General features: G+C 42.5%; 3 protein-coding genes across 6 annotated transcripts; 2 read left to right on the top strand and 1 right to left on the bottom strand.

Moving 5' to 3' along the window:
* Positions 1–36109: 36109 nt before the first annotated feature.
* LOC121538363 (GRIP1-associated protein 1) lies at positions 36110–91179 on the bottom strand. 3 transcript variants are annotated; one of them, XR_005995193.1, is made up of 29 exons: positions 91074–91179; positions 90113–90179; positions 88198–88259; positions 88026–88052; positions 84063–84170; positions 83692–83848; positions 83388–83560; positions 80274–80322; positions 79536–79702; positions 79155–79202; positions 79012–79043; positions 76087–76134; positions 75832–75931; positions 75542–75619; positions 72867–72959; positions 72300–72434; positions 71948–72043; positions 69691–69903; positions 69479–69592; positions 68898–68975; positions 66726–66821; positions 66514–66570; positions 65896–65995; positions 61932–62065; positions 59068–59184; positions 58251–58344; positions 40206–40390; positions 38037–38256; positions 36110–36521 (listed from the first exon to the last, which is right to left on the bottom strand). XR_005995193.1 is itself a non-coding variant. In XM_041846293.1 (28 exons), the coding sequence occupies exons 1-28, from the start codon at positions 91113–91115 to the stop codon at positions 38179–38181; spliced, it is 2652 nt and encodes an 883-aa protein (XP_041702227.1). In that variant the 5' UTR covers positions 91116–91179; the 3' UTR covers positions 37889–38178. The 3 variants fall into 3 exon arrangements, 2 of the variants coding, with proteins under 2 accessions (XP_041702227.1, XP_041702226.1); XM_041846293.1 differs by lacking the exon at positions 36110–36521 and having other exon boundaries at positions 37889–38256; positions 79536–79606; XM_041846292.1 differs by lacking the exons at positions 36110–36521; positions 72867–72959 and having other exon boundaries at positions 37889–38256.
* Positions 91180–114561: 23382 nt separating this feature from the next.
* Positions 114562–126294, top strand: LOC121537498 (tyrosine-protein phosphatase non-receptor type 18). Its single transcript, XM_041845117.1, has 13 exons — positions 114562–114736; positions 115062–115157; positions 115333–115371; positions 115504–115572; positions 115895–115957; positions 116931–117073; positions 117444–117510; positions 117677–117754; positions 119793–119882; positions 120851–120933; positions 124832–125160; positions 125434–125523; positions 125734–126294. The coding sequence occupies exons 1-13, from the start codon at positions 114710–114712 to the stop codon at positions 125805–125807; spliced, it is 1248 nt and encodes a 415-aa protein (XP_041701051.1). The 5' UTR covers positions 114562–114709; the 3' UTR covers positions 125808–126294.
* Positions 126295–138746: 12452 nt separating this feature from the next.
* On the top strand, positions 138747–267404 carry LOC121538364 (plexin A3). Of its 2 annotated transcripts, none has more exons than XM_041846295.1 (32): positions 138747–138905; positions 145727–146999; positions 151113–151295; positions 200043–200183; positions 203886–203986; positions 210631–210754; positions 211061–211217; positions 212054–212153; positions 219602–219716; positions 232804–233004; positions 241117–241213; positions 242053–242243; positions 242399–242547; positions 242709–242829; positions 243458–243594; positions 243812–243982; positions 244562–244655; positions 252048–252287; positions 252609–252752; positions 254081–254315; positions 254833–254975; positions 255580–255836; positions 255967–256033; positions 258203–258349; positions 263123–263282; positions 265145–265248; positions 265379–265475; positions 265578–265768; positions 265889–266058; positions 266670–266882; positions 266982–267132; positions 267268–267404. In XM_041846295.1, exons 2-32 carry the CDS (start codon positions 145815–145817, stop codon positions 267361–267363), a joined length of 5682 nt encoding a protein of 1893 aa, XP_041702229.1. In that variant the 5' UTR covers positions 138747–138905; positions 145727–145814; the 3' UTR covers positions 267364–267404. The 2 variants fall into 2 exon arrangements, with proteins under 2 accessions (XP_041702229.1, XP_041702228.1); XM_041846294.1 differs by having other exon boundaries at positions 254833–254981.
* The last annotated feature ends 20954 nt before the right edge of the window (positions 267405–288358 follow it).

The following is a 288358-nucleotide window of genomic DNA, read 5'->3' as shown; positions in this document are numbered from 1 at the left end:
CCTATCCTCCCGGCCGGCTCGGTCCTCCCCTCCAGCTCCGTGGCTTGATGACTCATTGCGAGCTCACAGAACAGAGCTCCGGGCAGCTGAGCGGAAATGGAAGAAAACTAAACTCCCTGCCGACCTGGCATCTTTTCACTCCCTCCTCTCTACATTTTCTTCATCTGTTTCTGCTGCTAAGGCCACTTTCTACCACTCTAAATTCCAAGCATCTGCCTCTAACCCTAGGAAGCTCTTTGCCACATTCTCCTCACTGCTGAATCCCCCCCCCTCCCCCCCCCCTCCCTCCCTCTCTCTCTGTGGATGACTTTGTCAACCACTTTGAAAAGAAGGTTGACGACATCCGATCCTCGTTTGTTAAGTCTAATGACACTGCTGGTCCTGCTCACACTGCCCTACCCTATGCTTTGACTTCTTTCTCCCCTCTCTCTCCAGATAAAATCTTGCGACTAGTGACTGCAGGCCGCCCAACAACCTGCCCGCTTGACCCCATCCCCTCCTCTCTTCTCCAGACCATCTCCGGTGACCTTCTCCCCTACCTCACCTCGCTGATCAACTCATCCTTGACCGCTGGCCATGTCCCTTCCGTCTTCAAGAGAGCGAGAGTTGCACCCCTTCTCAAAAAACCAACACTCGATTCCACTGATGTCAACAACTACAGACCAGTATCCCTTCTTTCTTTTCTTTCCAAAACTATTGAGCGTGCCGTCTTCAGCCAACTCTCTTGCTATCTCTCTCAGAATGACCTTCTTGATCCAAACCAGTCAGGTTTCAGGACTGGTCATTCAACTGAGACTGCTCTTCTCTGTGTCACGGAGGCTCTCCGCACTGCTAAAGCTAACTCTCTCTCCTCTGCTCTTGTCCTTCTAGACCTGTCTGCTGCCTTTGATACAGTGAACCATCAGATCCTCCTCTCCACCCTCTCCGAGCTGGGCATCTCCGGCGCGGCTCACTCCTGGATTGCGTCCTACCTGACCGGTCGCTCCTACCAAGTGGCGTGGCGAGAAGCTGTCTCCGCACCACGTGCTCTCACCACTGGTGTCCCCCAGGGCTCAGTTCTAGGCCCTCTCCTTTTCTCCCCTATACACCAAGTCACTTGGCTCTGTCATATCCTCACATGGCCTCTCCTATCATTGCTACGCTGATGATACACAACTAATCTTCTCCTTTCCCCCTTCTGATAACCAGGTGGCGAATCGCATCTCTGCATGTCTGGCCGACATATCAGTATGGATGACGGATCACCACCTCAAGCTGAACCCTGGCAAGACGGAGCTGCTCTTCCTCCCGGGGAAGGACTGCCCGTTCCATGATCTCGCCATCACGGTTGACAACTCCGTTGTGTCCTCCTCCCAGAGTGCGAAGAGCCTTGGCGTGACCCTGGACAACACCCTGTCGTTCTCCGCTAACATCAAGGCGGTGACCCGATCCTGCAGGTTCATGCTCTACAACTTTCGGAGAGTACGACCCTGCCTTACACAGGAAGCGGCACAGGTCCTAATCCAGGCTCTTGTCATCTCCCGTCTGGATTACTGCAACTCGCTGTTGGCTGGGCTCCCTGCCTGTGCCATTAAACCCCTACAACTCATCCAGAATGCCGCAGCCCGTCTGGTGTTCAACCTTCCCAAGTTCTCTCACGTCACCCCCCTCCTCCGCACACTCCACTGGCTTCCAGTTGAAGCTCGCATCCGTTACAAGACCATGGTGCTTGCCTATGGAGCAGTGAGGGGAACGGCACCTCCGTACCTTCAGGCTCTGATCAGTCCCTACACCCAAACGAGGGCATTGCGTTCATCCACCTCTGGCCTGCTGGCTCCCTTCCTCTGCGGAAGCATAGTTCCCGCTCAGCCCAGTCAAAACTGTTCGCTGCTCTGGCACCCCAATGGTGGAACAAGCTCCCTCACGACGCCAGGACAGCGGAGTCACTCACCACCTTCCGGAGACATTTGAAACCCCACCTCTTTAAGGAACACCTGGGATAGGATAAAGTAATCCTTCTACCCCCCCCAAAAACAAAAAAAAGTATAATTGTAAAGTGGTTATCCCACTGGCTATAGGGTGAATGCACCAATTTGTAGTCGCTCTGGATAAGAGCGTCTGCTAAATGACGTAAATGTGCCCTTGAGCAAGGCACTTAACCCTAATTGCTCCTGTAAGTCGCTCTGGATAAGAGCGTCTGCTAAATGACTAAAATGTAAATGTAAATGTAGTAGGATTCAATCTTAGTCCTGTATTGACGCTTTGCCTGTTTGCCTGTCAATTAAGACACTATGTTGGGGATACTTTTATTTTTACAGTTACCTGTACATTAATTTATGGCATATACATTTAAGAGCATTTTGTTGCTATAACAGCCTCCACTCTTCTGGGAAGGCTTTCCACTAGATGTAGGAACATTATTCCTCTTCCACCAAATTTTACAGTTGTCACTATGCAGACGGGCAGGTGGCGTTCTCCTAGCATCCGCCAAACCCAGATTCGTCCATCGGACTGACAGACGGTGAAGCGTCCAATGGCGGCGAGCTTTACACCACTCCAGCCGACACTTGTGCATGGTGATCTTAGGCTTGTGCGCGGCTGCTCATCCATGGAAACCCATTTCATGAAGCTCCCGACTAACAGTTCTTGTGCTGATGTTGCTTCCAGAGGCAGTTTGGAACTTAGTAGTGAGTGCTGCAACAGAGGACAGACGATTTGTACACGCTACGCGCTTCCGTACTCGGCGGTCCCGTTCTGTGAACTTGTGTGGCCTACCACTTTGCGGTTGAGCCGTTGTTGCTCCTAGAAGTTTCCACTTCACATTAACAGCACTTACAGTTGACAGGGGCAGCTCTAGCAGGGCAGAAATTTGACAAACTGACTTGTTGAAAAGGTGGCATCCTATGACGGTGCCACGTTGAAAGTCACTGAGCTCTTCACTAAAGCCATTCTACTGCCAATGTTTGTCTATGGAGATTGCATGGCTGTGTGCTCGATTTTATACATCTTTCAGCAACAGGTGTGGCTGAAATAGCCGAATCCACTAATCTGAAGACGTGTCCACATACTTTTGCATACATAGTGTAGATTGTTTTGTGCAGGAGAGTAAGTATACTTTTCTATCTCTCTAAATGCAAGACTGATAAGGGGCATCTGTCAGTAAAGGGGAAACCTACTTAGTTCATGCAGCATTCGCCTATATCTGTGAGCTATAGAACTCAGACCAATTGCCCTGCTTTAATTGGACCATACTGTATGACATCATGCAGCAGATACTTGTTGCCCAATTACTAGATTTTTTTTAACAAAAAAACAGTTTACAAAATGCCACAGTTGTTTACAAAACTTTATTTTTAAACCTATAAATACATTTGTGCAAGTTTCAAACAGGACAATCCACTTCAAGTTAGCACACCCCAGTTACCATTCTCCTTTTCTGTGTATTTCTACAGTATTGTAGAGTAGAGTTGGCAATAACAAGGACTAGTCAGGACATTACTAGAAGGCAATATGGTCATGTGCCATTATGCTTCATTGAAATCAATTAGATCAAATTGCACCAATATTACAGTCAGTCAGTGACAAAGCTTGCTTTAATATGTGTATCGTTTTCATGACCATGTCTGGCTGTGGCATGTCAATGTTGCTTAAGCATCAGGTAGCCTATGGAAAATGTATCAGCCGCTAGTTCCAACAGACTTGGTTCCATAGCCTCAGTGCCAGCCAGGTTCCTGTGCCCTGCTCAATACATTATCCATCAATACATTATCCATAGGCTACCTGATGCTTAAGCAACATTGACATGCCACAGCCAGACATGGTCTGGGGTTCATTCAGGCTAAATGGCCCTGTTGTATTGTCACACAGGTGCACAGTCAGCCCAACCATTATCTCAACAAACAGTGGATGATGCTGGAGGCCCAAGCCCAGAAAAGGTAGTCAGGCAGGCGTCACAGGTTATCGTGATCTGTTAGTTTCAACATTTGAAGCCATAGCTAACGTTGAGAAGCTTATGATCGACTGCCAGATAAAGATATCATGACAAGGCAGAGTAAAACACCTCTCCTTTGGTGCTTAAACCACCAGAGAATGACATACACCTTTCAATCTTCCTGTCCTCTATCAACTGATTTATATCAATCACCCTGACTATTGACCCTCCTATTATAGATAGACTCCTGATGGTCAATTTAATGGACTGTTCCTACCAATATAATCCTGTCTCCAGTGCATCATAATGCCCCAGTTTACAAGTACGGTCGACTAAATAAATGGACAGTTTGGAAAAGCCATCAGTGGACACAGACAGGGCATGTTGGCCCGGACAAATGGACTATCCACATAATTAACTGTCCCTAGAGACTATAAAACAATGGTCATTACCAATGGTTCTTGCTAATTGAGTTAATCTTAAAAATCCATACAAATCTTGAAAATCCATCCTCTCATTGGACAATAAGGGCTATTTGATCCTAAGACGTCAAGAACACAAGGGGAAACATCTAAGCCAGCTAAAACATTTGATGTAACATTTTGCTTGAGGTTAATTGTCCCATTTAGCATATGACTTTTCTGTATATGTTGTATATTCCTCACTGGCCAAGGAGTGCTGTATTCTGGTAAGTAAAGGAGGGTGGATTATTTTACTTGACTCTAGGCACAAATGAATCACATCTGGTCAGACATGAGCTAAACAAAATATGCTAAATGCTTTACACTCATAGCCGCGGGAAGTAGGGGTGTTGGAGGTGCTGCAGCACCCTCTGATAAATTGCAATCAATTTGACAAAATTATATAATTATATAATAAAACAGAATGTATGCAGATGATACAGTGTTGTATTACATTGCTTCATCAGTTGGCCAAGCCTTTTCATGACAATATGTCATTTAAAAAACATGTCACTGAGTTGGTGAAGGAGTTAAAGTTCCAGGTTGATTTCTTTTACAGAAACAAAGCATGTCTGACTTTTGTTAATAGGAAGGAAATTGTCCAGGCCACTTACAGTGGGGAGAACAAGTATTTGATAACCTGCAAAATCGGCAGTGTTTCCTACTTACAAAGCATGTAGAGGTCTGTAATTTTTATCATAGGTACACTTCAACTGTGAGAGACAGAATCTAAAACAAAAATCCAGAAAATCACATTGTATGAAATTTAAGTAATTAATTTGCATTTTATTGCATGACATAAGTATTTGATCACCTACCAACCAGTAAGAAATCCGGCTCTCACAGACCTGTTAGTTTTTCTTTAAGAAGCCCTCCTGTTCTCCACTCATTACCTGTATTAACTGCACCTGTTTGAACTTGTTACCTGTATAAAATACACCTGTCCACACACTCAATCAAACAGACTCCAACCTCTCCACAATGGCCAAGACCAGAGAGCTGTGTAAGGACATCAGGGATAAAATTGTAGACCTGCACAAGGCTGGGATGGGCTACAGGACAATAGGCAAGCAGCTTGGTGAGAAGGCAACAACTGTTGGCGCAATTATTAGAAAATGGAAGAAGTTCAAGATGACGGTCAATCACCCTCGGTCTGGGGCTCCATGCAAGATCTCACCTCGTGGGGCATCAATGATCATGAGGAAGGTGAGGGATCAGCCCAGAACTACACGGCAGGACCTGGTCAATGACCTGAAGAGAGCTGGGACCACAGTCTCAAAGAAAACCATTAGTAACACACTACGCTGTCATTGGATTAAAATCCTGCAGCGCACGCAAGGTCCCCCTGCTCAAGCCAGCGCATGTCCAGGCCCGTCTGAAGTTTGCCAATGACCATCTGGATGATCCAGATGAGGAATGGGAGAAGGTCATGTGGTCTGATGAGACAAAAATATAGCTTTTTGGTCTAAACTCCACTCGCCGTGTTTGGAGGAAGAAGAAGGATGAGTACAACCCCAAGAACCCCATCCCAACCGTGAAGCATGGAGGTGGAAACATCATTCTTTGGGGATGCTTTTCTGCAAAGGGGACAGGACAACTGCACCGTATTGAGGGGAGGATGGATGGGGCCATGTATCGCAAGATCTTGGCCAACAACCTCCTTCCCTCAGTAAGAGCATTGAAGATGGGTCGTGGCTGGGTCTTCCAGCATGACAACGACCCGAAACACACAGCCAGTGCAACTAAGGAGTGGCTCCGTAAGAAGCATCTCAAGGTCCTGGAGTGGCCTAGCCAGTCTCCAGACCTGAACCCAATAGAAAATATTTGGAGGGAGCTGAAAGTCCGTATTGCCCAGCGACAGCCCCGAAACCTGAAGGATCTGGAGAAGGTCTGTATGGAGGAATGGGCCAAAATCCCTGCTGCAGTGTGTGCAAACCTGGTCAAGACCTACAGGAAACGTATGATCTCTGTAATTGCAAACAAAGGATTCTGTACCAAATATTAAGCTCTGCTTTTCGGATGTATCAAATACTTATGTCATGCAATAAAATGCAAATTAATTACTTAAAAATCATACAATGTGATTTTCTGGATTTTTGTTTTAGATTCCGTCTCTCACAGTTGAAGTGTACCTATGATAAAAATTACAGACCTCTACATGCTTTGTAAGTAGGAAAACCTGCAAAATCGGCAGTGTATCAAATACTTGTTCTCCCCACTGTATGTCTATTTTACATTATGGGGATATTATCTATATGCATGCAGAAGCATCAACACTTAAACCACTAGATGCTGTTTTCCATTGTGCCCTTATGATTATTACTAGTGATGGTTATAGATCTCACCATTGTGTTTTGTATCAAAAAGTGGGTTGGGCCTCTTTGTATGTAAGGAGAGAGCAGCATTTCCTTCTACAAAGCACTCATGCAGAAACTTCCTATGTATCTATCATCATTAATTCAATTTAGACTTAAAAATTACCAAACCCGGTCTCAGGTTTGGATAAAACTGGAGGCCCCTTTGGTCCCCACAGAGTTGGTTAAAGCTGCTTTTAGTTTTTTTGCAACTTAAATAGCTCTCTGAAATGTTCTGGTCCCCCTTGGTCAGTTCAGAGTAATGATGAGAGACCTATATGTTGATAGATGTGTCTGTTTTTCTTAATACGTTTTGTAAATTGTATATTGTATGTGTTTAATGTATTTATGCAGGGCTCATCTGTAAAAGAGACCCTAGTCTCAGTAGGACTTCCCTGTCAAAATAAAGGTAAAATACAATTCAAAATACTACACCAGAGAGCTGCAATTTGGGCAGCACCTGCGCCAAATATCAAATAGCTTGTTGAGTTGTGGCCATAGAAACAGAATCCATAGAAGGGTCTTGGAACCTCTAGCCTTGGCAATTTGATTAAGATGAGGGAGGATGATAAATTGTGTTATGAACATGACCTTATTTCTATTACAGCATATTGCATGACTGTCACTCATATTCCATTCACACTGCTCAATGTAACATCGATAGGTCTAGGCTACTACATGATACTCAAATTTTCCCTTTACCCATTATGAGGATGCTACAACCTAGCCTATGAATTAAAGTTTACAACGTAGGTGCACACGTCGAGAGAATTTTGAGTAATCAAGGAGACAGACAGTGACACATTCAATATCGCCTTGCACACTCTTGTCTGCATCAAGCTGATTTAGTGTGTAATGATTAGTCCAACAGTTGCAAACTAGAGTTTCTATTGGACAAATTCAGGTATGTTTATCCCCGTTTTGTTCCGTTTGCTTCCATTTAAGAACGTTTTTCAACAGAATCGGCACAATGAATACACCCCTGATCACACGCAAACACAGATCACTTTCATAGCATCCACATACAAACAGCTCGTTGTATGTACAGTACCAGTAAAAAGTTTGGACACACCTACTCATTCAAAGGTTTTTCTTAATTTTTACTATTTTCTACATTGTAGAATAATAGTGAAGACATCAAAACTATGAAATAACACATATGGAATCATGTAGTAACCAAAAAAAGTGTTAAATCAAAATATATGTTATATTTGAGATTCTTCAAAGTAGCCACCCTTTGCCTTGATGACAGCTTTGCACACTCTTGGCATTCTCTCAACCAGCTTCACCTGGAAGGCTTTTCCAACAGTCTTGAAGGAGTTCCCACATATGCTGAGCACTTGTTGACTGCTTTTCTTTCACTCTGCGGTCCAACTCATCCCAACCCACCTCAATTGGGTTGAGGTCGGGTGATTGTGGAGGCCAGGTCATCTTATGCAGCACTTCATCACACTCCTTCTTGGTAACATAGCCCTTACACAGCCTGGAGGTGTGTTGGGTCATTGTCCTGTTGAAAAACAAATGATAGTCCCACTAGGCACAAACCAAATGGGATGGCGTATCGCTGCAGAATGCTGTGGTAGCCATGCTGGTTAATTGTGCCTTGAATTCTAAATAAATCACAGACAGTGTCACCAGCAAAGCACACCCACACCATCACAACTCCTCCTCCATGCTTCACAGTGGGAAGCACACATGCGGAGGTCATCCGTTCACCTACACCTCTCACAAAGACACGGCAGTTGGAACCAAAAATCTCAAATTTGGACTCATCAGACCAAAGGACAGATTTCCACCGGTCGAATGTCCATTGCTCGTGTTTCTTGGGCCAAGCAAGTCTCTTCTTATTATTGGTGTCCTTTAGTAGTGGTTTCTTCACAGCAATTCGACCATGAAGGCCTGATTCACGCAGTCTTATCTGAACAGGTGATGTTGAGATGTGTCTGTTACTTGAACTCTGTGAAGCATTTCTTTGGGCTGCAATTTCTGAGGCTGGTAACTCTAATGAACTTATCCTCTGGGTCTTCCTTTCCTATGGCGGTCCTCATGAGAGCCAGTTTCATCATAGCGCTTAATGGTTTTTGCGACTGCACTTGAAGAAACTTTCAAAGTTCTTGAAATTTTCCACATTGACTGACGTTCATGTCTTAAAATAATGATGGGCTGTCGTTTCTCTTTGCTTATTTGAGCTGTTCTTGCCATAATATGGACTTGGTCTTTTACCAAATAGGGCTATCTTCTATATACCACCCCTACCTTGTCACAACGCAACTGATTGGCTCAAACGCATTAACTTTTAACAAGGCACACCTGTTAATTGAAATGCATTCCAGGTGACTACCTCATGAAGCTGGTTGAGAGAATGCCAATAGTGTGCAAAGCTGTCATCAAGGCAAAGGGTGGCTACTATGAAGAATCTCAAATATATTTTTATAGGTTTAACACTTTTTTGGTTTCTACATGATTCCATATGTGTTATTTCATAGTTTTGATGTCTTCACTATTATTCTACAATGTAGAAAATAGTAAAAATAAAGAAAAACCCTGGAATGAGTAGGTGTCCAAACTTTTGGTACTGTATATATAATTCCTTCTCGCATCTATCTACGCGCTCTCCTCCTCTCACCTTTTCCCTTCGCTTGTGGACTTCAGCGCACAATGCATAAGCTGTCTGTGACCAGAAAAAAAAAAAAAAAAACTTTCCAAGCCAAACCTTCATATCATGACCGCTAACCGCTACACACATCCTACATCGTTGTCACCATATTATCTAACTTCATAGTCCACATAGCTACTAGAACTAACGCGTTAGTAAACCAGCTACAATCATTCAGTACAGTGTGTACAGTCAGCAGCAAGCAGTTTAGCAGTTACACCGGCAGGCCCTGGTGGCAATAAATTAATAAAAACAAGCGCTTACCTTGACTTGGAAGAGTTCCAGTGTTGGATAGCCATAGCCAGCTAGCTAACATAGCATCCCTCTCTGTTTGAGCCGAGTGTTTGAGTAGGCTAAACTATCTAGATCATTCGATGCTAGCTAAGTAAGTGGGGGGGAAAAATACTACAAAATCTCTCTCTCTCCCTCTCCCTCTTCCTTAATTTAGGAAAAAAAATATTAGTTAAAAACTGTTCAACTATTGTCTTTCTCGCTCTCTGAGTCAACTACTCACCACATTTTTTGCACTGCCGTGCTAGCTAGCTGTAGCTTATGCTTTCAGTACTAGATTAATTCTCTGAACCTTTGATTGGGTGGACAACATGTTAGTTCATGCTGCAAGAGCTGATAGTTTGGAGGACATCATCCAGAAGTTGTCATAATTACTGTGTAAGTCTATGGAAGGGAGGGAGAACCTGAGCCTCCTAGGTTTTGTATTGAAGTGAATGTACCCAGAGGAGGACAGATGCTGTCCTCCGGCTACATCATGGTGCTACCCTACAGAGTGCTGCTGAGGCTACTGTAGCCTACTGTAGGCTACCTTCACTGCAAAACAGTGTGTTTTAATCAATTATTTGGTGAATGTGAATATATTTAGTATAGTTTTATCTCAAAAGGAACACTTTTTTAATGTTAAAAATGAAATTCACTGATGATGGTCCTCCCCTACCTCCTCTGAGGAGCCTCCACTGATACAGTATTTCCTCCTAATATTGTACAATCTATGTGTCTACCCTCTTTTCATTTGCCTTGGCTATTGGTTGCATTCACAACAAGGTTGTTTTTATTGTTTGTCAGTGTCAGAGTAGCCACTCATTTCGGTCATTTGAGTGGTATTAAAAAAGATTCTGCTAACTTCTCCAGTCATGATAATGACATAGAATTGCATGAAATGCATTTATAAAAGGGTAATTTTTTTCCAGACCCTGCTAAATATGTTACAATATAAAAATCCTATAAACGCCTATGCTCAACTGTATGACAGCTACGTAAATGCGATGATAGAGGCATGCAATGCTTTATTATAAAGGGGATTATTTCCCTCTGAACATATTCCTTCTGCTATGTTTAAATTTTTTGTTGTTTGTACAGCATGAATAAGACATGTCCTACCTATAGTTAGTTCTCAACCATGACCTTTAAGACATTAGCTATTTTAACGCTTACATTATTTTTTTCAATACTCCTGATTATTCCATGGGCTTACTAGGAGGAAAACCTCCTTCTTAATATCTATTGGGAATTGATAAAGCGATCGATAAAACTCCAGGGAGGGCATTTTCATTATCTCAAGGCAACTACTGGATAGATAAAACAGCAAAGAGAGAGATTTGACTCCTGTTTTCCCCCCGATAAATGGTTTCTTCAAGATAGGATTTAAACCTGAAGCCCTTTTATTCTCAATTAGGAGACTCCCACAAACTCTCTGACAGCCTCCCACACTGCATGGCCCTGTGTGTGCACTTCCACAATGACACACTGCACACCCACTCTGGAGGCAAAAAAAACTAAACAGGCAGATTCCATTACACAGACACTTAGAACAAGAGAATCAATACAACCTTTGCAAAATGGTAGTTACAGTGCTCTTCAAAACATCTCACATTGAAGGGCAGGAGATTATCGTCTGCTGGTTGTAAGAGGGCCCTGATGGTTGGCTGGCTGATGTTGAAGGAAGCTGTGAGGTCTACAGGGATGATGGGAGAGGAACATGAAAGAACTGAAAGAGGATTCCATTCAATATAGTATAGGCCTACTGCAAATGTCATCATACACCTGCTCTTTTCATGACAGACTGAACAGGTGAAAGCTATGATCCCTTATTGATGTCACTTGTTAAATCCACTTCAAATCAGTGTAGATGAAGGGGACAGGTTAAAGAAGGATTTTTAAGCCTTGAGACAATTGAGACATGGATTGTGTATGTGTGCCATTCAGAGGGTGAATGGGCAAGAAAATATATTTAAGTGCCTTTGGACGGGGTATGGTAGAAGCCAGGCCCACCGGTTTGAGTGTGTCAAGAATGGCAAGGATCCTGGGTTTTTCATGCTCAACAGTTTCCCGTGTGTATCAAGAATGGTCCACCACCCAAAGGACATCCAGCCAACTTGACACAACTGTGAGAAGCATTGGAGTCAACATGGGCCAGCATCCTTGTGGAACGCTTTCGACACCTTGTAGAGTCCATGCCCTGACGAATTGAGGCTGTTCTGAGGGCAAAGGGGGGGTGCAACTAGTCACTAGTGATAGCCATTGATATTACTAGTGATAGCCATTGAACCCTGGATTGCTGATACTATGTATTGGCCAATGAGAGGCTTTAAAGCCACCGGTCGCCATATTGGCACTCCTCAGAAGAAGCAGTCCTCCACAGGAATTCATGGATTTCTACAGTATTTCCATGAAATGTTTCAAGGACAAAATTACATAAATAAATAATAAAGAACACTCTTTAAATCAAGCTGATCTGTGAGAGTTCTTCTGAAAGACGCAGGACTGACGCACAGGACTGATGCACCAGAATGAACATGTAGTCCTCCTCACAGACATCATGGGAGGGAGGTATTTCATTATTATTCTGATTTAAAAAAGGACGATCGAGTAATTATTAACGTTTTTACAGTAGCCTTGAGAGATTATGAAGTAAGACATAATAATATATGTACAGGTGAGAATGGATAGATTTCAGGCAGAGACAGGGAGACAGACAGTGGTCCAGTCTTGGTGGCCCATGTTGTTAGGATAGTTTGCTTCTGCAAAGCTTAGAAAATCTTCTATTTGTAGACAGCTGTGAAGAGGAAAAGGAAAACTGCTACATTTTTAAACTCTGTAACTCAAGATTCCATCTCCAAAACCTCTCTTTGCTGGCTGGCCAGGGAAATGCCAGTGACTTTACAGTTTCCCAGGTTTAAAATAGAACAAGGTTGTCATAGCCAGATGAAAAGGAACATCACCCCTTTAAAGATGAGAGAAGTGTTTTAATGTTATAGCAGATAGTGTACCTTTTTTTTGTTGGTCAAAATACTTCTATACGGATGCATTGGACTAAATAATGTGATGTTACCAATGGGATATACAGTATAGATATGAAAGTTAAACAATTAAATGTATTCACTTTCATTAAGGCACATCAATGACACAACCTGCCAGACAAACCAACTTCCAACATGCTCAGGTTGTCAGTTTGTTGTGACCTGACCTGAATGACCTGATAGGAAAGAACTAGCTAAGTGACCTGATATTCCAGATGTGTCTGGGACAGAAACTCAACATCAATCAAAAGCTGCTGGTAATTGAGTAGTGTGTGTGTAACTGGATAAGTATATTAAAGCACAATCAACTTCACAAAGGAATATGATTTTGCATTACTATGTAGTAGCTAGGCTATGCATCTCAGTCTGCCAAGAGTATCCCCTGGTTGGTTGGTTGGTTGACATGCACCATTAAGGTTGCATCTATAACTTACGAGTCGTACCCACTGTGTGGAAACATTTGACGTGATGCAACGGAACATGGCATTAATGTACCAGTGTGTTTCTTACCTCTGATACAGTTACTGGCTCCTGGAACACTAGAGTGTATACGGACGGGGCTGACAGGGGCACACACAACAACATCGCTAACTTATAATATTACAATGGTGAGGGAATGCCAAGAAAGGGCACATACAACAACACTGCTAAGGATGCTTAAATGGCCAAGCTTAGCCGTTTGTTTGCAGCACAGATCAGTTTCTCACAACACTGATACCAAGCCAAGAGGATCCACCTGTCAGTACGTAGCTAGCATATCAGCCGTGCAAGTGTAAGAGAGCCAAGCTATCACATCTCTAGTCCCCCCCACTCTCAAAAAAAGTATTCCTGGGTAACTTCAGGCATCTCAAGTGTCAAGGTTACGATTTAATAATTCAGTCAACTATAATGTTTCCTAAAACAAAGGTTTAATCTAAGTCCATGTCTTTAATAACTCCTTCCCCATGTTCATGATCCCCAAGGGATGGACATCCATTTCATAGCTGCTTGATTTATTCCATTTTTTATTAGTGTACATCAGCTGCATGCATACATACAGTGGGGAAAAAAAGTATTTAGTCAGCCACCAATTGTGCAAGTTCTCCCACTTAAAAAGATGAGAGAGGCCTGTAATTTTCATCATAGGTACACGTCAACTATGACAGACAAATTGAGAAAAAAAAATCCAGAAAATCACATTGTAGGATTTTTAATGAATTTATTTGCAAATTATGTAAGTAAGTATTTGGTCACCTACAAAAAAGCAAGATTTCTAGCTCACACAGACCTGTAACTTCTTCTTTAAGAGGCTCCTCTGTCCTCCACTCGTTACCTGTATTAATGGCACCTGTTTGAACTTGTTATCAGTATAAAAGACACCTGTCCACAACCTCAAACAGTCACACTCCAAACTCCACTATGGCCAAGACCAAAGAGCTGTCAAAGGACACCAGAAACAAAATTGTAGACCTGCACCAGGCTGGGAAGACTGAATCTGCAATAGGTAAGCAGCTTGGTTTGAAGAAATCAACTGTGGGAGCAATTATTAGGAAATGGAAGACATACAAGACCACTGATAATCTCCCTCGATCTGGGGCTCCACGCAAGATCTCACCCCGTGGGAGTCAAAATGATCACAAGAATGGTGAGCAAAAATCCCAGAACCACACGGGGGACCTAGTGAATGACCTGCAGAGAGCTGGGACCAAAGTAACAAAGCCTACCATCAGTAACACACTACGCCGCCAGGGACTCAAATCCTGCAGTGCCAGACGTGTCCCCCTGCTTAAGCCAGTACATGTCCAGGCCCGTCTGAAGTTTGCTAGAGTGCATTTGGATGATCCAGAAGAGGATTGGGAGAATGTCATATGGTCAGATGAAACCAAAATATAACTTTTTGGTAAAAACTCAACTCGTCGTGTTTGGAGGACAAATAATGCTGAGTTGCATCCAAAGAACACCATACCTACTGTGAAGCATCATGCTTTGGGGCTGTTTTTCTGCAAAGGGACCAGGACGACTGATCCGTGTAAAGGAAAGAATGAATGGGGCCATGTATCGTGAGATTTTGAGTGAAAACCTCCTTCCATCAGCAAGGGCATTGAAGATGAAACGTGGCTGGGTCTTTCAGCATGACAATGATCCCAAACACACCGCCCGGGCAACGGAGGAGTGGCTTCGTAAGAAGCATTTCAAGGTCCTGGAGTGGCCTAGCCAGTCTCCAGATCTCAACCCCATAGAAAATCTTTGGAGGGAGTTGAAAGTCTGTGTTGCCCAGCGACAGCCCCAAAACATCACTGCTCTAGAGGATATCTGCATGGAGGAATGGGCCAAAATACCAGCAACAGTGTGTGAAAACCTTGTGAAGACTTACAGAAAAACGTTTGACCTGTGTCATTGCCAACAAAAGGTATATAACAAAGTATTGAGAAACTTTTGTTATTGACCAAATACTTATTTTCCACCATAATTTGCAAATAAATTCATTAAAAATCCTACAATGTGATTTTCTGGAAAAAATATTCTCATTTTGTCTGTCATAGATGACGTGTACCTATGATGAAAATTACAGGCCTCTCTCATCTTTTTAAGTGGGAGAACTTGCACAATTGGTGGCTGACTAAATACTTTTTTCCCCCACTGTATGTATAAATTACAGCATTACATATTCAGTATGGAAGTAATCAATATACAAATGACTGCCTCCCTGCTACAACCTGCTTAAAATAAATCTGACAAACATTACATATTAAGCAGTGAGTGGCAGCCACCATCAATGCAGAGTTCGAATGCAATACAGTATACGTGCGATAAGAATTTCAGCTAACGCAGTAAAGTGGATTCCTCATGACATATCCCAAGTACAGAGCCAGGAATAGAGGGACATCACCTTACTCCATTCCTGTCAGAGGATAAATGTTCATGGCAGCTTCAAAGAGAAAGATGTGCAGCCCGCTCAAGGTAGCACAGTCACTTCGTTCTGTCTTCTGTCACCTGTCCTCGCTCTCACTTGTGTCATATTGAATATATATTTTTTTTAACCCCACTGTCCAGTCATTAAATCTGCTTGGTTCTACTGTAAGCCTGTCTAACTTCTAATATTTGTTATTATAATTTCTGGACAACCCTGAAAGGAGGGGACATGCAAATACACCGGCTGATGCCAACTCCAGACCACACGTTGTACCCACGGCAGATTGGGGTTTGTTTCCTGGTGCAGCATTTCAATGCTCTCGCTAACTAAACATACATATATATATATATATATATATATAAAAATGAGAAAGTGATGGGCTTTCATTGTTGTTAAAAAACAAAAAAAAGTGTTTGTGGCCTTCTGCATCCCCACTGGCTACTCTTGCGTCTCACCCCCACAAGGACCTTTGTCATTTAAAGTTTACTCATATACGAACATTTCATTGGATAATAATTTACATATACAGTGCATTTGGAAAGTACTCAGACCCCTTGACTTTTTCCACATTTTGTTACGTTACAGCCTTATTCAAAAAATGATTAAATCGTTTTTTCCCCCTCATCAAACTAACCACAATACCCCATAATAACAAAGCAAATGTTTGCAGATACTGAAATATCACATTTACATAAGTATTCAGACCCTTTACTCAGTAGTTTGTTGAAGCAAGTTTGGCAGTGATTACCGCCTCAGGTCTTCTTGGGTATGACGCTACAAGCTTGGCACACCTGTATTTGAGGAGTTTCTCCCATTCTTCTCTGCAGATCATCTCAAGCTCTGTCAGGTTGGATGGGGAGCGTTGTTGCACAGCTATTTTCAGGTCTCTCCAGAGATGTTCGATCAGGTTCAAGTCCGGGCTCTGGCTGGGCCACTCAAGGAAATTCAGAGACTTGTCCCGAAGCCATTCCTGCGTTGTCTTGGCTGTGTGCTTAAGGTCGTTGTCCTGTTGGAAGGTGAACCTTCGCCCCAGTCTGAGATCCTGAGCACTCTGGAGCAGGTGTTCATCAAGGATCTCTCTGTACTTTGCTCCATTCATCTTTCCCTCAATCCTGACAAGTCTCCCAGCTTCTGCTACTGAAAAACATCCCCACAGCATGATGCTGCCACTGCCATGCTTCACCGTAGGGATGGTGCCAGGTTTCTTCCAGACGTGACGCTTGGCATTCAGGCCAAAGAGTTCAATCTTGGTTTCATCAGACCAGATAATCTTGTTTCTCATGGTCTGAGAGTCTTTAGGTGCCTTTTGGCAAACTCCAAGCAGGCTGTCATGTGCCTTTTACTGAGGAGTGGCTTCCGACTGGCCACTTTACCATAAAGGCCTGATTGGTGGAGTGCTGCAGAGATGGTTGTCCTTCTGGAAGGTTCTCCCATCTCCACAGAGGAACTCTGTAGCTCTGTCAGTGACCATCGGGTTCTTGGTCACCTCCCTGACCAAAGCCCTTCTCCCCCGATTGCTCAGTTTGGCCGGGCGGCCAGCTCTAGGAAGAGTCTTGGTGGTTAAAAAACGTATTTCATTTAAGAATGATGGAGGCCACTGTGTTCTTGGGGACAATTCCTTCGAACTCATGGCTTGGTTTCAGCTCTGACATGCAATGTCAACTGTGGGACCTTTATATAGACAGTTGTGTGCTTTTCCAAATCATGTCCAATCAATTGAATTTACCAACTCCAAGTTGTAGAAACAATCCACAAATAAAAAAATTAAATTATATTTTGTATTTTTTTGTTTTTACATAATAGCCTACAGTAACATAAACTAATGGAAATATTATGTTCTTTCTTATATTTACATTTCGTATTCTGTTACCTAACACCTTCATAAATACAACCACATGACATTGGCACAAAGGCGTGTCCAATGAGGCCAGGCATTTCTAGTTAAATTGATTTTTTAGACTGGTGACTGTTGGTACTCCTCGAGGCCTGGCTATTCTACTGTTAAATATGCATACGGTCATTTTGACCGTCATGGCGCTTGAGGATGAAATGCTCAGTAAGTTTTTGCCTTTTATGATATTTGACAGGATGGGTATGAATACGATGGGAGCATGTGGTTCTGAGCAGGTGTTATGTGGTCCTCTGTAGCTCAGCTGGTAGAGCACGGCGCTTGTAACGCCAAGGTAGTGGGTTCGATCCCCGGGACCACCCATACACAAAAAAAATGTATGCACGCATGACTGTAAGTCGCTTTGGATAAAAGCGTCTGCTAAATGGCATATTATATTATATATTATTATGTCATTAATGTATTTTATGTTGAAGGTTGGGCAATAAGTCCCAGCCAACGTCATGTCTAGTTTAGTGGATCTATGTTTGTGGAATGTTAAGTTGTCTATTGTCCTTGTACAGTGCCTTCAGAAAGTATTCAGACCCCTTGACTTCTCTCCACATTTTGTTACGTTACAGCCTTATTCTAAAATTGACTAAATAAAAAAATATCCCCAATCTACACACAATACCCCATAATGACAAAGTGAAAACAGGTTTTTAGACATTTTTGCAAATGTATTAACAATAAAAAACAGAAACACCTTATTTACATAAGTATTCAGACCCTTTGCTATTAGAATCTAAATTGAGCTCAGGTGCATCCTGTTCCATTGATCATCCTTGAGATGTTTTTACAACTTGGAGTCCACCTGTGGTAAATTGGACATGATTTGGAAAAGGTACACCTGTCTATATAAGGTCCCACAGTTGACAGTGCATGTCAGAGCAAAAACCAAGCCATGAGGTCGAAGGAATTGTCCGTAGAGCTCCGAGACAGGATTGTGTCGAGGCACAGATGTCTGCAACATTGAAGGTTCCCAAGAACACAGCGGCCTCCATCATTCTTAAATGGAAGAAGTTTGGAACCACCAAGACTCTTCCTAAAGCTGGCTGCCCGGCCAAACTGAGCAATCAGGGGAGAAGGGCCTTGGTCAGGGAGGTGACCAAGAACTCAATGGTCACTCTGACAGAGCTCCAGAGTTCCTCTGTGGAGACGGGAGAACCTTCCAGAAGGACAACCATCTCTGCAGCACTCCACCAATCAGGCCTTTATGGTAGAGTGGCCAGACGAAAGCCACTCCTCATTAAAAGGCACATGACAGCCCACTAGGAGTTTAACAAAAGACACCTAAAGACTCCCAGACCATGAGAAACAAGATTCTTTGGTCTGATGAAACCAAGATTGAATTATTTGGCATGAATGCCAAGCGTCACGTCTGGAGGAAACCTGGCACCATCCCTACGGTGAAACATGGTGGTGGCAGCATCATGCTGTGGGGATATTTTTCCAGCGGCAGGGACTGGGAGACTAGTCAAGATCGAGGCAAAGATCAACGGAGCAAAGTACAGAGAGATCCTTGATGAAAACCTGCTCCAGAGTGCTCAGGGCCTCAGACTGGGGCGAAGGTTCACCTTCCAACAGGACAACGACGCTAAGCACACAGCCAAGACAATGAAGGAGTGGATTCGGGACAAGTCTCTGAATGTCCTTGAGTGGTCCAGCCAGAGCCAGGACTTGAACTAAATCGAACATCTCTGGAGAGACCTGAAAATAGCTGTGCAGCAACGCTCCCCATCCAACCTGACAGAGGATGAGAGGATCTGCAGAGAAGAATGGGAGAAACTCCTCAAATACAGCTGTGGCAAGCTTGTAGCGTCATACCCAAGAAGACTCGAGGCTGTACTCACTGCCAAAGGTGATTCAACAAAGTACTGAGTAAAGGGTCTGAATACTTACAGTGGCTTGCGAAAGTATTCACCCACCTTGGCATTTTTCCTATTTTGTTGCCTTACAACCTGGAATTCAAATGTATTTTTTGGGGGTTTGTATCATTTGATTTATACAATATGCCTACCACTTTGAAGATGCAAAATAAAAAATGTTGTGAAACAAACAAGAAATAAGACAAGAAAACTGAAAACTTGAGCGTGCATAACTATTCACCCCCCCCAAAGTCAATACTTTGTAGAGCCATCTTTTGCAGCAATTACAGCTGCAAGTCTCTTGAGGTATGTCTCTATAAGCTTGGCACATTCTTCAAGGCAAAACTGCTCCAGCTCTTTCAAGTTGGATGGGTTCCGCTGGTGTACAGCAATCTAAGTCATACCACAGATTCTAAATTCGATTGAGGTCTGGGCTTTGACTAGGCCATTCCAAGACATTTAAATATTTCCCCTTAAACCACTCAAGTGTTGCTTTAGCAGTATGCTTAGGGTCATTGTCCTGCTGGAAGGTGAACCTCCGTCCCAGTCTCAAATCTCTGGAAGACTGAAACAGGTTTCCCTCATGAATTTCCCTGTTTTTAGCGCCATCCATTATTCCTTCAATTCTGACTAGTTTCCCAGTCCCTGCTGAGGATGCTGTCACCACCATGCTGGGGGTGGTGTTCTCGGGGTGCTGAGCGGTGTTGGGTTTGCGCCAGACATAGCGTTTTCCTTGATGGCCAAAAAGCTCAATTTTAGTCTCATCTGACCAGAGTACCTTCTTCCATATGTTTGGGGAGTCTCCCACATGCCTTTTGGCGAACACCAAACATGTCTGCTTATTTTTTTCTTTAAGCAATGGCTTTTTTCTGGCCACTCTTCCGTAAAGCCGAGCTCTGTGGAGTGTACGGCTTAAAGTGGTCCTATGGACAGATACTCCAATCTCCACTGTGGAGCTTTGCAGCTCCATCAGGGTTATCTTTGGTCTCTTTGTTGCCTCTCTGATTAATGCCCTCCTTGCCTGGTCCGTGAGTTTTGGTGGGCAGCCCTCTCTTGGCAGGTTTGTTGTGGTGCCATACTCTTTCCATTTTTTAACAATGGATTTAATGGTGCTCCGTGGGATGTTCAAAGTTTGACATTTTTTAATAACCCAACCCTGATCTGTACTTCTCCACAACTTTGTCCCTGACCTGTTTGGAGAGCTCCTTGGTCTTCATGGTGCCGCTTGCTTGGTGGTGCCCCTTGCTTAGTGGTGTTGTAGACTCTGGGGCCTTTCAGAACAGGTTTATATACAGTATCTCACAAAAGTGAGTACACCCCTCACATATTTGTAAATATTTGAGTATATCTTTTCATGTGACAACACTGAAGAAATGCTACAATGTAAAGTAGTGAGTGTACAGCTTGTATAACAGTGTAAATTTGCTGTCCCCTCAAAATAACTCAACACACAGCCATTAATGTCTAAACTGCTGGCAAAAAAAAGTGAGTACAGCCCTAAGTGAAAATGTCAAAATTGGGCCCAAAGTGTCAATATTTTGTGTGGCCACCATCATTTTCCAGCACTGCCTTAACCCTCTTGGGCATGGAGTTCACCAGAGCTTCACAGGTTGCCACTGGAGTCCTCTTCCACTCCTCCATGACATCACAGAGCTGGTGGATGTTAGAGACCTTGCACTCCTCCACCTTCCGTTTGAGGTTGCCCCACAGATGCTCAATAGGGTTTAGGTCTGGAGACATGCTTGGCCAGTCCATCACCTTTACCCTCAGCTTCTTTAGCAAGGCAGTGGTCGTCTTGGAGGTGTGTTTGGGGTCGTTATCATGTTGGAATACTGCCCTGCGGCCCAGTCTCCGAAGGGAGGGATCATGCTCTGCTTCAGTATGTCACAGTATATTTTGGCATTCATGGTTTCCTCAATTAACTGTAGCTCCCCAGTGCTGGCAGCACTCATGCAGCCCCAGACCATGACACTCCCACCACCATGCTTGACTGTAAGCAAGACACATTTGTCTTTGTACTCCACACCTGGTTGCCGCCACACACGCTTGACACCATCTGAACCAAATAAGTTTATCTTGGTCTCATCAGACCACAGGACATGGTTCCAGTAATCCATGTCCTTAGTCTGCTTGTCTTCAGCAAACTGTTTGCGGGCTTTCTTGTGCATCATCTTTAGAAGAGGCTTCCTTCTGGGACGACAGTCATGCAGACCAATTTGATGCAGTGTGTGGCGTATGGTCTGAGCACTGACAGGCTGATCCCCCACCCCTTCATCCTCTGCAGCAATGCTGGCAGCACATACGTCTATTTCCCAAAGACAACCTCTGGATATGACGCTGAGCACGTGCACTCAACTTCTTTGGTCGACCATGGCGAGGCCTGTTCTGAGTGGAACCTGTCCTGTTAAACCACTGTATGGTCTTGGCCACCGTGCTGCAGCTCAGTTTCAGGGTCTTGGCAATCTTCTTATAGCCCAGGCCATCTTTATGTAGAGCAACAATTCTTTTTTTCAGATCTTTAGAGAGTTCTTTGCCATGAGGTGCCATGTTGAACTTCCAGTGACCAGTATGAGGGAGTGTGAGAGCGATGACACCAAATTTAACACACCTGTTCCCCATTCACACCTGAGACCTTGTAACACTAACGAGTCACATGACACCGGGGAGGGAAAATGGCTAATTGGGCCCAATTTGGACATTTTCACTTAGTGGTGTACTCACTTTTGTTGCCAGCGGTTTAGACATTAATGGCTGTGTGTTGAGTTATTTTGAAGGGACAGCAAATGTACACTGTTATACAAGCTGTACACTCACTACTTTACATTGTAGCAAAGTGTCATTTCTTCAGTGTTGTCACATTAAAAGATATACTCAAATATTGACAAAATGTGAGGGGTGTAATCACATTTGTGAGATACTGTATATTGAGATCATGTGACAGATCATGTGACACTTAGATTGCACACAGGTGGACTTTATTTAATTAATTATGTGACTTCTGAAGGTAATTGGTTGCACCAGATCTTATTTAGGGGCTTTAAGTTATTTTTTTCATTTCACTTCATCAATTTCGACTATTTTGTGTACAGTGAGGGAAAAAAGTATTTGATCGATCCCCTGCTGATTTTGTACGTTTGCCCACTGACAAAGACATGATCAATCAATAATTTTAATGGTAGGTTTATTTGAATAGTGAGAGACAATAACAACAACAAAATCCAGAAAAACGCATGTCAAAAATGTTATAAATTGATTTACATTTTAATGAGGGAAATAAGTATTTGACCCCTCTGCAAAACATGACTTAGTACTTGGTGGCAAAACCCTTTTTGGCAATCACAGAGGTCAGACGTTTCTTGTAGTTGGCCACCAGGTTTGCACACATCTCAGGAGGGATTTTGTCCCATTCCTCTTTGCAGATCTTCTCCAAGTCATTAAGGTTTCGAGGCTGACGTTCGGAAACTCGAACCTCAGCTCCCTCCGCAGATTTACTATGTGATTAAGGTCTGGAGACTGGCTAGGCCACTCCAGGACCTTAATGTGCTTCTTCTTGAGCCACTCCTTTGTTGCCTTGGCCGTGTGTTTTGGGTCATTGTCATGCTGGAATACCCATCCACGACCCATTTTCAATGCCCTGGCTGAGGGAAGGAGGTTCTCACCCAAGATTTGACGGTACATGGCCCTGTCCATCGTCCCTTTGATGCGGTGAAGTTGTCCTGTCCCTTTAGCAGAAAAACACCCCCAAAGCATAATGTTTCCACCTCCATGTTTGATGCAAATCAATGTATAAAATTTTTGACATGCGTTTTTCTGGATTTTTTGTTGTTATTCTGTCTCTCACTGTTCAAATAAACCTACCATTAAAATTATAGACTGATCATTTCTTTGTCAGTGGGCAAACTAACAAAATCAGCAGGGGATCAAATACTTTTTTCCCCTCACTGTATGTCCATTACATGAAAACCAAATAAAAATCAATTTAAATTACAGGTTGTAATGCAACAAAATAGGAGAAACGCCAAGGGGGATGAATACTTCTGCAAGGCACTGTACGTACATTTATATTTCATTTTTATAAATGTGCAAGAATTTCTAAAAACCTGGTTTTGCTTTGTCATTATGGGGTATTATGTGTAGATTGATGAAGGGAAAAAACTATTTAATCCATTTTAGAATAAGGCTGTAACGTAACAAAATATGGAAAAAGTGAAGGGGTCTGAATACTTTCCGAAGGCACTGTATATACCAGTGGAAAGCTTAAGTCTGTACCATGCATATGATGGTTTATTAAATATTACCATCACAGAGGTGATAGTAATTGATTTAGCTTAAGTAGCAACATGTGTTGCGATATTAAAGCATGTGTGGCATGTCTTAATGCTTGCGATTTCTCAGATTTTGTTGATTAGCTGGAATGCCCTGCTTAAATATTTTATGGGTTGTGGGCTGGAGGGGAGGGTCAGCTGTTTCTGCTGGGACGCTGTTCACATTTTTACATTTACATTTTAGTCATTTAGCAGACGCTCTTATCCAGAGCGACTTACAGGAGCATTTAGGGTTAAGTGCCTTGCTTAAGGGCACATCGACAGATTTTTCACCTAATCGGCCCGGGGATTAGAACCAGCGACCTTTCGGTTACTGGCACAACGCTCTTACCCACTAAGCTACCTGCCACCCTTGCTTAGATGACAGGAGGACAGAGTCTGTCCAATACATTTTTCTGATCTCCATCTTTTTTTTTGCCATCTTGTTTTATATTACATCTCTTTTCAAGAGGGAGACAGACTTGAGAGGCAGTGAGGAAGGAGGAAAAGCAAAAAACATACAAATAGTGTACTATCACACAAAACAATGTATGAGGACTGTGTTAGCTGGCCCTACTTTAAATCTTAAACACATTGTTTGATACACTAGGTGGAATTTAAAAAAAATACAGTAGGTATCATGAAGCTTTACCGCTTGCTCTGTAATATGAGTAGTATTTTGATTTCAATAAAACATTTAGTCATTTATGAAGACAAATAAACAAGAACATTGAAAAAGTGGCACATTTTTCTATATTGTTGAACATAATATACTCTATGGGCATATCAAAGTTCCAGAACAGGATCTCTGCTACTTTTAGAGTTATGTTCCAATTTGTAAGCATTTAAAACAGAATGATGTTAAAATTGACTCAAAATGGTCACCCTTTGCTGGTGATTTGCAGCATGTGTAAAACGAAGGTTGTGATTGGTTATATTGTCTACTGTGCCAATGTATCTGTATTAAATGGGCCATAACTTTAAAACTAGCAGAGATCTGGAACTTTGATATACTCTACGGGCATATTATGGAATCACTCTAAAGCGATCTACTCATTACCATTTAATGGAATTACTCACTATTGGGTGAATAGGGAACAACACATCTCAGAGACTGGTTCAGAAGCATCCCTGAGGTAAACATGAAGGTATATTAACTGAATAATTCAAAACTCAGGAGGAACACTTCATTCTACTGTTGAACCACCACTGTATGCCCACATCATCCCAATTATGAGAGACAAGAGCGAGACACCTCAGTGAATTGTGTTTAATTAAAAACTGATTTGAAAGGTTGGTACCATGACACTACAATTAACCTTAACCACCAAATTTGTCGATATCTTTTTCTAAATTAACTCAATAAAACTTGTCTTCACCTTTCGATACTTAATTTCCCAATGGGACAGGAAATACAAGAAAATTAATTAGCTTAACAAAACATATGCACTTCAGAGAATATGACATCAATAAAACAATTTTAGAACGAATGTACACCTAGGCTATATTACACATTTAAAAAAAAACATCTATTTCCTAAAGGCGGCAACACAACACATCAACTTTCAATGTATTTATTCTCAGTCTCACTTCCCATTAAGTTGTCGCTCAGTTCGTAATCCCACTTTGCAAGGTGGGAAAAGGTTGAGTTGCCCCACAAGCCCATCTGTCAATCATCACTAAATCCAGTGCACCTGCTTAACAAATCAGGTACACTACTAACACAGACACACAATTTCTTCTAACTCATAAGGCTTAACGACTGAATGACTGAGGGGATGGAGGGCTACATGTGTGTTCACAGGCCAGATACCTACTTTAGCTTTAAGCAGAACTATGATTTATACATGGTCTGGAGATTTGTTTAGAGGTCAGTAAAGAACCCAAATCGCTTGCACGTCTTGGTGCCATTTTGGAGTAGCAGATGTTTTGGTGCAGTGCTTCAACCCATTTTAAGTCCAAACAGCTCTCTTACAAGTACAACATCCATCATGTCACCTGGTTATGCAATGCCCCAATTTTTACGAGATTGGTACAACTACCCGTGTTTTTTTATTCTTTATGAATAATGCACTCCGTTCACCTCTATGTTAATCTTTAATGGCCTGTCCTACTTTAGTGCTGCTAACTTTCATCCTGTGTCCAATGTGCATACCATAAGATTGGTCTCAACCTCAGACCCACAGGAGTGGCTAAAATTGCATGATGCACCCATGAGCACACTTGCCAAAAGTGAGCCTCTAAAGGGTGGTTTATACTTGGTCTAGCGACATGTCTGTATACAATAGAGCCCCACAGTGGAGGTGTCATAATACCCATAAAACCTAGCGGTCAAACAGGGAAATGGTTCCAATAGTTTTTCCACCATAAATATTTCCCATAGGGAATTTTATAAACACTTAAAATAAGGGCTGTGTTTCGTGTAGGCTTACCCTGGCGTGACGTTTTGATAACCATGTAAATCTCTCTTGGACAAGGTGACTTTTATCAATATATTCAGCCCTATTTTCTCAGATTCGAAAATGCAAATTAGCATCAACGTAGACATCATGCAAGACTACAAATCCCTGCACGTCATCTCTAGCTGACACCTTTGCTAACAGGTCAATTCAAAACTTGCACAAGACAGTTCACAGAATTGTCAATTTAAAAGAAATGTAGATAATGTATTAATTATTAAATGTAGCTAACAGATAGTAAATCCAGAGATTCTTACCTTTGCCTCAATTCGGCAGTCTTGTCCATTCCCACGGGGGGCCAGTATAAAAAATATATAAAAAAATAATGCACTAACTGTAAGTCGCTCTGGATTAGAGCGTCTGCTAAAACGACAAAAAAAAAATCATCATGCATTTGTAGTTCTTTATTATAGCCACATTAGCAGCTAATTAGCATTTAATTTTTTTGGGGTAAATACAGGCGACTATATTGATAAAAATCACATTGTCCTAGAGAGATTTACATGGTTATCAAAATGTCACGCCAGGGTAAGCGTACACCAAACACAGCCCTTATTTTAAGTGTTTCTAAAATCCCCTATGGGAAAAATGAATGGTGGAAAAACGATTCAAACCATTTCCTTGTTTGACCGCTAGATTTTATGGGTATTATGACTCATACTGTGGTACTCTATTAGAATGTGACAAGTACCGCTGGTCAAAACTACATTTAATTTATACTCCGGTGGAATGTCTGTAGACTGTCGCTGCGACTGTCAGTTTTCTTGCTGCACAGACATGAAAAAAAGTTACGTCTCTGCGACTGTCGCAACGTCCGTTGTTGTGGTTACTGGTCTGCTACAGCAACAAAACCAAATCCATCTGTGACAAGTTCTAAAATTATCTTATAGAATGACCTACTTACAGTGGGGAGAACAAATATTTGATACACTGCCGATTTTGCAGGTTTTCCTACTTACAAAGCATGTAGAGGTCTGTAATTTTTATCATAGGTACACTTCAACTGTGAGAGACGGAATCTAAAACAAAAATCCAGAAAATCACATTGTATGATTTTTAAGTAATTAATTTGCATTTTATTGCATGACATAAGTATTTGATACATCAGAAAAGCAGAACTTTAATATTTGGTACAGAAACCTTTGTTACAGAGGTTTGCACACACTGGTTTGCACACACTGCAGCAGGGATTTTGGCCCACTCCTCCAAGATCTCGCGATACATGGCCCCATCCATCCTCCCCTCAATACGGTGCAGTCGACCTGTCCCCTTTGCAGAAAAGCATCCCCAAAGAATGATGTTTCCACCTCCATGCTTCACGGTTGGGATGGTGTTCTTGGGGTTGTACTCATCCTTTTTCTTCCTCCAAACACGGCGAGTGGAGTTTAGACCAAAAAGCTCTATTTTTGTCTCATCAGACCACATGACCTTCTCCCATTCCTCCTCTGGATCATCCAGATGGTCATTGGCAAACTTCAGACGGGCCTGGACATGCGCTGGCTTGAGCAGGGGGACCTTGCGTGCGCTGCAGGATTTTAATCCATGACGGCGTAGTGTGTTACTAATGGTTTTCTTTGAGACTGTGGTCCCAGCTCTCTTCAGGTCATTGACCAGGTCCTGCCGTGTAGTTCTGGGCTGATCCCTCACCTTCCTCATGATCATTGATGCCCCACAAGGTGAGATCTTGCATGGAGCCCCAGACCGAGGGTGATTGACCGTCATCTTGAACTTCTTCCATTTTCTAATAATTGCGCCAACAGTTGTTGCCTTCTCACCAAGCTGCTTGCCTATTGTCCTGTAGCCCATCCCAGCCTTGTGCAGGTCTACAATTGTATCCCTGATGTCCTTACACAGCTCTCTGGTCTTGGCCATTGTGGACAGGTTGGAGTCTGTTTGATTGAGTGTGTGGACAGGTGTCTTTTATACAGGTAACGAGTTCAAACAGGTGCAGTTAATACAGGTATTGAGTGGAGAACAGGAGGGCTTCTTAAAGAAAAACTAACAGGTCTGTGAGAGCCGGAATTCTTACTGGTTGGTAGGTGATCAAATACGTATGTCATGCAATAAAATGCAAATTAATTACTTAAAAATCATACAATGTGATTTTCTGGATTTTTTTAGATTCCGTCTCTCACAGTTGAAGTGTACCTATAATAAAAATTACAGACCTCTACATGCTTTGTAAGTAGAAAAGCCTGCAAAATCGGCAGTGTATCAAATACTTGTTCTCCCCACTGTATATTTCACAACCGTAAGCTATTTTTACCTTGTAAATAATTATGTTGTGGTGGTGGGTTTATTTTCCTGTAATAATGAATAAAAGTAGCTAAAGCTAAGATGTTGTCAGCTATACTCTAGCAACGAACCAAAACATTGTTAGAAAGTTGGTTTTAGTTGCCTGGCTTGCTAGGTTGACATTTACAAAATGTGTTTTTAAACAGATGGGTTTATTGGTGTTTAAATAGAGTATGCTATTTGGAGCACCGGGCTGCTGATGTCATGCAGAGGCTGTCGTTTTGTGTTTATACTTATTCATAAGGACAGTTTGATGTCGGACGATAATAGTTTGTGATGTCACCGTGACAACTGTCTACAGACATGTCGATAGACCAACTGTAAGCCAGCCTTAATGCTGCATTTACACAGGCAGCCCAATTAAGATATTTTTGACATATATTTGGGCATATCTGATACCCATCTGATCTCCTCCCTAATTCAAAAACAGCAACAACAAAAAACACATGGGATCACTTTGGGTCTGATTTAGACCACATCCCATATGTGGATCTCATTCCTGATACAATTCTGATGCTCCATATGCAACCTGTCTAGACCATAGAATTAGGAATTAGAATACTAGAATGGACATGAACTATCTTGACAGTATAAAAGGTCAGCCATTTTGGTAAAGAAGTTGGTCTACCATGGTCAGCCAGTGCTGGGATAAGATAGTGTAAAACAATGAATTCGAAGATAATCTTAGACAAGTTGTAAATGCAACAAGTATTGATATTGTATCATATTATAACACTCACAGCTTTCCAAGAAAACAAACATTGAGACGTTTGTGACCCACCACCTGGATTCGGTCCTATGTAGCAACATTTAAAATTGTGTTTTTTACATTGGATAAAAGTAGAGACTCAGAGCTACAAAATGGTATATCATACACTGCCGTTGAGGAACAATGGGAAAGTAATTCTGCTTTGAAAGTTGATAAACTTGTAACCCCACTTTTGAGAAAATGGCCCGTGAATGTTTTGATAGACCTACTGGAGAGCTCTTCATTGTCTACACCTATTCAGCATTGTTCACACCCATCTTAGCCCCACCCATCTCTTTAAGAATTCACATGCGTGGCCATGTGCTAAACAGAGTGAATAAGATAGTGTAGTAAACAACCAAAGATTACAAAACTAAAAGTGGTGAAAGTAGTAGCAAAAAGTAGTAGTAAAAATACACTATCTAGTCCTTGGCCTATATCCTCATCTGACATTGGTGCAGGTCATGTTGTTCTTCACATTACCGTCTCTGGTAAATACACACTATATCAAATAAAATCAACGCTTATTTGTCACATGCATAGGATACAGAAGATGTAAACGGTACAGTGAAATGGTTACTTGCATAGTGGAGTCTTTTGTTTAGACATGTAGTTAGCTAGCTAAACAATGAACCATAATCCCAACTCATCTACCATGCATGAATCTGCAGGTAGCTAAAGCTAACCAACAAGGTTCAATGTTAGCTAGCTAGCTAACATTAGGCTATAACTAGCAATGCAAATGGATCTCTGAGATACAAATAATATTACTACACAGATCATACACGTAATGTTAGCTAGCGAGCCAGCCAGCTAACGTTAGTTAGCTTACAGTATGCTTTAACTTCCAATGAAAATGACTTAACTAAATGTAAAACGTATAATATCTGAAAATGTAGCTAGACTCTTACCCGTATACATGGATGAACACTTCTCCCTCTCTGTCATGGATGCCATGGTCACCCTTAGTTTGAAGATGTAATCCGGAGACAGGTGTTCTCTTTTCGACTCTCTCCGCATTTGGCAATCATCTCTCTGCTTCCACTGGGCATTCCTCTTTTTTCAAAACTCTGTCAACTTCTTCCGTGACAACAACACTGTTGATTGCCATTTACTCCCCATCACTGTCATCAGAAGATTATACAATGTCTGGTTCAATGAAAATGTTTTTACCTAAATCAGGGATTTCCTCATCCTCTGATTCATTTTCAGAGTCAGAGAGAGTCAGCATGGTACAATCGTCCTTCAGAAAGTAGCCCATCTAACTTTTTCCCACTGACCTTTGTCGATAGCGCCTGTTAACTATCTACACATACTGATCAGCTCAAGTTATCGACAGAATAAGCAGACCAATCTGAACTCATCTCTCAGCATTTCTAGCCCATCCATTATCTCAGCCAATCATGACTAGCGGGAAGGTTCCTGTATTTTTCCGTGGCTAAACCAACTAGGCTCGTATTTTAACAATTGTATTTGTATTTACAGATGGCATACACATTTGTTAAGACACATGAAAGTTCACATGTTCCAGAAGACATTTCTGCCAAAATATCGCATAAAAAAATGTATAAATTAAAAAAACACGTTCAAATGCCTCTCCTGTGAAGTAGTGACATGCGACATACGCCTAGCTTCTTGAAACGGGTCACATTTATGGTCAGTTTACATATATTTTAGAGGCAATTTATTAGGGTTGGGAATTGTCAGAGACCTCACGATATCATCACAATACTTAGGTGCCGATATGCATTGTAATTCTCACGATTCGATACTGCGATATTATTGCTCCCTATACGTTTGCTGCAGAGAGACAAGAGCGAGCATAAGAAAATGAGTTTTGATCAGTCATGGAAATAAAAGTGTTGTTGGCTCTCTATTTACAAATCAATACTTGGAGTCAAAGTATCGATATATCGTCCAAAATAATATTGCGATATGTAACTGGATCAATTTCTTCCCCCATCACTACTCAGACAGGATCTCATGACAAATGAAGGAGAAGTGCTGTGGTTGCAGGTTCACCTGCCTCATCTGAAGCCTCTTCTTCTAGGGTGCTGCTATAGGCCACCAAGTGCAAACCGTCAGTATCTGGAGAATGTGTGTGTGATGTTAGATAAGGTCTCTGATGCGAACAGAGAAATGTATTTTCTTGGTAACCTGAACATTGACTGGTTATCATCTACACTGAAAAATATATAAACACAACAAGTGTTGGTCCCATGTTTCATGAACTGGAATAAAAGATCCCAGAAATGTTCCATTGCCACAAAAAGCTTATTTCTCAATGCCACAGCTGTCTCAAGTTTTGAGGGAGAATTGGCATGCTGACTGCTGGAATGTCCACCAGAGCTGTTGCCAGATAATTGAATGTTCATTTCAATTTGATTGCACAGAGATACTGTGACGAGATCCTGAGGCCCATTGTCGTGCCATTCATCCACCGCCATCATCTCGTGTTTCAGCATGATAATGCACAGACCCATGCCGCAATGATCTGTACACAATTCCTGGAAGCTGAAAATGTCCCAGTTCTTCCATGGCCTGCATACTCAGCATGTTTGGGATGCTCTGGATTGACTTGTACGACAGGGTGTTCCAGTTCGCGCCAATATCCAGCAACTTCACACAGCCATTGAATTTAATTTCAATTGACCGATTTCCTTATATGAACTGTAAAATCTTTCAAATTGTTGCATATTTTTGTTCAATATAGTTGTCCTCTCAAGAGCAAACTTCTTACTGTGACGAATGCCTGTAAATAAATGTAATCTGAATCACATCTATAACATTTTTTACATTTCTTTTTACATTTTAGTCATTTAGCAGACGCTCTTATCCAGAGCGACTTACAGTTAGAGTGCATACATTTTTTCATACTGGCCCTCCGTGGGAAACGAACCCACAACCCTGGCGTTGCAAGCGCCATGCTCTACCAACTGAGCTACACGGGACCACATTAGTTTTGGCAAGATCTGAAAAAATAAGTTGGTGGAGTGCAACCCTCAAACATTGAAGAATTACAGCAGTTTGCTGCTGAAGAATGGGCCAAATTGCCAGCAGAAAAGGTGCAGCAAGCTCATTGATGTCTACAATAAGCATATGTTGGCAGCTATCTTGGCCAAAAGCTGTGCAACCAAGTACTAGCTCCAGGGTGCCAATAATTTAGTCCATGCCATTTGTCTATATTTTCTAAATTACAATTGTAAACTTAAGTTTACAGAAATATAATTAAAGGTGTGGAGACCCATTTTTTCCTCTCAAATTTCAACTGATTTTAGAAGAAATAGGGAATTATTTAAGAAAAGCCCAAGGGTGCCAATATATTTGGACACAACTGTATGCCTTCAGTCTAATTGGAATGTATGGCAGTAGAGTTGTTTGTATTTCTCCCTAACCAAAATGGCTGCCATTAGGATACCATTCAGGATTTTTTTTCACCTGTGTTACCACGACAATCACGCCAAATGAGCATTGCATTTGTGTGCTCCTTCAGTGTAAATGCGCAAATTTGATATGGGTCACATGTAAAACTGATACATAATTGATACAGATTTACGGTATGTTGCCTATATATTACTATATACCGGTATTGATGCACGGACCAGTTTGGGTTTTTACTTTACCTTCTATAACGGTATTTCAATGTTTGGTTTGTTAAATGTGGTAATGCCACTCCGCCATGTGTAACATCCGTTTTTCTAGTTTACTCCGCAATTTGGGTCGTCTCTCTCCCTCTCTCACCAAGTACCACCCCGTCACTCAAGGAGCGCAGTTGTTGTTACTCAACCACGAGAACAAGTGTTTGTCCAAAAAGAGTGCAGAAAAGCTAATCCAGGCTTTTGTCACTTCAAGATTAGACTACAGCAATGCTCTACTATCCGGCTACCCGTGCTAAATACGGCTGCTAGAATCTTGACTAGAACCAAAAGATTTGATCATGTTACTCCAGTAATGGCTTCCTGTTAAGGCTAGGGCTGATTTCAAGGTTTTACTGCTAACCTACAAAGCATTACATTGACTCCTACCCATCTCACCGATTTGGTCCTGCCGTACGCTAAAGTCACAAGATACAGGCCTCATTGTTCCTAGAATTTCTAAGCAAACAGCTGGAGGCAGGGCTTTCTCCTATAGAGCTGCATTTTTATGGAATGGTCTGCTACAAATCGCTAGTAGGCTAAGTTAGAAACGTATGCCAAAATGTATTAGCAAAATAAAAAAAGGGCCTTTAACATTTACCTGTAAAAAAAAATTTTAAGAATGAAAATGACATGCACCGTGTGCGTTCCCCCAGGCTAAATGCATTCCTGAGACAATAGACAAGATCAGCTGAAGGAAATAACTACATACAGTACATTTACAATGGAGAGATGCATTAAAAGCATTTTTGTGAAGCTATGCGATTGACAAGGACAAGTCTGATGTCGGACAACAATAGAACGTGAGTTAATGCGAGCCAATGCCAGTAAGATGAAAGGCGATGTTTTATACTGAGGCGTTGGCGGGACTTTTAAACATAATACCGCAATCAGGAATACCTCGGATGGCGGAAATAAAAGTACCGGCTTTGTTACCGGCAATACCTTTCAGATACAGTACATTCGGAAAGTATTCAGACCCCTTGACATCTTCCAAAGTTTGTTACATCCTTATTCTAAAATGTATTAAATTAATTTGTATCCTCAATCTACACACAATACCCCATAATGACAAAGCAAAAACAGGTTTTTAGAATTTTTTGCCAATTATTTACATAAATATTCAGACCCTTTGCTATGAGACTCGAAATTGAGCTCAGGTGCATCCTGTTTCCATTGATCATCCTTGAGATGTTTCTACAACTTGATTGGAGTCCACCTGTGGTAAATTCAATTGATTGGACATGATTTGGAAAGGCACAACCTGTCTATATACAGTGAGGGAAAAAAGTATTTGATCCCCTGCTGATTTTGTACGTTTGCCCACTGACAAAGAAATTATCAGTCTATACTGGTGTCTTTTATACAGGTAACAGGTGTCTTTTATACAGGTAACAAACTGAGATTAGGAGCACTCCCTTTAAGAGTGTGCTCCTAATCTCAGCTCGTTACCTGTATAAAAGACACCTGGGAGCCAGAAATATTTCTGATTGAGAGGGGGTCAAATACTTATTTCCCTCATTAAAATGCGAATCAATTTATAACATTTTTGACATGCGTTTTTCTGGATTTTGTTGTTGTTATTCTGTCTCTCACTGTTCAAATAAACCTACCATTAAAATTATAGACTGATCATGTCTTTGTCAGTGGGCAAATGTACAAAATCAGCAGGGGATCAAATACTTTTTTCCTAGAGCTGGCCGCCCGGCCAAACTGAGCAATCCGGGAGGTGACCAAGAACCCGATGTGGAGATGGGAGAACCTTCCAGAAGGACAACCATCTCTGCAGCACTCCACCAATCAGGCCTTTATGGTAGAGTGGCCAGACGGAAGCCACAAGACAGCCCGCTTGGAGTTTGCCAAAAGGCACCTAAAGACTCTCAGACCATGAGATCCAAGATTCTCTGGTCTGATGAAAACAAGATTGAACTAATTTGCTTGAATGCCAAGTGTCACGTCTGGAGGAAACCTAGCACCATCCTTACGGTGAAGCATGGTGGTGGCAGCATCATGCTGTGGGGATGTTTGTCCGCAGCAGGGACTGGGAGACTTGTCAGGATCGAGGGAATGATGAACGGAGCAAAGTACAGAGAGATCCTTGATGAAAACCTGCTCCAGATGACTCAGGACCTCAGACTGGGGCGAAGATTCACCTTCCAACAGGACAACGACCCTAATCACACAGCCAAGACTACGCAGGAGTGGCTTCGGAGTGGCCCAGCCAGAGCCTGGACTTGAACCCGATCGAACATCTCTGGAGACCTGAAAATAGCTGTGCAGCTACACTCCCCATCCAACCTGACAGAGCTTGAGAGGATCTGCAGAGAAGAATGGGAGAAACTCCCCAAATATAGGTGTGCCAAGCTTGTAGTGTCATAGACTTGAGGCTGTAATCGCTACAAAAGGTGCTTCAACAAAGTACTGAGTAAAGGTCTGAATACTTATGTAAATGTGATATTTCCGGGGTTTATTAAAATATAAATTTGCAAACATTTCTAAAAAACAGTTTTTGCTTTGTCATTATGGGGTATTGTGTGTAGATTGATGGGGGAAATAAACCATTTAATCCATTTTAGAATAAGGCTGTAACGTAACAAAATGTTGAAAAGGTGAAGGGGTCTGAATACCGAATGCACTGTATAAATAAAAGGTGGTAAAATGTTGTCGGCATGCTAAATTTGGAAGGTTTTCGACAAGGAATGAACGGGATATGACTATGGACAGTCAGAATAAAATCTGAATTGGGTTCTTAGAGTGGCTGTGTAAACAGCCTAAAGCAGTGGTTCTCAACCAGAGGTGCTAGTACCCCTGAGGGAACTTGGCCTATCCATAGGGGGTACTTGAGAAGACTCATGAGACCATAGGGCTTACTGGTAAAATGCACGAGTAGGGTACTTCTGGGGTACTCCGGGCAGAGCAAAAGGCACTTGTTGGTACAGAAAACACAAAGGTTGAGAATCACCGCTCTAAACAAGGACAGCATTATCAATGCTCAATGAATACATTAATAATAGTTGCTGTTTTCTAACTGCCGGCATAGGAGAGAGAATATTTGGAGTGGTGTAGCGACCGGTCATCAACAACTATAAAGAACACAATCACACAAAATGTTTCAGCTAACGAGCTGAATATGAACAATATGAACACTGCAGGTGTTAGAACAGAGGTGTTGAGCTATACGTAAGGGAGAAATACTGTGCCTCAGATAACTGCAGAAACGTGAGCGCAAATATAACTTCAGATCAACCTTGTGTTCTCTACAAGTTAGGAAAACAAATTGCTCTTGCTTTCCGAAATGACAAATCACCAAAGAGATTAAACATGGAATACATTTTACAGCCATTTTTATTGACACTTCATGAATATCATTTAGCTGGAGAAACAGTTGACAAATACATACATCTGAAAGAAAGGAATAGTCCACTGGGGAAGCAGTTGAGTGCTGTGTTCTATACCTTTTAATAAAACCCTGAATGATTATATCTTTTAGTAGTAATGAGGACTTTGCTGCAGCCGAGTTTGGCAATTCAAATATTTAAAGGCAAGTAAATGGAAAAGTGGACAGGATGAATTAAATAAAGCACACAATCTTTAATGTATTGAAAAAGTGCAGAGTGTACTTATCTACAGTATCACTTATTATACCCAATATACTCATCTGAATCAAAGTCTTCCATTTTGTCTCCAATGGGTGACTGGTTGTTCAAAGAAAGTTCCGGAACACATCTGCCAAACATGCCTATGGTAGGAGTAGGGGTGCATTACTGTATAAACTTAGCATTACACATAGATTACTGGTATAATTTTAAAAAATCATAATTTCAAAATGTTAAAGATAAAAGTCTTAATGTTAAATGACTAACTAGTGACGTACATTTATATCCTTCTTGATTTCAGGCAGATATGTAGACAGGAGATACGATAGTCTGGGGGGCTTCCAATGAACCAATCTGTTTGTTCCTAAAGTTTTGACTGACATTCTCAAATAAGGGAAACATGTCTCAAAGTATAAAAGGCTAACACCAGTACACATGCTCAGTCCACTTAAACAATCACACATTTAATCTGCCAAGCTACTGTTGATCAGTCACGTTGAGAAATCATTTAAAATAATACATTTGCTAAATTAGTCAAAGGCAAACTAAGAGACCAGCTTTACATGATCCAAGTTTCCCTCATCCGGACCATCACTCTAGTGCACTGGGCAAGTTCTTCATATAGAGTGAATGGAAGTGTTTCACTCAGACTACCGACACCGCTGTTAGACCTTAGCCAGGGGGAGATTAGTTCTCAAACAAATTAATCTCCTCAAAAGAGAATCCTCTGTTTCTTAGTGCATCTATAATCTAATTACTTAACAACATATCAAAGTGGAGTTAAGGCGGAATTACATCCGCAAATCTAACTACACCGGGGGTTTAATTGGGGATAGAGAAAGCAGCTAAAGTAACATTTGAAAGCGGGGCACAAAGCAGGCATCTAGCCAGTTTCTGGACAACCTATTCAGGTTGACAGCAGATGCTCAGCAGCCAAGGCCGCATCCATGCCTCTGCTGCAGTCACAGCGCTGGTGCCGCGTGCAAACTAAAAGAGCACAGAGATCTAACCCAGTGAGTCGACACACCGGTGGTTTGGTCCAGTCCCCAACGCTAGTCTGAGATGATAGGCTATGCATTCTATTCAGGTTTTTCTCTATTTACTTTACTACTGGCTTTAGGATACTTGCAATTTCCCCCAGACATATTCAACTGGACACTTCAGCATCTATAATGTATGACGGCCGTAAATCTTTGACAATAATTTTGCTTCATATGCAATACTTCTTACTCTGAGACCGATAAATTACTACAGTTGATTTTTCATATTCATATATACAGGATTGATACAAAAACAAGAGTTGCCGAGTTTAAAGTATAGCGAAATTAATACAAGTACAGGCAAAACACAACAGCTTAAGCCTCTCTGTATGAGTAAGCAGAATGTCTCGTTATTCACAACATTAAACAATCTCTTGAAGATCTGAACCAGTAATGCACTGTCCTAGAGATTTCCTGGCATTCTGGTTCCTGCCAGCGTTGCATTCTTCAGAGCACACCAGAGTGTGTGTGTGGGGGGCAGACAGAGCAACCTGACGTAGTAGTCAGGCCCCAATACGCAATTTTTCTCAAGAGTCACAGAAAGAACCAAGACATGTTACAATAAGTACATTCAGTTGTAAAGCAGTTGCAAAATAACTAACCCCCTTCACTCCATACCTTCCTCTCTCTCCATTTATCTGTGTTCCCGGGCCAGAGGTTCAGTCAGCATGGATGAATGTGTAGTATCCTCATTAGCCACAGAAACAGGTGATGAGAGAGTGAAGGAGGAGTGCTGGTCAGAGGGACTGGGTCCAGTCTTTTAGCCCGTGGCTGAGCCAGCTCCATAACTTGAGTCTTTACTTAAACGGACAATCTCCTGAGACAGAACTTCAAGATCCTAAAAAAAGACAAAAACATAAATTGCTATTTTAATACCACAAAGCTGAGTACAAACAACAACCTCTGCTAATTTCTGCCAGCTTCATATCTAACTGCAAGACATCTCTTTCATCATGCATCCTCTTTCGATCTGATGTACTTTATCTACGGACTACAGAACTTCAGAGAGTTGATATAAGGTGTTGGGAAAGAACTGTAAGTGACAATTATAGAGTGAAGGGTGCGGGGGAGCCATTAGACAGACGGACTCGGGTTCAGCTGTAATCTCCTCCCAGAAAAAGCCAATGTTCTCTGCGTGCTCACTAAAGCAAGAGCCATAAAATATTAACAGGGCTGTTTGTTTCTGGGCTGGCGGCCCCAACAGGCACTAAATATTAATGAGCTCGCTGCTCGCCGCTGCCCCTGGAATCCAGAGAGAAGATGGGGGCAACCAGGAGCCTGTCTGCCCATCTGCAGGTTCACCAGCAGCAAACACAACCATCTTGCACTTTCACCACAGCGCCCTGTCATTCTGCACTGGTGGGAGCCCATGCCTGAAGGGCTGCTTGGTAGCAGGGGGAGGGAAGGGGGTGGGTGGAGAGGCATTAGCAGAGGAGGAGGAGAGGGATGGGGACAGCTACACATGGTTGCTCTCCCCTTGAGCACCCTCTCAAGTGTATAATCAGATCAACATTTTCTCATTTAAATTTGGATAAAAAGCAAACCGTTAAGTTGCTGTTAACAAGCATGGCACAACTTGCCACCAGCTTTGGGATGCTTGTGTAAGAGCCTGCAGCCACTTCTTCCAGCTGTCATGTAAAGGCTTTGTGACAGAATGACAGAATTCTCCATGTCTCATTCTTGGATGTATTATATTTAATACTGTCTATTCCTTGGCACATTTATGGGCACTGTAATTGAGCTCCTATCTGCATAAATCCAATGCATGACGTTCTCAGAAAATGTATCATGCATAAATTATTATATTTACGATGGATAACGTCAAAGGGGAACATCGGCTCGGCTGTCTGTAAATCAAAAAGGTGTAGATTTGTTCATTTTGGGTATCGAAGAGGACTACAACAGAATTTCAGGCTAGCTTTATTTTTATGCAGGACATAGCTCTTGTAAGTTATCTAGAAAGTTAGCAATGCCAGAGTGCCTGCAAGTAAAATCCTACATTTCTTGTGTGTCTTCCAAGCCTAGGTTTAAGCCGGGTGTTTGTGTAACCTACAACTCCCCATGGGCACGAAGCACTCCTCCTACACAGCCAAAGATCCAGACTGTCTCCAAGACCGACTAGAGCACTACACCCCCTCACTGTAGCTAACCAACTTACATACTCACACACAATATAAATATTAACACGGACCCCTCACAGTATCACTAATGCAACACTAAACAGAGCAGGGTCAGTTACCACTCAGTATGGACAGTGGAAAGAGCCCCCCCCATTAGTTCAGCACAGTTCGTCAAAAAGGCCAGGGGACATTTGATAGGTTCATGTTCTGAGGTAAAAGTCTTCATGAAGATAGAAACACCACACTGTAATCCCATCAAACTCATGAGACTGCACCACCATGCTTTGCTTGGGGGAGACCTATTTCTATTTCTGCATAGAAAACCATTTGAACATTAAGGAGCGCCCACGCCTTGGCCTGTGATGAATACTCCCCCCATGGTGCGCTAGTCTCAGGGATGGACGACAGCAGCACACAGGCAGGCATGCCACCTACACAGTCACACTGACTACACACATCTCCCACTGTCAGTGGCCATTGGTATGGAGCCCCACACTTTAACTCTTCTAACTACAGGTTCTGAACCACTTGAACACATCCAATGTGTTTACGGAACACACACCATTTAATTCACTAGCGTCACCACCACCCTCAACAGCAACGGTTTCCCATCCCCTGCCTACTCAACTTGTTCTCTTTTACTGCACAGTAGTGTACAGTAGCCTACCTTCTGTAGATGCATGTTCTTTGTCAGCTGTTCCTCCAGCATGTTCTGCAGCTTTTTGTTCATCTCCCGCAGGTTCTCGTCCCCAGGCTTCACCAGGTCCCTGAGCACAGAGCCCAGACCATGTCCATGGCCCCCCACCTGGCCCCCGTGATTGGCCACTGCCGCCACACCATGTGCACCATGTGCTGCAGGGGAGAGAGGGTACAAATCAATTAAGGATACCAATCTCAGTCATGCTTCATTGAACTTGAGCCAGGAGTGTTTGACCAACCCAGGAAAAAACCTAGGGCCCTAGTTATAACTAGCATATGAATTATATCTAATGAACATTGTTATATGCAACAAGACGCATGCAATGCATTCAATGTGAATCAATGTTGTATCAATGTTCAATGGGTTACATAGGCTACAGGAATTTAGGTCTTCTCTCCTCTAATCCACATTATCTTATGAAATTGTATGTCTCTAGTAAAAATATAATTGTTATCTATACAGTGCCTTCAGAAAGTATTCATACAGTGGGGGAAAAAAGTATTTAGTCAGCCACCAATTGTGCAAGTTCTCCCACTTAAAAAGATGAGAGAGGCCTGTAATTTTCATCATAGGTACACGTCAACTATGACAGACAAATTGAGATTTTTTTTCTCCAGAAAATCACATTGTAGGATTTTTAATGAATTTATTTGCAAATTATGGTGGAAAATAAGTATTTGGTCACCTACAAACAAGCAAGATTTCTGGCTCTCACAGACCTGTAACTTCTTCTTTAAGAGGCTCCTCTGTCCTCCACTCGTTACCTGTATTAATGGCACCTGTTTGAACTTGTTATCAGTATAAAAGACACCTGTCCACAACCTCAAACAGTCACACTCCAAACTCCACTATGGCCAAGACCAAAGAGCTGTCAAAGGACACCAGAAACAAAATTGTAGACCTGCACCAGGCTGGGGAAGACTGAATCTGCAATAGGTAAGCAGCTTGGTTTGAAGAAATCAACTGTGGGAGCAATTATTAGGATATGGAAGACATACAAGACCACTGATAATCTCCCTCGATCTGGGGCTCCACGCAAGATCTCACCCCGTGGGGTCAAAATGATCACAAGAACGGTGAGCAAAATCCCAGAACCACACGGGGGGACCTAGTGAATGACCTGCAGAGAGCTGGGACCAAAGTAACAAAGCCTACCATCAGTAACACACTACGCCGCCAGGGACTCAAATCCTGCAGTGCCAGACGTGTCCCCCTGCTTAAGCCAGTACATGTCCAGGCCCGTCTGAAGTTTGCTAGAGTGCATTTGGATGATCCAGAAGAGGATTGGGAGAATGTCATATGGTCAGATGAACCCAAAATAGAACTTTTTGGTAAAAACTCAACTCGTCGTGTTTGGTGGACAAAGAATGCTGAGTTGCATCCAAAGAACACCATACTTTGGGGCTGTTTTTCTGCAAAGGGACCAGGACGACTGATCCATGTAAAGGAAAGAATGAATGGGGCCATGTATCGTGAGATTTTGAGTGAAAACCTCTTTCCATCAGCAAGGGCATTGAAGATGAAACGTGGCTGGGTCTTTCAGCATGACAATGATCCCAAACACACCGCCCGGGCAACGAAGGAGTGGCTTCGTAAGAAGCATTTCAAGGTCCTGGAGTGGCCTAGCCAGTCTCCAGATCTCAACCCCATAGAAAATCTTTGGAGGGAGTTGAAAGTCTGTGTTGCCCAGCGACAGCCCCAAAACATCACTGCTCTAGAGGAGATCTGCATGGAGGAATGGGCCAAAATACCAGCAACAGTGTGTGAAAACCTTGTGAAGACTTACAGAAAACGTTTGACCTGTGTCATTGCCAACAAAGGGTATATAACAAAGTATTGAGAAACTTTTGTTATTGACCAAATACTTATTTTCCACCATAATTTGCAAATAAATTCATAAAAAATCCTACAATGTGATTTTCTGGATTTTTTTTCTCATTTTGTCTGTCATAGTTGACGTGTACCTATGATGAAAATTACAGGCCTCTCTCATCTTTTTAAGTGGGAGAACTTGCACAATTGGTGGCTGACTAAATACTTTTTTCCCCCACTGTACCCCTGGACTTACTCCACATTTTGTTGTGTTACAGGCTGAATTCAAAATCGATTATAGATTTTTGTCTCACCCATCTACACACAATACCCCATAATGACAAAGTGAAAACACTTTATTTTTAATTTAACTTTATTATTATTGAAAATGAAATACAGAAATATCTAATTTACATAAGTATTCATTCCCCTCAGTTAATACATGTTAGAATCACCTTTGGCAGCGATTAGAGCTGTGAGTCTTTCTGAGCAAGTCTAAGAGCTTTGCACACCTGGATTGTGCAATATTTCCCCACTATTCTTTTAACTATTCATGCTCTGTTAAATTGGTTGTTGATCATTGCTAGACAACCATTTAAGTCTTGCCATAGATTTAAGCCGATTTAAGTCCAAACTAACACGGTCACTCAGGAACATCCAGGCTCTGTCGTAGCCGGCCGCGACCGGGAGACCCATGGGGCGGCGCACAATTGGCCCAGCGTCGTCTAGGGTAGGGGAGGGAATGGCCGGCAGGGGATGTAGCTCAGTTTGTAGAGCATGGTGTTTGCAACGCCAGGGTTGTGGGTTCGATTCCCACGGAGGGTATAAAAAAAATAATGTATATATAATAAAAAAATAATGTATGCACTAACTGTAAGTCGCTCTGGATAAGAGCGTCTGCTAAATGACTTAAATGTAAATGTAAATGTAAACATTCACTGTCTTCTTGGTAAGCAACTCCAGTGTAAATTTGGCCTTGTGTTTTAGCTTATTGTCCTGCTGAAAGGTGAATTAATCTCCTGTCTGGTGGAAAGCAGACTGAACCAGGTTTCCTCTAGGATCTTGCCTGTGCTTAGCTCCATTCCGTTTCTTTTTATCCTGAAACTCCCCAGTCCATAACAATTACAAGCATACCCATAACATGATGCAACCACCCCTATGGTTGAAAATATGGAGGGTGGTAATCTGTAATGTGTTGTATTGGATTTGCTCCAAACATAACACTTTCTATTCAGGACAAAAAGTTAATTGCTTTACCACATTCTTTTGCAGTATTACTTTAGTGCCTTGTTGCAAACAGGATGCATGCGTTGGAATATTTTTATTCTGTACAGGCTTCCTTTTCACCATGTCAACTAGGTTAGTATTGTGGATTAACTACAATGTTGATCCATCCTCAGTTCTCCCATCACAGCTAATAAACTAACAGTTTTAAAGTCACCATTGGCCTCATGGCAAAATCCCTGAGCAGTTTCCTTCCTCTCCAGCAACTGAGTTAGGAAGGAAGCCTGTATCTTTGTAGTGACTGGGTGTATTGATACACCATCCAAAGCGTAATTAATAACTTCACCATGCTCAAAAGGATATTCAATGTCTGCTTTCTTTTTTTACCCATCTACCAATAGGTGTCCTTCTTTGCAAGGCATTGGAAAACCTCCTTTGTCTTTGTGGTTGAATCTGTGTTTGCAATGAGGGACTGCTCGACTGAGGGGCCTTACAGATAAATGTATGTGTGGGGTACAGAGATGAGGTAGTCATTCAAAAATCATGTTAAACACTTATTGCACACAGAGTGACTTATGTGACTTATTAGGGAAATGTTACTCCTGAACTTATTTAGGCTTGTCATAACAAAGGGGTTGAATACTTATTGACTCAACATTTCAGCTTTTCATTTTTTATTAATTTGTAAAAAATAATACATAATTCCACTTTGGCATTATGGGGTACATAGTGTGTAGGTCAGTGACCAAACATCTCAATGTAATCTGTTTTTTATTCAGGCTGTAACATCAAATGTGGAAAAATGTTTTTTTTGAAGGTACTGTGTCTGTGTTGAGTTCTGACGTATCCAAGACTCTGATGCCAGACCATACCGGTTAAAACAAAGGTGGTGGCAGTGCTACGCTTCTCTGCTCAATGCAGTACTTGTCCCACCTCTCGGGTGGTCTGCAAGCTCAATTACACTGGTTACAATATTGTACATGTTCATGATCAATTCTTTAAATGCAGCAGTATCATCCATTAGCCTACATCAATCACTTGAGGATCTCACTCCTGCCTCGATAACAAGTCTTCTAGCGTACCCATAGTGCAGTTCAAGACTTAAAGCACTCATAACATTTTAAGGTTTATTATAACTAGGACATACGTATTTCTAAAGCATTGCAGGTTCAAACAAAGTGTTTCTATTACCAAAGCTTCTGGAAGTTTAAGTTAAAGGAGTGAAAATGTGTTATTTAATTAAACATGAGTTGATCAACTGCAACCCTAAACGCAGTTGGCTTTACCAAAAGACCATGGCAGCAGTCATTGACGTGATATTGCAACTGGACAAGCTTATGGTATGATTGATTGAGAACATATTTTCTATTGGGGGAGTTGGTGACATTGTCAGCTCCTTGTAGACACAAGGGCCACCTCTTGAAGGGTGCACACTGCTCCTCTGGCCATGAATAGTCAGGTCCCTGCTGAGGACGCCCTATTAAGAGGGGTTTTCCACAGGACAAGAGCAGTGATTGTCTGAACTGCCTCGGCTGCCAACGTTGTAAAGGACACTCTCAGTGTACACTTTCTGTGGGGCATGCACAGCCAATCAAGATCACCTTTCACATTCTGACACCTAAAACATCAAGCCCATATTGAGCAGATGTTAGGCTAACTTTCTCTGAATCTCTGTGTCTGTGCGGCTTGTGTACGGGCGCCCAATTCATACGGGACACTTTGGAAATGTGTCTTTAATTTAGTTTACCGTGTTACCCGTGACAAATCAATATTGTGTTTTAGTACCGTTGCTGATAAAGGAATAGCGGTCTTATCAAGAAAAAGCTGCAAACTCGGCAGAGTAAGCGACAACACATTGTTAATGGAGACATTAGTTCCAACCTTTGGTGGGCTTGCCTTGCTCTTATTGTTCCATGCAATGCTTGGCATTTCACTCACCAGACAACACAATTAGACAGCCTTTCTTTCATTGCTATAACACAGTACAGAAATGCTACGGTCTTGACTTTAAAAGGTCACCCTTATATTCATGTGATTCCTCTAAGAAATGAACTTAATTGACAAATTAAAGAAAATATAAATAAACCTCTGAAGCTATACATGAATATAGCCTAGATGTACTTGTTCTCCAAACCCATCTCTTCTTCTGGGACTAGCGCTGAGTGCAGTGAGGGGAGACTCCGTTGACTCAGAGCAGACTGACATAACCCAAACTGACATCTGCAACACTGGCTCGTTGATGCTGAAAGCCAGGCTGAGATCACAGATGGAAGACAGACATTCTCAACTCCCTTTAACCAATGATACCTCTAGTCAGGGGTGGCAGGTAGCCTAGCAGTTAAGAGGGTTGGGCCAGTAACCGAAAGGAGACGACTAGGTGAAAAATCTGTCTGTGCCCTTGAGCATTGCTCCTGTAAGTCGTTCTCGGGTTAAGAGCGTCTGCTAAATTACTAAAACGTAGTCAAACAGTTATTCTACTTTGCCCTGGTATGGGAATCATTCTAACGACATTTATAAACCACAAAAGCCTCCCTAATAGGTGACAATTGCTTTTCTCCTCTTGAAATCATGGAAACCTTCCAGGTCTTTTTTCCCCCTAAGAGCAGAGTGCTGCAGAAGTGCACTGATATGCCAACATGGCTGAACAGTAACTTTCCTAGTCTAAGTGGTCCTGCTGCTATTGAAATGCTGAAGCAACACAGCGAGCCGTGGCTGGCTGCCACCACAGAGCTACTACAACTGTAGCCCTGCCTGCCGCCATATAGTCACTACAACCCTGTCTGCTCTCAACTCCCACAGGATCACAGTGTGCTAAGTGGAAACACTGCCAGGAAGAATACAGGCTAGATCACCAATAGAAATGTAGCCCTGCCTGCTCAAAGTGTACGTGTAATTTCTTGTAATGGACGAGGCTATATTACAGGTGTCATTCCCAGTGATGAATCGTTCCTTTGCAAGGGAGTTACAATGCTCACTTAAAACAACTTCAACATTATAAACTACTTTATGTGAGGAGCAATCCCAAGACACAAGTTTTCCATTAAAAGGTTCAGAAAATAGAAGGGTTTGGTAAAAAACTAAGAATAACCATCAAGTAATTTCAAGTTGATGAAATACCCATTGTTATTAATTACAAGCAATACAACTTCAACCTGTAGGCTGCTTTATAAATGGACTCATCCTAACATTCTAGAAGGTTGTGGAGTTCCTAGGGTTCTCCATGCAGAACAAACAGTGTTGGATGAAAAGGTTAGGGGCTACGTCACAGTGCCAGCAGCGGTGTACAATACTAGGCGAGAGGCGGGGGTTACAGACTGCAGCAGTAGGAAACTTACCCCAGCCGACTTCTCCAGCAGGGAAGAGCACTTAGCCAGGAGAGGAAGCTCGTCTACATATAAACTCCCTGTCCGACTCCACACGACTGCAGCATTGTACCTGACTGCTCGATTAACCAACTCCCACAATCCCTAGTACACTCTCCATCACCAGAATGCAGTCTTACACAACACGTCAAGACACCTCCTCCATTTCACCAACTGATTGTTCTACTTCATTTCTCTATTACTTCAGAGTGCCAGTGTGCTCCTCCACAGAAACCCAATGAACTGATTCATAGATGGCTTATCAACATGCTGGTAACGTATGGAGAGTTTGGGAATCATTATCCATCAACTACTTTTATAAGCTGTGGAATCTCTCAGACCAGTAACAAAATCGCTGAGGAAAGCAGGTTGGAACCATTTCAAAAAGATTAATCAAAGAACTGTCACTATGTACACGACCAGTTTACAGCAGCACGAGTGGTTCCATTACAATTAGCTACAAGAACATGACGTAGTGTCATTTAGTTGCTGATAGGACTATGTTCTGATGCAAGGTGCAGCAGAGCAGACAGATAGAAGTAAGCAGTGTTGACCAGGTAGGCAGCCTGGCAGGCACTGTACCATTACTGTGTGCGCCTCCCGTCTCACCAGCAGGGCTGAGCAGAGGTCTCAGTCGGCTGCTGCATTATTGAAGATGTGCTGGGTTCACTCAGGCATGTCTGCACCCTGAATCATTTAAATCCTGCTAATGTCAGCTCTCATCTAGCACCAGGGCCCCTACTGCCTGCGTTCTGGAGGCCCCTCTTCATTTTTCCATGGCCTATACAGCCTTCTCTGCGGATCTCTCTGATGCTTTTATGGAAGGGCAAGGTTATTTACCAAAGATGTTTGCCACTGCTGTCCCACCCGGTCTCCTGTTGTTCCACCAAGAAATAGCTACACTAACATTACACAGTATGTCTGGCTGTAAGTATGGCCATTGTAAGATATGGTAGATCACTATAGTGATGCAATGGCGAAGGTGCATAAAGATGGCGGCCCCCCATGTACTTACCACAAATGCCTCGTTTGCTAAGTTCGCAGTATTTTAGTTACAGTTCATATAAGGAAATCAGTCAATTTAAATAAATTCATTAGGCCCTAATCTATGGATTTCACATGACTGGGAATAGAGATATGCATCTGTTGGTCACAGACACCTTTAAAAAAAAAAAAAGGTAGGGGCATGGATCAGAAAGCCAGTCTGTATCTGGTGTGACCTCCATTTGCCTTACACAGCACGACACATCTCCTTCGCAGGCTGTTGATTGTGGCCTGTGGAATGTTGTCCCACTCCTCTTCAACGGCTGTGAGAAGTTGCTGGATATTGGTCTGCTGTTGTGAGGCCGGTTGGACGTACTGCCAAATTCTCTAAAACGACGTTGGAGACGGCTTATGGTAGAGAAATGAACATTAAATTCTCTGGCAACAGCTCAGGTGGACATTCCTGCAGTCTGCTTTCCAATTGCACACTCCCTGTAAACTTGAGACATCTGTGGAATTGTGTTGATACAAAACTGCACATTTTTCTTATGGCCTTTTATTGTCCCCAGCACAAGGTGTACCTGGGTAATGATCATGCTGTTTAGATCAGCTTGATGTGCCACACCTGTCAGGTGGATGGATTATCTTGGCAAAATGATTATTTTTTTATTTTTATTTATTTTTTTAAATCGGCATTAGCACAGTATACAGTGAGGGAAATACGTTTTTGTACGTTTGCCCACTGACAAAGAAATTATCAGTCTATAATTTTAATGGTAGGTTTATTTGAACAGTGAGAAACCGAATAAGAAAAACGCATGTCAAAAATTTTATAAATTGATTTGCATTTTAATGAGGGAAATAAGTACAGTGGGGAAAAAAGTATTTAGTCAGCCACCAATTGTGCAAGTTCTCCCACTTAAAAAGATGAGGCCTGTAATTTTCATCATAGGTACACGTCAACTATGACAGACAAAATGAGAAAAAAAAATCCAGAAAATCACATTGTAGGATTTTTAACGAATTTATTTGCAAATTATGGTGGAAAATAAGTATTTGGTCAATAACAAAAGTTTCTCAATACTTTGTTATATACCCTTTGTTGGCAATGACACAGGTCAAACGTTTTCTGTAAGTCTTCACAAGGTTTTCACACACTGTTGCTGGTATTTTGGCCCATTCCTCCATGCAGATCTCCTCTAGAGCAGTAATGTTTTGGGGCTGTCGCTGGGCAACACAGACTTTCAACTCCCTCCAAAGATTTTCTATGGGGTTGAGATCTGGAGACTGGCTAGGCCACTCCAGGACCTTGAAATGCTTCTTACGAAGCCACTCCTTCGTTGCCCGGGCGGTGTGTTTGGGATCATTGTCATGCTGAAAGACCCAGCCACGTTTCATCTTCAATGCCCTTGCTGATGGAAGGAGGTTTTCACTCAAAATCTCACGATACATGGCCCCATTCATTCTTTCCTTTACATGGATCAGTCGTCCTGGTCCCTTTGCAGAAAAACAGCCCCAAAGCATGATGTTTCCACCCCCATGCTTCACAGTAGGTATGGTGTTCTTTGGATGCAACTCAGCATTCTTTGTCCTCCAAACACGACGAGTTGAGTTTTTACCAAAAAGTTATATTTTGGTTTCATCTGACCATATGACATTCTCCCAATCCTCTTCTGGATCATCCAAATGCACTCTAGCAAACTTCAGGACGGGCCTGGACATGTACTGGCTTAAGCAGGGGGACACGTCTGGCACTGCAGGATTTGAGTCCCTGGCGGCGTAGTGTGTTACTGATGGTAGGCTTTGTTACTTTGGTCCCAGCTCTCTGCAGGTCATTCACTAGGTCCCCCGTGTGGTTCTGGGATTTTTGCTCACCGTTCTTGTGATCATTTTGACCCCACGGGGTGAGATCTTGCGTGGAGCCCCAGATCGAGGGAGATTATCAGTGGTCTTGTATGTCTTCCATTTCCTAATAATTGCTCCCACAGTTGATTTCTTCAAACCAAGCTGCTTACCTATTGCAGATTCAGTCTTCCCAGCCTGGTGCAGGTCTACAATTTTGTTTCTGGTGTCCTTTGACAGCTCTTTGGTCTTGGCCATAGTGGAGTTTGGAGTGTGACTGTTTGAGGTTGTGGACAGGTGTCTTTTATACTGATAACAAGTTCAAGCAGGTGCCATTAATACAGGTAACGAGTGGAGGACAGAGGAGCCTCTTAAAGAAGAAGTTACAGGTCTGTGAGAGCCAGAAATCTTGCTTGTTTGTAGGTGACCAAATACTTATTTTCCACCATAATTTGCAAATAAATTCATTAAAATTCCTACAGTGTGATTTTCTGGATTTTTTTTCTCTCAATTTGTCTGTCATAGTTGACATGTACCTATGATGAAAATTACAGGCCTCTCTCATCTTTTTAAGTGGGAGAACTTGCACAATTGGTGGCTGACTAAATACTTTTTTTCCCCACTGTATTTGACCCCCTCTCAATCAGAAAGATTTCTGGCTCCCAGGTGTCTTTTATACAGGTAACGAGCTGAGATTAGGAGCACACTCTTAAAGGGAGTGCTCCTAATCTCAGCTTGTTACCTGTATAAAAAAGACACCTGTCCACAGAAGCAATCAATCAATCAGATTCCAAACTCTCCACCATGGCCAAGACCAAAGAGCTCTCCAAGGATGTCAGGGACAAGATTGTAGACCTACACAAGGCTGGAATGGGCTACAAGACCATCGCCAAGCAGCTTGGTGAGAAGGTAACAACAGTTGGTGCGATTATTCGCAAATGGAAGAAACACAAAAGAACTGTCAATCTCTCTCGGCCTGGGGTTCCATGCAAGATCTCACCTCGTGGAGTTGCAATGATCATGAGAATGGTGAGGAATCAGTCCAGAACTAAACGGGAGGATCTTGTCAATGATCTCAAGGCAGCTAGGACCATAGTCACCAAGAAAACAATTGGTAACACACTACGCCGTGAAAGACTGAAATCCTGCAGCGCCCGCAAGGTCCCCCTGCTCAAGAAAGCACATATACATGCCTGTCTGAAGTTTGCCAATGAACATCTGAATGATTCAGAGGAGAACTGGGTGAAAGTGTTGTGGTCAGATGAGACCAAAATGGAGCTCTTTGGCATCAACTCAACTCACCGTGTTTGGAGGAGGAGGAATGCTGCCTATGACTCCAAGAACACCATCCCCCCACCGTCAAACATGGAGGTGGAAACATTGTCCTTTGGGGGGGGGGGGTTTCTGCTAAGGGGACAGGACAACTTCACCACATCAAAGGAACAATGGACAGGGCCATGTACCGTCAAATCTTGGGTGAGAACCTCCTTCCTTCAGCCAGGGCATTGAAAATGGGTCGTGGATGGGTATTCCAGCACGACAATGACCCAAAACACACGGCCAAGGCAACAAAGGAGTGGCTCAAGAAGAAGCACATTAAGGTCCTGGAGTGGCCTAGCCAGTCTCCAGACCTTAATTCCATAGAAAATCTGTGGAGGGAGCTGAAGGTTCAAGTTGCCAAACGTCAGCCTCGAAACCTTAATGACTTGGAGAAGATCTGCAAAGAGGAGTGGGACAAAATCCCTCCTGAGATGTGTGCAAACCTGGTGGCCAACTACAAGAAACGTCTGACCTCTGTGATTGCCAACAAGGGTTTTGCCACCAAGTACTAAGTCATGTTTTGCAGAGGGGTCAAATACTTATTTCCCTCATTAAAATGCAAATCAATTTATAAAAATGTTTACATGCGTTTTTCTGGATTTTTTTGTTGTTATTCTGTCTCTCACTGTTCAAATAAACCTACCATTAAAATTATAGACTGATCATGTCTTTGTCAGTGGGCAAACGTACAAAATCAGCAGGGGATCAAATACTTTTTTCCCCTCACTGTACATGATCTCAATTCTAGCTCCAAAACGACGGCAATTAGGAAAAAACGATTGCGCTGATTTACTGGCACATTGAACCATGTCACGCGCCGTAGTTTAAAAAGTCTGTCGATAGTGCTAAAACGAAGATGTCATATCTGAATTCCTCCATCTTTATTCCCCTTCGCCATTAACATCCGGTTTTGAGTGTCAGCTTTTATGTGCGGTCCTTTGCCAGACGGGAACATGTTATCATCTAGCAACACTAGAAAGTGTTTTTAATAAGTGTGACATAAAACACCCTCAAAACACACTCATAAAGAGCCTCAAAATATATCAAGTCATGTTCACTAGCAACCATGTAAAATATTTACACAATGCAGAATTTGAAGTCTAAAATACTGCCATCACTCTAGCTAAATGAAAACATGCAACTAGCCAGTAGCAATATCTTAAGCTAGAAACCCTGCCCCCACAAAAAAAACTAAAAGTTATGCTAGCTCTCACATATCACACCTATTTTCCCTTTAAAAATATCTGCTAAAGAAATGTTTTTCTTCACCCCGCTGTATACGCAGTCTGACAAGCCCAGACACCAGGAGACCTTCAGCTTTTATAGCACAATATTTACAATTAGAAGATGCTGGCCGTAATGGAATCTAGCCTGGCATTAAATGTTAAATCAGTCAGTCATTAAATTAAAACAGGAGGAGAGCACACAGACAGCGGTGGAAGGGAAAGCTACATCATGGTCTTCTCTCTTCTCTTATAAGCGGGGGATAAGAAGTCTAACCAACTTCCTCTAAATGGGGATGACTGTGTGAAATACAGTAATTACCATCATCTCGTTGTTCTAAACCAAGGTTGTTACAGGGCACAGGAGGTACTAAGGATCCTACCTGACATTCTTGAATGTATGCATTAATGAATCAATTATACAATCAATTTGACTGGTTAAAAAAAACTAACTACATAACAACATCATGGTAATCATATATTTGAATGGTACATCTCTATTGATAAACTGGGTAACTCAAGATGTAGCCTATGCCTATTCACAATACAGGTGAATGCATTTTCAATAGGAGTGTGTGCATGCATCGAGTTAGTAAGCTTGTTTTGGCTGATTTCATGGGGTTACAGATGAAAAACAAATCTGTTTCCCTTCCATTTTAGACTTGTTTTATTGTACTGATCAGCATTTGCATAGAAGGAGAAATCTCTTATTATCCCGAGTGGCGCAGTGGTCTAAGGCACTGCATTGCAGTGCTAGCTGTGCCACTAGAGATCCTGGTTCGAATCCAGGCTCTGTCGTAGCCGGCCGTGACCAGGAGACCCATGGGGCGGCGCACAATTGGCCCAGCGTCGTCCAGGGTAGGGGAGGGAATGGCCGGCAGGGATGTTGGTAGAGCATGGCGTTTGCAACGCCAGGGTTGTGGGTTCGTTTCCCACGGGGGGCCAGTATGAAAAAAAAATTATGTATGCACTCACTAACTGTAAGTCGCTCTGGATAAGAGCGTCTGCTAAATTACTAAAATGTAAATGTAAAATAAAAGTGCACGCTGTCTCTAAGACCCATGACGTCATTAACACACACAGTTCGAGCAAAGACGGTGCAGTTTGAAGATAGGCAGAAACTGCTTCTCCAATAGAAATCCTGAGCACTCTTGGAAGAGATGTCATGTCGACATTGGCTAGCTAAGCTCACGCGCAGAAACATATCGGGTCTAACGGTTGTCTCTCGCCGAACTGTGAATGTGCAGACCGTTAAAAGGCACTCAATCGATATAAAGTTGTTTGACGATATAAAGTATTTTCTCACTTTCACGAGGTTGAAGTAATAACATGTTCAACTACTTAAGACATTGGCTCGAATCTAGGTTGTGCCTTTAGATTTCGCGGAAATTAACAACCAAGGAAAAAATTATAATCACTTCTCAAAGCCCAAACCCCGGCCTGGTCGGTTTCGAAAGCGTTCCTGGAAGACTTGCGATGTCACCTCTACCTTACATGATACCCTAGACCCACTTCAATTTGCTTACCGCCCCAATAGATCCACAGACGATGCAATTGCCATCGCATTGCCCTATCCCATCTGGACAAGAGGAATACCTATGTAAGAATGCTGTTCATTGACTATAGCTCAGCCTTCAACACCATAGTACCCTCCAAGCTCATCATTAAGCTCGGGGACCTGGGTCTGAACCTCGCCCTGTGCAACTGGGTCCTGGACGTCCTGACGGGCCACCCCTAGGTGGTGAAGGTAGGAAACAACACATCCACTTCGCTGATCCTCAACATAGGGGCCCAACAAGGGTGTGTGTTCAGTCCCCCCCGTACTCTCTGTTCACCCAAGACGGCGTGGCCACGCACGCCTCCAACTCAATCATCAAGTTTGCAGACGACAACAGTAGTAGGCCTGATTACCAACAATGACGAGACAGTCTACAGGGAGGAGGTGAGGGCCCTGGCTGAGTGGTGCCAGGAAAATAACCTCTCCCTCAACGTCAACAAAACGAAGGAGCTGATTGTGGGCTTCAGGAAACAGAAGAGGGAGCACACCCCTATCCACAATGTGTCTAGTGAAGGTGAAAAGCTTCAAGTTCCTCGGCGTACACATCACTGACAATGTGACATGGTCCACCCACACAGACCGTGTGGTGAAGGCAGCGCAACAGGAGGCTGAAGAAATTCGGTTTGGCCCCCAAGACCCACAAACCTTTACAGATGCACAATTGAGAGCATCCTGTCAGGCTGTATCACCGCCTGGTACAGCAACTGCACCGCCCGCAACCGCAGGACTCTCCAGAGGGTGGTGCGGTCTGCCCAACGCATCACCAGGGGCACACTGCCTGCCCTCCAGGACACCTACAGCACCTGATGTCACAGAAAGCCCAAAAAGATCACCAAGGAAATCAACCACCCGAGCAACGGCCTGTTCACCCCAGTCAGTACAGGTGCATCAAAGCTGGGACCGAGAGACTGAAAAACAGCTTCTATCTCAAGGCCATCAGACTGTTAAATAGCCATCACTAGCTGGCTACCACCCGGTTACTCACTAGTCACTTTAATAATGTTTACATACTGCTTTACTCATGTCATATGTATATACTGTATTCTATTCTACTGCTAGGAACACAAGCATTTCGCTACACCCGCAATAACATCTGCGAAATATGTGACCAATAAAAGTTGATTTAATGTTGCGCCTCTGTGGTTCGAGTAAAGATGATCTTGACTGGGGGAGACGTGAGGCGGTGGAGACGAAGTGAATTAATACCGTTTTTGGTCACAATCAGCTTTGAAATCAGCAATATTTTGCATTATATCACAAATAAGGTACTAGGGTAAATACATTGATATCAGCTTCAGCAGTAAGCTAGCAAGGAAAGTTAGCCTACAAAGCTGGATGCTACCGGTATCTTCTTGCACTGTAAAGTGTTCTAGCCTGTAATGTACATTGCGAACAGTAATTAACAGTTTCAACATTTCTACATGCCGTGTTGCATTATTCAAGTGTGTTAACTTCTGTTCAGCATAAGCGGTGATACAGCCCAGACTCCCAGTAAGTGCAGTGGTTCCTCAGAACAGGCTAGAGCTAGCAATGAGTAAGTGCAGTCACGGAGCAGGCACGATGAGCTCGCGCTATAAGGGACATCGGCTGTGCTGATAGATTTGATCCTCTCTCAAATCAGTAGACAACGCGAGACACATTTGACAGAAATCCCAAAAGTAACATTTAAAAAAAGTACAGAAGTTTCAGTAAACCATGCAACACTAGTCCAAAAATCTATCTTGCCTACTACTTACTAATAACGACATACTAGGCTCATTCATACTGACAATGCCTTATTCCGCCATTCGTTCATTTTTGGTACAGCCTGTCCCCTTCTTTGAATATCAGCTGTTGTCAAACACACGTGGGTCTGGAAAGACTATTATCTTCAGTGTAGCCATGTGCAGCACATTTTACTAGATGAAAAGCCGAAATGAGAATGACATCCTGGCATTTAAAGCATACTACATGTCATACTATAAAACTATATTTTCGCATACCCTACTATTTAGAACGCAAATACGGGTATTAGGACATAGCCTGTGTTAAGAAGTGTGTGCCAAGCACTGTGGAAAGAGTTGAGGTCCTTTGGAAGATGACTTCTTTATTAGGTCCACTGGACCTCCACTCAGCGCAGAGACAGAAATACAGCACTACGGACCATAGAACCTCTATAGTAGGCCTAATCGAAGTTAACATCGATAGGCATGTTTTTACACTACTTCATTGCATTATCTCCAATGAAAAATTTGCTATGCTCTAAGCCTGTTCACATTCAAGGCATTCAAATTTATTTTTGCAACGTCTTTCGTTTATGCAAACAAATAAAATCACTATTGAAAGACAAGTTGCTTTAAGACAAACTTTTATCTGCTGTGATTGAGCCTTTCTTTTTATGGAGTTTTTAAGCACTAGACTACTGCAGTATTGCTGAAGTCACAGAACATCCCTCCCCATTGCCGGTGGATTAGCTTACTTTTAAGGAATATGAAAGATGCAGCGGCCTCATGCATACCGACAGCGCACCAGTTCCAAAACAACCAATTCCCCATTTCTCTCAGATTCATTTAACTGGGTTATAGAGGAGGAGGCACGGAAAGGATGCATTAGACAAATTAAAAAATGTATTTGAATACTTCAAGATTTGAGCTAAAAGTTAAGCATAAATGTCACAATGTGTTATAAGCTTTAAACACTGTAGCGTTTTAGAACATCTACAAAGAAAACGCTAATGATGAAAACATTCACTTTAACGTAGCCTACCGGAGAGGACCAATACGACATATGAGGGTTAACAAGTGTTTTATTTGAGAGTGAACTACTTCAAATATTCTTTACTAGTGCTTTCCTAAATGCATACACTTGAGGGTGCCCTCTGAGTGCAGTGCAGTACGGCCCTATCACGAAAACCTGATGATATCATTGAGCTTGAGTGCCTGCATGCACACGAGGAAGGCAGTCAGACAGAGACCCAAGTCTGAGCACTTCAGACAAGTCCAAGTACTGAAACTGTGTCAGTCTCCATTCCAAAGCTTACGGAACATTTCATAGCCCATCTACATCGGTTTAACGTGAAATGTCGCTATAGTTGACATTTTGGATCTGTAATATCTGCTATTTTGATTTGAGTTTCTGAAACGTTCTTGTGTCTTAACACCACAGCTGGCATGCCTCATGAATTAGCATAGAAGCAGGATAATGTGAAGGGGACATTATCTGCTAATCTGGTTGAGGAGAGCAGCAGAACAGGGTGCAGAGTAATCTTAAAAACACAGCCAGCCAAACCACCCCGATCTTTAAAGAGAAACTCATAAAATGTTAAGCAGAGCCCACAGCTCAAATCATGGAGTTATTAGATTGAACAAAGTGCTGTTTCAAGTGTATCTGAGTGCTCCAATAGTGGCAAACTTAAAATAGAATTATTATAAATAGGACCGGTGAAATATTTACAAGTGGATTATAAAAGCAAGACAGGTTCAAATGTAATAATAGAATTGAATAAAATTATCTACTGTGAAGGAGTGGGACAGTGTCTATTTATGCAAGCTGTTAGCATGGGTTCTTTTCTGTAAAATACTGTTTCTATACTGAACAAAAAATATAAACGCAACAGATTTTGCTGAGTTACAGTTTATATAAAGAAATCAGTCAATTGAAATAAATTCATTAGGGCCTAACCTATGGATATCACATGACTGGGCAGGGGCGCAGCCATGGGTTGGCCTGGGAGGGCATAGGCCCACCCACTGGGGAGCCAGGCCCAGCCAATCAGAATTAGTTTTTCCCCACAAAAGGGCTTTATTACAGACAGAAATACTCCTCAGCAGCCCACCCCCCTCAGACGATCCCGCAGGTGAAGAAGCCGGATGTGGAGGTCCTGGGCTGGCGTGGTTACACGTGGTCTGCGGTTGTGAGGACGTACTGCCAAATTCTAAAAAAACGATTTTGGAAGTGGCATATGGTAGGAAAATTTACATTAAATTCTGGCAACAGCTCTGGTGGACATTTCTGCAGTCAGCATGCCAATTACATGCTCCCTCAAAACTTGAGACATCTGTGACATTGTGTTGTGTGACAAAACTACATTTTAGAGTGGCCTTTTATTGTCCCCAGCACCTGTGTAATGATCATGCTGTTTACTCAGCTTCTTGATAATCCATCCACCTGACAGGTGTGGCATATCTTGAGAAAAATATAAAATGCTCACTAACAGGGATGTAAACAAATATGTGCACAGATCTTGAGAGAAATAAGCTTTTTGTGCATAACGAAAATTTCTGGGATCTTTTATTTCAGCTCATGAAACATGGGACCAACACATCACATGTTGTGTTTATATTTTTGTTCAGTATAGTTTTACCCTCAAGACATGAAACAAGATGTACTGGAATAATAGACAGTCAACTCATCTTTGAGCGCTCTCCGTTTTTGGTTCAACAGTCAACCTTACACTCACAATTAAAATAAATTGCACGAACAGCGAAATAACTCTGAACTCCCTAGTTGGGCTACATTTCAGCAGACGGAATAATCACATTTTCAAGTAAACCTTAGATGGCTTTATACTGTACATAACAGTTCAATAGACAAATTACAATGCAGGCATACATATTCCTGTCAGTGAAAAAAGGAGTCTAGTGACAAACAAGTATCACATCTAAAGAGGGGAAAACCAGTTCAACAAGGCAAGGAGACAAAAGGTTACCTATCCTGCTGTCCATGACATAGGTCTCGATGATGGCACTCTTCTTACAGATGTCATCAGCCATGGAGGAGCAGCTGACCTCCAGGTGTTTAACCTGCAGTACATTAGACACACACATTAGATACACCTAAAGACAATACATTATTCACCATTCAGTTCCTATTGGGCACAAAATAATCTGAAACACAACCAAAACAAACTGCATCCAACAAGTTTGTAGTCACAAGCTTGATGTAGTCATTGCTTGCTAGAAATATGGGACCAAATACTAAACTATAAGTGAATTTGTCCAAATATTTAAATGGAGGAAAGAATACTTAAAAATAAAAATGGTGGGGAGTAGATACTTTTTCTAAACGGTAAAACAGATATGAAAATACTCTCAAATAAAAAAGGTGACATTCTGTACTGTCGCCTCATATGAAACGTGTTCTCAAATCCAAAATGCTGGAGTAGAGACAAATGTAAAAATTGTAGCTTCACTGTGCAAATAAATATGCTAGGGGAGTGGGAAAGGAAAGGGAAAACCTAGTCAGTTGCACAACTGAATGCATTCAACCGAAATGCGTCTTCCTCATTTAACCCAACGTCGATTAAGCTGGGGGAGCAGTTGCTGTTGGGGGTTAACTGCCTTGCTCAAGTGCAGAACGGCTATCTGCCGCCCCATGTATAGTATAGTTAGAAGATATTATACAGTTTATAGTAAATGATAACCAAATTGAAAACGTTGTAGAATGGAGTAGAAGACACATTTCCATCGTTCGCTAGTAACATGGACAATACAGTTGTATTGTAAGTATGAATAGCATGACTCTACCTTCTCCTCCAACATCCACTTCTCTTGCTGCACCTCAGCCAGCCTCAGGAAGAGTTCCCCAACCTCATCATCAGACAGGTCAGCAGGCCGCTGGGACTGGGGGCTGCCGCTGGCGGACTTGGGACACAGAGAACCAGACAACTGTTAAACTTCTGTTCCCTACATAACATTCACTCAGAGACAGAGTCAGACAGAGAGAGAAGCTATTTTGTGCATTCTGTGTAATAGAATTCATTATCTCTGCATCACTGGCTCTAAGCTTGACAGCTCTAATTGTACAGGCTTATCTGTACAATATCTGCACTGTATACAACCTAGGCAGGAGGTCTGTTCAGTACAGAACTGGAATACATTATTATGTTTTAAATTGAATTCTTTAGAGAGTTCTCAGTCTTTCCCGCTCCTTGTCCTCAACAATCCACTTCCCTTGCAAAGAGAAACATTCAGGACACGTGTTTATTCAAAGGGTTATAATAATAGTATCCACGCTATTTATAGGCTATTAACAGCAGCACATAAAAGTGAAACGCATGTGAACTCCCTGTTGAGCTGCCTGTCATAACTGTGGTTGGTGAAAGTTCAGCCTCTCATCTCTGCCTCAGAATGTACAGTTTGTACTCTTGGCAGTTACAAACGCAATGCAAGAGGTGATGTTTTTATGCAGATGACCTCATTGGTTCTCTTTGTGGTTCCTTACATCAAATGATTTATGTTTATTTTATGTGGATTATGCTGTTCTATTGACTACAAAATGTATATTCAACATCCAGATTCTGATTATCTCTACTCTCCAACATCTATCTTGTCAACACTGCATGCCATTGCTTTTACAAACATTGTATGTGCTTTGGCCAGTTTTAGTCTTAAAATACATTTGAGTCATTTCATCCTTTTTAGCCAAAATTAATAATATAGGCTAAACAATTTATAGCTCAGATGATCTCCCCATCATAACCGTTGGGGGGTAAATAACAGCAATTTCCCTGAAAAGAGGAAAATCTGAGCTTTTCAACAATGCCAGAAGTATCACAGTACAACTACTACAGTGAGGGAAAAAAGTATTTGATCCCCTGCTGATTTTGTACATTTGCCCACTGACAAAGAAATGATCAGTCTATAATTTTAATGGTAGGTTTATTTGAACAGTAAGAGACAGAATAACAACAACAAAATCCAGAAAAACGCATGTCAACAATGTTATAAATTGATTTGCATTTTAATGAGGGAAATAAGCATTTGACCCCCTCTCAATCAGAAAGATTTCTGGCTCCCAGGTGTCTTTTATACAGGTAACGAGCTGAGATTAGGAGCACACTCTTAAAGGGAGTGCTCCTAATCTCAGCTTGTTACCTTTATAAAAGACACCTGTCCACAGAAGCAATCAATCAGATTCCAAACTCTCCACCATGGCCAATACCAAAGAGCTCTCCAAGGATGTCAGGGACAAGATTGTAGACCTACACAAGGCTGGAATGGGCTACAAGACCATCGCCAAGCAGCTTGGTGAGAAGGTGACCACAGTTGGTGCGATTATTCGCAAATGGAAGAAACACAAAAGACCTGTCAATCTCCCTCGGCCTGGGGCTCCATGCAAGATCTCACCTCGTGGAGTTGCAATGATTATGAGAACGGTGAGAAATCAGCCCAGAACTACACGGTAGGATCTTGTCAATTATCTCATGGCAGCTGGGACCATAGTCACCAAGAAAACAATTGGTAATACACTACGCCGTGAAGGACTGAAATCCTGCAGCGCCCGCAAGGTCCCCCTGCTCAAGAAAGCAAATATACATTCCCATCTGAAGTTTGCCAATGAACATCTGAATTATTCAGAGGAGAACTGGGTGAAAGTGTTGTGGTCAGATGAGACCAAAATTGAGCTCTTTGGCATCAACTCAATGTGTTTGGAGGAGGAGGAATGCTGCCTATGACCCCAAGAACACCATCCCCACCGTCAAACATGGAGGTGGAAACATTATGCTTTGGGGGTGTTTTTATGCTAAGGGGACAGGACAACTTCACTGCATCAAAGAGACGATGGACGGGGCCATGTACCGTCAAATCTTGGGTGAGAACCTCCTTCCCTCAGCTAGGGCATTGAAAATGGGTCGTGGATGGGTATTCCAGCATGACAATGACCCAAAACACACGGCCAAGGCAACAAAGGAGTGGCTCAAGAAGAAGCACATTAAGGTCCTGGAGTGGCCTAGCCAGTCTCCAGACCTTAATCCCATAGAAAATCTGTGGAGGGAGCTGAAGGTTCGAGTTGCCAAACGTCAGCCTCGAAACCTTAATGACTTGGAGAAGATCTGCAAAGAGGAGTTGAACAAAATCCCTCCTGAGATGTGTGCAAACCTGGTGGCCAACTACAAGAAACGTCTGACCTCTGTGATTGCCAACAAGGGTTTTGCCACCAAGTACTAAGTCATGTTTTGCAGAGAAGTCAAATACTTATTTCCCACATTAAAATGCAAATCAATTTATAACATTTTTGAAATTAGTTTTTCTGGATTGTTTTGTTGTTATTCTGTCTCTCACTGTTCAAATAAGCCTACCATTAAAATTATAGACTGATCATTTCTTTGTCAGTTGGCTAAAAGGGGATCAAATACTTTTTTCCCCTCACTGTATCTTGTTGGTGCTCTGTGCTGACTCGTGTAGTTTAGTGTACTTTGTTGGTGCTCTGTGCGGTGTAGTGTACCTTGTTGGTGCTCTGTGTTGTCTAACCTTGTTGGTGTCTGTGCTGACTGGTGTAGTGTACCTTGTTGGTGTCTGTGCTGACTGGTGTAGTGTACCTTGTTGGTGTCTGTGCTGACTGGTGTAGTGTACCTTGTTGGTGCTCTGTGCTGACTGGTGTAGTGTACCTTGTTGGTGCTCTGTGCAGAGGCGCCCTCCTTCATGATCTCCCCATAGCTGAAGGAGGAGACACTGCTGCTATCTCCCCTCTGCTGCGTACGATTAGGAGAGCTGATCTCTGACAACACCAGCTCCTCCAGGCCTGGAAACACACACTCAATCGAGCAGTCTTGCTAAGGAATTACAGCAGAAGTAATGATTCTAAGTGGGAAAAAAGTAGTTACTGTTCTAACGTCATCAAACACCTTTTGGCATTTTCTTGAAGTGGACAATATTCCCTTTCAGGCCATATCAAAGCAAGGGCACACCACCTCAACCCTCTTAAGTCTGGCAGTTTTTCCAAAAGCTGCATTACAATCATCCCAACAATAACTACAGAACACTGTCAACTAACAACATCCATTATATGTTTTTGATAGGGAAACAAACACTGTAATTAAGTTAGGAGCGATTGTATTGTGCAAAGAGGGAAACCTCAGTCCATAGGCACTGATTCCCCATAGAAACCTAAAGGCTAATGTAGGAAGAACTTCCTGTCTTGGCAGGGATATAGGTATCTACCTGTAAGGCTGCCGCTGATGTGCACTAACTTCCCTTCTGGACACTGGACAAAGATAAAGTTCCCTACTTTAAAATGTCTGATTCTCTACTTTCTGTAGAGCAACCATTAAACATTTAAGGACACCTAGTAAATTATACATGGCCCAAAAGAGGATTGCCCTAGCATCACCAACAACCTACAGGCAGGAAATAAGAGTATGCATTGTTCTGTGGCACATTTTAAGAGGGGGGGGGCACCATAAAATATTAAAGAGGTCTGCATTTTGTTGATGGTGTGTATGGGGTGGGGGTCCCCACAGGAGTAAATGTTTTTAAGATGCCATACACATTACTGAGAAACATCCAGGTACGGCAGTAAGAGGGTAATTCTTCTGTGATAATCTTTGGGTGCCACATGTTAATTTGATTTGTAAAGTAAAGAGCTAAATTGAGGACAGAAGCATGTGGTGCCTAGCCAAGCACACAGCGAATGAGAGCTGTGTCAGGAAGACTTGGAGTTTGGTGTTAGCCAGACTATGTGATGCCATCATGGTAATGGGTAGGGTGTGGGATAAACAAGTAAATATTTAAACCTCACTAGCTTAGTAAATGAACCATGCTCTCCATTTTGATATCACATTTAATTGGTTCAACAATGAGCTGTTCATTCATATACAGTGGGGTCTGAAATTATTGACACCCTTGATAAAGATGAGCAATAATGACTGTATAAAATAAATAATTCAAATACTGAGCTATAATGTATGCAAAAAACACATGGAAATTATATTATACTAATACAATTGCTCAGAGAAAGAGATTTTGTTTAACAATAATACTTTTTTTTCTCTCAAAAAAAGTAGGGGTCAAAATTAGACACCCCTACAGATTCTTATAAATAAAGTAGTTAAAAGTTTAGTATTTGTTCCCATATTCCTAGCATGCAACGACTACATCAAGCTTGTGACTAAAATGACACAATACATTATTTACCATATTTTTTATGTATTTATGTTTAATATATATATATATATATATATATATACTGCTCAAAAAAATTAAGGGAACACTAAAATAACACATCCTAGATCTGAATGAATGAAATAATCTTATTAAATACTTTTTTCTTTACATAGTTGAATGTGCTGACAACAAAATCACACAAAAATGATCAATGGAAATCAAATTTATCAACCCATGGAGGTCTGGATTTGGAGTCACCCTCAAAATTGAAGTGGAAAACCACACTACAGGCTGATCCAACTTTGATGTAATGTCCTTAAAACAAGTCAAAATGAGGCTCAGTAGTGTGTGGCCTCCACGTGCATGTATGACCTCCCTACAACGCCTGGGCATGCTCCTGATGAGGTGGCAGATGGTCTCCTGAGGGATCTCCTCCCAGACCTGGACTAAAGCATCCGCCAACTCCTGGACAGTCTGTGGTGCAACGTGGCGTTGGTGGATGGAGCGAGACATGATGTCCCAGATGTGCTCAATTGGATTCAGGTCTGGGGAACGGGCGGGCCAGTCCATAGCATCAATGCCTTCCTCTTGCAGGAACTGCTGACACACTCCAGCCACATGAGGTCTAGCATTGTCTTGCATTAGGAGGAACCCAGGGCCAACCGCACCAGCATATGGTCTCACAAGGGGTCTGAGGATCTCATCTCGGTACCTAATGGCAGTCAGGCTACCTCTGGCGAGCACATGGAGGGCTGTGCGGCCCCCAAAAGAAATGCCACCCCACACCATGACTAACCCACCGCCAAACCGGTCATGCTGGAGGATGTTGCAGGCAGCAGAACGTTCTCCACGGCGTCTCCAGACTCTGTCACGTCTGTCACATGTGCTCAGTGTGAACCTGCTTTCATCTGTAAAAGAGCACAGGGCGCCAGTGGCGAATTTGCCAATCTTGGTGTTCTCTGGCAAATGCCAAACGTCCTGCACGAGTGTTGGGCTGTAAGCACAACCCCCACCTGTGGACGTCGGGCCCTCATACCACCCTCATGGAGTCTGTTTCTGACCGTTTGAGCAGACACATGCACATTTGTGGCCTGCTGGAGGTCATTTTGCAGGGCTCTGGCAGTGCTCCTCCTGCTCCTCCTTGCACAAAGGCGGAGGTAGCGGTCCTGCTGCTGGGTTGTTGCCCTCCTACGGCCTCCTGCACATCTCCTGATGTACTGGCCTGTCTCCTGGTAGCGCCTCCATGCTCTGGACACTACGCTGACAGACACAGCAAACATTCTTGCCACAGCTCGCATTGATGTGCCATCCTGGATGAGCTGCACTACCTGAGCCACTTGTGTGGGTTGTAGACTCCGTCTCATGCTACCACTAGAGTGAAAGCACCGCCAGCATTCAAAAGTGACCAAAACATCAGCCAGGAAGCATAGGAACTGAGAAGTGGTCTGTGGTCACCACCTGCAGAACCACTCCTTTATTGGGGGTGTCTTGCTAATTGCCTATAATTTCCACCTGTTGTCTATTCCATTTGCACAACAGCATGTGACATTTATTGTCAATCAGTGTTGCTTCCTAAGTGGACAGTTTGATTTCACAGAAGTGTGAATTACTTGGAGTTACATTGTGTTGTTTAAGTGTTCCCTTAATTTTTTTGAGCTGTGTATATATATATATATCACAAAATCTGAAACATTTTAGGGTTTTTAGCAGACCTACTTATCCAAAGTGACTTACAAGAGCAATTACAGTTGCCTGCCTTGCTCAACGACAGATTTTTCACTTAGTCAGCTCCGGGATTGGAAATCAGCAACCTTTCGGTTACTGCCCCAATGCTCTTAACCGCTAAGCTACCTGCCGCACTAAACAAACTGCAAATGCATCCATCAAGTTTGTAGAGTCACAAGCTTGAGTCACCCATTTGTTTTTGTGCATAAAATATAGCTCGGTATTAGAATTATTTGTTTTATAGTCATTGCTCATCTTTATCAAGGGTGTCAATAATTTCGGACCCTATTGTGTGTTTGCCCAGTACTAAAACATAATTGTCTCAAGAAGCTAACGAACAATCACGCCATTGGTCCCAAGCCATTACTAAACATATTTCACTTCTTCAATGTATGATGTTGGTGTACAAAGCACCTCTTTACCTCATTATTTCCTGTCTGTGATGTGTAGAAGTCTGTTTCAGCTAATTTGTAACAAACCACACTGTGACATGGCAGTTTTCATCTGCTCTCTTAGTTATATGTGTTCTGCATATTCTCTTACCTGTGCTCAATGTTTCATGTCTTTGATGATGTAGGCTAACAGACGTTACATCATGGTTCAGTGCATGAGAGGATGTCTTTCAAGCACAGTCAGCCATCTCCCTCCCTCATACGCCAATATATAACATGTACTAGTATATAGACGTTTGCCTGACTACATGAAATGTGTGGAGGTCAACCTGGCTTTCCTATGTCCTCTCACCTGTCCTGGTCTTGGTGTTGGTGAGGATCTCCTGTAGCCGCTCCTGTAGTTTATCAGCTCTCTTCCTCTCCAGCTGTAGTTGCCTCTTCAAGTCTTTCAGCTACAAACAATGTTACAAAGCCCATGAGAGGAGTACACTACTTCCTTTGAAAAACACTGCAGTATACGGGTGGTTTTCAATACAGAGACAACAGTCTGTGACTCAGGGAGAAGCAAGGGTAATCTTAGACAGGCATCAGATTAAGATAAAGAAAACAATCAAATAAGATGACCCATCCTACCCAGAAAACAATTTAGATAGAGGGTGGCTGGAAAAAGGAGCTACAAAGCCCTCGCGACCCCTACGCCTCAGGCTAGCCCATATGCTTGCAATTATCTGCAGAAGCAGATTCTTATCATCAAGGCAGGCATCGAATAATTGGTTACAAGGGGTCAAACTGGCATATTGAAAAGGCTGCCCCGATTCCACTTCTAAAGAGCAGAGTGGGTGCAGCGGCGTGCACTGCCTGCCACCTGTAAGTAAGCATTCCATTTCCTCTCCATAGTAAATGGAAGGGGTCTGACTCATCAGTTTCCCTCAGCTCAGCTGTTAGTGGTAAGACAAAGTGTTCCACTTACTGCTGAACTACCTTTCTTCTCCAGGATCCTCTGGCCATCCACTGTGTCTTTAATCTCCTGTATACCACACCGACAGGGAGAGTACATCATGGAGGTTCTAATGAGAATCATTAGATGACCACACAGGCTCATTATACTGCTTATACTGGAATGTGTACATTTATGGGGGGGTTTAATAGTAGTTTATGCTAATTACAAGGGGGTTAGTTCACCTGCTTCAGTTTTCCAATGGTTTCATTGTGCACATCCCTCTCTTTCTCTACCTCCGTCAACTGCAGCTTCACACTATCTATATCAGATGCCTTTCCCTGAATGAGAAACACAGAATATGTATTCAGTTCTGTTATTTTCCCATATACAATCTTAGAATCTGCTGGGTTTAAGGGAAAACACAATTTTAATCAGTTTCAACATAATTAGGGTTCCATTCACACCATGCTAATGGAATCACTTACAGTAATTACAAGATTAACATAAACAGCTGGACCATGTTTAACAGTTCCTTTTGAAATTAACTTCATGATACAGTACATGACCAAAAGTATGTGGACACCTGCTCGTCAAACGTCTCATTCCAAAATCATGGCCATTAATATGGAGTTGGTCCCCCTTTGCTGCTATAACAGCCTCCACTCTTCTGGGAAGGCTTTCCACTAAATGTTGGAACATTGCTGCGGGAACTTGCTTCCATTCAGCCACAAGAGCATTAGTGAGGTCAGGCATTGATGTTGGGCAATTAGGCCTGGTTCGCAGTCGGCGTTCCAATTAATCCCAAAGGTGTTCGGTGTGGTTGAGGTCAGGGTTCTGTGCAGGCCAGTTCTTCCATACCGATCTCGACAAACCATTTCTGTATGGAACTCCCTTTGTGCACAGGGGCATTGTCAGGCTGAAACAGGAAAGGGCCTTCCCCAAACTGTTGCCACAAAGTTGGAAGCGCAGAATCATCTAGAATATCATTATATGCTGTAGCTAAGGAACTAAGGAGCCTAGCCCGAACCATGAAAAACAGCCCCAGACCATTATTCGTCCTCCACCAAACTTTACAGTTGGCACTATGCATTGGGGCAGGTAGTGTTCTCCTGGCACCCGCCAAACCCAGATTCATCCGTCGGACTGCCAGATGGTGAAGCGTGATTCATCACTCCAGAGAACGGTGTTTCCACTGCTCCAGAGTCCAATGGCGGCGAGCTTTACACCACTCCAGCCAACGCTTGGCATTGCGCCAGGTGAACTTAGGCTTGTGTGAGGCTGCTCGGCCATGGAAACCCATTTCATGTAGCTCCCGACGAACAGTTGTTGTGCTGACATTGTTTCCTGAGGCAGTTTGGAACTCGTTAGTGAGTGTTGCAACCGAGGACAGACAATTTTTACGCGCTGTGTGCTTCACAGTACTCGGCAGTCCTGTTCTGTGAGTTTGTGTGGCCTACCACTTCGCTGCTGAGCCTTTGTTGCTCCTAGATGTTTCCACTTCACCATAACAGCACTTACAGTTGACCGGGGCAGCTCTAGCAGGGCAGAAATTTGACGAACTGACTTGTTGGAAAGATTGCATCCTATGACGGTGCCACATTGAAAGTCACTAAGCTCTTCAGTAAAGCCATTCTACTGCCAATGTTTGTCTATGGAGATTGCATGGCTGTGTGCTCGATTTAATACACCTGTCAGCAACGGGTGTGGCTGAAATAGCTGAATCCACTAATTTGAAGGGGTGTCCACATACTTTTGTATATATAGTGTACTAACAGGATTTTTATTGAAACAGTGGGGGTTCAATTTGGGGGTATGTCACCAAAAACACACACCAGACCACAAACACAATCAGATCATCAAACCTATCAACCCTATTAGCAACCTAAGTGCCACCATATGCTGAATAACGAGAGTTAAAAATAGATGACACTTAATTGCTGAAGATGTACAGTTAAATAAACATCAGGTACTCAGGCGATGAGAATAGCAATTTCAGTCCTGCCTTCATCTCACAGGGCATGCTGCAGTGAACAAAGCCTACATACAATATATATATATATATATTTTTTTTTATGTTGACCCTTTATTTAAATAGGCAAGTCAGTTAAGAACAAATTCTTATTTACAATAACGGCCTACCCCGGCCAAACCCGGACGACACTGGGTCAATTGTGCGCCGCCCTATGGGACTCCCAATCACGGCCGGATTGTGATACAGCCTGGAATAGAACCAGGGGGTCCGTAGTGACACCTCTAGCAATGAGATGTAGTGCCTTAGACCACTGTGCCACTCGGGAGCCCATACACAATACCAGTCAGTATTCCCCTGGGCCAAGATGAAAGTGTCAGAGTGTGTTGCTGTGTACAGCACTCTACCATGTCTGTCTGGGAAGAAGGAAAACAAATGAGTTTACCTCCAGCTGGAGAGAATGTTCCTTCTGCAGCTTCTCTATCTGCTCATGGTGCTCCAGACTGCTTTTCTCCATGCTCTCCTGAACACAGGAAGGAACAACAGGGACAACATTGGAACAAGGCATCACCTAATCAGCAGAACACATCTATTCTTAGCATTCTTTAAAAGGCAAAACTAAATATTAATCATGCTACAAAACAAAAACATCTGAGCAGAAAGAAGAAAGAAACACTAGGGCCACCAAGTGGTCAGTGTTATTATGATGCTTCTACACCTGCATTACTAGCTGTTTGGGGTTTTAGGCTGGGTTTCTGTACAGCACTTCGAGATATTAGCTGATGTACGAAGGGCTATATAAAATAAAATTGATTGATTGATTGATGACAGGGGTTACTCCAGGCATTGAAGAGCTCCACTCAACTGACACTATTGATCACCCTTTAAGCTTATCTTCAATAGCATCTATTCATGTTAATGTAAAATCTTTAAAGTGTATAGTGGTACAACCCAGCATAACTACAAGGCATGGCACTGTAATATCCTAGTGAATAAATCAATGTGAAACTGAAGTTGGTACTGTACCTCAGCCTCTTTGAGTCTGCGTTCGAACCAGCCCTTAGTGCCCTCCATAGACTGGACCTGGGCCTGCAGCTCCTCTACACTCTGCTGCAGACCCTCCAACTCCTTGTTGCGAGCCTAGAGGTCATAGGGCAAAGGTCCCATGAATACACAAGCAGTGTACCTTCTCAAATTATTTTCCCTCATTGGCCCTGACTCGTGTTCCCCCACCCCACCTTCTCATCTCGGAGCTGTGAGCGGATCTCCTCCTCGGTGCGGTTCTTGTCCTCGTGGAGGCCTCTCAGCTCCTTCTCGTAGCGGGCCCGCACCCCCAGCACCTCCTTCTCATGCTGCAGACGCATGTCGCTCAGCTCTTCCTTGTGCCGCGACTTCTCTGTGATTATCTCGATGGCCAGCTCGTCCAGTATGGCCTTCCGCTTGTCTGCTGTCTGCAGGGGGAGGGACACAATGGGAGATGATATCTCTGGATGTTACTACATACAGTGGGGGAAAAAAGTATTTAGTCAGCCACCAATTGTGCAAGTTCTCCCACTTAAAAAGATGAGAGAGGCCTGTAATTTTCATCATAGGTACACGTCAAATGTGACAGACAAAATGAGTAAAAAAAAGCCAGAAAATCATATTGTAGGATTTTTTATGAATTTATTTGCAAATTATGGTGGAAAATAAGTATTTGGTCAATAACAAAAGTTTCTCAATACTTTGTTATATACCCTTTGTTGGCAATGACACAGGTCAAACGTTTTCTGTAAGTCTTCACAAGGTTTTCACACACTGTTGCTGGTATTTTGGCCCATTCCTCCATGCAGATCTCCTCTAAGGCAGTGATGTTTTGGGGCTGTCGCTGGGCAACACGGACTTTCAACTCCCTCCAAAGATTTTCTATGGGGTTGAGATCTGGAGACTGGCTAGGCCACTCCAGGACCTTGAAATGCTTCTTACGAAGCCACTCCTTCGTTGCCCGGGCGGTGTGTTTGGGATCATTGTCATGCTGAAAGACCCAGCCACGTTTCATCTTCAATGCCCTTGCTGATGGAAGGAGGTTTTCACTCAAAATCTCACGATACATGGCCCCATTCATTCTTTCCTTTACACGGATCAGTCGTCCTGGTCCCTTTGCAGAAAAACAGCCCCAAAGCATGATGTTTCCACCCCCATGCTTCACAGTAGGTATGGTGTTCTTTGGATGCAACTCAGCATTCTTTGTCCTCCAAACACGACGAGTTGAGTTTTTACCAACAAGTTCTATTTTGGTTTCATCTGACCATATGACATTCTCCCAATCCTCTTCTGGATCATCCAAATGCACTCTAGCAAACTTCAGACGGGCCTGGACATGTACTGGCTTAAGCAGGGGGACACGTCTGGCACTGCAGGATTTGAGTCCCTGGCGGCGTAGTGTGTTACTGATGGTAGGCTTTGTTACTTTGGTCCCAGCTCTCTGCAGGTCATTCACTAGGTCCCCCCGTGTGGTTCTGGGATTTTTGCTCACCGTTCTTGTGATCATTTTGACCCCACGGGGTGAGATCTTGCGTGGAGCCCCAGATCGAGGGAGATTATCAGTGGTCTTGTATGTCTTCCATTTCCTAATAATTGCTCCCACAGTTGATTTCTTCAAACCAAGCTGCTTACCTATTGCAGATTCAGTCTTCCCAGCCTGGTGCAGGTCTACAATTTTGTTTCTGGTGTCCTTTGACAGCTCTTTGGTCTTGGCCATAGTGGAGTTTGGAGTGTGACTGTTTGAGGTTGTGGACAGGTGTCTTTTATACTGATAACAAGTTCAAACAGGTGCCATTAATACAGGTAACGAGTGGAGGACAGAGGAGCCTCTTAAAGAAGAAGTTACAGGTCTGTGAGAGCCAGAAATCTTGCTTGTTTGTAGGTGACCAAATACTTATTTTCCACCATAATTTGCAAATAAATTCATAAAAAAATCATACAATGTGATTTTCTGGAATTTTTTTCTCATTTTGTCTGTCATAGTTGACGTGTACCTATGATGAAAATTACAGGCCTCTCATCTTTTTAAGTGGGAGAACTTGCACAATTAGTGGCTGACTAAATACTTTTTTCCCCCCACTGTATCTCTGACATTTACTGTGATGATACACGACCAATAACATTCACATCTCACTTAAACTAACCGTAAGACAAACCGTAAGTCAAATAATTTAATCATAATATAAATTGGACTCTGTGATATGCTAAGTCTAAGACAACACATAAGCTAATTGAAGCTGTGATGTCTATTTATGGTCTGTGATCCTGTGGGCAGAAGGAGTGTAGCTTGAGGGAGGTAAACTCAGCACTCCCACCTTCCCTGGGAGAATGCCAATAATTAGAGTGCCATGTGTATTACAGAACAATAGTCACTGTGCTCTAATAACCAGCGCTCTGAGAGTGGGATGAAGGAACAAGCCTCCTGCGTGTGTCTCTGTTCACTCTCTCTCTCGGTGTGTGTGTCACAGAAACCTTTTTAGCCTCCTCCAGCTCTTGCTGTAGCCCGTCTTTCTCCTGGCCAACTTCAGTCAGCTGCTCCAACAGTCTGCTGTTGGCACGGTTCGACTCCTACAGATACATCCGTCAGAGAGGCGCACAGGAGAAAGAGAAGAGTATAAAAAAATTTGCAACGCCAGCTTTTTCCTCCCCGACCTACAATATAAGCACTATATCATAGTAATAACCATAAAAGTAAGGTTTCTGACCTACCAATTAAGATGACCTAGTCCTACATTATTTGTGATAGACAGTGCTCCACATTTGTTTGAGATATATAGGTTCTCTAAGTATGCATGTACTTGGACAATGTGAGGGCCACACATACCTGTAGCTGAGAGTTAAGGTCATCTCTCTGTGCCAGAAAGCTCTCCTGCTCCGTCCGTCGCTGCTGCAGCTCCACATTCAGAGCCGTGTTTTGGTCACGCAAAAGGTTCATCTCCTGAGTCTTCACTGTCTGAATCTAATGGACACACAACACCCACTAGTCAGGACACACTCACCATCACAATGGACCAACATCTGAAGACTTTGTATACAGGTATTGATGGACTTTGTTTAATGAAACATGATAGTGGATCAAATGGGTCAGTAAGGTAGACGTGGAAAAAGTGAGCCAAGAAAAGCAGGTGAGCAGAAGTTGGACATACAATGACGATTTACGATTAACCTTTGTAGGGCAAACAGTATTATTGTAAATACTAGCAATTCATGTGTCTGAACACCATTCGTCACTATGTGAAAAATCTCTGTACCTCCCTGACTTTATTCACATTAGCATGACTTGTCATATTGGTGATGCATCATGGTTAATGGCTGGTGAGTGGTGACAGCAGCAAAATGAATATTGATGAGGTTCCGTGGGGAAGCGGCAGGGCAGTAAGATGAGCTGTACCTGTTCTAGAGCCGCTAGGTTAGTCCTGAGAGCATCGTTCTCAGTCAGGATACTCTCCACCTGCTCCTGACTCACTGCACTCTGACAAGCTACCTGTATCACAGCGCCACACGGGGTAACACAGGGGGCACCACCCAGGACAGCCATGGAGGGAAGGAGGGGAGAGGGAGGAAAAAGACCATGTGCAAGGTGAAGAGAAGAATACAAAAGGTGGCGATTGGCAGCTCAAGAATAGGGATAGAAAAAGAAAGGAGAAAAACGGGGATTGGATTATCAATAAAAGAAGAAGAATGAAGGAAGAAAGGACGGGGTTAAATTACCAGAAGAGGATCAGTGAGACAAGAAAAACTGATGGCAAAGAAATTTGAAAAATAAGTATAAATTAGGCAATGTAAAAGAAACAACAAAGAACGGTGACAGAAGCCAGATCAGAAAAGAAACGTCTGCATGACTTGCCCAAAAAAGAAAATGTACTTCCATATTGAAAAGAGAAATAGAAGACAAGGTAACAGCAGGCTTGAATGCCTTATCTTGTTGTCGTCTACCCAAAGCGGAGTTCAAGTTAATTAAGACTTGCGACATCACAGAAGACGTAAGTGCCAGTCGTGCTAGGAGGCCTTATTAAGTGGAAAACAGACTGGTCCCTAATGAAGTGCACCACTCTCTCCAGACAACCTCTTCAGACACAGACTAATCTCTAATTATTTAGGGTTATCCTCACTTTGCCTTTTCATTAACCATCAATTAAATGTCTTCACTCTAAGATAATTTGAACGTTTTTGAACTTCAACAGGAAGGGAAGAAAGCAAATAGTTCAAGAAAGTTCTTTACTTCCACTTGAAATGTTGCTCTGTACCTGAAGTCTAAAGCAAATTTGAATAGGTTTTGCATGTCAGATGACAGTACCTTGATTGTTTTGAAACAAATATTTCCATATTACAGAAACTGTGCATGTACACAGTGTATACAAATGAAAAAAACTCTACACTATACTTGGACTACCTACAGTGCCTTCGGAAAGTATTCAGACCCCTTCACTTTTTCCACATTTTGTTATGTTACAGCCTTATCCTAAAATTGATTAAATTAGTTTTTCCCCCTCATCAAATCTATACACAATACCCCATAATGACAAAGCAAAAACAGGTTTAGAAATGTTTGCTAATTTGTTAAATAAAATTGAAATTATCACATTTACATAAGTATTCAGACCCTTTACTCAGTACTTTGTTGAAGCACCTTTGGCAGCGATTACAGCATCGAGTTTTCTCGGGTATGTCGCTACAAGCTTGGCACACCTGTATTTGGGGAGTTTGTCCCATTCTTCTCTGCAGATCTTCATTGTCTTGGCTGTGTGCTTAGGGTCGTTGTCCTGTTGGAAGGTGAACCTTTGCCCCAGTCTGAGGCCCTGAGGCCCTGAGCGCTCTGGAGCAGGCTTTCATCATTGTTGTTTTATTTTTACTTTTTTGTTTAAAATAAATGCACTGTTGGTTAAGGGCTGTAAGTAAGCATTTCACTGTAATGTCTGCACCTGTTGTATTCGGCGCATGTGACCAATAAAATGTGATTTGATTTGATCAAGGATCTCTGTACTTTGCTCCGTTCATCTGGGTCTCGATCCTGACTCTCCCAGTCCCTGCTGCTGAAAAACATCCCCACAGCATGATGCTGCCACCACCGTGCTTCACCGTAGGGATGGTGCCAGGTTTCCTCCAGACGTGACACATGGCATTCAGGCCAAAGAGTTCAATCACACCAGAGACTCTTGTTTCTCATGGTCTGAGAGTCTTTAGGTGCCTTTTGGCAAACTCTGAGCGGGCTGTCATGTGCCTTTTACTGAGGAGTGGCTTCCATCTGGCCACTACCATAAAGGCCTGATTGGTGGAGTGCTGCAGAGACGGTTGTCCTTCTGTAAGGTTCTCCCATCTACACAGAGGAACTCTGGAGCTCTGTCAGAGTGATCATCGGGTTCTTGGTCACCTCCCTGACCAAGGCCCTTCTCCCCCGATTGCTCAGTTTGGCTGGGCGGCCAGCTCTAGGAAGAGTCTTGGTGGTTCCAAACTTCTTCCATTTAAGACTGATGGAGACCACTGTTTTCTTGGGAACCTTCAATGCTGCAGAAATGTTTTGGTACCCTTCCCCAGATCTGTGCCTTGACACAATCCTGTCTCAGAGCTCTACGGACAATTCCTTCAACCTCATGGCTTGGCTTTTGCTCTGACATGCACTGTCAACTGTGGGACCTTATATAGACAGGTGTGTGCCTTTCCAAATGATGTCCAATCAATTTAATTTACCACAGGTGGACTCCAATCAAGTTGTAGAAACATCTCAAGGATGATCAATGCAAACAGGATGCACCTGAGCTCAATTTCGAGTCTCATAGCAAAGGGTCTGAATACTAATGTAAATAATAATTTATTTTCAATATATTAGCAAACATTTCTAAAAACCTGTTTTCACTTTGTCATTATAGGGTATTGTGTGTAGATTGCTGAGGATTTTTATTTATTTAATCCATTTTAGAATAAGGCTGTAACGTAACAAAATGTGGAAAAAGTCAAGGGGTCTGAATACTTTCCGAAGGCACCCCATATACAGTATCACTCTACTTCCATAAATTACCTATATACAAACTATGCATAGCAAATTATAGTTTATAGGCTTGAGTTTACCTGATCTTTGAGTGTGTGTAGAACTAACTCATGCTCCTTCTCCCGGCTCTGGAGCTGTTCCTTCATCTCACCAACACTCTAGAAAAAAACAGCAAGAGTCAGCTTCAGCTTCCCACTAGATTCTGTCAATCATTTTAGGCTTTGGGTCCATGGCATACCTACTGCAACCCAGGTACAAATGTATAGCCTATGTATTCTCATAATACAACAATATGAGTACTCCAGGTACAAAACCAAATCCTCTATTTGTATTATCTCATAACAGGACAGGCAACATCAGGATGTCTGACCTGGTTGGCTGACAGTAGATCTCCCTGTAACTTCTGAATGCGAATATTCATTGACTTCAACTCCTCCTCCTTCCTCTGTTGAATCTCGTCGATTTTGGTCCTGGTGCAGAAAAATGTATATTAATCTACTTGTCGTGTTCTACTCCAATGGCATCTGGCAGTTTTTCTGTTACTTTTCTCTAAGTCATAAAAAAGTACCACCACCTTCAGAAACTTGGTGAAAGTGAAATATAAGTTGAATCTTTATACCCTTACCTGCTGTCATTGTAAAGGTCTTCTTTTTCACCTTGCAAATGCAGAAAGCTATAAAACAAATCGCAAAGAGGCAGTAAGAAAACTATTCAACCCTGAAATCACCTAGTAGAGGAGGTATAACAGACAGACTTCCTGAGCGGGAGACCAGGGCTCTGCCGGTGTGAAATGAGCACATAAGGGGAGCTTTGGGCAGGCGTCTTTGCAGACACAGCAGATGACAGGTTCAGTCTCATTACTCTTGCCTGCTGTCCATGGGGCCAGAACCTAGTGTCACAATGCAGTACTGAGCCTGAGCTGGCTGCCCAATATTGCCAGAGAAATATCACTATAACGGGACGGGATAATCATGACTGTCCTACTCTCATGTAGTTCATCACAGCTGAGCCAACATAACTCAAATACGTTCTTCCACACTTTAGCAAGGAAATACAATCAATATACCATGGAATTGTCTTCCAATGGTCCAATTGGGGGGTTCATATTGGCTCCTAGCTGTCAGTCCTTCTGCCGGTCTGTGCGACAGCTGATGTCTGTTACAAAGTTGCTTTGATGTTGGTTGAGCTTCTGAATGAAACGGTAATTGTGGGCGATTTTGATTCAGCAAGGGAGTATTTTCCTAGTGTAATACTTGCTAGTTGGACCATGTTTTAGACTCCTCTGTACAACTAGTGCCAACATGCTGGAAACTGGACTTTTTATTTTTTATTTTTTTTTATTTAACCAAGTAAGCCAGTTGAGAACAAGTTCTCATTTACAACTGCGACCTGGCCAAGATAAAGCAAAGCAGTGTGATAAAAACAACACAGAGTTACATATGGGGTAAACAAAACAAAGTCAAAAATACAACAGAAAATATATATACAGTGTGTGCAAATGTAGTAAGTTATGGAGGTAAGGCAATAAATAGGCCATAGTGCAAAATAGTTAAAATTTCATATAATACTGGAATGATAGATGTGCAAAAGATGATGTGCAAATAGAGATACTGGGGTGCAAATTAGCAAAATAAATAACAATATGGGGATGAGGTAGTTGGGTGGGCTAATTACAGATGGGCTGTGTACAGGTGCAGTGATCGGTAAGCTGCTCTGACAACTGACGCTTAAAGTTAGTGAGGGAGATAAGAGTCTCCAGCTTCAGAGATTTTTGCAGTTCGTTCCAGTCATTGGCAGCAGAGAACTGGAAGGAATGGCGGCCAAAGGAGGTGTTGGCTTTGGGGATGACCAGTGAGATAGACCTGCTGGAGCGCAGACTACGGGTGGGTGTTGCTATGGTGACCAGTGAGCTAAGATAAGGCGGGTATTTGCCTAGCAGTGATTTATAGATGACCTGGAGCCAGTGGGTTTGGCGACGAATATGTAGTGAGGGCCAGCCAACAAGAGCGTACAGGTCACAATGGTGGGTAGTATATGGGGCTTTGGTGACAAAATGGATGGCACTGTGATAGACTACATCCAATTTGCTGAGTAGGGTGTTGGAGGATATTTTGTAAATGACATCGCCGAAGTCAAGGATCGGTAGGATAGTCAGTTTTACGAGGGCATGTTTGGCAGCATGAGTGAAGGAGGCTTTGTTGCGAAATAGGAAGCCGATTCTAGCTCTAACTTTTGATTGGAGATGCTTAATGTGAGTCTGAAAGGAGAGTTTACAGTCTAACCAGACACTTAGGTATTTGTAGTTGTCCACATACTCTAGGTCAGACCCGCCGAGAGTAGTGATTCTAGTCGGGTGGGCGGGTGCAAGCAGCGTTCGGTTGAAGTGCATGCATTTAGTTTTACTAGTGTTTAAGAGCAGTTGGAGGCTACGGAAGGAGTGTTGTATGGCATTGAAGCTCATTTGGAGGTTTGTTAACACAGTGTCCAATGAAGGGCCAGATGTATACAAAATGGTGTCGTCCGCATAGAGGTGGATCCGAGCGTCACCAGCAGCAAGAGCGACATCATTGATATACACAGAGAATAGAGTCAGCCCGAGAATTTAACCCTGTGGCACGCCCATAGAGACGGCCAGAGGTCCAGACAACAGGCCCTCCGATTTGACACATTGAACTCTATCTGAGAAGTAGTTGATGAACCAGGCGAGGCAGTCATTAGAGAAACCAAGGCTATTTAGTCTGCCAATAAGAATGCGGTGGTTGACAGAGTCGAAAGCCTTGGCCAGGTCGATGAAGACGGCTGCGCAGTACTGTCTTTTATCGATCGCGTTTATAATATCGTTTAGGACCTTGAGCGTGGCTGAGGTGCACCCATGACCAGCTCGGAAATAGTGCAAATAAGAATCACGAAAGCCAGCTATACCCATCTACTGGTAAGTTACACCAGTTAGGAAGCTACACATGCATTGTGATAGAGCGGATAGAGCCACACATGCATTGCTAGCATACCGGTGGGTGATTATACAGCCAAAAATATTCCTGCACTTTCTTGCTTCCTTTACTGGAGTTGCTAGCTGGCTAATTGTTTTCCTCTTGGGTGTTGAGTTTACTACTGCAAACTTTTAATGGTTTATTTAATTTATAATTCAACCATATATGATCGTTTGCACTGCAAGGGATCAAGCAGAAAACGGTGCTAACATTGCACCGCAGTAGCCTATTATTGTTGTCCAAGTACATTAGAATACAATTTTACTGCTGTAATGTTCATAGTTGACTCGACTTATAAATTGTAATTTTAATACAGTAGCCCAGCTTGTTATATAGGCTACAAGCAAATGAGAATACTAGCAGCTGTCTGATCAAAGGGTGGCTGGCCCAGTGGCCGCTTGGGAACTCTCAGGTAGAGCACATTATGACATCTTGCCCGACAGTTTGAGAATTCATAAACGACATTACTGAAACTTACTGAGTCTGGCTTTAAGGTTTACTTTATGTAGAACCAAAGAAATGCATTCATAACAACATTAGCAAGCTAAATAGAATCTTACCTGTCTTGCTTTTTCTTCAATTTTTCAGAGAGCTATGGCACATATCGACAAAATCAGTGTTAGATTACATGTTGGGGCCTAGATGCTAACATACACTACAGCCTAATCTATACAATGATGAACACATCTGATCTTATAGTTACCTTCGCTATCTCTTCTTGGAGTTTATTGATGTCTGTCTGTTTGGATGACTGGAGGAGAGAAGAGAAAGATCTAAGTACTTAAATGAAGACTTCGAAATAGCCAACCAACTGTTGTCCTTTAATGTGCCTTAGAGAAAGTCTGTCCACAGCTCATCATATTTATACATACCTATATGCCCTCAATTAGCATAGTAAATGGAGGTAGCTTATTGCTTCACTTTGAGGCACTGGGGCAGGTAACATGAGAACTAAATAGAACGTATTAACTCTTCTTAACCTAGAGTGCAATTACCACTTAGAAAATAAATACATCTAAGATTGGCCATTTCTCTCACCCTGGGATGTTGGCATCTAGCCTAAGGTTGTGAGATGGGTCGTTACCTCTAGTGCTTGGAGCTGCTCCTTCAGTAGGCGCTTCTCCTCCACCTCAGTGTGCAGCTGCAGTTCCACCTCTGGCCCAAAGCATTGCGTTATTGGATTTGGACACAGTGCTGACCACCTAAGAGCATCCTGTTTCATAACTAGACCAGTGCTCCTCACTGCAGGTCCTGCAGGGCACGCAGGTAGACCATCTTAGTCTTAATTACAGTACGGTAAATGCTAAGAGGGATCTTTGGGACATCAAACTCTGACGCCACCCGATTGAAGTTGAAATTAACGGTTATGGTAACGGTTATGGTAAGGGTTAGGTAAGGGTTATGGTAGGGGTTAAGGTTAGGTTTAGGGTTTAAGCTAGGGTCGTCCCAAGGATCCCACTTAGCATCTACAATTACAGTACCCCACTCACCGGCTTCAGTCACATGCTCCTGACCGGACTAGTCTGACATTCTGTTAAGAAAAACTAGACACCTGCTGGACCCATGCCACACAGAGCCTGCATTGAGGAACTGTGAACTGGACTATGTCCTATCAGATTGGAAGGATACCAGCAGTTCAATTATTTAAGCAACATTGGGTGCTGGAAATCAACATTGTTAACAAAGACTTCAATTAAGTCAAATCACTCTTGTAAAGTAGCACAACCAAGTGGGAAAGTTTACACTGAGATTAATGACTGTTGTACTGAGCTTTCCCGACTATTTCTGAAGATATATTCTCCATAAGAAAGACTCAACTCACCGATAAGCTCATTCACTCGCTGTTCCAGTTTGGCACACTTTGCCTCTGCCTGGGAAAAAAAAAAAAAATGAATTTAAGGACAACTCAACACAACGCCATACCCCATGCGTAATTCAAAATCTAAATAGGGGCTGATTCATGTCTGTTGTAATATCCCAGTTGGTGTACCATACTGTAACCGTTTAATATGAAGTAGAAACATACAGGTACATCATAATGGGCAGAATAAACAGAGCCTTTTGTATGTTGAACAGAGCATCCAGCTCAATAATGAACAGCAGCAACATAAGTATAAATTAATGTATGACTGAAACAGTGAAAGTGCATCTAAGATTTATTTAGAGTTATTATTACCACTATGCTGACGTTCATTGATCATTGATTGCCATTAACATTAGCATTTATCCTTCTACTGGTAACCATTACCCCTGTTTCCATGTACAGTGCATTTGGAAAGTATTCAGACCCCTTTACTTTTTCCACATTTTGTTACGTTACAGCCTTTACTCTAAAATGGATTACAGTTTTTCCTCATCAAGCTACACACAATACCCCATAATGACAAAGTGAACAGGTTTAGACATTCTTGCAAATTTATTAAAAACAAAAAACAGAAATACCTTATTTACATAAGTATTATGATGAGTTTCTCGGGTGTTCAAGTAATCAAGGATGCAAGAATATAGTTAGACACTTTGTAGAAAGTTAATGCAAATGTTTAATGATCGGTACCGGGTTCGTTACAACAATGACCAGAGCTTTGCCCTTGGTGTTACGAACTAACTTGAACAAAGGAAACACTCTACCTTATATACCTTCTGTTACCCTCTTCTTGGCATAGAAGAAGCTTGGAACCACCAAGACTCTTCCTAGAGCTGGCCGCCCGGCAAACTGAGCACTCGGGGGAGAAGGGCATTGGTCAGTGAGGTGACCAAGAACCCGATGGTCACTCTGACAGAGCTCCAGAGTTCCTCTGTAGATATGGGAGAACCTTCCAGATGGACAACCATCTCTGCAGCACTCCACCAATCAGGCCTTTATGGTAGAGTGGCCAGATGGAAGCCACTCTTCAGTAAAAGGCACATGACAGCCCGTTTGGAGTTTGACAAAAGGCACCTAAAGGATTCTCAGACCATGAGAAACAAGATTCTCTGGTCTGATGGAACCAAGATTGAACTCTTTGGCCTGAATGCCATGTGTCACGTCTGGAAGTAACCTCCCCATCCCTACAGTGAAGCATGGTGGTGGCAACATCATGTTGTGGGGATGTTTTTCAGCGGCAGGGACTGGGAGACTAGTCAGGATCGAGGGAAATATGAACGGAGCAAAGTACAGAGAGATCCTTGATGAAAACCTGCTCCAGAGCACTCAGGACCTCAGACTGGGGCGGAGGTTCACCTTCCAACAGGACAACGACCCTAAGCACACAGCCAAGACAATACAGGAGTTGCTTCGGGACAAGTCTCTGAATGTCCAGAGCCCGGACTTGAACCCGATCGAACATCTCTGGAGAGACCTGAAAATAGCTGTGCAACAACACTCCCCATCCAACCTGACAGAGCTTGAGAAGATCTGCAGAGAAGGTGAGAAACTCCCCAAATACAAGTGTGCCAAGCTTGTAGTGTCATACCCAAGAAGACTCAAGGCTGTAATCGCTGCCAAAGGTGCTTCAACAAAGTACTGAGTAAAGGGTCTGAATACTTATGTAAATATGATATTTCCGTTGTGTTCTTTTTATAAATGTGCAAAAAATTAAATAACCCTGTTTTTGCTTTGTCATTATGGGGTATTGTGTGTAGACTGAAGAGGGGAAAAAACGATTTAATCAATTTTAGAATAAGGCTGTAATGTAACAATGTGGAAAAAGTCAAGGGGTCTGAATACTTTCCGAATGCATTATATACACTGAACAAAAATATAAACAACTTCATTGATTTTACTGAGTTACAGTTCATATGAGAAAATCAGTCAATTTAAATTAATTAATTAGGCCCTAATCTATGGATTTCACGACTAGGAATACAGATATGCATCTGTTGGTCACAGATGCCGTAAAAACAAAATAAATAAAATAAATGGGGCTCACAATGGGCCTCAGGATCTTCAAATCAAATCCTATTTGTCACATACGCCAAATACAACAGGTGTAGACCTTACAGTGAAATGGTTACTTACAATCCCTTAACCAACAATGCAGTTAAGAAAAATAAGTGTTAAGTAAACAATACCTAAGTAAAAAATAAAAGCAGTAAAATAACAGTAAAAATAACAGTAGCGAGGCTATATACAGGGGGTACCAGTACAGAGTCAATGTGCGGGGGCACCGGTTAGTCAAGGTAATTGATACATGTAGGTATAGTTAAAGTGACTGGGGGGGACAATGCAAATAGTCCGGGTAGCCATTTGATTAGCAAATGTCACGGTATCTTTGTGCATTCAAATGGTCATCGATAAAATGCAATTGTGTTAGTTGTCCGTAGCTTATGCCTACCCATACCATAACCACACCGCCACCATGGGGCACTCTGTTCACATCAGCAAACCGCTCACCCACACAACGCCATACACGTGGTCTGCGGTTGTGAGGCCAGTTGGACTTAATGCCAAATTCTCAAAAATGACGTTGAGGCTGCTTATGGTAGAGAAATTAACATTCAATTCTCTGGCGGATTTGTCTGCAGTCAGCAAGCCAATTGCACACTCCCTCAAAACTTGAGACATTTATATAAATCATTTTTTATTATCATTAGTTTGTCTTTTGATATTGATTACTGCACTGTTGGTAGAGCTTGCAAGTTAAGCATTTCACTGTACTTGTGCATGTGACAATAAAACTTGAACTTTAGGATATTGTCAAATTGCAGTTCCATAGAAAGTACTTGTTCATGGTGTCACATTTGACATTCACATTTTAGTAATTTAGCAGACGCTCTTATCCAGAGCGACGTAGTTAGTGCATTCATCTTAAGATAGCTAGGTGAAACAACCACATATCACAGTCATAGTAAGTACATTTGTCCTCAAAGTAGTTATCAGCAAAGTCAGTGCTAGTAGCAAAAGAAAAGCGCTAGTGTTATTCTGTTGTTGTCAGTGCTAGTGGGTTTTTGTTGTCACCTGTTCCAGTCTGTCATTGGTTCCAGAGGCAGCATCCTCCATGTTCTCACTGACGTCAGAGTGCAACTGGACACCATTAGCGTCAGCCGGCCCATCCATCTCTGAGGCGTTGGTGTCACTGACCTCCACTCCCCTCTGGCTCTTTATCGCACTCTCAGAACGCTCCTGAAGGGCTGAGGGAAGAACACAGGGATGGAAATAGAAGCCGGAACTGATGATGTGTTGCCATTACTTAGATACATCTTATCAAAGAACTGTATTTGAAAAAGTGGAATTTCTACAATGATAACCAACATAAACATACCCGTCATCTTTTTCTGAAGGGCAGCGTTTTCTGCCTGGAGACGCAGTAGCTCTCCATCCACAGAGCTGGAGGTGGGACTGGAGGATTCAGCCTGAAACACTTTTCCATCCTTTAGGTGTTTGTTTTCCTGTTCTAACTCCTCTATCTGAGTACATAACTAAAAACACAAAACAAGGGAATGCAATAAATAAATATTTCTGTAATTTAATCATGAAACGGGATCAGGAAGGTGGGGCTTTTATGTTCCATAAGCTAGACATATATCACATCTTCATTTACAAGAACATTCCCCTCTGCTGTAACGAGGCGCAACTACTCATAACCACAACCCCTCACCAGTGGCATGTGTGGGAGCAGAGGAGATATAGTACCTTGGACAGCTCCTGCATCAGGGTGCTGTTTTGCAGTCTGAAGTCATCCTCCTGGCTGTGCAGTTTCCCTTGCAGCATCTCATTCTCGCTGAGTAAGGCATCCACCTCCTGAGCACACACACCAGACAGACAGTAAATCAACCCATGTGAACAGAAATTACACACTCTCCTCACCTTGGGGTTTATGGCACTTTAATAGAAAAACCCTACCTGAAATATTTGATCTGTTGAACTGAACGCATTTCTAACTAGCACAATAAAAAGGTTATACAATATTTGAGAATATCCACTGAATAACAAACCAATGAGAAAAACACAGGCTAAGGACTCTAGTTTGAATACACTCACAAAAAAACATGAAAAATATTGTTTGCTGGTGAGACAGGATGGTGAAATTAATCAAAAACTTAAAATTTGAGAGGACTTCGCTATACTTCCATCTCAAACGTCTGTTTCAACAAATCAAGTTTTGTCAAATGATCTAAAATACTCTAGGGAAAGATGGAATATGCATATTGAAACAGCAGATGGCGCAGTTCACTGCATTAATTAATTATAAATCAGAACAATATAAAATTAGTGAGTAAATGTATAGAATGAATTTACAGCAGTGTTCCTCCTTTCTTTACCTATACTTGGCCATAAAATCACCTTGTCTTCATTGAGGAAGTTCCTCAATCCATTATATACCAGTTGAAGTTGGAAGTTTACATACACCTTAAACAAATACATTTCCAACTCAGTTTTTCACAATTCCTGACATTTAATCCTAGTAAAAATTCCCTGTCTTAGGTCAGTTAGGATCACCACTTTATTTTAAGAATCTGAAATGTCAGAATAATAGTAGAGAATGAATTATTTCAGCTTTTATTTATTTTCATCAAATTCCCAGTGGGTCAGAAGTTTACATACACTCAATTAGTATTTGGTAGCATTGCCTTTAAATTGTTTAACTTGGGTCAAACGTTTCGGGTAGCATTCCACAAGCTTCCCACAATAAGTTGGGTGAATTTTGGCCCATTCCTCCTGACAGAGCTGGTGTAACTGAGTCAGATTTGTAGGCCTCCTTGCTCGAACACGCTTTTTCAGTTCTGCCCACAAACTTTTCTATAGGATTGAGGTCAGGGCTTTGTGATTGCCACTCCAATATCTTGACTTTGTTGTCCTTAAGCCATTTTGCCACAACTTTGGAAGTATGCTTGGGGTCATTGTCCATTTGGAAGACCCATTTGCGACCAAGCTTTAACTTCCTGATTGATGTCTTGAGATGTTCTTGAGATGCTGCTTCAATATATCCACATAATTTTCCATCCTCATGATGCCATCTATTTTGTGAAGTGCACCAGTCCCTCCTGCAGCAAAGCACCCCCACAGCATGATGCTGCCACCCCCGTGCTTCACGGTTGGGATGGTGTTCTTCGGCTTGCAAGCATCCCCCTTTTTCCTCCAAACATAACGATGGTCATTATGGCCAGTTCTATTTTTGTTTCATCAGACCAGAGGACATTTCTCCAAAAAGTACAATCTTAGTCCCCATGTGCAGTTGCAAACCGTAGTCTGGCTTTTTTATGGCGGTTTTGGAGCAGTGGCTTCTTCCTTGCTGAGCGGCCTTTCAGGTTATATCAATATAGGACTCGTTTTACTGTGGATATAGTTTCCTCCAGCATCTTCACAAGGTCCTTTGCTGTTGTTCTGGGATTGATTTGCACTTCTCGCACCAAAGTACGTTCATCTCTAGGAGACAGAACGCGTCTCATTCCTGAGCGGTATGACGGCTGCGTGGTCCCATGGTGTTTATACTTGCGTACTATTGTTTGTACAGATGAACGTGGAACCTTCAGGCGTAGGATGAACTAGACTTCTGGAGGTCTAAAATTATTTTTCTGAAGTCTTGGCTGATTTTTTTTTTTATTATCCCATGATGTCAACAAAGAGGCACTGAGTTTGAAGGTAGGCCTTGAAATACATCTAGGTACAACTCCAATTGACTCAAATGATGTCAATTAGCCTATCAGAAGCTTCTAAAGCCATGACATCATTTTCTGGAATTTTCCAAGCTGTTTAAAGGCAGTCAACTTAGTGTATGTAAACTTCTGACCCACTGCAATTGTGATACAGTGAATTATAAGTGAAATAATCTGTCTGTAAACAATTGTTGGGAAAATTACTTGTGTCGTGCACAAAGTAGATGTCCTAACCGACTTGCCAAAACTATAGTTTGTTAACAAGAAATGTGTGGCGTGGTTGAAAAACGAGTTTTAATGACTCCAACCTTAGAGTATGTAAACTTCCAACTTCTACTGTACATACAGTACCAGTCAATAGTTTTGACACACCTACTCATTCAAGGGTGTTTGTTTATTTTTACAGTTTTTTACATTGTAGAGTAATAGTGAAGACATCAAAACTATGAAATAACACATATGGAATCATGTAGTAACCAAAACAGTGTTAAACAAATACAAATGTTTTATATTTGAGATTCTTCAAATAGCCACCCTTTGCCTTGATGATAGCTTTGCACACTCTTGGCATTCTCTCAATCAGCTTCACCTGGAATGCTTTTCCAATAGTCTTGAAGGAGTTCCCACATATGCTGAGCACTTGTTGGCTGCTTTTCCTTCACTCTGCGGTCCGACTCATCCTAAACCATCTCAATTGGGTTGAGGTCGGGGGATTGTGGAGGCCAGGTCATCTGATGCAGCACTCCATCACTCTCCTTCTTGGTAAAATAGCCCTTACACAGCCTAGAGGTGTGTTGGGTCATTGTCCTGTTGAAAAACAAATGATAGTCCCACTAAGCCCAAACCAGATGGGATGGCGTATCGCTGCAGAATGCTGTGGTAGCCATGCTGGTTAAGTATGCCTTGAATTCTAAATAAATCACAGACAGTGTCACCAGCAAAGCACCCCCACACCATAACACCTCCTCCTCCATGCTTTACGGTGGGAAAAACACATGCGGAGATCATCCGTTCACCCACTCCGCGTCACAAAGACACGCGGTGGGAACCAAAAATCTCAAATTTGGATTCTAGACCAAATTACACATTTCCACCGGTCTAATGTCCATTGCTCGTGTTTCTAGGCCCAAGCAATTCTCTTCTTCTTATTGGTGTAGTGGTTTCTTTGCAGCAATTCGACCATGAAGGCCTGATTCACACAGTGTCCTCTGAACAGTTGATGTTGAGATGTGTCTGTTACTTGAACTCTGTGAAGCATTTATTTGGGCTGCAATTTCTGAGGCTGGTAACTCTAATGAACTTATCCTCTGCAGCAGAGGTAACTCTGGGTCTTCCATTCCTGTGGCGGTCCTCATGAGAGCCAGTTTCATCATAGCGCTTGATGGTTTTGCGACTGCACTTGACATTTTCCGGATTGACTGACCTTCATGTCTTAAAGTAATGATGGACTGTAATTTCTCTTTGCTTATTTGAGCTGTTCTTGGTATTTTACCAAATAGGGCTATCTTCTGTATACCCCCACCACCTTGTCACAACACAACTGATTGGCTCAAACGCATTAAGGAGGAAAGAAATTCCACAAATTAACTTTTTCACTTTTAAGAAGGCACACCTGTTAATTGAAATGCATTCCAGGTGACTACCTCATGAAGTTGGTTGAGAGAATGCCAAGAGTGTGCAGAGCTGTCATCAAGGCAAAGGGTGGCTATTTGAAGAATCTCAAATATAACATATTTTGATAGATTTAACACTTTTTTGGTTACTACATGATTCCATATGTGTTATTTCATATTTTTGATGTCTTCACTATTATTCTACAATGTAGAAAATTGTATAAATAAAGAAAAACTCTTGAATGAGTAGTTGTGTCCAAACTTGACTGGTAGTGTATATAACATGTATGACAAAATAATGTTCATACTGTATCTTTTCAAGATCATTTTATAGACTGCTTTGAAAGAGTTTGAGAAGATTAGCAGAAATATGACAAGGAACTCACCTGAGCTTTCTTGCTCTTATTCAAAGCCTGCATAATTAGAAACAAAGTCAAATCCCAAACAAAGTTACGTTTTATTATTTCTCAAACATGATGATGCCTTTAGTTTCAGTGCATTGAAATCCACAACCCTATTATCAGTTTGTTTAATCAAATGTAGATTAGCTTGCAATACCTTCTGTGCTTTGATGTAATCCTTCTCCAAGGTCAGAGTCTTCTGACGAACAGCCATTAGCTCTGGAATAGAAAGAACCACAAATCTTTATCACCAGAGACTAGTATTTTCTTTTCAATCACTTGGAGTCAGAACTAACTCATTTTGAAGTTGGAAACAATGCATCACACCATAACACACACACTTTGCTTTAGGAGGGATACTACACTACCGGTCAAAAGTTTTAGAACACCTACTCATTCAACGGTTTTTCTTTATTTTTACTATTTTCTACATTGTAGAATAATAGTGAAGACATCAAAACTATGAAATAACACATAGGGAATCATGTAGTAACCAAAAGTGTTAAATCAAAATATATTTTATATTTGAGATTCTTCAAATAGCCACCCTTTGCCTTGATGACAGCTTTGCACACTCTTGGCATTCTCTCAACCAGCTTCACCTGGAATGCTTTTCCAACAGTCTTGAAAGAGTTCCCACATATGATGAGCACTTGTTGGCTGCTTTTCCTTCACTCTGCGGTCCGACTCATCCCAAACCATCTCAATTGGGTTGAGGTCAGGGGATTGTGGAGGCCAGGTCATCTGATGCAGCACTCCATCACTCTCCTTCTTGGTACAATAGCCCTTACACAGCCTGGAGGTGTGTTGGGTCATTGTCCTGTTGAAAAACAAATGATAGTCCCACTAAGCCCAAAACAGATGGGATGGCGTATCGCAGCAGAATGCTGTGGTAGCCATGCAGGTTAAGGTTGCCTTGAATTCTAAATAAATCACTGACAGTGTCACCAGCAAAGCACCCCCACACCATAACACCTCCTCCTCCATGCTTTACGGTGGGAAATACACATGCGGAGATCATCCGTTCACCCACACCGCGTCTCACAAAGACACGGTGGTTGGACCCAAAAATCTCAAATTTGGACTCCAGACCAAAGGACACATTTCCACCAGTCTAATGTTCATTGCTCGTGTTTCTTGGTCCAATCAAGTCTCTTCTTCTTATTGGTGTCCTTAAGTAGTGGTTTATTTGCAGCAATTCAACCATGAAGGCCTGATTCACACAGTCTCCTCTGAACAGTTGATGTTGAGATGCGTCTGTTTCTTGAACTCTGTGAAGCATTTATTTGGGCTGCAATTTCTGAGGCTGGTAACTCTAATGACCTTATCCTCTGCAGCAGAGGTAACTCTGGGTCTTCCATTCCTGTGGCGGTCCTCATGAGAGCCAGTTTCATCATAGTGCTTGATGTTTTTTGCGACTGCACTTGAAGAAACTTTTAAAAGTTCTTAATTTTCCAGATGGACTGTCCTTCATGTCGTAAAGTAATGATAGACTGTCGTTTCTCTTTGCTTATTTGAGCTGTTCTTGCCATAATATGGACTTGGTCTTTTACCAAATAGGGCGGTCTTCTGTATACCCCCCCCCCCCCCACCTTGTCACAACACAACTGATTGGCTCAAACGCAATAAGAAGGAAAGAAATTCCACAAAATTACTTTTAAGAAGGCAAACCTGTTAATTGAAATGCGTTCCAGGTGACTACCTCATGAAGCTGGTTGAGAGAATGCCAAGAGTGTGCAAAGCTGTCATCTAGGCAAAGGATGGCTATTTGAAGAATCTCAAATATAAAAATGTTTGATTTGTTTAACACTTTTTTGGTTACTACATGATTCCATGTGTTATTTCATAGTTTTGATGTCTTCACTAGTATTGTACAATGTAGAAAATAGTAAAAATTAAGAAAAACCCTTGCATGAGTAGGTGTTCGAAAACTTTTGAACGGTAGTGTACATCTGAAACCCATCCTGGAGTTGCATTGCAATGCTCATTTCATTTCAGCAGTAAAAATGGATCCCTGTTCACGGGCACCAATTGGGTTACAGAACGCCTTTATATTATTAGCTGCTGCTTACCAGCTGTGTTCTTCCGCAGGTCATCAGAAAGTTGGTAGTTCTGTGTCCTCAGCTCTAAAAGATGAGCCTGGAGATGGAGAACAACAAATGGTTATAGGAGGAGTGGATGACTTGTACCAAAGCCAGTATCGAGGTTCAACTTAAAACGTAATATAACACATCTGGTTGTACATTACTTTGAATGCTTTGGATGTTAGCTTGGTGTGTTGATGACCCCTTAATAAATGAGGATGGCCTACTACACAAGCAACAGTAAAGTTGTTGTGCACAGAATCTGATTCAGGTGAATTTAGATTAACAATCAATGCATTATCTATGAGAGTATCTAGCTATGTCTACAATATCTGGTTTGGAAAGCTGAACACAAACATAATAAGTGACTGGTGTCCAGTCCCTACAGGCTGAAAGCTAACACTAGGCTAACGTTAGCTGACCAAACCCGTGACCCAGCAAACAACTATAAGACACAGCCATTTGAAACCACTAGCTAACATGAATACCATAACAGATTCATTGTTATTAAGATAAACGAAGACCATTGTCATTTCAAGCTAGCTAGCTAGCCATTTTAGCTAGCTAACTCGCAAACCAGTTAGTTGATGTTATTAGCTAGAACATGAAGCCAACTATTAGGATCACCAAATGTCCATATGTTTGTATTGAATACTAAAATGACATCGCCAAATGATCAAATATGTTAACTACCTGTTATTGGATTCGAAGAGCAATGACTGCTGACATTAACTATTTAGCTAGCAGCTAGCTAGTTAGCCACATCCCTTGGTTGGAGTGTTGCTTTTGGCCTAGCTAGGCGAAGCTAGCTCGCTAGGTTGTGATGCTTTTTCCATTCAGTAGTTTAGCGCTGGACAGATTGATGGCCAATCCAATTTTCAGGAAATACTCTGAAGATTGCAGCATATTTGAAACAACTGGCATTGAAAATGGACAGCTGTCAGCCTACCTGCATTCGATGGAACTCCTCCTCTGATAGTGCCTGCGCCATCTTCACTGAAGAGCTAGGAAGGACTCTGCTATTAGCAGAGGTCTGATAGGAGTCGGTGTGGAGAAGTAGGCTACAGGTTAGTGTTTTTCGTCACGAATTTTGTTCTGGAGGCAGCTCTGCAGCGCACTAGATGGCACAGCTACAAAATCATACCACACCGCTAACACTAATGCCTAACCTTAAATTAAGACCAAAAAGCAAATTTTTGTTTTCATACATTTTTACAATATAGTCAATTTTGACTTTGCAGCTGGCCCATCTAGCGGAAATCGCAGAGTTCTGCCTCCAGGGCAAGATTCATGACAATAAACGTCAACCTGCACAATTTCATGCCATGTCGCATCCTTTGGAAAACGCAGAGATTATTAAGTATTCATACCCCCTTTTCCACATTTTGTTACGTTACAGCCTTATTCTAAAATTGATTCATTTTTTCATCGATCTACACACAATACCCCATAATAACAGAGCAAAAACAGGTTTTTATAAATTTTTGCAAATGTATTTAAAAAAAGTACTGAAATATCACATTTACATAAGTATTCAGACCATTTACTCAGTACTTTGTTAAAGCACCTTTGGCAGCGATTACAGCCTTGAGTCTTCTTGGGTATGACACTACAAGCTTGGCACACTTGTGTTTGGGGAGTTTCTCCCATTCTTCTCTGCAGATCCTCTCAAGCTCTGTCAGGTTGGATGGGGAGCGTCGCTGCACATTTATTTTCAGGTCTCTCCAGAGATGTTCGATCGTGTTCAAGTCCGGGCTCTGGCTGGGCCACTCAAGGACATTCAAAGACTTGTCCCGAAGCCACTCCTGCGTTGTCTTGGCTATGTGCTTAGGGTTGTTCTCCTGTTGGAAGGTGAACCTTCACCCCAGTCTGAGGTCCTGAGTGCTCTGGAGCAGGTTTTCATCAAGGATCTCTCTGTACTTTGCTCCGTTCATCTTTCCCTAGATCCTGACTAGTCTCCCAATCCCTGCCACTGAAAAACATCTTCACAGCATGATGCTGTCACCACCATGCTTCACCGTAGGTATGGTGCCAGGTTTCCTCCAGACGTGACGCTTGGCATTCAGGCCAAAGAGTTCAATCTTGGTTTCATCAGACCAGAGAATCTTGTTTCTCATGGTCTGAGATTCCTTTAGGTGCCTTTTGGCAAACTCCAAGCGAGCTGTCGTGCCCCTGTCTCCCATCTCCACAGAGGAACTCTGGAGCTCTGTCAGAGTGGCCACCGGTTTCTTGGTCACCTCCTTGACCAAAGCCCTTCTTCTCCGATTGCTCAGTTTGGCCGGGCGGCCAGCTCTAGGAAGAGTCTTGGTGGTTCCAATCTTCTTCCATTTAAGAATGATGGAGGGCACTGTGTTCTTGGGGACCTTCAATGCTGCAGAAATGTTTTGGTACCCTTCCCCAGATCTCTGCCTCGACACAATACTGTCTCAGAGCTCTAAGGACAATTCCTTCGACCTCATGGCTTGGTTTTTCCTCTGACATGCACTGTCAACTGTGGGACCTTATATAGACAGGTTTGTGCCTTTCCAAATCATGTCCAATCAATTGAATTTACCACAGGTGGACTCCAATCAAGTTGTAGAATCATCTCAAGGATGATCAATGGGATCAGGATGCACCTGAGCTCAATTTCGAGTCTCATAACAAAGGGTCTGAATACTTATGTAAATAATGTATTTCTGTTTTTATTTGTAATAAAGTTGCAAAAATGTCTAAAAACGTGTTTTTGCTTTGTCATTATGGGTTATTGTGTGTAGATTGAAGAGGATTATTATTTTTTTAACCATTTTAGAATAAGGCTGTAACGCAACAAAATGTGGAAAAAGTCAAGGGGTCTGAATATTTTCCGAATGCACTGTAGGCTACAGCAATAGGTCCAGATGGCAAAGTTACATTTTCCCCGAAATTCACACAAGCTGGGACGAGCGGGGTACAGAGGCAATCTTTCAGCATTGAAAGCAGTGCAGCTAAGCCTGATTTCAAGCAATAATGACACGCATATAGAAACTACATTTGTTATAACTGGATAGCTCCCGTCCAAATGTCATGAATTATATATCGAGAGCTGATTATAAGGTTCTATCTACAAAAAGATGATCCTGAGATAATTGGCTTTAAAGTTCTGAACCCTCATTGGTTTGAATGGTGTAAGCAATTTCTATATTGTATTCTTTTGAACTTCACAACATGAATTGGGGTATTTCTAGTACTATATACATAGAGAACATTGAACTGAACAAGGCTATGTCCATAACAACATTTTGACAAAATTGCAGATAGAACCTTATAGTCCCAAACTCTCGATATATTCATGCCATAGTCATCAGTCAACTCCATTACACTCAAAAACTACTTCAACTTTAACCAGTGAATGCTAGTGATGGCTAGCTATGCTAGCTATTCTACCTGTCTTTAATGAGTGTTAGCACGCTAATAGAACACCCTGTACACTAAAATATATAGTATGTTGATAACAATATCAATAAAGTATGTTGTATCAGACATTTCAAACAACATTCCCAGCTAATGAGGAGCGACCTGTCAGGTAGGACGCAATCCAAGAGTGAGCAGCGCCGGAGATGCCCAACTCCGAGAGGGTGGAGAGGAGGATCTGATGGTTCACAGTATCAAAGGCAGCGGATAGGTCTAGAACAGGGGTGTCAAACGTACGGCCCGCGGGCCGGATCAGGCCCGCAAACGGGTTTAATCCGGCCCGCGAGATGATTAAAAATAATAATAATAATAATAATAATTTTTAAGTATAAAAATGCGCTGCAATTTTTCAATAAAATAAACTGCTGTTCCAATTGCGTCCACTGGATGGCGCAATAGCAATTATGTTAAGCAAGCAAACTGTTTATACCGGGGCAGAGCAAGTAGGTCAAGCACGTGCAGCCAATGAGCTACTTTGTTTTGCCCGCGATATTTATTACGGCTTCTACTTTTAACATTATGTGCTTTGGCACCCTCATTGCCCCAATATGTCTCTGTCAAAAAAGAGAAAAGTGGACGCAGAGTGTAGAGTGTTCCAAGAAAAATGGTCATCCTATTTAATCACGGAATTGAATGGGAAAGCTGTATGTTTGGTGTGTTCAGAGCATGTTGCAGTGCTGAAAGAATATAACCTTCGTCGCCACTATGTGAGTCTTCATGCCGACAAATATGACAACTTTCAAGGACAGCGGAGATGAGAGAAGGTGAATGAACTGTTGGCGGGTCTGAAGAAACAGCAGTCTGTGTTTACTCACAGCCGAGACATCAGTGACGCTGCAGTGAAAGCTAGCTACCTCATTGCTAATGAAATCGCAGTGGCTTCAAAACCATTTAGTGAGGGTGAATTTGTAAAAACATGCATGATGAAGGCAGCGGAGATTGTGTGCCCTGAAAAGCGGCAGGCTTTTGCAAATATCAGCCTGACAAGAAACACAGTTGCAGACAGGATTTCCGATCTTTCAGTGGATTTGGACAGCCAGTTGAAGCAAAAAGTAAAGTCATTTATTGCGTTTTCGGTTGCAATTGATGAAAGCACGGACATTACAGATGTTGCACAACTGGCCATTTTCATCCGCGGAGTTGATGACACATTGACCGTCACCGAGGAGTTCGTGGAGTTGGTGCCGATGACAGATACAACGTCAGCAGCTGATATTTTTACCGCACTCGTCGGCGCGCTGGACAGGGTCGGAGTGGACTGGTCCCGCACTGTCAGCCTGGCTACAGATGGTGCGCCCTCAATGATCGGGAAAAAAGCAGGCGTTGTGACAAAGTTCAGAGAGAAAGTGCAATCTGCAAATGGAGGACGTGATTTTTTGACTTTTCACTGTATTTTGCACCAGGAGGCTTTGTGTTGCAAGTCATTAAAGATGGATAACGTCATGAAGGTGGTCATCCAAACTGTTAATTTCATCCGATCCAGAAGCCTGAATCACGGTCAGTTTGACAGCCTTCTCAGAGAGAAAGACCACATCTATGGCCTGCCATACCACACTGAGGTAAGATGGTTAAGCCGAGGTGCTGTGCTGAGGCGTTTCTTTGATTTACGAGAAGAAATTGAACAGTTCATGGAAGAAAAGGGCAAACCAGTGTTAGAATTTCATTCCGCACAATGGATGCCGGACCTTGCATTTATGGTGGATGTTACAGAGCACCTGAATAACTTGAACAAACAGCTGCAAGGGCGCAACAAAGTTGTCACGCAGTATTATGACAGCATACGTTCTTTCAAGTTGAAGCTGTCATTGTGGGAGACGCAACTTGCCGGTGGTGATGCAGCTCACTTCCCCTGTCTGAAAAATGTGTGCTCGACCCAACATGTGGCAGACATGAAGCGGTTCAAAGATAAAATAACTGGACTGTTACGGGAGTTTGAGCAACGCTTTCAGATTTATGTTTATATGTTTTTATGTTGATGTGCTATTGTTTTTAATTGTTTTTATTTTATTTGTATATTTAACCTATTCTTGACTCTGTGGTTCTTGCACTTGTTTGGGGAACAGGATTTCATAATTTTTATCTACATTTCTGCCTGAGAAATGACACCCTGATATAGTTCTGTGATCTGTGATATACTTCTGTGAATCACTGAGGCATTGTGTGTTTGTGTGTTCTTTGTCCTCAGAACTTTCAAATAACTTGAGGTGTTTTATGATTAATAGTGATGTTGTGCTTTTGGACACTGTCTTCAGGCTCCAGCTTTATGTTTATATGTTTTTATGTTGATGTGCTATTGTTTTTAATTTATTTTATTTGTATATTTAACCTATTCTTGACTCTGTGGTTCTTGCACTTGTTTGGGGAACAGGATTTCATTATTTTTATCTACATTTCTGCCTGAGAAATGACACCCTGATATAGTTCTGTGATCTGTGAAACAGTTCTGTTAATCACTGAGGCATTGTGTGTTTGTGTGTTCTTTTTCTTTAGAATTTTCAAATAAACTTGACGTGTTTTCTGATTAATAGTGATGTTGTGCTTGTACTATTTTGGACACACTGTCCTCAGGCTCCAGCTTTATGTTGTATGTTGATCGTATTAAAACAAAGAAAACAATCTGAAGTTGTTGTTTTTAAGTTATATATACAGTGGGGAAAAAAAGTATTTAGTCAGCCACCAATTGTGCAAGTTCTCCCACTTAAAAAGATGAGAGAGGCCTGTAATTTTCATCATAGGTACACGTCAACTATGACAGACAAAATGAGAAAAAAAAATCCAGAAAATCACATTGTAGGATTTTTTATGAATTTATTTGCTAATTATGGTGGAAAATAAGTATTTGGTCAATAACAAAAGTTTCTCAATACTTTGTTATATACCCTTTGTTGGCAATGACACAGGTCAAACGTTTTCTGTAAGTCTTCACAAGGTTTTCACACACTGTTGCTGGTATTTTGGCCCATTCCGACATGCAGATCTCCTCTAGAGCAGTGATGTTTTGGGGCTGTCGCTGGGCAACACGGACTTTCAACTCCCTCCAAAGATTTTCTATGGGGTTGAGATCTGGAGACTGGCTAGGCCACTCCAGGACCTTGAAATGCTTCTTACGAAGCCACTCCTTTGTTGCCCGGGCGGTGTGTTTGGGATTATTGTCATGCTGAAAGACCCAGCCACGTTTCATCTTCAATGCCCTTGCTGATGGAAGGAGGTTTTCACTCAAAATCTCACGATACATGTCCCCATTCATTCTTTCCTTTACACGGATCAGTCGTCCTGGTCCCTTTGCAGAAAAACAGCCCCAAAGCATGATGTTTCCACCCCCCATGCTTCACAGTAGGTATGGTGTTCTTTGGATGCAACTCAGCATTCTTTGTCCTCCAAACACGACGAGTTGAGTTTTTACCTAAAAGTTATATTTTGGTTTCATCTGACCATATGACATTGTCCCAATCCTCTTCTGGATCATCCAAATGCACTCTAGCAAACTTCAGACGGGCCTGGACATGTACTAGCTTAAGCAGGGGAACACGTCTGGCACTGCAGGATTTGAGTCCCTGGCGGCGTAGTGTGTTACTGATGGTAGGCTTTGTTACTTTGGTCCCAGCTCTCTGCAGGTCATTCACTAGGTCCCCCCGTGTGGTTCTGGGATTTTTGCTCACCGTTCTTGTGATCATTTTGACCCCACGGGGTGAGATCTTGCGTGGAGCCCCAGATCGAGGGAGATTATCAGTGGTCTTGTATGTCTTCCATTTCCTAATAATTGCTCCCACAGTTGATTTCTTCAAACCAAGCTGCTTACCTATTGCAGATTCAGTCTTCCCAGCCTGGTGCAGGTCTACAATTTTGTTTCTGGTGTCCTTTGACAGCTCTTTTGGTCTTGGCCATAGTGGAGTTTGGAGTGTGACTGTTTGAGGTTGTGGACAGGTGTCTTTTATACTGATAACAAGTTCAAACAGGTGCCATTAATACAGGTAACGAGTGGAGGACAGAGGAGCCTCTTAAAGAAGAAGTTACAGGTCTGTGAGAGCCAGACATCTTGCTTGTTTGTAGGTGACCAAATACTTATTTTCCACCATACTTTGCAAATAAATTCATAAAAATCCTACAATGTGATTTTCTGGAATTTTTTTCTCTCAATTTGTCTGTCATAGTTGACGTGTACCTATGATGAAAATTACAGGCCTCTCTCATCTTTTTAAGTGGGAGAACTTGCACAATTGGTGGCTGACTAAATACTTTTTTCCCCCACTGTACCATGATTTTTCCGGTCCGGCCCACTTGGGAATAGATTTTCCTCCATGTGGCCCCTGAGCTAAAATGAGTTTGACACCCCTGGTCTAGAAGGATAAGAGGATAATATTTTTCCTTTAAGGAATTTTATAAAAACTTTAAATAAGGGCTGTGTTTCGTGTAGGTGACTTTTATTAATATATTATGGCTCATACTATATGTACTATATTACATTTACATTTTAAATGGTTAGGGTTAAGGCAGGGTTCATCAACTTCCAGAGGCAGTGGGAAAGGGACATGGCTAGAAGGGATACAGTTTATGTCAAACTGACGTCAAAAGTTGAACTTTTTTGCATTTTAGCTAACCCTAATCTTTTTCCTAACCTTAACCTAATTCTCCTAACCTGCTACGTTAATTCTCCTAACCTGCTGCGTAAGTTCTACTAACCTGCTACGAAAAGTCAATTCTGGCCATCTAGTCAAAACCAAGGGAAAGGGTTGCTGTCTCCAACTCCCGCATCAGCATTTGAACCAACATTTCAGTGTCATTAGCTAGGTTTCCATCCAGTTGGTGATTTTCATGTGAATATTCTAGAATCCGCTTAAAGAAAATATGCCGATTTTCCCAACAGTGGTGTTTCCACCAAATGGACTTGTTGCAGATAAAAAATTGTGAGACTGGTGTTTTGCGGGTACTATTTAATGAAGATGCCAGTTGAGGACCTGTGAGGCGTCTGTTTCTCAAACTAGACACTCTAATGTATTTGTCCTCTTGCTCAGTTGTGCACCGGGGCCTCCCACTCCTCTTTCTATTCTGGTTAGAGCCAGTTTGCGCTGTTCTGTGAAGGGAGTAGTACACAGCGTTGTACGAGATCTTCAGTTTCTTGGCAATTTCTCGCATGGAATAGCCTTCATTTCTCAGAACAAGAATAGACTGACGAGTTTCAAAAGAAAGTTATTTGTTTCTGTACATTTTGAGCCTGTAATCGAACCCACAATTGCTGATGCTCCAGATACTCAACTAGTCTCAAGAAGGCCAGTTTTATTGCTTCTTTAATCAGCACAAACGTTTTCAGCTGTGCTAACATAATTGCAAAATGGTTTTCTAATGATCAATTAGCCTTTTAAAATGATAAACTTGGATTAGCAAACACAACGTGCCATTGGAACACAGGACTGATGGTTGCTGATAATGGGCCTCTGTACGCCTATGTAGATATTCCATTAAAAATCAGCTGTTTCCAGCTACAATAGCCATTTACAACATTAACAATGTCTACACTGTATTTCTGATCTATTTGATGTTATTTTAATGGACAAAAAATTTGGTTTTCTTTCGAAAATACAACATTTTGAACTGACCCCAAACTTTTGAACGGTAGTGTACTTTTTCGCTTAAATTTTCATGTACCAAATAAAAATCTAAAGTTCAATGTGTTTCCATCGCATTTTCAACTATACCGATAGTTTTGTCACAAAAACTGTTGTAGCAAATGTGCCTACTCTGGTCTTGGCCCATGCGCTCTAGCCAACAGCTTGCAGATACAGTGCAGGTAGGCTAGTCTACATGATGAGATTATTATGGATAAGAGCAAGAATATTTGTATTTGTCAAATGGCAGTCAAGCATCCATCATCATGTAACCAGAATCAGACCCTCGATATTTATGTCACGCCCTGACTCATGGGACTCTTGTATGTTGAGTCAGGGTGTGGATATTCTATGTTAGTATTTCTATGTTGCATTCTAGGTGTTGTAGTTCTGTGTTTGGCCGGGTGTGATTCCCAATCAGAGACAGCTGTCGCTCGTTGTCTCTGATTGGGTATCATACTTAGGCAGCCTATTGGCATTCATTAGTTGTGGGATCTTGTTCCGTGTGGAGGCTTGTTTTGTGTTTAGCCTTAGGACTTCACAGTTTGTTTGTTTTGTTTGTGTGTTTATCGGTGAAATAAACATGTATGCCTTTCACGCTGCGCCTTGGTCTGACCCATCCTTCAACGTACGTGACAGAAGATCCCACCAAAAATGGACCAAGCAGGGTGCCCAGGAGCAGACATCCTGGACATGGGAGGAGATCCTGGACGGAAAGGGATCCTGGACATGGGAGGAGATTCAGGCTGGGATGGATCGCCGTCCTTGGGAGGAGACAGTGGAGGCCCGGTTAGCGAGGAGCAACGGCAACACAGAAGGCGCCGGCCGAGGAGGAAGCCCGAGAGACAGCCCCAAGAACATCTTGGGGGGGGGCTAAAAGGGTGGTCGGGGATCGATGGAGAAGAGCCCCGACCACTGCACTCGTGGGGGCTCAGGGAGGAGTCCTCACGGGAGGAGGACTGGGCGCGGAGAGTGAAAGATTGCTACAGTCGGAGATCTCTAACGTCAGTTCCCAGTCCGATACACCTCGTGCCTGTGTCTCACACCAAGCTAGTGGTGTGTGTGCCCAGCCCGGCCCGCTCCTGTTCCTCGCACCAAGCCAGTGGTGCGTGTTCCCAGTCCGGCCCGGCCCGTTCCTGCTCCCCGCACCAGACCAGTGGTGCGTGTTCCCAGCCCGGCCCGTTCCTGCTCCTCGCACCAGGCCAGTGGTGCGTGTTCCCGGTCCGGCCCGGCCCGTTCCTGCTCCTCGCACCAGACTAGTGGTGCGTGTTCCCAGTCCGGCCCGGCCCGTACCTGCTCCCCGCACCAAGCCAGTGGTGCGTGTTCCCAGTCCGGCACGGCCTGTGCCTGCTCCCCGCACCAAGCCAGTGGTGTGTGTTCCCAGTCCGGTACGGCCTGTGCCTGCTCCCCGCACCAAGCCAGTGGTGCGTGTTCCCAGTCCGGCCCGGCCCGTGCCGGCTCCCCAACCAAGCCAGTGGTGCGTGTCGCCAGCCCGGTACGGCCTGTGCCTGCTCCCCGCACCAAGCCAGTGGTGCGTGTTCCCAGTCCGGCCTGGCCCGTGCCTGCTTCCCGCACGAGACCAGTGGTGCGTGTTCCCAGTCAGGCCCGTTCCTGCTCCTCGCACCAGGCCAGTGGTGCGTGTTCCCGGTCCGGCCCGGCCCGTTCCTGCTCCTCGCACCAGACTAGTGGTGCGTGTTCCCAGTCCGGCCCGGCCCGTACCTGCTCCCCGCACCAAGCCAGTGGTGCGTGTTCCCAGTCCGGCACGGCCCGTGCCTGCTCCCCGCACCAAGCCAGTGGTGCGTGTTCCCAGTCCGGTACGGCCTGTGCCTGCTCCCCGCACCAAGCCAGTGGTGCGTGTTCCCAGTCCGGCCCGGCCCGTGCCTGCTTCCCGCACGAGACCAGTGGTGCGTGTTCCCAGTCCGGCCCGTTCCTGCTCCTCGCACCAGGCCAGTGGTGCGTGTTCCCAGTCCGGCCCGGCCCGTTCCTGCTCCTCGCACCAGACTAGTGGTGCGTGTTCCCAGTCCGGCCCGGCCCGTTCCTGCTCCTCGCACAAGGCCAGTAGTGCGTGTTCCCAGTCCGGCCCGGCCCGTTCCTGCTCCCCGCACCAAGCCAGTGGTGTGTGTTCCCAGTCCGGCACGGCCCGTGCCTGCTCCCCGCACCAAGCCAGTGGTGCGTGTCGCCAGCCCGGTACGACCCGTACCTGCTCCCCGCACCAAGCCAGTGGTGCGTGTGTCCAGTCCGGCACGGCCCGTGCCCGTTCCACTGGTGCCTGGTCCGGCACCGGTCAGCTGCTCCACTCCGGAGCCAGAGCAGTCCGCTCCACCGGGGTCCAGTCCAGCTCCGGACAGCGGCTCCACTCCGGCGCCAGAGCAGTCCGCTCCACCGGTGCCTAGTCCAGCTCCGGTCAGCGGCTTCACTCTGGAGCCAGAGCAGTCCGCTCCACCGGTGCCCGGTTCAGCTCCGGTCAGCAGTTCCAGTCCAGACCCAGACGTCAGCCCCTCTCCAGGTTCGGGGTCTCCCACACCAGGGCCCAGACAGGGCTTGGTACATCGTGGGAGGAAGGAGAGGGGAAGCAACGCGCCGAGGTCCAGACCAGACCAGGGGCGCAACAGGGAGGCGGAGAGTATGTGGTCTTCACGCCCGGAGCCCACCCGGCCCCTACCCTGTTATGTAAGGTTTGTGCAGTCGGAGTCCGCACCTTTGGGGGGGGTACTGTCACGCCCTGACTCATGGGACTCTTGTATGTTGAGTCAGGGTGTGGATATTCTATGTTATAGTTTCAATGTTGCATTCTAGGTGTTGTAGTTCTGTGTTTGGCCGGGTGTGATTCCCAATCAGAGACAGCTGTTGCTCGTTGTCTCTGATTGGGTATCATACTTAGGCAGCCTATTGGCATTCATTAGTTGTGGGATCTTGTTCCGTGTGGAGGCTTGTTTTGTGTTTAGCCTTAGGACTTCACGTTTCGTTTGTTTTGTTCGTGTGTTTATCGGTGAAATAAACATGTATGCCTTTCACGCTGCGCATTGGTCTGACCCGTCCTTCAACGTACGTGACAATTTATTGGAAAAGAGCATCAAGATCACCATGCACTTTCACCACCCTGTGAAGTTCATCATAAGTTATTTCAGCTGTAGCCTAATAAACTGCATGGTTTCACTAGTCGTACTGGGAGGATCACACACTATATCATCGCATGACTCCAAGTTTACTTCGATATTATGCTTATTGTATCAATATTTGCGCATAAAGGTTTTCCACCGCCATTTCTCGCATAATTAATTTGACCGACACAAAAAGATCCCATCATGTCGAACAAACAAATTAGGCCTATCTGTGGGCATTTATAAACTGGACCGAAACGTCCTGTTTCCATCACAGCTGTCATGATTTTTCTTTGCTTAAGCACATGGACCAAATGGCATGTTTTCTTTATGCAGATTTTAGAATATTCCCATAAATCTTTCACCAATTGGATGGAATGTTGACAAACCTTTTTCCAGTCTGTTTAAATTATTTATATTTAACATTTTATTTAAGCTGGCAAGTCAGGTCAATTAGGCCACCAGTTTTGAGTGTAACTGATGGCTGTGTGAATCTGGAGACAACTATAGGCTAGCCATTTATTTTAAATCATTGCGATGCAAAAAAAAAGGCACGTGCTGATGATGAGGCATCTTCTGATGGTATAGGAACCGTTACAGTTACAGTAAACCATGCCTCGATTTGGCTTCCGCAATATGAATAGGCTGTAGAATACCCAGATAAAACACTCAGGAAACTTCCATTAAAGAGGCTTTGAGTTCATATGGGTTTACTAATCCTCTGGCCAATGCAATAAACCGCATATGATATATTTTTAGAACGTGTCAGGCTAATCAATCTTTCTGAGAATCTTATCAGGCTGCACGTTTTTTGGGTTCCATTATAGTATAGGCCTAAATTCGATTAATGTATTGATAGCCTGCTTGATAACATTATGTAATAATAAAACATTAGCCAATATTTAACTTTATAACTAAATGTATGATAAAGCTTTGAAAAAGCTTTAAATGCTTTTTGAAGATGCTTGAAAATATGGTTGTTTGCAAAAATAAATGCTATACATTTTTCCAGCTGTTGTAGTGTATTGGAGTTTATGTGAAAGTTCCCTGTGTTTTGACGCCAGTAATTAAACCAAAGTAGCCTTCAATGCGGAAACGTACATGCCTGTCCTACAGTGACAGTGACAGAAGGAACGTTCCAAGAGGTAGGCTACACGCGGAACCTAGGCTAATCATCTCGTAGAGACGGGAGCGGCAAGGCGCTGTGCGTTTGTTCCAGTTGTTGTATTGATAGTGGTCACCCACTGCCAGGCATTTAAGAAGTTAAATTGACATCCATAGCCGCGCAGATGGAGCACCTATCGAGGTTCGTAGGTCAGATGTCCTTGGCAGATGACAGCAGAGCAGAGGGCAACATCTCATCTGAGTATATTGTAAGTGAGAATCCTTGGTGTGACCATCACCATACCTCTCTATTGTCAGTTTATAATTCATTCCCGTAGATAGACAAATAAGACCAGGCAATATTTTCAGATGTAAAAATATATGATTTATGGCATGTGTATATTCATGAATTGATTGCAATTAACCTGTTAAAATAGGTCTAATGATGTTGTGTGCATGATGTGCAACATGTCTGTCACTGGTCCAGAGGGGGTACACCTGAGGGGTAGGATAAAGGAAAAGTAGGCTAGTGAAATGTTTCCCCTGTAATAAAGCTGAAAATCATCATCTAAAATATAGCCTAATTAACACAAACCGTTCAAATCAGTGGCCTATGTCTTTAAGGCACATTTAAAAATACATGTACACAGAAGTAAACCACTTATTCTGTTTTATTTTGACATAACACTGAATAGTGACATTTACAGAAGTCTATTTAGCTACTGTAGGTTTTTGTTACATCTGAACCTCTGTAAGTGTCAAGATAGGTAGGCTAGTCATTTTGTTCCTCATTTAGGTTCCAATGTAAGTTATCTATTAACACTGAGGCCACTAACATTTATTTGTTGCAGCATTTTCTTTCAGCCCTACTGGTCCATTGTGAATGATGTCTGTGTCTTTACATGCCAGAGTCAGATTGTTATCAATAAACATGATTATGTTTGTATGTTGAATTAATTACAACAGTGACCAAAATAGTAATACAGATTAACTTTTTTCTAAGCAGCCTAATTCAAGAGACAGAATGTGCAAAGTGAGAAATGGTGGTTATGTAATGATGTCTATATTAGGCTATGAAGAGACCTCTGTTATCACGTAACTAACCAGCCTTTCTTTACTGGTTCCACATTGCAGTAGCTTAATACGGACATCTGTGGTGAAAAGCAGACACCACAGGTTTTTATGTGTTTATTCTGATATTTCACTACACCCTCGATAACATCTGCAAAATATCTGTGGTCCTCTGTAGCTCAATTGGTAGAGTATAGCGCTTGTAACGCCAGGGTAGTGGGTTCGATCCCCGGGACCACCCATACGTAAAAATGTATGCACATGTAGCCGGCGCGGTCTGTTCGTTGCCGACTACTGCGTTGTGTTCCGGTGCACTGAAGACAAGACACTGGCGTACTTGAAGGCACTTTATTGTGTACAACTCTCTCAATCTGTTCAACATCAAGGAGAGAAAATGTTCAAAACTCTACCCTCGACCAGAATCTGCCTCTCTCAGTCGAGTACAATGCAGACTCAGTATAATCACATAAAAAAATACAAGGAATAAAATACAACATAATTGGAAAATAAACATCGCATCTGGTGTATATCTTATGTATGTGTCATATTGCATGTTATCTCTGCCAAAAACTCTGAGCTTTTAGCCTTTACATTAATACTGTGCAACATGACATAAACCATCTTTCAAATAGGTAATACATACAGTAATATGCACGAAGCAACATGTAATCCTTCACATTTGAGCTTTTCAGTGCCATTAAACACTAATCAATACATGAAAACATTTTAAATGAACACGTATTTTTAACCTGATATAGGGAATACATACCTGTTCAACATCAAGGAGAGAAAATGTTCAAAACTCTACCCTCGACCAGAATCCGCATAACATAAAGAGAACAACGTGGGCTTCAACACAAGAGGATAGAATGACGATCGCTAACTTACAGCTAAACAAAACACGAGGTTAGCTAAGTTAGCAATTTCTCAAACTCTCAAAAACAGCTAAATTCACGACACAGCTTGATTAAATGTACGTACACTCATCATATAATATACATACAAGTTACTATGTGCACTGAAACGTTTTAGTTTTAACAGGTATATCAAGTTTATATCACGCCGAAGTGAACACATACCTCTCTCAGTCGAGTACAATGCAGACTGAGAAAAGCATGACATCCCTCCGCATATAACCAAACCAACACTCTAGAGGGCGCACTTACACAACTAACTCTCCCAATATCTGTAAACTACACGAAATGCTGAACAATACAATGTTTTGGTGAAATCAACTCACAAAATAAAATAAAAAATAGAAAATGAACGGTTGCAAAAATCTGTTACATTCATCCCTCTTTAATTTCACCAAAATCCTTCACACTTCGAGGGTGGAAAATAACCAAAAACATATAGAATAAAACTCTTGTCCACTTGGTCCAAGATAGCCCTGGGACTCCATTTCCCATATACAGCGTATAAAGCTACTTACAAAGTAAGTTAAAAGAAAACAGCAGTTGATCAGGCTACTGCCCCTTCTAGTGAATATGATGCCTTATACATCATATGAGATCTTGGAACACTTTCCCTCCAATATGAACATCTCATGACCCAGGTCATACTACTGGTAATAAAGAAAAATATCTTAATCTCAAAAATGTATCTAAAATAAAGAACGGAAAGACAGTGACCTTCTGACTCCTGTAACAAAACCCTTGGTGAGTGGTTTTTGCACCATGTTCTCTATCAAGCGATCGACTGCCTTAACAACCCTGCCAGTACGTGTTCTGACAACCTGACTTTCAAACCCTTGTACTTGGGAGGGTATCTGACTATCAATCAGTGTAACAGGTGAATTGACGTCCGAAGACCCTGTCTCATCTAAGTCAGGAACATCAATTGGGGCAACAGAGTCAGTGTCAGTCATGTGCAAATCAGGGGGTCACTGGAATCCGACAAGTCTCTCACAGGTGAGTATTCATTTTCCCCTTGGCCTCTGGCCTCTTTAGACTGGGCTCTCGTGGGTGTCAGTTGAACAGACTTCCTGGACAGAGAGTGGGGCATCTCATTCTCCATCTCAGACTCATCAGCTTCTCCAATAGACTCAGAGTCAGAGGATGCGTTTAACCACGAACATGTACGGTCCTCAGAAGCATCTACTGCTAGGCCACTCAAAGCATCAACAGAAGGAGGCTGAAACTCACTGGCCACATCCGAGGCAGCTCCATTCGTCTCTTCATCGCTTAGTTCTGGCATGGGCAAGAAGCTCACGTCCAACATCAAATTCCGATGAACAACTTTTGTTTTCCCACTTTCGTCTCTGACTTTGTAAACGTGAGTCTGAGGGTTCCGTTCTATGATGGTATACATAGTGGCTTCCCACTTATCCGCTAACTTCCTCTTCCCTCTCTCTGCTTTATTAGCTAACAAAACTCGGTCGCCAACGTTCAAGTGGGTTCCACAAACTCTCTTGTTGTAGCCATCAGCTTGATGTTGCTGTCCTTTCCTCGCATGCTGCTGAGCTATGTCGGCAGCCACATGGAGGTTCGCCATCAGTTTCTCTGCATAGGTCTTATAATTCACCACGACTGGATCCCTCAAGACTTGTTTGAAGACCATGTCTACTGGGAGTCTGGGGACTCGACCATACATCAAATAGAATGGAGGATATCCAGTTGTTTCATGAGTGGTGGCATTATACGCAAAAGTCAAAGTCTGTATCTGTTGGACCCAGTGTTGCTTAGCTGTCAGGGGTAGGGCACGCAACATACTGCCAAGTGTCCTATTGAACCTTTCGGTTTGCCCATTTCCCATGGGATGGTATGCTGTTGTGTGTGATTTCATAATCCCTGTGAGGCTGAGGAGTTCAGCTATGAGTTTGCTTTCAAAATTGGCCCCTTGATCAGAATGTATTCGCTCTGGGAAACCGTAGATGCAGAATACGTTATCCCATAACTTCTTTGCTATTTGCTTTGCAGTTTGGTTTACGCAGGAAAGGCATGAGCCAATTTTGTAAAGTGGTCTGTTATGACTAACACATCGACAGATCTTTGCTTACAGTCCTCAGCACTCCAAAAATCAATGCACACCAGCTCCATGGGTGCCGAAGTGCGAATGCTCTCCAAGGGAGCTCGGGCAGCTGGTTCAGGGGTCTTTGCAAGGATACAGCGTTGGCAGCATTTCACATATTCCTTGATGTCTCTTCCCATTTGCGGCCAGAAGAAACGCTGTCGGGCGAGGTGTGCTGTTCTAGCCTGCCCTTGATGCCCAGCGAAATCATGCACACCAGCGAGAGCTTTGGCCTTCAAGCTAGCAGGCAGCACACACTGATACCTCTTCTCTCTGCTTAATGGGTCTTTGGTTACCCTATATATGACTCTGTCCTGGACTTTTAGATGATGCCACTGCTTGCACAGTGTCTGGGTCGTAAGAGCTAACCTCCTCCTCCCTCGCCTAGGTGGTGGCTCACCCCTCTGAATGAGTGGCAGGACTTCCCTGATAACTGGATCTATTTCCTGGCTCTGCCTCAGCTCGCCGATGGAGAGGGCTGGAAGTGTGTCTTGTTCTGAGGGCACCGCCTGGGGAAGAACATTGAGAAACTGTGTTGCTCTTATCTCTGCTCCCCTTTCCCACTCTACATGAGCTTCACAAGCAGATTTCACATGAGAGGGTTCTTGACTGCCAGCCAGCCTGTCTTGAGTGGGGTCCATAGTTACACAGCACCCTGCATCAAGTGCCTGGAGACACTGGGTCTTACTCCGGAAGAGATCTTGGACTTTCTCCTCTTTGGTTCCCTCCGCCTCGGCCAAAAGACTTTCATAGGGCTCACTGATCAACCTTTGGCTCACTGATTTAGCAAACGGATCTCTACTCAGGGCATCTGCCACAATGTTCTTTACCCCAGGAATGTGTTTGATACTGAAGGTGTAGGGGGAAAGCTTTGCCACCCACCTCTGTTCGCAAGCGTCAAGTTTTGGTTTGGTCATTATATAGGTCAAAGGATTATTGTCGGTCCACACTGTAAAAGTGTGGCCTTTCAACCAGTGGCTGAATTTTTCACAAACACTCCATTTGAGCGCCAAGAACTCCAGTCGGTGAGCAGGATACCTCTTTTGTGAGCCAGTGAGGGTCTTGCTGGCAAAGGCGATCGGGCGTGCCTTCGTTTCTCCTTCTGGTATCTGGGACAGAACTACCCCAAGGCCATCAAGAGACGCATCAATGGACAGAACAAAGGGCTTGGAAAAGTCTGGATGGCTAAGGACCACACAATTCAGGAGCTTCCCCTTAAGGCTGGCGAAAGCGGAATCGCAGTCAAGGGTCCAATCCGCAGGTTTGAGCTTTCTGTAGACTCCCGCATTCTGACTGTACTTCCCGGCCTTTCCTCTCCGTTTCTGGCCAGCTGTGAGAGCAAACAGGGGTTTTGCGATGGAGGAGCAATTTGGTATGTAGTGTTGGTAATAAAATACCATCCCCAGGAACGACTTCACTCTGCGAACTGAAGGAGTGCAGCCATCATCTTCCATCAAGTCCCTCTTTGACATTTTGGTGATGACCTCGACCTTCTCTGGGTCAACAGCAACACCGTCACTGTCAACGATGTGTCCGAGAAACTTCACAGATCTCCGCAACAGATGGCATTTTTTTGGACTCAACTTTAGATTGTGCTCCCGTAGCCTCTGGAAAACAACCTCTAATCTGCTGAGGGCCTGCTGTTCATTGGGGGCAAATATCAAGAGATCATCTAGGTAGCACAAGAGACTGCTGAAGTTAAGATCGCCAAAAATACTCAGCATCATCCTCATGAAGGACGCTGGACTGTTGTAAAGCCCCTGTGGCATTCTGTTATACTTGTGCAGGCCTAATGGTGTTGTGAAGGCGGTATACTTTTTGTCCTCCTCATGCATGGGCAAGTTATAAAATCCAGACGTGAGGTCCATGGTGCTGAAGACAGCATTACCGCCAAGGGCAGCCAAGCAGTCCGATTGATGGGGCAAAGGATGAGCATCCTTGATAGTTCTTGCATTCAGCCATCGAAAGTCTGTGCATATCCGGAGGTCGCCATTTTTCTTCCAAACCATCACGAGTGGAGAAGCATATTCACTCATTGATTTCCGTATGATTTCCTGTTCCTCCATCTCGGTGAGAACTTGGCGCAGCTTTTGATAGTGGGCTGGCGGCACTCTGCGATATGGAAGACAGAAGGGACGGTCGTCAGTGAGACGGATCCTGTGGGCAAAGCCCTTGGCTTCTCCACAGTCAAGATGATGCTTTGAAAATATATCCTGATATTTCTCCAGCAATGTCACAAGTTGGAGCTTGGTGGAGGGGCTCGCTTCACAATGATCAATGTCGACATTTCCTAGACCAGACTTCTGCAGTCTGTCTTTCAGGTCACCGTTGTCGTCCTGTTTCACATGAGTCACTCCAACAGAGTCAGCATCACTCTGACAGGAACCCTGGAACAGTGTGAGATCTTCAGCTGCAACACAAGTAGAGACGTCCGCAAGCTTGCTGTTCCTTTTCAGTGTGAGTGGTTTGTCTGAGATATTAGTGATTTTCATGGGAGTCCAGCCATCTCCCCATAGCGGTGTTACCACTCTCCCCACCATAATGCCCCGAGGCACGCACCTGGAGGTTGTAGGCTCCACCATAACTGTACTCCCAGGTGACTTGGGTATATTACTTGGCAGTCTTCCCCACAGCAGGTACTCTTGTTTGGGAAGGAGAGTCACCGCCTGAGTTAGCTTCACTGTCCCTACTTTTCCTGGGACATCTTCACCCCTCCATCTTGTGAGACTGGTCATCATTTCTAGAAACTGTTCGCCATCTGGAGACCCTTTTGTGTTGCTCGATATAAGTGTCCAATAACTGTTCTCGTTTTTCAGTTGATGCAGTACACGTTTCAACATGTTGGTGCCTACTATTATGTCGTCTTTCTGACCAGTGATCACCAGAACTGGGACCATGCACTTTACCCCATACAGACTTAGTTCCATGTCATACATGCACTTGGGGCGCACTTGTACTCCTCCACAGCCAACAAGGATGATATGCTGTGAGAGTTCTTGATGTGGGGTCAAGACGCTATCCGATAGTAGTCTCTGCTCTGCCTCTTCACTTATCGTGCAGGCCATTGAGCCTGTATCGAGGAGCCCTTGCAACTGAGCACAGCCATTAACTGTCACCGGTGCGTGAAATAACTCACTGAACGTCTCAACTCTGTGAATATTCTGAACAATTACCGTGCAATTATCAGACATTGCTTTACAGACATTGACATACATCTCCTTCAATTCTTCACTTTCTTCAAGGGTTGAATCTTCAACGCTCACACATCCCCTTTCCGTATGTGAGCTATCTAGTTTAAACTGGCTCCAACTTGCTCAGAGTTAGGTGGTGTGTGCGCTAACTGTGGCTGAGCGTTAATTCTTGGCCGGCGCTGTTGGCATTCTCTCTTCCAGTGGCCGGGCTTGTAACAGCCCATACAGAGGTTCGCCTGTCTACAGTGTGCAGTAGTTGAATGTTCGGCAGACTGACAGACTTTACATCTACTTTGAACAATGGCTGCTGGCCCCCTGCTTGGTGGCACGACTGCTGTTGTGTGTGCCGTCTGCTCTAGCACACGGTGTTGTGTGTGCCGTCTGCTCTAGCACACGGTTCAGCAAGCCAATGAGAGACTGCATGCAGATGCTCTCTGTCTGAGGAGAGGATGGAAGCCCCATTGCCTTTGGGTAACCAGTAAGGTCTGTTGGGTTTTCAGCAGCGACTGTCTCTGTGGTTAATGCCTGAGCATGTGCACCAATGTTCTTTGGCCGATAAGATTTGGCTTGACACATTGTTCTAGCCTCTCTCTGATGTTCAACGAGGTGTTCCTGAATCTCATTTGCTGTCCACTTTTCAGCTGTTTTGCACTTTAGGACACTTGCAAGAGCGGGGTCGGGACAGTGTTTCACCAGCATCATTGTGACTTCGTGAGAGGGGTCCTCAATGTTTCGCCCCTGCCTTCTCAGACACTCATCTGCGACATCCACAGCCTTGTTCAAGCGTATCCAATAGTCCATGGGACTTTCTCCGGCCAGAGGAAGTGTGTTATAGAAATCTGCTAAAGGCATAGAGGAGTAGGTTAACTCACTGAAATGTTGTTTCAGAATATCAAAGACGAGCTTGGAGTTCTCAGCTGGCTGCAGCGATGGCATACTGCGCAGGGTAACTTTAACAATGTCTCTAGCCTTTCCCATTAGTCTTGACATTATCTCCTGGGAGTGCTCTTGCGGGTGTACACCCCTCTTATTCAGGTAAACGCTCATAATCTCTTCCCACTCATGCACTGTGTGTTTGTCTGTTCCATCACCCCTGAAGTACGGCGGCTCTTTGACATCTGTCTTCATGACTAATTTTACTCCTGTCATGTTCAAATCAGACTGTCCATATCCTAAGTTCAGGCTAGGCGTAGGAGTGGTTTGGTTATCTGCACTACCAACAGATCTCTGTAATTGGCTAGCAATGTTCTCTCCTATTTCATGAGCTAACTGTGTGATGAGACTCCCTAGGTCTGCAGAACTCACATGTGAACTAGACACTGGCTGACGTGGAGAATGTTCATCTGTTTGGGTGTGAGTGTATGAAAATGCAGGACAGCCCACTGAACTAACGCTGCTTGCAATGTCTGGAGCATCTCCTAAGCTACGCATGTGTGGTGCGGGGGAATATTCATCAGTGCGTAAGCGTGTGGACGAGAGTACAGGTCTGCCTAGTATACCAGCACCCCTAACCGGTGTGCTCTCCACCATACTCATAAACCTGCCCCTCCCCAGGCTTACCCCTGCAGCATCTCCAACACTAAATGGTGTCTGCGCATCCTTGCCATCAGCCATTTATTTTTTTTAAATAGAAAGTTGTAATAGACTATGGTAATGATATGTGAATCAACAGAACATGTGAATATGGAAAACAATTGTAAAATGATAGAAGTAGCTGAGGTAAGCAATTAAGAGCTACAATTTACACATTAATGTTTGCCCTTATACTTGTCAACGTTCCGAAGAGGTTCCTACTCGTCACAGCAACCCCCGGCGATCACCCTGGCGATGATCTGAAGCGAAGATATCCGGGTCACGGCACCAATGTAGCCGGCGCGGTCTGTTCGTTGCCGACTACTGCGTTGTGTTCCGGTGCACTGAAGACAAGACACTGGCGTACTTGAAGGCACTTTATTGTGTACAACTCTCTCAATCTGTTCAACATCAAGGAGAGAAAATGTTCAAAACTCTACCCTCGACCAGAATCCGCCTCTCTCAGTCGAGTACAATGCAGACTCAGTATAATCACATTCAAAAATACAAGGAATAAAATACAACATAATTGGAAAATAAACATCGCATCTGGTGTATATCTTATGTATGTGTCATATTGCATGTTATCTCTGCCAAAAACTCTGAGCTTTTAGCCTTTACATTAATACTGTGCAACATGACATAAACCATCTTTCAAATAGGTAATACATACAGTAATATGCACGAAGCAACATGTAATCCTTCACATTTGAGCTTTTCAGTGCCATTAAACACTAATCAATACATGAAAACATTTTAAATGAACACGTATTTTTAACCTGATATAGGGAATACATACCTGTTCAACATCAAGGAGAGAAAATGTTCAAAACTCTACCCTCGACCAGAATCCGTATAACATAAAGAGAACAACGTGGGCTTCAACACAAGAGGATAGAATGACGATCGCTAACTTACAGCTAAACAAAACACGAGGTTAGCTAAGTTAGCAATTTCTCAAACTCTCAAAAACAGCTAAATTCACGACACAGCTTGATTAAATGTACGTACACTCATCATATAATATACATACAAGTTACTATGTGCACTGAAACGTTTTAGTTTTAACAGGTATATCAAGTTTATATCACGCCGAAGTGAACACATACCTCTCTCAGTCGAGTACAATGCAGACTGAGAAAAGCATGACATCCCTCCGCATATAACCAAACCAACACTCTAGAGGGCGCACTTACACAACTAACTCTCCCAATATCTGTAAACTACACGAAATGCTGAACAATACAATGTTTTGGTGAAATCAACTCACAAAATAAAATAAAAAATAGAAAATGAACGGTTGCAAAAATCTGTAATTCTTTGACCTGTTACACACACGACTGTAAGTCGCTTTGGATAAAAGCGTCTGCTAAATGGCATATTATTATTAAATATGCGTACGCGACCAATAACATTTGATAAAGACAAGTCTATTTCCACTCAGGGGCCTTTCATTTCTCAGATACATGTAAAAAATAAATAGCAAGCCATATTGATACTGTTGCGTGTCATCGACTGTCAGCTACATTAGCTCCTGCGTAAATTGGATTGTGAGTTCTTGCACTAAGCTAAGGGCTTCTTATATGTTTCATGTGTAACATCTTAGATATCCCTGTATGCTACTTGTCTTGAAAATATAGTTTTCTGACAAAAGGGCTGAGGGAATATGGCTCCCATTGGTGGTTACTAATGTATACAGATTGGTTTAGTTTGACCCTACCTGAAACATCCTTACTTCTAGGCTTCTGCTCTCAATCTTCCATTACAGTTTCACAACGTTGGAAATTGCTCCCAAACTCAGCTTTCATGTGTTGTGTTTGTCTCTATGTGCTTGTAGAATATTCGTGCTCAGACTTCCATCGTCAAGAAAGATTTTGGCCTTACGACAGAAGCCGGGGCACTGAAGGAGAATGTAAAGAGGAACCGTTACAGAGACATTTTACCATGTAAGCATCACGATGGAGGCTTAAAAACGGTTGTTGGTTTTTACTCTTATTGAAAATTAGATTCTTGCTTAATATTAAACTTATCTGAACAAAAACTCATGTATTTTTATATAGATGACCAGACCCGTGTGCCTCTGACTCTCCTGACAAATGAGAATGATTATGACTATATCAACGCCAGCTTCATTAAGGTACAGTATTGCTTGCATTCAGTAACAGTCCTATTTTGTATCATCATTCAGCTCAATCTGAAAGAGTCACTGAACACGCCGATTGGCACGTGTGTTTTTCTGTTGCTCATTAGAATAATTAGATTTCAGTCTTGGAGGTGTGTTTCCTGACCGATTCCACGTTTGGTTAATGATGTTTGTCCCCCATGAGGCACTGTAGACATGGAAGCCTATTTAATTTCCTCAAAATCCCAGAACGAATCAAGATAACTCAATAAATCTGTAATTAATTGACGTTTTTGCAAAGGATGTTTTAGTTGCGCAATTTCACATCGAACTAAGGTGTTTGGTGCAGTATTTCTCAAGTAAAAGAGACGTGTTGTCTTATGGAAACAGTCGGAGCTGCTGAACAGGTCTGTCGCACTGTCTATGCTATTGGATAGAGAGCAATCACCTCAGCTGTTCACCCTATGTTAGTGGGCAAATGGACATCGTCAAATCAAAACACAACCTTAATTTAACTGTTGTGATGCATGGCTGTTCCAAACTCCGTTTTAGACGAGACAGACTTTATGACCAAAATTATCCTATTTACAGTTTGTAGTACATTTTGACACTAGAATAACTGTTTCTGACTTATATCGATGTCACATAGGCCATTTTCAAAGGGATTCGTTGCTTTTAAAAGGCAGTCGATCTTTAAGCTGATTGTTCTGCTTTATTTCATCTATCCTCTAGGGGGCAACAGAGACCAAAAAATACATAGCGACCCAAGGGCCTCTGAGACACACTTTGGTGGACTTCTGGCGAATGATTTGGCAGTATGATGTAAAGGTATGGAAGACCATATTCAGCTTTATATAAATGCAGTGCAGCTTGTACAGTAGCTCTGTTTCCGTATAATTTACTCTATTTCTACATGTATAGGAAAGAATAACACTAAAAATATTAATAATGGGAAAATTGTCTCCTAATCTAATGCTTGCCATATTTACTGTCCCTATTTTAGGTCATAATCATGGCTTGCAGAGAAATTGAAATGGGAAAGGTAAATGCCCTTTTAGTCACCTCTTGTTGGAGTGTAAACATATTAGTGTACTGTAAGATTGATAAACTATATGACAACTTTGATGCTTGTGTCCACTTGACTCATAACATCTTATTCTATGTCTTTTTGCAGAAAAAGTGTGAGCGCTACTGGACAACTTTCAAAGAAACAACTCCTTTTGGCCCCTTTATTGTGTCAAACGTAAGTGTTTGTCAGATATATGTGTTCAGTTGTATTACTATTCATGAAGTATAGTCTCTCTAGACAGACGGGTGGCCTCCCACACAAATGTTCCATCGTGCACATAGTGCTGTTGCCCTGTGGTCTTCTGAAACTATTCATGAAGAGTTCCCTTTTTACCTAACAGCCTACATAGATGATTTGTCAGTTCCTGTGAACTAAGTGTACCCTGAATTTGTTATTTCATGGCACTGCACATTGACCCATATGTTGTTGTCTGCATGAAATTACAGGCATCTGTTTCAGGAAATACTAGAAAAAGTTTATTGAAATTTCTTTGCAGTTTGAGGAATCCAGCCCAAATGAGGAAGTAGTTGTCCGTACTCTGACAGTGAGATATTATGAAGTAAGTGTCCAACTATGAAAAAGGGGTAATATTGTGTTTTTTCTGTGCAGCACTAGTCAAATAATTCTTCAAAATTGTCAAATTGAATCAGTATTTTCCAACAACCATTATTCACTTTGGATAATCTCACATTGTTTGTAAATTTCCAGGAAGTTGAATGAGGGAGCCAGGGAAGTAATCTGCCCTACCAAGCAAAAGAGCAGTAATTGCTCATAGAGTGAAACTGAGAAAAATTACTTCAAAGTTGTTTTATGGTCCAGCCAAATGAATTGTAGGCAGATCACTGGAGATGTGGTTGTCTGTTGTCTTACTATGAGGTTATTATTTATTAATATTGACCCTGACCTCTGACATGACCTTTGACCCTAGACGGCAGTTACTGCCTTCTTGCTTGGTACACCCACTGGAATACGTTTGTAATTTTTTTTCACAAACTTGTGTTAATATATTTATTTATATATGGCCGTCAATGTCATATAGTTTGATACTTGTATCAGCAAAGAACAATAAATAATACCAAGGTAAACCGTAGACACTGCAGCCCAAGGCACAGTGAAACCAAGGTAAAAGGCAGTAACTGACGTGAGGGATGGCAGTTACTGCCATTTTCCAGTTACTGCAAACATGACCCCCATTTTATCCATAACTCAACACAATGGAGGCAGGATATTTGTCTACATGATAAAGCATGTATTTAATGTATAAAAATTGTCAACTAATTTTTTACACTCTGTAGCTCAGCTGGTAGAGCACGGCGCTTGTAACGCCAAGGTAGTGGGTTCGATCCCCGGGACCACCCATACACAAAAAAAATAAAAAATGTATGCACGCACGACTGTAAGTCGCTTTGGATAAAAGCGTCAGCTAAATGGCATATTATTATTATTATTATTATTATTATTTTACCAAATTAGTGTGCAGTTACTGCTCTTTTGCTTGGTAGAGCAGTAATGCAAACCATGTTTTGTGCTAGGAAACGCGGACAATCTCTCAATTCCAATACACAGCTTGGCCTGATCATGACATTCCATACACAGTTTATGGTATGTTAGGAATGATGGATATGGCTCGCAAAGACCAGGGAAACAACGCTAACCCTGTTCTCATCCACTGCAGGTTTGTTTGTCTCCTACTCTACAGTACATGTCATACAGCCCAAAATGCCAAGCAGTTATTACTGTCTGCCTGCTGGGCTTTTTGTGCTCTGAGATGAAATGATCATGCTCAGACAGATTATGATCCATATGCCCATTAAAATTCATCCATGCATATAATGTAATGTTGTTTATCACGAGGCCACATGTACTCCTTGAGCTCCATGCATTTTAATGAAGCCATTTAAATGAAGTGAGAAATGTTAAATATTCAGGACCTGATGTGGTCTGTCGACTCATATGACTTATGTCCATGTTGTGGCTTTCTGTGGTTATGTTCTAGTATTATCAGAGTGATGAATGAAGCATGTATGTTTCTCTTGTATTTTCAGTGCTGGTTGTGGAAGAACAGGGGTGATTTGTGCCCTGGATTATGTCCATGATCTTCTTGTGACAAAGGTATTATTACTTATGTTCAGGACAGTATATTGATGGCATCATTTAGGGAATTGGTTTAACAAAACATTTGTAGACTGCACCTATGAATAATATAACAATAACAATAAAAACTGTAAAAATGATAAGTGAGTGTTTTGGTAAATCTATGTTCATATTTCCACACCAGCAAATTAAAGAAGATTTCAGTATCATGAAGATTGTACTAGAACTAAGGAGACAGAGGCCATCAGCAGTTCAGACAAAGGTATTTTATTATCAGACAGAATTTAATATCAGATCAAAATTGTGTTTATTTACATCTACAGTGCATTCGGAAAGTATTCAGACCCCTTGACTTTTTCCACATTTTGTTACGTTACAGCCTTATTCTAAAATGGATTAAATTGTATTTTTCCCTCATCAATGTACACACAATACCCCATAATGACGAAGCAAAAACGGGTTTTTAGCCATTTTTGCATATGTATTACAAATAAAAAACAGAAATACCTTATTTACATAAGTATTCAGACCCTTTGCTATGCGACTCGAAATTGAGCTCCGGTGCATCCTGTTTCCATTGATCATTCTTGAGATGTTTCTACAACTTGATTGGAGTCCACCTGTGGTAAATTCAATTGATTGAACGTGATTTGGAAAGGCACACACCTGTCTATATATATTGCCCTATGGGACTCCCAATCACGGCCGGTTGTGATACAGCCTGGAATCATGGGTGGTCCTCTGTAGCTCAGCTGGTAGAGCACGGCGCTTGTAACGCCAAGGTAGTGGGTTCGATCCCCGGGACCACCCATACACAAAAATGTATACACGCATGACTGTAAGTCGCTTTGGATAAAAGCGTCTGCTAAATGGCATATTATTATTATTATTATGAATCAAACCAGGGGGTCTGTAGTGACGCAAGCACTGAGATGCAGTGCCTTAGACCGCTGCGCCATTCGGGAGCCCACAGTTGCTATAAGGTCCCACAGTTGACAATGCATGTCAGAGCAAAAACCAAGCCATGAGGTCGAAGGAATTGTCCGTAGAGCACCAAGACAGGATTGTGTCGAGGCACAAATCTGGGGAAGGGTTCAAAAAATTACTGCAGCGTTGCAGGTCCCCAAGAAAACAGTGGTCTCCATCATTCTTAAATGGAAGAAGTTTGGAACCACCAAGACTCTTCCTAGAACTGGCTGTCCGGCCAAACTGAGCAATCAGGGGAGAAGGGCCTTGGTCAGGGAGGTGACCAAGAACCCGATGGTCACTCTGACAGAGCTCTAGAGTTCCTCTGTGGAGATGGGAGAAACTTCCAGAAGGACAAACATCTCTGCAGCGCTCCACCAATCAGGCCTTTATGGTAGAGTGGCCAGACGGAAGCCACTCCTCAGTAAAAGGCACATTAAATCCCGCTTGGAGTTTGCCAAAAGGCACCTAAAGACTCTCAGACCATGAGAAACAAGATTCTCTGGTCTGATGAAACCAAGATTAAACTCTTTGGCCTGAATGCCAAGTGTCACGTCTGGAGGAAACCTGGCACCATCCCTACGGTGAAGAATGGTGGTGGCAGCATCATGCTGTGGGGATGATTTTCAGCATCAGGGACTGGGAGACTAGTCAGGATCGAGGTAAAGATGAACGGAGCAAAGTACAGAGAGATCCTTGATGAAAACCTACTCCAGAGCACTCAGGACCTCAGACTGGGGTGAAGATTCATCTTCCAACAGGACAACGACCCTAAACACACAGCCAAGACAATGCAGGAGTGGCTTCGGGACAAGTCTCTGAATGTCCTTGGGTGGTCCAGCCAGAGCCTGGACTTGAACCCGATGAAACACCTCTGGAGAGACCTGAAAATAGCTGTGCAGCGACGCTCCCCATCCAACCTGACAGAGTTTGAGAAGGATCTGCAGAGAAGAATGGGAGAAACTCCCCAAATACAGGTGTGCCAAGCTTGTAGCGTAATGCCCAAGAAGAATCGAGGCTGTAGTCGCTGCCAAATGTGCTTCAACAAAGTACTGAGTAAAGGGTCTGAATACTTATGTAAATGTCATATTTCAGTTTTTTTATTTGTAATACGTTTGCAAATATTTCTAAAAACCTGTTTTTGCTTTGTCATTATAGGGTATTGTGTGTAGATTGATGAGGGGGAAAAAACGATTTAATCAATTTTAGAATAGGGCTGTAATGTAACAAAACGTTGAAAAAGTCAAGAGGTCTGAATACTTTCCGAATGCACTGTATATGTTATTTTGTGTACTGAAATACTCTACTTTGGAAATATTAATCTCTCCACTCAGGAGCAGTATCAATTTTTGTTTTCTGCTGTGGCTTACATGTTTGAGAATGCTTTACGGTCAGCTGAGAACATCTACCAGAATCTCACCAAGGTAAGACAGAAACTGCTACTTTCGTTCAACCAGTATCATTTTTTTAAATAGCTATTTCCAACCCCCAGGTGTCAGCCTTTCTACAACACAGTATTCAACACATGCCATACTGGCATTCATGAACAAGCAAGCTTTACTAAAGCAATAAGACATGAGAGGGCATGCACTATTATTGTCAGGGTTGGGTAGGTTACTTTCTAAATGTAATCCATTGCAGTTATTAGTAAAAAATTGTAATCAGTAACATAACTTTTGGATTACCCAAACTCAGTAACGTAATCTGATTGCTTTCAGTTACATTTGGATTACTGTCCCCTTAAGAGGCATTAGAAGAAGACAAAAAGGATCCATCAAACGCATTTGGTGTGTCATCATAGTGGTCTCTGACATGTGGTCAGACTCGCTCAGGTGGAACAAACTTAAACTTGCGCTTTTTTTCAATACTGAATTGAATGTCATAAAAACAAAGGTGTCAATGTTTTTTAAATAAGTAATCATCTAGTTTTTCAAAGTATCTGTAATCTGATTACAATATTTTTGCTGGTTACGTAACTGATTACTGTTACCGTTTTTGTAATCAGATTACATGTAATCAGTTATTCCCAAACTCTGATTATGGTAATTATTGGCACGTCTGTGATGCAGTCAGAAAGCTGACACAATTTGAAAATAACTTCAGCTGCCAGTGTGTAAGTTTTTCTGTGACTAAAACACAAAGGCCCTGTCTGTTGATTGTGTGATCCATTTAATCTGATCGTACTGTATTACACTACTGTCTGAGATTTCAATGTGATGAGTGGAGTTAGGAAAAAAAGAGAAATGTTAAGCAGGAAACATCCAGCTTCCTCTATATGTAAATGCTGTCGCATAGAAATCATTGTTCACACATTTTCATACAGAGAAGTGCCTGAACTTGAGAGACAGAGTCCTATACCTCTCTGATATACTGTTGATTTTGTTGTGAATAGAGTAACCAACCTTTATATGACGGCGTTGCGTCTGTGAAGACATCCCCACCGACATCAGCCAGCGCTCAGACACTTGCAAAAAGGTAGGAGCAAATATTATTTCTTCATTCAGAATACCAGTGGAGGCTCTTCAGAGGAGGAAGGAGAGGACCATCCTACTCAGTGAATAAAAAAATGTTAATAGTGAAACATAGTTATCATTTTTAGATAAAACGATGCTAAATATATTACCAAATATATGTCACCAAATAGCTGATTAAAACACAGTGTTTTGCAATAAAAGTCTACAGTAGCCTCAACAGCAATCTCTAGGGTAGCACTATGGTGTAGCCGGAGGACAGCTATTTTCCATCCTCCTCTGGGTACATTGACTTCAATACAAAACCTAGGAGGCTCATGGTTCTCACCCCCTTCTATAGACTTACACAGTAATTATGACGACTTCTGGAGGACGTCCTCCAACCTATCAGAGCTCTTGCAGCATGAACTGACATGTTGTCCATCCAGTCAAAGGATCAGAGAATTAATCTAGTACTGAAAGCATAAGCAACAGCTAGCACTGCAGTGTGGTGAGTAGTTGACTCAAATAGAGAGCAAGACATAGTTGAACAGTTTTAAACAAATTAATTTATTCAAAAATTAAGGAGAGAGAGAGAGAGAGTCAAAAGTTTGGGCACACCTACTCATTCAAGGGCGTTTCTTTATTTTTGCTATTTTTTACATTGTTGAATAATAGTGAATACATCAAAACTATTAAATAAAACATATGGAATCATGTAGTAACCAAAAAAGTCTTAAACAAATCCAAATATATTTGAGATTCTTCAAATAGCCACCATTTGCCTTGATGATCGCTTTGCACACTCTTGGTATTCTCTCAACCAGCTTCACCTGGAATGCTTTTCCACCAGTCTTGAAGGAGTTCTCTCATATGCTGAGCACTTGTTGGCTGCTTTTCCTTCACTCTGTGGTCCAACTCATCCCAAACCATCTCAATTTGGTTGAGGTCAGGGGATTGTGGAGGCCAGGTCATCTGATGCAGCACTCATCACTCTACTTCTTGATAAAATAGCCCTTGCACAGCCTGGAGGTGTGTTGGGTCATTGTCCTGTTGAAAAACAAATGATAGTCCCACTAAGCCCAAACCAGATGAGATGGCGTATCGCTGCAGAATGCTGTGGTAGCCATGCTGGTTAAGTGTGACTTGAATTCTAAATAAATTACAGATAGTGTCACCAGCAAAGCACCCTAACACCTCCTCCTCCATGCTTTATGGTGGGAAATACACATGCGGAGATCATCCGTTCACCCACACCGCGTCTCACAAAGACAAGGCGGTTGTAACCAAAAATCTCCAATTTGGACCAAAATACACATTTCCACTGGTCTAATGTCCATTGCTCGTGTTTCTTGGCCCAAGCAAGTCTCTTCTTATTGGTGTCCTTTAGTAGTGGTTTCTTTGCAGCAATTTGACCTCTAAACAGATGATGTTGAGATGTGTCTGTTACTTGAACTCTGTGAAGCATTTATTTGGGCTGCAAATTCTGAGGCTACATTGTAGAATAATAGTGAAGACATCAAAACTATGAAATAACACATATGGAATCAGGTAGTAATCAAAAACATGTTAAACAAATCAAAATATGTTATATTTGAGATTCTTCAAATAGCCAACCTTTTACTTGATGACAGCTTTGCACACTCTTGGCATTCTCTCAACCAGCTTCATGAGGTAGTCACCTGGAATGCATTTCAATTAACAGGTGTGCCTTGTTAATTTGTGGAATTTCTTTCCTTAATGCGTTTGAGACAATCAGTTGTGTTGTGACAAGGTAGGGGGGGTATACAGAAGATAGCCCTATTTGGTAAAAGACCAAGTCCATATTATGGCAAGAACAGCTCAAATAAGCAAAGAGAAATGACAGTCCATTACTTTAAGACATGAAGGTCAGTCAATCTGGAAAATGTCAAGAACTTTGAAAGTTTCTTCAAGTGCAGTCGCAAAAACCATCAAGCGCTATGATGAAACTGGCTCTCATGAGGACCGCCACAGGAATGGAAGACCCAGAGTTACCTCTGCTGCAGAGGATAAGTTCATTAGAGTTAACCGCACCTTAGATTGCAGCCCAAATAAATGCTTCACAGAGTTCAAGTAACAGACACATCTCAACATCAACTGTTCAGAGGAGACTGCGTGAATCAGGCCTTCATGGTTGGAATGCTGCAAAGAAACCACTACTAAAGGAAACCAGCTTAGTGGGATTATCATTTGTTTTTCCATCAGGACAATGACCCAACACACCTCCAGGCTGTGTAAGGGCTATTGTACCAAGAAGGAGAGTGATGGAGTGCTGCATCAGATGACCTGGCCTCCACAATCCCCTGACCTCAACCCAATTGAGATGGTTTAGGATGAGTTGGACTGCAGAGTGAAGGAAAAGCAGCCAACAAGTGCTCATCATATGTGGGAACTCCTTCAAGACTGTTGGAAAAGCATTCCAGGTGAAGCTGGTTGAGAGAATGCCAAGAGTGTGCAAAGCTGTCATCAAGGCAAAGGGTGGCTATTTGAAGAATCTGAAATATAAAATATATTTTGATTTGTTTAACACTTTTTGGGTTACTACATGATTCCATATGTGTTATCATAGTTTTGATGTCTTCACTATTATTCTACAATGTAAAAATAGAAAAACCCTAAGTGTGTCCAAACTTTTTGACTGGTACTGTGTATATATATATATATATATATATATATATATATATATATATATATATATAGATATATATATATAGATATAGATATTTATTTTTTCTTCTTCTTCTTAGTTTACCTTTCACTTACTTAGCTAATGCAGCTAATTTAGCCTACTCAACAACCTGACTCAAACAGAGAGGAATGCTATTTATGTTAGCTAGCTGGCTAAGGCTATCCAACACTGCAACTCTTCCAAGTAAAGGTAAGCATTTATAAATGTATTGCCACGAGGCCCGTCGGTGTAAATGATAAACTGCTTGCTGTACACTATACTGCGTGATTGTATTACACACAATCACAACAACAGTTGTGACTTTAATAAGCAGCCTGAGTTAATGATACCACAGTAAGGTGCTCCGATACAATGGGGGAGGTTGACTCAGGTTGGTAGAGAGAGAGAGAGTTTCGAGACACTAAGGGAAGAAAGAATGCTTCCTGTTTTGTTCAAGTGAGTCCACGGTCTTCTATTTTAGTTTGCAGTACAACAGTTTTATGTTTGTGTACTTTACATGCTGGGTGTGTAGAGTGTGAAGTTTAAGTGTACATAGGCTTATCAATACCAAGTTATGTAGTAATATTTCATAGTAGTTGATTGTTACAGTATATACACACCTTCCTTGCCTTGACAATTAAGCAAATAGTTGGCTGTATTGAAATATGTACTGTATATTGAAATACACTGTTGTGGTACACATTGATGATCTTGAATAAAAAAAGACTTTAATCCAGTTAGCTTTAGATTGACATTTTACAGAAATGTAGGACACAGCGTCCGTATGATTAATGAAGCAGAAGGATTTCACCATGCTTGTACTACTAAACATTCATCATGTCGCAGAGGAAGTAACAATCTGGGCTGTTAAACTTTACTTTCACACCCTCTCCTCCCTCCCATATGTTAAACTACTACTGAGAACCCCTCAGCTCGCATCACAGGCTTAGAGAGAAAAATAATCGATTTCTCTGTAAACAGTAACATACTGTATAGTCAGTAGGAAATCATCATGGTAAACCTGCAATTCCTTATCAATCTTAATTTCTACTATCCTAGTAGTAAAGATCCACTGTAGATGCTCCAAAAGAAAACAGACTTGATAATGAAAGTCCAGTCACAAACATAATAGTCATGACCATCTGGTGTGTAGAGTAGAAACAACAAGGCTATATTTGTACCTTTTTGCTTTTCGCAGTTTGTGGAATTTATATTGATGTCTACTCCTCTTTAGAAATTCTAATGTGCAGCACAGATTGCCTCAGCCTCGCCAGCAGAAGATGAATAACACCTATGCTGTGGTCAACAAGTCCAAACAGCTCCTGCCACCAGCCTCTTCCACCGCCCCTCCGGCCGCTCTCCATCACTATGACAACGCAGAGCTGGGCAACCCAAAATGCCATGTCAGTGCTTTTTACAGCATGGTCAAGCCCAAGAGCAGGTGTCCTCCAGCCAACCCGCTTCCAGCTGTCTCAACCGTATATGACACTGCCGGACCAGCCAATCACAGGCTAGCTGAGGCCTCGGCAGTGGAGGACCAGAGTGGCTATGAGCTGGTCACAGGTGAGAGGATTTTAGGGCAACCTTTGGAGACCAATGTGAGGCCAGCTCTGGTTTTGTTTTTGTCATTAGTATCCTGCACAGAATATCCTGTCTTTCAAAAGGATATTGCAATCTAGATCTAGTAACCCCGCCCCCGAGTCGAGGCTTGTGTCCTAACTTGACCACAAATGAGCAATACTTTCCGTTTCTTGCCAGTAACAATTTCTTGACGGCCATATTGAACTGTTTATGTGGAAAATGTTTTACTGATTCTTATCGTTTGCTTTTTTCTAGCTGAGCGTTATTCCTTGACAGAAGATGACTATGAATATGTCTCAAATCCCATCAAACACATGACCAACATCTGCACTCCTGGTAGCATGGGTGAATATCTGCTTATCTTTGTAATGATATTGTCCAATGGCATATACTGTATCTAAAGCCATTATAGCTACCGAATGTAATATACATTTCCTCAGAATCTCATGAGTAACATTATTGCGACTGGATGTCAAAACAAGGCTATGTAAACTGTTAGATGTACTTGCAGGTGTCTTCAAGTAATTCCAACCACACTTCTCAACTTTCCCTCAGAGTTCAACTGTCGCATTAAAAAACCCAAAGGGCCTCGGGATCCCCCGGCAGAGTGGAGTCATATGGAGAGATGATACAGCAGCCATATACCAGGCCTGGCAACACTTTACTCAACACTTTACTCATTAATGTTTGAGAAGCAATGGGAATGGGCTCTTTAATAGAGTATTTATTTTTACTTGTTATGATCACAAAAATACAGTTATCTATCTATCTTTTGTAACCCATTTGAGTTCGTATATTTTTCAGATCATTATTTATTGTGATGTATGTTACTGATGAAAAAAACTATATTAAACAACTTTCAATTCTGAGACAAGTATTGGTTTTGAATACCATTTACCAATTGAAGCTCAGTGGCGCTATGGTGTGATGGTAGTAACCAACAGGTGGCACTATAATAACATGAGATAATGATTAATTATTATTATTATAATGAGCTTTTTTCATTTTTGACGAAACAGGTATTGTAAAATGTGTTTTCACAGGTAGACTTTATTGCTTTGATGTCTACTCATTGCTGGTAACGAGGACTTACAATAAAGACAACAATTTATTCAAGGTTCTTTGAAATAAGTATTTGTATTAGGCCTGTGTACCACACAGTCATTGCAGTTTACATGTAGATACAACAAATGTTCTTGTGATCACAGTAAAAACTGTGTACTGTACTGGAAAACAGTTTGTTGAACATTCTGTGATGGAAATACCAGCTTTGATGATTGACCTCTGAACATTTGTGGCTGTGCTGCTATGATGTTTCAGTCACTGAAATCAATCAAAAGCCAACTTCTTATACTCTGAAATGAACATCTGTGTATCTTCCAGATACCAAGCTAATACTCTGTCTGCAGAAAAAACTGAGAGCAGTCTCTAGAGATTAAATCTGCAATACACTTCAATCGCTAACAAATTATAGCCACTGGTTTAAATGTGTGGTCCTATGTTGTGTTCCTATAGAAACTTGCCCACAAGAACATCTTTCTTTTACCCCAGCCATTGAGACCCAATGCTGGGAGGAGCATCAGAAAGTGAGAGTGTGTTGGATTTAGGCACAAAAAGACACTTGAGGGGGTGTTGCTAATGACCACTCCATTTTCTAGTTGGCAGAGCCTGTGGGATGTCAGGGGTTTAAACTCGGCTGGATGGCTAATCCCATTCAGCAGATGCTAATGTGAAATGAGAATCTAATGACCTTCTGCCATGGCTTCTCAACCCAAGCCTCCAGCTATCTCATAGCAACCCCTCACTCAGCTTCACACACAACACACACACACATTAAAATGCACTAAAGCGGAATACATATTTTGACCTATGCTGATGTTTATTAGCTGGTGTGTCTGATGTATTGACGGCTGATATCAAATCTCCCCTTAGGGGATCAATAGAATTTTACCTTATCCTAACATAAACTCATAAAACACAGAACAACATTTGCCTCTACATCTTACGGTAACTGTCGTACTGAGTGGGACATATTTGCTTTGTGTGCCATGTATTGCTTAGGTCCCGTGTAGCTCAGTTGGTAGAGCATGGCGCTTGCAAAGCCAGGATTGTGGGTTCGATTCCCACGCGGGGCCAGTATGAAAAAATGAATGCACTCACTAACTGTAAGTCACTCTGGATAAGAGCGTCTGCTAAATGACTAAAATGTAAATGTGTGCAAATACATCAGATAAAGAAAAGTAGATATCTGGATAGCGTTACATTAAAATGCCACAAGTTATGTTCTTTGTATTTCGTCTAGGTGGGTCATTCTGTGGTCGATTTCTTAGGATTGTTAATGTTTAGGAGTAAAATGCTGATAAGGTGTACAACTGCTCTCCTAAGACAAGTGTTTCACATTATAACCAAGCAAAATCAAAATAGTCAACCATAGCCTGTGGCCATTGTGTAAACTACAGACACAAGAGCGTATATTAGGGTAGACACTTAGAAATTGATCCTGACCTGTTTAGTCCTTTTTACAAGCAGAAAGGTATTGATTGGTCCATATCTTACATCTGATCTCATTACCCATCTGTTTTCTTACTTCAATTACTATTCAATAAATTCAGAGAAATCAATTTTACAATAAGACCTTTCTAATCTTTTGGGTCAAATATCAATGAAAATAAATCCATATAAATAAAGACAAATATAATTAATCCAATTGCACACAGTGTTGTTCTGTGCGAAAATGAGTGTGAGGGAGAGGGAGAGGAAGGGTGAAGGGTGAAGATTACAACATCAACTCTGGCCTTTGTGACTATGTGTGTTGGCATAGAATGAATAGGGGGTTTGGATGTATATTGCTCTGAGCTGCTGAGGGTTAGAGCCAGAAGTGAAGTAGATGGATGAAGGGGTGAAAGGGAGTTGGGTTGGACCGGTGTCAAAGTGCTGTAAGAAAGGAGGGAGAGAGGGGAAGAGGCTGGTTTCAATTAAATACCTGGCAGGACTGGATACTCAGTAGTTTGACTCTGGTGAAAAGAGGCAAAAGTTCAATAGCTGTAATGAAATCCACATAATGACATTATGACACTTCCAGACCCACAGAAAGTCCACTGGATTACGTCATAGCTACAGAATGTGTAGTGAGTGACAGTGCACCTTTAAAGGTCCAATGCAGACGTTTTTATCTTAATATCAAATCATTTCTGGGTAACAATTAAGTACCTTGCTGTGATTTATTTCAATTAAAATCATCCAAAAGAAAAAAAGAAAGCTTCATAGCAAAGAGTAATTTCTCAAGTGGGGAGGGGAAAACTGAAAACTATCTGTTATTGGCAGAGAGGTTTGGAACTCTTTTTCTTATTGGTCTATTAACTAGGCAGGCCAAAACTCCATCCCACCAAAACAGGCTGACATTTCAGACGCTCTTTTCAAACAGCTCTTACACTAAAAGGGCATTATCATCATTTTCAAAATATTATTCCAACCTCATAGTGTGAAAATATATATAAAACACAGGAAAATCAAATTTTTGACTACACTGGGCCTTTAAGTGTGGTCTCATACAGTGTCTGGGCAACATACAATGTTTTCCTGTCTTAGTGCCTTTGTCAGTTCCCGCTAGACTTCAAACTGTAATCAAAATGTCATCATCACTGGATATGTTTATTGATTAATAAATTGATATGGGATTAAGCTACAGGGTAGTGTCGAGCAGTAGGCTAACTGAATTCTCTCCAGTTCAGTTTGAGAATGCCTGTGAGTTGGACTCTCTGGGGCAAAGAGCTGGGGTATAGGAGGTTTGGGAGTGTACTATGATTATAGCAAAGGATACTGGTAGTGCAGGCAGGATCTGTGGTTACAATGGATTATACTCCCCCTGAAACGTATACATACTGTGCTCTGCCTCCCTCCCCATCTCTCTCACATTCTCTCTCACTTTCTCTCTCTCGCTTTCTTTATCACTCATTCTCTCCAACCACAAAGTACAGCTCTTTCTGAAATAGCAGAAGTTGGGAGATGGCACAGGGAGCTGGAACAGAGGGAGTGTGCTGCGTGGCAGTGGCTTTGCTGATGCAGCTCCAAGACTTGGGGTGTTGGCTCAAAGAGTGGAAAGGAGACCACAGGCATGCATGAATTGGAATTCAAGTGGAAAGGCCTGTGTATCAGTGAACAACAGCTGCTTATCATATTGCCACTCAACCCATCACTGATACCAGCCATTACCTACTGTCCACCTACTGTGATGCCCTGAGCATAGACCATCTTCATTGATCATCATACATAAGTATGGCCATACATTTCATACTACCATCATTATCTCTGTATGAACAATACATGTGTGTTTTCTTTTTTCTCTCTATATTAGTATTACCACATACACTAGCATTCACAATATCACTGTATACTGTAAGATACTGCTGTATTTACTGTAGATTATTTTGGCATCTCATGTTATGAGTTTTACTCAATATATTGCCACAAGCAATTTCATGTCAACCAAGTAGCAAAATGCACGGAGAACTTTCCCGGATATCTATGCAGCGTTTAATGCAAACTGAAAAGTCATTTCCCCCCTGGAATATCCCACCGACTGGAATAATGTGAATGCTGCTGTTGGGGCACAGCACAAGAAAGTGTTGCTTAGCAACTGTTTCAACTCCATTTTGAAGTTTTCTTCATTTTTTTGCAGTAAGGTAAAAAAAAAAACAATGGAAATTGTACACTATAGTAAACTGCAGTGATATGGTGCATTATGAGAAGCAGCTACATAGCGCTTTTCTGTCTTTTTACTGTGTATCGCCACACTTGATAAGTGTTCTCTCATGTCACATTTTAAGAGTTTGAAATCAGTTGTTTTCCATTACGAACCCAAGCAAACACACACATTTGAAAGAAAATTAGCACATAAACCACTGCATGAAAGGCCTAAAAATATATCTTTACAATGATACAGGACTACTGGCTTGGTTTTAACAAGCCCCTGAATGAGATACAGGCTCAAACAGTCAAATTGCTCCCTTTCCACCTCGCTGTGGTTAGGGGGAGGAGGGGGCTCCTTGTGGCCTGGACCCTCTAAACTACACATGATTTCACAAACAGCTGCAGTGGCTTATATGGGCCAGATGTGAGGCTCATGGGACTAAAGAGCAGCCTGGGGACAGGCCTAACCACCCAGCAGTCAATAGAGAGGGGCATTGTCATGCATGCTGCAACCCTTTTTATGGTGACTTGAGCAAATTAACAGGGAGTAGGCATCAATTTACACGTACATTCCTCCTCCGTGGTAGTAATATTTTTTGTTTGCCAAGTCTCTCTCTCTCTCTTGCTCTCTCTGTGTGGTTAACCTCCCGAGTGGCGCAGTGGTCTAAGGCACTGCATTGCAGTGCTAGCTGTGCCACTAGAGATCCTGGTTCGAATCCAGGCTCTGTCGTAGCCGGCCGTGACTGGGAGACCCATGGGGCGGTGCACAATTGGCCCAGGATAGGGGAGCTTGCAACGCCAGGGTTGTGGGTTTGATTCCCACGGGGGGACAGTATAAAAACAATAATGTATGCACTCACTAACTGTAAGTTGCTCTGGATAAGAGTGTCTGCTAAATGACTAAAATGTAAGGGAAGATAGGATTTTGAATGGGAATACATTTTTTGGTCCCCACTTGGATAGTAAAACCAACGAGTGTGTGTCATGAACATTTCAAACCTAAAGCCCCTGTTGTGTAGGTGGTCATGCCTCACAACAATGAAAATTGTCTGCTTTTTCACACTGGGCTACTACTGTGTTACATTTTACATTACATTTTAGTCATTTAGCAGACGCTCTTATCCAGAGCGACTTACAGTTAGTGAATACATATTTATTTTTTATACTGGCCCCCCGTGTGAATCGAACCCACAACCCTGGCGTTGCAAACGCCATGCTCTATCAACTGAGCTATATCCCTGCCGGCCATTCCCTCCCCTACCCTGGACGAATTGTGCGCCGCCCATGAGTCTCCCGGTCGCGGCCGGCGGCGACAGAGCCTGGATTCGAACCAGGATCTCTAGTGGCACAGTTAGCACTGCAATGCAGTGCCTTAGACCACTGCGCCACTCAGGAGTACAAAGGTGTTACAAAGAAACACATCAGGGGAGCACTATTTTCAGTTTGATCCTTGGAAATGCAAATGCCCATTAACCTTTTTTGGTGTGAAAATAAGATTCTATGATAGGTGAACTCACAACAGGAACTACAAACATGGTTTTCTGGGAAATTAAGAAAGCTTTACCACAAATAGTTTTGCAATTGTGATGACTGCGAAAACAGGACAACAACTAATGGGACAAGAGGGTGTGTTGTGTGAAAATGGACAAATATACTGTAGGTAGGCTTCTGTACCAGCAGAATATTCTAGTACAGCTGAACGTTTGGCAAAGAGTGCAGCAGAGCTGGGGATGACATGTTGAGTTGTTTTATTGATTAAATAATCCAAACACATATTCTCTCAGTGCAATAAGAATGTTGTTCTCTTACCCTGGAGACATTAGACAACCTGCTATGATTGAATATCGCCCTATGTGTATCTGCCTATATAAATAACTCATTTGATTGATTGTTTCACTCATGTAGCCACTGGGGGGCAGTGGTGGCTTCCAGGGGGTAGAGTGCAGTTCAAGGCAGGCTCTCAGGCTGACTACAGCACAGAGTAATGTTACAGCAATTAACATTGGCCATAAGATGTTTCCAGCCTCTGAAATTGCCAACTTCATTTCTTATTTCAAAGGCTGAGATTAAAGTATTAATGGTTTCTTAAATAATTCATTCATATTGAGGTTAATGAAGTTTAACTGCAGAAATCATAGGTCCCTCAACATAACAATATATCTGTGTAACACTCAAGAAGTGTCTTTCTCTAATACACTCTGGCCCCGCTCCAACCCCACGAGAAGACAGGACCCATATGGGACTACTGCTTCTGAACCACATGCTTGCAAAAGTCTAATAATAATGTATGCAATCTAATTAATAAGGATTCTTCCAGGGAGAACCTGACATCATCAAAAGGACAGACACCACCTAGAGGCTATTTTATTCTATCAAATGGTAAATGAATATTACAGAATTGGACTGAGAGCATATACAGTACTAAAGAGACCATGTACCATAGGCCTGTATTTAAAATGCCTCCCAATGCCGTTCTGGTTTCCATTTTGTGGCATGTTATCATTGTCCCATGATGACAGAGACCTGCTTTGTAGACTGATATCAGGATATTCTGTACATTTATGAATTGATGCTCATTGAATAAGAAAATAACTGTAATTAGATTGATAGAATTAGTTACCGTGTGTCCTCTCTAGACATAACAACCTTTCTGGAGGAATCCATTGAACTTTGCTATGACTGCTGAATAATACTTTTCTTATATTTAGAATTAAAACGTCATTGGTGCAGTGTATTCTTGTAGTTCCAAAGACAAAAAATAAATGTAAACAAACACATCTTGGAAGAACATCCCACACCAAATATGATTGGAGGGTTGCTCCAGTAAAGATGCTGGGGTCCCTGTGATGAGGGTTGTGTTTTTCAAAGGAAACCACATGGATGTTTCATCTGCTCTGGGGGTTCATGGTCCTGCATTTCCCCTGCTCACATCTCCCAGCTTTCAGCAGGGCACCATCCTCCGAAAGCACAATGTGGTCAAGGAACGGGGGAGGAAGGGCTGTCTTCCTCAAGTGGCTTCAATTAGAGACAGTCACAATTACAGAGGGAGGAAGTACAAGTGGCCAAACCTGCCAAGCTCAAACTCAAACTGGATTACAGGGACAGGGAGGCTACCAAAGTGAGCCAGGCTACTTGGTCATTCCTAACCCACCCAACCCCAACCAAGGGTTATTTTAGGAACTCTCCGGTTTTTGTATTGTGGACTGATCCAATTCTACTCCCATCAACCCAATGAGTGTGATTCAACCTAGAATACCATACTACAGAATGAAATGTTTTGCATTGTATGGTTCCACTTCCCAGGCCTCATGAAGGCCCACATACACTGAGTATACAAAACATTAAGGACACCTGCTCTTTACATGACCAGGTGAATCCAGGTGAAGGCTATGATCCCTTATTGATGTCACTTGTTAAATCGACTTCAATCAGTGAAGATGAAGGGGAGGAGACAGGTTAAAGACAGGTTATGGCCTCCCGAGTGGCGCAGTGGTCTAAGGCACTGCATCGCAGTCCTAGCTGTCCCACTAGAGATCCTGGTTTGAATCCAGGCTCTGTCGTAGCCAGCCGCGACTGGGAGACCCATGGGGTGGTGCACAATTGGCCCAGCGTCATCCAGGGTAGGGGAGGGAATGGCCGGCAGGGATGTAGCTCAGTTGGTAGAGCATGGTGTTTGCAACGCCAGAGTTGTGGGTTCGATTCCCACAGGAGGCCAGTATAAAAAATAAAAATAAATGTATGCACTTACTAACTGTAAGTCGCTCTGGATAAGAGCATCTGCTAAATGACTAAAATGTAAAGAAGGAGACATGGATTGTGTATGTGTGCCATTCAGAGGGTGAGTGGGCAAGGAAAAATATTGACGTGCCTTTGAATGGGGTATGGTAGTAGGTCACTCCGGTTTGTGTCAAGAACTGCAACGCTGCTGGGTTTTTCACGCTCAACAGTTTCCCATGCGTATCAAGAATGGTTCACCACTCAAAGGACATCCATCCAACTCAATATTAAGAAGATGTTTGGTATACTCTGTACATTGACAAATACAAATGCATTCAATGCTATTAATTTAAACCACAACAAAGAGCACTAGTTTGTGGAGATACCTAATGTACAGTGAGGGAAAAAAGTATTTGATCCCCTGCTGATTTTGTACGTTTGCCCACTGTAATATAATTTTAATGGTAGGCTTATTTGAACAGTGAGAGACAGAATAACAACAAAAAAATCCAGAAAAACGCATGTCAAAAATGTTATAAATTGATTTGCATTTTAATGAGGGAAATAAGTATTTGACCCCCTCTCAATCAAAAAGATTTCTGGCTCCCAGGTGTCTTTAATACAGGTAACGAGCTGAGATTAGGAGCACATTCTTAAAGGGAGTGCTCCTAATCTCAGTTTGTTACCTGTATAAAAGACACCTGTCCACAGAAGCAATCAATCAATCAGATTCCAAACTCTCCACCATGGCCAAGACCAAAGAGCTCTCCAAGGATGTCAGGGACAAGATTGTAGACCTACACAAGGCTGGAATGGGCTACAAGACCATCGTCAAGCAGCTTGGTGAGAAGGTGACAACAGTTGGTGCGATTATTCGCAAATGGAAGAAACACAAAAGAACTGTCAATCTCCCTCGGCCTGGAGCTCCATGCAAGATCTCACCTTGTGGAGTTGCAATGATCATGAGAACGGTGAGGAATCAGCCCAGAACTACACGGGAGGATCTTGTCAATGATCTCAAGGCATCTGGGACCATAGTCACCAAGAAAACAATTGGTAACACACTACGCCGTGAAGGACTGAAATCCTGCAGCGCCGCAAGGTCCCCCTGCTCAAGACAGCACATATACATGACCGTCTGAAGTTTGCCAATGAACATCTGAATGATTCAGAGGAGAACTGGGTGAAAGTGTTGTGGTCAGATGAGACCAAAATCGAGCTCTTTGGCATCAACTCAACTCGCTGTGTTTGGAGGAGGAGGAATGCTGCCTATGACCCCAAGAACACCATCCCCACCGTCAAACATGGAGGTGGAAACATTATGCTTTGGGGGTGTTTTTCTGCTAAGGGGACAGGACAATTTCACCACATCAAAGGGACGATGGACTGGGCCATGAAAAATCTGTGGAGGGAGCTGAAGGTTCGAGTTGCCAAACGTCAGCCTCGAAACCTTAATGACTTAGAGAAGATCTGCAAAGAGGAGTGGGACAAAATCCCTCCTGAGATGTGTGCAAACCTGGTGGCCAACTACAAGAAACGTCTGACTTCTGTGATTGCCAACAAGGGTTTTGCCACCAAGTACTAAGTCATGTTTTGCAGAGGGGTCAAATACTTATTTCCCTCATTAAAATGCAAATCAATTTATAACATTTTTGACATGCGTTTTTCTGGATTTTGTTGTTGTTATTCTGTCTCTCACTGTTCAAATAAACCTATCATTAAAATTATAGACTGATCATTTCTTTGTCAGTGGGCAAACGTACAAAATCAGCAGGGGATGAAATACTTTTTTCCCTCACTGTACTTTAGCTGAATTTGTGTTTAGTGCAGTGGGGGATTGCAAGTGTCATTTCTCCTAAACAGGCTATTACTGGCCACATGATTTGAATAAGTGGATTGCTTTGCTGCTGGCTGGTGGTTGACATCAAACCTCATCACTGGTGAATGACAGACGACATCATTGATAGGTTATGACTCCCACACATAAGTTGCATATTGCAGGATCAGAATAGCGTTGCATTTATAATGTCTTATATCTTTACGCTGTTCAGGGCAAATGGTACTCTAAATTGATTGTACAGTGCCTTCGGAAAGTATTCAGACCCCTTGACTTTTTCCACATTTTGTTACATTACAGCCTTATTCTAAAATTGATTAAATCGTTTTTTTCCCTCATCAATCAACACACAATACCCCATAATGACAAAGCAAAAACAGGTTTGTAGAAATGTTTGCTAATTTATTAAAAACAAAAAAACAAAAAAAAACATTTACATAAGTATTCAGACCCTTTACTCAGTACTTTGTTGAAGCTCCTTTGGCAGCGATTACAGCCTCGAGTCTTCTTGGGTATGACAAGCTTGGCACACATGTATTTGGAAAGTTTCTCCCATTCTTCTCTGCAGATCCTCTCAAGCTCTGTCAGGTTGGATGGGGAGCGTTGCTGCACAGCTATTTTCAGGTCTCTCCAGAGATGTTAGATCGGGTTCAAGTACGGCTCTGGCTGGGCCACTCAAGGACATTCAGAGATTTGTCCCGAAACCACTCCTGTGTTGTCTTGGCTATGTGCTTAGGGTCGTTGTCCTGTTGGAAGGTGAACCTTCAACCCAGTCTGAGGTCCTGAGCGCTCTGGAGCAGGTTTTCTGCAGATCCTCTCAAGCTCTGTCAGGTTGGATGGGGAGCATTGCTGCACAGCTATTTTCAGGTCTCTCCAGAGATGTTAGATCGGGTTCAAGTCCGGGCTCTGGCTGGGCCACTCAAGGACATTCAGAGACTTGTCCCGAAGCCACTCCTGTGTTGTCTTGGCTATGTGCTTAGGGTCGTTGTCCTGTTGGAAGGTGAACCTTCGACCCAGTCTGAGGTCCTGAGCGCTCTGGAGCAGGTTTTCATCAAGGATCTCTCTGTACTTTGCTCTGTTCATCTTTGCCTCAATCCTGACTAGTCTCCCAGTCCCTGCCGCTGAAAAACATCCCCACAGCATGATGCTGCCACCGCCATGCTTCACCGTAGGGATGGTGCCATGTTTCCTCCAGACGTGACGCTTGGCATTTAGGCCAAAGAGTTCAATCTTGGTTCCATCAGACAAGAGAATCTTGTTTCTCATGGTCTGAGAGTCTTTAGGTGACTTTTGGCAAACTCCAAGCGGGCTGTCATGTGCCTTTTACTGAGGAGTGGCTTCCGTCTGGCCACTCTACCATAAAGGCCTGATTGGTGGCGTGCTGCAGAGATGGTTGTCCTTCTGGAAGGTTCTCCCATCTCCACAGAGGAACTGTAGAGCTCTGTCAGTGACCATCGGGTTCTTGGTCACCTCCCTGACCAAGGCCCTTCTCCCCCGACTGCTCAGTTTGGCCTGGCGGCCAGCTCTAGGAAGAGTCTTGGTGGTTCCAAACTTCTTCCATTTAAGAGTGATGGAGGCCACTGTGTTCTTGGGGACCTTCAATGCTGCAGAAATGTTTTGGTACCCTTCCCCAGATCTGTGCTTTGACACAATCCTGTCTCGGACCTCTACGGACAATTCCTTCGACCTCATGGCTTGGTTTTTGCTCTGACATGCACTGTCAACTGTGGGACCTTAAATAGACAGTTGTGTGCCTTTCCAAATCATGTCCAATCAATTGAATTTACCACAGGTGGACTCCAATCAAGTTGTAGAAACATCTCAAGGATGATCAATTGAAACAGGATGCACCTGAGCTCAATTTCGAGTCTCATAGCAAAGGGACTGAATACTTATGTAAATAAGGTATTTCTGTTTTTTATTTTTTATACATTTGCAAAAATGTCTAAAAACCTGGTTTAACTTTGTCATTATTTGGTGTTGTGTGTATATTGCTGAGAATTTTATTTTATTTAATCAATTTTAGAATACGGCTCTAACGTAACAAAATGTGAAAAACGTCAAGGGTTCTGAATACTTTCCGAAGGCACTGTATATGAAAACCACACCACAAAAAAACAATATACAACACATAAGTACAAAAATAAAAATGTTTTGTTAAAACAGATAACAAAACCTACTAATTATAAATGTATAAGTTAATTAATCAGTAATCACGGGAAAAAAATATAATTTTGTTTTGTTTAAACATGAGTGCATGTGTGCGAGAGTGAGAGTTAGGCTAAATAGAGGTGATTACATAGTTATTCGCTTTAAGTTATTAAGGGATGGTGATGTTTTGGAAATGTGATGATAAGAATTCCAGAGTATGGTACCTCTGTATCTGATAGAGAATTGACTATGTGAGGTCCGGAAGTGGGGAGGGTGAAGGTTATCGCAGTGTCTTATGTTATATAGATTCATTTCAAAATTAACCTGGAAGAATCAATTGAAGGTTTTAGGTATACTGTCTGGGAGGTATGAGTATTAGTAGATGAAAGTGCCTAATTGGCGTACATTAATGTCGTAAATAGACAAGGTATTGAGTTTCTTAAACAAAGTTGCAGATGGAGCCAGGTAATTTGAGGAAATAACTATTGGGTTTATGAAATTGTAACTTTTTTCCTTCTTCATCTGTAATTTAAACATTTAATATAACAGTTATAAACGTTTATAAACAACACATCTTCCAGTTCCAAGAGATCTGTATAAAATTATAGATCGGCTACTCTGCAGAGTTAAAATGACTGATAATATGAGTTACATTTCCCTTATAATGAAGCACAGAAAGTCCCTTGAAGTCATAACCTGGAGACAGTCACAGATCAGGCCTAACGATTATTTCCACGTGGGGGTTTAGACTAATTTCTCTGCAACATATGTATCATTAATTCATGTTTCTCGTCATTATTTTGTAGCAAACATCTCCATCCGCCTCGGAAATCCAGCCTTCTACCTAACATCTGGGACTGGGTTTGGTAGAAAAATACTAAATTATGGGCGAGCCTGTTCCAACTAGGCTACTAGGGTAGATTTAAGCACATGCCAAATGTGATCATATATAATTCTAATACATAGAGACCAAAAGTGAATACAAAAATGTGTATTGTAATTAAATATATGTAATAGTTCATTAGTAACTCAGTGTATCAATCGTATTTGATCTTATTCTATGCTTTATTGAACAATAGTGAGTTTGAAGCCCCTTGTTGGAAGTGGTACATTCCATAAAGGGATTGCTACGCAAGCCTTGCTCCTCCTGAAGAAAGCAAGACCGTTCCTAATGGTTAGAGACTGCCATGCGATTCAAGCGGTGAATTCCCTGCTGGTTTATTTCGAGGATTTTGCACAGATTTAATTAACAAATAATTATAGGCCTATGTGTTAACCGCGGGAAAAAGAACTGTACGTGGTCGTGGATGTAACTGTTGCACTTTCAATACAGGTAGGTCCATGAGCCTGTGTTTCATTACCGATCTCATCTCACGATGCTTATGCAGCTGAGACAGAGTAACGTTAGGGTTTGATTCCGAAGCATGTTTTTAAACCATGACTGGGCTTTATATGGCTTTTAAAACACCATGCAGTTTGTATCCTGAAAGTGATTATAACATATTCATAAGCAATAGTTAGTAGGACTGCATGTTTTAGTTTTATCATGCCCTTTGAAAGGATGCGTGCGGGCTTTGGCTGGATATGTTGCATAGTGTGTGATGGAAGGAGCCGCGGCGGTTGCATTCAGAACAAAGGGGGCGTTAAAAACATTATTTATCTGATTGAAAAACAGATCCATTTGCCATATGATCATTCAATTTAACATGGGAACACCCTGGTCTTCATACATAGTTCATTTTCTTATTTACAAAATATACATTAATTATTGTCCAACATCTGCATCTGATAACATCATGGGTAGGTTATTTTCCTAGAGTGTTGATAAAACCAAAACACAGTAGACTATTATATAGGTTGAATGTCATTAACGTTTAACTTGGCAGATTAATGTTATCAAATTGGGAATCTGTGCTTTTTATGTGACTACAAAATAGTCTTCCAAGCAGGACCAGCCAATTGGATTACCTGGCTGCTACACGAACAGGGTGTATTCGTCTTCGGGTTGTTTTCACACAGGCTACTACTGTCTGATACATCTGTAACAGCTCCTGTGAAATATTATCACGTGACTTCACATTTGTTATCAGAAAAATGTGGACGCGAATTAGAAACACATTCCCTTCTGTGAATAGCTATAATTTCATAGGCTACCCATTGCCTCAAATGTCCTTCTCAATTAGTAAGACAATGGATTTCTTCATAATGCAATTTCAAATCACGTAGCCTATTTCATTCTTATGGAATGTTGACGGTTTTCATAGGGGAGGAAACTGCCGACGGTACAATGTGTATTTTAACAATGAAGATTATAGCCACTGTTGGCGACAATTATGTTTAAACCACAGGTTATAGGGAGGTTGCAATTAACGCAGGGCCAACACATGGGCCGCCCTGTTCAGCCCTGTTAATGTGCCTCAAAACATCTGCACAAAGAGGCACTTGTCTGATGTCTGGTTGTCTTTTAATGTCGGCACTGCAGAATAATGCCAGTTTTTAGACTAATCCAGATAATATGAGATTATAAGGAAAGAAACTAATGGAGGGACTGACCTTCACCCTTCTTTCACCCTCACTTTACACTCCCTATATGAATGAGTTTGAATGGAACTCTTAGTGCTTTAGCCTATTCCTAAAACCTACAGCTAACACTCATAAATGGGAAAATTGGTGGTGAAATAAAGGCTATGGAACACCTAATACACTCATTTGCATACCTCAAAACCTATTGGCTTAGCTATATCAGAGAGCAGATATGGTCAGCCAGTTCAGACATGGGATCTTGAAATCACCAAACCAAGATTCCATCCTGTATTTGTCATTGTATACAAGGGGCATTCGAGTTTCATGATATCATTGGCTGAGTAAGGTCCAGGCTTAGTTGGCAAGGAGAGTCACAGACATTGGTAATAGCTTCTGTCTGCAAGCCGTTTCTCAGTTTAATGTCATCCTCTCCATTGTCTGCTCCTGCTCTGCCAAGGAGGTAACACACATAACACACTTTGCTTTTATCTTTAATGATATCTTTTGTTTTTATTTTTCCTGGGCAGGTGATTTCTTTCCCCCTCTTCCCAAAGGTAACAGCCAGGGAATGGCTTTAAAGGACACACCCTATGTGGTTACAAATGATAGGCTACAAGTAGAGCAGAAACACATTGAGCAACCTACAATAGATTTACCCACTAGTTACCTAATGTGTTATAGCCACACTCACAATGTGAACACCATGTGCTGATGCTCATGCTCACAGTAAGCTTTATCTTGGAAATTCTAATGGATAAAGTAATGGTACCTATTTATTAATGATGATGATGATCTGACCAAAGACCAAAGGCAACATCCTAATGGGAACACACACTGGTTTTCCATACCATTTACATTTACATTTAAGTCATTTAGCAGACGCTCTTATCCAGAGCGACTTACAAATTGGTGCATTCAACTTAGCACTATACCACTATCTGCCTATGCAATGTATTAGCCATTCCATATCCTTGTTGTTCCTTAGTTTAGTTTGTGGTACTGTGTAATAAGCTGTGCAATAAGTTCGTTTCCTTTATGCATGTGAGTGGTCTTTGGGGAATGGTTTGGGTTAATAATGGACAACATTGGGCCAGTGTCTCAGCCAGGATTCCTGTTCTCATTTCTGGTGTAATAGAGAAAATAGAGAGGGAAATACTGACCCTCCAGTCCTACAGGATGATAAACAGTACTAAAATAACAGAAAGAGGAAACAATCAGATGACACTTTGAGTTCCCTCTTTTGTCCCCTATGAACTCCTTTCTCCACTGATGTGATGGACTTATATAGCACCATTCCAGAGTTTCACAAAACCCACAAAGACTGATTTAGATGTATTCATGTGGAATGTATACCAAGGCTAACTACAGACACCAATCTATGCTTAGCCTAAGCTTGGGCGGAGTGTTTGACCTAATAATCACATACTGTAAGTGCTACTGTACTTATAGTAGAAATAAATATATGCTGTATTCGTCCCAAAACATGTTCATTTTTATGGCAAAAATATCACTTGATTATAAAAGGAAAGATCTTGGTGGTACTGCTTAATCAGACATTTTAGTCATTTAGCAGACACTCTTATTCAGAGCAATTAGGGTTAAGTGCCTTACTCAAGGGCATATTTACAGATTTTTTGGGGATTGGGAACAGCGACCTTTCCGTGACTGACCCAACGCTCTTAACCACGAGGCTACCTGCCACCCTGCAGTAGGAGGCCAACGGACCCATATGTGAACTTTTAAAAGTTGAGTAGGGGTGAGTGCTTTTGAAATGAAACTCTCAAATATATTCTTGGTATTGTCATCTGTACCCATGAGTGTAAAATATCTTTAATTTAGCAAAGAGAGCAATTCTTTTTTTTTAACAAGTGCTGTTGACCCTCATTAGAGAAGTATGAGTGAAGAGAGAGTGATGTTTTCAGAGTCCTTGATTAAGTGAAATGGTGTTTGCACTGATTGCTTCTTTGAGATCACGTTTCACAGACACTCAACTCAACACACTATTTCCATTCCTAACCGTTCATCTAAAAACATGGCCCCCTCTCATCTCCACCTCTAAAGGAGATTGAGTTTGATGGCAGGCAGCAGCAGCCAGTCAGTATTTAAGGATTATTCTGATGTTCTCATCCCCTCCATCCTTCATCTTATCCAACTGCACTAGTAGAGAGACGTTAATGTAAATGATGGTGTAATGGAGAAAGAGTGGAGTTGGGCTGTCTGAGGCTTGGAATTCCACTACACATAACCTGAACTCGCTTGTTAATTTGTATTATGTATCAGAATATTACAATATTGCATGTGATCTATTCTTATAATGTTTTAGATGTCATGACCTAAACAAAGCCATTGGTAGGTATTGAGTAATAGCCTAGTGAATCTATAGCTTATTACATATCGCATCACAAACCCATAGGCTATGTTCCACACTAGTAAGTCTTCAACTAAACCTAATCACTGTCAAATGAGCTTACTCTCAGGTGGTTAATGGTTGCACACACACTGCACACACACACACTGCACACACTCTCTCTCTCTCTCTCTCTCTCTCTCTCTCTCTCTCTCTCTCTCTCTCTCTCTCTCTCTCTCTCTCTCTCTCTCTCTCTCTCTCTCTCTCTCTCTCTCTCTCTCTCTCTCTCTCTCTCTCTCTCTCTCTCTCTCTGTCTTTATCTCTCGCTGGTCTTATTTCCTGCTGAGGTTTCATATGTTATTTACAGTTGTTATTTAAGTAAATCATTGGAGTCTGCTTTTTGATTCAGCTGTAGCACCATCCCTGCTTTAGAATTCTGAGATTCCAGATCCTGATTTTCTGCTAAGGCATTCAGCTTTAAGTGGCACCAGTGTTCCTCTCTCTTCTATGGTAATGAAATCATTGTGACTGCTGCTCAATAGTATTCCACAAGTCAGAAAATGTACTACAATACAGCATTGTATTACAATGGACAATTATTGGGGGTTTTGCGCTGAATTTAAAGGCAACAAGTGGCCTCACCTATTCTGTTTCAGAACTTCATGATATATTTTTTTGAGTCACAGACGTGTAAGGGAAGGGTGCATCCGCTAGCTTCAGAATTGCTCTTTTGAAGTAAATTCTTCCTATCTGTCCCTGAGCATTTTCGCAGCGGATAGATATTTTGTATTAATTGAAACATTCTACCATTTGTTATTAAACTTAATACACTCATGGGCAGATTTATCAAATAGTGGCTGCTAATGAGAAAGTGTTGCACTGATCTTTGCAGGCGTAATAATTCTATCCATTCTCTGTATTCATGAAGCATAGTCATTGTCATGAGTGGCATGGGTGGATGAAAGAAAAAAAAACATGGGAAAATCTCCCTTTTCACACGAGACTATCATTAGGAGGGGTCTTGCAATGTCATTCTTTACATGCTGACCAGACCGGACATGTCGCGTGCGCGAGTGTTGCTAAATAAATGTACACATACGTGTTATTCAATCATTGCACCCACACTGCTTGTGCGCGTCAGCGAGCGTCTGCGTGGCCAGGCGTTAAAATAGAACTTGGTTCTATTTGTGACGCTTGACTCGCTGCAAGTCCTGCCTCTCCCATCTCCTCATTGGTTTTTAGGAGCATATACCCACGTGGGTGATTGAAAGATGAATTGAGGTCTATGCTCCAGTCCAGTTGGTGGTGGTAATGTATCTTAAAGTTGGTTGCCAACCAACATATAAAGTCCAAAGAAGAAGAAGAAGCCTGAAGGAGGAGAGATTACTAGAAACAAACTCGGTTTACCCTTTTATCTGTGGATTAATTGTTGGAGTAGAGGACCTTGTGCATTTCAGGTAAAATAACAACCCAATGTTTATATCCCAGGACAAATTAGCTAGCAACAGCAAGCTAGCTAGCTAAATTTCCATAAATGTTTAATGCTTTTCGACCTGTCCCCAAGCTAATATAGTTGGTTCAGAGTTCGTTTTGATATTTCAACCTGCGTGTCCTGATCGTGTCTGGTGTGGGAGGAAAAAATCAACAAGCGTGCGATGGCGCACGCTGACGCACGCGCGGTCTGGTCAGCATGTTATCTATGCGTATCCATTTAGACCTGTGAGCACAAATAAATCAATTCTCACAATGAAGGTAATCAGTTTTGATAAAAGTACTATTTTGACAAGCATGCATTTGCGAAACAAAGGATTTGATATCCCCAACTGTTGTCGAATGTGGCATAAAACGCATTAAAGTAGAGTAGGTAATGCTAGTAAGACAATTGTTTTTTTGAAAAACACTATTACATGGATGATTGGATATTCAAAGTGTATGTAGTTCTGTCCTTGAGCTGTTCTTGTCTATTAATGTTCTGTATTATGTCATGTTTCATGTTTTGTGTGGACCCCAGGAAGAGTAGCTGCTGCTTTTGCAACAGCTAATGGGGATCCTAATAAAATACTAAATACCCAAATTTGTGATGAGTTACTGTTTTTTCCTTCTCTCTCTGTGACTAATACATGATGACTCTGTAGCTCAGCTGGTAGAGCACGGCGCTTGGAACGCCAAGGTAGTGGGTTCGATCCCCGGGACCACCCATACACAAAAAAAAAATGAATGCACGCATGACTGTAAGTCGCTTTGGATAAAAGCGTCTGCTAAATGGCATATTATTATTATATTATTATTATATTATGACTCATAAACAGTGAGGTCAGAGACTTCTTCAAAGATGTTTACACTCACAGCAACCTAACAAAGCTACTGTTATTATTGTGAGTTAACTTCACTACCGAAACTCACCATACACTGTGGACACCTCACCCAGAGAACAAAGTAGCGGTTAGTAAGAGCTAGAGGTGCTGTCTGTCTGTCTGTCTGTCTGTCTGTGTGCTGCTAATACCTGAAACCCCAAACTGCTGAAATGTGTCAGATGACTAAAGGCCCATTCTTCCTGTGTTGCTACTTCCTATCCCAGTCCTACCCAGGCTGTTGAGCCTCTTTCATTCCGGCAGCTCTGATCAGTGGTGGGGGGGGATCATGGCTGAGCAGTGGAGCGATGTTTGACCCACTGAGCACTGTAGCATTATCCTGTGGTCGGCTACTAATATATCACAGCACAGACATCTTTGTGTAATTTACCCCTGTACATTTGTGTATCTTCTGTTGTCGCCACGTTCTCTTTTCCTAGTAGCGATACTTCCTAATTAACAAATGTGCTCTGGATTAGTGTTGGTGATGGCTATAAAAGTTTATTAGCAATCCATTGAGTGAAGGGAGTGGGAGTGACAATCCCTGGCACCAACAGAAGCCCTATGATCAATACACTCCCCCAAACCTCCCTCACACACACAGCTGTCTCAGTGGCTGACTCGCACATTTAGTCATTAATACCTCCAAATGGACTACAGTGAGGAGTTGGTGGGGGGGGGGTCACTGAAAAGTGCTGAAAATTGAATGTGCTTTTTCTCCCACTACTTATTTTTTGGAGTGCATAAAGGCCATTAAACTTTGAAGAGCGGACGCTATACAGTACTGCAATCCATTGCCTGTTGTATGTACCTTGTTTTTGTATTGTTCAGGCCTCATTTGTTAAAAGAGACTTTAGTCTCAATATGACTTCCCTGTTGAAATAAAGGTAAATAAATATCCTATCCTAACCAAATCTCTGTTTTTCATTTCAGACATGAACCACTGAAGCTGAGACGGACGAAGGACTGCAATAAGCTCACGTGACGAGCTCTATTCCCCCACCACCAGAAGATCTCAATCATGACACCCAAATGGCTGGTGATATTTTTCCTTTTTCTACAATCTGGGACCAACAATGCATTCCCCATGGCCCCGACCAAGCTTCCCCCTGAGACAGGCACCTACAGGGTCACAGACACAAGCCTCACTCATCTCACAGTGCACAGCCGGACGGGAGAGGTCTATGTGGGAGCAGTGAACTTGGTCTATAAGCTGTCTGCCAACCTAACAGAGCTGCGTTCACACATGACTGGCCCCGTGGAAGACAACGCCAAATGTTACCCCCCTCCCAGCGTCCGAGCCTGTGCACATAAACTGGAGTCCTCTGACAATGTCAACAAGTTGCTGCTGGTTGATTACGCTGGCAACCGCCTGGTAGCATGTGGAAGCATCTGGCAGGGTGTGTGTCAGTTCCTGCGGCTGGAGGACCTCTTCAAGCTGGGAGAGCCCCATCACCGTAAGGAGCACTACCTCTCTGGAGCCAGGGAGGCCGACGGCATGGCAGGAGTGGTGGTTGACAGAACAGAAGGGAAGTGGAAGAATGAGAAGAAGGGGGGCAGTCGGCTGTTCATCGGTGCAGCCATCGATGGCAAGTCAGAGTATTTCCCTACCCTGTCCAGCCGTAAGCTGGTCGCTGATGAAGAGAGTGTTAACATGTTCAGTCTGGTCTACCAGGACGAGTTTGTGTCCTCACAAATCAAGATACCCTCCGACACTCTGTCCCTCTACCCGGCGTTTGACATCTACTACGTGTATGGATTCTCCAGCCGTACCTACATCTACTTCCTCACGTTGCAGCTGGACACACAGCTCACCCAGATGGATGCCACTGGTGAAAAGTTCTTCACCTCCAAGATAGTGCGGATGTGTTCCAATGACACCGAGTTCTATTCGTATGTGGAGTTCCCCCTGGGTTGCACCAAGGATGGGGTGGAGTACCGGCTGGTCCAGTCCGCCTACAAGCACCGTCCAGGTCGGATGCTGGCCCAGGCCTTAGGGCTCTCTGAGGACGAGGATGTGCTGTTTGTGGTGTTCTCCCAGGGCCAGAAGAACCGGGCCAACCCGCCTCGGGAAACAGTCCTGTGTCTCTTTACCCTGCATCAGATCAACCTGGCCATGAGGGAGAGGATCAAGTCGTGCTACCGTGGGGAAGGCAAGCTGTCCCTGCCATGGCTGCTCAACAAGGAGCTCCCATGCATCAACACGGTGAGTCATCACCATTTCTTTTTAGTAATTCCACTTCAAATGAAGTACTTCTATCCAGCCTCAGGCCCCAGCCCCGGAGCCAATATTCTGCTTGGTTTACTTGCATATTTCATCCATACCTCATTAACTTAAATAGCCCAAAAGCCCAATGAATATATTGAAACATTTAAAGATTTAAAGAGATTTTTGCATCTACTTACACATTTTGAGATTTTGGTTGTTTTGGTACTTTTAATATGAGTACTTTCAAAAAGTAAAACAAAAAAAAAGTACATGTCAACATGTCAAAAACTTTATGTAAATGTATATTCATACTACCGTCATCAAGATTTCATGAATTTTAGACACTTTTAAATGGCCATACATCCATCATTTCAAAAGCTCACTACATTGAATCACAAATAATTGGAAAGCCCATTTAATACAGAACATTAGAAACTGGAGTATGTAGTAACTTACTTTTAAGAGATAGTGATTGGGTCAAAATAGGCATTTGGTGATTGGTAGGCTGAATTCAGTGTACTTGCCTTTAACTGCCATTTCCCGAAAGTCAGAATCTTCCCACACACCAACAAATTTCTCTCAGCTTCAGAAGCATCTACATTCACCAACGTTTGTGTGGTTATCCTTCGATATATTATCCAGACTTACTCACAGGGAATTGTTGATATGTTGTCAAAGTTTTATTCTAGATAACATTTTCTTATATTTTTTTTGCCAAAAATGCTTTTTACGTATGTCTTTAGTATTTTACAGCTTCATGAAGTAGTCACCTGGAATGCATTTCAATTAGCAGGTGTGCCTTCTTATAAGTTAATTTGTGGAATTTCTTAACGCTTTGAGACAATCAGTTGTGTTGTGACAAGGTAGGGGGGGTATACAGAAGATAGCCCTATTTGGTAAAAGACCAAGCCCATATTATGGCAAGAACAGCTCAAATAAGCAAAGAGAAACGACAGTCCATCATTACTTTAAGACATGAAGGTCAGTCAATCCGGAAAATGTCAAGAACTTTGAAAGTTTCTTCAAGTGCAGTCGCAAAAACCATCAAGCGCTATGATAAAACTGGCTCTCATGAGGACCGCCACAGGAATGGAAGACCCAGAGTTACCTCTGCCACAGAGGATAAGTTCATTAGAGTTACCAGCCTCAGAATTTGCAGCCCAAATACATGCTTCACAGAGTTCAAGTAACAGACACATCTCAGCATCATCTGTTCAGAGGAAACTGTGTGAATCAGGCCTTCATGGTCGAATTGCTGCAAAGAAACCACTACTAAAGGACACCAATAAGAAGAAGAGACTTGCTTGGGCAAGAAACACGAGCAATGGACATTAGACCAGTGGAAATGTGTATTTTGGTCTGGAGTCCAAATGGGAGATTTCTGGTTCCAACCGCCATGTCTTTGTTAGATGCGGTGTGGGTGAATGGATGATCTCTGCATGTGTATTTCCCACCGTAAAGCATGGAGGAGGAGGTGTCATGGTGTGGGGGTTCTTTGCTGGTGATACTGTCTGTGATTTATTTAGAATTCAAGTCACACTTAACCAGCATGGCTACCACAGCATTCTGCAGCGATACACCATCCCATCTGGTTTGGGCTTAGTGGGACTATCATTTGTTTTTGAACAGGACAATGACCCAACACACCTCCAGGCTGTGCAAGGGCTATTTTACCAAGAAGGAGAGTGATGGAGTGCTGCATCAGATGACCTGGCCTCCACAATCACCCGACCTCAACCAAATTGAGATGATTTGGGATGAGTCGGACCACAGAGTGAAGGAAAAGCAGCCAACAAGTGCTCAGCATATGTGGGAACTCCTTCAAGACTGTTTGAAATGTATTCCAGGTGAAGCTGGTTGAGAGAATGCCAAGAGTGTGCAAAGCTATCATCAAGGCAAAGGGTGGCTATTTGAAGAATGCCAAATATAAAATATATTTGGATTTGTTCAACACTTTTTGGGTTACTACATGATTCCATATGTGTTATTTCATAGTTTTGATGTCTTCACTATTATTCTACAATGTAGAAAATAGTCAAAATAAAGAAAAACCCTGTGAGTAGCCAATGAGTAGGTGTCCTAAAACTTTTGACCAGTAGTGTATATATCAATAATTTGTAAATCCGGTCCTAACAAAATGAAACCAAAATATTTAGGCTGACTTTATCCAGTGTCCACAAAAATATATTTGCGGTATATGCAAATATGCTCAAATGTAATGACATATCACCTAATTTGCATATGTTATACAATATTTCAGAATTGTAATCAAGGGTTGAAGAAAAAAAAATCAAATCAAATCGTTTTGTTCTGAACAGAACCATCTTTTTTTTCCGTTCCGTTCCAATGTTCCGACCATCAAAATAATGTTCTGAACTGGTTCGTACCCAAAATGTTTTATTTTTTCTTCATTTAGCTCGACATTAAATTATTTCACCAATCAGTGTGGCTAGAGCAGCTTGCTGTGGACCGGGTAAGCAATTTAATCTGTATAGGAAAGTCGTGAAAAGCAAATTGTATTTTGCTGTAACAGCATGGTTTAATCAGAATGAAAGACAAACACACACACTGTGCTGCCAGTCACAGTGTAGGGCGCGAAATGCAACTGACATTTTGAGGGTGAGGAGAGAGGATAGAGGAAGCTTGCCTTAAAGCGCTGGGCATCTTGTTATGACATGCATTATCTGAATTAGGCCTACAGAATTATACCTATGGAGGAGCAGCTTCTATGGAGGAACTTTGAATGTCTTTAAACTTTAAACTTCCTATGATATCTTAACCACTCTCCCCTTATGAGCTATGATGACTATTTTGGTATTTCTTCCATCCAGAATTTTTTTTTTACAGAATGAAATCCCTGCTGATCTATACAATGTTTGACAAATTGAACAATTTATATTACAGTAACTTTATCCTGGATAAGAAATTAAGAACATTTTATCTCTATAGAAGGATATCTCCTATGAAGCTGACTCCAGTCGTATCACTGTATTACAGTATCATTTATTTGGTTCACAGCTTCCCTGAGGCAACTCATAAAACATACAGTTAAGTTGTGATCCATTTAAAAATACAGCAGGGCATTTAAAGGATTGCATTTTATTAGGGTACCTGTCTCAAGGATTGAAATCAGGAACAGTTGAAGAGCTTCTCCCAAAACTGTTCTGTACATTTATAATGTCTGAGGGCACCCCACCCCCACCCAAACCCACCTCGTTAGTTTTTAGGGCAGAGCAAGGCAGATGGTGAGGAGAACAACGCGCGTCAGTAGCTGACCTGGATCCCTTTAGGACCTGGATCCCTTTAGGAAGGCAGGGTTGTTTTTATTAGGAGGAACAGGGCTCCCCATAGCTGATGCAGATCATCTCTTTTTGATAAATTATGGCCTGCTTCATCTGCATTATCTGCCCCTTCTCATGCACAGCGATAGCCCTTGACCTCATAATGAGAGTGTGCGTGCCAGACTCTCGCACAGGCCTTGTTTGATACATTTATCCTTCATAAAGGCTCATCAACAACCGTTTGCTCCTCCCACAACGGCATGTTTCAGACTGACATGGTCAGCCTACCCACTGGGCAAAAAGTTGTTGAATCAACATTGTTTCCACGTTATTTCAACCAAAATATTCAATGTGATGACATTGAATCAACGTGGAAAACTGATTGGATTTGAAAAAAGTGGTTAACATAAGGGAATTTTGTATTTTTTCAAACAAATATTCGACCTAAATCCAATGACATGTAGAATTGTTTTTTGATTTCACGTTGAATTATCATTAGTTGACAACTCAACCAAATGTAAATCAAAACTAGACGTTGAACTGACATCTGTGCCCAGTGGGTAGCTTTCGGAGCAAAAATAAATATCTCTATTTAACATGAATGTGCAGTTTCACCTGTGCTCAGAGGGGTATTTCTTATTACATTTCTTATCTTAATAATTGATGGCATGGTCATTTTTCTTTATGTACCCCTAGAGGTGTATAAAGAAAGCTCCCAAAACCTATTACCGTTTTCTGTATTCCAGGCCCCAAATTAGTAAATAGGCTACATTTGATCCAATACCTTGATACATTCTGAACATTGTCCCCTTCTTGTTTTGTTTTGCAGCCAAAGCAGATTGGGGATGATTTCTGTGGGCTGGTGTTGAACCAGCCTCTGGGGGGTCTACGGGTGATAGAGGGGACCCCTCTGTATGATGACCGCGTAGACGGCATGGGAGCAGTAGCAGCCTACACCTATGGAGACCACTCAGTGGTGTTTGTGGGAACCCGCAGCGGACACCTCAAAAAGGTAAGAGAGATTCTTTCTGTTCAGTTGGGCCGATCAATTATTCCCCGCTAGCTGTGTTATAATCCTTTACATGAATGCTTAAAAGGTGAAGGCCTGGGGAAGCTCTGGTGATGGAGGTAGAGATGGGATTTCACCGAACACCAACCTTTTTGTCTGATTTATTCTGGAATGTGATTAAATATTTGTAGCACGTTAGTATTTTGGGGGGGTATTTTATTAGGATCTCCATTAGCTGTTGTGATAGCAGCAGGACAGAACAGCTTAAGGACAGAACTGCATAAATGTTAAACACAGAGAGAGAAAAAACAGAGCGAGACCTATTATTCTAGGCCTACATTTATCATTAACATTTTCATATATTACATTTACATTCAGTAGCATCTATCAGTACATACACACAAAATATTTAGGTCAAATAGGGGAGAGGGTTTGTGCTGTGAGGTGTTGCTTTATCTGTTTTTTAAAGCCAGGTTGCTGTTCACTTGAGCAATATGAGATGGGAGTTCCATGCAATCATGGCTCTATAATACTGTACGTTTCCTTGAATTCGTTCTGGATTTGGAGACTGTGAAAAGACCCCTGGTGGCATGTCTGGTGGGGTAAGTTTGTGTGTCAGTGCTGTGTGTAAGTTGACTATGCAAACAATTTAGAATTTTCCACACATTAATGTTTCTTATAAAAACAAGAAGCGATGCAGTCAGTCTCTCCTCTACTTTTAGCCAAGAGAGGCTGGCATGCATAGTATTGATATTAGCCCTTTGATTACAGTGAAGAGCAAGACATGCCACTCTGTTCTGGGCCAGCTGGTGTTTTTCTAGGTCCTTCTTTGCAGCACCAGACTTTCATTGTCAGATTCAGCTGAGGTCTAGAACTTAGGGAATGATTTTTACCAAATACAATGCTTTTAGATTTAGAGATGTTATATAGGACTAGTTTATTACTGGTCGCCCATTCTAAAACTGACTGCAACTCTTTGTTTATAATAATAATATAATAATAATAAAAATTATGGTTGCAATGATTTCACCAGCTGTGGTTGCTGACATGTATAATGTTGAATCATCAGCATACATAGACACACAGGCTTTGCTTACTGCTAGTGGTAGGTCACTAGTAAAAATAGAAAAGAGTAAAGGACCAAGAGAGCTCCCCTGCGGTACTCCACACTTTACATGTTTAACATTAGAGAAGCTTCCATTAAAGAAAGCCTTCTCTGTTCTGTTAGATAGATAGCTCTGAATCCACTATATGGCAGAGGTAACACATAAGCCATAACACATACAGTACCAGTCAAATGTTTGGACACACCTACTCATTCAATGGTTTTTCTTTATTTTTTACTATTTTCTACATTGTAGAATAATAGTGAAGACATCAAAACTATGAAATAACACATATGGAATCATGTAGTAACCAAAGAAGTGTTAAACAAATCAAAATATGTTTTATATTTGAGATTCTTCAAATAGCCACCCTTTGCCTTGATGATAGCTTTGCACACTCTTGGCATTCTCTCAACCAGCTTCACCTGGAATGCATTTCAAACAGTCTTGAAGGAGTTCCCACATATGCTGAGCACTTGTTGGCTGCTTTTACATTTACATTTACATTTGAGTCATTTAGCAGACGCTCTTATACAGAGCGACTTACAGTTAGTGAGTGCATACATTTTTAATACTGGCTCCCCGTGGGAATCGAACCCACAACCCTGGCGTTGCAAGCGCCATGCTCTACCAACTGAAGCTTTTCCTTCACTCTGCGGTCCAACTCATCCCAAACCATCTCAATTGGGATGAGGTCGGGTGATTGTGGAGGCCAGGTCATCTGATACAGCACTCCATCACTCTCTTTGGTCAAATAGCCCTTACACAGCCTGTAGGTGTGTTTTGGGTCATTGTCCTGTTGAAAAACAAATGATAGTCCCACTAAGCGCAAACCAGATGGGATGGCATATCGCTGCAGAATGCTGTGGTAGCCATGCTGGTTAAGTGTGCCTTGAATTCTAAATAAATCACTGACAGTGTCACCAGCAAAGCACCCCAACACCATCACACCTCCTCCTCCATGCTTCACGGTGGGAACCACACATGCGGAGATCATCCATTCACCTACTCTGCGTCTCACAAAGACACTGCGGTTGGAACCAAAAATCTCAAATTTAGACTCATCAGACCAAAGGAAAGATTTCCACCGGTCTAATGTCCATTGCTCATGTCCATGTCCATTGTTTCTTGGCCCAAGCAAGTCTCTTCTTATTATTGGTGTCCTTTAGTAGTGGTTTCTTTGCAGCAATTTGACCATGAAGGCCTGATTCACGCAGTCTCCTCTGAACAGTTGATGTTGAGATGTGTCTGTTACTTGAACTCTGTGAAGCATTTATTTGGGCTGCAATCTAAGGTGCGGTTAACTCTAATTAACTTATCCTCTGCAGCAGAGGTAACTCTGGGTCTTCCATTCCTGTGACGGTCCTCATGAGAGCCAGTTTCATCATAGCGTTTGATGGTTTTTGTGACTGCACTTGAAGAAACTTTCAAAGTTCTTGAAATGTTCCGCATTGACTGACCTTCATGTCTTAAAGAAAGGATGGACTGTCATTTCTCTTTGCTTATTTGAGCTGTTCTTGCCATAATATGGACTTGGTCTTTTACCAAATAGGGCTATCTTCTGTATACCACCCCTACCTTGTCACAAGACAACTGATTGGTTCAAACGCATTAAGAAGGAAATAAATTCCACAAATTAACTTTTAACAAGGCACACCTGTTAATTGAAATGCATTCCAGGTGACTACCTCATGAAGCTGGTTTAGAGAATGCCAAGAGTGTGCAAAGCTGTCATCAAGGAAAAGCTACTTTGAAGAATCTCAAATGTAAAATATATTTTGATTTGTTTAACACTTTTTTGGTTAATACATGATTCCATATGTGTTCACTATTATTCTACAATGTAGAAAATATTTAAAAATAGAAAAACCTTTGAATGAGTAGGTTTGTCCAAACCTTTGACTGGTATTGTATGTTTTTCCAATAACAGCTTATGGTCAATCATATCAAAGGCTGCACTGAAATCTAACAATACAGCTCCCACAATCATCAGTCATCTTCTTGTTATCAATTTCTTTCAATCAATGATCAGTAATTTGTGTCAGTGCAGTACATGTTGAGTGCCTTTCTCTATAAGCATGCTGAAAGTCTGTTGTTAATCTGTTTACAGTGAAATAGCATTGTATCTGGTCAAACACAATTAAGTGTCAGTAAGCTGAATGGTCGGCTGTTAGAACCAGTAAAGGGTGCTTTACCATTCTTGGGTAGCGGAATGACTTTGGCTTCCTTCCAGGTCTGAGGACAAACATTTTTCTCCAGACTCAGATTAAAGATATGACAAATAGGAGTGGCAATATAGTCCGCTACATGCTCAGTAGCTTTCCATCGAAGTTGTCAATACCAGGCTCATTATTGATGGACAACTATCCCTTTTCCACCTCACCCACAAAATTCAAAATTACAATGCTTTCCCTACATTATTAGATATTTTATGCACAAATATGATGGCTCACAGTTTGTTGTTGCTTGATGTAGAATGCTTTTTCTGTCAAAAACAGGATTGAATATTCCATGAGTTTGCTAGTGGAAGCCATGGAGGTCTTTTCTCAGTTGACTCTATAAAAGCTTTATGAAAATCAATGATCTTTCTCTAGTTTGGGACTTTGTGTTGTATAGATATGGCCTTTCTGACTTGAGTTGGCGGTAGTATATGCTCAGCCTCCATCTTCTTCTGCATGGATTTATTTTGGGTTGACACAAGTTATCATCGCTGCTCTGTCATTTAAAATAGATGAAAATCATCAGCAGTGAGTCCCACTGGGTTTAAATGCTGGGTAGTTTATATTCAACGCCAGCTTGTTTTCTCAAAATGTTGTTTAAAGTCCAAAAAGTATTTATTTATTTTAGAAAACCCAGTTGCACTTCATTTCTGAAAAAGAAAAACATTAGTGGGTCTTGACTAATGACATCAACTCTATAGATAGATAAGTATTATTAGTCTATTGAATTCAATGTATTTCTATGTGTTATACATTATAGCCTTTTTGATTGATATACACGTACGTATGGCAATTTTGGATCGCAACCCCTCATGTGGATCTGTGGTTTGTACTCAGTATGTGAACCTCAGACTGGCAGGGAAACGGAGTGGTTGAAGAGTGCATGGTGATAGTGCTTATAAGCACTGACCAGTGACGTCTAGGGTTAATTAAACAATGATAATAAATTGGAGTTTGTGCTTTCATAACTGTCTGACTGGGAAAAAATCTAAGCCACTGTTGAAAAAGTAAAAACACTTCTTGGAATACCATCTAGAATAGTGGTCACCAACCTTTTCTGAGTCAAGATCACTTTATCAGTCAAAAAGCAAACTGAGATCTACTGCTCAGAATTAAAAAAAACATGACTTCAAAAATGTAACATTAACTTAATAAAAACTGTTCTGTAGGAATGAGGTTTGAGCAGTAGGCCTAATACATTATTACAGCATATTGGCTATATGCATGGCCTGCCAATATTGTTCTTCTCAGACTATATTATATTTCAAAACTCGAGCTTTGATAACAAAATAGATCAGTTGGTGTAGCACTTGCAAGACACATCTGATTTGCTAATAATTTGCTTTTTTATTTTACTGGACTGACGGTACCTGCATCTCATGGTCATGGTGCTTTCAAGACAACTGGGACCTCAGAAAAAACAAGGTCAAGTCATGACGTCAGTGAACTTCAGGTCGGAAAGTCAGGGCTCTATAAAGATGCCGGAGTTTTCAAGTTGGATGACTGTTCAAAATGATTTCCCCCAGTCGGATCTTGTTTTGAATGGTCAGAGATTTCCGAGTTCCCAGTTGTTTTAAACACAGCATTAGTCTCAGCGGAGGGAGGGAGAGAGCAGCAGAGGGTCCACCTCTTACAGTCCCTGCTCTCGCCTTCCTTTCCTCCGGTGAGACTGACCAGAGAGAGGGGACACCGTCTTCCACCTGATGGCGAAACTCGAGTCCCACCACATCTGCCTCAGGCACAAATTCATGTTGCTCCTATAACCAGAGAAAGTTAAATACTCCTTGATATTAAAAAAGACACGATGAGCTGCTAATAATAATAAAAACGCAGGGCTATCGATACACTTGGCTACTCATTCATTGCAGCTGCAGCGAAAGTAGAGAGAAGCGCGTTTTATGTTTTGTAATAGTGTTGAATAAAAAGTGTTGACAGTGCTGAATAAAACTTAGACTTGAACTTACTCATAAAAACAGCAGCTCTTTGCTAGATTCTTTGACAGTCTCTCTCTGGTAATGTTTTTAAAAGTTATGTAATCTCACGTAGGCTAGTATCAAACTTTGCTGTGGCCGGGGTCGTGGAAGCTGTAGGTAGGCACAGTGATTTGAGCTATCCGATTGGCCAGCGCAGTAGGCGCACTTATTTAGTCACAGATCTCCCCGTCCGCTGGGTAGGCGGAGTTTGTCTTTTCAGGCAAATGAAATGGCTTTTCTACAGAAATGTTTGGTGATACATTTTTATTTTTTTTTATAGACTAGGAATGCCTTGAATATCGACCAGTCGATCGTGATCGACCGGTTGGTGACCACTGATTTAAAATGAATTTTGGATTTAATGACATCAGAATGTATCACAACAGAATGTGACGATGACTGGGAGAGGGATACATACAGTATGATGCTATTTCAGTCAACCTCCATTGTTTTTGTGGACAGGAGAATGTCGTTTTGCACCCTACCAGAGAGAGAGAATCATGGTCTACCCCCACAATGTTATATTAAAAGAAAAAACACCCCATGACTCACTCTGCCCTCTGTGCCTACTGCTTAGAACAATAACAGTATTCCAAATGGTGCTTCTGAGAAATTATCCCCTCACTTTCCTGCCCAGCGAACTCCAAAATCTTCCATCCCTCCTCTAGTTTTCCTTTGGGTTAAAACTATCCTTCTATCTTTGAGCATCAAGTCATTTAGTCTGTGCTCTGCATTTGACATAATAGCTTGAGATTGGATGAGAAGAAATCTTTATAGTACAAACGTACGATAATGTTTTTTATTGGAATCAATAATCATTCTATTATAAATCCACAGTCCCTCATCCTTGTTGTGTATGTTAAATGGGTGGTCTGTTGTGTTGATTTTGCAGGATTAAGTTGCAGTTGACTGTGAGCAGGATGATGAGATGTTGGGCAGGATGTAGAGGCTGACTTGGCTACCTTTCACTCGACACAGTAATTATAATGCTTCGGACAGAAAATTAATTACACCCCAGTTCTGTATTCTTGCCGTCCTATTCCCAGATGAGAAATTAAACTGTGCTCACATACATACGGAAAAGCATGGGTTTAGTTAGAATCTCTTCTCCTTGGAGAGTAGTCTCGTGTTTTGTTTTCTATTCCAGTTATTTATGAGGTCTCCTGTTGATGCATGTCTCAATATATTCCCTACCTCTATCTCCTTGCTTGTTGCTAAAATGACTGGGTCACAAGGCTATGCCTACAAGCAGAGTTTGGAGTATTTAGCCCATACTGATGACAGTGTCTGTCAGGATGATTCAGTACCTAATATGTTAATCTGCTTAATGATAATACAGCGAGGCATTTATGATAATCTCTCTGCACATTTTCCCATTTCAAGTTTTTAAGATGCTGCTTTTTCGCCACTTTAATACATTTGTATTAAATGCAGATAGATCATCGTCATTAATTAATTAGGTGTATTAAAAACTGTAACTCCGTTATTTGCAAACACACAATCTTAGTGGGTTGAGGTTTTCATTTGTGAGTGGATCATGTTTTAGTGGTGCATGACAATGTATTATTGCGAAATAAGAAGCAGCAGACTGCAGAGGCCAAGCCAGAGCAGGGAAGTAACATTTTCACACAATCTAAAAGGGCTTATTCCCACTATTTTTCTCAAAGAAACCAAATAGATAGGTTGTATCACAGTTCTACTTAAAGGGCAATTCTGCCACTTTTCAACCTCATATTCATTATCTCCAGCACCATACCAGTGTCTACAAATGTGAAAATGGCGCTTTTCTATGATATGTGGTTAAAAAGATAAGAAGAAAGGTCCTAAAAAATGCTTTTCTGTGATATTTTTTACATTTACATTTTAGTCATTTAGCAGACGCTCTTATCCAGAGCGACTTACAGTTAGTGAGTGCATACATTATTATTTTTTATTTCATACTGGCCCCCCGTGGGAATTGAACCCACAACCCTGGCGTTGCAAACGCCATGCTCTACCAACTGAGCTACATCCCTGCCGGCCATTCCCTCCCCTACCCTGGACGACGCTGGGCCAATTGTGCGCCGCCCCATGGGTCTCCCGGTCGCGGCCAGCTACGACAGAGCCTGGATTCGAACCAGGATCTCTAGTGGCACAGTTAGCACTGCAATGCAGTGCCTTAGACCACTGCGCCACTCTGATTAAAAGTATGAAAAACAGTGATTTTCAAAACCTGCAACGAGATTCTAGCCAGAGGGGAGGGTATTTTCTTGCTCCCCAAGACACTGCAAATCTCATAATGTTTTAAAATCACTGTTTTTAAGTTTCTTGCTCGTGGGAGAGCAAGAAACGTTACTTTTGATGATGTCAACTTTTTAACTATATAACTATATATTGATTTTCTGCAAAATGTAGAAATGCTACATTTTCACATATGTAGACACTGGTATTGTGCTTGAGATAATGCAAATGATGTTGAAAAGTGGTGGAATTATCCTGTAGCCCTTTCCTGCAGTCAAATAACCTAGTGGCTTCATGGGTGGAATGTTATGTTTATTCTTCATAATTTCATAATTAATAAACATTATTTATTTATTTTAATGCCGAAACTCCGGTGTTTCTATGTTGAACAGTTTTGTTGTATTTCAGTCTTCTGTGATTTACATTTACATTTTAGTCATTTAGCAGACGCTCTTATCCAGAGCGACTTACAGGAGCAATTAGGGTTAAGTGCCTTGCTCAAGGGCACATCGACAGATTTTTCACCTAGTCGTGATGTATATAAAGTGTAATATTGGGTTGCAAACTCAAAATGTAATACATTTCAACTCTATATCTGACATGTCACAGGTGTCTTCTTTTTTTTAAGCCCATAACCATGTGTGTGAGGTGTATACTTTTGTTTCAAAGTTGATTTGTTTAAGACACTTTGTGTGACCCTGATTTAGCCCACTACAGTAAAAGGTTAACAGAAAGTGGATATTGCAAGTTTCATCCTGTGGATGTTATGTTTTTTTATGCCAGTGAAATGCTGCTCTGAGGTATAGCATGTTGTAGCCCAGTGTGAAGTGTTAGACTACCTGCCATAACGGGGAGCTAGAGAATGAAGGAGGAGGCTGTATAATTGCACCATATCTCCTCTCAGAATGGCTTGTTTGTTTTGGCAAAAGAATAGAGAACACAAGCTGCTTTCTGGAGCCATGCGGAAATCACCCATGAGCCCCAGTACTTCCTGTCCCCTGCTGCCTACCAATGGCTTTCACTGGGATACAGTGACATCTGTAGGAGAGAGGAACCAACGTTAGATCTAGGCTAACTCAGAATAGGCTATTATGAAAATATTCAATAGTTTAAGTGGCGAGAACCGAGCTGATTTTAATGTATTTGTATTGATTTGTAAGATGATACTTTCAGGCAAGAATAACTGTAATGTTATTATTATGAATGAACGATGATTGCATCTGATTGATTTGATTTTGCACCTGTACTCTTGTGTAGGTAATGAACAGCTGTGTATTTGTTTGGGATTCTGCTAATTCTATTACACACTACTGGATACTTACACTGTGACACTGAGCAAGATGCATTCAGCTGAAACAACTGTAATGTAATCAACGGTTTGAAAAGGTATTGAAATGTAGACAATACAGTGTCATTAATGCAGCAGTGGTTGGTTGCATCATTTCTTCTCTTGGTCCAAATACACCTTATATCCCCATCACCACTATGGAGGGGGCTGCAGTGAGACATTTATTACTGCTGAAATAGGAAAAGGCCTTTCTGGATCACATAGTCTGTGAGTCAGCAACAGGCTGTGTATGAGACCAAGGTTGTCAGGTTTATTTTATTGCTTGTGCTGGTGTGGTGCCACTGCTGGTGGGTGTGTGTGTGTGTGTGTGTGTGTGTGTGTGTGTGTGTGAACGTGAGCGAGCGAGTGTGTGTGTGTGTGCATAAACTGTCCTATTTTTCGAATGCTGGTCATCTTGTCTCGTCTTCCATAGGGAATTCATGCAACAAGAATGACGTTTCTTCAACAGTTTTCAATATTGAATACTTTGTTTAATATTAGATGCCAAGCAATGGTTTGTTTTGATGTTGGCTTTTTATGATACTGGAAATATTGAATAGCTGGGACTAAATAAGAAATAATGCCATAAGCTAAGAAATTGACTATATTATAGAGCTTCAACATTTTAAAGCACTGGCAATCCATAGGACAGTCAAGAAGAGCCCACCATCCTAAAGGTTACCTATAACAGTTTATATCTACAGCAGTAGACGAGTAGAGCAGGTCAGGTGTTAATCTAAATGACATGGTCTGCATCCCATTGTCTCCTGTTCGATTCTCCCTGCATCTGGCCAGAGTGCCGTCAGCCTCAAATTGGAATGGGAGCTAATTCTGCAATATAAATCAGTGTTGGGTGAATGAGCTGTGGAGCAGGCCAGAGCCCAGATTTACGAGCCTTCCCGGCCCACGACAGGTTTGATCATGGGGAAATCTGTTTGCCGTAAATCCCCTGGTACAGAACAAGGCTGAGTGATGTTGTGTCTGGAGAGCAGGGGCCATTGTTCTCCATGTGTTGTTTTAAGGGGAGTGTTTCTGAAGTGTCCACTCTGTCTCACATGAATGGGAGAGTTCTCAAGAGCTTTTCCTACAACATCTCTATCACGTCGTTCTTTTGTGGAAAGGTGTTGTTTTCTGCCAAGCGTGTTTTATATCTATGGCATACATTTTCGCTTTTGTCGCTTTTTATTCTGTTTGGAAAGTGTTCTTATAGTTAAGAAATATTTCCTGCACTTGTGCTGCTTTTCATTGACCTTGTCAAGGTTGTTGAGCAATTCAAGCATTGTGTCATAAACATATGGTTGGAGATTCATAGAAATTGCTAAGCACTCAGCCTTTCCAAGGGTTGAGGGATCAAGTGAATCTCTGACAGGTTTTAAGGCTCACACACATCTCACCATATATGGATCTAGCGTTTGTCTGCCGATCGTTCAGCGTGCTGTGTTTTAGGGACCACCCACTATAGACGTTTGACTGCCAACAAAATCGGTGTGCACACGGTTCGCAAATTACGTTTAGAGTTGCTAAGTACTCTCGGCCAGCAAATGCTATTGGTTTGTCTTATATCCTCAGAATCTATTCAAGAACTACAGATTCATCAGATCCTCAGCCTTTTTGTAGATGCCTCAGTCCCAGACTCCATGTCTATACTACATACCTACATTGTAGACAAGCTCTCTGTTGGAGCCATGCGGAAATCACCCATGAGCCTGATTACCCAACACCCGAGTAGCAGACTAGTAGGAGACCTCTTCACAGACCACCACACAGCAGTTCCTATCGGCTTTGCCATGCCCAGAGTGAGCTGTTGTTCTGTTTGACGGGAGCACGGGGATAGGTCGCTGCTGTGGTGGTGAGAATGGGGAGGGGAGAGCTGTTAAACAGTAGAGAGTTTTAGACTTGGTGGGGGAAATAGCTTCCAGATGTGTATCCCATTCTCTCTACCAATCTTTCCTTCCGTCTTTAAGACCAGATGTGCCGACAACTTGTTGTGATGAAGCGATGTTGCTGATGGAATAACAAAGTGGGTGTTACAAAGTGAGATTTTTTTGCTATGACAAGAATCCATGTAATTAGAACATAAAAGGGTTACTGTAATGTAATGGTGAAAAATAAGAATGTCATTCCTTCACTGCCATGACATTTCTCACTACTGTAGCAGGCTGCTACAACTGCTACTGTATATGTGTTTATGGTTGTTGTTTTTATGTGCTTGTCAAGAATAATTGCTTTACACCTCTGACCTATCTGACACAGGTTCAGTAAGTGGTTGTGTGTTGTGTTTTGGGATAACGCCCCTTTGGGCAGGCTGCCTGACTCTGTCCCTCTTGGATATGCCCTCATCTGGGCATTTTCTTTTTATAATTTAATGGCGTACCACTCATAACTTCATTTAAGGTCAGTGCTGCCACCGTCGTAAATTCAGGGTGTTTAGCACTTAAGCACCTGTGTCTGGCTGTCTGCTATAAAGACCCAGTGCTCCTGCCTCCCTCCTGGTGATTCAGGAGCTGGCCTCTGTAGCAACGAAACATTTCACTTCATCTTTACTACTGTACAGGCTACTCCGTCGGGAACGGGAACAGTTTCTGAAATTTCGATAAGAAAAGGATTTGTCATTTTTCAGTTGGTCAGAATGCAACGTAGCTGCAAAGCCTGGCTTTTTCCTGCCAGACACATTTTATCATTCCGCTGCTGTCCTGCTGTCTCTCGTTCTCTGACTGCAGGCTCTAGCATCAGGCTGGAACTAACCTTGGGAGTCTGCTGGGAAGATGATCCAGCAGGTTTATCATTTTTCTTCTTCCTCTATGGCCCCACATCGACTCCCTGCTGTTTCTGGACTCCCGAAAATGATGAAAGGTCATGAGTGAAGATGTATTATGTTGACAAATGAGAAAAGCATGCTGTTTTTGCATGAATATTTTTGTAGAGGCCCAGACTCTCCTCTTTTTGTACAATCTTTTTAATATGCTAATGGATTTCATGTAATGGACATACACAAAATAGTCCAAATTGGTGAAGTGAAATGAAAAAAATAACTTGTTTCAAAAAATTATACAAAATAAATAACGGAAAAGTGGTGCGTGCATATGTATTCACCCCCTTTGCTATGAAGCCCCTAAATAAGATCTGGTGCAACTAATTACCTTCAGAAGTCACAGAATTAGTTAAATAAAGTCTAAGTGTCACATGAGTCAACTGTCTAAGTGTCACATGATCTGTCACATGATCTCAGTATATATACACCTGTTTTGAAAGGGCCCTGAGTCTGCAACACCACTAAGCAAGGGGCACCACCAAGCAAGCGGCACCATGAAGACCAAGGAGCTCTCCAAATAGGTCAGGGATAAAGTTGTGGAGAAGTACAGATCAGGGTTGGGTTATAAAGAAATATCCGAAACTTTGAACACCATTAAATCCATTATTAAAAAATGGAAAGAATATGGCACTACAACAAACCTGCCAAGAGAGTGCCGCCCACCAAAACTCACGGACCAGGCAAGGAGGGCTTTAATCAGAGAGGCAGCAAAGAGACCAAAGATAACCCTGAAGGAGCTGCAAAGCTCCACAGCAGAGATTGGAGTATCTGTCCATAGGACCACTTTAAGTCACACACTCCACAGAAGAGTGGCCAGAAAAAAGCCATTGCTTAAAGAAAAAAATAAGCAAACACGTTTGGTGTTCGCAAAAGGCATTTGGGAGACTCCTCAAACATATGGAAGAAGGTACTCTGGTCAGATGAGACTAAAATTGAGCTTTTTAACCATCAAGGAAAATGTCTGGCGCAAACCCAACACCTCTCATCACCCCGAGAACACCATCCCCACAGTGAAGCATGGTGGTCGCAGCATCATGCTGTGGGGATGTTTTTAATCGGCAGGGACTGGGAAACTGGTCAGAATTGAAGGAATGATGGATGGCGCTAAATACAGGGAAATTCTTGAGGGAAACCTGTTTCAGTCTTCCAGAGATTTGAGACTGGGACGGAGGTTCACCTTCCAGCAGGACAATGACCCTAAGCATACTGCTAAAGCAACACTTGAGTGGTTTAAGGGGAAACATTTAAATGTCTTGGAATGGCCCAGACCTCAATCCAATTGAGAATCTGTGGTATGACTTAAAGATTGCTGTACACCAGCGGAACCCATTCAACTTGAAGGAGCTGGAGCAGTTTTGCTTTGAAGAATGGGCAAAAATCCCGGTGGCTAGATGTGCCAAGCTTATAGAGACATACCCCAAGAGACATGCATTTGTAATTGCTGCAAAATGTGGCTCCACAAAGTATTGACTTTGGGGGGGGGTGAATAGTTATGCAGCCTCAAGTTTTCTGTTTTTTTGTCTTATTTCTTGTTTGTTTGACGATACAAATATTTTGCATCTTCAAAGTGGTAGGCATGTTGTGTAAATCAAATGATTCAAACCCCCCAAAACTCAATTTTAATTCCAGGTTGTAAGGCAACAAAATAGGAAAAATGCCAAGGGGGGTGAATACTTTCGCAAGCCACTGTACCTTGAATGTACCTTCAATGAAATTTCCCTGGAAGTGTTACCCTCCTCACATGGGACGATTAGAGAGGAGTTATTTAATAAAGAGGCCAACAAAGAAGAGCTCTCTCTCTGTGACCTGCATGATGCTACTACACACAACAAAACGGTTTTCCCCCTGACCGACACTGACCATATTCACTCTCACCAGTCCTCAATACAGATCCTACTGTGGATCGTGACAGAGTAGCTCAAACTTTCACATACCTGCTAATGCTGTAAATGCATTAGCAGGTTCCTCCAGTAAAATGTAGGAAAGGTTTTGAGGGTGAAACTGAATTTACCTTGGAGCATCTTTGATTCTGTGGACGAGTCAGTGTGGTACAGAATGACATGGGCAGAAGTGATGCCTGATTCTAGGCCTAGTTACATCTCTGCTACTGTTGTGGAATGTCTTATTGGTCAGCCATTCCTTGTTGTGACGAGTGTGTCCAGACAGACTGTCTCATAAGAAAAGATAATTGGATATGGTTTCTACCAAGGACAGAATACAGAAAGAGGAGGAATTATACATTACTAAACAAGCTATCCATTACATAGTTGGGCCAAAGAGATAAGTCTCCCTTTATCAAATCAAATCAAATGTTATTAGTCGCATACACATATTTAGCAGATGTTATTGCGGGTGTAGCGAAATGCTTGTGTTCCTAGCGCCAACAGTGCAGTAATATCTAACCTATTTTAATTTAATTAGGCCTAGCTCCCTATTTTAAAAGAGTGACCCAAGGCCATGGTTAGTCGTTGGTTTATAAAATGGGCTCACCACCACATTTTGGCAAGCAACTATCACTGGACTATATATGTTTTGTTTCATGTAATTTCTGTATTTTTTGCTTTTCTAGTTTTTCTGTAAAGGAAGGAAACAGAATATTTTGAGACTGACATGGTTTGTCCAAGGTAATTAGCATTGGTTAACTTATTGGATCCTGTTGTAGGCAGCGAGCTAACTGTAAGAGACAGATGGGGAAAAGCCTCGTCACAAGACACTGGCCCATTTCAACAACAGCCACCTTCAATCCTGCTCTAAATGACCAAGCAGACAGTTCAATTGAAGGCTTATTTGAGCCTGTATACATTGGAGTTGAGTGTCTGTAAACATCCCAAACACGTTTGACGGGATAAATATGTAAGCAATAGCAGATTGTAGATAACTAAATGTTTACATGAATGGATTTATACAGATCCTCCGATTGAATTGAACAGTAGGCTATCCATTCCAGATTGTGTGTCCCTCACCCATCCTCCCCTTCCTTTCCCCCGCACGACGAACACAGAACCTATAACGTGTTCTCTTCACGTACTGCCTGGCTGGCCTCTCCTTATCTCATGGGAGGCTTGTTCTCCATTTCTCCCTCCATTTTGTTGTTGAGTCAGAATGCTGTTCTAGGTCAGTGTGTGGTGTGTCAGCCGTTTCAGATGTATGATGTCATTGCTAGGGGATTGTGGGATAAATATCCGGGGACCTCAGAGGGCAAGGGGTGAAAGTGGATTTTGCTCAGCGACTTTCTAAGCCCGGCACCTGGAACTAGGTCATTTTCCCAGAAAAAAAATTAACAAATTGAAGAATGAGCGAGGGAAAGGGAGGGGAGAGGGGTATTTCTCTAGAACACTGATTTGAGCAGTGAAGCGAATGCCACAAAAAGGGGGTGGGGGTGTATTGGGCACCAGAAATTGCTTTTAGAAATTGTTTATTGACACATATTTATGGGTCTAAACATGGACATGACGACTAGGCCTACATAGGGCCATGTTTGGTGTATTAAACAATAGATGGGATAATGATTCTTTCTGCAATCAAATCTACCTATTGATATTCTATTTAAAAGTGTCTGCTCGAACACCTTTAGTTTCAAGTTAGTCAGAAATAGAAACCAAAATATTTCATTTGTGTTGCTTTCGGAATCCCTGTTTCTCTGAGGAAAAGGACAGCCAAAGACTGAATACAATCCTCATGGAAAAATAAAAACGAGCTGGGAATTTGTCGCTAGGAGAATTGTAGGCTAGCTTTTGACGATCTTGAAAAGGGTAGGGATGAAATCTGTCAAAGGAATCAGTCTTGTATTTCTGATAATTCTATGATTACTGTTCATTGTACTCTCCATTGTCTCTGGGGTTGAAAGCAGGAAACGCTCCTCTATGGAGCACAATGACGAGGAAACAAAGGGATGTCTGTCTGTCTGTCTGATGGGCTTTAATAGTGCCACATACAAAACCTGCTTAATTAAGTCTTCTGCTTCTTCACTGGTGATGTTCTTGATAAGACGCTTCTTACAGTTTGGCTGGATGCTCACATTTGCCTGACAAGGAGGTCTATATTCTAGTCTCTAAAGGTCTATATAAGACACATACTGCATGTACACTGACGGTCAAATCTGATTCATGTTTTTGTTGTTACAGGAAGGTCATGAGAATTCACACTTTCAAGGAAAAGTTTTGTGCAAATTGCATTAACCTGTTTCCCCCTCTGGAAGATAATGGTAAGAAAATGGTTTCAACAAGAAAATACTCTCATCAAAATGCTGATCAGCTCCATACACTGAATGTTATTGGTAACGTTGTTTTGAGCTAGATAGAGCCGAGTGACAATCATTTCCTTACAATAATAAGACCTACCTCAGCACTGCTTCCCCTGTTCGTTAGGTCGGCAGTGTTCAGAGCAGCAGGATGTGACGGGTCATTGTAAATTAATCATGCCATCTTGAATAGCGTTGCTTTATGGTAGTTTTCACAGTAGATTAGACAGACCCCAGTCCCCTTTCCCAGATTAGATAGTGGTGCAGCGATTCGTCTCCCTCTGCTAAAGATGCAGCAGCATTGACCGTGTTTAGATGCTGTAAATTAATTGTCCTGGCTGAGATTTAGTGCTAGGAACATCTGAGGATGGAACATTCTTAATTGATCATTTACATTGGTTGGAAACAGCTGCTAGTGGACTCAAGTCTTCTTTTATTGATGTGCTCATGCTCTTACTGTTAATGACATTTCCAGCCTTTATACTTTATGCACGGCCGAGGCCTTCAGTCCAGCCCTGTGCTGATGCTTGTTTTCTTAATCAACACCCCAGACAGAGGGAGACTGAGGTTCACCGTTTCTCAGTGCAGTTACCAAAAACACCCTGACCTCTGTGTGCGCCTGATGATTTTCGGGCCGTGGTGCTGCTCAGTCTTGTTCTGTCTGGGTTTATCTACACTGAGCAGATCTGCTGTGTGTTCCACTGTGGCGGAAATGCTTTTGCAGCAATGGGTGAGCCGGTGCCACTGGCCCTGAGTGGCGCTAGCCAAGTCCTGTGTTTGCACAGCTCTAATCGCCTATTTGCTCACATGGCCACTGTTAGCGTGTCGTCACCTCATCCACAGCACAGCCTCCCAGATTTTACTGTTTAGTTTTAGAGCCTGAGTTGAATGTGACCTTGGGTTTTTTAAGTACCCTTGTATTGATGTGAACATCCTTTTTGAAATGTGTTTTTGTCTTTCCTCTAATGTTGTAAATCATGTGAAGATGACAAATTAAGGCATCCTCCTCCTTTCTTTAAATCAATTATTATTTTCAATTTATTTGCTCGATAACTATTGATTACTCTTCCAGGCACACACATAGAGGACATGGCAGATGCCTGTGTGAAAGATAGTGTGCCCCAGAAGATTTGTCTGCCTTCACATGAGGTGTAATCATACCCTGCTGGCAGTGTCATATTGGTTGTGTTCCCCTCAACCTCCGTTCCCCACCCCCACCCTCCCCGTCAGCCCAGGACTTAATCAACCCTAACTGGCTCTTTCTTAAAGTGCATTGTGGGGTGCACATTCCCTGTGGGAGAGTTGACAGTCCCCCTAAGTAACTACAGTCTCCTCCAGCACCTCTATAGAGTAGCGTGCTGCTACAAGGCCGCTCCTGTCTACTCCTTTGTCTTTGTCTTCACAGCATCACTATGACAGAGTGCATTGATAAAAGAGACATACCGTCAGTGTGGTATTATGGGCTGCTAACAGTATGTGTCCAATTCTGTCCCCAATATTGCGTTTAAGGCTCTCACTGCTAATGACATTGTCAGGCTGAACAGTCGTTTGAACGGGGAGAGGACGTTGATGTCGGCGCAAATCTCTCACACACACAAGGCATGATGGCATCTTGGGAAAACATATTCTTAAAGCCCTTTATATAGCATCCTATTTTCATAGCCACCTCTGAAAATTGACATGGATTAGCAGGAGTGGGGCGGTGAGGTTTATGACAATAGTTTTATTCATTCAATTGTGAAAACATTCTAATTTTTTCAGTTTCAGATATTAGCTTTGGCCTTAGATTCAGCTTTCCTTGTACTGTGTTACTGCGTGTTTTGAAATGTTTATTTCACAGTGTCTTGTGCTTGGTCTGTTTTGTGTCATTTAATGTTATGACCACTTCTCTGTCCACATGAGAACTGAGAACTCACTGATGTAAGGGACACAAATAGAGAGAGGGACATGTCCTGTCTGCTGTCAGAGCAGAAACTTCTAGATACAAAAATAATAGCATTCATTTAGGAGAATCTGAAACCTTGATTAAATCACTCATCTATAAGATGAGTTACTAATTGCATTTGTTTCTCATTTAAGATTAGTAAATGACATAATACTGTAACTAACATAGCTAAATAAGGTTTCATTTTAAATACAAATGTAGTTTGCTCTAAAGCAGACTCCTTTTACTTTCACAGAAGTTTTATATAATCTCTAGAAAGTGTTGTCTAGGACTTTAGAAAATAGAAACCAGTAGCAGATCCAAACCAGGTTTGGAATGCAGCCTAGACATATTTATTTTGGCGCTGCCAGCACAGTATATATCAGTGCCACAGAATGAGAGCAAGAGATAGAGAAAACTCCAACTGATACATTTTCATTTTGGCGCGAGATGCCACCCAGTTCCCGGTGGTTATGATTAGGAATCCAGTAGGGAACCGGTCCAACACATCCCTTGAGCCACCAGGCCAGCCAGGCCTCCCCTCACCAGGATTGACTTAGCGCAGGCTGGCTACCTCATGCTGAAAACATTTACAATCCCCCCGAGCCCTACTGCGCTGCACTTTCTCTCCTCTCTCTTTGTCTTGATGAAGTCAGGGAAGGAGATGCTGGGTCTGGAATCCACATTGACCCCAACAAAAGGGTAGGGCACCTACATAAAGATGAAAGAAGCTAATGAAAATAAGACAGAAATGTCAAAGGAATATTAAACATGTAATGATTGAATCCGGGCTGCGAGGGATAGAGAGATGAGGAATGAACGCAGACAGAGTGAAACGTAGGCTGTCTCATCTGGGTTTTGACATACGTAGGTGGTGAAGTTAGGTCAGGTGACCCCGCCCTCCCTGTGTGAGGAACTGTTTTTGGCTCGGCCTTGGTCCGCTTCGGTCGTTGTCAGTAGGAAGGGTGCGAAAACTCAGAGAATCATAACAAAATACTTTACAGTACATTTAAGATGAATACTTTAGAATTACCACTGGAGTGAGAGCACTTTACTTGACAAAGAGCTGAGTCAGCCCCAGTTCTGAGAGCCCTCTGCTCTCCTTCCAATTAGCCTCTGCCTATCTGCCTCGAAACAGAAGCAAGACAACTCAGCCTGCATCCAGACATGATTGAGTCCATTGTTAAATGAATCAAAATGAAGTGTACTGGAGTGAGTAAATGCCTGAATGTGACCATTTTAGATGTTTCTTATGAATGTATAACGTATGGTATTGTATTATCATCATTGGCCAGATTATTAAAATGTAGATAAAGAGTTTGCTCAGCAAATCTGGATGATGCAGTGAGCCTTATAATAGCATGAATTTAATTAATTATGTTTTTACATTTTTATATCTAGTTAGTATTGTTCAGTGCTTCATCTCTCCCTGATATACATGATGTCCTCATCCAATTATTAAAGAATGGCTTAAAGATATCTTTATCAATTGTATTGATTTGCCAGGGTTTATGACTCCATTGAGCACCAAGGTAATACTGTGTATGCCTGCAGCGTAGGACAATGGAACTAGACGAGTAATCATGAAACCAACCTCATCAATACTGGTGCTCAGTTGGTTTCAGCGGGGAAATTATGTAAATTGTCCATTGTAAATGGTTGGAATACAAAACATTAGGCAGCTGTTTGAGACATGACACAAATACAGCCAAAGTCAAGAAATCTGATAAGGCCGTAATTAAAGGTAAATCAATTACCTTTTGGTTGCCAGGGAAATAGAGGAATACGCAAATCTGGCATTCCCCAATGATTCCCCTTGTTTTTATTAGTCTCTCTCCCTGCGTCCCTATCTCTCTCCCACTCTCCTCAAGATGTGATTAAAACTTTTGTGTTGTTGTCTGGGAGAAGCCACTGGGATAACTTGAGAATGCTCCTTGGCACATAGCTGTGGATTAGGCTGTAAAGTCTGTGAGTGTACTGGGGTTTGCTGCTTGGATGGAGTGAGCCTGCTTAGGCCTGACCTTGGAAGTTGTCTCTGGGGCACTGAAATAAAATGGTGATAGAAGTACAGTGTGTGGTAACCTTCATGTTGAATTATTTAAGAGCCCTTTCGGAAGTAAATATACATGTATAAAAAATTAGCATGAGCAACGGAACGGTAGCCTGTGTGTTTTGATTTTTTGAACATTTGATCTCATCACTAACACATTCTTCACTGTCGCAGTATGATATAACACCATTTTAAAACTCATCTGATAAAATGTATTTTTTTGTCTTTCAGAGGATTCAGAAGAATAGTGGGATGCCAATCAGATAGCAAGCCTCAAACACTGACTTCTCAGGTGTCAACACCTGGCCAGACTAGTATCCTGACTAGACTATTGGCTTAAAGTTTACAATGAGCCTATTGTCAAATGGGGACAGGCTGTAGACCTGAAAAATGCTGTAAACAAAACACACAAACTGTGTTTCCTGTTTTGCATAAAGCCATGTGAATAGATAGGCTATAATATGCTATGTTATAAGACATACGTAATAAGTATATGTTATAAATAATACAGTTACGTTGGTTTTATTTTTAGAAGACAGAAAATCTACAGCAGTTATATGTAACCAGATGAAGAAAGGAAGGCGACCTCCAGTTTGTGTTGGTTGGGGGCTGGTAGAAACAGCTTCATCTGCCTGTGTCCCGCAGCTTTCGCCTCTTCCCCACTTCTGCCTCTATCAATTTGGGACAATGAGTTGCAGCACTGGGGGGACCAGGGGGTGTCCAGACAGAGCATCTCTCTGGGAGAGGAGGGGGAAGGGAGAGACTGTTGTGTGGCTGCATGCCTTGGGGGGTAGCCCCGCTGGTTGGTGGTCCTGTGTTGTTTGTTCCCTTCTCTCGGTGGACTGATGCATCTGTGGGAGATTGAAAGGCGATTAATGAGCTTAAACCTCCCCTTACCCCATTTTCTCCTCAAGGGTTAATGGTTCAGTGGGCAATGCTTGGGTGGTGTATCCAGGGGCTCCCTGGGTAGTTATTTGAGATAAGCACACAGGATGGTCAGCTCAGCTGCAGACAGAGGAGAGGAGACATGCTGTCGTCCATCTTGTTAATCTATTGTGTACTGTTCACCCTTGGCCAATAAGGTTCATTACTCATGACACTGGATAGTCACGGATGTATTACACCAGTAATGTAATATCTAATACATAAGGCAGGCCGTCATCACACACAAAAAGGCAGATGGACATTAACAATTAACTCATAAAAAAAAGTGTGTCAGCCAAAATGACCAATTTTAGATATAGAATTGAATGCTCTCTTTGAATGCAACTACAGTGAGGTCCAAAAGTATTTGGACAGTGACAATATTTTGTTGCTGTTTGGCTCTTTACTCCAGCACTTTGGATTTGAAATGATACAATGACTATGAGGTTAAAGTGCAGATTGACAGCTTTAGGGGATTTGTGGGGTATTTTCATCCATATTGGGTGAACCGTTTAGAAATTACAGCACTTTTTGTACATAGTCCCCCCATTTTAGGGAACCAAAAGTATTTTGATGAATTCACTTATAGTATATGTGTATTAAAGTAGTCAAAAGTTTAGTATTTGGTCCCATATTCCTAGCATACAATTAATACATCAAGCTTGTGACTCTCAAACTCGTTGGATGCATTTGTAGTTTGATTTGGTTGTGTTTCAGATTATTTTGTGCCCAATAGAAATTAATGGTAAATAATGTATTGTGTCATTTTGGAGTCACTGTTTTTGTAAATAAGAATAGAATATGTTTCTAAACATTAATGTGATGCTACCATTCTTTATAATTATGAATGAATTGTGAATAATGATGAGTGAGAAAGTTACAGAGGCATACAGTGCCTTCAGAAAGTATTCACATTTGATTTAAGGAATACATTGAAGTAGCAGCAGTTTAAGTGAAGTGATATTTATTGTATGTTCAGAATTTATGTCTTCAGGTGCCATATTATTCAATGCAGAGCAAATGTCTACATAGCCTTGCTGTATTCTTCATCATATAATATCGCTGCCTAAGGTGATTCTATCATGCATTGACTCAGGGGTGTGAATACTTATATACAGTGGGGAGAACAAGTATTTGATACACTGCCGATTTTGCAGGTTTTCCTACTTACAAAGCATGTAGAGGTCTGTAATTTTTATCATAGGGACACTTCAACTGTAAGTAGGAAAACCTGCAAAATCGGCAGTGTATCAAATACTTGTTCTCCCCACTGTAAATGAGGTCTTTCTGAATTTCATTTTCAAAACATTTATAAAAATATGCTTTCACTTTGGCATTATGTGGTATTGTGTGTAGATGGGTGAGATAAAAACAATATATTTAGCCATTTCCTGCAGTCAAATTACCTAGTGGCCTCATGGGTGGAATGTTATTAATATTCTTCATAATTTCATAATTCATAATTAATTAATTAATATTTTCTTTCTATGTCAAACAGTTTTGTTATATTTCAGTCTTCTGTGATGTGTATAAAGTGTAATATTGGGATGCAAACTCAAAATGTAATACATATATCTGACATGATACAGGTGTCATCTTTTTTGTAAGCCCATAACTATGTGTGTGAGGTATACACTTTTGTTTACATTTTTACATTTTAGTCATTTAGCAGACGCTCTTATCCAGAGCGACTTACAGTTAGCACATACGTTATTTTATCGAACCCACAACCCTGGCGTTGCAAACGCCATGCTCTACCAACTGAGCTACATCCCCTGCCGGCCATTCCCTCCCCTACCCTGGACGACGCTGGGCCAATTGTGCGCCGCCCCATGGGTCTCCCGGTCGCGGCCGGCTACGACAGAGCCTGGATTCGAACCAGGATCTCTAGTGGCACAGCTAGCACTGCGATGCAGTGCCTTAGACCACTGCGCCACTCGGGAGACAAAGTAGATTAGTTTAAGACTAGCAAGAAACACTCTGTGTGACCCTGATTTAGCCCACTGCAGTAAAAGGTTATTCAGACAAAAACACAACAAAATGTGGAATAAGTCAAGGGGTATGAATTCTTTCTGAAGGCACTGTAAATATCATACCCCCCAAAAAATGCTAACCTAGCATGTCTTGGGGTTATGATCTTTGTGCCTCTGTAACTTTCTTACTCATCATGTTACACGATTCATTCAGGATTATCCGTAATCATGGTAGCATCCACATTAATGTAGAATTTCTAATTTGATTGTATCGTTTCAAATCCAAAGTGCTGAAGTACAGAGCCAAAACAACAAATAATGTGTCACTGTTCAAATACTTTTGGACCTCACTGTATTTCATCCAATATCCACAACCACCTACAGTATTTGCCATCGCTATGACAATGGCTTGTCTCTAGAACTTTGTTGCAACAATTGCTTCGAACAAAGGAGAGCTTTTGCCTTCCTTTTACTGTTTGCCATTAACTGATGTCCACTGATTTTACACCACTGTTGATTTAATTGGTTTCTATACAAATCAATCTGTTGCTTTTTTTTTTTTATCCACTAAATATGATTAGAATATGATACAAAATAAAGCACACATTTTTATTTACAAATTAAATAGCTCGTTTTTGTGGATTAAGGAATACGACACATAATCCTATCAGACATATTATATGTCTACTTCACTTTTAAGAGGAAATGGCACTGGGTTGTGTTCATGTCGGGATGTTCTCTGGATTAATATTCTCTCCTCCGAATGGCTATTGGCAGGAACATTTGCAGGTTTATAGAGTAAGACCGGGATTTAAGGAAGTTGTACAAGAGCTAGAGAGGTAGGGAGTGCAAGTCAGTGCTTTAAATAGCTCTGAATGTTTTGAAACACCTGTTCATTGGAAATGTGAGTAAGGCGTGCCAGGAGTGTACTTGGATTAGAATCCATCACTGAAACACAAATGGCCTGAAAGATATTAGCTATGATAATCTACAATGACAGTCATATAATTACAGTGATTTGTTTTTGGGGGCCTTTAAGTGGGTATATGAGTATAGCAGGGATTTGCTTATGGCCCAGGCCACTCGTGTAGTCCTATCATCATCGCCGTCATCACTAATATTGGAGATAGTAATTAATGTACCCCAGCTAACCACATAGTCTCCCCCCATCCTCAGCGCACTCCAGACCCTGATGAGAGAGCGAGAGGAGGCAGATTGGAGTGCCCTCCAGGAGAGGCATGCTGCTGTGGAGGAGTCGTCAGTGGCTCCCTCCACTGGTTGCCCACAGACATCCATAATTCCCTCCATGGTGGAGAGCAAAAGATCAGCAAAATGGCCTCTCTTTATCCACCTAATCAATTCTTTATTCAAGACCCTCTGGACAGTCAATGGTCAGAAGCACTCACAATGTTAAAAAGAGAGTTAAAAACTCCTGGTAGGCTTTATAAGGCCAAATGAGTCTGGCCTTTTTAATCTGTGGCCTGAAGAGTAGAGATAGAGAGAGGTCGAACAGATAGGGACTGTACCGCAGTGTCCATATTCACACGGGAACTGAAGGCTTTCTTTACTGGAGGGAATGTCAAAAAACCATTTTTTCAGGATAAATGTCTTGGGAGAGAGAAAGTCTGCCAACCTCAGTCAGCTCTGACCAACAATTGTGTGAAGCTACAACCTCTCTATATGCTCTGAAAGTGGCTAATTTAGGAGCAGCTCACCCCCTGTGGAAAAGACCCATTATCACCTCCTGTTAGCGAGTGCATACTAAAACAGGGGGCTGGGGCCCTGGGCAGAGCGAGGAGGTGTGGGGATGGGGGATGGGTGAAATAATCACTTGGCCAGGTGCTGCTCCTCTATTGTGGAGGCTCTACTCTCCTTCAGACATACAGAGCTCTGTTGACACAGACTGTTTGTGTCTTAACACTAACTTATCAGATAGAGTGTGGGTGGGGTATTACGTGTTGGATGCCAGCAGCACACAAAAAGCCAAGGATAGGGGTGTGTTTAAAGACTCTGTGTTGACTACCCTTACATGCTGCTATTCAAGTTAGGGGCGTACAGACACCCCCATTCCCATAGAGCATAGAGAGACAGGTTCAAAGGGCCAACCCATGTCAGCCATTTACAGACGAGTACCAACACCCCCACCTTTCCGACAGACAGATCTGTATAGAGGGATATACACATGCTCTGATTGATTCAGGAGTTCATGCCAAGGCTGTGTGTGTGCTAAGGAACAGGCCTATACCCCCCCGGAGATGACCAGGCAGTTTCAAGCTGTTCTGAGATATGAGAGACTTACTGACACATCCCTGGTACTTCTTTCTTCTCTCCTCCCTCTCTGCTGCCACAAAGGCATGGGTGGAAATGCTGTAAACTGCAGCCAGCTAGCTCTTTGGAGATGGACGGAATTAGATCACAAGGCTTCCAGATGGCTCAAATTGAATTATTTAGTGCACAGAAACCAATTCGGGTCAGCCACAAATATATAGGATGGCTTGAAATTGCTTATATAGAGGTTGCGTTTTTTTTTTATTGCAACTCGAAGGTCATAAATCGTGGCCAAGAACTTGTTGTAAAGGGTCAGCTGGTTGGAGTATTGCAGGTCCACAGCCTTCCTGAGTCTGTGTTCTACAGTAGAGAACAACAGGGTGCTACTGTGACTTCCTGGCCTATCCACTCAACACAAATAAATACTGGTGACAATATTCCTGTGTCGGTGTGATTGTTTAGTTGTCAGTGTTAATCATGGGTTCTGATTCATGTATGTGCAGTATATGTGTTGTATATGCACAACAAATAATGGAATGTTATTGAGCGTAACGCAGTGACGGAGAATAGTCACATTTCTGCCGTAGATGTATTAGCAGCAACACCACTGTATGACAGCTTAAAAAAACACAATGGAGATAAGACCTATACATCAAACAAATGCCTCATACGCACACATAAATAACAATGTCTCCAGCACAGTGAACAGTACATTAAGTTGAGTAAGTGTGTGTTAAATTACCCAAGAAGGCAGGAATGCTACCAGACATGTAGGTATTGTAAAGAGAGAATGCCAACGGGAAGTAGAGAGTAAAAAGACTATGACCCTGAGCGGGATAAGGAATTTGGATATCTACAGTCCCGGGAAGTCTCCACAACTGGCAGCTGGTCATTCCCCATTTAGGGTGAGAGAGAGAGAGAGAGAGAGAGAGAGAGAGCGCGAGAGAGAGCGAGAGAGAGAGAGAGAGAGAGAGAGAGAGAGCGAGAGAGAGAGCGAGAGAGAGAGAGAGATCCCATCTGAGCCACAGAACCTGAGTGCATGGCATTCCTCTTCAGTAACTCTACACCTCTGCTTTTGCAGGCATAGGGGTGTGGAGAGTAGGACACCTGGATTCCTTCAATCTCTGTTTAATGCTTTTCTCAGGGCCTCACATTTTGGCCAAGCCAAACACAGTAAACATGTTAAGTGAATTTTAATTGGCCAAATTTAAGATTTAACATAACCCGTGGTGTCTGTCTCTGATGCTTCATTATGTAATAATAAAAAAGGGAAACTAAGATAAACAGCAGAACTATTTCAGACATGGTATAATGTATCTCTCTGTGCCCCTGTTAAGCCTTTGATCATACAATGAAGGCGGATGACAAAGACGGTCTTTGTTTGCAAATGAATTGAATCGTAATCAATTTCCGATAGGCAAAACTATCAATAAAGATTATGGAGAATGAGTACTAGTTGTGGCAACACTGTACTGTACTGTGCCAAAGCCCTGTATTCCTGACAGTCGGAGAGAGATTCAACAACAGTACTGGAGTGTTTTGAACCAGGAGAGTGCCTCACACTAAGCTCCATTAAGTCTGTTTGTCTTCAAACATCGGGACATGGATGTTGTTTGTCCTTACAGACAGTGTACACAGTTTCTGCTCAAAATGACTCAAATGAATCTGACAGATTAGAACTGGCACTTGGAGGATAACAGCATAGCTCCCCATACATATATTGTGTACACTGTTGGCAATGATAATGTATTCTGTTGTATAGGCTAATGTAGTTCATTCACCAGGAAAACTTAAAACTTGTACTGCTTCAGGCTTGTAAGTCAACAAGATGCAGAACTCGAGTTTATTACAATTATATGATTGTAATCATGTTTTTCGAACCTCTTAATACAATGGTTGTTCCATAGAACAATCACAGAAATGAAAGTACCGACCTGTCCAATGATTAATATTGTTCTAGAAAGTACCCACATTCTTCACTGGAACAGGTAGTAGAAAGGTTTGTCGGTAAACGTTTGTGTGATCATGTGTCAAATTAAGAGCTCTGACGTTTGTTTGCATTTCCTGTGTGAATTTCCTGTTTCCTGCTTTTGTTGGTTCACACTTGCATTAGAAACATAATGGATCATAAATTAGGCATCCACTCCATTTTAATCTGTGTTTCTACACAGAAATAGTCCCAGTTGTTTTCCACTAGCTAACCGTCCTAACCCGCCCTGTGTTCAACTAGGCCTATTTGCTTTTTATACTTCACACTGTTCATGTTGTAGACCGTAGGAAAGCTGTCAAACGTTGTTAAAGATTTGATGGAAATAAAGTTCCCTGGACTGTGGTTCAGCTAACACAAACACTGTCGGTCCACTCATGTGACAGTTCACTTTTAGGGGTGGATTCCTAGCACGAGGATGTGCTAAACCAACAAGCAATTTCCTGCTTAATTAATTCCCAGACAAAATGCAGTTTCATGTTCAGGGTGTTTGTGGCTGGCCAGGAGGTGGAGGGTGGATTGGCTTATTGGAGTTTTAGGTGTCTATTTGGGGTCATAGACAAAGTTTAGCTCATTTTTACTGGAGCCCTGACAGAGACCCTCCTGATGCCTGAGTGTGTGTGTGTGTGTGCGTTTGTGTTTGTGTGTGCTTGCGCGTACACGTGTGTGTGTGTCGTAGTCTTGCTATGAGATGACTGGGCAGTCTACTGACAGTCCCTTGGCTCCAGCCCCGTACCTGAGGAGTGGCTGCTGGCAACTGGTTTCGCTGTGATCACTGGAGCCTGACCAGACTCTGCTTCCTGACAGCACTTCTTGAAAGGGAACATCCTGGGACACTACTTCTTCTCTGTGTGACTGGCTCAGAGGCCTGAGCGGAATTCACCACCCATCACTGGCTGCGGGGGTTCTCTGGCAGGTCAAAATACAGTAGTGATTTTAGAACAAACAGGAAGAAAAATTTCACCACCACTGCTTTGATCCATCTGCAACCAATTTACATGTTGACTTCCTACAATAATAAAACAATGATAGGTTAACTAGCGAGGATAATAAATAGTGACTACTGATTACTTTTGGTGATACGTTAGATCATTTACGTAGTGCTTGTGATTAAGGGGATAGACTCAGCAACATGACCAAAGTGCAGCATTTGGTTGTCTAATCAACCAGAACCATGTCATATGATCAGCCTACGTTATCTGCTGATGTCACCTCGGGGGTCCAGTAAGTACGGCTGTAGAGTAATGGAGAAGATAGGCCGTACTCTAACCTAATAACCCAACCTGCGTTGTCTTTTTCTGAAGGGGATTGACAGTAAGCGTGAATAATCCTCAGTCATTTCTCATTTTAGATGAGACCTGATGGATGTCATAGTGGAGGACTGTAGTTATGGTTGTTGGTGAGATAGATGACAACTGTAGTGGAGGACTCTAGTTAGGCTGGTGAGAGCCACTCTATGATGCTTGGCTGGTGGAGGACCTCCAAGTGTGGGCACACAGATTTCACCCTCCTGGCCTAGAGATCAGAGAAGAGGACTCCTGGGAGGCACATGATGGTAACACACAAACCAAGTACTGCTTGTTTACCGAAACATGATAGAAACAGCTCTGAGAGGAGAGCAAGCATGTATGCAACTCACATATTGAAAAGATACTCCAAAAGAGGCAATTTTCACGTAAGTGTATCTCTTGATGTCGTAAGAGCAGATGCTAGTGTAAGTGACGTGAAGAGTCTGAGAATTGTGTCATAGAAGGAAAATTTGTGTCAGACATTTATTTATTTGACACCCTTGGACATCAACATTCCTGTAGCAAATTGGGGTCAGTATCATGTCTGTGTAGCTGATGTTTCAGAATCATGTTGGCCTCTACACACAGCCTACAGTTCGTTTTAATGAAGACAAATTGAAAAAAAAGACAGGTCAATTAATTGTTCATCACAGTTGTAAAACAGACATAACACAAACGCACCACAGATCCCTGTTGACAGAGGTCAGGTCAGGTCAGGGGTCACAGAGACACAGACACAGGCCAACCATCGAGGTATAAGAGAGAAATGGGCCGTTTGTATTGGAAACTTTGAGCTGGTCCTCAGGCTATGTGGCCGTGGAGCCATGGAGCAGAGCTGGAACAAAGCAGGTGTTGAGTGTAAGTAGGGACTGAGAGCCACCTCTGTTTGCTGGGTCCACCAGTGCTTTTAGCCTGATCTGACAGGCTGGCTGGGGGGAAACAGGATAAGGCTCCTAATTGAATCACAGGCCCTTTGTTCAGTTCCTGGGGTGCTGGGCTTTGTGTCCTCCCTTCTCTTAAGAGGATAAATGTACAGCTTGAGGATTTTGACCTCATCTCACAGACCCATAGCTTTCAGGTTTAATGTAGAATAGATTCCCTTCTAACAAAAAAGGGTAGCCATTTTTTTGGAAAATGAAACTAACTGCAGGAGTGTATCTCTCGCTTATAATCTGATAAGGAAACAGGGATGTTTTTCACCCATTCTGTTTTCAAATGTGTAGTAACAGCATTACCTCTTTCTCAATATTCCTTGTACTGTGGGGTCTGTAAGGTGCAATATGAGGTGAACAATGATAAAAGTCTTCATTTTGTGTGTGAAAACATTCAGTTGTATACAGTGGGGGAAAAAAGTATTTAGTCAGCCACCAATTGTGAAAGTTCTCCCACTTAAAAAGATGAGAGAGGCCTGTAATTTTCATCATAGGTACACGTCAACTATGACAGACAAAATGAGAAAAAAAAAATCCAGAAAATCACATTGTAGGATTTTTAATGAATTTATTTGCAAATTATGGTGGAAAATAAGTATTTGGTCAATAACAAAAGTTTCTCAATACTTTGTTATATACCCTTTGTTGGCAATGACACAGGTCAAACGTTTTCTGTAAGTCTTCACAAGGTTTTCACACACTGTTGCTGGTATTTTGGCCCATTCCTCCAAGCAGATCTCCTCTAGAGCAGTGATGTTTTGGGGCTGTCGCTGGGCAACACGGACTTTCAACTCCCTGGCTAGGCCACTCCAGGACCTTGAAATGCTTCTTACGAAGCCACTCCTTCGTTGCCCGGGCGGTGTGTTTGGGATCATTGTCATGCTGAAAGACCCAGCCACGTTTCATCTTCAATGCCCTTGCTGATGGAAGGAGGTTTTCACTCAAAATCTCACGATACATGGCCCCATTCATTCTTTCCTTTACACGGATCAGTCGTCCTGGTCCCTTTGCAGAAAAACAGCCCCAAAGCATGATGTTTCCACCCCCATGCTTCACAGTAGGTATGGTGTTCTTTGGATGCAACTTAGCATTCTTTGTCCTCCAAACACGACGAGTTGAGTTTTTACCAAAAAGTTCTATTTTGGTTTAATCTGACCATATGACATTCTCCCAATCCTCTTCTGGATCATCCAAATGCACTCTAGCAAACTTCAGACGGGCCTGGACATGTACTGGCTTAAGCAGGGGGACACGTCTTGCACTGCAGGATTTGAGTCCCTGGCGGCGTAGTGTGTTACTGATGGTAGGCTTTGTTACTTTGGTCCCAGCTCTCTGCAGGTCATTCACTAGGTCCCCCGTGTGGTTCTGGGATTTTTGCTCACCATTCTTGTGATCATTTTGACCCCACGGGGTGAGATCTTGCGTGGAGCCCCAGATCGAGGGAGATTATCAGTGGTCTTGTATGTCTTCCATTTCCTAATAATTGCTCCCACAGTTGATTTCTTCAAACCAAGCTGCTTACCTATTGCAGATTCAGTCTTCCCAGCCTGGTGCAGGTCTACAATTTTGTTTCTGGTGTCCTTTGACAGCTCTTTGGTCTTGGCCATAGTGGAGTTTGGAGTGTGACTGTTTGAGGTTGTGGACAGGTGTCTTTTATACTGATAACAAGTTCAAACAGGTGCCATTAATACAGGTAACGAGTGGAGGACAGAGGAGCCTCTTAAAGAAGAAGTTACAGGTATGTGAGAGCCAGAAATCTTGCTTGTTTGTAGGTGGCCAAATACTTATTTTCCACCATAATTTGCAAATAAATTCATTAATAATCCTACAATGTGATTTTCTGGATTTTTTTTCCTCAATTTGTATGTCATAGTTGACGTGTACCTATGATGAAAATTACAGGCCTCTCTCATCTTTTTAAGTGGGAGAACATGCACAATTGGTGGCTGACTAAATACTTTTTTTTCCCACTGTACATCATGTACAGTGCCTTCAGAAAGTATTTATACCCCTTGACTTATTCCACATTTTGTTGTGTTACAGTCTGAATTCAAGATAGATTACATTGATTTGTTTTATCTCACCCATCTACACACAATACCCCATAATGACAAAGTGCAAATGTATTGAAAATTAAATACAGAAATATCTAATTTACATAAGTATTCACACCCTTGAGTCAATACATGTTAGAATCATCTTTGGCAGCGATTACGGCTGTGTCTTTCTGGGTAAGTCTCTAAGAGCTTTGCACACCTGGATTGTACAATATTTGCACATCATTATTTTTTAAATTCTTCAAGCTCTGTCAAGTTGGTTGTTGATCATTGCTAGACATAGATTTTCAAGCCGATTTAAGTCAAAACTGTAGCTAGGCCACTCTTGGTAAGCAACTCCAGTGTATATTTGGCTTTGTCTTTTAAGTTATTGTTATTGAAAGGTGAACTCCCAGTGTCTGTTGGAAAGCAGACTGAACTAGGTTTTCCTCTAGGATTTTGCCTGTGCTTTGATGTATTCCATTTATTTTTATCCTACATAAAACTCTCTAGTCCTTGCCGATGACAAGCATACCCATAACATGATGCATCCACCACCATAATTGAAAATATGAAGAGTGGTACTCAGTGATGTGTTGTGTTGGATTTGCCCCAAACATAACGCTTTGTATTCAGCACATAAAGTGAATTTCTTTGACAAATCTTTTGCAGTTTTACTTTAGTGCCTTATTGCAAACAGGATGCATGTTTTGGAATATTTTTATTATTTTCACTCTGTCTTTTAGGTTAGTGTTGTGGAGTAACTACAATGTTGTTGATCCAGCCTCAGTTTCCTCCTATCACAGCCATTAAACTATGTAACTGTTTTAAAGTCACCATTGGCCTCATGGTGAAATCCCTGAGCGGTTTCCTTCCTCTCCGGCAACTGAGTTAGGAAGGACGCCTGTATGGTTGTAGTGACTGGGTGTATTAATACACCATCCAAAGTGTAATTAGTAACTTCATCATGCTCAAAGGGATAATCAATGTCTGCTTTTAAAAAATAGGTGCCCTTCTATGCAAATTATTATGTGATTTGTTAAGCAAATGTTTACTCCTGAACTTATTTAGGCTTGCAATAACAAAGAGGTTGAATAGTTATTATATTTACTCAAGACATTTCAGCTTTTTATTTTTAATTAATTTTTAAAAATGTCTCAAATCATAATTCCACTTTGACATTATTGGGTATTGTGTGTAGGCCATTGACACAAAATCTCAATTAAACCCATTTTAAATTCAGGCTGTAACACAACAATGCGGAAAAAGTCAAGGGGTGTAAATACTTTCTGAAGGCACTTTATACAGTGGGGAAAAAAAGTATTTAGTCACCCACCAATTGTGCAAGTTCTCCCACTTAAAAAGATGAGAGAGGCCTGTAATTTTCATCATAGGTACACGTCAACTATGACAGACAAATTGAGAATTTTTTTCTCCAGAAAATCACATTGTAGGATTGTTTATGAATTTATTTGCAAATTATGGTGGGAAATAACTATTTGGTCACCTACAAACAAGCAAGATTTCTGGCTCTCACAGACCTGTAACTTCTTCTTTAAGAGGCTCCTCTGTCCTCCACTCGTTACCTGTATTAATGGCACCTGTTTGAACTTGTTATCAGTATAAAAGACACCTGTCCACAACCTCAAACAGTCACACTCCAAACTCCACTATGGCCAAGACCAAAGAGCTGTCAAAGGACACCAGAAACAAAATTGTAGACCTGCACCAGGCTGGGAAGACTGAATCTGCAATAGGTAAGCAGCTTGGTTTGGAAGAAATCAACTGTGGGAGCAATTATTAGGAAATGGAAGACATACAAGACCACTGATAATCTCCCTCGATCTGGGGCTCCACGCAAGATCTCACCCCGTGGGGTCAAAATGATCACAAGAACGGTGAGCAAAAATCCCAGAACCACACGGGGGGGACCTAGTGAATGACCTGCAGAGAGCTGGGACCAAAGTAACAAAGCCTACCATCAGTAACACACTACGCCGCCAGGGACTCAAATCCTGCAGTGCCAGACGTGTCCCCCTGCTTAAGCCAGTACATGTCCAGGCCCGTCTGAAGTTTGCTAGAGTGCATTTGGATGACCCAGAAGAGGATTGGGAGAATGTCATATGGTCAGATTAAACCAAAATATAACTTTTTGGTAAAAACTCAACTCGTCGTGTTTGGAGGACAAAGAATGCTGAGTTGCATCCAAAGAACACCATACCTACTGTGAAGCTTGGGGGTGGAAACATCATGCTTTGGGGCTGTTTTTCTGCAAAGGGACCAGGACGACTGATCCGTGTAAAGGAAAGAATGAATGGGGCCATGTATCGTGAGATTTTGAGTGAAAACCTCCTTCCATCAGCAAGGGCATTGAAGATGAAACGTGGCTGGGTCTTTCAGCATGACAATGATCCCAAACACACCGCCCGGGCAACGAAGAAGTGGCTTCGTAAGAAGCATTTCAAGGTCCTGGAGTGGCCTAGCCAGTCTCCAGATCTCAACCCCATAGAAAATCTTTGGAGGGAGTTGAAAGTCCGTGTTGCCCAGCGACAGTCCCAAAACATCACTGCTCTAGAGGAGATCTGCATGGAGGAATGGGCCAAAATACCAGCAACAGTGTGTGAAAACCTTGTGAAGACTTACAGAAAACGTTTGACCTGTGTCATTGCCAACAAAGGGTATATAACAAAGTATTGAGAAACTTTTGTTATTGACCAAATACTTATTTTCACCATAATTTGCAAATAAATTCATAAAAAATCCTACAATGTGATTTTCTGGATTTTTTTCCCTCATTTTGTTTGCCATAGTTGACGTGTACCTATGATGAAAATTACAGGCCTCTCTCATCTTTTTAAGTGGGAGAACTTGCACAATTGGTGGCTGACTAAATACTTTTTTCCCCCACTGTAAGTGTATGTAAACTTCTGACTTCAACTGTAGTTAGGGTACGTGGGAGGACCAGAGAATACGCTTTTTGTTCAATAACTGCAACATATATTCGATCCTCTGGTTTCTGTTCAAAGTTGGATATAGCCTGTCTTACACTCAGGTCAACCTTGCAAAATAAAAAACTCCCAGCAGCCTCAGCATTATGTAATAAATGTAAAACAGACATTGGCACTTAAAAGCATTGCCTTCAGACATGCCCTAAGCACTGATACTCTGATCCTAAATATCTAACCTTTTCTTCAAAGCGTTTAATAAAAGCTGGGTACCTAGGCCAGATGTGGTGTTCCTGGCTCTAAAGGTGTAAGTGTGACTGGGGATGGGAATGACAGACGGCTCATTCCCTTGGCAGAGGTGAGTTTCCTTCGCTGGAGAGAGTGCCAACGCTTTTAAGTGATTCAAGGGATCTGACTGAGCAAGGTGCTGGAGAGTATTTTGCAATAACTGTCAGACTTGGTTCTTGAAATAAGACACATGAGATGAGGGAGGAATGAGAGACGAATGCTATTTCCTTTTCTTTCTTAGTTTGCCATGTATTGTATTGTATTGTGTTGTTTTGTATTGTATTGTACTGTATGTTAAACGTCATCAAAGAAAATGATTTTGTCACAAAATCACACAGATATGAAATGTAACAGTATCACTTGAATATAAATACATGGTCTGCTGAGTATATTCGAGTTAAGGAATACATTGAAGCAGCTGCAGTTTAAGTGAAGTGATATTTATTGCATGTTCAGAATTTATGTCTTCATGTGCCATATTATTCAATGAAGAGTAAATGTCTACATAGCCTTGCTGTGTTCTTCATCATATTAAATATTTTCACCTTTGCATACAGTGGGGGGAAAAAGTATTTAGTCAGCCACCAATTGTGCAAGTTCTCCCACTTTAAAATATGAGAGAGGCCTGTAATTTTCATCATAGGTACACGTCAACTATGACAGACAAAATGAGAAAAAAAAATCCAGAAAATCACATTGTAGGATTTTTAATGAATTTATTTGCAAATTATGGTGGAAAATAAGTATTTGGTCAATAACAAAAGTTTCTCAATACTTTGTTATATACCCTTTGTTGGCAATGACACAGGTCAAACGTTTTCTGTAAGTCTTCACAAGGTTTTCACACACTGTTGCTGGTATTTTGGCCCATTCTTCCATGCAGATCTCCTCTAGAGCAGTGATGTTTTGGGGCTGTCGCTGGGCAACACGGACTTTCAACTCCCTCCAAAGATTTTCTATGGGGTTGAGATCTGGAGACTGGCTAGGCCACTCCAGGACCTTGAAATGCTTCTTACGAAGCCACTCCTTCGTTGCCCGGGCGGTGTGTTTGGGATCATTGTTTGGGATCATCATTCCAAGATGGCGTAGTAGTGCAGTTCTGTTTTTGTCGTGTGTCTGTAAATAGCCTGTAAATACCCTGTTTTTTTGTATTTTTCGTACATATTTCCCTATCAGACTTTTCATCCTTCTACAAAATATACTTTCCTGCAACCCGCCTCACTCAATGTGGAACGGATTCTATTATTGACTTACCTTTTATCTAGAATCTCCAGTTGAAACTAGCTAACCAGCTAACTAGCTACTTGCTATTAGCCACAGTTAGCGGAATTTCACCCAGAACATTGGATTTTTTTTTCTGCGGGATTAATTTAATCACTGGACATTAATCACCGGATATTCGGCCAGTCTGCACAGCGCGTTATCGACCCAGAACATATCAGTTTTTCTGCCGGAATCACTGAATCACTGGACCTTTAACTCCGGATTCATCGCTACCAGCTAGCTGCAACAAAATGGACGTTGTGGTCTGGCTAATCATCCTGAGCTAGGCCCATCTCCCGGCTATCTACCTCTCTGTCAACCGGACGGGACCACCTAGTGTTGACACGGAGCCCCGCCGATCCTACACGACTGGTCTGCCGACGAAATCGTCTGATGTGGTTACGACGTCGACCACGAAGATTCCATCTGCTAGCCCCGGCCCGCTAGCACACGCTAGCCGTGGCCTCTTACTCGCTAGTGCTTTAGCAGCCTCCGAACTATCCTATTGCTGTTCACCGGACCTTATGATAACTCAGCTCTACAGCTGATGTCTGCTGGACTGTTCCTTTTTACGGTACTACATCCTGTTTATGTTTAGCCTCAGCCCAAACATGGTTAGCTTATTGTTGTTTCGGTTATTTCTAATTGTACTATTTCACTGTAGATCCCCCCAGCCCAGCTAAACCTGCCTTAGATAGCTCCTTTGTCCCACCCCCATACACGCGGAGACCGACTCAATTGATGCCTCCAGTGATGCTATCTCTTTCATTGTTACCCAACGCTTAGGTTTACCTCCACTTTACTCATATCCTTCCATATCCTTGTCTGTACATAATGCCCTGAATCTTTTCTACAACACCCGGAAATCTGCCCCCTTTATTCTATGTACCCAACGCACTAGAAGACCAGTTCTTAAAGCCTTTAGCCGTATCCTTATTCTAGTCCTCCTCTGTTCCTCTGGTGATGTAGAGGCTAACCCAGGCCCTGCAGCCCTCAGTATCACTCCTACTCCCCAGGCGCTATCATTTGCTGACTTCTGTAATCGCAAAAGTCTTGGTTTCTTGCACGTAAATATCAGAAGTCTACTTCCTAAGTTTGAGTTATTCACTGCGTTAGCACACTCCGCCAACCCTGATGTTCTAGCAGTGTCTGAATCCTGGCTCAGGAAGGCCACCAAAAATTCTGAAATTTCCATCCCCAACTATAACATTTTCCGTCTAGATAGAACTGCCAAAGGGGGTGGAGTTGCAATCTACTGTAGAGATAGCCTGCAGAGCTCTATCATACTATCCAGGTCTGTGCCCAAACAGTTTGAGCTTCTACTTCTAAAAATCCACCTTTCCAGAAATAAGTCTCTCACTGTTGCCGCTTGCTACAGACCCCCCTCAGCCCCCAGCTGTGCCCTGGACACCATATGTGAATTGATTGCCCCCCATTTATCCTCAGAGTTCGTACTGCTTGGTGACCTAAATTGGGATATGCTTAATACCCCGGCCATCCTACAATCCAAACTAGATGCCCTCAACCTCACGCAAATTATCAACGAACCTACCAGGTACAACCCTAAATCCGTAAACATGGGTACCCTCATAGATATCATCCTGACTAACATACCCTCTAAATACACCTCAGCTGTCTTCAACCAGGATCTCAGCGATCACTGCCTTATTGCCTGCGTCCGTAACGGGTCCGCGGTCAAACGACCACCCCTCATCACTGTCAAACGCTCCCTAAAACACTTTAGCGAGCAGGCCTTCCTAATTGACCTGGCCCAGGTATCCTGGATGGATATAGATCTCATTCCGTCAGTAGAGGATGCCTGGTTGTTCCTTAAAAGTAATTTCCTCTCAATCTTAAATAAACATGCCCCATTCAAAAATACAGAACTAAGAACCGATATAGCCCCTGGTTCTCCTCAGACTTGACTGCCCTTGACCAGCACAAAAACATCCTGTGGCGTACTGCATTAGCATCAAATAGCCCCCGCGATATGCAACTTTTCAGGGAAGTTAGGAACCAATATACACAAGCAGTCAGGAAAGCAAAGGCTAACTTTTTCAAACAGAAATTTGCATCCTGTAGCACTAACTCCAAAAAGTTTTGGGACACTGTAAAGTCCATGGAGAATAAGAGCACTTCCTCCCAGTTGCCCACTGCACTGAGGCTAGGAAACACTATCACCACCGATAAATCTACAATAATCGAGAATTTCAACAAGCATTTTGCTACAGCTGGCCATGCTTTCCATCTGGCTACCACTACCCCGGCCACCAACTCTGCACCCTCCGCTGCAACTTGCCCATGCCCCCCGCTTCTCCTTCACACAAATTCAGACAGCTGATGTTTTGAAAGCGCTGCAAAATCTGGACCCCTACAAATCAGCTGGGCTAGACAATCTGGACCCTTTCTTTCTAAAACTAGCCGCCGAAATTGTCGCAACCCCTATTACTAGTCTGTTCAACCTCTCTTTCATAACGTCTGAGATCACCCCTCTTCAAAGGGGGTGACACTCTAGATCCAAACTGCTACAGACCTATATCCATCCTGCCCTGCCTTTCGAAAGTATTTGAAAGCCAAGTTAACAAACAGATCACCGACCATTTCGAATACCACCGTACCTTCTCCGCTATGCAATCCGGTTTCCGAGCTGGTCATGGGTGCACTTCAGCCACGCTCAAGGTCCTAAACGATATTATAACCGCGATTGATAATAGACAGTACTGTGCAGCCGTCTTCATCGACCTGGCCAAGGCTTTCGACTCTGTCAACCACCGCATTCTTATTGGCAGACTAAATAGCCTTGGTTTCTCAAATGACTGCCTCGCCTGGTTCACCAACTACTTCTCAGATAGAGTTCAGTGTGTCAAATCGGAGGGCCTGTTGTCTGGACCTATGGCAGTCTCTATGGGGGGTGCCACAGGGTTCAATTCTTGGGCCGACACTTTTCTCCGTGTATATCAATGATGTCGCTCTTGCTGCTGGTGACTCTCAGATCCACCTCTACGAAGACGACACCATTTTGTATACATCTGGCCCTTCATTGGACACTGTGTTAACAAACCTCCAAACGAGCTTCAATGCCATACAACACTCCTTCAGTAGCCTCCAACTGCTCTTAAACACTAGTAAAACTAAATGCATGCTTTTCAATCGAACGCTGCTGGCACCCGCCCACCCGACTAGAATCACCACTCTCACGGGTCTGACCTAGAGTATGTGGACAACTACAAATACCTAGGTGTCTGGTTAGACTGTAAACTCTCCTTCCAGACTCACATAAAGAAGCTCCAATCCAAAGTTAAATCTAGAATCGGCTTCCTATTTCGCAACAAAGCCTCCTTCACTCATGCTGCCAAACATGCCCTCGTAAAACTGACTATCCTACCGATCCTTGACTTCGGCGATGTCATTTACAAAATAGCCTCCAACACTCTACTCAGCAAATTGGATGTAGTCTATCACAGTGCCATCCGTTTTGTCTCCAAAGCCCCATACACTACCCACCACTGTGACCTGTACGCTCTTGTTGGCTGGTCCTCACTACATGTTCGTCGTCAAACCCACTGGCTCCAGGCCATCTATAAATCACTGCTAGGCAAATCCCCGCCTTATCTTAGCTCATTGGTCACCATAGCAGTACCCACCCGTAGTCTGCGCTCCAGCAGGTATATCTCACTGGTCATTCCCAAAGCCAACACCTCCTTTGGCCGCCATTCCTTCCAGTTCTCTGCTGCCAATGACTGGAACGAATTGCAAAAATCTCTGAAGCTGGAGACTCTTATCTCCCTCACTAACTTTAAGCATCAGTTGTCAGAGCACCTTACCGATCACTGTACCTGTACACAGCCCATCTGAAATTAGCCCACCCAACTACCTCATCCCTATATTGTTATTTATTTTGCTCTTTTGCACCCCAGTATCTCTATTTGCACATAATCTCTTGCACATCTAGCATTCCAGTGTTAATACTATTGTAATTATTTTGCACTATAGCCTATTTATTGCCTTACCTCCATAACTTGCTACATTTGCACGCACTGTATATATATTTTCTGTTGTATTTTTGACTTTATGTTTTTTTACCCCATATGTAACTCTGTGTTGTTTTTATTGCACTGCTTTGCTTTATCTTGGCCAGGTCGCAGTTGTAAATGAGAACCTGTTCTCAACTGGCTTACCTGGTTAAATAAAGGTGAAAAAAAAAATATATATATATATATTGTCATGCTGAAAGACCCAGCCACGTTTCATCTTCAATGCCCTTGCTGATGGAAGGAGGTTTTCACTCAAAATCTCACGATACATGGCCCCATTCATTCTTTCCTTTACACGGATCAGTCGTCCTGGTCCCTTTGCAGAAAAATTGCCCCAAAGCATGATGTTTCCACCCCCATGCTTCACAGTAGGTATGGTGTACTTTGGATGCAACTCAGCATTCTTTGTCCTCCAAACACGACGAGTTGAGTTTTTACCAAAAAGTTCTATTTTGGTTTCATCTGACCATATGACATTCTCCCAATCCTCTTCTGGATCATCCAAATGCACTCTAGCAAACTTCAGACGGGCCTGGACATGTACTGGCTTAAGCAGGGGGACACATCTGGCACTGCAGGATTTGAGTCCCTGGCGGCGTAGTGTGTTACTGATGGTAGGCTTTGTTACTTTGGTCCCAGCTCTCTGCAGGTCATTCACTAGGTCCCCCCGTGTGGTTCTGGGATTTTGGCTCACCGTTCTTGTGATCATTTTGACCCCACGGGGTGAGATCTTGCGTGGAGCCCCAGATCGAGGGAGATTATCAGTGGTCTTGTATGTCTTCCATTTCCTAATAATTGCTCCCACAGTTGATTTCTTCAAATCAAGCTGCTTACCTATTGCAGATTCAGTCTTCCCAGCCTGGTGCAGGTCTACAATTTTGTTTCTGGTGTCCTTTGACAGCTCTTTGGTCTTGGCCATAGTGGAGTTTGGAGTGTGACTGTTTGAGGTTGTGGACAGGTGTCTTTTATACTGATTACAAGTTCAAACAGGTGCCATTAATACAGGTAACGAATGGAGGACAGAGGAGCCTCTTAAAGAAGAAGTTACAGGTCTGTAAGAGCCAGAAATCTTGCTTGTTTGTAGGTGACCAAATACTTATTTTCCACCATAATTTGCAAATAAATTCATTAAAAATCCTACAATGTGATTTTCTGGAGAAAAAAAATCTCAATTTGTCTGTCATAGTTGACGTGTACCTATGATGAAAATGACAGGCCTCTCTCATCTTTTTAAGTGGGAGAACTTGCACAATTGGTGGCTGACTAAATACTTTTTTCCCCCACTGTATTTCAAGGCCTACCTTCAAACTCAGTAGCTCTTTGCTTGACATCATGGGAAAATCAAAAGAAATCAGCCAATACCTCAGAAAAAAAGTTGTAGACCTCCACAAGTCTGGTTCATCCTTCGGAGCAGTTTCCAAATGCCTGAAGGTACCACGTTCATCTGTACAAACAATAGTACACAAGTATAAACACCATGGGACCACGCAGCCGTCATACCGCTCAGGAAGGAGACACGTTCTGTCTACTAGAGATGAACGTACTTTGGTGCGAAAAGTACAAATCAATCCCAGAACAACAGCAAAGGACCTTTTGAAGATGCTGGAGGAAACAGGTACAAAAGTATCTATATCCACAGTAAAACGAGTCCTATATCGACATAACCTGAAAGGCCGCTCAGCAAGGAAGAAGCCACTGCTCCAAAACCACCATAAAAAAGCCAGATTACAGTTTGCAACTGCACATGGGGACAAAGATCGTACTTTTTGGAGAAATGGCCTCTGGCCTGATAAAAAAAAAATAGAACTGTTTGGCCATAATGACCACCGTTAACTTCCTGACATCAGTCAGGAAGTTAAAGCTTGGTCGCAAATGGGTCTTCTAAATGGACAACAACCCCAGGCATACTTCCAAAGTTGTGGCAAAATGGCTTAAGGACAACAAAGTCAAGGTATTGGAGTGGCCATCACAAAGCCCTGACCTCAATCCTATAGAAAATTTGTGGGCAGAACTGAAAAAGTGTGTGCGAGCAAGGATGCATACAAACCTGACTCAGTTACACCAGCTCTGTCAGGAGGAATGGGCCAAAATTCACCCATCTTATTGTGGGAAGCTTGTGGAAGGCTACCCGAAACATTTGACCCAAGTTAAATAATTTAAAGGCAATGCCACCAAATACTAATTGAGTGTATGTAAACTTCTGACCCACTGGGAATGTGATGAAATAAATAAAAGCTGAAAGAAATGATTTTCTCTACTATTATTCTGACATTTCACATTCTTAAAATAAAGTGGTGATCCTAACTGACCTAAGACAGGGAATGTTTACTAGGATTAAATGTCAGGAATTGTGAAAAACTGAGTTTAAATGTATTTGGCTAAGGTGTATGTAATCTTCCGACTTCAACTGTATAGTCACATTGTGGCAGCAGGAATTTGTTTTGGCAGGATTCAGAGGGTACAGACCATGGTTATTGTGTTCAAGTCTTTTATAATGTATTTCCTTGTACGGATAACACTGAGTATTTAATTTGCAGTTTTAGGATGTATATGTTATACTGACTGAAACATGGGTAGAACGTAAGATATAAATAGTTGAACAGTTCTGTTTAGTTCAGTTCAGCTGTGTTCAGTGCTTACTGCATGTCTGTATTAAGAATTCCATATAAAGTGCAACTAAATAAAGAATTACAATGAGTTGATATAATATTTAAAAAAATTGTGCATCCCCTGTGTGGAAAAACACACTATATTAGGTTCCACTCTCTCTTCACTACCAAAGGATGATTTTCAATCAATTTCTGAATATAATAATAATAATAATATGCCATTTAGCGGACGCTTTTATCCAAAGCGACTTACAGTCATGCGTGCATACATTTTTGAATATGACCACATTTAGTGTAATTTGCAACAAGGAGAATTATGAGTCTCTTAGATATTTAACGATATAGCTCATTAACAGTTCCACAGAGTGCTCACAGTAAATGTCTTCCTGTCTATGGAAGGGGGAGGTATTGTACCTTCCTTTGAAGTACTTGCCTCCAAATTATATTTTCTTTTTACAATGAAGGCCTAAGATGGTGTCATTTCTCTAATTCTCCATCCTCCTTCCATCTCTCTCTTTCTGTTTTTCACCCTCCGTCATTTGTCTGATGAATGGCATCCTTCCTGAGACAGACAATCCATCCTGCTGTGATTGGCATGATTGGCAGTAAAGTCAATAACCCCTGCTAGACCCCTGATTCACAATGATCCTTCCCCTCTCCACCTTTATTGTTGCCCTTTTTCAAATGTTATCTCTTTCCCACAATTACCTTGTATGGCTGGGGCCCAGGGCCAGCGGCCTGTGTATTCTCACAGCCCTGGAACACAGACAGAGGTCAGAGCTCTCACAACGCCTTGCTCTCTTTGACACGTGTTTATATTCTGGGGCATGGAGAACCTTATACATAGCTACATTGATTTACTCTCAGCCCTGTAACGGCTTCGGAGGATATGCAGACATTTAAATTAAAGGATTAGGGGATACAGTCACGTTTATTTTATTATCTCAAATTTAATCAAAAATGAAGATTATCTCTTTTATCAAGTATACTTTTACAGAACATTCAGTGCAGTTACGGAAATAGTAACTATAATCAATTGATATTCATATTTGCAGAAAACATGCAAGAATGCCTATATAATATACAGTATCTCTCACCATTCCATGATACAGTGCAAAATCATAGCAAACTGAAATAAGATAAATTACAGATTCACAGAGAGAAGGTACAAATCAGCCTAAACTACACATGATTGCCCCTTATTAAGAAGCCCTGATGAGTGCTTGCAATTGCAGGCAAGCAACCAAACAAGCAGATAGAGGGGAAATGGGGTTATGATGAAACCCGTCAGGCAGGCAGGCGGTGTTGCAGTCAGAGCTCCTGGGCCCAGTCTCTCTCTCTCCCACCAGCCAGCCAGGGCCCGGTTTCCCAAAAGCATCTTAAGGTTAAGCTCATTGTTAGAACCTTCGTAGGAGCATCATTAAATCTCAGAGCCTTCCCCAAAACCATCATTACTAAAGTTGCACTTGAAAACGCTTGTTATTTACCGCCTGCCTCAGACCACTCATAGAACAACTAAGTGCGTCATTAGATGCGTTTTTTTCCCTACCACATCATTTTATACACAGAAGATCTCCGCTAACATAGAAACACAATGTTTATCTGTCTCTCTGTGACATCCCATAACTTCACAATGAAGTTGACTACAAATACAAAGTTGCCAATGTCTTTGCAAATGTTAAAAACAAGCGAAGGATAAAAAGATGCTTCAAATGAAAACCGAGATGACTGCATGCATTAAAAGATATATAGCCTACAGGATAGGCTATAAGCCTATATTTCTATAATATTTGAATCAATTTCATGTCATTCAATTGAGTTCTATTTTGCTAATTGTAGGATACTGTCTGCCATTTTTGCCTCAATGTATTTCATGATGTGTAACAACATGCGTGCATTGATGTGCCAAATCTTGATTTAGGACATTATTATAGGGTAAGCATTTGAATAAGCCACCTCTATATTTGCAGCCATAGTTGATAATATCTTTCTAGGAGCTGATCCTTCATCAGTATTCTAATGTTAAGGTAACATTTGATTGGAGAAAGCTGATCCGAGAGCAGCGCTGCCATTCTGTCGATCCTATCAGTGTAGACACATGCCTCAACGACGCACTTAGCGAATGTTCTCTCTGGGTGGTATTTTGGGAAACGCATGTTACATCTTCGGCCGTTGTAGGAAAGATGCATTGTTAAAACGCTCGTAAGCCTATGTTCTATCGCTATCGGGAAACCGGGCCCAGGCAAGTTCATTAATGGATGAATCTGAGCCCTGTGCCACCATGACATCATTTGATGGGAGTGTAATATTTATCTAAATTCCTGTTACCTTCATCTGAGCTATTTGATGTCAAGAGGTCAGCTCTCAGCAGGCTGTAGCAAGCACTCTGCATTTCAGGAGGACATTACCTTCCCAGAGACTAAAATGTAGTTGCAATATCCCTGACTTCATTATGTACTGATATGTTGAGGCTTGTGTGGAGGGTGGTTACAGTATACTGACTGCAGACAACTATCAGAAGCACCTTTATTTGCCAAGCACATTTACTCACACTCAGAATGTTACTTGGTGATATGGTGCTGCTAGTGATAGACAACATGTAGAGACATTTAGGCAAATGCAGTCTCTAAATGTTGTCTATCACTAGCAGCACCATATCACCAAGTAAAATTATACACCCACACTGTGGATCATAGCAATGTTAATTTCATTAAGCATTGCTGCAGGACAGCCAGTGTAATTCTGAAATGGCTTGAGGACTGCTCACAAATAAGAACTGATTATTAATTCGGTTTTTTTCCGGATTTAATCAAATGTTTGTTCCAATAAAACAATACAGTGCTTTAATTTCTTCAGATGAACCAGCATTTTCCTCAGCATCTTTTTAACAACAGTGATATTGTTCTGGTTTAGCATGTCATATTCCCATAGGGCTAGCCAACTGTACTGGACCATCAGGCCTGATTAACTGTATGCCACATGGTTTTACAGCATCAACAAGAGCTCACAGGAGTTCACTCTGCTGTGTTTATTCTTCACTCTTAAACAGGCACAATAAAAGGTCAACTGTTAGACAGTTGTTTATTATGGACCCGGCAGGTCCTGCATCATGTCAGGTTGGCATGTTGTTTTCCTTTAGCTGTTTGCATGTCAGCGATTTGTTAAGTGTGAACTGGCTGTATTCTGGCTTCTTGTTTGCTTAGTTGCTTGATAATGCTGCAATTGTTACAGTCAGTGTTTCAGTTATTGTCAGTGAAGTAGCCCACTTTTTGTTCAATTTCCTTGTTTTTATGCTATTTTTGATTTGGCAAGAAAATATAGTTGGATGTACAGTTGAAGTCGGAACTTTACATACACCTTAGCCAAATACATTTAAACTCAGTTTTTCACAATTCCTGACATTTAATCCTAGTAAAAATTCCCTGTCTTAGGTCAGTTAGGATCACCACTTTATTTTAAGAATGTGAAATGTCAGAATAATAGTAGAGAGAATGATTTATTTCAGCTTTTATTTCTTTCATCACATTCCCAGTGGGTCAGAAGTTTACATACACTCAATTAGTATTTGATAGCATTGCCTTTAAATTGTTTAACTTGGGTCAAATGTTTCGCGTAGCCTTCCACAAGCTTCCCACAATAAGTTGGGTGAATTTTGGCCCATTCCTCCTGACAGAGCTGGTGTAACTGAGACAGGTATGTAGGCCTCCTTGCTCACACACACCTTTTCAGTTCTGCCCACAAATGTTCTATAGGATTGAGGTCAGGGATTTGTGATGGCCACTCCAATACCTTGAATTTGTTGTCCTTAAGCCATTTTGCCACAACTTTGGAAGTATGCTTGGGGTTATTGTCCATTTGGAAGACCCATTTGCGTCCAAGCTTTAACTTCCTGACTGATGGCTTCAATATATCCGCATAAATTTCCTTCCTCATGATACCATCTATTTTGTGAAGTGCACCAGTCCCTCCTGCAGCAAAGCACCCCCACAGCATGATGCTGCCACCCCCGTGCTTCACGGTTGGAATGGTGTTCTTCGGCTTGCAAGCCACCCCCTTTTTCATCCAAACATAACAATGGTCATTATGGCCAAACAGTTCTAGTTTTGTTTCATCAGACCAGAGGACATTTCTCCAACAAGTACGATCTTTGTCCCCATGTGCAGTTGCAAACCGTAATCTGGCGGTTTTGGAGCAGTGGCTTCTTCCTTGCTGAGCAGCCTTTCAGGTTATGTCGATATAGGACTCATTTCACTGTGGATATAGATACTTTTGTACCTGTTTCCTCCAGCATCTTCACAAGGTCCTTTGCTGATGTTCTGGGATTGATTTGCACTTTTTGCTCCAAAGTACGTTAATCTCTAGGAGACAGAACGCATCTCCTTCCTAAGCGGTATGACGGCTGCGTGGTCCCATGGTGTTTATACTTGCGTACTATTGTTGCTCCCAAGGCTTAACCGGACTTGTGGAGGTCTACAATATTTTTTCTTACGTCTTGGCTGATTTCTTTAGATTTTCCCATGATGTCAAGCAAAGAGGCACTGAGTTTGAAGGTAGGCCTTGAAATACATCCAAAGGTACACCTCCAATTGACTCAAATGATGTCAATTAGCCTATCAGAAGCTTCTAAAACCATGATATAATTTTCTGGAATTTTCCAAGCTGTTTAAAGGCACAGTCAACTTAGTGTATGTAAACTTCTGACCCACTGGAATTGTGATACAGTGAATTATAAGTGAAATAATCTGTATGTAAACAATTGTTGGAAAAATTACTTGTGTCATGCACAAAGTAGATGTCCTAACCGACTTGCCAAAACTATAGCTTGTTTACAAGACATTTGTGGAGTGGTTGAAAAACGAGTTTTAATGACTCCAACCTAAGTGTATGTAAACTTCCGACTTCAACTGTAGTTAAAAAAATATATAAAATAAATTCCAACCCACTACATTGAGAGGATGAGTCCATGAAATGGGATTCTGAAACTATTGATCACGACGTCAACTAATTATGAGTAAAATTTTCTTCAGCTTGATCTGAGGGCATTTTGCATCATAACGTTGAAAGCTTGTATGTAAAGTCTTGCGCAACAGCCATGCAAAATGGTTTAACATCTCATATTTGATCATGTGTAATCAGGTATAAGCCCCAGGATCCATTTCCCGAATGATCTTATGCCCCTAGATTTAAAACAAAAAAAAAGAGAGAAGAACTTGCTAGAGGAACATGCTAATTGTTGTGGTAAATGCAGGCATTTGGAAGTTGTGAAAATGAAGAACATGGCAGCAGATAGCTGGGTGTGAGGTGACTGCAGCTGGTATCACTTGAACTGACAAAGCGCAGACAATGAACGTCATATTTCCATCCCTGCTGTCCCACTGCTTTGGGGGGCATGGTCTCAGTCTCCATCTTGGCCAGAAACTTGTGACACCCAATATGGCAGCCTTCGACTAATTGATGCCACCTTGTCAACACTAATTACTAAGACTGCAGCAATGAGGAGGCAGCTAATTAACAGACTAACGATGTTTGTCACTTCAGGCTGACCCAGATATTTAGGAGAAAGCCAAGCTTGTCACACTGACATCTGCTCCACTTTATATGTCCTTAGATTTCTACAGTTCTATTTCATGTTCTTTCAAAATGGATTCCTCTGCATTAATTTGGTTTGTTTACCGTTCCGTTCCTCCCTCTGTCACATTTCCATCAAAATTGATTAGGACAGAAAAGCAAGCTGCCACCTTTTTTCCCTCCTGAATAAAGGATGTGAAAATAGGTGAGCTTTGCAGCTGTAACTGCAGTTGTCAGAGCTCACAGTATTTATTCCTAATCACATCAAAGATTATGTGAATTTGACATTTTTAGAACTCCTTTACCAAGCCCGCTCAGCGTTCTAATTATCAGTGTAAGGAAACAGAGAAGGTGGTAATGATGAAACAGTGGGGGTTGGGTGGGTGTGTGTGTGTTACTGTTTGTGTATAGTAAGCATCATTAAAATTTGATTCATCTTTTTACTGATCTTACATATTGAGACAATTCCTCCTCATCAGCCCCCCTCTCCCATCCATATTCAGAAATCCTCTGAATTTATTTTCTAGGTCAGCGAAAGAGCTGAGGATTTGTTGGAGATTTGTGGAATGTTATTTGGGTCTGATGCAAAGCAAAATTAAAAAATATAAAAAAATATCTGTTTTTAAACCTTGAAAATGTTCCCCACATACAGTTTGGTGTACAAAAAAATCCCCACATTATATTACATCGTCATGACTCATTAAATAGTCATTTGAAAAAATTATGAAATTATTTAGCAATTTGTTGTCTCTTTCTTCCTCAGATTCGAGTGGATGGCATACCTCCCCCATCCCAGAGTGCTTTGCTGTATGAGACCGTTACAGTGGTTGAAGGGAAACCTATTCTGCGTGACATGGTATTCAGCCCTGACTACCAATACATTTACCTGCTGAGTGACAAACAGGTGAGAGAAGCACGCATGCACACCCAAACAGAAACACACACACAACATAAAGAAAGCACTGTCCACCAAAGACGATCCATATTTTTATTTCAGGATGTGAGAAGGGAAAAGTATGAACTCGTCTACAGTAGATCGTTCCAGCATTAACCACCACAGAGTTTAATACAGTGTTGTCTTACTTTCAGAGATTCTCAGACCTTTATGTAATCTCTAACTGATTTACTTCTCGAGAGATTTGCTTTCGTTTCATGGTTCCATTCATAATGCGTGTGAAAACATTTGTTCTGCGCTATGATGACCTATCTTGGCCGTATAAAGATACATTTGTCAAAAGGAATTGAATTAGACCCAGGCACTGTCAAGTCTGCTTTGTTTTAAAACCCAACCGGAATTTCGGTTATGTTGTTTTAGCATCTGTGCGACAGGAAGACAGAATATGAAACACCAGTTCTATGTATTTGAATTCTGCCTCAGCTGGTTCCCTAATAGGAAACCTCGGGGAAGTGTCTCCATGGAGAGGCTTGCAGAATAGCTCTATGCTAAGAGGTCTTATTGTACAGCTGAGGATTGGATAGGAAGGTTAACACACCAAGTTCCTCTGCAGCTGACTAGAAGAGAGCCTCATACATACAGTACACGCAGCTGCACACAATAATGATACTGGTTCCCTGCATAATACATCTTTCAGAGGTTATTTGTTTTGTTCAGAATTTAGCAATTCATTGAAAGAAAGGATGAATTGTTGTCGTTGTACAGTTCTCACAAAGATTTGATCTTTACCCATTCACTTTTTACCGCCAGAATGCATGTCTCAGAAAAAAGAAAGAAAGAGCCCGCCAATGAAAAGACTTGGCAGGCTGTCTTGTGATTTAGAAAAGGTCTGCATAGTCAAAATGAAGAGATATGATTTTGGTGCAGTGTTATATAAATAGATATAGCAGCTCATAGAGCTCTTGTTAAACCTCAGTACTACAGTTTAGTGGGCAGCAAAAAATACAACTTTTCTCTAAACTCCCAGCTAGAATCCAGAGTTGTCGTTGAAGAGTTGTTAGATAGAGACTGATGTTAGAGAGAAGTGGTGCATGATCAAAGGAATAGAGCAGCCCCTCCTGGAGCATGTAGGGTGGAGTGGCCACGAGGAAAGGTATCACAGAGGAGAGGAGGATCCCCTATGGCCAGAATTAACAGATGAATCTGATAGAGGGAGAATGGTACTGCTCTGTGCTGCCTAGCTCATTCACTCAAACAATGGGCTTCCTCATGCATGATGGAGTAAAACCACACTGGTCTGCTCCAGATATTGATATTTCCCATAATGATTAAATGTGAGGCACTCCAATGCTTAAGCGTTTGTCAAATGATTCCCAATTGATTTGTTTTTGTATGCAGGATGTGTATTAAGAGCTGTTTATCTGGAACTGATTAAAGAAATGCATGTAGAGTAGACCTTTTTTCTCATCTTCTCTAAAACCACTCCTGCACTGTGATTTTTGCCTACTGTACAGTACATGCGTCTTCAGAGCCTGCCTCCTGCTTACGTTTTTATGAAATGTGAATGAATTGCGGTAGGTAAATAATTTATAGGCAACACTGACCGGCAGAGCAGGGAGATTTGAATATTTCATTAGAGGCAGGTGCACAGGTTGGCATGAGTGCACCTCAGCCCCATAATGACCCTCTTGTTGTAGGTTATCACAGGGAGGTAAATACAGTGGATCAAAGATGAACTCCACTGAGGATAGCACTCTGCTTTTCACACTGGCCCACTTTAAACACAGATTGATGTGTGGCAATTGATGATGCTATTTTCATGCACTAACTTTAACAGTACTGTGCATATATAATATAACACCATCATACATAAAAAGGATAAAAGATAAGTCCTCAGTGGGCAGCCTGCTTTTATTATCGATTTAAAGCTGCACTATGCAGAAATCGCTCCGCCATTTAATTTCCTAGTTTGCCTAATTTAAGTTTATGTGACAAAACAAGCATGTATAGTGTAGAGAATCATTGTACCATCTAAACCGCTGTGAAATATATTTTCCATAAGCAAAAATATTGTATTTTCAGCTGTTTGTAGCTGGTGTACAAAACTGAAAGTAAAAGACACAAAAAACGAAACTTAAGGACAGGAAGCATAGAAATAGCGCACATAGAACTGATCTACCGCTTCTTAGACTTGCTTTCAATGAGAACGACAGATCTATAACTCACATTTCTTTGTAAATTTGGTCAGGTCGCCCCAAAAAGTTACATATTGCAGCTTTAATAAAATGTTTTATTTTTGTCTCTCAAAGCAACCTCCACTTCAGAGTGGACTTGTTTAATTCCATCATCCCTTTGTGAGCTGTCTGTCTGCAAGGTCCTTGTGGGATGCTGCGAGTCGAGCATAATGTCATAAATGGAGACTTAGGGCAGAGGATTATAAAACGTGTCGGTGGTGTGGTGGTGGTGTGTTTACATGCTGGCGCTTTGCACCATAAATTAGCATGGGACAGGAAGCACAGAGCTTGGCATAACACCTCGCCCACCCACCGCCTGACTCCCTGACACTAGAGGCAGAGAGGCAGGCCTGCGCTCCACAGGGCCTGCCAGGCTTAACGCTTAGCATTAATGCTAGTAGCTCTCTCCACTGCAGCAATACTAGGAACCAGGAGCTCAGCAACTTGAAAGGCAATGCCACATCCCTTTTGGGCAGGATTGTGTTTTTCTCTGTTTCAGAATATATATTTTAAAGACGATCAAAGGAGATTAGGTACCCTCAGCGTAAGCATTTCAGCACTTTAGGAGAGATGAAAGTGGCAGGGAGGTCTTTGTCAAAGTCCTTTCAGGGCACATGAATGACATGCAGAGAACTGCATTGTGCATGCAGTGTATGTGGCATATCACCCAGTGACATCTGGAAATGTAAAAGGATGGTCTCACTTGATGCTAAAGGGAGGGGGATGATCACTAAAATATAATGTATTTATATTTAAATCAATCATTCAAGGCAACCCATTAGACTGTGCATGTTTACAGCATGGGAACAACCGCAAATTACTCTTTCCACTGGCTCTGCACTGTGTCACTCTTAGTTAGCCATGGGTGGTATGTTGAATAAGTCGTCAAGCGTTTAAAGGCTTGAAATGTTTACTAACACTGTTGAACTGACCCACTCTATCACAGCAGAGGCTGGAGGCTTGGCTGGTGTCACAGAACCAAATACAGTGTAGTGTAGTGTAGTGTAGTGTAGTGTAGTGTAGTGTAGTGTAGTGTAGTGTAGTGCTTACAGTTTTTTGGTCTGATGCATCCACATTATCGCTTACACTAAAGAAAGATTTTCAGCATGCGAGACGTCCGTGTTGAAAGCCACAGTTTAATAAATTGATTCAGACCTCGTGTCAGGGAATTGTTTAGTCTGTGAAGCTCGGATGTGCCCCAAAACCCATGAAGATTTGTGAGCGATACATTTTCACTCTTTTTCATTTCATAGCAGAAAATCTTACGTAAACTTAACACTATCATGACAAATTCACGGTTATGGCTTGGATTTAGATTTGTTTGACACTCTCTTCGCATAAAAAGAAAAACGGTATGTGTGAAAAAGCCTGAGTAAGTGAGAAAAGCACAGTGCTAGTGTGCTAGTGTGAGCCTGTGAGAGTGTGTGTGGGTTGAATCAGATGTTAAGCTGAAGCTCTGTTCTGTTCTGTTCTGCAGGTGAGCAGGCTACCTGTGGAGAGCTGTGGCCAGTACACCACCTGCAAGACCTGTCTGGGCTCTGGAGACCCCCACTGTGGATGGTGTGTCCTTCACAACAAGTAAGTGGATCACTTTACATTCTTAGCTTCTCTGTGGGTAGATTAATGTATTGGGAAAACAAAAATAATGGTTGGTTGGTTTGTGTGATCAAGTTGCCACAATTGATACCAACTTTAACATCATTAATTGATTCCAGTACTGCTGCACAGATTTCCAAGGTGACATTTGATACCAATCAAAGTGAGAATAATGGAGGCTCTGTTAAACATCAGGATGGCCAGATGCTGTTGGAAAGTAACAGTCTAGCAGCAATACATCCAGTTTATTATGGACTTTTAATGGCACCACTAAGAGATCCGGGGTTCAGCCCAACTAGTGGGAAGCTGCCTGCTGTCACTCAGTCCACCTGGCCCTCTCTGGTCCGCTCCACACAGGAAGTGACAGGTGACAGCTGCTCCAGATGTGCTCCTTCCTGTTGACCCCTGGGATGACCCCTGGGCAGCAGCTGGTAGGAGCTCAGGAAATGTCTAGATATTGCTGGCCCTCTGCCACTCCTCCCTCACTCCCTCACTTGTCATCAGGCAAATTTTTCCTCCAGTCCCGCTGTAGATGAATTGACTGGGAACGTCATGAGAGAGTGCTGTGTTCAGTTACGGGGAGAAGGGTATGCCTGCAAAAGGATAAGCATGTGTGGCTGCTGCATAGTGCACCCTTTAATTTATTGAGTGTAATGGCCACAATATGGAGGGGGTTTCACTGACATAGACCATGATTAACGGAAAAACGAACTAACACTAAAAAAGCAGAGTGGATATCAATGAAGGGTCCAGAAAATTTAAGCACATGTCTTTTAAATAGCAAGTCATGGGTTTTATCGGAAAGTCCTGAAATTGTTTCATTAAGTTACATTTCTCACAGTAAGGCCTGGTTTCAGCAGTTCAATATTTCTCACTGTGTTGCATATCTAGATAATGTACAGAGGTAGATGAAAATAATTTTTTTCTGAGCCCAAGACCTCAATGACGACCATTGTGGAATTTCAAATAACAAAAACGTTTAATTCAGTCCTTTTATATTTCTCCCTGCCATCCATACCTTAATCAAGATAACAATCTTTAGTTAAAATTTGAATCTCGGACTGATGATGTAATAATTAGCATCGATTTTAACAAACTAGTTTGAAAATGATATTTGTATGCATATTAATGCAGTATCCCCAAAATGTTTTACATGACCTTGTGACAACCACTGCACAGTGCAATTAGTGTGAGATCAAGCAAAGTGATGAATAGATTGAATGGCTAAATTGTGCCTGATTCATACGTCCAACCTGTCTGGTGAAGCGTCATCCCAGAGTGTGACACAATCCTCTTCTATTCCCATCCACTCGTGTTCTGTTCCTTTAGGTGGCTTCAACGTGCTGTCTGTCAGGCTGGCTGTCTACTTGAACCCCAATGATGCTCAAACAGAGAAACAAAGGGAAGTTGATTGGGTCAGATTGAGATGGGTGACAGGCACATTCAGTCTGTGGGACAGCAGACACACTCAGGTCACATGATCGGCGGAGTCCGAGTTGTGTTGTCTCACAGTGTTGGGGCCCTTGAGAAACAGAGAGCAGGGCTTTGTTCATCCTAGCAGGATACAGGCCAGGCCAGGCAACCTTAGACTGCTCATTAATGTGCAGGAGGTAACTCAAATTACTGGGATGACTCGCTTCCATGGACCACAATGGGCATCTTCTATTCAAGCCCAGTCAATGAGCCACGTTTTCAGACAGCACACACTTTACTTGGTGCTCAATTTTAGATTGTCTTACATTTTGGGGATTTCTGACCAGGCTACTAAAACTCATTGTGGTTTCTTCAATATCTTCGATATTACTTTTTCTAGGCCAATGGATGCGGTCACAGGTCCTAAAATGAAACTAATAATATACTGAACTTTATAAAGCAGTCATTTTTTGGTCTTGAGGTTTTTTATTTTGAGTCCTTTGTGGGATATTGCTTTTTTGTTCACGAGGTAGCTACTTCAGCTGTATATTTCAGTGTTTACCACAGATGTATGTAATGGCCCCATTTAACCCTTGCTCTCATTTCACGGATAGAGAGCTTTATTTTGGCACGTCTATGTGACGTAACTCTCAAGACCTCATTTAAGGCACTATCAATTTGAATGCACTGCCTGAAGCTTTTGAAGGTGGTATGATTTATGAGTTTTCATATGAAAACTGTGGTAGGGATTGTCATGTGTTCCTCTGATCTGTAATATAGACATTTATCCAGGCACTTATCGCTTGTCTTGTTACTGTTATGACACATATTTGAGTGATGCTCCGGAAAACAATGCAGTGACATTTTGGGGTTGTTAAATCTTAATTCTTAAACTGTGTTGCCAGAGCTCCCCTTCCCTTGGGAAGATGGGTTGCCATGGGAGATGGCTGTTCAAAAACACCCCCTGCCAAAAACACTCTCGTTTGGGAGACTAGCTTTGACCTGCGTCCCTTTCTTTTACTTGTTGTCTCTGCTTTGTCTGCTATCCCTCCAGGGCTCTTTAGCCTCGAGCCATCATGTTAGTCGAGCCAGGGTAGAGGAGAAAAAAAACAAAATACACCCTGGGAAATGGTCTGTGTCCATGGCAACAACAGGAAACTAGAAGATGGATTTGCAGTGTGATTCAAATCAGGCTTATTTAGTGATTTCTCTGCTACTGTATCTGTTGAGTGCGGCATTGGTTAGGATGTCTCATGTGGCATTTATCTTGTGGAAACTTCCCCTACTCAAGAGACTTCATTAATGTTCTATAAATGATGAAAGCACACCGTGAAATGACAGCACACCATCATATGTCAGTATCTGTTCAGTTATTAATGTAAAGTGCTCACTGAATGGTGAAGGTACCTCTGCGTCGATTTAAATAAGACTGGGATTGTCAGCGTATTATTATAATTAGAGGATCATTCAGAGCAACTACTATTACATGAAAACATCATATGCTTTTAATGTAATATGGAACATCTGCAATGTTTACTGTTTGACGATAGCCTTTCTTTTATCCAACATTTTGCAGAACTGCACATTTTGTCGGATGTCTTTGAGAGAAGGTGTTTCAGATTAACATGGTTGAAGGTTACAGAAAAAAGTACAGTAAAAAAAGCCAGTGATAAGTGACTGTCCTTTCAATATGGTTTCGCCCCCTCAGCAGACATAATTGTCTCTTGTGTCGTCTTTCTCACTAATCAAAGTCAAATAGATAATTAACCCAGACCCTTAGTGGCCGTTACGGCCCCCACCCTCCCCATATCAATTAATGTGCTCAATTGATCCTGTCTCTGTGTCGCAATGCTTCCATTTAACCCCAACACTCCCATTTGAATGATGTAATTACATTATTATTAGATGATTTACATGTGTTATGAAAGGCTTTTTTAAACTCCTCCGTCCAATTAAAATTTGAACATGGTGAAACTTTGCCTTTTAGAGTCAGAATGAACAGAGAGGTCTAATCATAATGTGGTTTGAATGTGGCCTTGGATTCATTTGACTTTGAGGACACTGTGTGAGGGCAGGGTAATAGAATTCGTGAAACCTGAAATTGTGAATTGGGCATGTAGGGAGGGAGCCTATCTGCCAAAATAAATGACCAAATTTGAACTGAATCAGTTACTCCACTTTCCTGGGCTTATTCCTTAAAAAGGGCTGTTCTCAAGTTTAAATTAAGCGATGTGCTCAACGCATGGCTTTCTCTTAGGGTTAATGTGAACACCCAATCTCCCGTTTCTCACCCACGTCCCTCTAGTGCCTCACTACATTCTCCTCTGACGGTTTATAGCCCCATTTCACTTGATCATATATTACAGAGGACTCCTCACCTGCTAATTGAAGATGTGTTGAGTCCATTTTGTCCCCACAAAGAATAGTCACTAATGCACGTCCCTGATCCCCTGGATTATTCATGGCATCATTGCAGAGTTGAGAGAGAGAGAGAGAGAGAGAGAGAGAGAGAGAGAGAGAGAGAGAGAGAGAGAGAGAGAGAGAGAGAGAGAGAGAGAGAGAGAGAGAGAGAGAGAGAGAGAGAGAGAGAGAGAGAGAGAGAGAGAGAGAGAGAGAGAGAGAGAGAGAGAGAGAGAGAGAGAGAGAGAGAGAGAGAGAGAGAGAGAGAGAGAGAGAGAGAGAGAGAGAGAGAGAGAGAGAGAGAGAGAGAGAGAGAGAGAGAGAGAGAAGCTGAAGGGACCTCCACTCCAGGGGGACAACGTTTCACCATAAATCACATATCTGCCATTCCACTAGGAAGAGGGCTGCACTGTAATTGAATTAAATCTCATTCCTGGAAACTGAATGAGAAGAAATGACAAAGCAACAGAAGAATCCCAGTGATATGAATTGTTGTTGGCTGCACCACAGTTCCAGTTACTGTACAGAGAGCAGTCATGTCTGGTGCTAGGCCCTGCATGTTTTATTAAGCCTACCCCCATTCTTTCCCCAGACATATGGCTTTAATTAGAAGTAAACAAATAATTTATGGTGTGTTGCGTCTTGGGTGAAAAACAGCCCTGGATCTGCAGCGGCTTCTTCATTCTTGAAGAAGATGTTCCTCTAAAGCAGGGTTCTTCAATTCCGGTCCTGGAGGGCCGAAACACCTCTGTTTTTCATCCTCTCCTTCTAATCAGGGGCTAATTCAGACCTGGGACACCAGGTGAGTGCAATTAACTACCAGGTAGAAATAAAAAACAGAAGTGTTTCGGCCCTCCAGGACCGGAATTGAAGAACCCTGCTCTAAAGGAAAATAAAATACATTTCCTTCCGGAGACGATCGAGACTGAATTATCACGCGCTTAAATTGAATGCTAACCTTCAAATCAAGTTTGTGCTTCACTGCTTCTGCTTTCTCGCATTCATGAGCCTGTGAAATATAAGTGGGCATGTGACACATTCCAAGTTTTATTGGCGGAACAGAACAGTTTATATTTTCATTCATTTCATTTTTATTTTTCTTTATATTTAATTGTCATCACATTACAATATTTTATTTTATGGTTTCTGGACATGGTGTTCATGGAGATTGTAGTGAGATAGTGTTGTGTGTTGTCATGCTCTGCTCTGTCTGTCCTAATGTGAGATGATCCCTAATCGTCTGCTGTAAAATCCAGTGGCATAGTGGACATGGTAAATAGGACAGTGCTGGTTGGTGAGTAAGCAGGAGTTTTTATTGTAGATAATCCACAGCCACTTTCAGTGCAGCTGTCAAGCTTAAACATGTGAAACTTTTAACTGCACTTACAGTAATGCCACGTCTAACAAATGTGCTGCTGTTATAAATGTTTTAATATCCAGCTGCTCCTTAGAATTTGTAAGGAGAAAAATAGGACATTCACTTCCACAGCGGAAAATAACAGGCTTAAAATAAAACTGCAGCGAGAGAGAGAATGGTGATATGCCGCATAAACCTGATCATATTTTTGTCACAAAAAACATTTGGTAGAATTGTCATTGTTCTGGCTTCAATAGGGATTTATAAAACAATTGGTTCCTATCATCAAGACCAGGTCAATTAGGTCAATTAGCTGTATAAAAGTGTCTGCTATGCAACATTAACCTGACAATGGGGTAATTGGTGACAAAAACATATTTTGAAGTTTATTGCGATGTGGTGCTTGGCTCAGAATATTTCAACATTTGTAATTTTTTGGTGTTTTCATGTATTTTCCTAAATGTGTGTTCATGATTAGAGTAGATTAGATGAGATTTTGATTTAGACACATGCACTGGGTCACAGACGTAGTTGCAGTACAGAGGCTTGCGAAAGTATTCACCCCCCCTGGCATTTTTCCTATTTTGTTGCCTTACAACCTGGAATTAAAATGGATTTTGGGGGGCGTTGTATTATTTGATTTACACAACATGCCTACCACTTTGAAGATGTAACATATTTTTTATTGTGAAACAAGCAAGAAATAAGACAAAAAAACAGGAAACTTGAGCGTGCATAACTATTCACCCCCCCAAAGTCAATACTTTGTAGAGCCACCTTTTGCAGCAATTACAGCTGCAAGTCTCTTGGGGTATGTCTCTATAAACTTGGCACATCTAGCCATTGGGATTTTTGCCCATTCTTCAAGGCAAAACTGCACCAGCTCCTTCAAGTTGGATGGGTTCCGCTGGTGTACAGAAATCTTTAAGTCATACCACAGATTCTCAATTGGATTGTGTATGTCCATTACATGAAATCTAAATTAAAATCCATTTAAATTACAGGTTGTAATGCAACAAAATAGGAAAAACGCCAAGGGGGATGAATACTTTTGCAAGGCACTGTACAGTGAAATACTTAAGCTCCGAGCTCCAACAGTGCAGGTGTGAAGAAAAAGTAGAAATCTGACATGTTTTGTAGGAGCTCGAAGCGAGGCGCCATCCGTTGGCGCCATCTTAGCCCTACCATACACTGGTATAATTTCTGTGCTTCTGCTCATACCTGACCTGCCCACTTAAGCCACCTCAGTCATTTGTTACAACTGAATCTTATTCCAGAAGTTAAGAGTTTGTCCCAGACTCCCAGTGCTCTGTTGGACAATGGAGTGGATGGATTTTTACCCAGTAATATGGCTGCAGGCTGTGTACTGTATTGAGCTGAGTGTCATTTTGGTAGTAGGACAGCATGTAATGTTGTGATCATTATTGACCCCTAACCTCATTGTGTTTCCTCCCAGGTGTTCCAGACAGGAGGCCTGTGAGAAGTGGGCCGAGCCGCAGCATTTTAACACAGAGCTGGATCACTGTGTGGACATTAGTGTCACACCTAACAACATGTCTGTGACCTCTACTTCCACTCAGGTAATTACAGGTTGTAAAAAAAAACACAAAAAAAAAACACTGTTAACACCAGAGAAAAACACGACGCTAGCTAATCACAACATTACCAATATGAAGTTGGCTTATTAAGCTGTCATTAAAGATTTCTGGTATTAGTATAACCTTCACTGGGATGCAAGGATACGCACAGGGATAACTCCACCTGTCACCTAATATGCTTCTCTCCCTCCCTCTCTCACTCCCTCTCTCTCTCCCTCCCACGCCCCTCCCCCTCTCTCTCCCACGCCCCTCCCCCCTCTCTCTCCCTCTCCCCTCTCCTCCCTCCAGCTGACTGTGAAAGTGGTCAACGTGCCCAGCCTGTCAGCCGGGGTGACGTGTGTGTTTGAGGAATTGACAGAGAGCCCAGGGGAGGTGCTGGCCAAGGGGCAGATCCTCTGTATGTCCCCCTCCCTCAAAGATGTCCCCTCCCTCACACAGGGATACGGTAAAGCTTCTATCAGATACCACTATAAATCTATAGTAATAATAATACGAATATATGCCATTTAGCAGATGCTTTTATCCAATGCGACTTACAGTCATGCGTCCATACATTTTACATACGGGTGGTCCCGGGAATCGAACCCACTAACCTGGCATTGCAAGCGCCATGCTCTAGCAACTGAGATACAGAGGACCACGTTCAAAGGTTGTCCATTGAATAATAATGTTTTTATTTTCTGATTATCATATTTATCACTATAACCATACTTTTTTTGTATGATATTATCTATATATTTTCATACACTTCAGTGGGTTGTATCATATCTGCTTGTTGTGCAGACTGCTGTAATGTGTCTGACGTATACAGTGTTTTAGTTTTTCTGAGCCATGTGGACATGGGCCTTAATGTGTTTTCGATTTTTGGTGGGAAAACAACTGAATGCTCTTACTAGATGGACTGATGGGAACCTGAAAAGTGCAGTAGCTCGTGTTTTGTTCCATTAATGGCAATTATTTAAAGTCCACTGGAAATGCTTAGCCAATTATCTTGAAGTCAGGCCTACAGGTATAATTGGACTAGTTGAGATGCAGCCTTTACTTCAAATGAAATAGTACATCTGTTCGTAGGGTTCCTGTTTTGGACCGTAAGTGCACTTCTCTTGGTAATGGAAATGGTAGATAAAAGGCAGGAGCAATCAGACATTTTTATCAAATCTACATTATTGAATTTGCTTAGAAAGAAGATTATTTTCCTGGGGTATGGGACCTCGGATGGACGGATAATTGTTTGGGAGCTTCTAGGCTGTTTGGCTTACTGTGGTTCTTCTGTCATTTCAGGTGACAAGCGAGTGGTCAAGTTCTTCCTGAAGTCCAAGGAGACAGGGCACAAGTTCATCACCACTGACTTCGTCTTCTACAACTGCAGCGTGCTCCAGTCGTAAGTATCTGTCTATTATGATCTTTCATCTCTCTCTCTGAGGAGAGGAAAGACAGAGTAGCTTTCATTGAAGTAACATATTGATTGAGTCAGTCCGTCACTTGAAGTTATTTTATGATTTCTACAGGACTGTGTAGCCACGTCAGGCTGAGAAACTGCCTTGACAAGTAACAGGTGACCTGTTTATTCATTCGTTTATCTCCTTGTCAAGTTGTTTTTATAATGGTGTAAAAAATACTGTAGGTCAGTGGTCACCAACTGGTCGATCGCATTCCTAGTCGATCACCAAACATTTCTGTAGAAAACCAATGATAAAGGCTGTTGGTGGTAGGTACACTTGATTCAGAAGCCCTGTGTACCGGGTAGGCAAAGTGTTCCCATTTTTAGCCATTTCATTTGTCTGAAAAGCCAAACTCCGCCTACCCAGCGGACCAGGAGATATGTGGCTAAATCGAGTGTGCCTACTGCACTGGCCAATTGGATAGCTCAAATCACTGTGCCTAGAAGTTTGATACTAGCCTACGTGAGATTTCATAACTTTTAAAACCATGACCAGAGAGACTGTCAAAGAATACAGCTAAGAGCTGCTATTTTTATCAGTGAGTTCATGTTACATTTTTTATTCAGCACTGTCAACACTTTTTATTCAACACTATTCCAAAACATAAAACACCTTCTCCCTGCTGCCATTTGCGCTGCAGCTGCAATGAATGAGTAGCCCTGCATTCTTATTATTATTAGCAGCTCGTCATGGCGGCAGGTAGCCTGGCGGGTAGGATCATTGGGCTGGTAACCGAAAGGTTGCTGAATCGAATCCCTGAGCTGACAAGGTAAAAAACTGTCCTTCTGCCCCTGAGCAAGGCAGTTAACCCACTGTTCCCTGGGTGCTGTGGATGTTGATTAAGGCAGCCCCCAAACCTGTCTGATTCAGAGGGGTTGGGTTAAATGCGGAAGACACATTTCAGTTGTACAACTGACTAGGTATTTCCCTTTTTTTTATTTTAATATCAAGGAATATTTAACTTTCTCTGGACATAGGAACAACATGAATTTGTGCTTGAGGCAGATGCGGATGCGGTACGCCTCGAGTTTCACCATCAGGTGGACGATGGTGTCCCCTCTCTCTGGTCAGTCTCACCGGAGGAAATTAAGGAGAGAGCAGCTCTCGCCCTCCCTCCGCTGAGACTAATGCCGTGGTCAAAACAACTGGGAACTGGGAACTCGTACATCTCTGACTTCAGTGTGTTCAAGACAACTGGGAACTAGGAAAAAAACAAGATCCGACTGGGAAAAATTGCTTTGAACGGTCATCCAACTCGGAATTCCAAGTCGAAAACTTTGGCATCTTTCTAGAGCCCTGACTTTCCGACCTGAACGTCACTGACGTCAAGGACTTTCAGAAACTCATGTTGGAAAGCAAAAATACAAGGAAGGACACATAAATACAATGACAGAACCAATGAGAACTGGCAATCATGTCGTACACAAAGAGTGATGTGCCACTGCTACGTCCTTTTCCATTTTCCCTGTCCCTGTTATCCATCATACGACCACAGGACACATGACCACATAACGTCCTGGACAGGCTGGCCAGATGCTGCTGGCTAATATGATTTGAGATGGTCCTGGTCTGGAACAGCAGCAGCAGCAGCCTCACACAGGGCAGGGCCAGGCAGGCAGGCGCCCAGACCACAGCTGTGCTGAGGCAGAACAATGGGACTGTGCATCTCTCTTAGGATCAGTCGGAGCCCCTCGCTCAGAGCCTCTCGCTGGCTGCAGCTTCTGTGAAGTGCTGAGCTCCATGCCCCGAGGTCTCGTCTTTCTTCTGCTTCGTTTGTTGAGCAGCATCGTTTGACTGGCATATGTGCGCATTTGCACTTCAGCTGCACCAGACTCTCGGTTAGCACTGGGTCGATGGTGTGGGTGTCAGTGTTATTTTTTTCGACATGGAGGAGTGTACAGAATATTGTGTATATTGCCATTGTTTTTTAATTTACATGATGCCTCACTGTTTAAGATTATAATATAATAAATAATAATAATATAATATGCCATTTAGCAGACGCTTTTATCCAAAGCGACTTACAGTCATGCGTGCATACATATTTTTGTTTTGTTTTTGTGTATGAGTGTTCCCGGGGATCGAACCCACTACCTTGGCGTTACAAGCGCCGTGCTCTACCAGCTGAGCTACAGAGGACCACCATCACGTTAACATAGAAAAAGCGGTGGTCTGGCAAACTCAGTCTTCATCACATCCAAACATGTTTAAAATAATTTGTTTGCGGCTAAGGAAATGCCAAGTCAGAACCCACCACGATTACCTGTGGTGTCACTCAAGGCTCCGTCTTATGCCCCATTCTATTAATCATCTACATGCTCCCCCTTAGTCTCCTAATCAGGAAACGCACCATCCAATTCCACTGCTACGCTGACGACACACAGATCTACATAAAAACAATCCCAGACTCCCTCTCTTTCATAAACACCCTCACCAACAGTCTGGATGACATCAAAGCCTGGATGTCAAACAACCTCCTACAACTCACAATACTAAAACACAAGCAATCCTCATCGGCACTCCCCATCACACCATCACACCAAAACCAATCCCATCACCTTGGTGGCCACTCCATAATAATATACTCCATAATAATATACTCCTGAGTGGCGCAGTGGTCTAAGGCACTGCATTGCAGTGCTAACTGTGCCACTAGAGATCCTGGTTTGAATCCAGGCTCTGTCGCAGCCGGCCGCGACCGGGAGACTCATGGGCGGCGCACAATTGGTCCAGGGTAGGGGAGGGAATGGCCGGCAGGGATGTAGCTCAGTTGATAGAGCATGGCATTTGCAACGCCAGGGTTGTGGGTTCGATTCCCACGGGGGGCCAGTATAAAAAAATAATATATATTCACTAACTGTAAGTCGCTCTGGATAAGAGCGTCTGCTAAATGACTAAAATGTAAAAATAATAATATGCCATTTAGCAGACGCTTTTATCCAAAGCGACTTACAGTCATGTGTGCATACATCTTTACGTATGGGTGGTCCCGGGGATCGAACCCACTACCCTGGCGTTACAAGCGCCATGCTCTACCAATTGAGCTACAGAGGACCACCCATCCAGCCAACTGTCCTCCTCTGTCTCCAACCTTGGAGTGTTACTGGACCCCTCACTTTCTCCGACCCCATAAAATACGTCTGCAAAAAATAATGATTTCACCTGAGAAACATCACCTGGCTCTGTCCTTTTCTCTCCAAACCTGATCTGAAAAAAATTCTAGCCTCTCTGCACTGGCTACCCATCCAGTTCAGAATCAACTTCAAAATCCTCCTGTTAGTCTTCAAAAATGACTCTGGTCCCCAAAACCTCAGTGAACTTCTCAGCCCTAAACAGTCTTCACGTTCACTCCGGTCAAATGATCAAAGACTCCGTGCAAAGACACACCTAAAAACAATGTGTGACCGAGCATTCTGTTGTCTCAGCCCCCGACTCTGGAACATTTACATTTACATTTTAGTCATTTAGCAGACACTCTTATCCAGAGCGACTTACAGGAGCAATTAGGATTAAGTGCCTTGCTCAAGGGCACATCGACAGATTTTTCACCTAGTCGGCTCGGGGATTAGAACCAGCGACCTTTCGGTTACTGGCACAACGCTCTTAACCACTAAGCTACCTGCCGGCCCCACGAGCTCCCCCCCACCCTCCGCATGGAACAAGCTCCCCCCCACCCTCCGCATGCCCCAGACCACCACTGCCTTTAAGTTTGAGATTCAAACTGACCTTCGCTTAATGTGATCTCTGTTGGGGGGTCTGTTGTTGGTCTTATACGTTAGTTTCGAGTTCTATTGTTTTGTCCTTGTTGCCTCCTTTACTTTTTTTGTGTGTCTTCTATAGTACTAGACCGCTAGCTATCTTTTAATTTCTCGCTTAATGTTTTTTAGCCCTTTTATTTGTAGAGCCCTTTTAATGTTTATTTTAATGGTTGCTCTCAATGTAAAGAGCTTTGTGATTTATGTCTGTAAAAGAAAAGCGCTCTACTTATTATTATTATTATTATTATTATTATTAAATGAATGCGTTTTTATGTCAGAGAATAAAATTGCCTTGTCGGCTGGCAGAATGCATACACAACGATCAATTCTCTAGTGTAAGGAAGCAGGGTAACATAATCCATGCAGGGCTCGCCAGTTGCCATGGCAACCTCGGCAGAGGCCTACCTTGCCAGAGCAGTCTGCCTGAAGCCAAGCCAGATTTCCTGTTTTCACAAAAACCCTGTGGGAACATTTAGCCCTTGAATTGTTTCCCCCTCTGGTGTTGCTGGTGGACAGCGCTCACTCACCCCAGCACTGCCACGTTGGCTCCCATTTTCTTCTCCCACAATTTCTTTGCCACCCTGCCGTAAGAGCTCCTTCCCTTCTTGCATCCTCTGGGATAATGACCACCTATGAATGGGAATGTAGCTAGCTCTGAAGCTCTGACTGATTATATACTTTCACCAAATCTCCCCCTGGCATTTTAGGCATTTAAGTACAAAAGCTGTTTATTGTAAGACTGGAAGGTAAGAAATTATTACATCTCTGGGATACCTTTTAAGGCTCTCTCTCTTGTCTCCCCAGCAACACCTCTCAGTTCTCCCCTTCCTATCTCCATTATTTACCTGTCAATCATATTCTCCCCAGGCATTCAAATAATAATAATACAACTTTATCTGTATAGCACTTTTCAATACAAGTAAAATAAATTACAAGTTCAAACCAAGAAACATAGTCAGGATGAAGGAGAAAGAAACAAGATAGCTAATTAAAATCATACAGTGAAATCAAGCATTTTTATAAAAGTGTGTCTTCAGCAGGGATTTAAAAGAGGCGCTGAATCTGCATGCCTGATCTCCTCTGGCAGACCATTCCAAAGTCTAGGGGCCATAATGGCAATTGCCTGCTCTCCTTTAGTTTTCAACCTAGACTTTGGAATGGTCAACAGTGCTCTGCCAGAGAATCTCAGGCTACGTCCTGGCTCGTAGGGAGATAAAAGATCAGAGATATAGGATGGGGCTATATCATGCACGCCCATGTACAGTATATTTGGTATAAACCCAGTCAGACCTACACATTTTGGCACTCAGAAACACGCCACAACTAGCCAATGTTAACACCTATGTGGACAAGAGGAACACCTATGTGAGAAAGCTGTTCATTGACTACAGCTCAGCGTTCAACACCATAGTGCCCCCCAAGCTCATCACTAAGCTAAGGACCCTGGGACTGAACACCCCTCTCTGCAACTGGATCCTGGACTTCCTGGCGGGCCGCCCTCAGGTGGTGAGGGTAGCAACAACACATCCGCCACGCTGACCCTCAACACGGGGGCCCCTCAGGGGTGCGTGCTTAGTCCCCTCCTGTACTCCCTGTTCACCCATGACTGCGTGGCCGCACACAACGCCAACACCATCATTAAGTTTGCTGACGACACGACAGCCGAGCATGCCCCCATTCACAGCAACGGGGCTGTAGTGGAGCAGTTCGAGAGCTTCAAGTTCCTCGGTGTCCACATCACTAAGGATCTATCATGGTCCACACACACCAACACAGTCGTGAAGAGGGCAAGACAGGCCCTCAGATCCTCCAAAAGTTCTACAGCTGCACCATTGAGAGCATCTTCACTGGCTACATCACCGCTTGGCATGGCAACTGCTTGACATCTGACCGCAAGGCGCTACAGAGGGTAGTGCATACAGCCCAGTATATCACTGGGGCCGAGCTCCCTGCCATCCAAGACCTCTATACCAGGCGGTGTCAGAGGAAGGCCCGCACGGCAAGCGGTACCTATGCACCAAGTCTGGAACCAACAGGACCCTGAACAGCTTCTACCCCCAAGCCATAAGTCTGCTAAATAGTTAGTTAAATTGTTAACCAAATAGCTACCCGGACTATCTGCATTGACCCTTTTTGCACTAACTTTTTTGACTGATCACATAGACTGCTGCTACTGTTTATTATCTATCCTGTTGCCTAGGCACTATATTCCTAGTTATATGTACATATCTACCTCAATTATCTCGTACCTCTGCACATCGACTCGGTACTGGTATCCCTTATATATAGCCAAGTTATCGTTACTCATTGTGTATTTATTATTACTTGTATTATTAAGTGTTATTACTTTTCTATTATTTCTCTATTTTCTTTCTCTCTACATTGTTGGGAAGGGCCCTTAAGCATTTCACTGTTAGTCTACACCTGTTGTTTAAGAAGCATGTGATTAATACAATTTGATTTGATTTGACCAGTTTCCGGATACACCAGTCCAAATGGCTACTGACTCCACTTCCAAGCAATGATGTTAGGAAGGAAACTCCCTTCATCAGTGTGTCAAGTTTTGGCTGTGCTGTGTTTCTCAGGCTTCACTGAAATTAGACCAAAGTGAATTGATGGATTTTATACCCCTGACGCAGCATATTGCATATTTCAGTCAAGACATGCTGATCTGCACACAGTATTTACAGCAGATCCTCTCCCTCTGCAGTGGAAGGCAGCACTGCACCAGCCTACAGCCAGTGGCATTCATTGCTCTCATATTAAAGCAGGCATTTTCATTCCCTTTACAAGAGTTAGGGCTGCTGAGGTATACTATATGTCTGGAGCAGGCATTGTAAATCTCTATGAATACACTGACTCAAATGCTATTAACATGGTCGACGTGTAGCCAGCCCGCCATATTGAAAATGTTTTGGTATTATTTCCAGGTGTATGTATGAAATGTGGCTTGCCTGCAAAATGTTTTCCGATGTCCCCCACACCAACAGGGAGGCAGCAGTCAGCCTGGAGATTATACAGTGCAGTGTAGCTTAGGAGTCAGTGTGAGCAGACTGCTGAGTACCCTCCAAAGGGGATTTGAACCGTGCCTCCAGAGGAAGGCTATGATTAGTATGGGACAAAGTGTATGTTCCTGTCCTCATGCAGACCTTTTTGTGCTCAGAATGCAATAGGCTTCAGTGTGGAGGAGGGGTGGAGGGGAACGCGGACCGGCTCAGAGTGAGAGTGGAACGAGGATGGAAGGAAAACCACTTGGGTTTTTATTCTGTCCTCCTACAATGCGTTGAGAGTCTGACGTTTACCTGTGCTGCCTATCGTTGATGGTTAGACTGTCAGTGGTCCACAGGGATTTCATAGTCCTTAGATACATTATTTAATTGGAATCATAATTTTGATTGCGGCTGAAACAGCTTTTTAGGCTGTAATTAATTTCTAATTTCTAATTGAAAGGCAGCTAGAAGATGATGCTAGCTTAGCCCACGGGCCCTGCAGGTTTACTAGAGAGGGTGAAGACATATTGACCAGGAGATCTGTAGGCATCCCTTCTCATCCACACAGACAGTAGATCTCTTTAGTCAAAGTCAGGCTGTTTAATCTGAGAGCTCGCCCTCTCCCCCTTCTCTCCCCAGGTGCACCTCCTGTGTGAGCAGCCCCTTCCCCTGCAACTGGTGTAAATACCGCCACATCTGCACCAACAACCTGGCCGAGTGTTCCTTCCAGGAGGGACGCGTCAGCAGCGTGGAGGTAAGAGACTATACTGCCCACACAGACACTAATGAATGGCCATCTCACAGCAGACTGAACACAGGATGAGGCCCCCGGGGTGACAGGAAGGCTGTCCGTGGAGCTGCCTGTCTGCTTTTATTATTCATATGACCTCAGCGCTGCAGTCCTTTACATCCCGTGGAGAATCCAACCTGGTCATGGTCCTGTGAACCTAAGTCTGGCTGACCCAATAATCTAACACACTGGTCCCAATGTTGTGTGTGTGATCCACACAATCGGAGCATTCACTACTGCCGGGACACATTGTCGGCACTGTTTGGGAACTAGCTTCTTGGAGTGGTCTTAAAGTCCCATTCAGTCGTCAACTTGGCATTCTTTGTCATATTGAACCATAGAAGTTTTGTTCGCCCATCTTTTCAAAAGCAAATGGAATTTCCTTCGTTTATATGCAGGCACTTTAAGATGGGTTGTAGTTTCCCCAAAAAAAATTGCAGGAAAGAAGAGCATGAGCTGACTAGCGAACTGACCAAAAAGGTCACTAGCTTCTTGGTTAACAATAAGCTAATGTGCTATGGTGTGGTATAACAATAAAACAATTTAATCTCCATTGTACCTCATAATATTTGGTACAATGTATATTTATTTGATGTTATATATAAAAACCTACATTGTTTATATGCCTCTGTTCATTCCCCTGAGAGTGTCAAACCATCAAACAAATGATGGTTTACTGTGACAGAGAGTGACACCAGAGTAATTGCGCTCACAAAAGGCTGGATCTCATAATGGCTTTGCATCAAGCCTTACCCCCTCTCTCTCTTTCTCTGTGTCTCAGAACACATTGATTACACACTTGACTGGGCCACAGACCAGCTGAGAATCCCAGGGCAGCAGTATATAAGGAGGGTTTTGAGGCTCAGACTTAACACTGTAGTTTTACTGCGGGGGTTGTTTTTCAGCAAGAGATGCCATACAGAACCTTAACAACCTTCATATGACTGGGATGCAGACAGGGCCAAATCTGAGGTTGTTGTCTTCTCGCACAAGATTCTACCAGCTTGTAAACTTCCATGTTCTGTTCAAAGATGATTGATAACACAAAATGATGATAGATTAACAATGAACTTTGAAACTAACAGAATAAAGCAAATTACCCTCATTATTCTGTATTCTTAGCAGGAGAATCATAATGGACGAATCGTAATGAATTGGAGACAGAAGATGAAACTAATACAAGCATCATATAAGAATACATCCCTTAATTAACAACCACCTTACTTTACAAGAAGAGCCATCTCAGTTCAGAATAAGGATCAGGAGTGACTGGGGGTAGGGGAGAGAAGGGAAATGAAGAGAAAAGAGGAGCAGCGTCCCTTTGTAACAGGGGGGTGGAAACACGCACCCTTCGACTTTTGGCACATTTAAATTTTACACTTAACTGAACATCAAAGTGATGCCTTATCTAGGCTTATCAGACAGAGGCAGCCAGCAGCGGGGCGGCAGGGATGTGCCAGCCCGCCCGTCACTGCCTCCCCCAGCCTCCTTGCCCCCAGCACCACGATTGACAATCTCCTTATCTCCCTAGAAAAAAAAGGAATTACTCAGCGAAAAGGAGTGACTCATACACTGTTGATACTGGAGGGGGAATATGGTGGAGAAGCAGTTCAGTATTGTCTCCTCTTCCTTCACACCCACAGAGAAAGAGAGGGTGATTCACAAACGAGCACACATATCATAGGAGGATTTTAGAAGTAGGCTTGGACTGGTATGTTGTGATTTAAGAAAGTTCACTATAATTTGCTGTAAAGTAAAGCCGAGGGGAAAAATCCATTTTGACGTGGGCCAGCTGCCAGAGTGCGTTTTTTGTACTTAGCACAGTGGTCTATTATTCAACTGATAGTATTTCTGTCCAGTGGTCAATGTCAGTTGTCCAAGTTTTAAGCTTCAGATTGTGAGTGTGTGGATCTGTGTGCGTGTGTCTGTGTCTATCTCTGTCTCATATGTGTATGTGTTAGAGTGCATATGTGTATGTGTTAGAGGTCTGCGTGGGACTGATTTATTCATCCCACTCCCACCCGCGGCTTTTCATACCACACCTGCCCACACCCGCTGGCTTTCTGTCTGACTCCCACTCGCTAATGCAAGAACTGGTTCCGAACCCAACCGCAGTTCCACATTATTTACCCACGGTATACAGTGGGGGAAAAAAGTATTTAGTCAGCCACCAATTGTGCAAGTTCTCCCACTTAAAAAGACGAGAGAGGCCTGTAATTTTCATCATAGGTACACATCAACTATGACAGACAAATCCAGAAAATCACATTGTAGGATTTTTAATGAATTTATTTGCAAATTATGGTGGAAAATAAGTATTTGGTCAATAACAAAAGTTTCTCAATACTTTGTTATATACCCTTTTTTGGCAATGACACAGGTCAAACGTTTTCTGTAAGTCTTCACAAGGTTTTCACACACTGTTGCTGGTATTTTGGCCCATTCCTCCATGCAGATCTCCTCTAGAGCAGTGATGTTTTGGGGCTGTCGCTGGGCAACACAGACTTTCAACTCCCTCCAAAGATTTTCTATGGGGTTGAGATCTGGAGACTGGCTAGGCCACTCCAGGACCTTGAAATGCTTCTTACGAAGCCACTCCTTCGTTGCCCGGGCGGTGTGTTTGGGATCATTGTCATGCTGAAAGACCCAGCCACGTTTCATCTTCAATGCCCTTGCTGATGGAAGGAGGTTTTCACTCAAAATCTCACGATACATGGCCCCATTCATTCTTTCCTTTACACGGATCAGTTGTCCTGGTCCCTTTGCAGAAAAACAGCCCCAAAGCATGATGTTTCCACCCCCATGCTTCACAGTAGGTATGGTGTTCTTTGGATGCAACTCAGCATTCTTTGTCCTCCAAACACGACGAGTTGAGTTTTTACCAAAAAGTTCTATTTTGGTTTCATCTGACCATATGACATTCTCCCAATCCTCTTCTGGATCATCCAAATGCACTCTAGCAAACTTCAGACGGGCCTGGACATGTACTGGCTTAAGCAGGGGGACACGTCTGGCACTGCAGGATTTGAGTCCCTGGCGGCGTAGTGTGTTACTGATGGTAGGCTTTGTTACTTTGGTCCCAGCTCTCTGCAGGTCATTCACTAGGTCCCCCCGTGTGGTTCTGGGATTTTTGCTCACCGTTCTTGTGATCATTTTGACCCCACGGGGTGAGATCTTGCGTGGAGGCCCAGATCGAGGGAGATTATCAGTGGTCTTGTATGTCTTCCATTTCCTAATAATAGCTCCCACAGTTGATTTCTTCAAACCAAGCTGCTTACCTATTGCAGATTCAGTCTTCCCAGCCTGGTGCAGGTCTACATTTTTGTTTCTGGTGTCCTTTGACAGCTCTTTGGTCTTGGCCATAGTGGAGTTTGGAGTGTGACTGTTTGAGGTTGTGGACAGGTGTCTTTTATACTGATAACAAGTTCAAACAGGTGCCATTAATACAGGTAACGAGTGGAAGACAGAGGAGCCTCTTAAAGAAGCAGTTACAGGTCTGTGAGAGCCAGAAATCTTGCTTGTTTGTAGGTGACCAAATACTTATTTTCCACCATAATTTGCAAATAAATTCATTAAAAATCCTACAATGTGATTTTCAGGGGAAAAAAATCTCAATTTGTCTGTCATAGTTGACGTGTACCTATGATGAAAATTACAGGCCTCTCTCATCTTGTTAAGTGGGAGAACTTGCACAATTGGTGGCTGACTAAATACTTTTTTCCCCCACTGTATATCCAATGTTATTTTAGGCATATGTGACGCAGCTTACTTGCCAGCCATGGTTGCAGCAATTTTGCAGCCTATAGGCAATATCAAAATGCGCAAAAATAACCTAAGAAATATGTTAAATTACCAGAGATTCTCACATGGCCCATTATATAGGCTATCTGTATTACTGGGCTATATCAGCCAATAGGCTAGACTTTGATTGAAGAGAGCAGAGTTGGAGAGACTTGCACTTTCTCTTAAGCTACGTTTTTATAGCCTACCTTTTAGGGGTGGGACGATTTTCAGACGGAGACAAATATGGGTGACCAATATTTATTTCTAGACAATATAGTAAACTATAGTCTAATCATATTTGTGAAGTACATTTCCTTGGATAGATAACTGCCCCGTTCTTCTCCGCCCATGCATAGACTATAGCCTACTCTATTTAATTGAGACCACACACGCACCTGATCTCACACGTAGGGCTACTGAACCTGTAGACTACACATATACTAGGCGCACTTGGTCTCGCACACCGCGCTAGGAGAGGAGAGGTAGGCTACTGAACTTGAAGCAGTGAATTCTGAGTGTGTGAATAATGCAACAAAGATGTGCTTTTACATTTACATTTTTGTCATTTAGCAGACGCTCTTATCCAGAGCGACTTACAGGAGCAATTAGGGTTAAGTGCCTTGCTCAAGGGCACATCGACAGATTTTTCACCTAGTCTGCTCAGGGATTAGAACCAGCGACCTTTCGGTTACTGGCACAACGCTCTTAACCACTAAGCTACCTGTCGCCTTTTAATACAATAGGTAGGCCAGGGATGGGCAACTCCAGTCCTCGGGGACCATAGTGGTGTCCCACTTTTTCCCCATCCCTAGCAAATACAGCTGATTAAACTAACATTACATTCTAATGTGAAGATCATGATTAGTTGATTATTGGAGTCAGGTGTGTTAGCTGGAGCTGGGGCAAAAGTGTTGCCCATCCCTGGCCTAGGCTAACGTATACAAAGCAGAAAGACGACCATTCCCAAATAATCTGTGGGACAACAAAAATATTTTAATCCCAAAGTTGTTTGTTTGACCGCAGGTCGAAAAATGACGACCGCGGAGCAATGAACTCTGTCTGGACACGCAGGTCCCGCAGGAATGCAGCCCTCTAGTGTGTGTATCTCTCTGTGTGCATATGCGTGTCTGTCTGTGTGTGTATGTGTGTGATTGTGTCAGTGGAGCATGTCTCATCTGCAGCCCTGTTCTCCAGTGTGCTACCAGGGCTGTGTTGGCCCTGGGTTGGAGAGGTGCTTCAGAGAAACAGCGGGGGCACTCCAAACAGACAAACAGAAAAACAGAGAGAGAGAGAGAGAGAGAGACAGGGCTATGGGCTGGGGGGAGGAGATGTGTTGCTCTGCTCTGAACAGGTTTCTCCCCCATGCCTCTCCAAGGACACGCCAGCCAGCCAGATCCTACTGTATAATCCACAGCACAGTGGCCTACTTCAGCCCAGGAGTGTGCAGAGAGAGATAGGACTGGATCAGAACTGAGCTCCTTCCAAACTCACTGTCCTCCACAAGGATGCATAGCTCACAGGAAATGAGAAATAAAAAACAAACCCCTTTCCCCCCTGAAGAAAAGTTTCATTCTGTATGTATCTATAAGCAAATGTAAAATGTTCCTGCCCTGAGTCATGTGTTGTCATTTAGATAGGGTAGCGTCATTAGTCAGTGTATTCAGTGATGTGATGATGACTACTATTTACATTGGATATATGGTTGCTCATTACTGGTCCTTCACCAGGTTCATTAGGGTGGGAAAAGTCATCCCTGTGGGGACGAACAGCCGTAAACTGTTTGGTTTCTGAGAGGGGAATGTTTTGAATGAGTGAAACCTGATATGGGTTTAAGACGTTGCTGTGCTGCAAATGTAAGGGTTGAGTCCAAATCTTGCATACAGAGTTTGGAAACAGGCTTTGTGATGAGAAAGGTTGCTTTTTTACTACATTAATTGGTTTGTTAAACCGAGAGATAACAGAGTTGTTCACGACCAAGGATGCTCTTTTATTCTCAGCCTCAGCTCCTCAATTGAGAGGATCAGAGTAGGAATCGATTTTCCATCTGAAGATAATCTTCTGGCCCCGCCAGCCAGCCAGTCACAGAGCCCAACAGACAGACAGGCTGGCAGATAGATACTGTGCTGCCTGCTCCGTCCCACATTTTCCCCCACATTAATCATTACACTAAAATTAATTACACCATGCAGATCTTTAACCTTAAAGGGAGCTCCTCGCCAGCTCAGGGGGAGCGTCTCACTGGGACTCCTAATATTTAGTGAGAGCTCAAAGACACATTTTCATATTGGCCTGTCCCAGAGGGCCCCTGAGATCAAACAGTGCTCTGCTGGGCTCTCCAAAACAACCCTCTGTTCCCCTTGGCGCTGTGTCTCAGTGGGACGGCCCTTTATTAACGAGTGATGGCCCAGTAATTAATTGTGGGATGAGTGACCGAGGAGCCATTAGCCCGGCAGGAAGCATGGCAGTGGTCCTGGCACTCAGTGGTGGGGACGGCAAAATAGGATCAGGGCCTCAGCAAGACAGGAAGTGACACTGTGTGCATCTGTCACCAGCAGCCCATTACCGAGTCCCCTCCACGGCCACAGAAACCAAAGTGGCCCATTACTCACTGTGTAACCAGAGGCCACTGTACAGCCCACAGACGAGTAGCATAAGGCCCTCCTCCCTGTCTTCTCTTCTCATGCCAAACAAGAGTGATAAGCTACAGAACACTTTGCATGTAAAACATCAAGATCAAATTGGTTCCCTGCATGCTTTGTTATTGGTAACAGCCTATATGTGAGAACTTTCTGTTGCCTCAGTCTACCGGTCTTTGTTGCAGAAAGTGGCTTGAATCCTTCTCTGTCATCAAGGGATATTTCCATGTCAGCTATGATATCATATGTTGTTGTTTTTTAGATGGTTGCTTTTCTATTAGTATTTTTTTTAAATATCTATCTATAAATTGTAGAAGATACTGGAGTCCAGAATAGCACACTGACAGTGTTCAATCGATATATTTCCCACGTTGAGTTTAGAAGCTACTAGTTTGAGTTTGATTAGGAAGAATTAGGAGCCTGCCGTGTAGCTAGGGTTTAATTGGAGCAGCTCTCAGATGATTTGGAGGGTTGTGTTTTTTCTACCACGCGTAGGGAGCCCATTTCAAGGATTACAGCGAATGGAGACTGTAAATGGGATTAAGAGAGGAGAAATAGAAAAGGGAAAGAACAGTGACTAAGCAATGGTGGAGGAGAAATGTACGTATATGTAAGCAGCAACAGCCCCTTTTTGCTAGTCACTGCTGAGAGAGAGAGAGAGAGAGAGAGAGAGAGAGATTATACCGCACTACCGTCTCTGGCTTTTAATGTTTCAACAGAGAAAAGTGCTTAGCTGTGTGATAACTGGGATATGCACAATACGGTTAATGGAAACACTGTCAACAGGCTGTAAACTGCCCGGGCTTTCTTAATGGGGTGCTAATCAGCATTAGGGAACGGCCCTTCTGGGGGGGAATATACAGCTGCCTCAGAGACTATACTGTTACTGTAGTGTAGGCCTATCACCGAGGAGGGACTGCTCCTCTATTACATGGCTTATTGCATTAGCCTCACATGTATTACATGTCTTATAGCATAGCCAGCAGTGGTGGTCGTGAGGTTTAAGATGAGGGAGGACAAATCTTTTTTTAATGAGCATGGCCTTATTTCTATTACAGCATATTAGATGACTGTCATTCATATTCCATTCACCCAGCTCAATGTAACATTGATAGGTTTAGGCTACTACATGATACTCAAGTTTTCCCTTTACCCAACCTAGCCTATGAATGAAAGTTTATAACGTAGGTGCACAGGTTGAGAGAAAATTGTAAGTAATCAAGGTGACAGACAGTGACACATTCAATACCGCCTTGCACACTCTTGCCTGCATCTAGCTAATCTAGGGTGTAGTCATTAGTCCAACAGTTACAAACTAGAGTTTCTATTGGACAAATTCTGGTATGTTTATCCCCATTTCGTTCCGATTGCTTCCATTTAAGAAATTATTTTCAACAGAATCGTCAGAATGAATACACCCCTGATCACACGCAAACAGTTCACTTTCATAGCCACATACAAACAGCATGATCATTTTGCTTGTATAATTCCTTCTTGCATCTACTCCTCTCACGTTTTCACTTCGCTTGTGGACTTCAGTGCACAACACATCAGCTGTCTGTGACCAGGTAAAAAAAAACTTTCCAAGCCAAACCTGCATATCATAACCGCTAACTGCTTCACACAGCCTACATCATTGTCACCATATTAGCGAACGTCATAGTCAAACTAGCTACTAGAACTAAATTGTTAGTAAACCAGCTACAATCATGGAGTACAGTGCACAGTGCCTTCGGAAAGTATTATGACCCCTTGACTTTTTCCACATTTTGTTACGTTACAGCCTTAATCTAAAATGGATTTTAAAAATCCTCAGCAATCTACACACAATACCCCATAATGACAATGCAAAAACTGGTTTTTAGAAATCTTTGCAAATGTATTAAAACTAAAAAACAGAAATACCTTATTTACAGTATTCAGACCCTTTGCTATGAGACTCGAAATTGAGCTCAGGTGCATCCTGTTTCCATTGATCATCCTTGAGATGTTTCTACAACTTGATTGGAGTCCACCTGTGGTAAATTCAATTGATTGGACGTGATTTGGAAAGGCACCCACCTGTCTATATAAGGTCCCACAGTTGACAGTGCATGTCAGAGCTAAAACCAAGCCATGAGGTTGAAGGAATTGTCCGTAGAGCTCCGAGACAGGATTGTGTCGAGGCACAGATCTGGGGAAGGGTACCAAAACACTTCTTCAGCATTGAAGGTCCCCAAGAACACAGTGGCCTCCATCATTCTTAAATGGAAGGAGTTTGGAACCACCAAGACTCTTCCTAGAGCTGGCTTCCCGGCCAAACTGAGCAATGGGGAGAAGGGCCTTGGTCAGGAAGGTGACCAAGAACCCGATGGTCATTCTGACAGAGCTCTAGAGTTCCTCTGTGGAGATGGGAGAACCTCCCAAAAGGACAACCATCTCTGCAGCACTCCACCAATCAGGCGTTTATGGTAGAGTGGCCAGATGGAAGCCACTCCTCAGTAAAAGGCACATGACAGCCCACTTGGAGTTTGCCAAAAGGCACCTAAAGACTCTCAGACCATGAGAAACAAGATTCTCTAGTCTGATGAAACCAAGATTAAACTCTTTGGCCTGAATGCCAAGCGTCACGTCTGGAGGAAACCTGGCACCATCCCTACGGTGAAGCACGGTGGTGGCAGCATCATGCTGTGGGGATGTTTTTCAGCGGCAGGGACTGGGAGACTAGTCAGGATCGAGGCAAAGATGAACGGAGCAAAGTACAGAGAGATCCTTGATGAACACCTTCTCCAGAGCGCTCAGGTTCTCAGACTGGGTCGAAGGTTCACCTTCCAACAGGACAACGACCCTAAGCACACAGCCAAGACAACGCAGGAGTGGCTTTGGGACAGGTCTCTGAATGCCCTTGAGTGGCCCAGCCAGAGCCCAGACTTGAACCCGATCTAACATCTAACATCTCTGGAGAGACCTGAAAATAGCTGTGCAGCAACGCTCCCCATCCATACTGACAGAGCTTGAGAGGATCTGCAGAGAAGAGTGGGAGAAACTCACCAAATACAGGTGTGCCAAGTTTGTAGCGTCATACCCAAGAAAACTTGAGGCTGTAATCGCTGCCAAAGATGCTTCAACAATGTACTGAGTAAAGGGTCTGAATACTTATGTAAATCCGAGTGGCGCAGCGGTCTAAGGCACTGCATCTCAGTGCTTGAGGCATCACTACAGACCCCCTGGTTCGATTCCAGGCTGTATCACAACCGGCCGTGATTGGGAGTCCCATAGGGCGGCGCACAATTGGCCCAGCGTCGTCCGGGTTTGGCCGGTGTAGGCTGTCATTGTAAATAATAAATTGTTCTTAACTAACTTGCCTAGTTAAATAAAGGTAAAATAAAAAATGTAGTATTTCCGTTTTTAATTTGTATAAATTAGCTACAATTTCTAAAAACCTTTTTATTGTGTGTAGATTGATGAGAAAAATGTGGAACAAGTTAAGGGGTCTGAATACTTTCCGAAGGCACTGTGCAGTTAGCAAGCAGTTTAGCAGTTAAACCGGCGGGTCCCAGTAGCAATAAATTAATCAAACCAAAAGCTTACCTTGACTTGGAAGAGTTCCAGTGTTGGATAGACATAAACAGCTAGCTAACATAGCATCCCTCTCTATTTGAGCCGGGTGTTTGAGTAGGCTAAACTAGCTAGCTTCATTCGCTAGCTAAGTGAAAGTGAAGAAACAATACAACAAAATATAGCTAGCTCTCTCTCTTGCTTCTCCTTCAAGACATTGTTTTTTTTTTTTTTTTTTTTTTTTAGGGGGTAGATCAGATTTAATATTGCAGATAGATTTTAACTTCCATCAATGTAGTTGTCTGCATCACTTCCAATGTTAAAAAATAAATAATAATTTAAAGACATTTATTAAAGACAGTTATTTGTTCAAAACTGTTCAACTATTGTCTTTCTCTCTCTTTGAGTCAACTACTCACCACATGTTATGCACTGCAGTGCTAGGTAGCTATAGCTTATGCTTTCAGTACTAGAGTAATTATCTGATCCTTTGATTGGGTGAACAACATGTCAGTTCATGCTGCAAGAGCTCTGATAGGTTGGAGGACGCCCCCCGAAGTTGTCATAATTACTGTGTAAATGTATGGAAGGGGGTGAGAACCATGAGCTTCCTAGGTTTTGTATTGAAGTCAATGTACCCAGAGGAGGACGGAAACTAGCTGTCCTCTGGCTACACCATGGTGCTACCCTACGGAGTGCTGTTGAGGCTACTGTAGACCTTCATTGCAAAACAGTGTGTTTTAATCAATTATTTGGTGATGTGAATATATTCAGTATAGGTTTATCTAAAAAGGATCACTTTTTTAATGTTTCACTATTTTTATTTGTATGAAATTCACTGAGGAGGATGGTCCTCCCCTTCCTCCTCCTCTTTGTCTTCCAGTCAGCCTGTGAAAAGAGTCCCAATTCATCATGACAAACCTCACTTACCTGCCCCGGGCTTTTTAGAATGTCACACAAACGTTTCTGATAAACAAACCACTTATCCTGTGCTTGTTTCACCCCTAATATGCAGCCGATTAAAGCTTGTTAATGCAATTTAGCAGACGGGAATGAAGGGGAAATGGTGGTGGCGTCTTGGGGTTACGCTTGTATTCAATTCCCCTGAAACGCAGACAGAGGAATTCATAAACATTCAAACTACACTGAGAGAAACCAGTAGAAATGCCTCTGTCCTTATACGTGACAGTGTTGCATATACAGAGAACACTGTGTAGCGACTTACATTTATTTTGAATGACCAGTAGAATGATACATTTTGGATTAAACACACTCTCGCTTTTCTGATAAAAGTAGTAGAAATAAGTACTTCCGAAGCAATGTAATAGTAGTTTTGGGTTTTATAATGTGTCCACTTAAATAATTGAAAAGGGAAAAAAAATTAAACATGAGTCCTCACCTAACATATGTTACTGCTGTGGCTGTACTACTCTGTTAAATGAATCATGTGTTTCTGATGTGCCAACCTCTCAAAGCATCTTTGTGATGTTGTTTTTACTCTGATGTAGGTAGCCATGAAATCCAATGAGCAGGCCCTAAGTAACCCGGTCCACTGTACTTACTGTATATGTCAGCCATTGAATAGAGCTCTCTACAAAGATAGTAGCTCTTAGGCCATCAGGGATGTGCTACTGTACACCATCGCCTGGTTGCTAGGATGATGTTAGTCTCATCTCATTTTTCACCATGGCAGACCTCTCTTGAATCCAGTCAAAATTGACAAATGTAGTCAAATGTATTTGGCTGTTACCAGGGAAAGTTTTGCTATTCAGAAATGTTCTCACTCACATTACCTTTGATGTATGCATTTGTCATACTGAACATGATTTAGCATTTTCTGGCAAACCAGGTGTTGAGGCTAGGTACCTGATGACTCGATGTGGCATATGTGATATCAGTGGATCTATTTGGTGTTTTGAACGTCAACCTGCCAATTGACAAAGCAGCGTTGAGAAGCGATTTGAGCCATTCATCATTTCCAAAAGGTTAACCATCCCCAGTCTGGAACCTTCTGTCCTCACTATGGAGATGGAGGTTATTCAATGGCGCTGCTGATAAATCGGATTCATATAGCAGGCAGAACCCTGCTAACACCACCACCTGTGCCCACCACCACCTCCCTGCAGGAAGTAAATCTTTCTCTTCATCCACAGAATATGAAAAGGAGATTTATTGATGCACCAATATACAAACCTTTACAAATCGCTTGCCAGACGCAAGATTTATGGCTGTGTGGGCTGTGGAGTTGCATCATTGTTACCATGGCTTTGGCTGGTGCTCGGTGTGTCTGTCCTGCAAACAGAGGCTTCTCTCCCTCCCTTCCGCCCCACCGCCTTCCTCGTCAATTGCCGTCTCCTCCCACCCAGACAAGGCCTCTGATTTATCACCTCCAGTCTGGCAAATTGCTTTTACAGCCTCCTTGATTATTGTTCAGTGCTAAATGGATAACAGATTATTTCTAAAGATCCTTTAATACACAGGGGGTCTGAAGGGACATTAAGCTGCCGTGGCATCTCGGTTGGGGATGCGCACATCGGCAATTTTCTTGGATTGTAATCATTGCATCAATAGTGACTTTCCTGTGACTTCCGAGATCCTTTATGTGTTGTTTCCCGCAATGTCAATAGTAATCCCTGTGATAAATGCCTGGACCCTAACTGGGCTCTGGAGCTGTGCTCACCTCACTAGCACAGGCAGACATGCAGGACTAAGGAAGATATTAATTTCCCGCTTCATCAATATGATTTGTGGCTCATAAAATCAGAGATGGATCCAACAGCTGTGTAATAGGGATTTTAACCTACGTTTGCTTTGGTTTCAAGCTATTCCACTTTTAATGGCCTCTGTGCAGATCTCTCACATCTGGTTGGCTGTACCTCTGCCCTGTTGGGAAAGTAGAGCTGCTAATGGACATAACTCACTGCTGCTCTCCGCTCAATAAACTGGAATCAATACGTCTTCTTTAGCTATGGAGACCAAGTTTTAATGAATGTTATGTTTATTAATCAGTTCTGGCATCCCTTATTCTAATGAGTTTGCAAAGAAAATTAGTAGAGTGTTAATTTGTAACTTTGTTTGTGATTCTTGATTTTCAGGGCTGTCCCCAGATCCTGCCCACCAGTGACATCCTGGTACCTGCAGGGATCATTCGTCCAATCACGCTGCGAGCCCGGAACCTCCCTCAGCCCCAGTCTGGACAGAAGAACTATGAGTGTGTGTTCAACATCCAGGGCAAGATGCAACGCATCCCAGCTGTACGCTTCAACAGCTCATGTATCCAGTGCCAGAACACTTCAGTGAGTACATGGCCTATTAATATGACTTATCCGCACTGAAAGCCTTATTTCCAGGCCCTCAGAATGTTGTTGTTTATACAGTATTTACTGTAAAAGATAATGTAAATTGTTATTTGATTTGGAATCTTGGTCCAGTGTAAAAACTATTTTTGTACTTTTATACTATTATGCATATCTTACACCGATCTTTTGAAATAGTTTCCCACAGGTCCCTTACCAATACTTGTATAGAGAAAGAGTATGCCTCCCCCTCTGCCTCTCTTCCTCTCTCTCACATGGAAATAATAGGCAGAAAAATCAAGGTGACTTTCCATTGAGTCACTGATCACAAAAAAACGTTATCCGCAAAATCAGCAAAGACATCAATTCAGAGCATTAAAGTTGTTTTCTCAATCCCAGTGAAAGATGTGGCATGTCAAAGAGCTGACATTGAGTCTCCTCTCTACCCCTCTTTCTCTCTCTCGCTCCGTAACACCCTCTCTCTCTCTCTCTCTCTCTCTCCCCTTTCTCTCCTACTCCCTCTGTCTCATAGTAATGTTACAGACGGCTGCCTTCTGTGACCCATCTGGTTGTCACAGTAACCCCAGGGAATCTTGTAAAATAATTAGCCAGTCACAGGATGTGGGTCTTAATTTGGTTGGACAATGTGACCTAGGAAAAGGGAATGTGGTGTGGGTGGAGGGGCCGCAGCGTTCCCTCTGCCACGGAGTGTCTCCCCTCTAACCCCCTTAACCCCTGGAGGTCAAAGGTCAGGCTGTGGGCCACTGTCCTTCGACACAGGACAATTGATATCCCGTGGCAATTTAATAATGAGGATCACGTATCCAGCACACACGGCCTTCCCCAGCGGGTCGGGTTAGGATTGATTGTTGTCCTTTCCCTGGCTGACACATACTGCCTGGCGCACTACATTGTGAAGGCCTTCGGAAGGACCCTGCCGCGAAGAGCAACTGTTGTCCTTCCATCTGCTTTCACTCATTTCCTCCCTCTCATCATTATTTATTTCTCTGACCCCCACCCGCACGCTACAGCTATGCATTTAAAATGAAATTGAAAGTAGTTTTGTGGTAGACCATTATTAAGTGAGTGCACAAAGGTTAGAGCATTGGGCATTGGGGTTTGGATTGTTCAAAGCATAACTCTGCAGATGCTGTGTGAACAATGAAACAGCTCTATGAATATAGTGAGGCAATCAGCATAAATAGATGGACTCTAGTGTGTTAATCACTTCAGCTAGAGGTAAACATTTGAGGCTGTTTACCACACACACGGACAGGCTGAGTATACAACATTAAACTGTAAATGTTAGGCCTCCCTCACACTCCCCTGCTTCATCTCAATCTGACAGAAAGAGAAACCACGCCCTGAGATTGATATTCAGGCACTGACATTTTTTTTACTACTCCCCTCCCCCATCGACTCCCCTCCCCCATTCTGACTGGTAGCTACTACCCTCACCCTCTGTCTCTCTCTTTCTTTCTCCCAGCCCCCTCTCCCCCTCTCTCTGTTTGGAAGGGATCTTTAGATTAATTGATAGTCTGATTACCTGTGACACAGCGGGCTAGGGCCACATCATCCTTCCTTCTCTGTCTCTCCCCCTATCTGATGGATCTCTCCTGAATAGTAATCTAGCCATAGTAAAGACATGCCGCAGATTACATTCAGTCCCTGGGGTGTGTGCTGTCCGCCCTCCCCTCACACTCAACTCAGCGGCAACGACTATCAATCAGTATGGCCGTCAAGACGAGTGGCTGTCAAGACTGCTGCAGCCAGGTGACTTTGAGGCCATGGGGTCCATGCTAATGCAATTGTGAGTGTCCTCAGATGGGCAATGCTGAATCAATCAATATCAACTGCTGTTTAGTCTCCCCCTCACTGAGAACTTTCAGGTATCAGTCAGCACTTTTGCCCTAATGGGAGGCCCCTGTTCTGAGGTGGGGGTTAGTTAGGTTAAACATGCTGTTGGACATGTTCACCAGCTGTGCCAATATGTTTTACCAGACAGGGCAACTTCAACTTTAGTCTAGTAGCATGTTGCAGTTTAATGTGATTTCACTGTCAGGTTTAGCTTTAAAGCTGTTATTGTAGGTACAGTAATGCAGAGATTGAGTGATAGTTATGTGACTCAGCTGTAGCCTTGGCCCTAGCCTGGGTACCAGTCTGTTTAGCTAACATTTCACTCCTTCTACTCCGTGTCATTGTTTGGCATGACAATTCCATAAGGAGTTGACAGAAGAGCAGAAACAGACAGGCGCCCAGGCTACTTTGGCCCTGCTTGATGATGTAAATGTTCTCAGGGTGGAACTAACAGAGATATTACTCAGATTTGATTTGATTTGATTCATCTAATGGGAACTAAACACACAGCCGGACCACTCATATTACCCCATCACTGCCTCATAACTGTCCTCTTATCAGCTCTCTTATCCCTGTGACGATCTTCTCTTCTAATCAGGGCCCCTTCCTGACCCTCCCTGGGAGAGAGGGGGTGTTCTAGTGGACCAACAAGCCTCCCTCCCATCTCCCACTTCTCTGCTGTTTCCCGCCGCCTGGCCTTTCTCACTCTCACAATGCTCTCTCTGTATGTGTACCCTTATCTACATTTATAGGCAACTGGTTTGTCCTGGTAAATACATTTTTAAAGTCCACTATACAGTACATAGAACTGTCATTCACCAGAGAAACTAGCCCTAGGCTTGTATGTCCATGTTGGTGTGTGTGTGTTTCCAGGACTGTTGTATGTGAAGTTGACCCGTGATGTGCAGTTCAGCATGTGAACGATGTCTATGCGCCACAGATCTAGAGTAGCCCTGTGTCAGTGATGCAGACAGATAACAGCAGTTTGCCCTCAGACAGACAGACCAGTAAACAGACCAGAACAACACATATGTCTGACAGCACATCCTGCATAAATACAACACAAGGTTGTACCCTTGCCTCTGCCCGCAATCCTCTTTCCATGCTCCAACTCTTCCCTGTCTCTCTGCCTCTACTTTGGCATTTCCATTCATTCATTTTGTCCAGCTAAATAGAACAGATACTGTTAAGCTATTATACTGGCTTCCTGCTGGTGTGGTTGGATACATGTAATTTAAATTATACTGCAGCAGGTGCATCCTGCATGACCCACATCCCACCTGCATCCAAAGAGAAATACAGTACCTTTTTGTAAGGTACATATGCATAAAGATTAGACAACTCTATATGATAATTCATTCTGATCCACATCAATCCATAAATCACATTCCCCAACTGTACGATATCCTTCAGAAATGTGATTTGGTATCATGTCAAAACGCATAGATGTACTGTAATTCAGCTCAAACGCATGCATGCTTGTTTCTTTCCTTTATCTGTCTTCCCGCTTGATTTGTACTGCAGACATCAGCAATGTGCTGCCATAGCCGGAATAAATCAGTATGATACACCCCCCACACATATGCACACTGCCTTTGAAATAAATGATAAGTAGGGTCTTTGCCGTTAAAACTCAATAAGCATTTGCTTTGATAATGTAAAGGTTTTTTGTGCATTTTTGTTTGACAGCATGCTTTACGTTGCAGATTACACATGGCACACGTATAACCTTTGATAGGCTGAATCGGCATACATGGGACTTTTCATCTTTTGTATCAAGATGAGAGGAAATCCAAATGAATCCATGGACGTAAGTGTTGCTAAGCGCTGCTGACCCCTTAGCGACAGGCATTGGCGGTGTTACCCAGGAAACGTACAGTAAAGCCTTTTGCACAATGACCAAGTTCTGAACTACCCATTTGATGGAAAGTGCTCTCACAAAGAACACCATTATTCCCGGACGATGGTAGCAAAGCTTTTTGAATAAAAACACTTACATGTTCTTTTTTCAGGCTTTCTGAACCAGCATGCCCTCATTATTCTATTATTCTCATCAAGTGCCCAATCAGACTATGAATGTCTTTGGTGCTTCTAAGTGGAACATACAGCTGGGAAGGGAAATGACCTGCCCTGCTCTTGACACCAAAGGCCCCACTAATGGAAGAAATGTAGCATGAAACAATCTACATGTTAGTGATACTGTGGGGAATGTCACCTCATGGTCAGTGTAAACATGCTTCCATGCACACTAAGTAGTAGGATATGATATATTGTGCACTGCATACATATATTTTTAGGTAGGTTTATCTTACACCTGCTCTTTGTATTAACCATAGAAAATGGCATTCTAATGCTATGGTATTTATCCTTTCTCTTGTGATTGTTGCATATTGCATCCCTGTCGGTCTCTGAGGTTAGATATACTGGATTGTGCATGTGAGGCTCTGTAGCAGGTGGGGTCTGGTGGAATAAATTGTCCACTAAATGAGGTGATCAATCAATAGCATGAATTATGAGCCTGTTTCATCCTGTTTGTTTTGCTTTAAGCACTAGCAATGGAAGGGGAGAGAGCCTCAGCTGTATTCCCCTAACTGAGAAATCAGCGCGTTAGTTACCCCTGCTCTGAACACTTTTTTTAGATTCCCAAAGTCATCTACAAAGAATGCTTTGGTGTCATCATGTGAAAAGTATGCTTTGGTTTTCTTGGGTTAATGCACTTACCTCAAATATGATGACACAAGTTCAACCATGGCAATAAAACCATTCCAGATTACCCTATCTGTTTCTTTAACCAAGCTAGTGTGACCTTAAATCTGTCACCATGACGAAGTACAAATTTTTTCCTAGTGCAGTAATCAGAATGATGAAAGTGTGGTTTGCAGAAAATATCATTTATGTTCACTAATATGGACTCCCTATTAATTACTGTGTATGTTTAAGAAGGAAAAATACCCTTTTTCAAAGGTAATTTTGCTGAAGTCGGTCAAATTTCGAAATGTAATTAAATGAAACAGGAAAGCCTCCATCATTAAGGTAAATAGATTTTCACTCTGTCACTACAAGGAGCCAGCATCGATGGCACAGTTGCAGCCAATTCTACTGCTCACAGTCTACATCTTAAGTACAGTATTTGTCCTCTTCATTTAGACTGATGGTTAAGCCGCTGCAGATAAATACAGTCGATCCCTGTCAGTGTTCAATGGCCTAATTGAAATCTTAATTACTTTATTCGGAATAAACACAAATTATAAATGTGTATTTTTTCTCTGAATGTATCGTCTTTGATATATAGTTTTAAAAAATGTTGTCACATACAGCAGAGATATGTGTTGTTTTACAGGGTCAGCCATAGTAGTACGGCACCCCTGGAGCAAATTAGGGTTAAGTGCCTTGCTCAAGGGCACATCAACATATTTTCACCTTGTCAGCCCAGGTATTTGAACAAGAGACCTTTCGGTTACTGGCCCAACGCACTAACCACTAGGTTACCTGCCACCCAATTCCTACGGTAAAATGAACTTGCTTACAATGTGTATCTCTCACATTAGTCCCTTCAATAGACCCAATTTTCATTGATCAAAAGGAATATCAAAAGGAATATCTTCCATTGTTGTTGTTTGCAACCCATTAAAACCGAATGATAAGTAGACAACAAATCATAAAAATAGTGTCCTTGTCTCAAAGGGTAGCGCAAGTTTGAAATGTTTTTTCTATATCTGTATCCAGTGATGGATTTGTTTTTTTAAAGGTAAGATTACCTCAATGACTCGCCTCGCCAGAGAGCTGTCTGACAGAACCAGGCCAATTTGTCTCCACTCGCTAGTCTCAGATCCAGTGGAACCAAGGCCGGAGGAAAATCAATTCACGACTGGCAGAGATAAGCTGCATTGTATGACCCAACACAAAAGCTTCCCCCCGTTTACACATAACCGTTAATCTCCTCAAAGCTGCCTGCCTTTCTCTTGAAAAAGAGGGAGAAGGCTAAGAAATACATATTATATTAATTCCAGAAACACATTGTATGGCTCTCCTGTGGCTTTCATTATCAGGGCCTTGGGAAGAGTACATGACAACAACCTAGATTTTTACAAATTAATATCTGTTTCTGAACCTGCCAAGGCTTTGAACGCTGCCATCAACTCACCAACCTGATTTAGTTTACCTATTGAACAAATGTAACGCCTCATTGGACTGTGAAGAATATCGTTGGCCTTATCAACCATTTCACTAAATGCTGTTGTTGAATGAGGCATTTCCGATAGACTTTCAATTTTTGGGCTGAAAAACAGACACCACAAAGGTTAGCTGTAGTTTATATGTCTGTTTGATGGATAGGAGTGAGGATGGTCTCAAGTTGAGTTGAGTTTTTGTTGTGTGACTCTGTGAAGTGATATGATTGGGGGAAGTTAATTCAGTGACCCCACCCAGGGAGCTGCTGATCCATAAATTACCTCAATTATGGACTGGTGCCCGCAGAACCAACTGGACCCTATAGAGATGTAAGAACATTTGGAGCCACGTGTCGACAGGTTCAGTGGGCTTTAGTTCAGCCTTTCAGCATCCACACTGCTACATTCCCTGCTGGACTTGCTTCCAGATATTTCACAGAACAGCTGCACAAAGATTCAAACCTTCACACACATGCACATGCGTGCACACACACACACAGGCATGTGAGCGTACGCACACACACACACACACACATGTTATGTTCTTCTATCCTCGTGGGGACCTAACATTAATTTCCATTCAAAATCCTATTTTCCCTAACCCTTAACCCTAAACATAACCCTAACCCTTACCATAACCCTAAGCCAAACCCTAAACCTAACTCCTAACCCTAAACCTAAGCACTAACCCCTTACCCTAACCATAATTCTAACCCTAACCCTAAACCTAACCCCTAAGCTTAAAATAGCCTTTGTCCTCATGGGGACGTGGGAAATGTCCCCACGAGGGAGAATTCTCCTTGTTTTACTATCGTTGTGGGGACTTTGGGGGATTTTAGGTCCCCACAAGGATAGAAGAACCAACACACACACACACACACACACACACACACACACACACACACACACACACACACACACACACACACACACACACACACACACACACACACACATACACACACACAAATAGTCACACACATTCAAACACAGTCAAACATACCACAGCTGATCTTCCAGTTAACATGCCCCTGGACTGATGAGGAATTCAGAGAGGCTGGTTGTTTCCTCAGCTCTGATTTATGTAGGTTAGGTATGGATGGATAAAGGTGAGGTATGGATGGATAAATGTGTCACATCTGATACTTCCATCAAGACTTAACGGTTCAACAGGAACCTACAGGAACCTCCATCTTGGTTGTCCATACAGTAGCTGACCTATCAAACTGGAGCTGCTCTCTCTCTCTTTGAATCTGCTGAGAGTCAACTTAAGGTGGTTTGCAATAAGTTCCCTTTTTAATGCTGAATTCAGGGCCCTCCCTTGCTTTTCGTCTGCCCTCATTCCTCCATCGCCTCCTTATGAACACCCATAAGTGTTCTGGCCGTGGATCAATGTGGCTGATCAGCGATATTCTCTCAGGGTTGCTGCTGGCTTAGTGTTCTGAGTGTTGCTGCTAATTAAAACACAGGCAGGAAAACCACCACCCCCTCCTTCACCTGACAGACACAGGGCAGCAACACTCTCTCTCTCTCTCTCTCTCTCTCTCTCTGTCTCTCTCTGTCTCTCTGTCTCTGTCTCTCTCTCTCTCTCTCTCTCTCTCTCTCTCTCTCTCTCTCTCTCTCTCTCTCTCTCTCTCTCTCTCTCTCTCTCTCTCTCTCTCTCTCTCTCTCTCTCTCTCTCTCTCTCTCTCTCTACAAAAAGCCAGATTAACTCAAAGCCTAGTCTGTCAAAAAAGCCACTATGTCTCCCTGTCTCCCTCACAGCTATGCAATGTAGTGGCTAGGCTAGTGGCTAATGGCTAATGGGTTGTTACACAGAGCAGATTAAGTGTTTTTCGTTGTACAGTATAGTGTATAGTATAGCATTATGATTTCCACTGCACTGTGCCAGCCAGCCATGCCAGCCATGAACTCAGTTTATACTGATGAGCCAAGTCATAAACCACAGTAAGTGGAATGAGTGCCACTGTCTTTATTAATAGGGCCCTATGAAGGCTTGTCATGCTCTGAATGATATTGGGCTTTATGCACCGTCAGTACAGTATGATGATTGACTCATGGTTTTTATGTGTGTTTCCTCCTGCAGTACTGGTATGATGGGGACGAGACGGGAGACCTGCCTGTTGACTTCTCTATCGTCTGGGATGGAGACTTCTTCATCGACAAGCCTCCCACCATGAAAGGTATGTTGTTTTATAATTTCTAGAATCATACATTCTTCATAATAGTGTTGCAGCTAAATAGTGTAAATGACAAATCGAAGACATAACTGGCACACAACAGCGAAACAACAGACACACTGGTCAAATATGTGGTCATCCCTTGCTGAGCCCTCTAGTGGCACTTGAGTGATGAATTCACTCTATGTACAGTGCTGGGGGCTATGGCTACCACAATAAATCATATTCAGTGGGATAATTCAATCGCAAATGTGGATTAAGCCTGTGCAGTTATTTTCTTATTGTCTTCAAAACTGTTAAATTGACAAACATTGTTGTAGGTGAGTAAGAGATAAGAGACAGAACTAAATGTGCAGTCCCATGTTTTGTATGAACACACCTTGTATAACTGCAAGTCGGGGACAAATAGTGGTTGTCAATACTTCCCTCAAAGGAGCTTTATCTCACTGGTTTCATCAGGCCACTCTGAAAGAGACCTGTAGCTCTCCACAATCAGTCTGCAGATAGCATCTCTCCACTGGGCTATTGGCCCTGCGCAAAGATGAGCTGAGAGGAGAGAGCTAGTCATGTAGCTAGCTGCACAGTATTTGATTATGTTCTCCTCCTGAACTGGTCAATAACTCTGTGTACCATCTTCACCTTTAAACCTGTGTTATCGAGGCGGCTGCATAGGAGTGAGGACGAGGCTGAGCAGGGGATAAAGGGAGATTAGCAGCTCAGGACCTGTGCTGTGCAGCGCGCCTCACCCACTCACCTTTCTGTCTCAGACTCCATCTTAGACGAGTGTTAACCCTCCCTGTTTGTCTGTCTGTCTGTCTCTGTATCTGTCTATCTGTGCTCAGCCCTGCTGTATAAGTGTGAGGCCCAGAGGGACAGCTGTGGCTTGTGTCTGAAGGCCAGCACAGCGTTTGAGTGTGGCTGGTGCCTGGACAACAAAAAGTGTCTCCTGAGGCAGCACTGCCAGACCCCGGAGCAGAACTGGATGCATCACGGCAGACACAACGTCCGCTGCAGCCACCCCCGTATCAGCAAGGTAAGACTGGAGCACAGAGATATACTGTGTATAATACTGTATGGTTGTGTTTAATTCTGTGGGCTAGAGCCTCTGAACCCAGGCCTTCTGCTGTGTGTGAGCATGCTGACAGGGAGATTGCTTCTCCGTGACCTTGACCCTGTTTCCATGGACAGATCCACCCGTTGACAGGGCCCAAAGAGGGGGGCACGCGAGTGATGATCGAGGGGGAGAACCTCGGGCTGCAGGTGCGGGAGATCGCCCATGTCCAGGTGGCTGGGGTTCGCTGTAACCCTGTGCCCTCCGAGTACATCAGCGCTGAGAGGTGAGTGTGGTGACTTTGTCAATAGGGTTTCACTTGAATGGTATGCAAGTAAATGAGTGATACTTGGTCATATGTCTGCTAACTCTATTTCGTTTTAACATTAGGCAACATAAGCAGTGGGCCTTTGACTGACAGCTGAGTGTGTGTGTTCTGTCCCTCAGGATCGTGTGTGACATGTCCGAGGCGCTGTTGCCCCACTCTCCAGGTGGCCCAGTGGAGCTGTGTATCGGGGTGTGCAGTGCAGAGTACCGCACTCAATCGTCCCAGACCTACTCCTTTGTGGTGCGTTTGACCCCACATGACCCCATCTCTTTCCAGAACGATGACTGTGCAGAAAGTGTCTGGCCGTTTCCGGAGGCAGAGGAAGGATACCAACCAATTGCAGTGGTTCTGCCCCGGGAACTAACTAGTCTTATGCTGCAATACAGAGATGGTGAACATGTTGTGAAAGAAAGTGTGGCCGATGTGACATACAGTAATTACCCAGCTATCCCAATGGAGCATTAAGCAGCGGTGAAACAGGAATGTGACGTTAGTTTATAATCTCCTCAGCCTGCGAGCCGAGCAGCTGACTGAAATGAATGGGCTTCACTGCTGCCCTTAAACGAGCAATCAATAGCAGTCCTGCAGTTCTATTACAGCAGAACCCAAACGCAGCTCCCAGCCAAATGAATACATGTGCATGGAGCAATTACGTATGTAACTAATTACAGAAGAAAATAACATTCTCACTCATGTCACTGTCACTGTGCTACTGAAAATACTTAAACTGCAGTGCAGTGTGTTGCAGCAATTACCAGAAATATAATGGGAATCGGTTTGTTGCACTGTAGCTTTTCACAAAAACTGCATAATTGTTTTGTGTGCTGCTGGTGCTGGGTGTTAACAGTGAGTTTCCTTCCTCTCTCAGACCCCCAGCTTCAACCGTGTGCGCCCGGAGAAGGGCCCCGTGTCTGGAGGGACCAGGCTGACAATATCAGGTCGTCATCTGGACGCTGGGAGCACTGTCACTGTGTTCATCGCCCAGGAGGAGTGTCTGTTTGTTAAGTGAGTAGTCAGCTTGATCCCACCTCAGGGGAATGGACTGTGGTAGTATAGTAGTGCACTGTTGTCTGTGCAGTACACTCAGAACTGAACATACTGTACACACTCTGTCTGTGACAGTGAGAGTGTGACAGCATGACATTGTCTTGAGTGTCATTTCAGACAGTGAATTCATTCTATGAGATACTACTATATGACATTCTCTGCCTAAACCACACAGGAGGACAAACAGGGACATTGTGTGTGTGACACCGTCGTCACTGTCTGGCTCGGGGCCCGCATCAATCAAGCTGTTAATTGACAAAGCCGAAGTCACCAGCAGTGACACACGATACATCTACACTGAGGACCCCACCATCTCCAGCATCGAGCCCAACTGGAGTATAGTGAAGTGAGTAGTGGTGATCCCAGCCCCAGCACCGCTCCTCTCCTCCTCTCCTCTCCTCTCTCCTCCTCTCCTCTCTTCTCCTCTACTCTCCTTTCCTCTCCTCTCCCAGCCAACGGGCTGGAGCCTCTCAGAGCATGACCAGGGTCCTGGGAGAGTCCTGAAGAGAAACTCAGCCCAACCATCTATTACTGCCAGTAATGAACCAGGAACACACAGAGATTACAACATGATCCCCAAAGCCACACACAGACGCCCACACAGTCCCATTGTAGCCATTTCACCATGACACTTAAAGCACAATAGACAGTATGGGGGATGATGTATCTAATGTATATAAAATCCTAATTCATGGGACCCTTGAGGGGACTGTAGAGCTTCCTCTGAATCCCAACAGTACTGTAAGATAAATCATACAAACAACATGCTGTAGCAAAATAGCACCTCTGCTACACGGAAGTTCTTATTTCATTCCTTGTTCTCTCTCTGCCCATATCACCAGTGTGCAATAGCTAGCTGACATGATACCAGGTCTTTAGCATAGCTTGATAGCTCTTAACCACCATGCTTCTGTTTGTGTTTCAGTGGTAGCACCTTGATCACCGTCACAGGTACCAACCTGCTCACCATCCAGGAACCCAAAGTCCGTGCCAAGTATGGAGGAATAGAGACTACTAATGTAAGTGTTCCAAATATAATACATTCCATCAAAAAGAATGGAGGACCAAGGCACTCTTCATATAATTAATTAAAATGCCTTTATTTGGATGGCATGTTCAATAGAAACAAGTTTTTTTTTTTATTTGACGCGTTTCGGTTGCATGGCCTTCGTCAGGGAGTACATTTCATGTTTGCACAGCACCGCTCTGATTATTACAAATGGTTAACCTGTAGAATAGCTACAGATGTGGTCAAATATATTGGCACCCTTGCATAATTCACTATTTATTCTCAAATAAGTTGAAATTGAAAAAACGTTAGGTGTTTACACGTGTATTTGTTTGATTTACAACTGCACAGGACCAAGAAGAAACACTTTAAAGTAGAAAAATGGCCTGGACTAAATTATTGAAGATTTAAATGAATTTGGTTGGAGACAATTATTCTTGTTTACTGTGTAATTTATCTCAACTGTGGTAAGTTGCAGGTGCCTACAGAGTAAAAATAGCTATACAACCAGTTTTGAAAAGAAAAAACTAAACATTCTGCTCCATTGCACTCCATTGTAAAGTGCAAGGGTGCCAATATATTTGACCGGATCTGTAGCAGCAAGGACTTACGCAATAAGCTTTTGCTACTGGCATTCTAGTGAAACATCAGTGTTGTGGTTTTACACAGTAGTCTATGGGCTCTATTTTCGTCTGGCGCTAAGGCTTCACAAATGTCAACGCACTTTAGTTGGCAATTTCAGCATGTAAAAAGTGGCGCTCTGGCATTTTCCACCCCTTGTGCCAGGTTCTACAATTTACCTGTCTAACATCAGCTTGCTTGCGCTGAGGTGGGAGGATGGCAATATTTGAGGTGTGTCCTTAAAAACGAGGGTAAAAATTACAATTTCATTCAGTGCAAATAGGGAGATTTAAAGGCCCAATGCAGCCATTTTTATCTCAATCATTTCTGGGTTGCAATTAAGTACCTTACTGTGATTGTTTTAAATTAAAATGGTCAAAAATAACTTCTTAGCGAGAGCAATTTCTCAAACAAGAATTTTGCTAGGACTGTCTGGGAGTGGTCTGAGTGGGGAGGGGAAAACTGAAAACTAGCTGTTATGGGCAGAGAGGTTTGGAATTCTCATTCTTATTGGTCTATTAACAAATGTACCACCTGGTGATGTCACCAGGCAGGCCAAAACTCCATCCCACCAAAACAGGCTGAAATTTCAGGCGGTCTTTTCAAACAGCTCTTTTTTTATTTTCTTCTTTAGGGGGTAGATCAGCTTTAATATTGCAGATAGACTGTATCTTCCATCAATGTAATTGTTTGCATCACTTCCAATCCCCCATATGTTTTTTTCTCTCGCAAATATATACAGTGGAGAGAACAAGTATTTGATACACTGCCGATTTTGCAGGTTTTCCTACTTACAAAGCATGTAGAGGTCTGTAATTTTTATCATAGGTACACTTCAACTGTGAGAGGCGGAATCTAAAACAGCAATTTCCAGAAAATAACATTGTATGATTTTTAAGTAATTAATTTGCATTTTATTGCATGACATAAGTATTTGATACATCAGAAAAAGCAGAACTTAATATTTGGTACAGAAACCTTTGTTTGCAATTACAGAGATCATACATTTCCTGTAGGTCTTGACCAGGTTTGCACACACTGCAGCAGGGATTTTGGCCCGCTCCTCCATACAGACCTTCTCCAGATCCTTCAGGTTTCAGGGCTGTCGCTGGGCAATACGGACTTTCAGCTCCCTCCAAAGATTTTCTATTGGGTTCAGGTCTGGAGACTGGCTAGGCCACTCCAGGACCTTGAGATGCTTCTTACGGAGCCACTCCTTAGTTGCCCTGGCTGTGTGTTTCGGGTCGTTGTCATGCTGGAAGACCCAGCCACGACCCATCTTCAATGCTCTTACTGAGGGAAGGAGGTTGTTGGCCAAGATCTCGCGATACATGGCCCCATCCATCCTCCCCTCAATACGGTGCAGTCGTCCTGTCCCCTTTGCAGAAAAGCATCCCCAAATAATGATGTTTCCACCTCCATGCTTCACGGTTGGGATGGTGTTCTTGGGGTTGTACTCATCCTTCTTCTTCCTCCAAACACGGCGAGTGGAGTTTAGACCAAAAAACTCTATTTTTTGTCTCATCAGACCACATGACCTTCTCCCATTCCTCCTCTGGATCATCCAGATGGTCATTGGCAAACTTCAGACGGGCCTGGACATGCGCTGGCTTGAGCAGGGGGACCTTGCGTGCGCTGCAGGATTTTAATCCATGACGGCCTAGTGTGTTACTAATGGTTTTCTTTGAGACTGTGGTCCCAGCTCTCTTCAGGTCATTGACCAGGTCCTGCCGTGTAGTTCTGGGCTGATCCCTCACCTTCCTCATGATAATTGATGCCCCACGAGGTGAGATCTTGCATGGAGCCCCAGATCGAGGGTGATTGACCTTCATCTTGAACTTCTTCCATTTTCTAATAATTGCGCCAACAGTTGTTGCCTTCTCACCAAGCTGCTTTCCTATTGCCCTGTAGCCCATCCCAGCCTTGTGCAGGTCTACAATTTTATCCCTGATGTCCTTACACAGCTCTCTGGTCTTGGCCATTGTGGAGAGGTTGGCGTCTGTTTGATTGAGTGTGTGGACAGGTGTCTTTTATACAGGTAACAGGTTCAAACAGGTGCAGTTAATACAGGTAATGAGTGGAGAACAGAAGGGCTTCTTAAAGAAAAACGAACAGGTCTGTGAGAGCCGGAATTCTTACTGGTTGGTAGGTGATCAAATACTTATGTCATGCAATAAAATGCAAATTAATTACTTAAAAATCATACAATGTGAATTTTCCGGATTTTTGTTTTAGATTCCGTCTCTCACAGTCTCATGATAAAATTACAGACCTCTACATGCTTTGTAAGTAGGAAAACCAGAAATCGGGTAGTGTATCAAATACTTGTTCTCCCTGTATATACAGTGAGGGAAAAAAGTATTTGATCCCCTGCTGATTTTGTACGTTTGCCCACTGACAAAGAAATGATCAGTCTATAATGTTAATGGTAGGTTTATTTGAACAGTGAGACACAGAATCCTGTCTCCTGAGTGGCGCAGTGGTCTAAGGCACTGCATCGCAGTGCTAACTGTGCCACTAGAGATCCTGTTTCAAATCCAGGCTCTGTCGCAGCCGGCCGCGACCGGGAGACTCATGGGCGGCGCACAATTTGTCCAGGGTAGGGGAGGGAATGGCCGGCAGGGATGTAGCTCAGTTGATAGAGCATGGCGTTTGCAACGCCAGGGTTGTGGGTTCGATTCCCACGGGGGGCCAGTATAAAAAAATATATATATATATAGGTATTCACTAACTGAAAGTCGCTCTGGATAAGAGCGTCTGGTAAATGTAAATGTAGAATAACAACAGTAAAAAAATCCAGAAAAACACATGTCAAAAATGTTATAAATTGATTTGCATTTTAATGAGGGAAATAAGTATTTGACCCCCTCTCAATCAGAAAGATGTCTGGCTCCCAGGTGTCTTTTATACAGGTAACGACCTGAGATTAGGAGCACACTCTTAAAGAGTATACCTGTATAAAAGACACCTGTCCACCGAGGCAATCAATCAATCAAATTCCAAACTCTCCACCATGGCCAAGACCAAAGAGCTCTCCAAGGATGTCAGGGACAAGATTGTAGACCCACACAAGGCTGGAATGGGCTACAAGACCATTGCCAAGCAGCTTGGTGAGAAGGTAACAACAGTTGGTGCGATTATTCGCAAATGGAAGAAACACAAAAGACTGTCAATCTTCCTCGACCTGGGGCTCCATGGAATATCTCACCTCGTGGAGTTGCAATGATCATGAGAACGGTGAGGAATCAGCCCAGAACAACATGGGAGGATCTTGTCAATGATCTCAAGGCAGCTGGGACCATAGTCACCAAGAAAACAATTGGTAACACACTACGCCGTGAAGGACTGAAATCCTGCAGCGCCCGCAAGGTCCCCCTGCTCAAGAAAGCACATATACAGGCCCGTCTGAAGTTTGCCAATTAACATCTGAATGATTCAGAGGAGAACTGGGTGAAAGTGTTGTGGTCAGATGAGACCAAAATCGAGCTCTTTGGCATCAACTCAACTCGCCGTGTTTGGAGGAGGAGGAATGCTGCCTATGACCCCAAGAACACCATCCCCACCGTCAAACATGGAGGTGGAAACATTATGCTTTGGGGGTGTTTTTCTGCTAAGGGGACAGGACAACTTCACCGCATCAAAGGGACGATGGACGGGACCATGTACCATCAAATCTTGGGTGAGAACCTCCTTCCCTCAGCCAGGGCATTGAAAATGGGTCGTGGATGGGTATTCCAGCATGACAATGAACCAAAACACACGGCCAAGGCAACAAAGGAGTGGCTCAAGAAGAAGCACATTAAGGTCCTGGAGTGGCCTAGCCAGTCTCCATACCTTAATCCCATAGAAAATCTGTGAAGGGAGCTCAAGGTTCGAGTTGCCAAACGTCAGCCTCGAAACCTTAATGACTTGGAGAAGATCTGCAAAGAGGAGTGGGACAAAATCCCTCCTGACATGTGTGCAAACCTGGTGGCCAAGTACAAGAAACTTCTGACGTCTGTGATTGCCAACAAGGGTTTTGCCACCAAGTACTAAGTCATGTTTTGCAGAGGGGTCAAATACTTATTTCCCTCATTAAAATGCAAATCAATTTCAAAAATTTTTGTCATGTGTTTTTCTGGAATTTTTTGTTGTTATTCTGTCTCTCACTGTTCAAATAAACCTACCATTAAAATTATAGACTGATCACGTACAAAATCAGCAGGGGATCAAATACTTTTTTCCCTCACTGTATACATACATATATATATATACACTGCTCAAAAAAATTAAGGGAACACTTAAACAACACAATGTAACTCCAAGTCAATCACACTTCTGTGAAATCAAACTGTCCACTTAGGAAGCAACACTGATTGACAATACATTTCACATGCTGTTGTGCAAATGGAATAGACAACAGGTGGAAATTATAGGCAATTAGCAAGACACCCCCAATAAAGGACTGGTTTTGCAGGTGGTTACCACAGACCACTTCTCAGTTCCGATGCTTCCTGGCTGATGTTTTGGTCACTTTTGAATGCTGGCGGTGCTTTCAACGGAGTCTACAACCCACACAAGTGGCTCAGGTAGTGCAGCTCATCCAGGATGGCACATCAATGCGAGCTGTGGCAAGAAGGTTTTCTGTGTCTGTCAGCGTAGTGTCCAGAGCATGGAGGCGCTACCAGGAGACAGGCCAGTACATCAGGAGACGTGGAGGAGGCAGTAGGAGGGCAACAACCCAGCAGCAGGACTGCTACCTCCGCCTTTGTGCAAGGAGGAGCAGGAGGAGCACTGCCAGAGCCCTGCAAAATGACCTCCAGCAGGCCACAAATGTGCATGTGTCTGCTCAAACGGTCAGAAACAGACTCCATGAGGGTGGCATGAGGGCCCGACATCCACAGGTGGGGGTTGTGCTTACAGCCCAACACCGTGCAGGACGTTTGGCATTTGCCAGAGAACACCAAGATTGGCAAATTCGCCACTGGCGCCCTGTGCTCTTCACAGATGAAAGCAGGTTCACACTGAGCACATGTGACAGACGTGACAGAGTCTGGAGACGCCGTGGAAAACGTTCTGCTGCCTGCAACATCCTCCAGCATGACCGGTTTGGCGGTGGGTCAGTCATGGTGTGGGGTGGCATTTCTTTGGGGGGCCGCACAGCCCTCCATGTGCTCGCCAGAGGTAGCCTGACTGCCATTAGGTACCGAGATGAGATCCTCAGACCCCTTGTGAGACCATATGCTGGTGCGGTTGGCCCTGGGTTCCTCCTAAAGCAAGACAATGCTAGACCTCATGTGGCTGGAGTGTGTCAGCAGTTCCTGCAAGAGGAAGGCATTGATGCTATGGACTGGCCCGCCCGTTCCCCAGACCTGAATCCAATTGAGCAAATCTGGGACATCATGTCTCGCTCCATCCACCAATGCCACGTAGCACCACAGACTGTCCAGGAGTTGGCGGATGCTTTAGTCCAGGTCTGGGAGGAGATCCCTCAGGAGACCATCCGCCACCTCATCAGGAGCATGCCCAGGCGTTGTAGGGAGGTCATACAGGCACGTGGAGGCCACACACACTACTGAGCCTCATTTAGACTTGTTTTAAGGACATTATATCAAAGTTAGATCAGCCTGTAGTGTGGTTTTCCACTTTAATTTTGAGGGTGACTCCAAATCCAGACCTCCATGGGTTGATACATTTGATTTCCATTGATAATATTTGTGTGATTTTGTTGTCAGCACATTCAACTATGTAAAGAAAAAAGTATTTAATAAGATTATTTCATTCATTCAGATCTAGGATGTGTTATTTTAGTGTTCCCTTAATTTTTTTGAGCAGTGTATATATATATATATATATATATATATATATATATATATATACACTGCTCAAAAAAATACACATCCTTTAAAAAAATATATTTTCCTTTATTACTTTCCAACCCCACCACCCCTTCCCTAATTGGAGTAAACTAGTGAACAACAATGCTTAGGCCTCTACTTCCAGCTTATACATACTACATACATTTTATGGGTACAGTCAATTTTAAACAGCTCTTACACTAAAAGGGCTTTATCATAATTATCACAATTTGACAGTATTATTCCAATCTCATAGTGTGGAAATATATATAAAACACAGGAAAATCAAATTTTTGACTCCACTGGGTCATTAAGACTCACCAAAAGCAGGTCTTAGCTGTAATGTGGTTGGTTATGGCATGGATTTTGACGCAGCCTATCCAGCCGTGACGCACAGTGCCCATATGCACATGGAACAAGAGAGATGTGCTTTTTGTGCCAGTGAACCTCGTATTTAGAAATGTTTTGTTTAATTTGATAAAAAACTAAGAATAGCCTCCCCTCCCCTAAATGAAGTCTGTTTTTTTTGTCCTGCCCAATGCATTCACCAAGTAGCCAAGACTATCATTTTTTTTTAAATATATCTTAATCACCTAAGCTTTATTAAAATATCAAGTTTTGGAGCAGCAAACATCAAGCTGACATCCCCTTTTCATCTATGTATTGTAGGCCTACATTGTTTCAGCCAGCTACTGTTATTATTTTGAATGTGCGTAAAACCCCCTCCATTTAGGCTACATGTCCATGTGTCCATCATGGAACGATAGATGAGATGATGCCGGTGACCCTCGCATTTAGAAACGTTTATGTTACCCCCCCCCCGACTTATAGCGCTACTTCCAGCGCAAAATGTATCATTGCGTTAGTTTTGGTAAAATAGAGCCCTATGTCTCATACATGTTCCTGGTTTGAACCTCCTCCTCCATCTTCCTCTTCCTGTCTAGGTGTGCACTGTGGTAAATGACTCTGTGATGACCTGTCTGGCCCCAGGCATCATTTACACCAAGCACCAGGCCCCAGAGTCAGGCCTGCACCCCGACGAGTACGGCTTCATTCTGGATCACGTGGCCGCGCTGCTCGTCCTCAACGGGACACCTTTCACCTACTACCCCAACCCCACCTTCGAAACACTAGGGAACTCTGGGATACTGGAGGTCAAGCCTGGCTCTCCCATTATCCTCAAAGTAAGTAGATTGTGTTCGTTTGGTTTCATTTTATGTTACTTTTGTCAGTTGAGAGAAATAATAAAACTCTAGAGATTAAATGTCTTGGGTGTTGGTCCAAAGCAAGAGAGGTCCTGTGAGACAGAACCAGTACAAAGACAACTTCCCTACACGTCTACTTACAAATCCCTGAGCTGAGGATGGATTTACAAGTCAGGATTGATAATACTCTGAAGACCCATACAATCACTTGATTGTGTGTGTGCTTTAGTCTGATAAAGGTGATTATTGTCCAAAAAAAAGGTATTTTGAAAACTAACAACATGCTTCTTTTTAAAACAGGGCAAGAATCTGATTCCCCCTGCTCCGGGCAACACCCGCCTGAACTATAGCGTGATGATTGGTGAAACACCCTGTCTGTTAACCGTCTCGGAGTCTCAGCTGCTCTGTGATTCGCCAGACCTGACCGGGGAACAGAGAGTCCTGGTAAGACCAGATGTCCCACCCACCGTTTACTGTAGTTTGAGTATTTTATGTCAACAATAGCTTTTTGTGAGATATCCTTAATTGCCATTGGCAAAACTGCTCTGGCCATAATCCAGTCCTGTTATTTCCCTAAATGTATTTCACATGTAGTTAATGCACTTTTATCTGTGCTATTTGGGAACATGCCTGACTCTGAGGTCTTTGCACATCAATAATCAATTCTATAATTGCTCTGGCTGTCTGGCCATTTTTTTACTTGAATGCTAATCCAACAAATGTAAAGTTCAAATGGGAAAGGGTCATCATGCATTAAGCACTTATGATGATTACGGAGGCCTGCTGATACAAGCAATTTCCCATTTAATCTAACTATCTGTTGACTCCGCAGCTCGGAGCATTATCATCAATGCCAGACATGACTACCTCTCTTTATTACAGGCACGCCTCAGCGCACAATGATTTCAACTGTGGGCTTAAGCAGTAAAGGTGAAAAATAATAATCTTGGATTGATTAAATGCAATTCCTTTTTAAACAGTTTTATGGACAGATTTATTCGGCAGAGGGCAGTCTGGTCAATTTGATAATTGCAAGTGTCTTAAGCAGTTATCCATGTATTCTTATACAGTGCCAGCTGCCAAGACAACCACGGCACAGAATGATTAGAAGTAGGTAGATTTAGTCTGGAGTGTGGCAGCTTGTTTACCTTTTTGTATCAAAGGCATCGTCCTGATCCTATGGTATTGACTTGACACTAACACGCCTGGACGAGGTATCTGGCTGTTGATTCAGTGAAACGCTCAGAATCAATTTAATCAGATCAATAGAGTCAGCTGTGGAGAGAAGGGTACGTTTACAAATCAAAGCTGAGATCAAAGAGAGGGGGAGAGAGCGGTAGCGGTGATGGGTGAGGTGGAGTGATCTCCCTCCCAGGGGGATGGGGGAGGGAGGGAGGGATGACGACACATGGCATAGCGAGAAGGCTGGACCAGCTGTGTTAATGACCTGACACACAGCACAGCAACGGACAGACACACAGACAGCAGAGTGGCATTCTCCCTGTTCCCTTCCATCCACACCACTCAATAATTAAAGCACACAGCAAGAGTGGAATGGGTGGGTAAAGGTGAAACTCGTTAGCCAAACCTGTTGGAGGCCATCAGTAATTGGCCTGAAGTTTAAAAAGGAGATGTTAGAAGAGGCTCCAATGAACCTGGGTCAAATATAAAAACGTTCAACATGTACCTCTGAGTCTGTGCTACAAACTGTAGTTATGAAACCCTTCATATCACAGAGCCACATTTTTTCCATCTCTATGTTTCTCCTCCAGATTGTGGTGGGTGGTCTGGAGTACTTCCCAGGGACCCTGCACATCTACTCTGACAGCACCCTCACCCTGCCGGCCATCATCGGGATCGGGGCGGGAGGAGGGGTGCTCCTCATCGCCATCATCGCCGTGCTCATCGCCTACAAGAGGAAGACCCGGGATGCTGACCGCACCCTGAAACGCCTGCAGCTGCAGATGGACAACCTGGAGTCCAGAGTGGCCCTGGAGTGTAAAGAAGGTACGAGCACTGGTTTTATGACCCTCCTCCTTCTCCTATTTCTCTCCTGTCCTTTTCACCATCACCACAAAAAAACGGGTATACGTTTATGTGTATGCGTTGCACATACATGGCTGTCACTGAAATGACACCATTGCTTTTTCCTCAAGCAAAGAATGCTTCATGAAAGTGAGCTGGAACATTGACTGCCAGGTGATTTTGATATGCTCTTATCAGAGAGCTGTGTGTACTTTTTTAAGAGTAGTGACAAGGGTGCTATCAGAATTTGCCTGCTCTGAATAGTTTATGTTATTGTGATGCTCTTGTTGTAGATATGTGACAATATGATACAGGACAAGTCAATCACTCCACATTCTTTACCATATGTTTTCTCAGACGTTGAATCTGTACGAGGTAAAACAAGTATTACTCATGTCACACAGCTGACTGTGTACAGTATGATGATTATCAAAATATGCTGTCCTAAGCATCCAGACAGTGACTCAGAGGTTTGTCTCCTCTGCTTCTGTCAACATAGCATTCGCTGAGCTGCAGACAGACATCCAGGAGTTGACCAATGACATGGACGGAGTGAAGATTCCATTCCTGGAGTATCGCACCTACACCATGAGAGTCATGTTCCCTGGCATCGAGGAGCACCCCGTCCTCAAGGAGCTGGATGTAAGTGTAAGAGAACTAGAGCAGTAGTTTCTTTCACTTCACCGCCTTGTGCTTCTATCTTCACTTGTCTTGGTAACTTAGAAGAATATGCTTTCATGAGGTTCACTTTTCTTGTACTGTAACTCACTGGCCAAAAAATAAAGGAATATAGAAAGCGATAGATCCTGTTTAAAAATCCCCTAAGCTCAGTAGCCAGCAGTACGCCGAGCTTCAGAGCAACCTCCTTTCTTTTTAATTCAAACCTGAGGCAGAATCAACCCAGAAGCCCCACCAGGCCTCCGTGGACTACTCGACTAGAGACTGCCGCAGAAATGTTTGGAAAATAGTCAGCAGGGAGGAATATTTTAAGTCACTACAGCCAAGTTTTGTAATGTAATACTCATACAACAAAGACAAACCATTTTCTCTCCCCCTTTTTCTCTTGCAATGTCCCCCTCTCTCTCCCTCTCTCCCCCTCTCCCTCTCTTCCTCTCTCCCTCTCTCTCCCTCTCCCCTCTGAACCCTTTGGACTTCCTTTTGTGTATTCCCACCTCTGTGTACAACCCCCCCCACCCCCTTTGAAATGTGATTTGTGTACGCCCCCCTCCTGTGTCCTGTCCCTCAGTCCCCGGCCAATGTGGAGAAAGCCCTGCGTCTGTTCAGCCAGCTGCTGCACAATAAGATGTTCCTGCTGACCTTCATCCACACCCTGGAGGCCCAGAGGTCCTTCTCCATGCGGGACCGCGGCAACGTGGCCTCTCTACTCATGGCCGCGCTGCAGGGCCGCATGGAGTATGCCACCATGGTGCTCAAACAGCTGCTGGCAGACCTCATCGAGAAGAACCTTGAGAACCGCAACCATCCCAAACTGCTGCTCCGACGGTGAGGCTACTTACCTGTAGAGAAATGGGCTAGTGTTCTCTTCTCGCTCCCTCACTAACACCTCTACTCATGCTGTATGTGTATAGGACACGTGTTGTTGAAACTGACCGGTGTCTCATCTCTCCTGTAGGACAGAGTCTGTGGCAGAGAAGATGCTCACCAACTGGTTTACGTTTCTGCTGCATCGATTCCTCAAGGTAAGGCAGTTGTAATGGTGCTCCGATTTATTTCTAACTGAGGGTTAATGTAGGTTCAGAGAAGAGAGACGTAGGTACATAGCAGAAGATTTATGTTTCTGATTTATTCAAAACATATCTGTTTGGCTGAAACACAGGTAGGTCTATAGCAACACTGTGGACTGTACTCTTTCTGTCCCCGTTTTCATTTTTGAACCTGAAATTCTGTGAAATGATCTTTAATTGCTATTATTAGTGTAATGTGTGAGTTGTAATTATAGTTTTGAGGTGGAGTTCTTTGGCTAATCATTTTTTAATTTTTTTTATTTAACCTTTATTTAACCAGGTAAGCCAGTTGAGAACAAGTTCTCATTTACAACTGCGACCTGGACAAGATAAAGCAAAGCAGTGCGATAAAAACAACAACAACACAAAGTTACATATGGAATAAACAAAAACAAAACGTACAGTCAATAACACAATAGAAAATCTATATACAGTGTGTGCAAATGTAGTAAGTTATGGAGGTAAGGCAATAAATAGGCAATAGTGCAAAATAATTACAATTTAGTATTAACACTGGAGTGATAGATATGCAGAAGATGATGTGCAAATAGAGATACTGGGGTGCAAATTAGCAAAATAAATAACAATGTAAATAACAATATGGGGATGAGGTAGTTGGGTGGGCTAATTACAGATGGGCTGTGTACAGGTGCAGTGATCGGTAAGCTGCTCTGACAACTGATGCTTAAAGTTAGTGAGGGAGATAAGTGTCTCCATCATGGTACTGGTGCTGTTAATTCTCACTCAGTGTGACCGCAGCACAGTGGGAATCACTCCAGAGGCAGTTGTGGTCATTTTGTCTAACCACATCCACCAACCAAAATGGCCTTTCTGTATTTGTCCTGCCCATATACTGCTCCTGCTTTACTCGTGGATTGGATTGAAATGGCCATTTGCGTTAAGGACAAGAACATCAGGCCCATTGAGCATTCAGGCCTGAAATGCCTCTTGGAATGTAGCTCTGGATGACAGCCAAGTATATTTAAGTTACATCAGTGCAGATGTTAAAGTGTTTTGGCCATCTCCCCAGTCTCCCCAAGTAATTACCCTGAAATGTTTCCACAAGCCTTACTTAAACCTTTATTCGGAATTGACTTTCACATTTTCATATTCAGCTTGCATAGCAATATTCAGCTTTCTTAGCAAGGCTTATCACTGCATCTTTTTTTTTTTTTTACAAAAATATATATCTTAAGGTGGTTCAGTACCTTAGGGTAGATGTTATTCGGGAAGGTAAAGGTTCTAGAGTTTCTTAAAATAACAAATGTAATGTCATGTTCAAATGTATGAAGTTCTGAAAACAAACATACTTAGCATGTTCAACATAAACCCCTTTAGCGAAGAACAAATTATCTGAGGATTTAATCTCATCGGACATGGTCTGGAAAAATATAGAAGCTACTTGTTCGTTACTCTCGTTTGACTGGTTTTCAACTGAGAAGAAATTCTAGAGAGTAACTTGAAATCTGCAGATATGCTGTTATTAAGTATGACGTCAACTCAATTTTACAGATTAAGACCACAGAAGAACATGCCCTTGAACACAATACAGTAATACAGAAAATCACTGACACATCCCAGCATGACCAATCAGTTTTACTGAATGCTACTTAAGTTAGACAATTTGGGGTCGTTTGTGTGTTTGGGGTTTCCTTTGTTTGAGTATGGATTTGAATATTGCTCCATTTGGTTACTGGCAGCAGGATTTGGAGGCCTGGTAGATTGTCCATTGTCCTCTGTGTGTCTGGGCTGGAAGGCCACTCTGTGCCCGAGCAGCTTGAGACTCAGGATGTCACGTTGTAATTAATGATGTCAAATTAATCAGCCTTAAGAACTAAATAATAGTGTTCTCAGTATCACTGGTTAGTAATCAAAAGCCTGTAAGTGGGTAATTGGTAACTTCCCCACTCTTCACTATGCTGTCTGAAAGGGATGTGATTGCGATCCCTCTCCCCTTCTCCCTCTCTCTTCCGCTTTTACTCTTTCCCCCTCTGCCCTCTGCCCCCTCCCCCTTCCCCCCTCTCCCCTCCCCCCCTCCCCCTCTCCCCCCCTCTCCCTCCTCTCTCTCTCTCTCTCTCTCTCTCTCTCTCTCTCTCTCTCTCTCTCTCTCTCTCTCTCTCTCAGGAGTGTGCAGGAGAGCCTCTGTTCATGCTGTACTGTGCCATCAAGCAGCAGATGGAGAAGGGGCCTATAGACGCAATCACAGGAGAGGCTCGCTACTCCCTCAGTGAGGACAAGCTCATCCGCCAGCAGATCGACTACAAACAGCTGGTAAGGAAAGACCCTCCTCCACAGGCGCACACACACACACACACACCTCTCATGTTTCATTTGAGTGTGGCCCAACGGAGCCAACCCCCTCAGTCCCAGGACAGCAAGATGAATCCATGTACTGATTCTCACTTAATGTGGTTGAAGAAGCAAAACAAACAGGAGGATGTTTAGCATTCTTTGCCATGGAAATCACCTGTCATGTTACTGAGGAAGTGATGTGGACCGTGGCTCCCCCATTGGCTGTGGGATACCAGTGTAGGCAGTGGTAGGAGACGGAGCTGGGGCTGAATGGGTGAGGGAGGGCTCTTGGAACGAACCCACTCAGCACTCAATCACACAATGACCTGCTGCGGGCCAGTAATGATTCAAACAAATCAAGCAATTTATTGTCTGCCCATAAACAAACCTTCCCACCACATCGCTCTCTCTCCCCAACGAGGCGGCCAAGCAGCACTGCCAGGAAATACTACACTTAAACAATTATTGATTTACTCACCGTCAGCAACCCATTGACTTCCACATAAAAGCGTCACACCCCACATTTGCGAATAAAAAATAGAAACAGCACAGGAATTCTCTAAATATTACCTCATATTAATTATTTATATGGAAAAATAGCAATACGCTGACTTAGTAGGATACACTGGTATCCCGCCCACTCCCACCCCTCGACTTCTCCATGAATCTGCATCCGAGGCCGTTCCTCACTCGCGAGCACACTGCCTGGTAAAACACTGCAGCATCAACTCAGGACAGTTTCATCTCTACCTCCTTCATAGGGATCAATAGAAGGAATGGCAGATGTCAGAGGAATTAGCCCTAAAGAGACAGATGCTCCCGGAGGAGCTGTCTATATCTCTGGCCCTGGGGAACCCCAGTAAAGGTCAACCCTATAGGACGGCTTTATGCCCCCTGCTTCCATATACCCTTAAATCACTCATAATCTGTACCACCTATGGATGATGGAGGCTCTGTTATCGATAAATCTAGGGCCATCTGTGCACACTATCGATAACTATCATTCATGGTTATCTCTTGTATCCCTTTAAATGGCATTATCTAAGACTATCAACTTTACTGGGAAGTACTGCAGTATTTGATACTCTGATCCTATGGACCATAGATACACAGATCGGATAGATATACAGTGCCTTCAGAAAGTATTCACACTCCTTGACTTTTTCCACATTTTGTTGCGTTACAGCCTGAATTTAAAATTGATTAAATTGAGATGTATTGTCACTGGCCTACACACAATATCCCATAATGTCAGTGGAATTATTATTTTTCTAAATATATTTTTTTACAAATTAATAAAAAATGAAACACTGACATTTCTTGAGTCAATAAGTATTCAACCCCTTTATTATGGCAAGCCTAAATAAGTTCAGGAGTAAAAATGTGCTTAACAAGTAATATAATAAGTTGCATGGACTCCCTCTGTGGGCAATAATAGTTTTTATCATGATTTTGAATGACTACCTCATCTCTGTAAGAAGGGCACCTATTAGTAGATGGGTAAAAATAAAAAAGCAGACATTGGATATCCCTTTGTGCATGGTGAAGTTATTGGATGGTGTATCAATACACCCAGTCACTACAAAGATATAGGCGTCCTTTCTAAGTCAGTTGCCAGAAAGGAAGGAAAACGCTCAGGGATTTCACCATGAGGCCAATGATGACTTTAAAACAGTTAAAGAGTTTAATGGCTGTGATAGGAGAAAACTGAGAATGGATCAACAACATTGTAGTTACTCCACAATACTAACCTAATTAACAGAGGGAAAAAAAGGAGGCCTGTACAGAGTACAAATATTCCAAAACATGCATCCTGTTTGCAACAAGGCACTAAAGTAATACTGCAATAAATGTGGCAAAGCCATTCACTTTTTGTCCTGAATTCAAAGTGTTATGTTTGGGACAAATCCAATACAACACATTACTCAGTACCACTCGCCATATTTTCAAGCAAAGTGGTGGCTGCATCATGTTATGGGTATGCTTGTAATCGTTAAGAACCGGAGAGTTTTTCAGGATAAAAAAGAAACAGAATGGAGCTAAGCACAGGCAAAATCCTAGAGGAAAACCTGGTTCAGTCTGCTTTCCACCAGACACTGGGAGATGAATTCACCTTTCAGCAGGACCATAACCTAAAACACAAGGCCAAATCTACACTGGAGTTGCTTACCAAGAAGACAGTGAATGTTGAGTGGCCGAGTTACAGTTTTGACTGAAATCTACTTGGAAAATATGGCAAGACCTGAAAATGGTTGTCTGGCAATGACCAACATCCAATTTGACAGAGATTGAATAATTTTGAAAATAATAATGGGTAAATGTTGCACACTCCAGGTGAGGAAAGCTCTTATACCCTTTTCAGACAAACGGAATGTGCTGTCTTGAAAGCGCCTCAGCTACGGCATGTTTGTTTGTCTGTAAGGGTACACTACAGCTTTTTAAATGCCAAAACGAAACCTTCTCTGGAGAAAGTTTCGAAGCGCAATTGAACAGGCATTTTACCTTTCTGTAAAGGAATGCCGCTTTTGAAGCGGGACTAATGTCCATCACTAGGCAACCAGAACTGTCAATCAAATAACCTCGAGCTGCCTGTGCACAGCCTGCCTATCTGCTGCCTGCACACAGATCACACTCTCCTAAAAAAGTATCTAGCTACCCTACCATAAAAAAACAGCATGAAAACAACACAACAGCACATCAATCAGCAACGTTTGTCGTTGTCAGGGAAACAATACAGAACATTCTATGCCGGAGCAGAATTCTACTGTCTGAAAAGGCATTTTTTTAATTGTCTGAAAGGTTATCAATTGTTGCTATCAACACATTACTGTAGCAGCGTTCTATATCTGTTAAGGGTATTAGAAACTTGCTGCCAAAGGTGCTTCTACAAACTGTTGACTCAGGGGTGTGAATAGTTATGTAAATTTAATATTTTTGTATTTCCTTTTCAATAAATGTGCACTTTGTCATTATGGCATATTGTGTGTAGATGGAAACAATTAAATTGAATCCATTTTGAATTCAGGCTGTAACACAACAAAATGTGGAATAAGTCAAGGGGTATGAATACTTTCTGAAGGCAATGTACCATCTTTTACCACCAAGATGCCCAAAATCATCCCTTGTCAGAACTCTGCTTGGCCTTGGACCTCCTCAAATGATGAGGATTCTCTGGTGCCTTGAGAATTCCTATAATTTGCTGTATAATTTGTTTTTAATCACAAATGCCCCACTTGTTAACTATTTCCAGTGCATGGCAAGGAGGAAATTGACTTTGCTAATGATCAGTGAGTGGCAGTGGTACAGATGTCTGTGGTACCCTGTGCCAGCTGCACACTGTGCTAATCACCTGATTAACGCACCCAGCCCACACCAAAGGTCTCCTCATGAATTTATATGGACTGGTAGCACAACGTGTACATGCCCAGTATATAAATACATTAGAAGGACCCCTCTACTCTCTGGTCACAATCATATACCTTTTTGGATGGATACTGCACCTTGGCTATTCCAAGAGGCAACGTAGGTCATTTGATGGCGTTTAGTTAGTTTTAGTTAGTAGATTGTGTGAAAAATCAGTGCTTTTCCAATAGTCAGGATTCCTCTAGAGTAAATAGTGTTGAACACAGAAACCCCGTCAGGCCTGCAGCAAATAATTTTTTATCGTCTGTCAATATTAACATAGCAACATGGCACACTAGGCTATAGAAAGATATTAACCAGTAGACAATACAGAATCTATTATTCATGATAATCTCTGCATAGAGTTTGTATATGAACTCAGAGGATGGCCTCGTTGTGACACCACTCCTCTATGTTAGTTAATCTGTCAATGCAAGTTGCACATTAGGCTGAATGCATCTTCATTTGTTATAATGACAGTTTCCCAAATAGAGCCTGACTTCTCTATATTGTGACTGATTGAGCTGTGAAGGGGTGCCAGAACTGTTAAAAAGATATTATGCGTTTGCTCTCTATCCTCAATCTCCTCCTTTTAACTATGGCACATGGTGTCATATAAATCCTTGTTTGTAGTTAAATCAATGTCCTCTGTCAGTTTTTTATTGACCTGAGGATGGCTCATAAATGTGTCCTCCAGATCGCTTTTATTCTTCGCTGATTGTCTTCAAACAGATGAAATCTTCATTATCGACAATGCAGTTAATATATCTGGGGGGACTATTGATAAAATAGCATTTAAAGTGATTCATGAAAAACAAACACCTGAGGAAATTGCAGTCAAAATCTCTCTCTTTATTTAATGAGATTGAACAGTACTTTAACGACTAGTAAGTCTTTTTTAAACCTCCCGCTTTGGGATGGATGTGTCAATGTGTAGTTCATACATGCATAATATATGAGCAGAATTACAGATTTACCTCAATTAGCCACGAAATCCCTAGTTTGAAAGCGACTGTTTTCTGGAAGCTGTGCAGCTCCATCTTTGCTACATTTCAGCCCACGTGCGCCAGCCCCGTAGTCATTCGAGTTTCAACCAATGAGCTTGCTGCTAGCAAAAGGCCTGCCCAGCGTTATCCAATGTGGTTGCAGGGCGGGCCCAACGGCTCAGTGGACACAGCAGAGAGCGATAGAGAGAGCAATGACGTGGTGCACATATCTGCTCATATGTGACGTTGTATGTAATTCTCGGGGACCACTTTCGGCTCGTGAGTGCTACTTTCAAAATTACTGGCAGAAATTATGCAAAAGTTTGACAATGTACTGACAGCCCTGTGGTTTCTCCCTCCTCAGACTCTGATGTGTATCCCTCCGGAGGGCGAGGCAGGCACGGAGGTCCCGGTGAAGGTGCTAAACTGTGACACGGTCACTCAGGTCAAGGACAAGCTGCTGGACGCTGTATACAAGGGCATTCCCTACTCCCAGAGACCCCAGGCTGACGACATGGACCTTGGTAAGAACCAGTGCATTCGGAAAGTATTCAGACCCCTTGACTTTTTCCACATTTTGTTACATTACAGCCTTATTTTAAATTGGATTAAATAAATACAAATTCTCATCAATCTACACACAATACCCCATAATGACAAAATGAAAACAGGTTTTTGGAAGTTATTGCAAATGTATTACAAAAAAAAACAGAAATACCTTATTTACATAAGTATTCAGACCCTTTACTCAGTACTTTGTTGAAGTACCTTTCGCAGCGATTACAGCCTCAAGTTTTATTGGGTATGACGCTACAAGCTTGGCACACCTGTATATGGGGAGTTTCTCCCATTCTTCTCTGCAGATCCTCTCAAGCTCTGTCAGGTTGTATGGGGAGCGTCGCTGCACAGCTATTTTCAGGTCTCTCCAGAGATGTTCGATCGGGTTCAAGACCGGGCTCTGGCTGGGCCACTCAAGGATATTCAGAGACTTGTCCCGAAGCCGCTCCTGCGTTGTCTTGGCAGTAGAATGGCCTTACTGAAGAGCTCAGTGACTTTCAATGTGGTACCGTCATAGGATGCCACCTTTCCAACAAGTCAGTCCGTCAAATTTCTGCCCTGCTAGAGCTGCCCCGGTCAACTGTAAGTGCTGTTATTGTGGACGTCTAGGAGCAACAACGGCTCAGCCGCGAAGTAGTAGGCCACACAAGCTCACAGAACGGGACCGCCCAGTGCTGAAGTGAGTAGTGCTTACAAATAATCTGTCCTCGGTTGCATCACTCAGTACCATGTTCCAAACTGTTTCTGGAACTGTTTGTCGGGTGTTTCATGAAATGTGTTTCCATGGCCGAGCAATTCCAAGCATCGGCTGGAGTGCTGTAAAGCTCGGCGCCATTGGACTCTGGAGCAGTGGAAACGCGTTCTCTGGAATGGTAAATCACGTTTCACCATCTGGCAGTCCGACGGACTAATCTGGGTTTGGCGGATGCCAAGAGAACGCTACCTGCCTGAATGCATATTGCCAACTGTAAAGTTTGGTGGAGGAGGAATAATGGTCTGGGCCTGTTTTTCATGGATCAGGCTAGTCCCCTTAGTTCCAGTGAAGGGAAATCTTAACGCTAAAGCATACAATGACATTCTAGACGATTCTGTGCTTCCAACTTTGTGGCAACAGTGGAAGGTCCTTTCCTGTTTCAGCATGATAATGCCCCCGTGCACAAAGCGAGGTCCATACAGAAATGGTTTGTCGAGATCGGTGTGGAAGAACTTGACTGGCTGCAGAGAGCCCTGACCTCAACCCCATCTAACACCTTTGGGATGAATTGGAACGCTGACTTCGAGCCAGGCCTAATCGCCCAACATCAGTGCCCAACCTCACTAATGCTCTTGTGGCTGAATAGAAGCAAGTCCCTGCAGCAATGTTCCAACATCTAGTGGAAAGCCTTCCCAGAAGAGTGCAGCAAAGGGGGGACCAACTCCATATTCATGAATTAGATGTTCGACGAGTAGGTGTCCACATACTTTTGGTCATGTAGTGTATCTATGTCTATGGCAGTGTTTCTTAACCCCAAGGGGTGCAAATTTTTGCTTTTGCCCTAGTACTACACGGCTGATTCAAATGATCAATTAATAGTCAATATTTTGAATCATTAGTGAAGGGCTAAGGAAAAAACTAAAATGTGCAGGACCAAGATTAAGAAACGCTGGTGTATGGTAATAACAGCCTCGTAGACTACAGACATACTCACTCTTATGTGAAGGTTGTCTTCATTACTGTGAAGGATTTATTGTAACTAATTGCATCATTGGCTAATAGTGATTCCCTGTTGAAACTAAAGATACAGGTTAAACTAATCAGATCAAACCAATCTTCTGTTGTTCCTCACAGAGTGGCGACAAGGTAGACTGACCAGAATTATCCTTCAAGATGAGGACGTCACCACGAAGATCGAGAGTGACTGGAAGAGGCTCAACACCCTGGCCCACTACCAGGTCAGACAGCATCACCAGCTGGACACATCCACATAATACTCATTCACATTACTCACACACAAAGACAAATACTATCATATTGATGGTCATTCATTTAATGATACAATATTAAAGATCTCTCCTCCTCCAGGTGACCGATGGTTCTCTGGTAGCCTTGGTCCAGAAGCAGGTCTCAGCCTACAATATTGCTAACTCATTTACCTTCACCCGCTCTCTGAGCCGCTATGGTACGTATCAATGACCCTTTCAGTTTTTCCATACCTACTGTATGAAAGCCCACCCCCACCCAGCCTCCTACAGTATCTGACTGTGTGTCGTCGTGTTTCCAGAGAGCCTCCTGAGGACGTCCAGCAGCCCAGACAGCCTGCGCTCCCGGGCCCCCATGATCACCCCTGACCAGGAGACTGGCACCAAGCTCTGGCACCTGGTCAAGAACCACGAGCACGCTGACCAACGGGAGGGCGACCGCGGCAGCAAGATGGTGTCTGAGATCTATCTCACCCGCCTACTGGCAACCAAGGTCTCTTTTCGTTGTATTTTTGTGAATTATCTCATAATGTATCATGACAATGTATCATTGCCAGGCACACATTCCTTTCTTGGACACTGTGTTAACACCACTTGTCTGATCACCCTACAGGGAACTCTGCAGAAGTTTGTGGATGATTTGTTTGAGACAGTGTTCAGCACGGCTCACCGCGGCAGTGCCCTCCCTCTGGCCATCAAGTATATGTTTGACTTCCTGGATGAGCAGGCCGACAGGAGGCAGATCACTGACCCGGACGTCCGCCACACCTGGAAGAGCAACTGGTGAGCACAGAGTGACCTCTCTGTCTGCCCCTGTTTCTTATAGCTGCCCCTTAAATAAGCCAATGGAACCCAAGCTGTATCTGTGCATTTGGTCAAAGTCTCAGTCTGTCTCAGTCTTCTTGGCTGTTTGAAATGGCCACTAATGAATCAGAGCTACTAGCCTTCCCTGAATGGCACAGGCATACTCATAAGCCCACTCCATGATCAACTTTTCAAAGGAGGGAGTAATGACAAGAATTATGTGCAATTTCCTGTTCTTTCTCAGCCAAAGGGAGTTTTTCCCTCGCCACTTTTGCTTTCAGCTTTCTTTTTATAAAGGTGTAGAACTGAGTCTTTTTAGTCAAGTGTTTTATGACAAATGACTAAAATGTGACAAATGGAATATAGATTTAATACATTCAGATTCATAAGATTGTACCATACTGTACCATGACTGTGACTGCTTTTATTGTCTCAAAGCTCTGAGTGGTCCACAATGTGGTTTTTAAAATCTATTGTATCATTGTGTAGTGACACTTTAATACATTTTTCTAATTCTAACTCTAAGATTCCCTTATAATAGTCCCAACCTTTTTCTCCTACTGTTTCTCTGCTTTCTCTCTATCTGACAGTCTGCCCCTGCGTTTCTGGGTGAACGTGATCAAGAACCCCCAGTTTGTGTTTGACATCCATAAGAGCAGCATCACGGACGCCTGTCTGTCTGTGGTGGCCCAGACCTTCATGGACTCCTGCTCTACATCAGAGCACCGCCTGGGCAAGGACTCGCCCTCCAACAAGCTGCTCTACGCTAAAGACATCCCCAACTACAAGAGCTGGGTGGAGAGGTACGATTTCAGTTACCATCAATCTTATTTGCTGTCATATCGACTTTTATCTCAAAGAGTCAAACACTGAGTACTCTTGTGTCTCTTTGCTTCTGTCAGGTATTACAGAGATATCAGTAAGATGCCCACCATCAGTGACCAGGACATGGATGCCTATCTGGTGGAGCAGTCTCGTCTCCATGGCACCGAGTTCAACACTCTTAGTGCTCTCAGTGAGCTCTACTTCTACATCAACAAGTACAAAGAGGAGGTAAGAGGCATGGGCCAATCGTGTGCTTTATTAGTCCTCATATTGTAAAAGTGCAACTTATTTTTATACCTAAATGTAATGCAATTAACGTTCTTATTAATGTTGAGAAATTATTTATCTAACTTTTCTGTTCAGATTTTGACAGCACTGGACAGGGATGGGTACTGCCGCAAACACAAGTTGCGACACAAACTGGAACAAGCCATTAACCTTATGTCGGGCAGCAGCTGAGGGCAGAGGATGGAACAGGGGGTCAGGGGTCGGGGAGAAAGGGGGAGAAAAGGGGGGTTTGGTTGAACTGGTGAACGGACATGTGTTGGAACATCCACAGCTTGTGCTAGTAAAAATGAGGACATAAGACACTGGACAATCAACACAACGAACCACAGCACAGCACATTAAGCCCAATGTCTACTGACCAGATTCTGTGCCCAATATCCTCACTCCCTCAAACCTCTACCTGCCATTGCCAGTGAAACATTCTGAGTATTTTTTTTCTCCACACTGGCCTTTTCAATGAAATACTCTTTAGTAACTGCCTAATCTAATGGAAGAGGACTGCTGTGGATACTACGAGATACATTCCAATAGAGGCATACAGTAAGTTGCCTTGGAAACTGTTCTGAATTGCCAAGCTAGTGCCATGGGAAGAGTAGCTTTTGGTCTGGGATAATAATTGTACAAAATGCTGAAAAGTAACATTTAGGTGTGGACTGTGGATTTGATCTTGAAATGTATGGGTCTTACCACAAGTATGGTAAGGTACAAGTAGTAGACCATAACCTATTGGCCTCAAAGGAAAGCTTTGAGGCTCTGTTTTGTTGTGTTAGGGTTGGAGGTTTGATGCCAGTGCGTGATGAATGAGGCAGTGTATGGACAAAAGAGACCAAATTCTGGAAGCACCAGAGGCCTAATTAAGTGACATAAATTGAGGGGAGTGTTGGGGCTGGGCTGAGGGTGGGTCATCCCCCTCGTCTCTCAAATGCCATAGCTACAAAGCGCCTTTTTATTTTGCTTTATTTTTTTGTTCTTGAAATTCGGGGCCAAATGGACCTTTGCTGATGGTGAGGCTCAGCTCAGAGTCCAGCGTTTTAAAGCTTGCCTTTGTGTTGCATTCAAGCAGGAAGTGAAGCCCTCTCCTCATAGATGTTCCACCCCTACTGTAACTGACCAGCTAATTGTACTTAGATCCCTGTGTCAGTCTGCACCACTGTGAATCTGATCTGTCAGGATCTGAGGAATTCCCATCCAGAGCCCAGGGCCACTGCTGTTGTGGAAACAATTTTTACCCATATCAAGCATCCTAAATCTAATCGATCCGTCACGAGCAATACGTCTAGTTCTAAAACAGAAAGCCATGTTTCATTAGATTACACTAAACCAATAGTTATGTTAGAGGCTCTCTATCTTGAGATGATCATTCTGTGGAGTCATCTTTCTGTTCCAGATTTTTGCCATATTGCAAATGACAGCTTGAACAAAATGTGTAATGCAACACCAAGCACAACAGACAGGGGACTCCTCTGCTAGGAGGAAATACAGTCTGGTGGTCTTATACCTGAATATTATTTGAGTACATTTACATGTGGTTTTGAGTTCGGCCCTATCCAATGATGAAGTATTTATTGTTTTGTCTTTATTTATTTCATATTTATTTACATTTTACACAAGAATGTAAACTCTTGTTTTGTGCAGTTTTAGTGACTGAACACAGTTAGTGTGCTCTGTACTGTCCGATAGGCTGAGTGTGTAACATGGCTGCAGGAGTCTTTTTGATGCCAATTCCCTCACAGGACCGGGTTCATTTAGGATACATCATAGATTCAGTAAATAACAGAATTCCTTCACATCCATAACTGAAAAGTAAACTTTTGATCGCCACGTCTAGTGTTTGGTGACAACAGTGAGGAATGCAGACTGACCAAAGGAGGCACAGAGAATAATCAAATGATCACTCTCTTGTCTTTGGGTTGAATAATGCTGTAAGGCTTGACCCACATATTATAGTACATGTTAACCATAGATTATATAATGTTTAAAAATTCAGGTACAAACATATCTTTAAAATATTTTTAATTGAATAGGATAAAGCCTCAAATTACAATGTTCCCAATAACTAATGTTAGACAAATATGTATTTGTGCTACTAAAGCCAGAGGTTTGTGGTAGTCCTGGCCCTGAATATAAATATTTCAGTATAACTAACAGTTATTTTTATCCATCAAGTCCTGAAAGATTAAATACAATCTATTGTTAGTAAATTAAACCAATACTTTGGTCTATCAGTGTACAGGTCTTAATCCTCTAGATTCTGGCAGGGTGTTGTTTTGCATTGTGACCTTTAACACGATGATGCTCTGTTTAGATGTAAATGAAATGGATCTGAAACAAACTCATTACTGTAGAATAATTAGGCTTGCTTATCAGCCCAGGAACAAAAGAGCCATTATTATATATTTTCATAACCCATCACACATTTCATTAAATCCACACCAGGAGAGAGAGAGACACGTTTTTCTACATGGAAGATGCACATTGTAGATAAGCTCCAAATCAATTTAGAATTTGGCCTTGGAACTCTGAGGGAAATACATTTTCAAATAAAACTGGAGCTCATTAGCATGTTAAGAGCTGCAGGAGGATAATTAAGGAGAATGGGTTTCAACATCCTGGTGTTATTTTGGGGCAGAGAAATTGGGTCAGTGTATCTGGATCTAGGTCTGGGGGTGGATTTCACCTTCCACCATATGTGAAAATGACTCAGTCAGAAATGACTGCCAACTTGCCAGAGCTGGCCTTTCAGCATTGCAGGTGTATTACAGATATCAAAGCTCTGCTTGAGCCACTTTACAAAATTAAAGCTTAATCTGGAAGAGAAGTCTTGAATTTTGATTTAGTACCTCTTGGTTAACGCCATCTCATAGGGTTTGAATCTGGTTGCAATCTACCCACATAAGTAAACAATTAAAATAGTAAGTGCAACAAGGTATCAGGTTTTTGGGGTGAAATCTGTAATCATATCCAAAGTACAGTTTGGCTGCCTGCCATATGTAACCGGTGTGAAATGGCTAGCTAGTTTAGCGATGCGCGCTAGTAACGTTTCAATCGGTGACGTCACCGCTCTGAGACCTTGAACTAGTTGTTTCCCTTGCGCTGCAAGGGCGGTGGCTTTTGTGGCGCGATAGGTAACAATGCTTCTTGGGAGGCAGTTGGTGATGTGTTCAGAGGGTCTCTGGTTCGAGCCCAGGTTGGAGCAAAGAGAGGGACGGAAGCAACATTGATGCTGTTGACTTGGATCACTTAGTTGGGTTCTACCCAGCTGCTGTGGTTGCTGCAGAGCAGGAGGTCAAAGGGGGGTGAGTGTAACCGATGTGAAATGGCTAGTTAGCGGTGCGCGCTATTAGCGTTTCAATCAGTGATGTCACTCGCTCTGAGACCTTGATGTGGCTTTTGTGGAGCGATAGGTAACAATATTTCTTGGGAGGCAGTTGTCGATGTGTTCAGAGGGTCCCTGTTTCGAGCCCAGATTGGGGCAAAGAGAGGGACGGAAGCAACACTGTTACACATACATCATATGTAAACTAGTGAAGGGCCAGGTGATTAGGCTGTAGAACAGAGCCGCGGCCGTACGTCTGGTTTTGTAATGTTGTATAAACAGCAACATAAAAAAGCACCTGTAACATGTAAGGAAGAAAAGAGTGAGTGCAAACTTGTGATGTTTCTAAGTAGATACTGTAGAAGCTATGTCAGTTTTAGATCCATAACTACATTTCAGTCAGTGTTCTAGTAAAAAAGTTAAACATTTGTCTCAGATAAATTAATTCTAATTTATTTGTTGGTTTTGTCTGTTTGTCCCAAATGTTTTAATCGATTTAATGTAACACATTTCTTTACAGCTTCAAAGATATATGGAATTGATTAACTTTGTCTGGAGAGAAAGTAGCTTTGTGACTGACTGACGAATGGATGATTGCTCTGCCTAGTCCTTAATTCTATATAAATATATAAATATATTTTGTATAATTATTTGTTTAAAATGTTTCTTTTTAAATTATTATTTTTGTTTTTATATTTTATTTCGTTAGTTTGAAGGAGTTGTAGTAATGAGTCCTTTAAACGCTGGCTGCAATGAAGTGTTTTGTATATATTTGCACTTTTTTTTACTCAGTCAGAGGTTTTTAAAAGATTGGATTCTAACTTAATGTTGAAATGACAAGCATGGTGTTTTGTTTTGCTAATTAAAATATGTGGATGATGCTGTATGTTCTTGAATGTTTTATTTGTGTACTATCCTCAAGGATTATTTTCTCTGAACAACTCAATGTTTGAATTCAAATAAAGGCAAGTGTTTTAGTAAAATATCCACAAAGATTATCCAAAGTGGACCACATATATGAAATTCAGCGTCCTTACTTTGCTCCTTCAGTACTCAAAATACTGTTACAATACTAACAGAGGAGATCAAATCACAGTCTAAGAATTTTACACTTGAAATGACCAGTGGTGCAGTGAGAATGTTCATATGAATACATATTCTGTTTTTATCATCTTTTTAAAAGATTGCAAATCTATCCCACCTTTCAGATTATCATCTCTCTATCATGAAAGGGGGAAGATTGTGCATTCTTCTCTGCCTTCCTGGATTAAAAGCAGGGCAGAGGATTTGGTAAACAGATCAGAGAGAGAAATGGGATTGCAGACTGTTTTATGTACAGGGATTTCCATATTCACACTTCATAAAAAACAGATGAATTAATCTGGGCCTGACACATAAAGATGGGCACTTGTGGTACAGGTATGCATGGAAACAGTATCTAGGTGTGGAATATTTAGAAAAAAATAGTACCAGAATCCTCAACTTCATTAATTAGGACAGCAGATCAAAGATGTAGAACATCAATCAGGATAGTAAACAAAGCTGAAAAACTGGTAATTACAACCATATTCCCCCTAGAACATTAATCAAATTGTCAAGGTGGGATGTTATTCATATTAGTGGTTGTGAATTGATATACGTTTTCTATTTTTGTTATATCAACCTTTAACAGTCTTTATTAGTAATTTGTATAAGGATGATGTTTGATGACATTGACTATCTCAGATTGACGGACCAATCGTAGCATATTTCCTACAACCATCTACAGTTCAGTAGCCTATATGGAAATAAGTATTTGACCCCTCTGCAAAACATGACTTAGTACTTGGTGGTAAAACCCTTGGTGGTAAAACCACCCAAGATTTGACGGTACATGGCCCCGTCCATCGTCTCTTTGATGCGGTGAAGTTGTCCTGTCCCCTTAGCAGAAAAACACCCCCAAAGCATAATGTTTCCACCTCCATGTTTGACGGTGGGGATGGTGTTCTTGGAGTCATAGGCAGCATTCCTCCTCCTCCAAACACAGCGAGTTGAGTTGATGCCAAAGAGCTCGATTTTGGTCTCATCTGACCACAACACTTTCAACCAGTTCTCCTCTGAATCATTCAGATGTTCATTGGCAAACTTCAGACGGGCATGTATATGTGCTTTCTTGAGCAGGGGGACCTTGCGGGCGCTGCAGGATTTCAGTCCTTCACGGCTTGGTGTGTTACCAATTGTTTTCTTGGTGACTATGGTCCCAGCTGCCTTGAGATCATTGACAAGATCCTCCCGTGTAGTTCTGGGCTGATCCCTCACCGTTCTCATGATCATTGCAACTCCACGAGGTGAGATCTTGCATGGAGCCCCAGGCCGAGGGAGATTGACAGTTATTTTGTGTTTCTTCCATTTGCGAATAATCACACCAACTGTTGTCACCTTCTCACCAAGCTGCTTGGCGATGGTCTTGTAGCCCATTTCAGCCTTGTGTAGGTCTACAATCTTGTCCATGACATCCTTTGGTCTTGGCCATGGTGGAGAGTTTGGAATCTGATTGATTGATTGCTTCTGTGGACAGGTATCTTTTATACAGGTAACAAACTGAGATTAGGAGCACTCCCTTTAAGAGTGTGCTCCTAATCTCAGCTCGTTACCTGTATAAAAGACACCTGGGAACCAGAAATATTTCTGATTGAGAGGGGGTCAAATACTTATTTCCCTCATTAAAATGCAAATCAATTTCTAACATTTTTGACATGCGTTTTTCTGGATTTTTTTGTTGTTATTCTGTCTCTCACTGTTCAAATAAGCCTACCATTAAAATTATAGACTGATCATTTCTTTGTCAGTGGGCAAACATACAAAATCAGCAGGGGATCAAATACTTTTTTCCCTCACTGTATGCACATTCCTCTACAAATCAATGGTGACTCCCTTTCACTGGCTGATATTTTTGAGAGAAGAAGTAACACGGTCATGAATATGTATGTGTGTGAAGGTACAACTTCTGAGGAGGGATAAATCGAGTGAGAGCGGAAGAGCTGCTCCTCCAGACAAAAGGGAAGGATTACAGAGAAAGAGGAAAACAGGCGGCAAAAGGCAGGCTGCCTCTGGGGGTGTGGGGTTTATAAATAAGTAATGCATGCTGGGGGGTGCTCATTAGCAGAGCACTCTCAATACTAAGGGGAACAGAAATATGTGGCTGCAAAAACACAAAATAACTGCACACGCTGCTGCTACCCCATCACAATCACACTCCTAGCTGGGTGACTCCAGTACACTCTTCACCTCTTCTATAGTCTATGAAGCCACTGTGTAATTTCTTCAGTTAAAAAGAGACTCCAGCAGAGTGAGGAGGATATTGCTGTTTTATGCCGCAGGCCACAAGCGCTGCGTCACAGAAGGTGGATGTTTTTATAATGGTGATGTGTTTTAGCAGGTCTGTGTACACACTTTATAAATGTCAATTGTGTTTCATCTTGAAATTAACTGAGGGGGATCATCGCCACATTCTTGACCTTTAGATATCATAATATGATCCAGATGTTGTATCCACTAAAATGACTTTTATTCGGTTTATTGAAGTCATTGTGAGACACTATTGTTAAATGGAGAGAGAGACATCTCCAGGGGTACACAGTAGGATGGGGACAGATAGGGTACCACTCTCCCAGTAGGCAGGGCATGGACAGAAATATGCCTTGGATATTCAGGGATTACACAGTCCAAAACACACAACCCCTCAGAGGTACTATTAAAGGTAGTTACTGTTACTATAGCGATAGATTCCCCCAGGACAGGCCCTGCAGATACAGTCCTGACCAGGAAGAGCAGGCAGGACAGTTTAGCCAAGCCGAGCCAAGAACTGTTTACCAAAACACTGACTTATAAAGACAGTGGGAGAAAATAACAGGTGCAGTTTATAAAAAATCTGTGGATAAAGTAAATGTGGAAGAACATGACAGGCAGGTAATAACTGTGCTGAAAATGAAGTAGAATGAAACAAGAGGTCTTGAAGTAGTCTTGTATGCAGAATTCAGACCTCACTTTCAGCCTCATACTGTCGGACAGCAGTCACATTCAAAAATCAAACACCTGGGTGTTTTATGAATAATTCAGAGGAATGGCTCTGTACAATTACAGAGGCCAAATCATTTATATCTCCTGTACAACCTCTGGATAGGTAAGAATATTTTCTATCCATCCAACTCAATTCATTCTCTGTGGCGCAGAGCTGCTTTGTCCATGCTACACATGGGGTTCTCGGGGGTTAGTTTTCTGTGGGCACATTTTTTTAAATGGCCCTATGCTCTTGTGTCCGTTCCACTTATCCAAGAGCGAGTCTGAAGCCCCAGTTAGCTGTCAGGATGGATGGAGCCAGGGATTCTGTATGCATCTTTCTGTCATTGCGGGCCTAATTTAATCCCAATCCACAGGCGTGAGACACTGCTTTAGAACCACTTTGGAAAATGAAAAAGTTGCCTTCTGCCTCCAATCACATTGTTTGACAGTCAGCCCCCACATACACTCAGAATATGTTGCATTTTATTGATCTGTGTTTCACTTTTTCCCTCTGCATTCCGCTCTATTGATTGTCTGATTAATGAGCATGGAGTCGTATGAGTGACATACAAAACAAGGGAGGAGACTTAAAACGGCAATGAGACTGGGTGTCTCATTTACTTAAAGTAGAGAAGAGACGTGTTAACAGCTTTGCCGAATCATGTTGCTGTTATGAATGAGGTTGCATCCAATTAGGTAATGGCCTTTTAAAAGACACATTAGTATTCTCAATCAATTTGGATAAAGGATGAGAATTTAATTGAACACTTTTACCATTTCTTCGAAGCAGGTCTTCCATTATACTTTATGATACACTACCCTAACATATATCACAGAATGTTGTTGGATGTAGAAGTGCAATATCATGCTAGTTGACTACCTCTTGCATCATTTACTAATATAGGGATATAAACACAGCAATAAGCATGGCACTGCCTGTATATGAACTCTTGAGTTGTACAGATGTAGGATCTTAATTTGATCAGCCTGTTGCAGAAGCGCTTTCCTACAATGCAGGAAATGTTAAACTTGTAGTGTATTTGAGGTTAAAAAGCTTCTGAAGTTTGTAATTTCCACTTTGAAATTTCAGACTTGATTTTCCGTTATGAAAAATATATCAACCCCTACAAAAATGTCCAATAATTATAATCCATATAATAATTGACATTTACTGTATTTTCCTGCTGTAGCAAACTGGCTCAAATGAAGATCCTACACCTGTATGATAGACTGGATGGCCCCGACCTCAAAACACTGGCAGAGAGAGTCTCCATAGGGAGAGCTCTCTATGGATGGACTGAGATGAAGGAACACTTTGGTCAGGCATTGTGCTTTAAGGAATTCTGCTGCGTTTGGGAATACTTATCATTCTCAAAGTTCTGGCGAGGTGGAATCAATGAACCAGAGCTTGAAGGAATAAATTGGCAAATTCATAATTGAAGGGCTTTTGAACTGAGTATCAATGCGCTGCTCAGCTCAAGGTCCAGGAGAATCCCTACAGCTGGCTCTCAGCCACTAACTTAATGATTACACCAACCAGAGAGTTTAGGGAATCTGGACCAATCCAGACTTGGGACCATAGACCTACAGTTTAATTGCTTTCACTCTCCAAGGACTGACAGAAGTTAGGTAATATGTGTGTTCACCAAGTGACGTGATCTGCTGCTACATCCAGGGATGAGCAGGAAGGATGGGTTGCAGAGGGATTATATGCCCATATTTTGTTATCACACAAAGTGTTGGCTGGACCCAGCCTGAAAGTCCATTATATGTCTAGACTCAGAGGAGGTATACAAGGAGAATGGTACACAGGCCCCATTGTTGTGTCTGTATGAGGCATGATAAAGAGGTCATTACCGATCATCAGCTACAGATCACCTCATTGTGTCAACACATGGGAGGTGAGAGGACACAGTAAGAGATATCATCTCTTATAGCTACAGAAGCTGGTAACATGTCCTTCAAGGCTTTGCTGAAGAGGATTTTAGAGCAGTTACATGTGCTTGTATTTACACTATGCCACTGTGGACCTGTGTGTGCACTACCAAGGTTATTTCACTGCTCTGATAGCTACAACAATGAGGTGATATTTCACACAAGAGTGAACAAAAACAAAGCAATCATGTATTACAGAATAATTCAACAATGACTACCAGGAAGTTATGTGATCGTAGCTGGTTTTACTCATTGTGGAAGTGATGATAAAATAATTATGAGTAAATTATATAAAATTGATGAGCATTGATTACTGAGATTACCATCTTGTTATCGAGTTCAGAAAAATGGACTGGCAACCAGTCATGACTCATATGCCATCACTCATGTCATTTTCAAAAGGCACTCAAAGCTATATTTCTGGTCAATGATGTAGCCTACATACTGTACCATAAAAACTACATGGCACCAGTGAAGAAAGTCTTTGAATCATTTATTTAAATGACTGGAAGTCACCAATTCTGCCCATATTTAATTCATAAATATATGACATCATGTTTGTAAAGATGTCAGATAATGAATTGATGGCAGCCATATTTAGTTTCCTCGTCAATATGCCAGACTAGATTTTATGCCAGAATAAACAACAAACCGAGCACATCCTCGGTCAAAGTAGACTTATGCCCTTGATCCTCCAATACTTGCTAAACTGTAAACTCCAAGAAGCATTGTTCAAAATACAAGGGAATATGAGGCTCAATGATAAACTCTTTGGCATTTTAATGCTGAATGATAAATAACACAGAGCCTGTTTATGCTCTATTAACTTCTGTCTCAGAGCCACAGAATTGGTATTGAGATAACACTCATTCATCAATTAGGCTCTTTTCATAGGGCAGAGCAGAATAAATCATTAATCCCATCCCCTGACTTCATACACATACCCACAAGGCCCATTATCTCACGTTTTCCCCTATATTGACATGATTAGCAGCTCAATGCAGGTGACCTACAGCTAGTTTTAAAGCCTTTTATCAACAGGAGCAATAGAACATTTTTGTAGATATTCCTCAACAACTAAACCAAATCCTCCAGAATAATGAACTAATCAGAGAACATGGGGATTGTGACACATCAACAGCCTCTCTCTCTCTCCAAGATTCCCACACTGCGGCTCTTGTAACTGCATTGCGTTATTGCGTAACATCCCTACCAACCGTCCCCCAGATGGAAGCTGCAGCAGAGCCAGACCTCCTGACTTGGGGAAGTGAGGGAGAGGTGAGTCTAGGTTTGGTGCTTGGCCTCTGTGATTTCCCTTCCTAGAGGACAGGACTAAAGTTATCCAAGCTAATTAAACAACAGGCTCAGCCCTCACATGCCCAGATTGGGATTCAAGTGCCAACAAGATGTTTGGTGTCACCTTTAAGATTAGCCTACGCCCGCCTCAGAGTTAGCAGTGAGTTAATCGCCTGCACTCTTTGATGTCCCCCCCTTTTCCTTCACAAACTCTCAGTAATAATTGAATCCATCAAAGGCTTCCCCTCATCTAATCCCTGGCTATGGCAAATCCCCTGTTCACTCCTCTGCCTCTTTTTTAAACCACACAGAAAAAATGAGGGGGTCTTAAATGAATGTGCTTAGCATTTCCATCAAGACATGACAGATCTTTGCAAATTATCCCTTTGAATAGGTCATGGTTTCACATTTTTTCCAAGCAGGCTACACGCTGCAGTTACTCTTCTCATATTTTCTGTGGTTCATTTGTCATCTACACACTGATTTGAAACTGCAATTCATCCTGGTTCTCTTGAAAGCCCTAATACTCACTAAATTTGCCTGAATAGGGGAAATGTAAGTACAGTATGCATTACTATAGATTCCTGCATTATTGTGTGTTGTTGCTAAGGCAGGATACACTGGTTCTGAGTTTTCTAAGGGATTTAGGAGAAGAATGTACAGTATGTGAACACAAATAGCTACTGTACTATGAACCCTTGTAATGGTGACCTTGGGGAACACACAAAGAGCATACAGACAATACCGTCAATAGTGTGGGGACAAAACATAATTCAAAGTGCCAAGTTTGGCAAACTGTTACACCTTGGTCAACTTATGCATTATAGATCAAATATGTCTAACATGGTCATAGAACTACATTTTAAATCCAAATAAAACCACCAAATTGCACATCACATAATATGTCCCTATGCATAAAAAGAAAAATGGCCCAATGCAACCATGCCTTAACAGAGAAATCTATCCTCCCAATTTAAATCTACAGACTTATAAACGGATCAGAAAAATCCATGTTTAAATCTGTAAAACAGTTTATGAGATTTATTGCATTTCGCATAGCCCATGACGGAAGCTTGAAACATATGACATAACTACAATTATGAAATCTAAGTGGCATTACTGGCATAGCTTCAACATAATAAGGGCATCAGTTGTTAAAACTCTTATAAGTGCTTATAACCTCACTCTTAAATCCTTATTACATTGTACATGTCCTTATGAGAGTGAATCAACTCCCCGAACAGCACCTTTGAGTAATGTCTCTATAATAAGTCTAGAGGGCATTCATACAGCACACCACCCACCAAAGTCCTATTTATCTCCTCACAACACCAGTGTCATGCCCAGACACACTGGCTTGCTCTCTGAAATTACATTCCTAATCTCTCCCACTGCTGTGCCATGGCCCCAAACCTTGACTAATTGGGATAAAATGTAATTCATCATCATCCTCGCCTGTCTGAAATCTGAGTCTGAAATATTAGATAATGATGTAGATTGCTCATGAATACCGGTTTAGCTAAATCAAACTTAATTTTAATACACTTTATCAATAATGGTCGTCGTTCCTGAGATAATGATGAACCACCTGTCTTCATCAGAGGCTTATTCTGTCTAATGTTCGGTGACTTGAGGGAACCTGGCCAAAATGTTGCCCAAAATGTTGTGTACCCTGGTTCATCATGAACAATCAGTTTTTGCTGATGAACGTGAAATCCAGACAAGGTGACAGATCAATATCAAAACTGTCAAAAACATGTATCATTATGGAACAGCCCAACATTTCCAATACAATACGCCACACTCCCCAGCCCTTTCCATCTCTCTTGACTCAATGTCAACTGCCTTCCCAGGTCCCTAAAAGCTGATTTTTACACCACCGTAGGATTTCCATAATCGCTTTATCCATGCGATGTGATCGGCCGCTCACACAAAGAGGAAGACATTAGCCCCAATTTGAACTGCCACGGATTTGCCAAACAGAGGGTTCTGTTTGCCGCTGATAAGGGAGGAAAGGTTTGGCAGGACTCTGACTGAAGGGTTGGGAAGAGTGGTGAAATGCCAAGCAAGACAACCAACTTGCGTTTTCTATTGACAATCAATAATTATTCTAAAGGATCAGTCTGTTTTGGACAATTTTTTTGAGCGTTTTGATATTTCCTCATGGAAAACTCTGTCTATGAAATTCAGTAACTGGATCTAGCATTCAAACAGGATCCAATAGATTGTGTGTGTAATCAAGTTGTGACAACCTAATGAGATACATGTGTGAGTGCAAGCAGACATTCAGGATGTGAATTCAAACACATTTTCAAACACTGAGCTACTGTAAATAACCAATTAGTCCTCCCAGTAGGCTGATAAAGCAACAGATCCTGTCAACTCACTGTTACTGTACCACCTGGACAAGAGATCTGTAGAAAAACAACATGGTGCCAGTCTGGATTTTTTTGGTTGACAATTACACATAGACAGAGTACTGTTTTCACATGGTAAAAAGCAATAATGGATGCTTCTGCTGTCTCTGCAACGTCATAAACATCTGGCCACAGAAGTGGGCAGTGAAGCGTTGGAGAGAAAGAGGAGCGGCTGCATGTCTGAAAAGGCTGCCTGGCTGTCGGCTGCAGCAGTGTGGAGAGGAGAGGAGGCTGGGAGGTGGAACCAGCCGGGAGACGGACGTCTGACAGGTGTTTGGGCTCTTACCTGACCCAAGCCACACTGGGCATTGTCATCAAACGTCAAGAACAAACAAAAATGTGGACATTTTAATGATTAGGCCTCCACATTTTTGGGGGGAATTACCCGTCTTAATTAAAATGAGTTATACCAGATGGGAGGCAGATTGCATTATGGAAATGAGCCAAATTAGCTGTAAACACAGTTCTGGTAACAGTGTGGAACTTACAATAGCTAACATGTATCCATGTGTGTGTGCCAGAGAGGACGTCTCCATCCCGAGGTATCTGTGACACCATTAGGGTCATTTGCATATTTTAAAATGATTACACAGTAGGCTTTTGTACACTGTGCTTTCTATAAAAAAACATATGGGTGTTAGTATGTTAGTAGGAACATAGGCTTGTCTTGGGTCTCAAATAGTGCAGCCTTACTGTGTGTCTGGGCACACACAGACAAAACCCACACGCACACACACACACACACACACACAGGCATGACCTCACACCTATTCCATCCAGGCTGGATGACGTGTCGAGGTGCTACCCGTCTGGCTTCTCCCCTGTTAGCACCACTATAATCCAGGTCGGCCTGTGTTCCCAAGGACCTGCCATCCCAGATCTCCATCATTCACATGTCAGTTGATTAAAAACATCCTCCATTAGTTATTTATTCACTGCATTAGCCATGGCTCTCATACAGAAGCGTGTGCACATTTAAAATAATCTTTCCGACAGTTACTCTGTTATTGGTCAGCGAGACATCAGCGGTACCCAATCAGGGTTCTACGTCAATTTTTCTGCCTTGGAACATCTTGACAACACAGTAAAGTGCCCTTTACAGCCCTTTTAAAATTGTTTAATATATCATTGCTTTGGTGCACACTAAATGGCTTCCACATGAGTGCTCCTAACCAGGATTTCATAGGGTGATGGAAAGGCAAGAGCTGCTTTATTGCTTCATGCCCATTTATGTTTTATATGGGCAACACCAGACAGACCAGAGAGGAGTGAGCTTTACACAGCCTTATATTTGTCAGTTTAAAGGTGGAATTTCACCATGGGGGAATCTGGGCTTGTTGTCATCATATCTGAGGCATATCTAGGACAGTGAGATGTGTTTCACACATAATTGCCCAGGAGGAAGACAGGTTAGGGCTTTGCGCGCTGAATGATACACCCTATGACGTCTTCCGGTGAATTGATGGGGGGGGGGGGTGTATATATGGTTGTCCTTGTTCGATAGAGCCATTGGATGTTTTTCAATTATGTTCCTATCGGCGGATTCATTGCTTAATATACAGTGCCTTGCAAAAGTACTCATCCCCCTTGGCGTTTATCCTATTTTGTTGCATTGCAACTTGTAATTTAAATTGATTTTTATTTAGATTTCATGTAATGGACATACACAAAATAGTCCAAATTGGTGAAGTGAAATGAAAAAAATAACTTGTTTCAAAAAAATTAAAATAAAAAATAACTGAAAAGTGGTGCGTGCATATGTATTCACCACCTTTGCTATGAAGCCCCTAAATAAGATCTGGTGCAACCAATTACCTTCAGAAGTCACATAATTAGTTAAATAAAGTCCACCTGTGTGCAATCTAAGTGTCACATGATCTGTCACATGATCTCAGTATATATACATGTCACGCCCTTGAGAGCCCGGTTTTATTTAGTTGGTTTGGTCAGGGTGTGAATTTCTATGTGTATGATCTAGATATTCTAGTTCTATGTTGGCCGGGTGTGGTTCCCAGCTGTCGATCGTTGTCTCTGATTGGGGATCATACTTAGGTAGCCATTTTGCCTACCTATGTTGTGGGATCTTGACTCTTGTTTGTGTGTAGCCATTGTGAGCGTCGTTTCGTTGCTTTTGTTGTTTTGTCGTGTGTTATCTTAGTAAATAAACATGTATGCATTCCACGCTGCACCTTGGTCCAATCCTGTAATCAACGAACGTGACAATACACCTGTTCTGAAAGGCCCCAGAGTCTGTAACACCACTAAGCAAGGGGCACCACCAAGTAAGCGGCACCATGAAGACCAAGGAGCTCTCCAAACAGGTCAGGGACAAAGTTGTGGAGAAATACAGATCAGGGTTGGGTTATAAAAAAATAATAGAAACTTTGAACATCCCACGGAGCACCATTAAATCCATTATTAAAACGAATATGGCACCACAACAAACCTGCCAAGAGAGTGCCGCCCACCAAAACTCACAGACCAGGCAAGGAGGGCATTAATCAGCGAGGCAACAAAGAGACCAAAGATAACCCTGAAGGAGCTGCAAAGCTCCACAGCGGAGATTGGAGTATCTGTCCATAGGACCACTTTAAGCTGTACACTCCACAGAGCTTGGCTTTAGGGAAGAGTGGCCAGAAAAAAGCAATTTCTTATTAAAAAAAATAAGCAAACACATTTGGTGTTCGCCAGAAGGCATGTGGGAGACTCCCCAAACATATGGAAGAAGGTACTCTGGTCAGATGAAACTAAAATTGAGCTTTTTGGCCATCAAGGAAAACGCTATGTCTGGCGCAAACCCAACACCTCTCATCACCCCAAGAACACCATCCCCACAGTGAAGCATGGTGGTGGCAGCATCATGCTGTGGGGATGTTTTTCCATCGGCAGGTACTGGGAAACTGGTCAGAATTGAAGGAATGATGGGTGGCGCTAAATACAGGGAAATTCTTGAGGGAAACCTTCCAGCAGGACAATGACCCTAAGCATACTGCTAAAGCAACACTTGAGTGGTTTAAGGGGAAACATGTAAATGTCTTGGAATGGCCTAGTCAAAGCCCAGACCTCAATCCAATTGAGAATCTGTGGTATGACTTAAAGATTGCTGTACACCAGCAGAACCCATCCAACTTGAAGGAGCTGGAGCAGTTTTGCCTTGAAGAATGGGCAAAAAATCCCAGTGGCTAGATGTGCCAAGCTTATAGAGACATACCCCAAGAGACTTGCAGCTGTAATTGCTGCAAAAGGTGGCTCTACAAAGTATTGACTTTGGGGGGGTGAATAGTTATGCACGCTCAAGTTCTGTTTTTTCAAAGTGGTAGGCATGTTGTGTAAATCAAATGATACAAACCCCCCAAAAATCCATTTTAATTCCAGGTTGTAAGGCAACAAAATAGGAAAAATGCCAACGAGGGTGAATACTTTCGCAAGCCACTGTATAAGCAGACACATTTTTTCCAGTTTCTGAAAGAAACTTGTGTTGGGCGGTGCTTCGTGCTTTGGCCCCCGTCCCTCCCCAATGCAGGCTTTTTTGAAAAGGAGGCGGACACTAACAACAGTCCTTTGGGCAAAATTGAAAGAACTGACTAGACACAATGGCTTCAAGTGATTCCTCTCATCAACACGAATTTGACGATGGAGCATCTATTAGCTACATGGTCACATTCAAAAATACATGTTTCAACCGGAAAAGAGCAAACAGTTGGATTTAGCTAATGTTAGAAGCTCAGCTACAGCCGATGCCAGCCCCAAGAGGGCAGATGACAATTACGGTGCCTAGCTGAGTTCTTTTTCCTGGAAGCTACCTAGCTAGCTAGCTAACTTTAGTTTATCTACTGAAACCCATATTGCGTATTGCTGGCTAACATACACTATATGACCAGAAGTATGTGGACACCTGCTCGTCACATCTCATTCAAAATCATGGGCATTAATATGGAGTTGGTCCCCCTTTGCTGCTATAACAGCCTCCACTCTTCTGGGAAGGATTTACACTAGATGTTGGAACATTGCTGGGGGGACTTGCTTCCATTCAGCCACAAGAGCATTAGTGAGGTCGGGCACTGATGTTGGGCGAATAGGCCTGGCTCGCAGTTGGCGTTCCAATTCATCCCAAAGGTGTTCGATGGGGTTGAGGTCATGGCTCTGTGCAGGCCAGTCAAGTTCTTCCTCACCGATCTCGACAAACCATTTCTGTATAGACCTCGCTTTGTGCACTGGGGCATTGTCATGCAGAAACAGGAAAGGGCCTTCCCCAAACTGTCTAGAATGTCTAGAATGTCATTGCATACTGTTGTGTTAAGATTTCCCTTCACTGGAACTAAGGGGCCTAGCCCGAACCATGAAAAACAGCCCCAGACCATTATTCCTCCTCCACCAAACTTTACAGTTGGTGCTATGCAATCGGGCAGGTAGCATTCTCCTGGCATCCGCCAAACCCAGATTTGTCCGTTGGACTGCCAGATGGTGAAGTGTGATTCATCACTCCAGAGAACGCATTTCCACTGCTCCAGAGTCCAATGGCGGCGAGCTTTACACCACTCCAGCCGACGCTTGGCTGCTCAGCCATGGAAACCCATTTCATGAAGCTCCCGACGAACAGTTATTGTGCTGACATTGCTTCCAGAGGCAGTTTGGAACTCGGTAGTGAGTGTTGCAACCGAGGATAGACGATTTCTGTGCGTTACGCCCTTCAGCACTCGGTGGTCCCATTCTGTGTGCTTGTGTGGCCTACCACTTGCTGGCTGAGCCGTTGTTCCTCCTAGACGTTTCCACTTCACAATAACAGCACTTACATTTGACCAGGGCAGCGCTAGCAGGGCTAGACAGTGCCACGTTGAAAGTCACTGAGCTCTTCAGTAAGGCCATTCTACTGTCAATGTTTGTCTATGGAGATTGCATGGCTGTGTGCTCGATTTTAAACACCTGTCAGCAACGGGTGTGGCTGAAATAGCCAAATCTACTAATTTGAAGGGGTGTCCATATACTCTTGTATATATAGTGTACTACTGTGTTACAGTGGGGGGAAATTGAATTATCTTTCTGTTTGCTAACTTAGCTAGCTATGTAGCTAGCTATGTAGCTAGCTAGCTAAAACACTTCCGGTAGCCATATATATGTAAAAAAATTGAAGAGGTTTTACATTCGGAGATCTTTTGTATCTCGATTGTAAAACCTCTTCTCTTTTTAGTTGTCGATATGGCTAACTACGTAACAGCAAGCTACAACGTTACAACCAGTCACCTAGGTTTACCAGCAAACGTTAGCACATGATTGGAGTTGGCTAGCTAGTTAGCCTGGCGCCTAATAACTTATCATGTGCCACGCCTTGCATTTGTAACTTGTTAACAAATATCAGCAACTGTAAATAATAAGCTAGCTATATAACATGATTGACGAGGGTTGACATTGGTTATGATTATGACCTTTGATGCATTTCAATCTCACAAAATTATAGGCATGACGCAAGATAGGATTCCAAACAGATGTAAATAACAAGTATTGCATATCCAGCAAGCTAGCTAGAAATGTTTACTAGCAAACAGTGAGGAGAAACAATAATACAACATTTTATTGTTGTAAATCTCTAAAACTGAAGCTGGTTTTACTATAAAAATATCTGCCTAAGCATGCCTGATAGACATGGCTGTATGTAGATACTGTCTGCCTACCTACCTAGGGTCATTTGTATGGTTTGGTCACTGTGCAAAGGTTGAGGGTTATGCCATATTTTTTTCTATTAGGCTAGATATTGTTGTAAATGTAATCTCTGTGCCTGTGCACATGTATGCATGTTCAACTAGTCTACCCTATTGTTGATGTTATGCTGGCACGGTTCAACTGTTGCACAAACTGTACAATCGAGTATAATTTTTTTTGTTTTTAGTCTCACAGACAATACCGTGTGGTGCCTGGTCTTCTTCCTGGAGTGGATTCTAGACACAGAAACAGAATTCCTTTTGCATGTAATTGTAACAGAACTGTATCCCGTGAACTGTATCCCTCTCGAGAGATTAGACATTATGCTGGATTTCAAGCAGATGACTCATGAGGAGCTGAATGGCAGTTTGATCATGACAACACTCCTCCCACAGCTTTACAAGTATTCCCTGAACTTACTGTATGTTTCTTTGGAATGGCAATTTCATCATAACCACCTCTCCCATCATCTGCTGATCACCAGTTCTGTTAGCTACAGATTGTTACACCAGATAATGTGATTTAACCAAAGATATTTGGGATCCATTACTGGGCGTTACAGGATAAGTACTGTTTGGTGTAGCACAGAGAAACTTAGACCGACCTTAGCGATGCCGTCTTCGTCCTTGATTCGGGAAAAAGAGGTCTCATAAAATGTCTGTGTCCAGTTGCAGGGGGTCAGTTTGAATTTAGAAAATGCTCCGTTATTAAAATAAATACTTTTTTTGCTCCATAAATTAATCCAACAATATGTGCGCCGCCATCGTTTCAAGTCTTCTCACTCATTGATCGAGACAGGTCTCTGTCATCATGACATTCAGCACTTTGGGGTGGACACCTACCTGTATCGTCTGCAAAAGTCTTTGGGTAAATCACATTATCTGGTGTAACAATCAGTAACTACAGTTCTCTGCACTTCTGTGTCTCTACACCTGAGACACACTCTGACATATTGAACTGTACTACACTGTTCATACTATTTGTGTTGTATGTTACTTTTACCATATAACATTGTTGGTGAATACCCAGTTCTCTTGAGTTAGCATTAAATAGTGTACACTCCTGTATTTTAGATTTTGACAAATAAACAAACATTCTTTGGATAGCTGAATGTCTAGCGTCTGTTTGATGCTACAGAGCCCTGTACAGCTTATATAAATATATTCTGTGAATCTATAAGGGCAGACAAATTTAGAAGATTGATAGAAAATATCCATATTTATTTTATGGTGGTTTTACATCAGGGTTCTCCAACCCTGTTCCTGGAGAGCTACCGTCCTGTAGGTTTTCACTCCAACCCTAATCTAGCACACCTGATTCTAATAATTAGCTGATTGATAAGTTGAACCAGGTTAGTTACAACTGGGGCTGAAGCGAAAACCTACAGGAGGGTAGCTCTCCAGGAACAGGAATGGAGAACCCTGTTCTACATGGTCTTATGCTGAGCCACACTGGCTGCGTATATACAGGCAGCCCAATTCTGATATTTTTTCCATTAATTGGTCTTATCATCAGATCTTTTTCTGAACTGATCTGATTGGTCAAAATACCAATTAGTGAAATAAATATCAAAATTGGGCTGCCTGTGTAAACGTAGCCATAGTCCTTTAACTGGCTTCGGTACACTGGCAATGGTGGGCTGGGGAAGCTGAGACTCTTTGTGCTGATGGCGATGGGCTTGTCCTGTCTGCAGTGAATGGCCATGTATGTATACATACATACATACAGTGGGGGAAAAAAGTATTTAGTCAGCCACCAATTGTGCAAGTTCTCCCACTTAAAAAGATGAGAGAGGCCTGTAATTTTCATCATAGGTACACGTCAACTATGACAGACAAATTGAGGAAAAAAAATCCAGAAAATCACATTGTAGGATTTCTAATGAATTTATTTGCAAATTATGGTGGAAAATAAGTATTTGGTCACCTACAAACAAGCAAGATTTCTGGCTCTCACAGACTTGTAACTTCTGGTTCTCACCCAAGATTTGACGGTACATGGCCCCATCAATCGTCCCTTTGATGCGGTGAAGTTGTCCTGTCCCCTTAGCAGAAAAACACCCCCAAAGCATAATGTTTCCACCTCCATGTTTGACGGTAGGGATGGTGTTCTTGGGGTCATAGGCAGCATTCCTCCTCCTCCAAACACGTCGAGTTGAGTTGATGGCAAAGAGCTCGATTTTGGTCTCATCTGAGCACAACACTTTCACCCAGTTCTCCTCTGAATCATTCAGATGTTCATTAGGAAACTTCAGACGGGCCTGTATATGTGCTTTCCTGAGCAGGGGGACCTTGCGGGCGCTGCAGGATTTCAGTCCTTCACGCGTATTGTGTTACCAATTGTTTTCTTGGTGACTATGGTCCCAGCTGCCTTGAGATCATTGACAAGATCCTCCCGTGTAGTTCTGTGCTGATTCCTCACCGTCCTCATGATCATTGCAACTCCACGAGGTGAGATCTTGCAT

This window comes from Coregonus clupeaformis, chromosome 24, assembly GCF_020615455.1.
Source record: "Coregonus clupeaformis isolate EN_2021a chromosome 24, ASM2061545v1, whole genome shotgun sequence".
NCBI lineage: Eukaryota > Metazoa > Chordata > Actinopteri > Salmoniformes > Salmonidae > Coregonus > Coregonus clupeaformis.
The sequence above is the reverse complement of the archived record's forward strand: the minus strand, read 5'-3'. Positions and strand labels throughout refer to the sequence as shown.

What these genes read in the sequence shown, in the direction of transcription:
- LOC121538363 (XM_041846292.1), bottom strand. Translation starts at nt 91,115, where the DNA reads ATGGCGCAGGCACTATCAGAGGAGGAGTTCCATCGAATGCAG. An exon ending in AACATTCTCTCCAGCTGGAG is followed by an intron (nt 66,822 to 68,897) that starts GTAAACTCATTT and finishes TTTCTCATTCAG; the next exon opens with GGAAAGGCATCTGATATAGA. An exon ending in AGAAGAAAGGTAGTTCAGCA is followed by an intron (nt 65,996 to 66,513) that starts GTAAGTGGAACA and finishes CATTGTTTGTAG; the next exon opens with CTGAAAGACTTGAAGAGGCA.
- LOC121537498 (XM_041845117.1), top strand. Translation starts at nt 114,710, where the DNA reads ATGGAAACAGTCGGAGCTGCTGAACAG. An exon ending in GAGAAATTGAAATGGGAAAG is followed by an intron (nt 115,372 to 115,503) that starts GTAAATGCCCTT and finishes GTCTTTTTGCAG; the next exon opens with AAAAAGTGTGAGCGCTACTG. An exon ending in TGGCTATGAGCTGGTCACAG is followed by an intron (nt 125,161 to 125,433) that starts GTGAGAGGATTT and finishes GCTTTTTTCTAG; the next exon opens with CTGAGCGTTATTCCTTGACA.
- LOC121538364 (XM_041846294.1), top strand. Translation starts at nt 145,815, where the DNA reads ATGACACCCAAATGGCTGGTGATATTTTTCCTTTTTCTACAATCTGGG. An exon ending in GAGTACATCAGCGCTGAGAG is followed by an intron (nt 242,548 to 242,708) that starts GTGAGTGTGGTG and finishes TCTGTCCCTCAG; the next exon opens with GATCGTGTGTGACATGTCCG. An exon ending in TCAAGGAGCTGGATGTAAGT is followed by an intron (nt 254,982 to 255,579) that starts GTAAGAGAACTA and finishes CCTGTCCCTCAG; the next exon opens with TCCCCGGCCAATGTGGAGAA.